The sequence below is a fragment of the Chlorocebus sabaeus genome, chromosome 21 (assembly GCF_047675955.1).
Source record: "Chlorocebus sabaeus isolate Y175 chromosome 21, mChlSab1.0.hap1, whole genome shotgun sequence".
Classification (NCBI taxonomy): Eukaryota; Metazoa; Chordata; class Mammalia; order Primates; family Cercopithecidae; genus Chlorocebus; species Chlorocebus sabaeus.
The window spans coordinates 56,501,185-56,744,977 of record NC_132924.1 but is presented as its reverse complement, the minus strand read 5'-3'; the positions used below and the strand labels follow the sequence as shown (position 1 = coordinate 56,744,977).

The following is a 243,793-nucleotide window of genomic DNA, read 5'->3' as shown; positions in this document are numbered from 1 at the left end:
ATTGATAAGAACAACTATTGTACTAATACATTTCAACTCGTGTTGGAATGTAAAACTCATCTCAAAGGATGTGATTTTTTAAAAGCTTTATTTTTAACCAAGACCAGGGAATTTAAATTTATCATATAGTTTATGTGACAATTTCTGACTCAACTAAAACAAAATTTAAATAGCTCTAGTTGTTTTGATAAAATATTTATTTATGACTTGTAAATGATCAATACATAAAACTGTGATTGTATTCAGTTATGGTTTTAACTCCAGCAGTAGAAAAGGCCTGTAAAGTTTATTTTATTAAAAATACAAATAGTTTATTTCCAGCTTCACAAACTCATGTGCCTCTGATCATCATGCAAGCACCATGAAATTAAATACTTATGTCAGAATATATTTGTCTTACATGATTCAAGATAAAGTGAATTTTAAAAGCAAATGGGTGCCAATGATGGGGAGATGACGGGAATAGGGCAGGCAGCAATAGGGTAACATGCGTTTTTCAGAGTGTTTCTCAAAAATTCATCCATTCATCCATCCTTCAAAATAATAACTAGGAGCCTCTACTAAGAGAATCAGAGACACACTGCCAACCATCATGGATCCCGATGTGGACTTTTAAGCTGAAGACTGCCTGTTTCAAGAGACAGAGGTGGCCGGGCACAGTGGCTCACACCTGTAATCCCAGCACTTTGGGAGGGCAAGGCGGGCGGATCACCTGAGGTCGGGAGTTCGAGATCAGCTTGACAAACATGGAAGAACCCCGTCTCTACTAAAAATACAAATAATTAGCCAGGTGTGGTTGCACATGCCTGTAATCCCAGCTACTCGGGAGGTTGAGGCAGGAGAATTGCATGAACCTTTGAGGCGGAGGTTGAAGTGAACCGAGATTGCGCTGTTGCACTCCAGCCTGGGCAAGAGCAAAACTCCATCTCAAAAAAAAAAAAAAAAAAAAAAAAAAAAAAAAAAAAAAAAAGAGGCAGAGGTGACAATGCTGTTAGATGCCTCAGACATTAAAATGAAGCAATGAACTCCCCATGGTCTTCCTAACACAACAGAACTCTTTGGTGAAGGTTATTCCCCAAAGGTAAAACAAAAGGCACACACCCCTTTGTGGGCAGTACCATTTGTGGGAAGAACATTTCACTGCTCTGACCAGGGAACGTGTCTCTTAAAAATCTTTGGAAAAATCCACATCCTGAAAGCATTTGATTACCCTGAATTGAAAATGGGATTTTGCTCAGTGGCAAGGATACAAATTCATCCCCACAAGTATGCCTTCTGCGGTAAAAGGCACATGATGACTGTTAGGGACAGTTTATTTGGAAGGTTGATAAATGGGGCCATAAGACAGGACTCATCAAATTTCTTTTTTGAGATCTCCCTCCCTCTACCTGAAGCATTCCAGCATGACTTGCATTCTGTATACCTAGTTGGAGGAGATTACAAATAGTTTCAAGCACCATTTGTTCCCGTTTTGATTCCCCACTCACTGGGTTATGTGCTGTTAAACATTTCCAGAAGACTGTCAAAATGTAAGCATCCTGAGGTTTACATAGGCCATGCCATTAAATAACATATAAGCACAACATTTTAAACACTGTTTTCCAGCAATGGTAAATATTTTAGCTAAGTAGAAACTAAAGCTTGAAATGCAATAAGCACTTAAATGACTCCTTTCTGTGCCAGAATTCTTATTTTCCTCTGTGCGACCCTGGCTTCTGGGATTAAGGCAACCCCAGGGAGCTCAGCAAATGGTTGTGGGTTACGAGGTGTAGCAGGAGCTTGGCAATAGCATGCCACCCAGCCTCAAGAAACCCAGCCATGACTGGAACCCAAGAATCAGTGTGTTCACTTTGTGGTCAGCTTCACATATTTTCCCCTCCTTGGAAAAGAAAAAAAAAAAAAAGCTGCTACGAAAGTTAGACCTCTCTCCCACCCCCCAAGGAAACACATGGTGGACCAGGAGCAGAGTGGAGACTCGGGGCAGGCAGAGCAAGGGAGGCTGGCCCCCTCAGGTGGGCAGGCAAGCAGGCAGGCATGTGAGAGTTACCACCTTCAGTTCCTCAGCCCTACAGAGGGAAACGACCCACGGCACCGACAACAGCCACACCACTGACGACAACAACGGATTGTGCTGTCACCAGAAAGAAGGGAAACCCAGAACAAATTTTACAGTGGTTTTCACCACACGGTCATTGCAGTCCTGTTCAGGGCATGTCACAGTAACACCACCCACTGAGCAGAACCATGAGGGAAATCAGCCTCCTTCAGAGTCTCCCATCACTGCCTATCCCTGAACAGAGTCAGGCAAGGATTTTAAGGAAACACAGACATGTAGCCCTACCTCCATTGGTTTCCTGGGGCCCCTGGCTTCTTATTCACTAAAGAGAACTGTTCTCAGTGACTGGCAAGGCTAAGTGAAGCCAGGATGCTCTCTCATTAAATGCAACTGCTCTTTAAGAGGCAGGCAGGGCAATGGACACGTTATGAGATTTTTGGTCAGTGTTTTTACCATGAAAACTTGATCTTCCATAAAATCTCAAACAAGTGAAGAAAAGGAATGCAGAGACGCAGGGCCTTTTCTCCACATTCAAAAGACCAAAGCTGCATGTTTTGTTATAACACCGTCCACATTTCTAAGACATATATGGAGTTCTGTGACTAGTCTCTGAGATTATAATACAGATATTTATCACTTATCACACTGAATTTAGGGAGGGGATTCCTCTTTGGTTTTGTCAAATAATCACAGAAGGAGCCATGTATGTTATCTGTCCTGTTTCTAGTGAAGACAAAGCTCTTCACTCCCCTCCTGACCCTCCCCGTCTAAAAAATCAGCCGCTTATGGCGGGTATTGACTATTTCCAATTTTAAACTGCAACTTCAAATGTCAGCCTGTTGACTTACAGAAACAGACTGACAAATGGCTGTCTGCTATGGAGACAAACTCTGGAAACCCAAAATGTTCATGCAGACTGCCAACAGATTAATTAGTAGCCTCTTTGGAAGCATGATCATGGTCTAAGAATAGCCCTAAATTCTGTTCAAGACTAGCTTCTTTCCCCAAATCATTATAGTGCTAGCCAAATATTAGCAAATGTTAGATATAGTGGTATATGGTTTTGGTGTGTGCAAGAGTTAGACTGGATTAGAAAATACAACTGCCATTTCATAGCAGTTTTCATGGCTAAGTTCTACTAAAACTATGTGACCTTCATCATCACAATAAACTGCTGAAAGTGCTGGAATGACTAGAACAAAGGTGTCAAGTTTGCTAGTTCTTTGCTTATCTATGGTTAAATACAGTTTCTTGTACTCACTTTGAGCCATGAAAATGAGGGAACACATTACCTTGAAAGATACTGAGGATATATCCACGTCAATATGAATAAAATTCCCCTCAAAACATAACATGTAGACTAATAATGACAATTACTGTAGCCACTCACCATGTAACATGCACAAGACAAACAACTCGATCACTTTACAAATAGTTTATTTCCACCTTCACAAACTCATGTGCCTCTGACCATTATGCAAGGCAACATGAATTAAATACTTATATCAGAATATATTTGTCTTACATGATTCAAGATAAAGTGGATTTTAAAAGCAAGTGGGTGCCAATGATGGGGAGATGAGGGGAATAGGGCAGGCAGCAACAGGGTAACATGCATTTTTCAAGAGTGTTTATTAAAATAGGCAGTAATCAGTACATGTACATCACATGAGCAGGTTTTCAAAATTAGCACTTCCAGGAGAGGGGCTTTATCTCAGTTTTTTCTGTCTATAAAATAAAATGCCAAAAGTACTTCCCTAAAGTACAAAGGCATTTCCCTAGTAGTCTTGGTACCAGTAACAGAATATGATTACTAAACATCTCCAATGTGGTTTTCATTACAAAGAAACATGTTTCACATAAAAGCTTCATAATATAATCCAGAGACAGAATTTGTGCATGCTTAAAATTTGAAACTAGGCTGAATATATTTGATATATATTTTTTTATTTCTTCCAGTGTTTTTTATTTGTATAAATATGCACCCAGCTTCCTACCAGTTTAAAACACACATGGAACACTGCTCCGAGCACCATGATTGCCTTACAGTAGCCTCTTTGGGACTACAATCCTAGTTCAAGGAGGGGAGTACTAATTTCTATTCTGACTTGCTCCTTTGCCCAAATCATGTTAGTGTTGACCAAATCCCATCAATTTTCAGATACAAACAAAGGTTTCTGGACAGAGGGCCAAAGAATAATTATGAATAATTTCACAATGATCTGGTTAAGAAAACACCCAGAAAATGAATGATTTCACATGATAAAAAAGCCTGGATTTGAATTTAAACAAGAGATGGATGTAAAAGGGATGAAGCATTGCTTCACTCCCAGGAGGGATATTCTTTACTGAGTACCCACAAAGAGACAGCACTATCCTGGGGCTGATCTTCCTATGGGCCTCCACCAACAGCCTCTGAGGTAGGTACTGATGGCTTAAAGAGAGGTAGGTAAAGTCCAAATTTGTTTTCAATCCCTGCAAACGTGGCAACTGCCAGTTTGTAGCCCCCAACATGATCAGGATTCGGGGCAGGCAGGTTGATCCTGGATTTAGGAACTGGCTCTGATCCCATGGGTTTTCTAAAAGAAGAGAAAACAGAGTAAGAAGCTGAATTTTTTTTTTTTTTGTTTTAACTTGGTAAAAATAACATTCAAAACCTGTTCAAATATGTAATGCAAAGGAGTTGATACATTCTAATCAGTTGTATGTTCCCTTGGAAATGACCTTGTTAACACAATTTCAACATTTCCCTAAATCTCTTCTATTTTATTATAGAGACTAGACTGATGTACCTTTCTCCATGACAGAGTATTAGAAGCAGCCAAAATGTAGCAGCAGATTTAGCATGATACTTACACTCCTCCAAAATCAATGTAGAACCATCGTTGTAGCAATTCATAAGTCAGCAAAGTTACGCCAAACTGGGGTGAGGACCGAAACACACGAGCTTTAAAAAAAATGGAGAAATCACAGATATAATTAGATTTTTAAAAAATTTACCTGATACCAAAGAGTTAGTTAAGAACAAATTATTTCCATACCACCAGCTCCTTTCCACAGAGCTTTTGGGCCTTCTTCACGCAGTATCTTTTTAAAGCAGTCTATCACTCCACTGTAAGTGGTTTGGCCAGCCCGGGCAGCCACCTGTAATCTCGTCTTGATAACATCAGCAGGGGTCACTAAAGATGCCGCAGGCATACCTGCAGGAGAGACACAACACCATCTCAGTCTGGTCACATTCTCACTATATAAAAATAACTGTGCTTTGAACTGCTGGCCGTGGAAAGAAAGTTAAAAATCCGATTCAATAAAATGCCTATTTCGCTGTCCTCTATGGGAAGTGCAACCGTGACTCTCCTGTGTGCAAGATGTCTGCTCCTACACCCCGCCCCACCCAACTCACACCTTCCCTTGCCCAAATCACTCAGCCTTCGTTTCTATTCCTAAATCTTTAAATATTTTTAAGAAATTGTTTATCAACAACACTACTTCAAGTGTTCGAGAGTAAGTGGAGAAAGCGGTTTTCTTTTCTTTTTTCTTTCCTGTTGAAATCAAAAACTTGCAAAGTTATTAGGTCCGATTTTTCAGAGGTGAAGCTTGTTATGCGTTTCCTCTTCATGGTCTTCTGTGGCTGCTGGCAGTCACCGGAGGTACTTTCTCTCACACATTCAACCACCCCCTACTCTCCAAACCCCAACCTCTCCAGTTACACCAGAAAAAGACTTTACTGATAGCCAAAAAAACACTGCGTGCGTGTTGGGGGATGGGAGGTGGAGGTTTCGGGGAGAGGGGTGAAATTGGGAGGAGACTCCTACAGATAACACTTCAGGATTTCTTCTTCCTAAGACTGACATCTCCAGAAAAATATTTGACAGAAAGCTTAAAATTTATACTGGCTGATAATCAATGAAAAAGGAACAACAACAACAGAAAACCCTCCCAAAGTTACCAATGGGAAATTTTTCTACAGTCCCTGTATCCAAAATGGGGCAGCGCATGTTTAGATTTTTTAAAAGCGAGACTGTACTCAGAAGACACTGTCTCTTATGGTTTTATTACTTTTCCATTATGAACTTATTCCAAACCAAATTGGTCAAATGCAGATGCATAAATCTCCTTTGCTTTTTTTAAGGCTTAATAATTCTGTAAGAATTTCTGTCCAAACCAACATGGTCTGGCTCACAACTACATTTCATCCTTCTAACAGACAGCTTTAAAGTTACAGTGAATTGAAAGGGGGGTGTAAATCTGCATACTACATGCCTGCATTTATATTACTGAAGGAGTATCTCTTCTATCTTTACCTAGCTCCTCAAACATTAATCTCAAGAGGTTTTATAAAATACATCACAATTCTGCATGCAAAAAGTTCTCTTTATATCCAATGCTTCACTGGATAAGTCATACTGAAATTCCTATTCATTTGTAGGAATTATTTTAACTTTGGTTCAGGAATTTATCCTCCAACATAATGGAAGGAAACAAGAAAAACGCTTAGAAATCCACTGTGTTCACACCACCAATTTTATTTTACTTCCTGGTTTAGTAAGAGTTTAGCAAGACAGCCTGCTTTAAACATGCAATAAAAGCCGCCTTGCAATGGTGGGCAGGCATGTCAGAGTGTGACTGTGAAAGACATACAAGCAATAAAATGGGCAAAAAGTTCCCTTTGGCTAGGGTAATTTTCATAAACTGTTCTTTGTTATGAAAATAGAGGTACTGGGGGTGGAGAGGGCAGGTATGAAAGATACTGATTAGTGGAACACAAAAATGTCAAAAGAAACATATATGCCACCTAGTAAGTTGCCTGGCAAAACTGATAGGAGTTGTGGGGGATGCTGGAACACGGCAACTTGAACATAACTCCCATCATCTCCATTGTCAGCTAATTTCTCCTAAGGAGGTATCTGGTAGGGCCTAAAAGGAATTTTGGACATCTTGGTGGACAGGAGATTTCCAGTGTGAGGATTTGGTAAGTTAACCTAGAGAACTGCACCAGACTACCCTAAAGCAAGGCTGGGAAAGCAGCAGATACTGGAAAGAACTTAGCCACCAGAGAGCTGTTGATTTTGGGGACCAGGGTTGGCAGGGACGTCTGGCAGACCTGCCTGCTCTCTTCTGGATTCCAAAAGGCTAAGACAATGCAGATCAAGTGGTCTGAATTTTCTCTATTCCTAAAGACAGAGGAGCAAGAGGAGACTGGGAAACAGAGATGCTTCCTCTAGGTCCCTTAGCAGGAAAGGGACTGGCAGTCTGCCTGATTCTTCAATGACAAGACAAACATAGAGACCCAGGGGCCATCCTCCACCTCTGAGACAAGAGTAACTTAGGGCACGTCTCAACCAATTAAAAAATTACAAGTCTTCAAAGGGGGCCCAGCTACAGTAGAATATCATTTACAACAAAAAGAAAATATGACTGGCAAAATACAGCTTTAGGGCACAAATCACTGTTAATTTTTATAAATATCCCATTTATATTTATGAGGAAAGTGCTTTTCTTTTTTTTGAATACAAAGGTTAATATCTATTTATTTTGGATCAAGGCTGTTTTCAAAATCCCCTTTGCATCCCTATCTATATTATCTACTTAATATGTCAGCTTCTAAAAGCAGTGTGATAAAATTTTTCATCAGGCATGAGAAAATACCACATATTCTTCATACCTTTAAGCTGAGAGATGGCATTGTATATTGATATTACATAGAAATTGATGGCATCTTCATAGTGAATTTTGTCTTTTACAAAATATGCCTCTGTGCTTCTGAATGCTATTTTTAAACCCTGAATTCCATTTAGTATGGCATTAATATTGCTACTTGCTTATTGATATTTGCCTGGTACGTATTTTTCAATCAGTTGTCTTTCAATCTTTCTGTGTCACTGTTTTCTGAAACTTCGTATGACTAGATTTTCTTTCAAAACTCATCTCAAAGTGCTTGTTATTACTAGGTGTACTGAATTCATTTACAGTGCTTGTGACTATTAGCCTTATTTCTGCCATCCTATATTATGCTATTTTCTCTGCTTCCAGTTATTTCCCTTTTGATCCCCACCGGTTTCCTGACTAAATATATTTAAACGTTACATGCATTTGTTACGTGGGTGTACATTTACAACAGGTGCAATTAATTAGCATTTGCATCCTCCAGCAGGGGCAGGACTTTGGCGCACTGGCACTTTTGTCCTTCCTTTCATTTGTCAGCCTCCTAAATGAATACATATACCAAAGTCAGCAATAACAGAGACCCACCACAGGTTTAACTTCTATTTGGTGTTTCATATATCCCACATTTTCCTACTTCTTAAATTCACTTTTTTTCTTTTTGAGACGGAGTTTTGCTCTTGATGCCCAGGCTGGGGTTGGGCACGATCTTGGCTCACTGCAACCTCTACCTCCTGGGCTCAAGCGATTCTCCTGCCTCAGCCTCCTGAGTAGCTGGGATTATAGGTGTGCACCACCAAGCCCAGTTATTTTTTGTATTTTTAGTAGTAGAGACGGGGTTTTACCATGGTGACCAGGCTGGTCTCGAACTCCTGACCTCAGGTAATCCACCCGCCTCGGCATCCCAAAGTGCTGGAATTACAGGCATGAGTCACCGCGCTGGGCCCTTAAATTAATTTTTTAATTGCTTCAGAGAAGGTCTGTGGGGAAGAAAGCTTTGAGTTCTTGCATGTGAAAAACTAACTTTAGTTTTGCCCTCCGCCTCCTGAGTGTTAGTGTGCCCAGGAACATAATTACAACTCAAGGCATCCTTTCCTTGGGATTTTGAGAGTATTCAGTATTAGAGATAAGACGATGAGAAGTCAATCTTCTTCTACTGATTCTTTCTCTATTTTCCTTTTCCTTATTACTTTTCCCTAGGGAACTCCTATAAAACAGATGTTAGATTTCCAAGATTAATTCTACCTGTATCTTAAATTTTCTCTAATTTTTAAATCTCTATATTATTGCTACACATTACATTCTAGAGGTTTTTTTTTTCATGTCTCCATTTTCCAGATGTCTAAATTTGGTCTTTGATCATATCCATTCTATCATTCAGAACTAACGCTTAATATTTAATTATGGCAATGCTTTTATTACTTTTCAAAAATGCTTCTTTACTGATTATTTCTTTCAAATCTCTCTGAGCACTCTAATTATATTAATTAATTATAGCTCTTAAAAGTTGTCTTCTGTCCCCTGAATTGCCTGTTTTCTCTCTAATTCTTCTGTTCACTTACTTTGTTGCTCCTTCATGGCTGGGGATGTCTGGCTGTCTATTGATATTATTCAAGTTCAAAGGATAGGCTGATTAGTATTATATACAAATGTTGTGGGTGACTTCTACTATATTCTAGGTATGCTTCACCCACAGGTCTCTGTCCTGAATGGGACGGTCTATGGGCTTTTGTGTAACTCGGTGCAAAGGGTTAGGATACGCTGGCAGGGTGTGGACCTTCCAAACTGCTGAAATGTAGGGAACTTCACTTTAGGGGTAGAATAATTTATTTGACATTCTTCTTGGGAAAAGCTGCCATCAGTTTATTTTTTTCTGCATCTATGGTAGAAGTCTTGAATTACCTTCAGTCCTACCCTGTTTTCTATCCATTCCGTACACTTATCCTCTCTAGGGAAGTGGTCTCTTTCTTTAGAATTGAGCTCTGAGCTTTTAACTTGGATACAACTGTCTCCTAAAGCTCCATATGAAAACCAGGAGAGAGTTCCACGCCTGGCAATCCTGAAGAAAGTACAGTTCCCTAACTCATGTTCATTATTTACCCTAAAACCTCCACCTCCACTCCAGGCATTCTATTCTTCACTCAAAGGTTAACATTCTCCAGTTCTGCTCTTGCATTAGAGGTAGTTTCTCCTGCTGTGTTTTGGACTGTGGCATCTCTCAGTCCAGTTTCAGAGTCAATATGGCTATTTCCTTTCTGCTGAGGGCCAGTGCTAGCATTTTCTAGTGCCAATAAGGAATTAAAAAGAAAAAAATGCATTTCCTGACATTTTAAGGTATTTGGGAAGATAGGAGAGATGGATGAATATGCTCAGTCCATTGCTTTGATTCAATTTCTTCATTACTTTTTTTAAGGGCTTAAGGACTGGTTTTAAACTATTATACCTTAAGCTTTATGTCCACATAATTAACAAATTTGTACCAACAGTACTTTTCTCATAATACACAATCTAATGTTTGCAAAAGCATCATGATCACACATGTATAACACACTTCCACTTCTGTGTATTGGAAGAGCTTTTAAAGGTATTTTTGTATTACAACTTAATCTCAAGCTAATTAATTCAAAGGTGAGACCATCATTACAGTTTGTCTTGTTCCTCTATCTTATCACTCTGATAAAAATCATCTGGTATGACATAGCATTCTATAAAATTTGAGTGGTAGTATATTTTATTTGATATCATTCATAAGGTGTATTGAAATGTCCATCATTAATTATAAAGCACCATGTTAATTATAGAGAATCTGAATTTGGTTTCTTAATTTCAGGATCCCTGCTTTGGTCTTCGCTTTCTGACAAAGCTGAGGTACTTCGGCCAATGAACATGAATTCAAATATTGGTTAGTCTTGTTCTATCTTGTGAAATAAGGGAGTAGATGTTCCAGTATTTAAATATAGTTCCAGTTTATAACTAGATACATAAACAAAAAATAAAAACGAAAACAAAAACCCCCACCAAAACCCAATATTCTCTGGGTGAGGATATCAATAACCACTTTTGCTAAAAAGCTACATATTACTAAAACAATCTAACCTCAAGGCTAATCAAATTTTTGGAAAGAAAAAAGTGAGATAACATTACTGAATAATTGAAATTACTATCTAAACATAGAAAGCGTGGTCATATTCATTTAATCACAGGTCTATATAATTTATAATAGGCTGACATTCAGCAAAAAATATTGTATGTATAAGTGATCAATTTAAATATGGTACATATAAAAATAGCCATGAGACATTTTTGTTGTATAAGTTAGGGGCCAACAATTATTCAATGTAGTTGCCTGAAACTCCATCTAAAAAGGAGGATTTTTATATTTTGAAAGAAGCTTTTCTCCTATTAAATACTTTCTGGGATTCTCTGAATACCATGGATCCTCTCGCTAAGAAATGCCTTTGCTCTTCTTGGCAACCACGAAGGGAATGTGGGGGTCTGATCCGTCCTCCACCCAACAGCCCATTCAGGGTTAGCGCACATTTGTGCTTGCTCACTGCCCTTCTTGGGGCTGCATGAGGCACACTTCTGACAGAAGTCTTCTTGCCCTTCTCCATGCTGAACTCAGTTCTGCCTGAGCATCTCAGCAAGGTTCCACACTCAGCCCTGTTCACCCCATGACATCACTCCTGCTCACTGGGTATAGATTTTTTTAGGTTTATTTTATAACAAAATGCATTAGTAATCTTTCTTTTGCTAATTCTAATATACTTCTTAGATATTTTAATTTTGATTTTCAGGTAAATAATCATTTATAAATAATGATTGCTTCCTTTCCTCTTTTATTTATGCCTTTTTTTTTTTTTTTTTAATTTTACCATGCTGACTGGAACCTCCAAAACATGGCTGAATAACAAAGATGAGAGAGACATCCTTGTCTTATTCCTAACTTTAATTGGAATGGTAGCTACGACATTGACCACTGGCTTCTGATATCTGTTATTAAATTAAGAAAGTAGCTTACTTCACATTACACAGTTTTTATAGTTTTGTAGAATACCCAAAGACCATCAAGCTTTGTAGCTTATTCACTCTTTGAAGACTAAAATCAACAGGGCAAATTCGGTCTTTTCCCATTTTACCAGAAAGCGGGGATCAGGAGGAAGGTGGATAATAATAATTAAGTCAATGCTCTTTAGGACAAATACCTAATGCATGAGGGGCTTAAAACCTAGATAATGGGTTGATGGGTAGAGCAAACCACCATGGCACTTGTATACCTATGTAACAAACCTGCACATTCTGCACATGTATCCCAGAACTTAAAGTATAATAATAATAATAGCCGGGCATGGTGGCTCGTGCCTGTAATCCCAGCACTTTGGGAGGCTGAGGCGGGCAGATCACAAGGTCGGGAGATCGAGACCATCTGGGCTAACATGGTGAAACCCTGTCTCTACTAAAAATACAAAAATTTAGCTGTGTGGTAGCGGGCCCCTGAAGTCACAGCTACTCGGGAGGCTGAGGCAGGAAAATGGCATGAACCCGGGAGGCGGTGCTTGCAGTGAGCTGAGATAGCGCCACTGCACTCCAGCCTGGGTGACAGAGTGAGACTCCATCTAAAAAAAACTAATAATAATAATAATAAAAGTCAATGTTCTATAGTAAGTGTGCCAACCGTTCCCAAAATGGCCCTCAAAGATCTGCACCCTTGTGACATTCATGCCTCTGCTTCTCTATCATCTCGAGGCAAGGTCATAGAACACAGTGCAGCTTCTGCCTTGCTTTCTCTCTCTCTCTCTCTCTCTCTCTCTCTCTCTCTCTCTCTCTCTCTCTCAGACTTTGCTCTGGAGAATTCAGCTGCCATGTTGTGAGGGTGTCCAAGCTGACCTATGGAGAGCCCTACATGACAAGGAACTGAGGCCTCCTGTCAATAGCTATGTCACTGAGCCATCTTGAAAGTGGCTTCTCCAATGTCAGTTAAGCCTGGCTGCCACTGTGGCTGCGACTTCATGACAGACCTGGTGCCAGAGGCACCCAGTGAGCTGCTCCTACCCCACACCTGTTTCCTGACTCACAGAAACTGTGAGAAAAGAAATATTGGTTGTGTTAAGCTGATTAAGTTTTGAGGGAATTTGGCATGCAGTAATAGATAACGAATACAGAAGGCATTTATAAAGACAACAGGATGGCAAGAGGGCTGAACTAATATCACCATAGGGATGCCAACTACTTCAAACTCTCAAGAATAATGGGTCAATGGCTGAAAAACAACCACGCTTTTTACCAACAAACTCACTTCAGATAATCTACTTCTCTTAAAAGAAATAACTGATTCAAAATAGGGGAAAAGGCTTTAAGCATACTACTAGCTATTTAAAATTTATTGGAAAAAATTAAAGTATCTACAATTGAGAAATATATAAGATGCAGCAATTAGAAACTATGTTTGGAAAGTTTTAAATAATATGTAATAAAATTACTATTATTATGGAACATTTTGAATACTTACTATTCAGGCACTATTTTAAATCTTTACATCTATTAATTCACTTAATCCTCATAATAATCTTGTAAGGTAAGACTATTCTTATCTCCAAATACAGATGGAGAAATGGCAGACAGGGATTGAATAACTTACGCGGTTCACAGAGTGGAAACACTGGAATTTGAACCTTGGTAGTATGACCCCACAAGCACATGTCATTAACTACTTTGCCATGATGGGTAACAATGCTTGAGATACAACCTTAAGTGAAAACTATCTATACAAAGTGTGATTACAGCTCTGTGAAAAACCTGAATGGGGAAAAATGAGCAAAAATGTTAAATAGCGATTATCTTAGGGTAGTGAAATAATGAATAATATTTTTATTATTTGCCTGTTCTAGTACTTTTCAAATATTTTACAATGAGTAATATTACTTTCAAAATCATAAAAAAAGAAGGAAAATAACCTGAAATGAAAAAAAAAAAATCTCACCAGTCATTTCCATAGCTCTGGTAGTATGGATTACCTCCCCAGAGACAGAATCGTTTCTGGGTACCTATCTTCTCCAAGAGAAGAGATACGATGGTATTTTTATGGTGTGAGGAAAATGAGGCTTAGGAAAGAGTTCTAGACCTTGATCTGAGGTCAGCTACTTAACTTCTGATTTCACAACTGATTTTTTGGAGTGATTTACAGACAGATTCTTTGGCTTCAATATAATACTTGGCTAACGTTTATTGAGCATTTACTATATGCTAAGAAGTATGCCAAGTCTTTCACATAGATCCTCTCATTTGAGCCTCACACACACTCTGTAGTAGGTGCAGTTGTGATCTCCATTTACAGCTGAGGAAACCAAAGCTTTTAAGAAGTGGAGTAACTTGCCCAAGGTCACACATTAATAAGTGGTACTTAGTTATTCTCATTAGGTCCTACCTTATTTCAAGTCATTAATTTGAAATAAATTATAACCCTTTTGTTCAAAACATTTTCTCATTTACAGATATATGAGAAATTACATATAGGCCACCATGAGTCAAGCTGGAATTAAAATTGGGAATTTTATACTCAAGTCCTGAAATCATGATCTCTTGCTCTAGATACAGTGGTATCACTGCTGCTAATACAACTGAGGTTTCTAAGCAGCCAGGAAAGAGTAACCCTGCCTCATATACCAATATCACTGCCTTTGAAGGAAAAGGATTAACTAAGAATTAAGGAGGAGCTACATGGGTTCCTGTGTCCAGGGGTTCCCCAGGCTGCAGCCAGGGTAGGTGGGGTGTGCACAAAACAGCAAACAACTTCCCAAAGCTGGGAGTTGTTCTTATGCTATCTTTGAGAAAAGCATGGAGACTCTAGTTACGTATCTCATGAGAGTAGCACAGGTATCAAAAATGTTTGGATCCCAGCATCCTGTGACTGCCTTAGGGTTTGTTAACTTATTTAAATGTCATCACTTGGAGAGCTAATCTGGATTGTTCCTCCTCTTAGAGTCCCTCGACAAGAAGAAGCATCAAAGAATGAACTGATCTCTGGCATGGCTAATTATTTTCTATCGATGTTTTCAATGGAGCACTGAAAAGAAGAAGATAGTTATTTCCATTTGTGATTTAATTACCACCATCCCCCCATAAGATAGGGAGGAAACAGGTGTCTCTAATTGGCCCAGGTCTTTTCTGGTTCTACTACATTTTTTTTCTCTAACTATTGTTTAAGTTCTGGACAGGCTTTTATGCACTATTTTGTTCAGACATCTTTAAGACAAACATATTCGAATCTTTAAAAACTTCTGGCTAAACAGTTATCATTCTTATGCTATGAAGTGAGACTATAAAATGACATGGAACTTGAATTGGAGTTCCACAATACCATAAAATAGGCCAATATTTAATGAGCTTTTTCTAGAGTTAAGAAATTAAGCTTGTCTAATAATCTCATCTGCCAGAACGAAGATTAATTTTTTTCCTTTTTTTTAGTAGCTCTTCAATCTCTAGGCAACTCAAATGTGCCCTGTCAAGAACCATCAGCAAAAAATTTCAATGTAGTAGCAGGCGGCTAGGGAATGGGGGCAGCAAGGGTTGGGGAAGTAACAGAACTCCATGGGGGACACTCACCAGCTATGGCACCAGCTAAGAGCAGGCTTCCTGGGCTAACCTGCCCATCTTCATTTGCAAAGGAAGCCTTCACATGAGCATAGCACGGAAAGTAGATGGCCGAGAAAGGAATGTCCCGCAGAAAGCATGCTTTGGCACCCTGCACATTTGCAAAGGAAGAAAAACCACATGAAACACATATCCCATTGAGGAGATCAAGCTTCTTTGGAACTCACCTCAGAACAAAATATTCCTGGAGAAGAACAAATTTGTACTCACATATTGAAAGGGGAACAGAAAAAAAATAACCCAAATTCTGCAAGTAATAAATCTAAACTTTGTTTTTAAAACAAAAACTAGTTTCGTTGTGTGCTGTGAGGGGAGGAGGGCAGTTCTCATTTACTCTAATGCTAAGACTTCAATTAAAACCTTCTTGGAACTCTGGCTGTGACATCCTTTTAAATCCCGACTGGTGGCAAGTCACTGTCATTTCAAGGAAGATCTGTTCTCTGGTCTCACCAAACTTGGGTAACAGTAGTCAAGATGCCTCTTTATTTACACACTAGGAAGTAGACAAATTATATAGGTGGGTGGCTGGGGGAGGAAGGGGTTTGCTGTTTTGTACTGTTTGGATTGTTTCCCAGAAAGAAATTACCCATACATAAAAAAATTATATCTTTTCAGGGGTTCATGATCCTTCTAATTTCCTTATATACTTACTTACCTGCCACCCAGGGTTTATGAAACATTGATAAATGCCTACTCTAAAGCCTGAAATATTCACAATAATTCGGATACATTTTAGAGCTGTGTGTAGAACAATTAGTTCCTACAGCAAAGTCTTCAACAAATAGTTTCTGTTGCCAACATAATGCTATGCAGGGGCCCCATGAATTGATAAGTGCCCAGAAATATGATATATTATAATGAAAACCACAACACATATATTGTGTTTTGGGTAGGGTGAATGGGAAGGAAATCATCCCTTTTCAACATGTAATGATTTAATACCATTTCTTTCACAGATTTCTAATAACTAAAAATTTCCACCAAATACACAGATTCCCAAAAGAAAATAATGAATCCAGCCAGAGTCAACAGATCTAGCCATACCCAGTGACATTTATTGAGGGCTAGTAATGCTGGATCTTGGGTATTTCTGTTTGATGCTCCAAACTGTCAAAGTTCTTTAACACTATGTATCTGTTACTGTAGCCTTTGTTTTCCTGACACCCACATCTCACTCCTGACTCAAACTGAGCTTGTGGGTAATAAAACCCTTAGTCTTTTTCATATAAATTACTATTAACTCAAGTCTACTATAACTTAATTAGTTGCCTCACACAAGTAACACAGGCAGGACATCAGATTTAATCCTATTAAGTTGCATCCTACTTTGGCTCATCCTCCCAACCAGAACAAATCCTTGGAATCTGGATTCTGTCTTGCTGGCTCTTTCTCAGTCAACTTACCCATGGATGTGCAGGCATGCCTCTGTTCACTCTGTGTACACAAGTATTCAGAGAAGCAAGCATCTACCTCATGTACTGCCACCCGGCTCAGGTTTCTGTATCTTGTCCACCCCCAAAGTGTTAGATGTTTAATTAAAATTAAGAATCACAATATCCACCACACCCAAACTACTCATTTTAGGCACATACAAACGAATGTCCTAGACAGGTAATCTATTGTCCTGGACAGGTAATCCATCAATTGCGCATTTACTGAGGGCTATGCCCTTGGCTTGTTCAGAGGGCACCCTGGAGGTAGTTCCAGAGACAAGTCCAAAACTCAAGACCCTAGGAGTTTTTTCCACTTCTCTCAGCTCTTTCAAAGGGAAAACATATAGTATAATGTTAATATCTGTGTGTAACATCCAAACCTTTTCTTTCAACTAGTTTTTTAAAAAGTTATAATTCGGGCAGTTATTGTAAAAGGGTAACAATATCAGCGTTTAGTTTCTATTTTTCCTTCCTTTTCCCTTTTTGGCCCAAGCCTTCTTATAAGTGCTGCTAGCTATTCATCCACATGTAGACTCAGTCAAGAAGATAATCAAATTAGACACCAAATAATCAACTCAAATGAAGATCACTTTAATTCCAGTTACTCAGGAGGCTGAGGCAGAAGAATCGCTTGAATCTGGGAGGTGGAGCTTGCTGTGAGCTGAGACTGTGCCACTGCACTCCAGCCAGGGCAACAGAGTAAGACTCCATCTTAATAAAAAAAATAAATAAATAAAAAATAAAAATAAAAAAAAAAATTATTTCTTGGAAAAATATATCAGAAACTAAAACCAAGCTTTTAGCTTTTCTTCCTTTCTTCTGTTTTTTTTTTTTTGGTATGGAGTTTTGCTTTGTTGCCCAGGTTGCCCAGGCTGGAGTGCAGTGGCGTGATCTCAGCTCACCGCAACCTCTGCCTCCTGGGTTCAAGCGATTCTCCTGCTTCAGCCTCCTGAGTAGCTGGGACTACAAGTGCCTGTCACCATGCCCAGCTAATTTTTTGTATTTTTAGTAGAGACAGAGTTTCACCACGTTGGGAAGGCTGGTCTCCAACTCCTGATTTCAGGTGATCCACCCGCCTTGGTCTCCCAAAGTGCTAGGATTACAGGCATTGAGCCACCGCGCCCGGCCACTTTTAGCTTTTCAGACAAAGATATATTATTTGTTGGGGATGTAACAAAACATAGGAGGAAACAGTCACTAATTTTGTACTGAAACATTAAAGTTAAAAAAAGGGGGCAAGGGGAGAAAGAGAAACAGATTAACCTGTCTTATGCTGTGTGGCTTCAATATGATGAGAAGGCCATGGGAAGACATGACCCAAAATTATAAACATCCCTGAGGCATAGGAAGAGTAAAGGAACAAGAAGAATCAGCTGGGTTTTCTGAAGAAGGACCCACTGAGGGTTCCACCTTCTGAGAGCCTCCTCCTTCCTTTCCTGAAATCATGACAGTAAATCGGGTATCCCTGTTACAAAGGCATCTACAAGAGATGTGAGACGTACTTCAAGAGATGTTGGAAAACAACTCTACATGGCTGAGATGAAAAATGGCTTGATCAAAAACCATACAAACATATATATATATCCCTGAGGAAAGGGTAGAATTGCCTTGTGCAACACTAAAGGAAAAATGCCTAGAAATAGGTTGTATTTCATTTTCCAGGAATCAAGCAATGTGGTCAAAGTGTTCATTCAGACTAGAACAAATGTTAGGATATGCAAGAAGTCTTTGGTGTCTGATTACCTGAGAAAAAGGAAGAAATGCAAAAGTCAAGGAAGTAAAAGAACTTTCACCTGGTATGATTATCCTCCCACCCCTAGCCATGTGATGAGCACCTGTAGAAATCAAGCCCTTAACCTTCCTCACCTGTCAAAAATACCATAGGCCACCTTCTTCAGGCAACTGGGACAACTGAAACTTTAAGAATGAATGAAGTAATACATGTGAAAGTCCTTGTAAGGTATCCACTGCCTTACAAACATTAAGGGACAGAAATGTGTTCACCTCGAGGGCTGTGTCTCCCTGCCTCTCCTGGCACCTGCTCTGGTGTCTTCCTGCAGAAAATACCTCTCCCAGTCGCATCAGGAGGCAGCCTTCACCTCTCTTGCACCCCAGGCATCAAAGCCCAATTCCCAAGGAAAGACACAGACTTATTAAATTTCCCTGGCCTCTTTTTCCCCACCACTTCCTTTAGGTCTTAGGCATAAAGGCAGGTGCCAATTTGTAAGACTGCCTTAGGCAATCCCTGACCTGTTGCTCTTGCACAATGAAAAGGGAAGCAGGATGTTAAAAAGACTTAAAGTTCTAAGGGTGAAAATGTTTCTCTCCTGGATTCCTTGATAAATCCTTCACTTTGTGGTGAACACCCGTTCTCCAGCACTACAGCAAAACATAAACCTGTTTCATTTGAATTCTACTTGTCCCAAGTATAATTTTTACCAAGTGATCAGCCATTCTGAACAGGCAACTTTATAACAAAGGGAAACAGTCCATGCTGCCCTAGAGCCTGCATCAGCAACACAAAAATATTGCTTTGGCTATTTAAGAATTAATGAGTTACAAAGGTGCGCCACTTAAAAAAAGTATTTAAACATTCTTGCCATGTAAGAAAATCCCCACATTATCCTGCTTTGGGTATTTTTTTTTTTTTTTTTTTACTGGTTTTCTAGGCAGCTTTGCCCTTAAACATTCTCTGATTAGTCTTGAATTTCCTCAGTATATACTACAATCACTTGGGAGAAATTAATAAATGCAAAATACAATCATCTAATCTCTTTCTATTCTTTAAATACTTTATCTCTAAAGATGATAAACTATTGGGTTCTTCTTTTGAAATAAAAGGCACACTAATATCCAGACATGGACAACAAAAATCATCTCAGGGTAGACCTATGTTATAAACTGGAAAAAAACTCAGATCTAGTTTAATTATCAACTCTGCCTCCATTCCAATTCTGTATCATGCTAAAGTCTCTCCATCATCATTCTATTTAAGATCTAGAAAAGCTTTTTTAAGGGTAGGCCTCACTTAACTTCAAGTTAACAGTCTACAATTGACACAGGCCAATTAGACAGGCTTAGAGATTTTGGCAGCAGAATCATCATGGCAAAAGAATCATTTATTTTGCTCTCATGCCTTTTTGATGTGGACACTGTGCTGAAAGCCTAAGGAAGCTTTAATCAATTCTCAAGTTGCTAGGATCGTCCACTCAAGTTTGTTTTGCCAGCTCTGCCTGGCATGAAATTGTCAATAGATATAATACAACAGGATTTGTATCTCTCTTTCTCTCGCACGCATGCTGTCACACATGCACAGCAATTTCCGATGTCTCTTTTTCTTCTTTTAAAACTCCTCATCTTGGATGGTAAATCACCTGCCCAATCAATCCAAAGGGGGGAACAAACCAGTCCTGAAGGATGGTGCTGATAAAGAAGTCAGGGCCAGGGCAGGTCTTTTCGCATGCTAATTCCTGCTTATTCTAGCTGTACCTGCAAACACAGCTCTAAACAGACTATTTCTAATACAGGGAAAGGTAATTACACTCACAAAGGCACCTCTGTGTTGGGCCGGGCACCAGGAGCCAGCAGGTCTGGGAGACGGAGGCTTAACAGAGACTCCAGCAGTGAATGCACATTGTCTAGCACAGGGGAAAATGCCAGACTGGGGACCCTGCAGCATTCAAGACAACAGTGGCGCACCTTGTCTGAGAAGGTTATTCAATGCTTCTGGCACCTGTCGTCAGAGCCACCCAGCCCTCTTTTCCTACCTTACAGGTTTAGAATTTATTTGGCATGTATAATTATATATTTTGATGCTGGAGCTACAAACAATGGGCAGCATGTCATGACTTGATCCCTTAGCATTCCTCTTGGCTTCCCCCAACCAAGTTAACCCTTAGATACACAGCTAGGCAGTGCCTCTCCAGCCCAGTCAAAGGATGGTCAGACCCCACCTACATGGCTGAGATTTGAGGAGGGTGAGTTTCAACGTCTTGCTGAGAAATAGTAATGGTGCCAAGACCTATTATGTGATTGTGTCACTGGTATTAAAACTAAATAGGCCAGCCAACATTTGAAGACTTGATATCAGTGAACATGGAAATTACTTCAATTTGAATATAAAATATGAATGACCATTACTTGGCTTCTTTAGTCCAGGGACTTCAGGGATATGGGTTCTCCTTAATTTCATTGCAATTCTAACAAAATCATCTTGACAACTCTGGGTTTCTTGTAGGAAATGCTGCTTGTGTCAGTGCTAGTTCTCTATTGTTCTAGTATTGCACATTGCTTTGCCATCAACATTGCTCATCACTGAGATGGACTGAAAACCCTAGACATGGCACAGAGGAATGTTATCACATGGAATTTTAGTCCTGAAGCTGCTAGTCATGTCATCTTCACAAAGGTAATCTATAAAACATGTGCCACCTTTTCTTTATTTCTTTATAATTATTATTATTATTTTTGAGACAGAGTCTCGCTCTGTAGCCAGGTTGGAGTGCAGTGGTACGATCTTGGCTCACTGCAACCTCCACCTCCAGTTCAAGCAATTCTCCTGTCTCAGCCTCCCGAGTAGCTGGGACTACAGGCGTGTGCCACCATGCCCGGCTAATTTTTGTATTTTTAGTAGAGACGGGGTTTCACCATGTTGGCCAGGATGGTCTTGATCTCTTGACCTCGTGATCTGCCCGCCTCAGCCTCTCAAAGTGCTGGGATTACAAGTGTGACCCACCGCGCCCAGCCCCCACCTTTTCAGTTATTCTTTCCTTTCCTTTCTTGCCTTCCTCTCATCGTTCTTCTCCCTTCCCTCTGCTTCAGCACCTGCTTAGAAGATGTAAAGTCTACTTCTAGTCTGTTTACTCTGACAGTTTTAACATGCATACAGAACCTACTGTAGTCTTTCTTTTCCTTCCTCCTGTGAAATATTTGTACTTTAGACTACTTAAAAGTATCCCCATTTTATCAACATGCACTTTAATTCTGGCTTCACAAATATTAAGCATTTCAAATAGCTTAATATTGTTTAAATTATATGTATATTTAAATTATGGCAATGTTATTTAGACTGTTAAAGTGAACTAAATATGGCCTGAGAAGAACTCCATACTTTCATATTTGAGTCCTTGTGGACGAACTATAACCTAACTTAATAGTTAGACAAGACTGCACCTGTAACAATAGCTAAGTCTTGGCCAATTCCAGCGGTCATACTTCAACCACTCATACACTGCTCAGTGTTCAAACTGTGTTCAAATAAGGCAAACACTGAGCTGTAACCAAACCAGTTGTTTCTGTACCTCACTTCCGGTTTCTGTATATCACTTCCATTTTTTTGTCAATAAATTTTTTTATTGTTGAATAATTTTTTTTAAATTATTATACTTTAAGTTCTAGGGTACATGTGCACAACATGCAGGTTTGTTACATATGTATACACGTGCCATGTTGGTGCGCTGCACCCATTAACTCATCATTTCTTCCACCACGTGGCTGCACTAGAGTCTCTGAATCTGCTGTGATTCTGGGGGTTGCCTGATTCATGAATCATTCATTGCACAATTAAACTCCCTCAATTTGGATGAAGTTTATCTTTTAACAAGATTAAACATTTACCACTTTCTTTGCTATTCATTCCTGTCATCTCTACCTGGGATCACTTTCTAGAATTTCCTTCATTAGGGTCCTACTGGTGATATGCTTTCTTGAGTTTTGCTAGTCTAAAAAATATCTTTACCCTTGTTCTTAAAAGCAATTTTTACAGGGTATACAAGCCTAGGTTGAAAGGGTTTTTTCCTCCACCTACTTAAGACACCCCCATTCAACTGTCTTCTGGCTTCCACTGTTGCCATTCTTAGGTTTGCTGTCAGTTCAACTGCTGCCCTTTTGAAGGCAAATTGACTTTTTTTCTCTGGCCGCTTAAGAGTTTCTCTCTAGCTCTGGTGTTCAGCAGTTTTCCTCTGATGTGTCTAGTCTGAATTATTTTCATTTATCCTATACCTGCAATTTGTTGCACTTTTTTCTTTGCTATTTTTTTTTCTTTTTGAAACACAGTCTTGCTCTATCACTTAGGTTAGAGTGCAGTGGCGCAATCATGGCTCACTGCAGCCTTGACCTCCTGGGCTCAAGTGATCTTCCCACCTCAGCCTCCCAAGTAGCTGGGACTACAGGTGCATGACACCATGTCTAGCTAATTAAAAAAAAAAAAAAAGTTTGTTTTTGTAGAGATGAAGTCTCACTGTGTTGCCCAAGCTGGTCTTGAACTCCTGAGTTCCCAAAGTGCTGGGATTATAAGTGCAAGTCATCACATCCAGCCTCCTGTACTTCTTGAATCTTAGATTAATGGCTTTCATTAGTTCTAGAAAATCTTTAGCCATCATCTCACCTTTTCTTCCAGTTTTCTTTTATATTTGTTAGACCATCTCATGCTTTCCACTGCTGGGGGTGCAGAAAATGATACTCCAAACATATGGCTGCTTTGCCATGCTGAGTGCTTTGAAAATTGAAAGGACTCAGAAATAAGCCTCAGAACCAAGGTATCTCTTCTAAGGTCTCCTCCCATTCCTGCCTCCTCTCATCCTCTGTCTCTCCCAAGCACGGCATGAAGCTGTTCTCTTATCCACCTAGAAACCAGACCCCCAAAGAGGAATGTAATTGCCTTCAACCCCTTCCCTGAGATTTCATTAACCAGAGAAGATCGAAATTCATCTCACAGAGGAAGAGACTGAATACTAAACACAACACCTAGAACTCAGACAACCTCTGTCCCAAATATTGTGTGTTCTCCAGTCCAATTCAATTTCCAAAGATAATTATTTACTTAGCATTGTTTGAGCCTTGGGTCCATTCGTTACCCCTAAAAATCATTGACTCCTACATCCTTCATCTCCCCTTCCCCTAGGAAGAAGGGTATGTATACATCTGTATCCCACTGAGTCACTGAGTAATCATTCTCCTGTGATTCTTCCATGCTCTGCATGTTAAAATACATTTGTATGCCTTTCTCTCCTTTTTTTTTTTTTTTTTGAGACAGAGTCTCGCTCTGTCGCCCAGGCTGGAGTGCAGTGGCCGGATCTTAGCTCACTGCAAGCTCCGCCTCCTGGGTTCATGCCATTCTCCTGCCTCAGCCTCCCGAGTAGCTGGGACTACAGGCGCCCGCCACCTCACCCGGCTAGTTTTTTGTATTTTTTAGTAGAGACGGGGTTTCACCATGTTAGCCAGGATGGTCTCGATCTCCTGACCTTGTGATCCACCCGTCTCGGCCTCCCAAAGTGCTTTCTCTCCTATTAATTTGCCTTTTATCAGTTCATTTTCAGTGAACGTTCAGAGGGTGACGGGGAAAGTGCTTCCTCTTCAACCCTACATACACAAGTACATGCCTTTAATCTTTGTCTCTCAGAAATGCATTCTGGATAATTTATCTTCCAGTTGACTAATTCTCTTTTAGGCTGCTTTTAATCTGTTGTTAAAGCCATCTGTTTAATTTTTTTTTTTTTTTTTTTTTTGAGACAGTCTCACTCTATCACCCAGGTTGAAGTGCAGTGGTGTGATCATGGCTCACTGCAGCCTCAACCTCCTGAACTCAAGAGATCCTCTCACCTCAGCCTCCTGAGGAGCTGAGACTATAGGTATGCGCTACCACACCTGGCTAATTGTTTTAATTTTTTGTAGACAGGGTTTTGCAATGCTGCCCAAGCTGGCTGAATTTAAAATTTTAATCATTATAAATATTCTATACTTTTTACTATTTTAAAAATAAAACATTTGTTTTATAATTCTGATAATTTTGAAATTTTAAATCTTTGTGTGTATAATGTTTCCTGTTGTTTTCTGCTATCTCCTCTTAAAGTGTTTTATTGCCTGTGTGACTTGGGATTTTTATTTTTATCGTGAGCTGCTCATTCTCCTTGTACCATTAAATACAAAAATTCTTCAAAGTCTGGGTTGAAGGTAGGTTCCTCTAGAATTGTGTTTGCTTTTTTTTTTTTTTGAGGACGTAGGGGGAGGGATAGGGTTTCACTGTGTTGCCCAGGCAGGAGTGCAGTGGTACAATCTTTGCTTGTTGCCACCTCCCCATCCTGGGTTCAATTGATTCTTGTGCTTCAGCCTCCTGAGCAGCTGGAACTACAGGTGTGAGCCACCATGCCCAGCTAATTTTTGTATTTTTATAGTAGAGACGGGGTTTTGCCATGTTGGCCAGACTGGTCTTGAACTCCTGGCCTCAAGTGATTCACTCACCTCGGCTTCCCAAATTGCTGGGATTACAGGTGTGAGCCACTGCTCCCAGGCTGTGTTTGCTTTTCTCAGGCCTGGGAGCACTATCAATTGAAGACTACTTAAAAATTAATTTCTAACTTGAGGTTTTTCATATCACTTAAAAAATATAAATTCAGCCTGCAAGCCCATGGAGAGCAGTTTGAAGTTCCTGATTCATGGGGGAGTGTTTCCCTGCACCCTCCTTTTCTCTCCCTCCACTGAGAAGCAAGGCAATTTTCCTTGTAGCCTAGGGTAGAAGGGAACACTGCTATTTTACCCTTCCACTGAGGGTGTAGCCTTTTGAGATGCCAACTTCATGGGGAGGATTTTCTTTAGGTCTAGGAATAGAATAAGAAAAGAGTGATATCTATGGTAGAAACTTTCAGGAGGCCCTATCAGGAATGTGTGCATGTAGCGTTGACACCTGGAAGTAAATACCTTCTTAAACTGCGTCCTAGGTGCCCTGCTTGCTTCACCTTAGCCCTGGCGGTTTTTTTTTTTTTTTTTTTTTTTAAATACTTAGCACTTTGGGCAGTACCTGATTGTCCCGAGACTTCCAAAATTATTGTTCACATTCAAGTGTTTGGTAAATGCCATCAAGGCAAAAAAGAGCTTTATGGTTCTGCTTACCTCACCTATTTTTAGGCTTGAATATTCCTTACTTCCTTGACTTGTATGTGTAAAAAGGCTTTTACGAAATATCTTATCCAACATTTTTAGTTGTTTTCAATTGGATGATCAGTTAAAAATCTGCTCTACAGGCCAGGCACAGTGGCTCGCGCCTGTAATCCCAGCACTTTGGGAGGCCAAGGTGGGCAGATCATGAGGTCAGGAGATAGAGACCATCCTAGCCAACATGATGAAACCCCATTTCCACTAAAAATACAAAAATTAGCTGGGTGTGGTGGCGTGTGCCTGTAATCCCAGCTACTCAGGAGGCTGAGGCAGGAGAATCACTTGAACCTGTGAGTCAGAGGTTGCAGTGAGCCGAGATCGTGCCACTGCACACCAGCCTGGCAACGGAGCAAGATTGTCACATACACACAAAATATATATATGTACACACACACACACACATATATATAAAATATATATGCTCTACCAATGGCTAGAAATCCTATAGAGATAACTTAATGTCTTATTGAGGAGATGCTCATTCTGGTTGTTCCTGACGCTTTCTCTTGACACGTATTCTTTAAAATGTGCAATGATTATGCAAGCAGTGCCCTCTGATAATTTTTTGTTTTTCTCCTTGATATAGATCACAAAGTCCAGGGAGAAAGTAAAAAGCTCTTTTTTCAAACCCTCTTCAATACACCCTATGAGCACCATTTCTCTACAACAGCAACCACTAGGGCTAAGCTAGCTGAGCTGGTGTTCTCCTTGTGTTTCACCCAACTATTTTTTTTTTTTTTAACCACTCAGCTAGCTGAGCTGAGCTGGTGTTCTCCTTGTGTTTCACCTATTTTTTTTTTTTTTTAAAGACAAGGTCTCGACTCTGCTGGCCAAGGTGGAGTGAAATGGTACAATCATGGCTCATTGCAGCCTGAATCTCCCAGGCTCAAGCTCTCCTCTTGCCTCAGCCTCCTGAGTAGCAAGGACTACAGGCACACATCACCACGCCCGATTAATTTTGATTTTATTTTTTATTTTTAGTAGAGATGACATCTCACTATGTTGTCAAGGCTGGTCTCAAACCCTTGAACTCAATTGATCCTCCTGCCTTGGCCTCCTAAAATGCTGAGATTACAAGCATGAGCCACTGTGCCCAGCCCATATGCAAGTCTTCTGAATACTTCATTTTTGAAGAGGATGATTTAGATACAGAAGTATATTGCATTCAAAGAAATACGTACTCAAAATGTATCATCTTAAATATGGATTTATATCTGAATTATTCTTCCACTCTGCATCAAAGACAGTAAATTACAGGAGTAAGAATACAGGTTTTATAATCAGAGATCTGGTCTCAGATCATCACTCTACTGTTTAGCAGCTATCTAATGTTGGGTAAGGTTCTTAAAATATCTGTACCTCAAGTTCCTCATCTATAAAATGTGAGTAACATTTGTATAGACACATTAAACTTAAATCCAATGATTAATATAAAGTAGTTAGTATAGTACCTAGCACAAAGATCTCCAATAAAAGATGATAATTCAATAAAAGATGATAATTACTATTATCAATGAAAGCACACTGTCCTATTGGAGTGGAAAATTAAAATATATATGAAATAATATATAATTTTAACAATTGGCAGCTGGAATATGACTTCTACGTGGTTTCACACCTGAATCATAATAGAGTTCTACGTTTATCAGGCCAATCTTTTATTCGGTGGAAGACCTAATTCTACTAAGTACATTTATAGTAGTAGTTTGTTAGGTTGATTATACATCACACAGATTTCTTTGGTTGTTACAAGGCATATCTCTTTTACAGTTAATACATTTCTTATGCTGTCCATCTTTTAAATGCATCTCTTGGTCACAATTAGAAACCAGAGAATGTAAAGATGACTCAGTAGAAATATATCCATCACTTCTGGAAAATACATTCAGAGTACCTTACAAACGGTGGATAGCTGGCATCATTTAATATACTTTTTAACATGAAAATGACATATTCTAAAAGTTTAGATACAATTAAAAAGTACTGTCTTAAAACTAATATTGTGGATACTTAGCACAAACCAAAAACGAAAAAGAAAACAAGCAATAACAAAACAAAAAATAACTTGGTAAAAATGTTTGTCTCTGGAAAGAAAGGTTATCTGGGGCTTGGGCTGAGAAACTAGCATTTTATCATTAGACACTCTTTTGTATCTGAATTTTCTACCTTAAAAAAAGGTACTGCCTATTAAAATTAAATTTTAAAAGAACTTTATGGCACTAGAATTACATGTTTCTCTTCTCTCACCCCTTAACGTAGATCACTTTTAAGGCAATGATACTGTACACATCTTTGGTATTCTAGCATCTAATAGTGTTAGCACTCAATATACATTTGGTGAAAGAATAAAAGAATGGTTTAAAAAATTGACCATTTGCTGTTACTTTAAGGAATTCTTTTCTTCTGGTGTCTTTAGCACACTCAATTCCTCTGGGCATTATTTTATAAAAATAATATTTTTCAAGCCATCTCCTTTTAATCTGCTATTCTAAAGTCCAAAGCAGAAGACCCGGCCTGGAGAGGTTGTTGACCACACAGCACTGGAAATTACCCAGGACTGGAGTAATGAGGAAGAAACTAGGTATTCCTGCAAGAATACCTTAGCTGACACTCAATAATCAAAAGTTGATGACAACTAACACACCATGTGTACTATGTGCTCAACTCTATCCTATATGCTTTACAAGCATTGTTTTAGTAAAACCACACAACGATCCTATGAATAGGTAGGTACGATTATTATCCTCTTTCTACAGACCAGTCAGTGAGTCATCTGAAGCACAGGAACAAGAAATTTTGTAAAAAGAAAAATCATTTTTTTCAAACTAAGTGTTGGGTACTATGCTCACTACCTCGGTAACTGAATCATTCATATCCCAAATCCCAGCATCATGCAACATACCTGTGCAACAAACCTGCACGTGTACCCCCAAATTTAAAATAAAATTTGAAATTATTTTTTAAAGTTTTTTTTTTTTTTCCAGTTTTTGTTTAATACGACCTTTAAGCAGTGATTTTGGACGTTACATGACCTGTAGTATTTTTCAAATGTTCACACATATTAGATACAAAACCTGCCTCCTTGAGGTGTACTTGATACTCTCTCCTTAAATTTCCAAAAATTCCTTAAGTGAGAGAATAAAAGTCCGTCAGGAGTAAGACACAATATTTTTATTTATTTACTTATTAACTTACTTCAATTTTTGGTGTTGGTATATTTGTGAAAAGACTCGGTCACTCTCTCTCATACATCAAGAAATGTACACTTAAGATACTTCATATGAATAGAATCATGCAGTATTTGAAGTTCTGTGACTGCCTTATTGCACTTAATATAATGTCTTCCAGCTTATCCATCTCATTGCAAAAGCAGGATTTCCTTCCTTTTTAAGGCTATAATACACCATATTTTCTTTATTCATTCCTTTGTTGATAGACATTTAGGTTGTTTCATAGCTTGTCTATTGTAATAATGTTGCAATGAACCTGGTAGTCCAGACATCTTCTTCAGATATCTGATTTCTGTTCTTTTGGATGTACACCCAGAAGTGAGATTGCTGGATTATACAGTAGTTCCATTTTAACTCTTTGAGAAAATTCCATACTGTTTTCCACAGAGACTGTACCACTCTACATTTCTACCATCAAGGATCTCTCTTTTTCTTTTCTTTTCTTTTTTTTTTTTGGAGACAGAGTCTCACTCTGTCCCTCAGGCTGGAGTGCAGTGGCACGATCTCAGCTCACTGTGACCTCGACCTCCCGGGTTCAAGCGAGTCTACTGCCTCAGCCGCCCAAGTAGCTGGAACTATTGGCAAATGCCACCATGACCAGCTAATTTTTTGTATATTTAGTAGAGACAGGGTTTCACCATGTTAGCCAGGATGGTCTTGATCTCCTGACCTCGTGATCCGCCTGCCTTGGTCTCCCACAGTGCTGGGATTACAGGCATGAGCCACTGCACCTGGCCTACCACCAAGGATTTCAATTTCTCCACAACCTCACCACTGCTTATCTTTTTTTTTTTTTTTGATAATAGCTATCCTAACAGGTATGAAGTGCTATATCATTGTAGTTATTATTTGCATTTCCCTGATGATTAGTGATGTTGAACATCTTTTCACATGCTTTTTTCACATACATGTTGGCCATTGGTATGTCTTCTTTGGAGAAGTATCTACTCAAGTCCTTTGCTCATTTTTTAAATCAGCTTCTTTTTCTTCATGGTAGCACCAGCTGATGTCATATTCATTTTGTGTATTCCTTTCCATTTTTTTTTTTTTTTAAGACACAGGGTCTCGCTCTGTTGCCAGGGCTAGAGTGTGATGGTGCAATCATAGCTCAATGCAGCCTCGAACTCCTGGGTTCAAGTGATTCTCCCGCCTTAGCCTCCCAAATAGCTGGGAATACAGACATGCATCACCATGTCCCACTAACTTTTATTTATTTATTTTTGTAGGGATGGTGTCTTGCTATGCTGCCTAGGCTAGTCTTGAACTCCTGGCATTAAGAGATTGCCCTGGCCTCCTGAAATACTGAGATTACAGACACAAGGCACCATGCCCGGCTGTATCTTTTTTTCTTGATGGCTGACCTGTCCTACCCAATATACTGTGAGCAGGGACTTGGCTTTAAACAGCCATCTCCTAAAGGCTGGAACAGTGCCTGGCACAGTAAGCTCTCAATAAGAGTGTGCTGAGTGAGTGAATTAATATGATTTACATTTTAAATGGATCGCTTTGGCTGCTGTGGCAACAGTGGATTTAGGAGAGTCAAGAGTCAAAATACAGAAAGCCCTAAAGAGGCTTTCACAGAGGTTCAGATGAAGGATAAAAGTAGAAATGGATGGGTGAGAACTACCCCTAGGCTGGTTGTAAAACCATAGCATGTCCCCAGGTATCAGAAAACTAGAACGACAATGTGTTCTCAAAGTAGACTAAACAATTGCTTCCTTCAGGTCGGGCTATGAGCACGTAAAAAAAAAAGTTTTCAAAAGATGATAAGTTGAAGAATTAGTCTTATGAGTACTTACATGTTACCAAGGAAAAAGGGATAAACTGATAAAACTGGATAAAATCTATTAACACTAAAAAGTGCACATGGCCTTTGACCTAACAACTTCAATGCTAGGAATTTATCTTTTCTAAACAATCACAAAAGTATGTTAAAATATACACGGGGATGATCACCATGGCATTGCTTGTAATATCTTCAAACTAGAAACAAACAAACATCAACAGGAAATGGTTAAACACAAACATTTATACAGCTATTAAAATGAGGAAAGAGCGTTAAGATATATTGTGTTTGAAAAGATTCTATTTGTGTTAAGACACAATTTTACTTAAGAAAAGTAAAATATTCTCCTTTCATTTTAATTTTAGATTCAGGGGATACATATACAGGTTTGTTACAAGGATATATTGCGTGATGCTGAGATTTGGGCTTCTATTAATCCTGTCAGCTAGGTACTCAGCATAGCACCCGAAAGGAAGTTTTTCAGCCCTTTCCTCCTTTCCTCTTTCCCTTCCTCCTATTGGAGTCTTTGTGCCCATGTGTACCCAAGGTTTCGCTCCCACTTACAAGTGAAAATGTGATATTTGGTTTTCTGTTTCTGCACTGATTTGTTTAGGATAGTGGCCTCCAGCTGCATCCATGTTGCTGCAAAGGACATAATTTAGTTCTTTTTTATGGTTGTCTAGTACTCCATTGTGTGTAGTTTTCACGTTTTCCTTATCCAATCTCCTGTTAATGGTAACCTAGGGTGATTCTACGTCTTTGCTATTGAAAACATACATACTCTTCTGATGCTGATATTGGTAAAATTTTTGAAAGAGAAATACTAATCTGAGCAGAAAGTTTTTCTTTTTTTAAGGATACATTAATATAAAATCTTAAGCAGTGGCTATACTTTGAAGAGAATGGAGCAGTAAAGGGTAGAGAGATAATTTTACTTTTCTTTATACACCTTTCTAAATTACTTGATTTTTTTGAAATATAAATTATATTTTACTTTTTAAAATAAAAAAGTTTGAGATAACTGACAGAATAAACAAGAATATACTGATACATCATAACTTGCTTTCTGAGTTTATGAACAATAGCTCCAATGAATCATTTATACACACATTATAAATGAACACATGTATACAACATTTATGTATATGGATACAAATATGTTTGAATACTGTCAAATGCAGTGGAAAAAAACAATGCCTTTGATTAGAACACAGCAGACAGAGTCCATATTCCTAAGTGACCTTCCATGCTAGAGTTAAGGTTTAACTTGTGATTATAGAATTTGAAAATAGTGCTTGATGGATCCTAGCTGTCATTGCTTCACTGACCATGTTTTGTACTCAAAAAGAGACATGGACTGTTCCACTGCTTCCTAATAAAGCATCTTTTTGGCCTAATTAGCTGTGCTGCCATTTACTGTTAAATGATAAGTTTCATTCAATTCCTAAAGTATAATTTGTCCCCTCATTAATGCTCTGACAGCTCCTATGGAAAAGGTAATGTTCAAAAGTAGATGGATACAACTTTCTTTTCTATGTCAAGTTTATTTGACTTTTATTTTTATGCTCCAGGGGTTTATGTAATAAAACAGAAGTTATGCAGGGAAAGGGAAATACATCCTCATAATTCTTTTTAAAAAGAAGTAGACATTGCAGATTTGTTTTCTTAGCTACATTACATTCAAATAGCTCTTTCAAAGGCAATTAATTATGCTGCCTTCACTTCAATCACCTACATCCTCTGTGCTATAACTAAATCTCTCTAAATGTTAGCATTTTAGATGGGGCTTTGTTTACATTGCTTACTATATTTGTGCTAAACTATTTCTTACTTTCGGAATGCAAAATGTTTACTGTTTTCCACTTTTTTTCAGTTGCAAATATATTTCTAAAGCAAGTACTCTAATTGCCACTTACTGGAAAGTCAGAATAGTTTGCTTATTTTGCAAGTCAATACAGGAGAAAAACAGAAAGCTTGATTTTCCAATTTAGGTAAGGTTAAAGCTCAGCAGGCCTAAATACACAGACAGAGCCAACCACTCACCCTTCTTGTGTCTGGCATTGTAATGTTAACAACAGAAACAAAAGAACAGAGGGAAGGAGAAAGATTACCTGTCTCAACTAAATCTAGGACAGTAGTTCTTTTTAAAGACCCACCTGGAGGGGCACATACCAGGTTTAAAAGTACTGTGTGAGGTCACTTCTAGTCATTTGCATTTTTCTAGCTAACCAGGACTAGAAACAGAAAAGCTTTATTACTAAAAAGTGCTATCCTGAAACAAAAACACATTAAACTACAAAGCAATGCTAATGCTGTGATGCTCCCTAGAAAGATGGATCTTAACCTGCTGTGATGTCTGACCATGTAAAGGTGAAGTGGGGTGGGACTGGAGAAGAGGGGTTCACAAGAAACAAAGTCCAAGACAGAATGCTGGGAAAATATAAATGAGGACCAACTAGACTTGTAATACAAGAGCTAATCAGACTGAAAGGAGACCAAACCACAGAGGTCAACATCTGCTGAATGAAATCCAGACTCCCAGGTCTCTGAATGTAGCTGATACTGATGACCAACAGGAAGATAGAGATTACTAGGTCATTTTCTTGCAACGAAATCAAGGTTCCAGCAGCTCAAAGCATTACTGATTTTCTTGTTAATTACCAGTACACCAAAAACAGCATTTTAGAAGTAAGCACCAAACCCTGTGGAATGCTTCTGAACTAGATTAAACTACTAGACTAGTAATTAAACTAACTTCATATGGGAGTGTTCTCTTGCTCAAACTTGAGCAATCCTGCACATTTCAGGAAAGCAATTTTAGCACAAATGTGGAAACAAGAAACTTCTAAGCCTCAGTTTCAGCTCAGATACCATGGTTGGCAGCCTCTATTCACCTGAACTACAAAATCAGGATACCAACTACTTCCAAGAAGTGTTAAAGGGGATTAAGATTATTAAATAATGTGAAGATGAAAAGCACTAAGTCCCAGTATTGTATCATTTGCAGATAGTTTAACAGTCTCTGTTTCTGTATCAGCAAACAAGTTCCTACCATTTTACTCATCTAGACATTTCGATAACAGTCACTGCCATAGTACCTAAGTGCTTTTTACCAGACAACCCATTGAAAGACTCCTGGCATCTTGTCAAAATGACATGCTGCTACACCATATTACAGACTTCAAGAGCCTAAAAATTTAGAAAAGATGATTTTTCTTCAAATTGATCAATGCTATGCCTCATGACAACAGTGTTTATTTTTTACAGATGGGTAACAAATTGGTAAGCAAAATAGTTACAGAACATTGTGTTACATTGTAGAAACCCAGATTGAACATTTTAAGTTCTACTTAAAAAATCAGCAGGTTTATTCCTAAGTACCACATATGCTTAAATATAAGGCAGGATTTTCCCCAGCTAAAATTAATCCCAGAAAAGAGGGCATCACATTATATTCGATCTTCACAAAGTCTCAGATCATGGAGTACTCTTTCCAATCACTTGACCCTGAGAAGCAGAGTACCATTCAGGGAAGGTAGATTCTCCTGAGACAGCCACAGTTATTACTAATTCTGGATGTTTATTGAGGTCACTTGCAAAACTCAGGTTAAAAAGAAAAGAGTAAAAAAGTATCTCTGGGAGGAGGATCTCACAAATACCGTGTAAAATGTCAAAACAAGTCATTTCAAGTTTACTCTAGCAATATGGTAAGTTGTTACATTATGGGGACCAGTTATATCCATTCAGGATGAACTGGGAATAGGAAAAAATAAATTGACTGTCTTAATATTATGTGTCTATGGGATAAAATTTGCAGGAACAATATCATACATAAAAGTCAAAAATGCTTCAAATTGCAAAGCTTGGGATAAAAATGAAGACAATGTATTCTGCAAAACCATGCTAACAGATGACCTAAAAAGTGGGTTAAGTGGAGATCAACATGCTGATTCAAAATTCATGAATAATTTGAATATTTCTTGATATGTGTTTATAGAAACAAAGCAATATTAATTTTATATAATGTGACTGTATACATTCTGTGTAAATAAATGAAACTATCTTAAGTAGACATTTGACATTTCTCCCATATCCCTAAAGGTTTACTTAGTCAAGCTAGCGTAATGTTTTTTAAAAAAATTCTTCATTGAAAACTTGTGTTTACTTTATGTTTGATAAAGCCTTATATGTTGGCATATAGGCAGACAGTTATAGTAAATTCCATTATAACTTTTTGGTAGAGCAGTATGAATAACAAATTTCAAGAATCCTCTAGAAGTTTGGTTTTGTAATCATTCTGAAAAAACATTTTCTAAATGAAAAAATGATTAAGATTTATAATAAGACAAGGCATACATATACAGAGAAAACATGGATCAGACCACATATATAGGATCAGAAAATAAATTATGATATAGGTTTCTCCTTGAACTGAACTCAGCATATCAATAACAAATCCAAATAAAGTTCTAGCCAGTGTTGCTGCAAAGAGCTGCACTGAACAACTCTAGAGGGCACAATTCCTATCATAGTCATCCTGGATTTGTGTATTGATGAGGATAGTTTTTTGGCAGATGGCAGGAAGGGGCACCTCCTTCTAATTGGCATGAAGATGCCCCTGCAGCTTGGGTAGAACATCTTCTCTAGGTGTAGAAATGCAAACAAACAAACAAACAAACAAAAAACAAAAAATGGATTTCATGTTGAAGAATAGTTTCTACATTAGGAGATGAGAAAGTAATCAAATAAATGACTTAAAAAAAAAAAAAAAAGTTACCTTGTAGATCCCAAAGAACCCCAGGTCCCGCACGACAGACAAGGCACTGACTCTGGGACCAGTAGTGATTTCTCCGGCCACTTGCAAACGGATCTTGACAATTTCTAAAGGATTTGTGAAAATCACCTGGGAGCCTCCAGCCTAAAAATAACAAAAAAGATTTAGGATCAAAGCAAAGAAATGGTAAGATGGGTTAGGAAGAGATGAATGATTATTCTCAAGGATAAGAATATTCTATCCTCAAAAGAATGTAGTTTCAGTCCCTATCCCGTCAATCAAAGTGGTTAGGGATTACAAGTATGAATCAAAATACAGTTACTGCCTAGGAAGAAGCCCTACGTCCTTAATGTGGAGGCTGAAGGAGGGCAAAGACCAGAGATTTTTCTTGACCTCCCTGAGTCCTCACACTGAAATTACAAATGCTCCTTGACGCACAAACAACTGCCACCGCAGGGCTCAAAGCCAAGGGCACAAAGGCAGTAATAAAATGAAAAGCATTCGTATCCAAATGAGGAGACACAGATCTGCCTCTCAGAATAGAAGGGAGACTAGGAGGACAAAGGCTCCTGAATGATGAATTTCATGATTCTGGCAATGATTCAAAAACTTCCAGCGAACATGTAAACTTACATGAAAGCTATCATTTTTTTCTCTTAAAAACATCAAATCTCATTTTATGGAGTTGTATATTCTTATAATTTTATTTATGTATTACTTGTGTATAGAATTGCTCTTTTCATATGAGATAAATGGTATGTGAAAGTAGCAAAAATATGCACTAAGTCAATTACTACACAAATGTTGAACATCATGTGTTATTTCATTCCAGCAATGGCCAGATGCCTCACCTCCAAGATCATCAGTGAAATCTTTAAAGTACACTATAAGGGTAATTTTAAGCCAGCTATTTTGAAGCTAAGCCTATATTTATCACATTTTTCACATATTTATCACATTTATCACATATTTATCACAAGCAATTACATTCTTTCTTACTGTATTTCAACTTGTTCTTTGTCACAGATATATGAAATTTTTATATTATCCAAACTATACTGTACTAATTAGAACTAGCTACAAGGATGCCTTTTGAAGTATTACTTATAATAGCTGGAAAGAAAAATTAGAAACAACATAAATATCTAATGGTAAGGGATGGATTAAATGAATTTGAGTATGATCATGCATGGAGATACTATGCAGTCAACCGTGAAAAATGTTCAAAATAGACTTTTAAGTAAAAATGCTCATATGTTTAAATACTGGTACACATTTCCCCCTGCCATCCCCTACCACCATGTAGAAGAAATACACCAAAGTGGTGCTTCTGAAGTGGTGGGATTACAAATATCTTTTATTTCCTTTTCTTTTTTTGATGTATTTGAAATTTTTTCTATATAGATCATGTGCTACTTTCACAAAGAAAAATAAACACCTATACACAGTTTACCTAATATGTGTAAGGTTAATGAATCAAAGAAAGATGTTCATTCATTAACTCCCTAAATCAAATTGTTTTTCCATTTTTACCAACTTGATACCTTAATCAAGACACTCTTGTTCTTCCTTAAGCGCAAATGAACTTTTTTGAGGGATGGGGGGACAACACAAAATACAAACCTGGGTTGGATTCACTGAAAGGCCCAAGAAAGGGCCTTACTCTAGGAAGTAGAGTGTGAGATTACACACCCAGAGGCTGGTGCCTCTGGTCCACACACAGACATGCTGCTCCCTGCCCTACTGCTCAGAACAGCTCTGTTTTGCTCAGATGCTGCTGCAACCTGCAGGTCCAAGGGAAAAACAATACCCTCCCCACCCCCCTACTCCCCCGCCCGCCTCCGGTTGTTTACAGCCCTTGAGTGTTTTGTGACTTTGCACCTACATTTCCCATATGATACAGACTGAGCTATTTGCAGTTGGCAGAATGATGAGTTGAAACACACCTAGCCCAGTAACCACGCGAGAGGCACAGTAAGGATTTTCTCTATTTCTGAACCAGAACTCTTCATATGAAAATCTTACGAATACTTAGAAAAATGAATAGAAATTCAAAATGTAAAGATTGTTTTATGGGGGCAGAATTGCTGAGAAAGATTCACCAGGATGGAATTAGGCTGAAGGCTGATTTTTTTGAAGCTCAAAAGAGGGTAAGACCATCTCTACCCAGGGTAAAATGCAAAATAATCAGAGAACACCCGTCTTCTTGGAAGAGAGAAGAGGAATACAATGCATATTCATCCAAGCACTGCCAACAGCAGGGAAGGAGGCAGGTGAGTGTCCCACATGAAGGCAGAGCTTCAGTCTCCCTATTTATCAAACCATCTCACTTACTATGAAGATAAAAAGAGATGGAGAATGTAAGGAACCAGCACAGTGCTCAAGACAGAGCCATTACTCCAAACATGCAGGTTTCTTTCCCTTTTTCCCCTACATTGATGTTTTCCTCCATAGATGCATGTTACAATCACTTGCAGACCTTTTTAAAATATAGTGACCTCTGAACTTCAGTCCTGACAGTTTAACAAGAACTTTGCATCCGTCCTTGTTAAAATTTTCCTAGGAGATTCTTATGTGCAGCGAGGCTGACAATCCCTGCACTACACCGTCTCTAGAATCTCTGTCAATTCTGAGAACCAGCTTACTTGGCTTCCTGAATGACACAGTTTCTAATCCCAGTCTTCCATTTCACAAATAACTTTTATTTGTTTTATATCTGATCTCACAACAAACTCTTTCTACATATCCAAGTGGTGCTGTTATGAAAGGGTAGAATTCTTGGGTACAGAATTGTTGTTTTATTATCTCTTACCTTTACTAACACTGGTAAAAGTTGCTAGCATTATATACAATAAAACAAGAACTTACACTCAACTCCCTGACTCCAAGCAAATCGACAGATACCAATGCTTTTAAAACAGCAAAGTGAGTTATCACTAGGGATGATAAGGAGTCAAATCCACTTCAGAGGGCTGCAGGAGCCAGATGCACCAGGAAGAAAGAATGTAGTGATATCAAGAAAACATAATGATGTACCCGTTACCTGTGGTGGCCTCTGAAAGAAAGAACCTACAGACTCAAAGTGGCACATTGTAAAGGTGCTGAAGATGAAACAGGCCCTTTGGAGTCAAACTGGAAGGAAATGAGAGACTCCAAGGCACCAAGAGAAGATGCTTATCATCAGATGCACGGTGTCCGGGTCTCGCCATGACTTGATCACTGAGCAGCACACTGCCTGCCGCTCTTCCAATTCCTGGTCTATTATCCATTCACAGTACCATACCCATGGTTCCTCTTTTGCAGAGATCAAAGATAGCTGAATCGGCAGACAATGGACAGGAACACCTATTGTGCACAATGTCTTTGCGTCCCTCATCACTTGAGAGCTCTGGCTGTGTGAAGATACTGTTTTTTTTTGTGTGTGCAATTTTGTCACAAATCATTTCCCTATGACTTTCTGGAGACTGTGGCAAGTAGGACACAGGAAAATATTTCATACTGAACTGGCTCAGTGTGGCATATTATACTTACAGCGCTAACACTGACTTTTCTACATGTTTCCTAGTATACTCTTTGTTATTGAAATCTTAGTTACCATCTGGTATCTGGATCCATCTAAGAGAGAAAGAGAAATGCATACAACTATTACAGACTCACTTCTGCTACTTGATTTTTCATTCACCAAATATTTACAAGCAATCGTGTTCAAAGTTTGTCCGAGGAACTGCAAGGACACAAGATACTTCATTCCCATTCTCAAGGAGCATGAAGTAGCAAGGGTAGAGGTAATGAATATTCATCAAACATCTATTATGGGGTATTAAGGTGTTGCTTTATATAAATATGTTGCATATACTACATATTTTCAGTCCACTCAAGAGGTACTTTTTGCAGAGTTTACATTAAGAGGAAACTGAAGCACAGAATGATTAAAGCAACTGTTTTTATGGGCTGAACTGTGTTCTACCAAAAGTCACAGTTGAAGTCCTAACTCTCAAATACTTCAGAATGTGACTATAGTTGAAAACACGGACTTTAAAAGAGAAATTAAGTTAAAAAGAGGTCTTTAGGGTGGGACATAATCCCATCCAACTGGTTTCTCATAAGAAGAGAAAATTGAGACAGACATGTAGGACACAAAGAGAAGACACAGGGAAAAAGCGGCCATCTCCAAGCCAAAAAGAGAGAGACCTCAGAAGAAACCAACCTGGCCGACACCTTGATCTTGAAGTTTCAGACTCTAGAAATGTGAGAATATAAATTTCTGATGTTTAAGCCACCTAGTTTGTGGTATTTTGTTTTGGTAGTGCTAGCAAACTAATATAGCAATGTACCCAGGGCTATATAGCCAGCAAGAAGAGGAAAGGATTTTCAATGGAGTTCGATAACTATATGCCTCATAAATACAGAAAATGGAAAATGATGATAGATAATTATATGATAAGAGCCAAGGTCCAGACAAACGGATATGACAGTTCAAAGGAGGGCAAGAGCTCTCCTGGCTGGGAGGTGATTAAGCCAGTGAGAAGGTAACATGTTAGCTGGGGACTGCAGTGTGAATAGGATTTTGGTACTCTAAGCAGAGAAAGGCACAAAGGCACAGTGACAAGGGCATACCACACTTATGTGGGTAATATACCCAGCATTACTTATGTCAAGCGAAATTTTAATGAGGATGATAATTATGAGATCAACATCATCATCCTCTGGCATTTATTGAGGCTCCTCTAGCTTACTAAATACCAGGGATTGTGGTAAGGGTTCTCTAAGAATTCTTGGGCCAGGTATGGTGGCTCACGCCTGTAATCCCAGCACTTTGGGAGATAGAGGCAGGTGGATCACCCGAGGTCGGGAGCTTGAGATCAGCCTGGCTAACAAGGTGAAACCCCGCCTCTACTAAATATACAAAATTAGCTGGGCATGGTGGTGCATGCCTGTAATCCCAGCTACTCGGGAGGCTGAGGCAGGAGAATCACTTGAACCTGGGAGGTGGAGATTTCAGTGAGCCAGGATCATGCCACTGCATTCCAGGCTGAGGGACAGAGTGAGACTCTGTCTCAAAAAAACAAAAAAAAAATTTTTTTTGGTCTTCATAGTATTATAAGGTAAGTGATAACATAAATAATAGGCCAGGTGCGGTGGCTCACGCTTGTAATCCCAACACTTTGGAAGGCCAAGGCAGGCAGATCACCTGAGGTCAGGAGTTTGAGACCAGCCTGGCCAACATGGTGAAACCCCATCTCTAGTAAAAACACAAAAAAATTAGCCAGGCATGGTGGTGGGTGCCTGTAATCCCAGCTACTCAGGGCGCTGAGGCAGGAGAATCACTTGATCTCGGGCAGCGGAGGTTGCAGTGAGCCAAGATTGTGCCACTGCACTCCAGTCTGGGTGACAGAGCAAGACTCCGTCTCAATAAAAATCAATCAATCAATCAATCAATCAATCAATCAATCAATCCTGGTTTGAGTGAAGAAACTGAGGCTACAAAAAGTAAAGGAGGCTATTTAACATGCTTGGAGTCACACAGTTAGGAAGGTGAAGCTTGGATTCCAAGCTCGAGCAGCTGGATGCCAGCAGCACACTTACAGTTCTTATCATAGCAGCTTTTTGTTCTAGATAGCATGGAGAAGGGGTATGAAAGAAGGTGGCTGAAAATAAGATTGCTGGAACCAAACCATGGAAGGTCCAGGATGCTGTCTAGAAGAACAGGCTGTATTCTGGAGATGGTCTGTGCGACTACGTAGCAGCAGGAGAGCTGGTAAACACAGCTTGGGAGCTGTAGAGGTCTGAGCATTATCTGTGCCTTGGGAAGATGCCTAGGGAGCAGAGGGGAGAGGGCTCATCAGGGAGGCAGAGCCTGAGGTAGGGATCACAATTAGGGTTTTAGCCGACTAGGTGAGTGACAAAAGGCCAGAATTAGAACAATCATATCTATACTGAGGTAGAGGTGGCTGGGTAACAGATGCAACAGCGACCAACAGGGTTTGGCTGCTGAATATAGGGCAAAAAGAGTGGGTAAGCTCAAAGAAAGAATCCAAGTTTTTGCATCTGTGTAGTAGGAACAAAGTGCTGGAAAGATGAATAATGACACATTTAGAAGGCAGTGGAAGGGTGAGTTAAGAGGAATGAGAGACATAGATGAAGGCATCACTCCACGTACATAACTGAAGGCAGGGGCTTAGATAAGGTGGGAGGGGAAGGAGAAAAATGGAAAGTGACGAGAGACCTATGAAGTGATGAGAAACCTCTGCTGTACACCAGTGGTACAGCAATCCAGGCACAAGAGTTAAGAACACGGCTTCCAGAAGTAAGAAGGTAAAAGGACCAACGTCTACTGACACAGGGAGGCAAAGCACATGGGGTGACTAGGATTGGAAAGAGGATGCTGGGGAAGGAGAGAGCTGTTTAGTCTACTTGCAGGGGAAGGGAAAGTGAGAAAATGACAGTAGTTTACGAGAGCAATCAAGAGACAATGACAATTCATTTAGGGTGATTAGGAGAAAATATCTAGGGGGAAGAGAGTGAAAAGATAAAACTACTAGGGATAATTATGCCATGCTTATGCATAACAGTACAAGTTCTGAATGGAGAAGTGAAAGGTAGAACATGAAGAGTTTGGATTTGCCTTAGTGACATACAGAGTTTCGGGATAAATTTGTTACAGGGCAGAAACTGACAAATCATAGTTGTCCTTACTATTTATGCTTTGAAGATAAAAAAAAATCAAACGGAATTGAATTTGGCACAAGAACAACTAAAGTTCTGATGCATAAACCCCATCAGCAACAAAAGACCCCTTCAGAATCAATAGTAAAATAATACTCTGGCTCTCCATAGGAAGTTATGATTAAGTTACTGTGATCTGTAACACAGAAGAGAAGATGAAGCAGCTAATGACCGCAGAGGTGAGTTCAGAGGCTCACGCATTCTGTTCCTCAACTCAAAACAGGTTAGAAGGTACAGCAGGTAGCCATGTGTTTAAACAGGGCTTAGGGCTGCACATGTGCACTGGGCTGCCTACCTGCACCTGGCCACAGGGGACCCAGAGCTGGAGGCAGCACCACAGTGGGTTGTCTATTGAGAGTCACTGTGTGTACCCACCACTGTAGAAGACAAATTACTAAGTTCAGTGCCACGTGGACTCTCACCCAGGCTATTATCAGGAACTGAGGAACATTTTATTGCCCACTGTATTAGTATTGAATACTAGCACTAGTGTGAACACATTTTTTGTAGCATTTTTCAAAAGGGGACCCGACATTTGAAAACATTATATATTTTTTAGAGGAGAACAATGGAACTGGTACACCAAAAGAAATCTTACATATTTTTATTCTTTTACAAGTGGCATTAATAAAGAATAACTTAACATGAAATATATAGGATCAAAATAAAGAAAAAATGTATTTTTTAAAGGCACATAAACATTTGAATGTAAGAGAAATAAGTATTATTAGATTCAATGTTGCAAATATGTCACTTGGGCTATAAATTTAAAGTGCAAATTTTCCTAAAAATGATTATAACAGTCAAATATTATAACTTTTTCCTGAGTTAATCTAAATTCAAAGCAATCCTCCTAAACAAAACCCCAACAGGGTTTCCTGAAGATGTCTGAAGACAGGAATATTCTGAATAAAAAAATCATGTAGAGGATCTTGTATCAGTACACATTTACACACATTGATAAAGTGTCAGAAAATTTTAAAGTTTAACACAAGACTAGATAAATGGAAAGATTCAAATATGTAGAGTCACAGTCACTGAGTATCTTTTTTTTTTTTTTTTTTTAAAGACAGAGTCTCACTCTCCCACCCAGGCTGGAGTGCAGTGACATGATCTTGGCTCACTGCAACCTCTGTCTCCTGGGTTCAAGCGAGTCTCAGGCCTCAGCCTCCCAAGTAGCTGGGATTACAGGTGCCCACCACCACGTCTGGCTAATTTTTGTATTTTTAGTAGAGATGGGGTTTCACTATGTTGGCCAGGCGGGTTTTGAACTCCTGACCTCAGGTGATCTGCCCGTCTCAGCCTCCCAAAGTGCTGGGATTACAGGTGTTAGCCACTGCATCTGGCCGAGTATCTTAAAAAGGTAGCTAAAATGTGCTACTTTGCACATAGGCAATGGTAGAGTGGACCCCTTGTACTTGTAGCTAGGAGTCCCTCTGACCAACTCACATATCTGGTAACATCCTAATAAGTAATGCTATGGTTTACTCATCTTTTTCTTCAAAAAGAGGATGACGAGCAGGCTGCTTTTGATGCATTTCAGCATCAATTTTTTTTTTGTTTGTTTGAGACAGAGTCTCTCTCTGCCACCTAGGCTGGAGTGCAGTGGCATGATCTTGGCTCAATACTATCTCTGCCTCCTGGGTTCAAGTGATTCTCATGCCTCAGCCTTCTGAGTAGCTGGGATTACAGGTGTGCGCCACCACACCCGGCTAGTTTTTTTTTGTATTTTTAGTAGAGTGTTTCGTCATGTTGCCCAGGCTGGTCTCAAACTCCTGGCCTCAAGTGATCCACCCGCCTTGACCTCCCAAAGTGCTGGGGTGACAGGTGTGAGCCACCGTACCTGGCCCAGCTTCTACCAATTCTTGCTTCCCAGAGGTCTCATCTTTTTCTCTTTATTGAGAGTACATAGTTAACTAAGAGGTCCTGGATGCTGGAGGAATCTGAGTCTGAAAGTACACTTGTGGAAGGAGGCCCAAATTGCTGAAAAAATTCAATGGCTGGTATGAGACTTCTCTCTTATCAGTTGTGTAAGGATTTTTTTTTCAAAGGCTCCATTTCCAAACTGTGATTCATTATGTATGAAGGATCTTCCAGCAGAGGGAAAGATATTCCAGTAGTATACCCCAATTATTTTTTCCTCCCCAGGGTGCTTTTCATCTTCCTTCCTTTCTTTGGCTTTCCCATGCAGTAGATTATTCCTATCCTTCTGCCCTTTATGGGACCTGAAGGCTGTGGCTCTGCCCACAGTGATCTCTGCACTGATTATTTCCAGTCAGCCCTCTAACAATGTATACTTCACACATGTCTGTCCTCTAGATCCCTTTCTGGAAGGATGTGATTTTCCAAGACACCTTTCAAGAACAAATTACCCACCAGTGTGACCAGAAAGAAGAGACAGCTATAACTATTTGAATAACTACGGCCCTGCAAACTCTCTCTTCTCCCCTCCCCTCCTTCCTGGAGAAACAAGAGCCAGACACATGTCAAGCACTTCTGATGTAGGAGGTACTGTGCTAAACTCTTCACAGACATCATCTCCTTCATCCCCCCAGTCATGCTGACACAGGCTATATTATTCCCGTCTTTCTAGAGATGAAATGGAAGCAGAGACTTCTCTTCAAGGCAGTAAAAGAATGCAAACCCGGACTTGCCCAATTTCTAACCCACGCTCAGAACCATTACGCCTATTTGTCTATTGTGAAAAAGCAGATTCAATAAAACAATTCATTTTCAGTTTTTTCTTTCATGTTTGAACAGAGTAGCTGCCTGAATTTTTGGTTAATCTGTTCATATGGACTAGAATTCCTGTGACTTTAAGAGCTTCTAGGAGATAAAGATTAACCAGTGGATTCAGAGACATTAAAATACATCAAGTAATACGGAAGAGATGTTTTTCTAGGTACAATATTTTCATCAGATATATTTTCATCAGATATATCAAATTTTTCTTTGTAGATTAATCAATAATGAGAAAGCCAGGCTACTGGGCAGTAAAATCCCCAAATCTGAATCCTTGAGCAAAACTATATATATATCTATATATCTATATATCTCTATATATCTCTATATATCTTTATTGATTGATTGATTGATTGTGGAAGAGTCTCATTCTGTCGCCCAGGGTGGAGTGCAGTGGTGCAAACTCAGCTCACTGTAACCTCCGTCTCCCAGGTTCAAGAGATTCTTGGGCCTCAGCCTCCCAAGTACCTGGGATTACAGGCGCTCACCACCACACCCAATTTTTTTTTTTTTTTTTTTTTTTTTTGAGACAGTCTCCCTCTGTCGCCCAGGCTGGAGTGCAGTGGCTTGATCTTGGCTCACTGCAAGCTCTGAGTCCCAGGTTCACACCATTCTCCTGCCTCAGCCTCCTGAGTAGCTGGGATTATAGGCGCCCACCACCACGCCCAGCTAATTTTTTGTGTTTTTAGTAGAGATGGGGTTTCACCATGTTAGCCAGGATAGTTTTGATCTCCTGACCTCGTGACCCACCTGCCTCGGCCTCCCAGATTTTTGTATTTTTAGTAGAGACAGTGTTTCACCACATTGGCCAGGCTGGTTTCAAATTCCTGACCTCAAGTGATCTACCTGCCTTGGCCTACCAAAGTGCTGGGATTACAGGCGTGATCACCATGCCCAGGCGTGAGAAATATTTTAGGCTCAAAAATATATAACTAGTGACAATTTTAACTTTATTCAAATGGGCATGCAAAATAATTATACTGATATAGGTTTTGTCTAAATATAGCATAGTTGTTTCAAGATAGGAGCAAAGGTGCTTCACCTCTCTGGCAACACAATCTTAAGTTCACATCTCCATATGACAGTTTTGGCTGCTGTAATTCATATCAGAAGTCCATGATCTACATAAATCCACCTTTGCATCCCGGAGTGCTGAGAGCAACCAGAAAGGGCAATAGGACTGTGACTACAACCATGTCAGCATGAAGTCCAAGCACCAAGCTTCTCAAACGCACAGCGTTTGGCTGATACAAAGCATCATTATTTCCAAATGCTCTGTTTTTTTCAAGTGAAATGGTCTTCACGGCTCAAAGTAAAATTACAGGATTTTTTCTTCTAATACCCCCTTCTCTGAAATGGGCTAGTCTACAAAGAAACCAAACTGTGGTTCCTATCACTGTGTCTTTCGCTTAGTGCCTACATGCTTCCATAAGCTTGATTTCTTCCCCTCCTTACAGTTTTGCCACCGAAATCCCTCTTGCCATGTTACATGATGACTTCATTGTTGACACTTCTGGTTTGGCATAGGGAAGTGATATAGCTATTTATTTTTTAAAACAGAATGTTAAGGGCTGGGTGCAGTGGCTCACGCCTATAATCCCAGCACTTTGGGAGGCTGAGGCAAGCGGATCACTGAGGTCAGGAAATGGAGACCAGCCTGGCCAACATGGTGAAATCCTCTCTCTACTAAAAATACAAAAATTAGCCAGGCACGGTGGTGCATGCCTGTAGTCTTGGCCACTCAGGAGGCTGAGGCAGGAGAATTGCTTGAACCCGGGAGGCAGAGGTTACAGTGAGCCGAGATTACACCACTACACTCGAGCCTGGTGGAGAGAACAAAACTCCATCTCGGAACACAAACAAACAGAATTTTAAGAAATCAAATATTTCATAAAGGCAACATAATCCAGAGTTCCAAGGTACACCCCATTTTCTGTAAGTACTCCAAGAACAGTGACCTTCATTAAAATGATAATGTACGTTAGGTCTAACAGTTGTGGACAAGTAGGTTTTACAGTTATATGTGCCTTATAACTGACTCACCAAGGCTGTCTGCTCATTTTCACAAGGATAGGAAATATTGGTAGCCTAAAAACATTATCTAAAGGCTAAGGGTTCAGAAGCTCCAGTTCATATTTCCCCATGATCCATTTCCTTTCATCTGTATCAATAAAACAAGGCTTTCTCCAATGCTTCTTTATTAAATGAGATAGTATTCCTGAACATTTTCTTGAGACTTCAGGAGTCAAAAGAACTCATCAGATAAAAATAAAAGCCTTCTTACAACACCTCCCAACCCCCAATCATTCAACAGTCTTGAGAATATTCAGAGAATATTAATAGTCTTGCATTAAAAAAAATTAAACCCATCATCACTCTGCTGTCCACAGAAAACATGGCAGTATATTTTTTAATATAGCACAATTTCAACTACATTTTAAACTAAAAGCATTAAATATAACTGTAATTTAATCACCCTCCTTTAATTTGAATTCACATGGTAGATACTTATAGCTACTTAAAAAATTAAGTGGCAAAATGTATATGAAGAATATGTATCTTGATATTTTAATTATGCTCAATTGAATGTACTTAGATTTAAAGTGCTTTTCACAAATGACATGTGCTAAGAATATCTAATTGCACACTGACATTCTAAAATGTGTGCTTACATGTGTCAAAAATAGATTAATATAAAGTTATAGAATAGACTTTGACTAAAACCCAAACATATTATTTTGATTATCTGGACACAAAATTGTAACTACAAACAAGATATATAGTAATAAATGTCTAATAATTTATGTTTCATTAAGATGAACACACAAGTGATGACAGTGCTTGATATTTGAATAAATTAGAAAATAAAGACTTGTAAAGGAATCTAAGATTAAACATATTTTCCATTTACTTTCTTACTAACTCAATGTTAAATAGAGACATGAAAATAATTTGTAGTATAACTATTATTATTGTATGTAGAGCTCACAGGTAAAAAAGAGATATTCAGCAAATAGCAGTGGATGGAGTAAATTAAAACACATTGCCCAACTGCAGTCAAGTGCTGTTCACAACTGTTCACAAATGCTGAAGATGGCATTCAGCAACCTCACAGAGAAGATGGCAGAGATTAAGTGGCATGAGGTCGGGAGGCCACTCACCCCGTCCAGCTCTGAAGGGAAGTGTGTTGGGCCCACTGCCTTCACAAGATATATCATCACCCTCCTGCAATCAGAAACTTGAGTCCTCACAAACTGAAAGAAAGACCTTTTCTTAAACCCTAGTATTAGGGGCTGAATTGCATCTCTCCAAAATTTGTATACTGAAGTCCTAACCTTCAGGACCTCAAAATGTGACTGGATTTGGACTTAGGGCCTTTTAAGAGGTAATTAAGAAGAAATGAAGTCAGATGGATGGGCCCTAATCCAATATGACTGGTGTCCTTATAATTAGAGATTAAGACACAGACAACACACGGACTGAGGGGTGACCATGTGAGGACACAGTGAGAAGGCGGCCATCTGTAAGAAAAGAAGACAGGCCTCAGAAGAAACCAAAACTGCCAACACCTTAACCTAGGACTTCCAGTACCTGTTGTTTAAACCTCCCAATCTGTGGTATGAGGCATTTTGTTATGGCAGCCCTACCAAATGAATACACTAAGTTAGACTATCTATCTAAATGCACATCTCTAAACAAAAAGCAATATATAATTTTTTTCTTTTGATTTGGTATGAAAATAAAACTCTTAAGTGAAAAATGTGTTACTAGATTATTAACAATATTGGAACGATAATAAATTCTTACTCCATAATTGATTCTGAGAAAGATACCAAACTGAAATATCCTAGTCCTAATTTCTTAACCACATGGTGAGGCAGAAAAAGGCTATTGTGTTTACATGTTTTACAAATATTAAGTTTCATGTTTTCAGCTTCATGGGGTTTTAATGAGCCCATAGAAGCCTGGCCAAGAAACCGAAGTGGAATCCATTTGACTGACATTAAAAAGCAATTAAGTTACAGGCCTGTCAAATATGTTAACATTTGGGGTCTGCCTGTTATACATGTGTATTTTGACTACTACTACCAGAATAGTTTAATGATTTACAGACCTTCAATGTCTAAAGTACCTTCACTGTACGAAAGCTATGACCCAGTCTTTCTTAAGATTTTCCTATCACAACAAACTCCTCCCTATTTACTAGAAATCCAGAAAGATGGCCCAATGTTTGAATTATGTTGAGTCAAACGACTCTGAGACTTTCCCAGAGAGGGGAAAGGGAGAAAAATAGAAAGGAAATATCTGGCTGGCCCAGTGTCTAGCACGAGAGTTGGACTTTCCCCTAATAAGATGACTTTTCTGAGCCACTAAAGGCAGCCCTTAGTCAGGGAGGCTATGCTTAACTGTCTTAGTCTGTTTGGGTGTCTATAATGAAGTATCATAGACTACGTGGCTTATAAACAACAAAAATTCCTTTATCAGAGTTCTGGAGGCTCGAAATCTGAGATCACAGTCCGGCATGGTTGGGATTTAGTGAGCACTGCTTCCTGGCTCACAGATGTTGTCTTCTCACTGTGTCCTCACATGGAGGAAGGAGTGGGGATCTCTCTGGGATCCCTTTTATAAGGGCACTAATCTCAACCTGTAGGTTCCACCCTCATGACCTAATCACCCCCAAAGATCCCACTCTTCTAATACCATCACACTGGGAGTTAGGTTCAAACCTAGCAATTGTGGGGGAAATAAACATTCAATCTATAGCACCCATGAGCCCTTAGTACCATCAGATATTTCTTTTATTTTTGCCCTCAGTCCAAGTAGAATCATCTGGAGAAAGAGCCTCTCATTGGAGGAGGTAAGCAGCAGAACTCTATTCAAGACCAATGCTTTAGTCCCATTGCCTGGAGGACTTTTTGAGTAAACCGATGGAGCTGCCTCTTGGCTTTTCAGAAATCTGCAAATTTAGATAGTGCCATGAGGTTAGAATTTTTATTTTTTTGGCTATCAATTGGCTCCTCCTTTTTTAAACCTCCTCTTTTCTATGATTCCTTCATGACTCTGACATAATTTCATGTTAGTCATTCAATAAAGTCTTTTCTACTTAAAATACAAGCCATAATAAATAAGCTATACCAAACGCTCCAAGTTGTTTATCTTCATCCTGTTCTTAAGATTCTGAATATATTTAGGGATTATTTATTTGTCATTCTTAGAAATGAAGTCAAATAAAGTAAATAGGAGCCTTATAAAGGTTGGTTCTATTACTGGGCGATCATGGAATACTTTCTTGTGAAATATCCTGGATATGTAGACACCTAGCCATGTTACAGCTATTCCCTCAATTCCTGCACCCCTACTCTCCCACCAATTTTTGGAGTTAATTCCTCTTTGCTGGTCATCAGTCTCTAAATTAATAGTAACATGGTATACAGAGCCACTACCCTTTCTTTCCAGTTCTATAACCAATACCTTGTAGTCAAGCATTTATTCATTCAACAGAGATTTTTTTGGTTTCTTCCATATATCAGACACAATGTTAGGCACACAGCTGTAACAGTGTGACATAGGCCCTGTCATCCATATTTATAGATGTCACAGTTCAGCATTCAAGGTCTGTGAGATGCAATTAGTTGTCAGCAAAAAGTTATGAAGGAAGATCTCCTCAAGTGGCAAAGCAGTGACCACGGTTGACAAAGATAGCAGGTCATATAATACCAGATACAGTCTCCAACCCTTCAAGTCAAGAAGAGATGGAAGGCAGAGATAAAGCATAAGTACAAATCAAGAAAATCTTTAATATGGTCTTACATTTTGGGGGAGTATGCAAAAAGTTCTCCCAGGGAATATTCCAAATAATAACAATAATAACATTTGAAAACAATGTAATCACTAGATTTTCACTGAACTACAAAAGGTTATAAAGATATAGCATTAAAAAAATTAACATTATTGTTATAGCATCACTATAATGCATAATATATCTTAATTAATTCACATGTCACTCGAGAGTGACTCCATAACAATTCATCCTAATGATTACGCCTCACATCATCTTATATTTATAAGTAAGATATGTGCAGAGGCTTGCATAGTGAAATAAAAATTCTATTTTAGGAAAACTACACTATGACGCTACATATCCACACGAAATCCTGGGAAGAAAAAAAACGTGAAGTAAGACTTAAATCCACTTCAGACAATCTGTCTCACCAGCTCTGATTGTCAGAGTATATGTATTCATTATATGAGGAAATTTTCTTCCTGGTTTGATACGATTAAGTATGAAATCATAAGGGATTTCAAGTTCAATCACAAGGAATAGTGACTTTGAGTATATTTTATGACCAAAGTATACACAATACTACTCAGGGAAAACTTACAGAATTCAGAGCTAAAAACAAAACAGTACAAGAAGGGTTTGAAGACACTTATAGATAGTTGAAACAAATGAAAATGTTAAGCAAAGTCATTAATATCTGGGTAGGGCCATGACTCAAGGCTGCCATATGTATGGCCTAGCACACAAAGATCAGGTTTGCCAACCAGATTTCCTCTCTCAATAATTACATGAAAAGCAAAACAAAACTGAACAACTTGAGCTAATTAGCTGGGAGCTGGGGCAAGGGATGAAAAGAGGCTGTCTCCTACTGTGAGAGAGACTAAGTGGCTGGCAAGAACATGAAGGGAATTCTTGAGAAAGTCAACATCAGTTCTTCAGGAAGAGAAGAAGTGATGGATTAGAATAGTCAAAAGATGTGCAGAGTGATGCAAAGTCACTGCGAGAGACAAAGAAGGCCAAGTGGAGAAAATGGAGACAGTAGCCAGTTCCTAATGCTGCCTCAATTCTCGAGAGCCTTCAATTTCATTTAATGGATACCCTTAACCTTCACTTATCTCCACTTTGGTGAGTTTCTGCCCCCCTGCTACCAGAAGCAATCTAGAGAATGAATGGGTTCTAGGATCAGCAACAGACCCTCAGAGAAGGCATGAGATGGGCTATGAAACCTTCACAAGATGAAGGGCAATGAAGATGTTCCCAGCTCACAACACGGGTTACTGAATCCTCCAGTGGTAGCTGAAACATCCTTTGCTATTATTCCTATTAAGATATAGAGTCTAATTTCTCTCCTGTTGAATCTAGGCCAGCCTAACTGGCTTGTCTGACCAACAGAATGCACTGGCAGTGACCTTCAAGGTCAGGTCATAAGAAGTCTTGTCTCTGCCCAGGACTCTTAAGATGCCTGCTCTTGGGAGGCTCCCTCTCCGAATCAAACTATCAATGTTTGAAAAGACCAAGCTACACAGAGAAGTCAAGCAGGTGCTCTGGACCACAGCCCCAGCAGTGACCAGAGTGAGCCACTTTGGATATCTGTCCCGGTTGACCCTTCAGATGAGTCTGGCCCCAGCTTCCACTAGCCCATAACCACATAAGAATCCCAAGTACAACCCTCCCAGGCTGAGCCCAGTCAATCCACAGAACCACAAGAGAGAATAATAATAAATATTTATTTGAAGTCACTAAATTTTCAGATTATTTGTTATGCAGCAATAGACAATCAGAACACCTCTCCTCCTCAATGATGGAGAAACACTGAAATCATTCCTGTTAGGAGGAAACCCTTGGAACTAGGATTGGCATGCACTGTGGACACAGGATGAAATTAAAGTCATTTTTAGAAAAAGGATGCTACGCTACCCAGCAGAGGAAATCAATCAGTAGAGAAATGACAAATAAGCAGGTTCACAAAGAAGACCAGAGATTTCAGGAGCACCTGAGGTAACTGAGGTCCTCAAGAGCCATATCCAAACTCCAATACACCTATTCCATTCCGTTCCACCCAAAAAGCCAAACTAAAACATTCATTTTCATAAAATTCTCTCTCTCTCTCTGTGTGTGTGTATACACACACGCACACACACACACACACATTAGAGGTTAAAAAGTAGACACTAGAGGCCGGGCACGGTGGCTCACGCCTGTAATCCCAGCACTTTGGGAGGTCGAGGTGGGTAGATCACAAGTTCAGGAGTTCGAGACCAGCCTGGCCAATATGGTGAAACCTCATCTTTACTAAACATACAAAAAAATTAGCCTGGCATGGTGGCACATGCCTGTAATCCCAGCTACTCGGGAGGCTGAGGCAGGAGAATCGCTTGAATCCAAGAGGCAGAGGTTGCAGTGAGCTGAGATCGCGCCACTGCACTCCAGCCTGGGTGACAAAACGAGACTCCATCTCAAAAAAAAAAAAAAAAAGTAGACACTAGAAGAGCAGGAAGACTAGCACTGAAGTCATGATTTATTTCTTTCATACATATTATCTCATTTAATTTTTCCCACAATCAGGCAAGGTAAGTGTGGTGCATTAAAGATGGCTGCAACATCATTGTCACGTCTCCCATTCAGAGGCAGACTATTTTCCCTGGCACTGGATCTGGCTGACCTATAACCTGTTTTAACAAATACACTGTGGCTAAATTAATGTTGCATAATCTCAAAAACTGGGCCTGAGATTTTTCTCAGTTTCTTATTCTGCTCTCAGAACTCACCTTCTTAAGTCTGACACTATAGTATGAGGAAGCTCACGCAGCTATGCCATGTGGAGAACCTGTCCCCATCCAGCCCTGGCTCCAGCTGAGCTCCAAGCTGGTTGCCATTTGTGTGAGGACATTCTGGACCTTCTAGCTACCTCACTACTCCAGCTGAAATCATGGGAAAGAGACAGAAACCATGGGAAGGAGGCAGCATTCATGAAAAAGAACAGATTTTTTTGTTTTTTAAAAATACTTTAAGTTCTAGGGTACATGTACACAATATGCAGGTTTGTTACATATGTACACATGTGCCATGTTGGTGTGCTGCACCCATTAACTCGTCATTTACATTAGGTATACCTCCTAATGCTATCCCTCCACCCTCTCCCCACCTCACAACAGGTTCCCCTTCCTGTGTCCAAGTGTTCTCGTTGTTCAATTCCCACCTATGAGTGAGAATATGCAGTGTTTGGTTTTTTGTCCTTGCGATAGTTTGCTCAGAATGATGGTTTCCGGTTTCATCCATGTCCCTACAAAGGACATGAAGTCATCCTTTTTTATGGCTGCATAGTATTCCATGGTGTATATGTGCCACATTTTCTTAATCCAGTCTATCACTGATGGACATTTGGGTTGATTCCAAGTCTTTGCCATTGTGAATAGTGCCGCAGTAAACATACGTGTGCATGTGTCTTTATAGCAGCATGATTTATAACCCTTTGGGTATATACCTAGTAATAGGATGGCTGGGTCAAATGGTATTTCTAGTCCTAGATCCTTGAGGAATCGCCACACTGTCTTCCACAATGGTTGAACTAGTTTACAGTCCCACCAGCAGTATAAAAGAGTTCCTATTTCTCCACATCCTCTCCAGCACCTGCTGTTCCCTGACTTTTTAATGATTGCCATTAGAACAGATTATCGTTTTAAACCACTAAGTTTTGGAGGGGTTTGTTAAACAGCAATAGACAACTAAAAGAGAAAGTTGCTATCTAAATTTTATAGACAAGAAAACTGCAACTCAGAGAAGTCAAATAAGTTGTGTAATCCTTGACTCACATCTGGCAGGTGAAGGCCTTGAGACCCCAAACTGACTAAAAGCCCATGTTCTTTCCAGTAAACTGGACTGCCTCTTGTTAGATGTGATTATTCTTACTACAAATGGCTATGATTTTCAAAAGGATTAACTTTACAAAAAAAAAAAAGAAAAAACAAAAAACAAAAAATGAAGAAGCATCCCTGTTGGCAATTCTCAGAAATTAGAATAGCAAGGTTTTAAAAGGAACACTTTCACTTTATAAAATGATCTCCATCTATATGCTTTCTATTCTTGGTGATTTGGGAATCATCGTTAAGTACGGCTTGGAGAGAAAGGTGATAAGTTTTATTGTTAATGACAGGAAGGGGTTTGGCAAACATTAAAGAAAAGATATAAATTAGTCCATTACCAGATTTGTCATTGATTGGCTGTGAAGATTGACAAGATCACTTTTGAGTGATTTTAGCTTTAAAATTCATTTAACCAATATTTATAAAGAGTCTACAGGTTACCATGCAATGCCTGCAGTCCCTGGAATACATCAATGAATAAGAAGATCCATGTCCTTGCAGAACTTGTACTCTACCATGAAGGAGACAGAAAATAAACAAAAATCATGAAAAATAAGTAAGTTGTACAGAATGTTTGAAGGTGGTGAGAACTATGGCAACAGGAGAAGAAAGGGGGGTGATGGGAAGGCAGGCTGATAGGTAGATAGGGAGTGTTTGCTGGCAGTGGGGAGGGTTAACATTTTTAAACTAAGTATCATGTATAAGTTTAAAGCATAAGACTGAAGCAATGACTGTTGTCTAGGGAGAAACCCCAAGTAACCAAAAGCTTGGTTAAATGAATACACTGTTCCAACCATAAGTCTATCTAGAAACCCACACATCTGTAACAGACATACGCACTATATGCCACATTCCAACACTAGAATGTAATACTCCCATTTACTATTATTTTCTGATAAGCAAAGCACATGAGTTGCACTAATGGGAAAAAATGCAAAGGCATCAATCTGGGAATCATATGAGTTGTTCCTAGAGCATTGTGTTAGGATGAAGCATTCAAAAACAAACATTTATACTGCTTAGGATACTCACAAGTAATAAAAAGTAGAAAGACATGCTTAGAATGGAAAACACCAGTGTCAGGACAGAGTTTTCTCTTGGGAGATAAGGGAAGGAAAAGCAATTTGGACAGGTACATTAAGGGCCTCCAACTGCGCTGTCAAGTTTGCCACCAATCTAAGTGGTAGGCACACCTGTGTCTGTATCTTTGTGTTTTTCAAAATCTTTCAAAATAAAACAATTGCAACTGAATGTAATGTATGAGATGAGTAATAAAAACTTGCCTTAAAAACAGTATTTGATATGTGGCTGGACAAACTGGCATAAACACATCATGCATATGGGAATCACCATAATGGTGGGAATCAGGCAGCCAACAGCATTAGGGTACTAATTATTTATAGGGGAGAGTAATTAAGATTACTCTTCATTCCATGTTTTCCCAACAGTGTTATTCTCACCAGTCCCTTTTAGAACCAGTGACACAAACATATAAATTGTTTTTCCAACTAAAAATGCACTCAAAATAATACAAACTTCGATAAACACCAATTATATTTACAACATGCACACTCATGCACACAAATGTGTGCATCACAGTGAAAAAATACCCTGGGACCACTATCAAAGGACCATAGTTTAAAACATGTTAATTTGTCTTTCCAAAAATTACTACACAATACTACCACTTTGTATTAGTATATGAATAGTTTTTACTAAACATGGCTTTATAAGATAGATGTTCATATTTTTATGACTTTCTTAGTAATATTAGATTTATTTTCATGCCATATAAATTAATCATCATATTTATACTTCTTCCTTGAAACTAGTCATCGCATCACTTGTATTCCTTACTTGGTGACTTTTTTTAAAGATCAAAGGATCAAAAGCTAAAGATCCCAGGCTCCTCAAGATTTCAACCTAGATGCATGTTACACTAGATATATAAAAGTCATACACTTACTTTGTCGAATGAAGCACTGCAGCCTACAGATCATACTGCATTACATATGTTATTTTTCATTTTTTCTTAAAGTAACAGCAAAAAACCAATAAAGACAACATATTCAGATGTAATATGTCAGTCTTCAGAATCATTGGGAACCTAACTGGAAGTGGCTAGTGGTAACAGAACCTCTGTCTTCTGACACACTGACTGAAAGTTTCCATAGTCACTAACACAGATTCTCAATCACAGCCCTCTAAAGGCGCCAAGTATTTGATCCAAGAAGGGAAAAGACGGAAAAAAACCCAGAAGGCACACACACACACACACACACACACACACACACACAAACACACACACACATATATATACCTCATGTAGGGAAGACTGAAGGTCCAGGTCTCCATTAAAACTCCCACAACTACAAGCCTAATTTAGAATGCAGAAACCAAACTTATGGAGAAAACACAAACCACAAAGAATTATTTCAGATTTAGAGTTTGTAAACCCCAGTCTCAGCACCGAGTTTTGTCTTAAAACACGCTGAATGTATCACTACTGTTAAAGTGTGAAACTATAAAAATGCTCAGAAAACTGGAGTCAATTTTTTAACGGTGCTCTAAACTAAAACTAATCTCAAATGCAAAAAATGAGTTTAAAAAGAAATAACAGACTTGCCCTTTTTCCCATGTCAATGAAACAGAAGATTATTTTTTAATCTCTTCAGTTACAGGCTTTATTATACCAAAAATAATAAATAAGAAATGGGATAAATTTTATTCCTTTCTAGTGACAATGATTTTTTTCCCTCCAAATTTACTAACACTTTCATTTTTCTAAAAAAAAAATACAATAAAACAGGTTGTTTAGCTAATCACTATGAAGTTATGAGACAAAGACCTCCCTACATACTTTCCTCGTTTTTGCAGAAAACAGATCATAAAACAGAAGAAGCCTTGTTCAAAGAAATGAGCAGCTTTGGTTACAAGTGCAAAAGTCAGCCATGTGTACTAATTCTCAGTAATAATGAAGCAAGGTGAGGTCCCCAGAGACTTAAAAGTCAACACCTAGCAATGCTTGGATGAACTAAGATGAGGAACCGCTCATGTGGCACAACCTTACAAAACCCTTTGTATTCCCAATAGGACAGATGAGGCTGTGGAACTCACAACAACCCTCTAAGATGTGTGACTGCCTCCAATTATACAGAAAACTTTGCTAAAGCCTGCAAAAAAAGATGCTGCTGCTACTTAAAAAATGCATGGCTGGGCGGGGTGGCCACGTCTGTAATCCCAGCACTTTGGGAGGCCAAGGTGGGCAGATCAGGAGGTCAGGAGATTGAGACCATCCTGGCCAACATGGTGAAACCCAGTCTCTACTAAAAATGCAGAGAAGTTAGCTGGGCATGGTGGTGCGTGCCTGTAGTCCCAGCTACTCAGGAGGCTGAGGCAGGAGAATCGCTTGAACCTGGGAGATGGAGGTTGCGATCGCGTCTCTGCACTCCGGCCTGGTGATAGAGCAAAACTGTCTTTTAAAAAAAAAAAAAAAAAAAAAGGATGTGCGTGCACACACAAACACACAGAAAATGGAACCATCCATTCATCTACTCAGAGATCTAAAGGGATCTGGGTTGTCTGCTACCTACAGGATTGCTTACCTGAAAATAAACTCTTACTTCTTAAAGTAATGACTGGGGGAAAAAAGGCAAGGGAGAAGACTTGAAAAGCTAAGGACCACTGTCTACCTCTGAGATGAAGGATGGCAAATCTCATTTCACAGATATTTTAAGTAGCTGTAAAGCCGAAGTGGCTCCAATTTTAAGCCTGTGTTTAGATCAGGTTTGAAAAGGGCTACATCTCTTTACCTAACTAGGCACCACTTCTGATGCCAATGTGCTTTGTGTTTGAAATGGGCGACTGCATATGCAAAAACAAGACCACCTACAGATGGCACCTAGAAAATACGTGCCACAACCAATCTCCTTGGCACCCAGAGGCATGTGCAGGCAAAATGCTTTCATTAAAAAGAAAATAAACCTCTGGGCACCATGCCATGATGATTGCCAACATCTTGAGTAGTATCACATAATTAATTTTACATTTTAATTCTTGTAGAAATCTATGATCATATCTTTTCAGAAAGTTTAAAATGTAACTTAAAAAAAACAACAACCCTACCTGACCTACCAGAAAACCCTGCTATATCCTGGACCCTGCAACAACCTGAAGGACTAGGCTAGGCACAGCCTATGGATACACCTATCCAAAAATTAGAAAACTTACTTACTCAAATGGAAACTACAGAGTTGTTTTAAATGGAGAGTACCTATGGGGAAGAGCAACTTCTAAAATTCTCTTTGATTATTATTGTGTGCCCTTTTTATTTAGGACATTAAAGGCTCCTTTTTTCCATCCTGAATGCTCCTAAAGTTACAGAACAAGGGGATCCTGCCTGGCCATCTCCGACAGGTCACTGATCAAACAGAGAGTCAGGCAGTAGCCAAATTCCATCCATCTCTAAAGAATACCAGGAGCTAGGACTTCTTAGCTCCTGCTACATTTAAGAAACCATCATTCAATGTTAGATAGGACAATAAGCCCTTTCCACACAAACATTGTCCAACACCTAAACTCAAGGATCTTCAAGAAAAAAATTACTTCAGGAATACTACTTCCTGCCCAGAGTAAGTCAATTTTAAAAAGTGACTTCATCTTTTTTATAAGAAATAGGTTCAGATAAAAAAATACCAATTTTGTATTGCCTGAGTGATCAAAGCCTGTTATTTAACCAACCTTATCTTTAAATAACACTAGTCTTTGTATAAGAGTTTAATTTACTTAAAGTATTTACATTCACATGAACAAACCAGTACATGAGATAAAACGAGACACAATGTTTTGCTGAGCTTCAGAACAAGATGCAGGTTGTTCATCCATATAAGGAAACAATCATTCCAAGCGTTTTTGACAATGCAGAGCACACTCAGCCAGTTATTTCCCAGCATTGTTCTCCCAAAAGCAGTGGAAGCTTGAGCAGATGCTGCCACTTGCAAGGCAAAGCCAAGCAGAGAGCTATGGTTGCTGACTTCAAACTACAAGTTTTAGTGCCTGACCCAGCAGAGGGTGCCATGAGGAAAGAATGTACTAAACATTAACTTTAGAAAAGGTTAGCAAAGATTTTTCAAAGGGCAAACACTTCTGTCACAAATGACTTCTATTGCAGAACAAACCATAAGCAATGACGAATTTAACAGGCATGACTTAACAGGCAGTAAGATCAGAAACATTTACCCTTCCACCTCTGGAATGGTTCGCCTGCCTAGGAAAAGCCGAGGTGCCCTAGTAGACTCTGCCCTTGTGCAGGATCTGTGGTTAAACAGAAGCCTTAGTCCACACCTGTTGACCATGGCAGTGATATATATGTGAAACAAATCTTTTCAGTGTAGAGATCTTCAAAAGGTACTTACGCAGCCTCCAGCAAGAATTTCTGCTGCAAGTGGGACCGAACCATCTTTGTGCATAAATTTATCCCTCACAAAATCGTTCACCTTGAAGAAAAATATTTACAGAAGCTGATGAAAAATATAAAGAAAGTCATTAAACACTTATAAATATGCATCTGTCAATATAGGCTATTTTTTTCTATCAGTCTATTGGAGTAATCATAAATTGCACAAATTAACAGATCTTAAAATAGTTTGAGAAGTACTCTTAATAGCATAATACAGTTTTAAAAAATGAAAAATATATATGCATCACTGATGTTTCAGGAGAAAAGTTAAAAGATAAATGAAAGTCAAAAATACGCTCTGCAATTAGAATAGCTTAAGAAGGCTGATTTTGTCACTGATAATAGTGACAAAATAAAAACATACATCTTATAACTTAACACTGTTTTACAAGGCTTGATTAAAAATCACTTTCAAGTCTTCTAACAAGAATTAATCTAAAACACTACTCATCATGGAGATAAATTTGGCTGAGCAGACCTTTTCAGCTTAGAAGAAATTCAATATCTAAAAATTCCTCAAGGATTCTCAAAGAACATAAATTACATTAATTAATTAATATAATATTCTCAAAATGGTATGTACTACAAGAAATTTTAAGAAACAGTCATATCTTTTTGGCAGACATAGGCCAGAGAAGATTAGCTATCTCAAGGTCACATAATAAAATGGCAAAAGAAGAATTTCAGGCTCCAAAGCTACACAGTTCAATCTAAAGCTAGAGTTTTACTTTCTGGGGCTTTATGGCCTTAGTGATGCAAATGTTTGTATATTCCACAAACACTTAAACTGAATATCAACCATCTGTCAAATGTGAGCCAGGCACTGGGCAAATAATCTGATGAACGATCGACTTCAACTAGAACCCAGATCCCTGCACATTTGGCTTTATAGAACACACCCTAACCATGAATCCTATAAAACAGCAGGTGCTGACATGCTCTGGAGTCAGACAAGTCTGATTTTAAATTCTAGTTCTCCCACTCATGAATTGTGTGAACACAGGTAGGCTCTTTAAGCCCGATAGGCCTTAGTTTCCTTATCTGTAAACTGTGGATCATGCTCTGTTGAGATTAGACCAGTAAAAGGTAATATATATAATGTGCCTAATACAGTAGATACTGAAGGGAATTTAGCTGCTACTGCTATGATGACAACAATGATGGCAGCAACCACTAAAAGTACTCAAGTTTATCATCACATTTTTGGATGTCCACTGCTAAATGGGGAATAATGCAAAAACGTGTGTGGTGAGTTCCCCTGCTTTCAAATTAGCTAGCACCTCTGAGCAAACAAACCTGCTGTTTCCTATAAGAATATGTGCTAGATTCTTGAGTATGTACAAAAGCCCTTACTAAGAAGCACCAACTCAAAAGACTTACTGTAAGTTTTATGGCCTTCTCTGGGGCAACTCCCAATAACTGTGGCAACAGACCTAAAAATCAACAAAAAGTAGAAGTATATTAAATAAATTAGCATTAACTAAACAAATCAACAGTTCTACAGAGGGGATTACCACTTAAAAACTGCTTAATCTCTGCTGCAATTTTCTGCTATTACCCTTAATGAGAATATTTGAAATGGAATGTTTAAGTACTAACTTCTAACAGCCGCATCAGGCCCAAGTACATTCCATCTCACATTCTGGATCGTTTGCACATTGGGTAAATCAACAGTATTAGTGACATAGGAAATCTCATTATTCCCCCAAAGTCTGCTCCTTCCCTTCTGCCTTCTAAATCAGTGGACCACTTCATTTTCTAAATCAAGAACCACTTTTGGGGAAGGCAGTGAGAACACTGAGTGCATTTAGTGGAGCTACATATCTGAACTAAAAAATCTCATCGTTTTCATTTGTTCTTCTTAAAGAAAAAAAATTTAAATCACAATTGTTTTTTCTTGGAAACACGCAGCAAGCTAACCCTGATGGTAGGAGTACGTTATACCCTTTGTCATACTTTGCGAGAGGTTCATCGTGCTATTCTTCATTGGAAGTATAATTTTCTAATTTATCTATGTAAGAAGGTCCACTTGCAGCCTCTTCTGAGGGACCAGCCTTGCCCACACTCTCTTCCTAAAGGAGCAAGCCTGAGAGGTCACTAGCTTGAATGCCATATGTATCCAACCTATAGGTATATTTTATTGAGTAACGAAAAGTTTCAAACATAATCTGACATCCTTGTAAGAAAGATCAATGAGGCCAGTAATCACGCCTGTAATCCCAACACTTTGGGAGGCTGAGGAGGGCAGATCACCTGAAGTCAGGAGTTTGAGACCAGCCTGACCAACAAGGTGAAACCTTGTCTCTACTAAAAACACAAAAATTAGCCGGGTGTGGTGGCAGGCACCTGTAGTCCCAGCTACTCAGGAGGCCAAGACAGGAGAATTGCTTGAACCCGGGAGGTGGAGGTTGCAGTGAGCAGAGATTGCACCATTGCACTCCAGACTGGGTAGTGGTGCGACACTCTGTCTCAAAAAATAAATAAATAAATAAATAGATAAAATAAAATAAAATAAAATAAAATAAAATAAAATAAAATAAAATAAAATACAATAAAATATCAACGAACGGACTGACCTAGCCGTCAGTTCATAGGTTCAGTTCTGACTGAACTGACTGACCCTGGCCATCTGCTCTATTGAGTGAAGCTCCATCCTTCAGACAGAAACCACGCAAGGTGGTGCCCACCCTGCTCTAAGGCCCGTACCTCAATGAGGACAAACGCCTGTTTCTTTTCTTTTTTTTTTTGAGATGGAGTCTCACTCTGTCACCCAGGCTAGAGTGCAGTGGCTTGATCTCAGCTCACTGACAGCTCTGCCTCCCAGGTTCATGCCATTCTCCTGCCTTAGCCTCCAGAGTGGCTGGGCTACAGGCACCCGCTACCACGTCCAGCTAATTTTTTGTTTTAGTAGAGATGGGGTTTCACCATGTTAGCCAGGATGGTCTTGATCTCCTGACCTCATGATTTGCCTGCCTTGGCCTCCCAAAGTGCTGGGATTACAGGCGTGAGCCACCATGCCCGGCCTCCAGTTTCTATTTTTATTGCTCTATTGATACCCTCACAATTGATAAAATTTTTTCTTTGCTCATATCCTTATAAAGGGGGAAAACTAAATAGATGAATGCAGCTTGATGTTTTTGGAAAAATGGGAGAAAGTCCTTCATTGTGGAATTAAACAAGGATAAGGATGGCGAGGCTAATGAAAATTTTCTTTAAAAGTGCATCATGTTTATTACATGCCAGGTACCATTTTTAAAACTTTATTAACTCATTTAATCCTCATAATCACTCTATAGAGAGGAAACCAAGGCATAGAGAGTTAAAGTAATTTGTTCCAAGTTACCTAGCTGGTAAGTGGTGAGACTGGGATACAAGCCTTAGCCATCTTACTCAAAAAAATCTATACCTTTATACGCCACTTAACTCTATGTGTCAATATGCAAATGCGCATCTGCATCTCACACCCAGCTGCATTTGTTCACTTATATAACCTGCCTAGATCCTATAAGCATTTAAGTTTGCAACACTTTTTGTTTTTTCTTATTTTTTATTTTTAACAAAGAGACAAGGTCTCACTATGTTGCCCAGACTGGTCTCAGATTCCTAGCCTCAAGCAATCCTCCTGCCTAGGCTTTCCAAAGTGCTGGGATTACAGGTGCGAGCCATCTCACCTGGCCTGAGTTAGTAATCCTTCACTAGGCAACCATAATATCTAAGCCTGCTTCATCCCCAGAGCCACAGCTGACTGGACAATGTAAAACACCTAAAAGATAAGCAAATCAAGAGTTCAGCAACTTAAGCCTGCTACCAAAAATGGAGCTGGCCAATCAGGATGCCTTCCCTAGGAGTATGACTGACAGTCCTTAGAGACAAGGGGACAAGTTAGCACAGAAGCAGCAAGATGAAAAGATGTCATGGGTGGAGCAAGGAAAGCAGCCAATTGGAAGCCATCTGTGCGCTAATGTCACAAGGAAGCAGAAACCATGAATAAGCAGAGGAAATGCGTTGGTGGACAGATGAGAATGTGAAGCAAAAGGAATGGAGACTCTAAAAAGAGAATGCGCACAGCCCATGAAAGGCACACAGGTGGAAGCGCCCGTCCCCATCACCTTCAGGTCCCACTGAAGTCAGGCTCCAGTGCAGCTCCTGCTCTTGGATCCCTGAGATTTCTACCTTCTTTCTCTCTTGTGCGAATGCTTATTAAAAGCCCCCCTTAGCTCTTGCTAGCTTGAGTGGGGCTGTGCTCTTTAGAATCTAAATGACCTAAGGCAGCATATGAGAAAAAATGGGAATATGCAACCATTTGGGCAAAGCAAGCATTCTTATCCAAAGCAAGCATTCTCTCCTAAACTATACGCATGACACTCACTCACTGATCTTTCATTAAGACATCTATAATAAGAGAAGGCTTGGTTATTACCTAATAAAAGTACAACATTAATTTCTACTAGTAATATGTGGGCAGACGCCTGTTTAAACTACCTCTTCACATTTGAAATTTCCATCTTACTCCCTGTATTCAGGTCAAGTGCCAAAATGTTTAGTTAAATATTTACTTGCTAGAAGTATTTTTCTCATCATTAAATTGTAGACCAAAATTATGGATGGGTTGAAAGCACTGTGATTTAAATGATGATCTCTTGTCTCCATAACTATCCTGTGACAGTCTTTTTAAATGACTAATAAAAAACCAGCCCACAGAGCCAAATGACTACAGTGTTAGATACAATCACTGCAGTCAGCCTTTCAAACTACTGAGATTTATCCTTCTCGCCATAAATTTAGTAATGCCTGTGAACAGCAAAAAACAAAAGGGAAAACCCTGTATGTAAGACTACAAAGAAGGCAACAAATAGCTATTTGTTCAGCAAACATTTACCAAATGCATCCTCTGTGTGCCTGGTACTGAGAGGGACTGGGATGAACACAGTGAGACTGGTGCCTCCCCCTTAAGAAATTCAGAGTTTGAAAGGAAAGGGAATGCTAGTTGTCTCCACCTGCCAGATGGGGGACAAACCACCTAACAACAGCACATGCTGCATGCCAGACCCCAGGGGCATCACAAGACTATGAGAACCCAGTGGAGAGAACCAGTTCTTCTACCGGCAGGAGGGAAGAAAACATCAAAGAAGAGGAGATATTTGCCCTGGGACTTCAAGGGTGAGCAGAGGTTTGCTGGAGAGATGAGACAATGAGCAGAATAGCGGGCAAGGTGATCCAGGCAGAGGAAACAGCTGGTGTGCAAAGGCACCAACATCTTAAGGCTATGGCAAACAGTCAGGGCACTGGAGGCTGTGCTTGGATCACAGAAGACGAGATAATAAGTAACAAAATTATTAATAGTAGTGATAATGACAACAGCCAATAATTGGGGAACACTTGCTACATCCACATACTACTCTGTGTTTTATGTGAATGAACACATTTAATCCACAGAACACCTTCCTTAGACAGTGGCTTTTGTTTTATCCACAGCAACTGAAGAAGAAACTGAGGCCGACTTTAAGGGAGCTGCCCACGGTGGCTCAGCTGTTCGATGGAGGAACGGGGTTCCACCCAGGCTGTCCGGCTCCAGCCTCTGCTCTTACCTGGTAAACTGCACAACTTCTCTCCCAGGTCCACTAAGGAGCATGCATCAAATTCTGTAGATGCATGAGGTGGCTTTTAGGGTAAAATGTAAAGTTCAAAAAGTAAAAAGTTCTAGAGGCAGGTGAAGGATAGTTTGCAAGAGCAGAGACCTGAGGCAGTTAGAGAAACTAGGAGGTTAAAGTAATATACTAGAGGCCCCATGTTTCCTTATATTAAATGATTAACTTCAACTTAGAATAAAACCAAAGTACAAATCCACTTCTAAGACCTAGGCCAGATGCTGGCACTCAGGGAAGTTGTTGATAAGAACCATTCTTGTAGTGACTACCCTGTCTGGTTAAACAGGAAAATGAAGGTGACTGGATTATAATCTGAGGCCCACTACAGATGTGGGCCTTGAAAACATTAGTCTTGAGTACTTGCTCTTTGTAAAAAGGTCTGTGAAACAATGAAAAGTTAAAGAGGTGGGAATTCCAAGATCCCTCCTTGTACCTTGACCTCAGAGGGAGAAGAGGTAGCAAGGCCCAGTAAAGCCTAAAGCAGACAGTCTAGATGAGGCACTTCACCGCAACCACATTTAAGTCTAAAGTGCATATATATCTGACATCTGGGTAACTCAGCAGAAAAATCAGGTTTCTAATATAAGATGTTTCTGTTGGGTCCTGGAAATTCACTTTAACCATTTGAAGCAGAGAATGGATGTGTGTGTTGTTTCTAACTTGTCAAAACAGCAGTCCATTTTCCAACTGCCTCAAATGAAATTTATTAGTGTGGTTAGTTTTCCAATCTTCTCCTTTTAGTTCAGCTCCATCAGCACATATGGCAATGCTTCCTTGGCAACTCGACTCTACCAGAAGGCTGCTAATGCGAGAAAAGATTTACAGGGTACACTATTAATGTAGTATTTTGTCTTCACATTTCATGGGTTGGAGATATAAATCACACTATCCCCTCTGAATCCAGTCCCTAGAACAAACCAAGGAGCTGGAGGTGTGGGGACCAAGCCCAGATCAGGGGTCTCCAACTCAGGCTTCATAGGATATCCCCAAAAGAGGTTCCTGGGACCACTGTGATCAACTAGAGGGCTAGCACTTAAGAACCTGTTAGAAATACAACTGGAATTTCAGGGTTGCAAGGGATTATGAAAGAAACTCATTAATATTGCTGGCCTAATTTAAACTAATTTTAGGCTATTTCCAACGGGCTGGCAGCAAAATGAACAACCTAGGGCATGGGCTTTCAAGGTGGACAGACCTGGGCTAGAATCCTAGGTCTGTGCCTCTTTCACACTGAGTGATCTTGGGTAGTTACTCTTTGAATTCTAGGTTCCTCGTTGGCAAAACAAGGGTGCTAATTATTATCTATTGGTTTATTTTGGTAATTATATGAATAAGTGTACAAAGAACCAGACACTATTTACCTCATATATTATGTATTCCAAAAGACATAATGCTTTTTCTACCTATCTTTTCAAGACACAGCCTTGCTTTCTTTTGTTTGCAAGAGGCAATTCAGCCTGAATCATGTTCATAGTCCACCATTAATTAAGGAGTATCATGCTGTGCCCAAGACATTATGCCTATCTTAGAACAGCTGTCCCCAAGCAGTGGGAGCACATGTGGTCTGAGAGTGTCCAGGAGCCCTGTATACTTTGGGCAAGGTAAAGTAATAGCACAGACAACAGCAAAATAACGTGTTATTAAGCTGAAATAAAATATTTTAGTTAAAAGCTTAAATGATCCTCAACCTCTGCTGACAAGCAACTTTTCACAATGTAATTTCTACCAGGTGACAAAAAAGCCAAGTGATATTGTGGACAAGTTACCTAATCTCTTTGTATCTTAGTTTCCACATCTGTAGAATGGGAATAATCATGATACCATTTTCACAGGGTAGTCGTGAAGATGAAATGAGTTAATACTCACAAAATCCTCAGACCAGTACCAAGTACAGACAATAAAGACTACAGAAATGGATTTTTGTTGTTGTTGTTGTTGTTGTTGATCTTCATCATCACTATCATTTATTCTTCCTCCTCCTCCTTCATGGAAACTGGAATCCAGAGAGGCTAAGCAGCTTGTTTCAAGTCACTAACTTCTCAGTGACTATGTAGTAGTACTCAAGAGTTGAATTCAGGCCTGCCAGTACTCTCAACTCAGGGCTCTACACTCCTTAATTCTCTGTGGTATCCAGTTTCCTCTAACAGACATTGCTCCAACTTCCTCCTCTGCCCTGGAAAGGCATTTCTTCCAGACTAGACTGTTCTAAACTTTTCTCTAGGCCTCAGCTCACGCTGGGCCAGCACCCTGCCCTGACTGAAACTTTTACACAACAAAAGGATGGTGGCCATGTAACAGGCATCCACGTCATGCTTCCCTGTCTCTCCAGATGGTGAATATCAGACTCCTTAAAACCTGAAAGGCACTGAACGTGAGAGCCAAGCTGCAGGCTATAACCTGGTGAACCAGTGAGAGCAGGAATATACTGGAAAGGAGGCGTAGGGTCAGGAGTGGGTTAGAAGCCAGGCTGAGCAGCCACTGTAATCCAGAGTGGCCAGGGTGCCAAAGGACTACGCTGGCCAATGCTAGCAGGACCACAGAGGTGAAGGGGCTACTACCAAGGAAGAAACTTGGTAACTAAGGCAGTAGTTACCAGTTCTGTCTCAAAGACGGGCCAGCCCAACCCAGAGAAAGACAGCTGAGAACATGTAACACAGGGTAGAAGGTATTCAGGGCAGAGACGAGCAGTAAACTTTGGTAGGAAAAATTAATCCAGAAGACACCCCTATTCCTGTAGCTGAAGCCACAGCCAGCACACTGTTGTGTTGTCTAGTTTCCACCTGGTAGCAACCCCTCCGATGTCAAATTCTTACCCTTCTGACCTCACTATTGAAACCAGAACACTTGTCCCCATCTTCCTTGAGAAACCCCTTTGCTTTCAACATCAGATTAACCTTCATTCTGCAGCTATCAGCACTCTGTGTGCGCTGCCTTACAGCTTTTATTCCTGCTCCTGTTGCCATGCCCTTCTCTCTTCACTTGCTCAAGCATTCTTTCCTCCCTCCTCCTCCTCCTCCCATTTGTCTGTCTGCTTTTGACTCAGATTGCCCCTAGGCATGAGGCACTTCCACCCTCCCAACTACACTATCCCCTTTCAAAGCCTTCATTACAACCCAATTCTGACAGGCTCTTTGGACTGCTACCCCAAGGTAGCTGTACAGTGGAGCTGGGGAAATAGCCAGGGACAAAGACAGAAATGAAGATTTAAATGCCAGTTTATCTAGGTTAAATGTTTTACGCTGGAAATTTCAAGCACTGTCTGTTATCTTAGCTATGGCTCAGGATGCCTTTGGGAGACAAAGTGTTAAAACATAAAATAAGTGACTATGATTATGGTCTAGAAAAAAATCAGTTTCTCAACTCCTCTATTCTGAGGCTTTCTAGAAGTAAAGATAATTGGGGAAAATGATCAGATACTCCTTCAGTTTTTCACCATAGTACATGAGAACTTTCAGGATCCTGGTTATCTTTTCTTCTATCTAAACTATTTCCCTCCTGCTGAAGTTTAATCTATCTCCCCTGTTTTAGTCTCAGCAACAGTAGTTGGTTATAAATGATCATTCTTGAGGTGTGGAACTAATTCACTCATTAACTTCTTCTCTAGGATACCTACATGTCTTTTTGTCGTCTTTTTCCCATTTTCTAAAGTCATCAATTGTTACCATAGCACTCTCAAGCCTCTAACAATTCTCTCATCCACCTTAGATCCAGTGTGTGTCACCTTAGTCTCAGATTACAATGCCCTGTGCTCACTACAGTTAGCTCACCATAGATTTCTGGAGGTTGGCTAACCAACACATGATCTGTTGAAATTTTTTGCTCATTCTTACGTGGCTTCCTATAACCAAACACATGTCTTCTGATCTTTGTATAGCTTAACGCTTTAAATGAAAATGTGCAGACATTGGCCAAGAAAATAAAGACTCAAACCTATCCATTTTGCAATCATTAAAAGTTTTGGTGGACATGGATGGACATGAGTGCAGTTCACGGATTAACTGTGGTTTGTTCCAAGATGCATGTGTTTGCAGAACAGTCATGGAAATTTCAACCATTTTATTTTGGTGCGAGAATTTTAAAGTTTATTTTTATCCACATGAATTATGCAAGAAGGAAGAATCTCACTGTGATTCTAAAGAATTTGGATACTCCCTTTTATAGTACCATCAACAATACGGGACCTGGCTTAAACTAGCTGCCTGCCAAAACTTCCCTCTGCAATATAAAAGTATCAATAACTTCCTGAGATATCACCACAACATCCTCTAGATGTCACCTTGAGAACATCCCAGGATGGAAGATGACTGCTTTGTACTACACAGACAACTTGAAATAGAAATATTTACAACTCTGCAAGCTTGGATCAATGGGCTGATTAAAAAAATTTTTTTGCCAATTTCCTCAAAGGTTAAGCATTGCTTCAAATTAAGTTTAATTCATAAAATGATCTAATTACTCTTTCTGGGAGATTTTCTTTAGGGCTTCTCCCATGAATAGAAACAAAAATCTTCCTCTAAGAAGTATTTCTGATAGACCCTGATTTCTCTCTCTTTTTTTTTTCTTTTTAATTGAGACAGAGTTTCACTCTTGTTGCTCAGGCGGGAGTGCAGTGGCACAATCTCAGCTTACTGCATCCTCTGCCTCCTGGGTTCAAGCGATTCTCTTGCCTCAGCCTGTAGCTGGGATTATAGGCCCGCCATCATGCCCAGCTAATTTTTGTATTTTTAGTAGCGACGCGGTTTGGCCACGTTGGCCAGGCTGGTCTTGAACTCCTGACTTCAGGTGATCCGCCCACCTCGGTCTCCCAAAGAGCTGGGATTATAGGTGTGAGTCACCACACCCAGCCGTGATTTCTCTTAATACATCTTTTTCCCCAAGATTCTCCCAAAACATTTTCCAATGTCTAACGCTGCTCATCTCATCACCTGAAACATCTGAGGGAGAAGACTGCAACAAAGTTTAAAAGCAGAAATTATTTACTCCTGGAACATTAAGAACATTTAATTATGGCTGATTACCCAATCAATTGTTGTTTTTTAATATGCCGAATCTATAGCCGGCCAATGACCGGCTCATTTGGTTAGGCCTGTCATTCAAACCAAATTCATTAAGGATTTCAAATACCTGAGCACATTAAATCACTAGAGAGGAAACAGAAAGAATTTTACAAGTGACTTCAGGAAGACCTGGATTATCTCAGGTGTGATTTCCCTTAATATAGACAGGCTTAGCCTGGGGGTTGGATTTTCACGGGGGCGGGGCGGGGGGGGAACTAGGAAAATTTGCCATTTTATTATTAGGAAAAAAGTAGTTTGCATTGCAGAGAAGGTTTTCAGGGCCAGACTCATGGGATTTTTATGGAGCTCTTTTCCAGCAACTAAAACTTACACAAAAATACGAAATAAAACAGGGAGTTATACCAATACACGGAGAGCAGGGATTAGACAACTCACAACATTAACACCTCTCATGACTCTCTGAGGCACATTTCTATTGAAGAGCACAGCTAGAAATCCCTACAGCTGTGATATCAGCCTCCTTGGGACTATGGGGCAGAGATTCAAATGTGCTCTCTGATGACTACCAAGCAACTTCCACAACTGTTCTGACGTGGCCATCAAAGAACAAAACAACTTGCGGAGGAGCATTACAAGAGTTCTTTAAAAATAACCTTCATTCTAACGCCACAGGGAAGGGCTTTTAAATGCAAAAACAGCTTCTGATATTCTTGTTATAAGAAAAAGAGATATTGATTAACATCATAATAAGATCACATGCTACAAAAACACCTTCTGTGAGGTCAGATGCCAACTTTTTTTCAAAGTATACACAAAGGTAATTTTATAATAGGAGAGAGATCTCACGAATGCAACAGTCCCAAATTATCCTATTCAGGAAATATGAGCAATTACATAGGCCTTGATAGAGAAAAATTACACGTTCAGCAAAATTCTGTAATACTAAAAAATATGCTCAATATTTTAAAACGTGTATAAATTAAAGATGTACTCTGATACTTTCTCAAATATTGCTAGGTGAAAGCATTAATAGCAGCAATATTATGTTTTCCTAACTTAAACTTAACAGTTTTCCCTTGGAATAATATACTTTTATTTTTATTTATTTATCTATTTATTTATTTATTTATTGAGATGGAGTCTCGCTCTGTTCCCCAGGCTGGAATACAGTGGTACAATCTCAGTTCACTGCAAGCTCCACCTCCCAGGTTCACGCCATTCTCCTGCCTCAGCCTCCCCAGTAGCTGGGACTACAGGCACCCACGACCACGCCCGGCTAATTTGTGTGTGTGTGTGTGTTTTTTAGTAGAGATGGGGTTTCATTGTGTTAGCCAGGATGGTGTCGATCTCCTGACCCGTGATCCACCCGCCTCGGCCTCCCAAAGTGCTGGGATTACAGGTGTGAGCCACCACGCCTGGCCAGAACAATATAATTTTAAAATAAAATTACATTTTATGAGAAATGTACAAAGAATCACATATAGGTATTTCATAATTTGACTTTGTACATAAAAGTGATAATACTGAGTCTCAGAAATATGTTAGGTCTTTTTTACTTACATTGTAATTTTTTAAATTAACAACAATGGTTTCCCATGAGTTACCTACATTTTCATCTGATCTCTCTTACTCAATAAGCACTTACAAACATGCAGTTATATACAATTATTAATTATTGATGATGTACAAGAACTAAAGAGAACTGATCCCTGACCAATCAAGAATAGGAACAAGTCATTTTCATGGCAAATGTATGTATCATTATTATTTTTAAGCTGAACTGTGAGTCAACTCTTTGCTCTCAAGATGATCCAAATTACAGAATGGGACTAAACAAAAATTTTACAGTAAATCTTTTGTTTTAAAATGGTTTACTAGAAAAGATATCAGGAAGAAATGAACATAGGTGACTCCTAGAACTAATCTTATATTCACACTCTACTCATCATCCTGACACACAGCTCTGTCTCTTGCCCTTAGGGTCGGGGCACCCAAAGATAAATGGTCATTTCTAAGCCAGGAAAAGGGTGAAGAGCTGCCACTAGGGTGTTTACAGTGAGCCTCTGTCTGTATCTAGTATATTGACTTACTACTCCTTCCCTGAGAAGTTAAAAGCAGTCACTCCCATCTTGCAGATATAAGAACTGAAACGGCAAGAGTGGAAGCCTCTTTGCATAGCCCACATTGGCTCAGCACTCAGTACTCGGGCACACTTCTAGCTGCCAACAGTACAGGTTGCAAAAGGGAAATACTGATGTAACCAAAAATCAGACTTGCCAGGTATGGTCAAAGATAGAGAAAAAGGGACTCAAAAAACAAATCAACTTAAACAAATTAAAGACACTCAGCAGTGTTGGGAAGGGTTCTTACAATTCTAAAGGTACCCTTGACATTTAATCTAATACCAAGAAAAGTCCATAAAAGTAGTTTACGAAGCAATGCTCAGATGTCTGCCCAGACTTGAGACTCAGAGATTTCCCTTCCAAAAACCACCCATATGGCCAGGTAAGGGGGTCAATTTTGCCTGACTCACTGCAAAATAGGAACTGTGACATTAAACTTGTACTACTTGGAAGCTATTTCATTTGCAAAGTTGTTGTCATCAGGAAAGAAAAGTATTTCAAATGGAAGGCAGTGACCCTGAAAGGGTCATCATCAATCACCTGAGGTCAAAGACCTTCCAAATTGTAAGAAGAGGCAGGGGATAAGGAAAAGAGGGCAGAGCAAAGATCAAAAGGCCTTTGATGGGGGCTATCTACCTACACAATAGGACCTGCAAAATAGAACTTCTCTGGAGTTTGAAACTTTCTGGCTTCTAAGGTGAGAGGTTTCAAGAAAGGTTTATCCTTTTTGTTTTTTTTTAACTGGGGTGATTAATTTGAAGACTGGAGTCAGCAGATGGCAGAAGAGGCCCAGAGGCACAGGTTTCCATGTCTGCCAGTTTCACCGTCCACCTTGGCAGAGTACTATTGTCTTTTTCTTCTAGAGAGAGCACTAGTAGGGGAGAGGAGGGAAGACTCTACCAGCTTTGCAGCTGCCAAATTATAAAGCAGCTGAGCTTGAACTGCCTTGTGATAACTGTATTTTAACTGATGTAGAAACACTTTTTTCTTCTTGTAGAAGGCAATCACCAAAATAACAGTTGAGAAGTCTCCTTCGGCCAATGCCAGTGGAAAAGCAGTCAGGGTCTGTGAGATCCTTTCCATCAGTGATGACACACTCTCTGCTACCACTTCCATTGCTTAATGAACCTCAGATGGTTAAAGGAAAAGGTGGAGACAGAAGGATTACCTATTTCAGGCTGGCTCAGTGGTGGGAAACCTTCGCTAGAGAGGTGTGTGAATCAACTCCACTGGGTTGAGAGTCAGATGAAGAAAAGGGGCAACTTTAACTCAGGATGAAGCAGCAAAAGAGAGCCCTACCAAACCCTTGGTTACCTGCTTGACAGACGTTTCTGTGGTATATTCCAGGAAAATCATGAATCCTGAGTAGGCTTTGTCCTGGCCCCAGAATACCTTTCCCTATTAGCTGGAGAATAGAGTACTTCAAGGATGCAAACAATGTGAGCCTTTCAAAAATTCATGGAAAATGCTGATAAACATAATTTATTATTTTAAGAAATAAAACATACAACGGAGCACTATAAATAACTTTCAGATTATGGGCTGTTTTGATTAGCCAAGCCCTAGATGCCTCCAGCCTACTCCCATTAGCATGGATAATTGAGAATTTGCTGTATTTCCTTTTTAATGCAGTCTTGCTAATTCACGTCAGGCACTAAGATGAGAAGCCAAACCTTTGAGTATTATTTCACCTTACAGGTATTGAGCGTGTGGCACTAACCTCTATACAGTCCAAAGAAGCCTTCATAGCGCAGCACTTTCTTAAAACAGTCAAAGCTGTTTTTATACATCAGTTCTCCCACAAAAGAGCCAGTTGATCGTTGGTTCTGCATTCGAGTTTTTACAAGATCGATAGGATACACAGCAGTGGCTCCAACAGCTAAAATTAAACAATATCAATATCTCAGAAGAAAGTAAGGTAGGTCAGAAGAAAGGACAAGGTGGTTAAAGTTAAGGAAAAGACTGAGAAAAGAAATGTGTTTTGAATTTTAAATACAGATTTTAAAACAGTACTACCTTTCTTATATCTTTAATAAACAATTGTGGGATTTCATTCAAGTATCCCCTAATAAAAGGATGTCATAGATATTTTAAATTAAGGCACATTGCTACAGCCCAACCTCATTAGTAACCTGTCTTTGGAAAGCCTGATCTGCAGATAAGAGGAAAATGCCACTTCTAAGTCCCTGATCACATGCAGGCATAGGAAAAAGAGTTCCTTTGCTCTTGCCCTACCTCATCAGTAGAGACTGATAACTGGTATTGGGAAAGACTAGAGAAGACTGTCCTTTAACATTTCAAGATGGAAAATCAGAGAAAAGATAATAGGAATAATAAAAGTGAAAATTTTGCTCTCATCCATGACTAACCTCCAGCAACAGAACCCAGACCAAACCTGTAGGCCGACTCTGCAACTTGTAAAAGAACTGGTCGAGCTGAATCGCCTGAGGCCTTCTGCTTTGCATGCACAGGAATCAGAGAGCAGGAAAACAGGTGATACAAAAGAAGATAAAACAAAAATGAGCATACATTAACTTTAAACATTACTCATTGGGTGTATCCATGATACAACTAAAATGTCAAAAAAAAAAAAGTAGGAATGGATTTCATAAGTTATTAATAAAAAGAGTTTAGTGCTATTAATGTTTAAAATCAAATTTCAATATAATCAAAACTATCCTTTGACAAAAATGATATTATAAGTCTATTTTCAAATTCTTATATAAAAAAAATGCACACTTAAAAACATCAATGAGGGCAGGCACGGTGGCTCATGCCTGTAATCCCAGGCACTTTGGGAGGCCTAGGCGGGCGGATTACCTGAGCACAGCAGTTCGAGACCAGCCTGGGTAACATGGTGAAAGCCCATCTCTATTAGCCCGGCATGGTGGCATGTGCCTGTAGTCTCAGCTACTCAGGAGGCTGAGAAGGGAGAATCACTCGAGCCCAGGGTGCAGAGGTTGCAGTGTGCCGAGACTGCACCACTGCACTCCAGCCTGGGCAACAGAGCAAGACTATCTCAAAAACAAAAATAGGCCGGGCGCAGTGGCTCATGCCTATAATCCCAGCACTTTGGGAGGCCAAGGCAGGTGGATCATGAGGTCAGGAGATTGAGACCATCCTGGCTAACATGGTGAAACCCTGTCTCCACTAAAAATACAAAAAAAAAAAAAAAAAAAAAAAATTAGCCAGGCGTGGTGGCAGGCATCTGTAGTCCCAGCTACTTGGGAGGCTGAGGCAGGAGAATGGCATGAACCCGGGAGGTGAAGCCTGCAGTGAGCTGAGATCACGCCACTGCACTCCAGCCTGGGCAACAGAGTGAGACTCCGTTTCAAAAAAATAAAATAAAATAAATAAAAACATCTATGAGATATCATTTTCATCAATCAAATTGGCAGGTTTTTGGTTTGTATGTATTTTTGTTTTTAAGTGGCAATACCCAGCCTGGCAAAAGTTGATAACAGGCCTTCTCAAATTTGCCATTAAAGCAAGTATAAATACAGAGATGTTCAGTAATATACAACTAAACCCTTAAAATGTACGTAACCTCTGAAGTTAGAATAGGCTGGGTGCAGTGGCTCACACCTGCAATCCCAGCACTTTGGGAGGCCAAGGTGGGTGGATCACTTGAGGTCAGGAGTTCGAGACCAGTCTGACTACCATGGAGAAACCCCGTCTCTACTAAAAATAAAAAATTAGCTGGACATAAGGCACATGCCTGTAATCTCAGCTACTTGGGAGGCTGAGGAAGGAGAATTGCTTGAAGAACGTAGGAGGCCGAGGTTGCAGTGAGCCAAGATGGCGACATTGCACTCCAGCCTGGGCAAGAAGAGGGAAACTCCGTCTCAAAAAAAAAAAAGTTGGGATAGAAGATAATCATGCATGTAACAAGCTATAAGAATGTAGCACTTAAAAAACATTTGTAGTACTTACTGGAAATATTCTGAATGTTCAATAATGGGGGACTATAGCTTTTAAAAATAATAACTTTGTAACCAAAGCCTATCATTCAAAATGATACTGTAAAAGAATATCTTGATATTAAATGTTCAAAAGGAATTATAAAAGAAAACATAGGCTAAAAAGAGCATGGTAGGTAGACAAGTATTTGTTATATGATTCTTTTTATCTATTTAAATGTTTGAAATATTTCCTGGTAATTTTTTTAAAAACACATTTTAAGACTATATACAAAAAAGATGTCACTTTTTATTAAAAATGCTTATAAGATGTTTACATATATATGCATATAAAATAAATACTAACATTTTGCCTCCCTACCACCCAGAGATACTCAAAACATTTACAGTAGCTAAAACTAGGTGGCTGTATTTCAGTTGATTGTTACTTTTTCTCTTTTTTTAATCCATCTTTTCTAAATTCATACTTCAGGTCAGTCAGTCATTGTTTTGTGGTTTTTGGGACCTGACATCCTTAGTGGTTTTGATGCCAGAACATTTCAGAGTGCTGCACTTCTCTGTCTGCATAAATAAAATAGTAATTTTATGTCACAGAGAGTTGTCAAATGAGGGTGACATATAGTCAGTACTTAATAAATACCTATTGAATGAATAAATACATTCAATAAAATTTGTTTTTCAGAAGCCATGATAATTAAAATCAGTGAACAATGAAAATAATCAGCAACCCCAGCTATCAACCCACTGAATTTTAGTTGCTGTCAATGTAACACAATTCTAATACAATGAGATCATTGGGAATCTCCTTCAAAGTCACTTAACTGAAAATAACTTTACATAGAAATATGCCTCTTTAAGATACAAAACATTTCTTCCGCAAATTCTATGAGTTGTTTCCAATTCTAGCCCTATATAGATGGAAATCAATAGTACCTTCATTTTGACAGACACATCCAAAAGAGAAGCAATATTTTATTTACAGGGATATAAATATGCAATACTTAGAAATGTTCTGGCATCAAAATAATGAGTGAAAATGCTCTGAAAATTATAGAGGGAGGGCAGGAGGGACCTACCACCACCATTAATTCCTCTCCTAAAAGACAAATGAAATCCTAGCCTTTTACTTAAGTTTTCCGAAGCCAGAACTGTAGCATGTTCTTGAAATGAGACAAAACTCTGCTCCTTCACCCCTCTATCCAGGATAAACGCTACAAGTGCTGCACAGTGCTGGACAGGCAGTGCTGTGCCCACAGGTGGATGACCTCCCTTGCTTGAATTTGTCGGGCCCACTAGGGTTCATGCAGTAAAAAGCCTATTCCAGGTAAGACCATTGTGAATTGCTTTAAACCTCTAAGCAGCAGCCAATCATTTCCTGCTGTAAATCTCATCAATCTGGTCTAACCCCTTCATGGCCAGTATCAACAAGCACCCATCATAAACTCTCAAAAGCTGCAAAGAGCATAAAGGAAAAATTGTGGGAAGCCTCTGCCAGCTGAAGAGTAGGAGGGATCTAAAAAAAACTTCTCTGCTTCTCTTAATCCCCAAATTTCTACAATAGCTGGTGGCATACAGACGAAGAGATAATCATCTCCTAAGCAGTGTTAAAAATCAAAGGGAAAGGAGAGAGAGCAGTGTTGCTTCCACCTCTGCATGTGATTATACAGTTCTTTCTCCTGCACTCAGAGAAATCGGCTTCCTCTTTTAAGCAAGGCCAGCTGGTTTTCCAGAGGTGCTTGTTAGAATTTACTGAGCACACACCCACTACTTTGACTTGCATGCTGCACACAAAACTCACCGCTGCATTTGGGTGGGAAAGAGCTAAAAGGAGGGGGCCCTGGCTCAAGGCCTGACAGTCCTAAAAGTGTAGCCCGCATCAACCCATTGTGGTCACACTGGCGTCTCTGTACAAACCCAGAGCTCCATGCCAGAAACTGTGAAGTCTCACAGGATTCAGAGACGGCTCTGCCTAAAAGGAGATATTTTTCTAAAAACGACACTCGCCTGTGAGTGGATTTGTTTTACAAACACCATGTAAGCACAACACGTGCTATGAAGGCTTTTCTTCTCTAATCCTGATCTACAGAAAGCTGGACAAGAGTTAAAGGAGGAGGTCCCATGTCTTAAGTTTCTGACTCCCACAACTTCAAGAGATTGGTTTCTGTTAACCATAAAATAAAATTTAACATTCCTAAAATTGTTTCCACATAACTTATGAATCCTTTCACAGAGAAAATAGGTCTGAAAGCCTTTAAACTGTAACTCCAGACTAAACAAAATTATCTCATTTCGATATTCAGAAAAACGGAAGGCATGGCAGTTAGACGATGCGCTGATGAAGGGCTGCTCCACAGAGCAAAGACGGCTTTCATTTAGCAATGTGCAGCTGCTGACAGGCACAGTGACACCAACACGGGATTCCTTCGTTACATCTCGCAACATGAGACTTCAAGAAGGAAGGAGAAAAGACCTCCTTCACGTTTTCGGGGCGTTAGGCTTCTGGTGCAGTTAGGAAATCACTCCACCTTAGCAAGAAATGAACAAATGCCAAATACCTGTTTATCACACCATTTCTAAGGAATTTCTCTTTACAGCCTTTAAAATTTATCTAGATTTTTGGTGCAAAACAGAAAAATGGTTAAGTCAGATACCAATGCCACAAACGCAACTGCAAGTGGAACAGAGCTGGGGTATCCTGCTAGGGAAACACCAGAATGCAAGTTTGCTCCTCTTTGCTCACCTGCCTCTGGGCCTCAGCCAAGTTAAAGGGCAGAGTTCCCTCTTCCAGAGGAGCAATCCGTTCAATGTCTGCTAAGGTCATACGTCTGTAGGGGAAAAACCAAACACAAGCAACAAATATACCAACTTATTACAATTTACATTATACAATTTAAAAACATTCCTTTTTTCATTTCCCATATCTAAAATATAGCCTTCAGTTTGGCTTCTTTTTCTCCTGATTGCTGCCCTCCTCTTACCCCCACCTCCTAACCTCCTTTTATTAAGCTAATTCAAAAAAAAAAAAAAGCCAACTTACCCCCTTGGCTCATATAAATCTGCTAACCGAAACAAGATGTCAACTTCCATGGGTGTAACCTGACCAAATTTCTGAGCTGCCAGAACAAACTCCTCTGTATGGAAGAAAAGTTAAAAGGGAAAGATTCAAGAAGAAATAGCCACTAAATTCAGCATTAACTCAAGGCACTGGAATGAGTGAACATCACAAAGTTTTATTATTATCATCAATTGTAGAATTCAAGTCAATCCAAATAAGGTAAGAATTTTTGCAGTTCTTGCATTCATTTGGAAAGAGTGTGCAGAATATGTTCTTGAACACATAGCTTAAAAGCTTGGTGTCATCTGATGTTATTCAAATTGCCAATCAGGGAAAATAAGGAATCATATATGAAACTTCATAAGCATAGGTCCCAGGAGGGGAGGTTATATTAACCTAATTAACTGGTTAAACTAGGATTATTATTTATATTAATTTAGGAGGTTATATTAATGAAGCTGTGGAATTCCTAAGGGAATTCTGATTTTTTTTTCTTTTTTTTTTTTTTTTTTTAGATAGAGTCTTGCTCTGTTGCCCAGGTTGGAGTGCACTGGTGAGATCTCAATTCACTGCAACCTCCGGCTCCTGGGTTCAAGCGATTCCCCTGCCTCAGCCTCCCAAGGAGCTGGGACTACAGGCGTGTGCCACCATGCCCTGCTAATTTTCTTAATATATATTTTTTAGTAGAGATGGGGTTTTACCGCGTTAGCCAGGATGGTCTTGATCTCCTGACCTCATGATCCACCCGCCTCAGCCTCCCAAAGTGCTAGGATTATAGGCATGAACCACCGTGCCGGCTCTGACTTTTTTTAAAATCCCATTACAATACTGATAATATCCTGTTCTAAGCTTACAGATCAACTTACACTGTCACCAATACAACTTTATGGAATTCCTCATATACATCTGAAGGCTTCCTTAGAGGTTGCCAATTTAGCTTAAGTTGTAGAAAGATTTGAAAATATTTAAGAAACTTTACATGTTTTCCTTATTCAAAGGATGTCTTCAGTTTCTTTATTTATTTTTGAGACAGCATTTTGCTCTTGTTGCCCAGGCTGGAGTGCAGTGATGTGATCTTGGCTCACTGCAACCTTCGCCTCCCAGGTTCAAGCGATTCTCCTGCCTCAGCCTCCCGAGTAGCTGGGATTACAGGTGCACGCCACCATACCCAGCTAATGTTTGTATTTTTAGTAGAGACAGGGTTTCACCCTGTTGGCCACACTGGTCTCAAACTCCTGATCTCAGGTGATCCACCCACCTTGGCCTCCCAAAGTGCTGGGATTTCAGGAGTAGTCAACACGCCAGGCCCAGTTTCTTTAAAACTTGGTGAAGATTGTTTTGTTTGCTTTTGTTTGTCTGATCAAAGGATGAAAACCACATGTTATCATATGGTTAATCTATGTCAATGGGACAGAAAAATCATAAAGTACTAGTTGCCTTCTTCACCCTAATAATACACCATGATACTTGCAGGCAAGAATTCAGCTATATTCTCACTCACCCTTAGTCACTTCGACATCTTTCCTGTTGCCAGCCAGAGTGCTGTAGATCTTTCTAATGAGTTCCATGTTGTTAAGGAGCGAATTAAATCCATTAAAATAGGAGAAACTAACTTGATGGGATGTGGTACCTCCAGCAGCCTCAAATAAATTGAAAACAAGAGAGAAGAAAAATATACAAAAGATTTATAGATGATTCAGAAGTACATACATCTAATACTAGTTTGAAAGTAATCAAAAATGCATGTACAAGAAGAAATGACTGTAAGTATTTTTCTTTAGCATTAAAAAAAGCTATAAATGATTTTTAGAAGCAACTGCAACTAATCATGACCAGAACTTGTATTCTCCATACACAACTCCTAGAAAACTAAATAAATACATGTGTAGGATTATAACAGGACTAGTAGTAATTTAGAGTTCAAATTTCAATTGGAAATGTTTTATAAGTTGGTTTATTTCATCTAATGAGCAAATCTTAAAGACTTAAACATGCAAAACTATAAGTACATATGCACACATGTGTGTGCTTATGCATGAAAAACTGTATTATATCAATGCAAACATACTATGAAAAGTGGTCAATCTAACATTAATATCAAGACTTGTCAAGTTACTTATAACCAGTAATAAATAATCATTTAGGTACAGACTTTACATTGGTGGGATTTCTAGCAAACAAGCATATTATGGTAAAATTACGAGATGCCATATACTTTCATGGGGGGTTAAGACTAGAAAAAATTCTGATAATCAGAATTTTTAAGAAACCATATTTCTTCACAAGGGACAAGGGAAACAGACAGAATGTCCATTATGAATGAGACTTCAGTTTGGAGTTTCAAATTCTATCCTTCCCTAACAAGGCAAAATATTTTTATTAGGAAAGCACTTCTTTATAAGGTAACAACCACATAAATCTTCACTTAGTAATCATTTAAAATAGCTGACATGAAGGTTTAGTATGGAGCAGAGAAGGGGGCGCCCAAGAAAAGGAGTTAGATTAACACAGTGCCAGAATGGAAAAGGCCTTGTCGGAATGTCATGTCTCCAGAACTAAGCACTCGGGGGAAGAAAGGAAACTGAAAGGCTACTCTGAGTTCCTGCCTATGGTAAGCACTGTGGGAAACCCACATGATGGTGAAAATAGTCTTCTCCCTGGGATTAACAAAAGGACAGTTACCACTGGGTACTGGTCCTAAAACTGAGTTATTACCAAAATCACCCAGAAGCTTTACAAAATTAGATTCTAAGACCTCATTGTCTATAGATGGTATATGATAGGCCTAGAAGAGATCTCAGAATCTGTAGTTCCAATAGTTTTTAATGGTGATTCTGGTGCTCCATGAGCAGGGCTTAAGAACCACCACCACTACAGAATGTTGCAGGACATCCCCAGGGCCCACGAGGGAAGGACAGCAGCTGACACCAGGGGGAGGGAGGCTCCAAGAAACACAACTGCAGGGCTCTACTGTCACATGTACCTTTGTGGCCTCAACACATACACGGTGAAAGGGAATCTAAGGTTTCGAGTTTCTGTTGTGCTAACTACTCTAACAAATGATATACATGTGCACTCCTTTTTTTTTTTTTTTCTTCCTTAGAGCATCTAAGAAGATTGGCAAAAATAGGCACTTGATATACTTCAAAATCTAAAGCAAAATTAACATGAGATCGCAAATGTTTTTCCTTTTATCTTTAACCAGTTAATATATTTCTCGAAGATATTCCATATTACCCAGACAACAAATTAACCTGCCAACCAAAACTAGCCAAAACACACTCTTTGAGTTTAGTAACGTCCGTGATCACATTAAAATGTTAGTGTTTGCAACAGAAAAAAATACTACATAACTTATAGAATTGTTTTTATAATTCCTTATTTACTGAGTTAAACCACTTCATTAAAGCAAGTTACGACTTACAGCTACTAGACATTCTTCTACAAAAGGAGTCAAGACATGGGGGCGGATGGTGACCATGATGTCTCGGAAGTCAATGGCTGTGACTCTCCCAGTCCTAGCATTGTCCCGTTGCACAAAGGCTTGCTTTGCATGCTCCAGTTGTATTTCCTACAAATAAAGAAAGCAAAATACTTAATTTATGCTTCTCATTTAATAATTACTACAAATGACAGTTCATTTTAAAATCAGACTGAAGAAAGAGAGATTACCTCTTGATCTAACAAGCCCCCATCTGCCTAATAGCACCCCTAAGCTACTGTCTCCTTCCAAGAGAAGGAACTTTGCTCAGACCAATGAACATGTCTTGAGAAAGTACACTCCACTTGACTCTGCTACCCAAAGAAACCCAATCACTTCCATGCTCTCTAGAGTCCATGAATACAAAGAAAATGAAAACCGGAATAAAGCTTGGAAGGTTCAAAGATCTGGCCCAACCCAGCTTAGGTGATGCAGAGGATCTAAGGAAAAATACTGCCAGGGACTTTAACTTCTCTCCAAAGAAAAGAGAAAAGTTCTTAACTGCAACCTGATACACACACGTGTGATGTAACAATAGATAGAAAAGAGTGGTGGTTCTTCTCTGCTATTTCTCCAACACAGGGTTTCTCAGCCTTGGCATTATTGGCATTTTAGCCAGGGTAAGTCTTTATTATGGGAGGGCTGTCATGTGAACCCCTATTCTCTTCCCACTGGATATAAGTAGCCCCTTCCCTCCAAGGTCATAACAATCAAAAATGCCTCTAGATAGAGCCATATGTCTTGGTTAAGGACTACTGCTCCAAGTAGTTGGATAGTATGTGGATTAGGGGAAGCAAATCTGTCATGGTATCATTGCATATGTTTAATTAAAATGATCTAAAGACAGAACATCCAATCACAGAGCTCTGTTGCTATTCCCAGGAGATAAGTGTGTACACAAAAGAAAACATAGCCTCCTATCAAAACTCATTGTGCACCATATGGGAGGAGTATTCTTCCTGCAGAGAGCATATTATCTTCCTCACAACACTCTGCCCATTTCCCAAATGGGCCCTTGGAGTGACAGCTAACTTCTATGCAATTAAAAAGTAACATCGGGCAGACACAGTAGTAGCTCATGTCTGTAATCCCAATGCTTGGGGAGGCTGAGGTGGATGGATTGCTTGAGCCTAGGAGTTCCAGGCCAGCCTGGGCCACACAGCAAAACCTCATCTCTACAAAAAATCAAAAAATTAGCCAGGCATGGAGGTGCATGCCTGTAGTCCCAGCTACTTGGGAGACTGGGGTGGGAGGATAACCTGAGCCTGGGGAGGAGGAGGTTGCAGTGAGCTGAGATCATGCCACCACACTCCAGCCTGGGTGACAGAGTGAAACCTTGTCTCAAAAAAAAAAAAAAAAAAAAAAAAAGGGAACACCAATAGGGCTCTCAAAAACTTCAAATTATTTGAATAAAATGGAGGTTTTTTAGATGATATTAATGAAATAATTTTTAACTTTAGTGAGATAATGACATCATATTTATTCAAGTTATGTAAAAAATAATTGTCCTTATGAATTTGTGCAAACTAAAGTGTAAGGGAAACAACATGAGTCTGATACTGCTTTAAAGTACTCGATCTTCCTTTCCTTCCCCAGAAAGGCAGGGAGATGAAAGAAGAAATATGATATTTGCAATAATGGAAGCCAAATAACAGTTGCATGATGGATCACTATAGTCTTCTACTTTTACAGTTTGAAAATGTCTACATTAAAAAATTTTAAAGATAAGACATTTAATAGTAAGAATCAGAGTTCTTATCCACTTAAAAGAATCTCCTCATTTGTAGCCATCTGCCAGTTTCGAACAAGCCTGTCTCAGCTGAAGCTCTCTTCTGGGATCCCAGTCTTTCTGGAGCCTCCACCACTGGCTCCTTAAATGGGAAGCATCTGTCGGCCCCTCTGTCCTCACCTCTTCTCACTCTACTCGCCTAGACAGAGTGCTCTCTCCCTTAAGCCCTCAAGGATTTCTTAAAAACTAAGTAAGGCTTAACTCCCATATTCAAATCTCACTCCTTTCTGCTGGACCAGAATTTCTGTTTAGAGAATATATCCAAGTGGGTATCGTGTAAAGGACGTAGAATGACACATCACTAACCCCCTATTGTAGATCCTCCAACCCAGTGCTCAATCCTGGTTTCTCTTCTATGTTCACAGCTTAACTATTAGGCACGTAGTTTTATCGGCCACCTCACCTAGAGAGCTGTCATTCTGAATTGTTCAAGCTTCCTTTCTCTCGGAGTAAAGCAGTTACCAAATTCTGTCCCTTAGGTCTTTGAGTTTGCCCAAATGCACCTTTTCCTTTTTGTTCCTGATGCTACTGTTCAGGCCTTCCTCAATCCTCACCTACATTATCACTGATAGCCAGTGGTTCTGACTGTCAGTCTGGAACTTGGGCTTGCAGTCTGGACCTCTGTGGTCTATCATGCACACATCATAAGTTGCTTTTCAGAATTAAAGACCTGACCTCCCTCTCCCTCTATGGAAATCTCCAACAACCCTTCATCATACAGACCCATCTCTGAAGCAAGGCATACAAGTCCCCAGAGGAACTACTCTTAGCCTCATCTCCTACCAACCATGCCCACCCCTGCTAGACCTGCCACACACCTGGGCTTTTGCTCACATTGTTCCTTCCACCTAGTGTAGACTGCTGCCCCTTTCTCCAGCTCCTGAAATCCTGCCACTTCCTTTAAGCTTAGCTCAAATGGTACCACTTAGGCAAATATAACCAGGTCTTATAACTAGAAATAACTGATATCCCTTCCGAGGCCCCCTGTCTGAATATCAATTATAAGACTTGTCTTATTTGATCTTACATCATAATCAGTTATTCACATTCCTGCCTTTACACCTACCTTACCAAGGAAAAGACAGTATATCCTGTTGAAGTCCCGTAAACATCTATTTACATTTATACACGCAGCTCAGCAGAATACTTTAGATATATAGCAGGTACTCAATAAATGACAGGCATACTCATCAGTGAAAAGTATTGTGTAAAACCAACTGAATGAACAAATTATGAGCTATTGAACAAAGGAAGGTTCTCCATATAAGTGCTTCCAATTCAGGAAGAAAGAAGAAACCAACCGTTAAACACCCTGTAGTGAAAAATGACCACAGTACATATTTAATGGAAAGTAAATGAACAGTCTCCTTTGAACTACCAGACCCATTGCTAAAGCTTGCATAAGCCAAGATTACTCTCGACAATAGTAGAAGGTATGTTCAGCGATTTACCATTTTCCCTAGTTTATAATTCAACATCTTAGGGATCCTCAGACAATTATACCAAAAATGGCATCACTTTCTCTGGCAACTCCATCTGCTCAGAAAGCAGGAAGCCACAATGCTAAGACCAGCCTGTCCAGAATTCCAGATTGGGAATGGATGCCAAGGTTGGGGCTGGTGCTCAAGCAGCAGGACAGGGGATGCACCTGTGATGAGGATAGTGTCACAACGCATCCTGTGCCCACACTTCCATGATTAAACATCTACGAGCAGGGACCCCTCAAGCTGGAATAAGAAAGTCATTTTAAGCCTGATGATGAACAACTTGAGATTACATTTCCAACAGCTCTTAAAGATTGGGGGCGTTATAAGTTCCACAGAGAACAAAATGCTAGATCTATGTAGTTCTCTAAATAGTAGGACAGAGTGAAAACACACAGTTAGGTGGCTCTCCAACTTTAAAAGCAGCTTTCTGAAGATGTGGGTTGCTTTCTGAAGATCATCTGTTTATGTCGTGACTGTTTCTTCTTCCAGGTGAAGAAATGAAACCATGACCTCAACCAATACGACAACCATGCAATAGCAGTTAGCGAGCATGTATTATGCAGCAGGCACTGCTATAAAGCATTTTACAGGAATCAATTCATGGAATGCTTACTGCAAGCCTATATGGTAGGTATTATTATTAACCTCACTACAGCAGTTGAGCAAATGAAAGTCTCACTGACAGGAAGCAGTAAAGCTGGAATTCAAGCCTCTGCAGTTCTGCCCCCCAGCCCCCAATCTACCCATGCTCCTAATAACTTCTCTTAACTGCATGGGGAGCCTCAGACAAAGCTACTGTCAGGAATTTGATTAAAAGATAAATTTGACACTAAGAAATCTTAAGAGCTGTGGAAAGATAAAAACTCAATTTGCATTTAAGGCTCTAGATTTTACTGTTGCCTATTTTCGTGGAAAAATAATAAAATTCCCTAAAGTTTTCCATTAAGGCAAAGGCTTCAGTACACCCAGAGCATCAGGATTGTTTCACCAATAGTAGCAGAGACCAAGCAGGAGAGAAACCAAATCTAAAAGGCCTTCTCCTGGCCTCACTCACTTTTTGCTCTCTTTCCCACAGCCCCAAGAGACAAAGGAGGAAAAAATTAAATCAGGAGGCCAGTGGGAGCTAACACATAGATTACTCCATAAATATGAAAGAAATGTGTGGTCTTTGAAATAAATGACCAGGCTCACTACTCATGGCAGAATGACCTAAAATTGAAGCTTCTGGTTTGCATCTCAAAAGCTATTTAATGAAAATCTAAATGTATACTAAGGCTTGTCAAGAGAATGACAGCTCCTAGATCTGAACCCAGAAGGGATAAAACAGAGACAGAGAGCTTTTGGTATGCATGAAATATAGCATATACAAAATAATATTTATTTCTAAAATTAAGGGGATCAGAAGTAAATTAGTCATCTGTGCAGAGGAGGGGAGAACAATATGGGCAGTAAGCATTACATTCATATATTTAAAAGTTAAAAGACTATCAAGTAAAAAAATATTAGGCTGGCTATTTCTTCTGAAAAAATGGAGAGATGCTATAGGGGTCAGAGTTTAGTACAGTACACAGAAGTCTTTAACCTATAGAACTATTCTGCAGTAAAATGGGCTACCTTGAAAAGTAGCAGGTTCCCTGACAGCAGAAATATGTGTTCAACCACAGGCTGAGGAACATATGTCAAGAATTTTACCTTATCTTTAATAGAGGGAGTTATGGAAGCCATACATTATGATGACAATATGAAATCTGGAACAGGCACAGTGCAAACAGAAGTCACGACACTGCTACTCGGGAGAGCTCAGGTCATTGTTTGCATCTTAGAGCCTCAGATTTTCTTCTACAGAATAGGCACACCACCACCTACTGTGCAGGGTTGTAAAAACCAGGGGTCATGCATGACAGGCATTTAATAAACGCTGGCTTTGATTTTTGTCTAGGTGAAAGGTTTAAAAACCTCTAAAGTCTCTTGCAATATGAAACAGCGGTTCTGCTCAATCATTCTGAACTAGCCACAGGAACAGAAAAATGAACATCAGCCAGGATGGAGTATAACAACAGCAGAATGCTTCAACGCTCACTATAGACCAGGGGCTATGCCAAGAACTTCAAAGACAGCATTTCACTTAAGCCTCACAATAATTCTGTGAAGTAATGATTATTATCATTTTACACAGAGGCACCTGAGGTTCAGAGAGGTCAGGTAACTAGCCTAAAGTCACACAACTAAGAAGTAGAAGAGTTAAGATTCAAAGCAAGGGATGTCAGATTTTAAAACTGAGATTCTTAACTATTAATTTATGCTGCCTCAGGCAAAATCATAAGTAACGGCCGTAACTAGATTTGGACAGGTAATAGGAAAAGAGATTTTAAGAAAATTTGGATGATGACTTGAATATATAAATGAAGGAAGATATATCTCAAAAATCCTCATTTTGAATGATGGGGAAGATACTCTACCGCAAAGGAAAATATTCAAGGGGAAAGAGATGAGGTGGTTGACCACGATGAAAAACCTGGAGTAAAGTGAGTTTCAGTTATAAACAAAAAGTTAAGAGATACACAAAAGAAAGCTGGAGGTACAGGTAGAAATACAGATCTGGGAAATTTAGATAACAGGATTTTAGAGAAAACATCACAAGGTGAACGTTTACTAAGTTATTAAGTGCATGCTATGTACCAGGGACTGTTGTGTTTTCCCTGCTTCATCTCTTTGAATCCTCTTCACAACCGAGGTGGTTCTACCATCTTGTTCTGAAGATAGAAAAATCAGGTAAGAATGAGCCAAGGGTGACACGGGCAAGGATGAAACTGAATATGCATCGAGGCAGTCGGCTTCTGGAGCCATGATCTTAGCCTAGACAGACTGCCTCTTCCTTTCAGAGGGGGCCTACCAAAAACCAGAAGAAGAAAAAGATGATTGTAGAAATAGGTGAGATCCCACAGTGCATACAAAGAGCAGGCAGACAACAAAAATCAAACTGATACCTAAATAAGTAAGTAAAAAAATAAGACAGAGGGCCTGAAACCTTGTAGCAAATTCAGAGAGCTGAGAAAATGAAGTGTGTCTCTAAAGAGAGCTCTGAACAGTACCTAGCAATGGGTGCTTACTAAATGCTGCTGTCAAAGACAGTTACCAACTAAAGACAAATGGTCCTTCCTATCACCTAAGGCCAGAAGGTCCAAGAGCATGAGTGCTGCAGCTATCTCTAAGGCAGTTCCACTCAAGTACATGAAAGGAGGCCCAATTTGTCTTTAATATGTGCCAGTGAACTATTTTCTGTTCCCTCTATTCTGGTGCATGATGATTAATGGAACAGGCTTTTATTGCAGCAGTTTCCAACTACTTCAACACACCGATTCAGACTGCTATAGAAAAAAAAAAAAATCAAACTCTTCAAAATTGCTAGTTGTACAGAATAAACATATATAGGGGTTACACCACTTTAGGTCTAACATTTGTGCTTCTAATAGTCCCAGGCCTGTCATTCCCTTAATAATCTCCAATTTTCAGGTGGGTATATTTTGAATGTAAAATATTCTCTCCATCTCTATTCAGACATGCAAGTTTGTGCTTTAGCCTGAGAACAATTTATCAGGAACAACAACAACAACAGCAGCAATAACAATAAAAAAACAAAAAACCCAGCCCCTCAAAACAAGCAGAAGATCCAGGTGATTTATATTATAAAGCCAAAAACACCAAAAAATATATATATTTTTTGAACCCAGGTTAATTTGCATTTTTGTGTTTTGAAATTATAACAAAATCTAAAATATTAATAAAAGCAAAGAGTTAATAAGGAAATGATTCGAAATAATTCCTTTTTAGACATGGTGATAGAAAAATTCTAGGCAAAATGCAGCTAATTGTTTATCAAAATAGGAAACAAAAATGTATAAAGATGATTTGCCTAAAAAATACCATATTGGGGGAGGAGCAAGATGGCCGAATAGGAACAGCTCCAGTCTCCAACTCCCAGCGCGAGCGACACAGAAGACCGGTGATTTTTGCATTTTCAACTGAGGTACTGGGTTCATCTCACTAGGGAGTGCCGGACAATCGGTGCTGGTCAGCTGCTGCAGCCCGACCAGCGAAAGCTGAAGCAGGGCGAGGCATTGCCTCACCTGGGAAGCCCAAGGGGGAAGGGAATCCCTTTTCCTAGCCAGGGGAACTGACACACACAACACCTGGAAAATCGGGTAATTCCCACCCCAATACTGTGCTTTAAGCAAACGGACACACCAGGAGATTATATCCCACACCTGGCCAGGAGGGTCCCACACCCACGGAGCCTCCCTCATTGCTAGCACAGCAGTCTGTGATCTAACTGCAAGGCAGCAGCAAGGGTGGGGTAGGGGCGCCCATCATTGCTGAGGCTTAAGTAGGTAAACAAAGCCGCTGGGAAGTTCGAACTGGGTGGAGCTCACAGCAGCTCAAGGAAACCTGCCTGTCTCTGTAGACTCCACCTCTGGGGACAGGGCACAGCTAAACAACAACAACAATAACAACAAAAAAAGCAGCAGAAACCTCTGCAGACACAAACAACTCTGTCTGACAGCTTTGAAGAGAGCAGTGGATCTCCCAACACGGAGGTTGAGATCTGAGAAGGGACAGACTGCCTGCTCAAGTGGCTCCCTGACCCCTGAGTAGCTTAACTGGGAGACATCCCCAATAGGGGCAGTCTGACACCCCACACCTCACAGGGTGGAGTACACCCCTGAGAGGAAGCTTCCAAAGTAAGAATCAGACAGGTACACTCGCTGTTCAGCAATATTCTATCTTCTGCAGCCTCTGCTGCTGATACCCAGGCAAACAGGGTCTGGAGTAGACCTCAAGCAATCTGCAACAGACCTACAGCTGAGGGTCCTGACTGTTAGAAGGAAAACTATCAAACAGGAAGGACACCTACACCAAAACCCCATCAGTACGTCACCATCATCAAAGACCAGAGGCAGATAAAACCACAAAGATGGGGAAAAAGCAGGGCAGAAAAGCTGGAAATTCGAAAAATAAGAGCGCATCTCCCCCTGCAAAGGAGCGCAGCTCATCGCCAGCAACAGATCAAAGCTGGATGGAGAATGACTTTGACGAGATGAGAGAAGAAGGCTTCAGTCCATCAAACTTCTCAGAGCTAAAGGAGGAATTACATACCCAGTGCAAAGAAACTAAAAATCTTGAAAAAAGAGTGGAAGAATTGATAGAGTAATTAATGCAGAGAAGGTCATAAACAAAGTGACAGAGATGAAAACCATGACACGAGAAATACGTGACAAATGCACAAGCTTCAGTAACCGACTCAATCAACTGGAAGAAAGAATGTCAGCGATTGAGGATCAAATGAATTAAATAAAGTGAGAAGAGAAACCAAAAGAAAAAAGAAGAAAAAGAAATGAACAAAGCCTGCAAGAAGTATGGGATTATGTAAAAAGACCAAATCTACATCTGATTGGGGTGCCTGAAAGTGAGGGGGAAAATGGAACCAAGTTGAAAAACACTCTTCAGGATATCATCCAGGAGAACTTCCCCAACCTAGTAGGGCAGGCCAACATTCAAATCCAGGAAATACAGAGAATGCCACAAAGATACTTCTCGAGAAGAGCAACTCCAAGACACATAATTGCCAGATTCACCAAAGTTGAAATGAAGGAAAAAATCTTAAGGGCAGCCAGAGAGAAAGGTTGGGTTACCCACAAAGGGAAGCCATCAGACTAACAGCAGATCTCTGGGCACAAACTCTACAAGCCAGAAGAGAGTGGGGACCAATATTCAACATTCTTTTTTTTTTTTTTTTTTTTTTTTTTTTTGAGACGGAGTCTTGCTTTGTCGCCCAGGGTGGAGTGCAGTGGCCGGATCTCAGCTCACTGCAAGCTCCGCCTCCCGGGTTTATGCCATTCTCCTGCCTCAGCCTCCCAAGTAGCTGGGACTACATCAACATTCTTAAAGAAAAGAATTTTAAACCCAGAATTTTATATCCAGCCAAACTAAGTTTCATAAGTGAAGGAGAAATAAAATCCTTTACAGATAAGCAAATGCTTAGAGATTTTGTCACCACCAGGCCTGCCTTACAAGAGACCCTGAAGGAAGCACTAAACATGGAAAGGAACAACCGGTAACAGCCATTGCAGAAACATGCCAAAATGTAAAGACCATCGAGGCTAGGAAGAAACTGCATCAACTAATGAGCAAAATAACCAGTTAATATCATAATGGCAGGATCAAGTTCACACATAACAATCTTAACCTTAAATGTAAATGGACTAAATGCTCCAATTAAAAGACACAGACTGGCAAACTGGATAAAGAGTCAAGACCCATCAGTCTGCTGTATTCAGGAGACGCATCTCACATGCAGAGACATACATAGGCTCAAAATAAAGGGATGGAGGAAGATCTACCAAGCAAATGGAGAACAAAAAAAAAGCAGGGGTTGCAATACTAGTCTCTGATAAAACAGACTTTAAACCATCAAAGATCAAAAGAGACAAAGAAGGCCATTACATAATGGTAAAGGGATCAATTCAACAGGAAGAGCTAACTATCCTAAATATATATGCACCCAATACAGGAGCACCCAGATTCATAAAGCAAGTCCTTAGAGACTTACAAAGAGACTTAGACTCCCATACAATAATAATGGGAGATTTCAACACTCCACTGTCAACATTAGACAGATCAACGAGACAGAAAGTTAACAAGGATATCCAGGAATTGAACTCATCTCTGCAGCAAGCAGACCTAATAGACATCTATAGAACTCTCCACCCCAAATCAACATTCTTCTCAGCACCACATCGCACTTATTCCAAAATTGACCACATAATTGGAAGTAAAGCACTCCTCAGCAAATGTACAAGAACAGAAATTATAACAAACTGTCTCTCAGACCACAGTGCAATCAAACTAGAACTCAGGACTAAGAAACTCAATCAAAACTGCTCAACTACATGAAAACTGAACAACCTGCTCCTGAATGACTACTGGGTACATAACGAAATGAAAGCAGAAATAAAGATGTTCTTTGAAATCAATGAGAACAAAGATACAACATACCAGAATCTCTGGGACACATTTAAAGCAGTGTGTAGAGGGAAATTTATAGCACTAAATGCCCACAAGAGAAAGCTGGAAAGATCTAAAATTGACACTCTAACATCACAATTAAAAGAACTAGAGAAGCAAGAGCAAACACATTCAAAAGCTAGCAGAAGGCAAGAAATAACTAAGATCAGAGCAGAACTGAAGGAGATAGAGACACAAAAAACCCTCCAAAACATCAACGAATCCAGGAGTTGGTTTTTTGAAAAGATCAACAAAATTGACAGACCGCTAGCAAGACTAATAAAGAAGAAAAGAGAGAAGAATCAAATAGACGCAATAAAAAATGATAAAGGGGATATCACCACTGACCCCACAGAAATACAAACTACCATCAGAGAATACTATAAACACCTCTACGCAAATAAACTAGAAAATCTAGAAGAAATGGATAATTTCCTGGACACTTACACTCTTCCAAGACTAAACCAGGAAGAAGTTGAATCCGTGAATAGACCAATAGCAGGCTCTGAAATTGAGGCAATAATTAAACCCTACCAACCAAAAAAAGTCCAGGACCACATGGATTCACAGCTGAATTCTACCAGAGGTACAAGGAGGAGCTGGTACCATTCCTTCTGAAACTATTCCAATCAATAGAAAAAGAGGGAATACTCCCTAACTCATTTTATGAGGCCAACATCATCCTGATACCAAAGCCTGGCAGAGACACAACAAAAAAAAGAGGATTTTAGACCAATATCCCTGATGAACATCGATGCAAAAATCCTCAATAAAATACTGGCAAACCGGATTCAGCAGCACATCAAAAGGCTTATCCACCATGATCAAGTGGGCTTCATCCCTGGGATGCAAGGCTGGTTCAACATTCACAAATCAATAAACATAATCCAGCATATAAACAGAACCAAAGACAAGAACCACATCATTATCTCAATAGATGCAGAAAAGGCTTTTGACAAAATTCAACAGCCCTTCATGCTAAAAACGCTCAATAAATGCGGTATTGATGGAACGTACCTCAAAATAATAAGAGCTATTTATGACAAACCCACAGCCAATATCATACAGAATGGGCAAAAACTGGAAAAATTCCCTTTGAAAACTGGCACAAGACAGGGATGCCCTCTCTCACCACTCCTATTCAACATAGGATTGGAAGTTCTGGCTAGGGCAATCAGGCAAGAGAAAGAAATAAAGGGTATTCAGTTAGGAAAAGAAGAAGTCAAATTGTCCCTCTTTGCAGATGACATGATTGTATATTTAGATAACCCCATTGTCTCAGCCCAATATCTCGTTAAGCTGATAAGCTACTTCAGCAAAGTCTCAGGATACAAAATTAATGTGCAAAAATCACAAGCATTCTTATACACCAGTAACAGACAAACAGAGAGCCAAATCATGAATGAACTTCCATTCACAATTGCTTCAAAGAGAATAAAATACCTAGGAATCCAACTTACAAGGGATGTAAAGGACCTCTTCAAGGAGAACTACAAACCACTGCTCAGTGAAATAAAAGAGGACACAAACAAATGGAAGAACATACCATGCTCATGGATAGGAAGAATCAATATCGTGAAAATGGCCATACTGCCCAAGGTAATTTATAGATTCAATGCCATCCCCATCAAGCTACCACTGAGTTTCTTCACAGAATTGGAAAAAACTGCTTTAAAGTTCATATGGAACCAAAAAAGAGCCCGCATTGCCAAGACAATCCTAAGTCAAAAGAACAAAGCTGGAGGCATCATGCTACCTGACTTCAAACTATACTACAAGGCTACAGTAACCAAAACAGCATGGTACTGGTACCAAAACAGAGATATAGACCAATGGAACAGAACAGAGTCCTCAGAAATAATACCACACATCTACAGCCATCTGATCTTTGACAAACCTGAGAGAAACAAGAAATGGGGATAGGATTCCCTATTTAATAAATGGTGCTGGGAAAATTGGCCAGCCATAAGTAGAAAGCTGAAACTGGATCCTTTCCTTACTCCTTATACGAAAATTAATTCAAGATGGATTAGAGACTTAAATGTTAGACCTAATACCATAAAGACCCTAGAAGAAAACCTAGGTAGTACCATTCAGGACATAGGCATGGGCAAAGACTTCATGTCTAAAACATCAAAAGCAACGGCAGCAAAAGCCAAAATTGACAAATGGGATCTCATTAAACTAAAGAGCTTCTGCACAGCAAAAGAAACTACCATCAGAGTGAACAGGCAACCTACAGAATGGGAGAACATTTTTGCAATCTACTCATCTGACAAAGGGCTAATATCCAGAACCTACAAAGAACTCAAACAAATTTACAAGAAAAAAACAAACAACCCCATCAAAAAGTGGGCAAAGGATATGAACAGACATTTCTCAAAAGAAGACATTCATACAGTCAACAGACACATGAAAAAATGCTCATCATCACTGGCCATCAGAGAAATGCAAATCAAAACCACAATGAGATACCATCTCACACCAGTTAGAATGGCAATCATTAAAATGTCAGGAAACAACAGGTGCTGGAGAGGATGTGGAGAAATAGGAACACTTTTACACTGTTGGTGGGATAGTAAACTAGTTCAACCATTATGGAAAACAGTATGGCGATTCCTCAAGGATCTAGAACTAGATGTACCATATGACCCAGCCATCCCATTACTGGGTATCTACCCAAAGGATTATAAATCATGCTGCTATAAAGACACATGCACACGTATGTTTATTGCAGCACTATTCACAATAGCAAAGACTTGGAATCAACCCAAATGTCCATCAGTGACAGACTGGATTAAGAAAATGTGGCACATATACACCATGGAATACTATGCAGCCATAAAAAAGGATGAGTTTGTGTCCTTTGTAGGGACATGGATGCAGCTGGAAACCATCATTCTTAGCAAACTATCACAAGAACAGAAAACCAAACACCGCATGTTCTCACTCATAGGTGGGAACTGAACAATGAGATCACTTGGACTCGGGAAGGGGAACATCACACACCGGGGCCTATCATGGGGAGGGGGGAGGGGGGAGGGATGGCATTGGGAGTTATACCTGATGTAAATGACGAGTTGATGGGTGCTGACGAGTTGATGGGTGCAGCACACCAACATGGCACAAGTATACATATGTAACAAACCTGCACGTTATGCACATGTACCCTAGAACTTAAAGTATAATAATAATAATTAATTAATTAATTAATTTAAAAAATACCATATCATATTTAGTCCAAATAATTTCTATATTACATCATATATCAGTACCTGTATACTAGTTTGCATATAAAGATCCACTTTGTTTTCATAATCTATGCTAATTTGAAGAAAAACATTCTAATTAAAATGAAGAGCCACATATTTTTTAACAAAGTAAAAATGAAACATAGCAATAAAATAGGTAGAGAGATAAGTAGTCACCATTCTTAATTGTGTTCTATTTGCACCTCCCCCCCGACCCCCCATTTGGCCATGCAGAGTTTCAGAGTTGAGGGTGAAATTTCATCCCCAGTTCACTGGGTGGGGCCTTTAATTAAAAGGATCTTTGAAAGCAGTGTCACATGTGGCTTGGCATACACCGCAACACCTTGGTAGAAAAAAAATACAGAGCTTTTCCATCTCATTTTCCTTGCTCTTCTGATTTAACGTTAAACTTCACAGTGGGTAACAGCTGGGGAGATGTTGTATAGAGTGCTAATTTTTATGAGGATGTTACTGTAAAAGCCTGCACAACAGGCTGCTCAACAAAACAGCAAGCTAACACCACAGACACAACAGCACAATTAATCCTGATTTCCTTTGCCCAGAATAGAAAGTGTGTGCTGTGGCTGGAGCGTATCCTGCATCTTACTGTCCAAGTGACCACGTCTCTAGTTACTCATCACCAAACTAGCAATGGCTTCCATTTGGACACAAAACAGAATCTCATCTAGTGGAAGAGTTGAAGGCAAACAACAATAACGTGCTCTACTCACTAGTTCATTTGAGAACACCAAACGATGCAGTGTTTATGAAACAGTACCAAAGCTACATCATAGACCCCCACCTGATACAACTTAGAATCAACATAAAAAGCATTCACTTAGTGAAAATGAAAATACAACTGTGTTTTTTGGCTACTAAAAACACATGGTTGGGCCGGGCACTGTGGCTCACGCCTGTAATCCCAGCACTTTGGGAGGGCGAGGCTGATGGATTGCTTGAGGTCAGGAATTCAAGACCAGCCTGACCAACATGGTGAAACCCCATCTCTACTAAAAATACAAAAAATTAGCTGGGCATGGTGGTGGGTAGCCTGTAATCCCAGCTACTCCAGAGGCTGAGGCAGGAGAATCGCTTGAACCTGGGAGGTGGAGGTTGCAGTGAGCCGAGATCACGCCATTGCACTCCAGCCTGGGTGACAGAGTGAGACTCTGTCTCAAAAAAAAAAAAAAAAAAAGAAAAGAAAAAAAATTTCATGGTCTAGACACTTTCACTACTACAGACAAGACAAGTTGGGGGACAAAAGGGAGGGGCAAATGGCTCAGATTACTCAAATCTAAGCAAGGACTTCGTTATTTGTCCGCTTATGTGTAAAGAATTATGGCTTCAGTCAGTTCTACTACAAAGGATTATTTTTTATGAACACATGAAATCTCTTATTAATTCTAAAGTTAGAAAATTTGGGTTGCCATGGTTGAAGGTATGTTTTGTTTGGTGGTGGTTGGGCAGGGGTAGCAGCAATTTTGTTTTTAACATATATAGTCTCTTGTGTTGAAATTTTTGCCTTATACCAGGATGCTATGACAAATAAAGTAGCAAACTGTAACTGATGGTGAGTATAAAGCCAAGACCACAGCTGACCAGCAGCAGCGAATCTCTGGCTTGTACAGGGACATGTGGCAACTACCAACACCTGGGAGCAGCAAGCTTCTACAGTTCTACTCTCTAGGACTCAGGATCTAAATAACCAAAATGTTCATGTTACACAGAAAAGAACTGGGCTGACCTCTACACTGTGCTGACCAAGAAGCCAAAATAATGGTTAATCTGATTTCTTAAAAAGAACCAAAATTGTTCAGTTGCACTACTAGCATGGGTATGCTTTGGCATCCAACCAGGTTAACACAGGATTCGTGATGTGAGGACAAGGATCCTTACTAATATGAATGACCAGTCTGGGATGCCAGACACAGCTTTGATCCCCAGGTTCTATTCCTAGCTCTATTTACAACAATTCATGTCTTTGGGTTTCATTATCCTCTTCTGGCAAAATGAGGACCAGAATAAAACTATGATAAAATACTCATGCCCTTGTGATTAGAGCTCTCTGTTGGGTCAGGTAACCTCATTCTTAAACTCTACTTGATGAGAAAACATTAGATAGGATTTTTAGCCTCATTCCCTCTCAGGTCAGCTATCCTGTCTCTTGGCTAGCCAACGGAATCCGCAACCTCAAAATCGGGCCTCTCCACCAATTCAGAGCATTGCAAATTTCTGGATGATGCTTTTAGAGCAATAGGCAGATGACCCCTGGAAACAGAAGAAATTTCCTAGCTACATAAAATGCAGAACAAAATTCCTTCAAAAAGTTCAAGTATACAGGGGCTGTAGGTAGGGCTCCTACAGTAGATCATCTCAACAACAAAGAACTGAAAAGAGGCAGCAGAGCCAATACACCAACACACATGTGAACAGTGCTTACATATAAAGCACTACTCTGTAGCCCCTCCCTGAAACCTCTTCTTCTTCCTATGCTCCCGATTTCATTGAAACACCACCATCCTCCCACTAGCCCAAGCCTAAAACCCAGGAGTCAACACTGAGTTCTGCAAATCCTTGACTGTCCACGTCCCATTAAATCATGAAGTCTTGTCTGGCCTATCCCTGTAGGTTCTCTTGACTCCATTTACTCTGGCCCATCACTGTTACTATCCGACCGAGACCACAGTTGTTTGACTTTTGGGTTAAAAGGTAACCAACTGGTCTCCCTCTCCTTGGTCATGTCCCTCTCCATTAGATTTACCACACAATAGCAGAGTGATCCTTCTGAAACACAAATCTGATGAGGTTTGCCTCGACAGGCTTCCCATAAGTCTTAGGATAAAGAGCCGAACGTTTACCTTTACACATTCGGGTTGCCTAGTCCAGACCAAAGTTTGCCACAAGGTGTTTCCTGAACCATCCAAAGCATCGCAATTCAGGATGCTTATTGGAAAGGCAGCTTCTTAGGCCCTATTCAGCACTACTAAATTTGAGTCTTGGGTGGGGAGCGGGTGGAGAGGCCTGGGACTCTGTATTTTTAAGTAAGCACTTCAGATAATTTTTACACTAAAATTTGGGGGGAAAAAAACTGCCAGAGATTTAGAAAAATTAATTTCAACTTCAAATCCACCTGTCTAATCTTGAACAAATCCAGAACACTTCCTTAGGCTTCTGTTAACTCAGCTTTCATAGGGAAACAATGTCAACTGCCTTACTTAGCTTAACACCTAAGGTGACTGTAAGGACAAATATTAATACAAGTACAAGAACTTTCTTAGCTGGAAAATGCTATATGAGAGGTAGCTAATAACAGTGTTGTTGCAGTTAACAGAAATACGGAATTTGGTAGTAATCCTAGACTTTTCCATCCTGAGATTGGAACCACTGGAAACTCCTACATGTAGACTGTTATCAAATTAAAATAATTACGTGTAAAATATATACCCAAGATTATAAAACAGTATCAAACAAAAAATCCTGGAAATGATAGTACTCTGCACCCCTACTAAGAACTTGTTGATGATCACATCTGGCAATTAACGGGTAGGGGTCAGGAATGCTAGATGTTTAGCAATGCATGACCGGGCACTGCCATTCAGATGCATGGTAACTTCTAGGAAAAGAAAATAGCTATCTATAGCCTTAGGCCTAGAGACAGTGCAACAGAGTGGGAACAGCAATGTATTCTTGAATTCTTCATACACCTGTCATCTGACTGCACAAGCTAAGCTCTAGAACAGCTGCTCTTTACTACTTTTTTGGGATACTTCTTTGGAAACATAATGAAAGCTATGGGCCATTTCCCTGGAAAATTACTGGGAAATGCAAAATTTTACCATAGAGTAGGTTTATTCTTTTGCATATAATAGGTGATAATGATAATTACCTTTTAGGGTATTGCAAGGAAGCTATTATCAGAAACAGAATATTTTAAAGCATTTTGTAAATTACAAACATCATAGAGATACTAGTTATTGTAACTTTTTTGAAAGTGACTCAGTACTGACTACACAATAATTTGGCAGAAAAGTTTTAGAAACCTTTCTTTCTGTGCCCCCAAGTGCCTACGACATTCACCCAATTAAAAAAAAAAAAAATTGGCAAAGCAGGCTGGGCACCGAGGCTCATGCCTATAATCCCAGCACTTCGAGAAGCCAAGGCAGATGGATCACTTGAGCCCTGGCATTGAAAGTTGTAGTGAGCGCTAATGCACCACTGCACTCTAGTCTGGGTAACAGAGTGAGACCCTGTCTCAAAAAAAAAAAAAAAAAAAAAAAGAAAAGAAAAGAAAAAGGGAAAAATGTTGGTAAAGGATCTGAGTACCTGCCATTAGGGTTTATGCCACAAACCTTTAAGGGTTTTTGCTACAAAACAACAAACTCATAGGGCAAACATTTTATGCTTACTTGTAGTTGCTCCTTTCACACTGTCAGGTGGATATACCCAGATACAATTTCTAGATTTTCAAATTATGAGTGTCTCAAGAGTTACAGTCTCTGCACCTTTCAACCCTGTGCACAAGTCCTCCCTTGACAACCCGACATGCTCAGCAAATATTTGCTGAATTGGATGGTTTGCCCAACATGAGTAATAATCACAACACAAAAAAAATACCGAGTTTTATGTTAATACTATTTATTTATTTATTTATTTTGAGATGGAGTCTTGCTCTGTCATTCAGGCCTGAGTGTAGTGGCCTGATCTCGGCTCACTGCACCCTCTGCCTCCTGGGTTCAGCGATTCTCCTGCCTCAGTCTCCCGAGCAGCTGGGATTACAGGCACATGCCACTACGCCCAGCTAATTTTTTTTGTATTTTTGGTAGAGACGGGGTTTCACCATGTTGGCCAGGCTGGTCTCAAACTCCTGACTTCGTGATCCACCTGCCTCGTCTTCCCAAAGTGCTGGGATTACAGGCGTGAGCCACTGCCCCCAGCCCATTAATACTATTTGTCAACTGCAGTTCCATCAGATATAGAATAGAAAAATTTCTCCAAATTATTTTCTAAAATACAAATAATATTAAAATCTATTTTAAATCTAGCAGCTATAAAATTAGAGCTTTGCTCTAGGAGCTGGGAGTAGATATACGTGGAGAGGTTTATAGACTATTTTAAAATACACATACATACCCACATATGAAACTGTGTTCACATTCACACATACCATCATTCATGAAGTTATATGGAGATGAAGTTAACTGGGCATTAGGAAATACAAGCAACAGATGTAACAGTATAAATAATGGGGTAAGAGAAATGCAACCCCACTCCCTGCCGAAATCTTTCCATTCCAATGAGGAAGAAGACTACAGGAAGGAGGCTTTGTATCCCTGCCACTTGCTTCAATGCTACTAGATGCAAAGTTCAGATCAGTCAAGTTTAGCTCAAATAATATCAAATTGACTTACCACTTGCAAAGTACAAATCAGTCAAGTTTAGCTCAAATCATATCAAACTGATTCACCACTTTATGACTTTTACAACCAAAGCACAGAAAAGGACATAGCAGCTCACCAGGTAAGCAATGCCCAGGACTGTCAACACCTTAGCGGGTGGGGGACCTGTCCAGACTCTACACAGATAAACACATGACCCAGGTAAGATCCTCACAGCCACATGGTGGTTTCTCAGAAGCTCACACTTGCTTAGATATAGTAAAACATTTGTTAAATGACCAAAAAAAAAAAAAATGGAAATGCAGAGAACTATACTGCCCCACCAATCACACACATGTATACACATACATAAGCACAGGTAATGTGCTGGCTGGAACCAACCTGAGCTACCTTCTCAGGACCCTCAGTGGAATAGAGGAGTGCTGTCTCTACATGCCACACAGGTTCCCTGAAATCACAAGCACTTTTTGGCTGTCCCTACAGCTGCTCCCCTTCCTCATCATGTGACAGGTAGCAGCATGCATGGTGGCAGCTCGTTCACATTTCAAGCAACCAATCATCTGCCTTCACAGCCTTGGCATCAGCCAGGAAGCTGGTGCCTGCTTCTGAGTCCTGCCCTAGAGCAGAAAGGCAGATACCTGCCTGACAAAGCAAGAGCCTGAAACACAGGAGATTAAATTCACTAATATCTTTAAGAAGTTACCTGTATCCAGAAAGAGCCCAAAGGAAGCAAACAAAGCATCTGAAGTAGAGGTCTGAAGCTCTACCTGCATTCAGAAAAGAGTTCAAATGAAGCAAACAAAACATTTGAAATGGAAGGAAGAAAGGAACCCAATGGCAGACATTAAAACTGGCATTCAGGTAAAGCCTATCATGGTCCAGCCATTAATTCCTGTAAGTCTGGGTCTGGAGTAGGACACAAAGCAAGGCCCTGACTGAGATCATTAACCACTATAACCATTATAATCTAGTAAAAGTTCAGTACTTCTATTCTGGCTACAGAGACAAAATCATCCCACGCAGGACACTGTGGGATGTTTCCATTTACCATTATAGAATGAAGTCAAATTTAAGTGAATGCCTTACAAATTGTTTGGAAACATAACCATAATCCCCAAGTTATTTAATCCTGGACTCTGGCTTCCCTGTATCTGGAGGAAGGCCTAGGGGCTGCTGTGAGCAGTTGAAAATCGACTCAATTCAGCACAATTGACACTTGCTTAAAGGAGGAAACACAATCATCCTTACTACTGCTAACATCCTATTAAGACTAAAAGTTAATTAGGCTGTGTTCCATAAAGTCAATTTGAGGCATTTGTCTCAATAACATTATTGTAATTATTCCTCATCAAAATGAATAGCGCCTCCTACAGCACAACAATGTCCTGTTGAACAGCAGCAAAAATCCAGCAACTCACATTACATTCTCCATCTGAGTTATGTAAGTAGATTTATGTTTACAGAGAACTGAAAACAGGGATTCACAGACATTAACGCTTTGTTTTTAAAAAGTACAAAGGCAGGTTTAGGGCATCTTGTTTTATGTTTCCGAAGGCCTGGAAAATAAAAGCAAACTAGACAGCAGGAAAATTAAATGAATCTAATAACACCATTAAAAGTCAAAAAGAGAAGCACCTATTGAAGTTAACCTATCGCAAATGCTAGTTGCTAAGAATGGACACTACAAAATCTTTACAAAGTGAGAACCACAACCCATGCACCCTCCACCTCCATCCAGAACAGGACTCCAACCACTCCCCAGAGGGCTCTGGCAAGGTCTGGAACACACGAAAAACCCAGGGGCACCAGGATACCCACTAAGGACATTTGTAGTAACAAAGAATTTAAAATTTTTCTCAAGACTCAAAATTTAAACATACCAAATGAGTCCCCTTACATGAGTCGTTTTAAATATATTTAATAAAGTATAAATAAAATGTAACTGTAGAAACAAAGCAAATGTATAAACATCTATATAGCCTATAGATATTGACCTTTAGTGACTAAATGATAATGTTGTATTTAAAGTATTTTTAAATAATGCTGCTGAAGGAAAGCTAAGTTATAATCATATTTTGTGAATACTCTTCACCTTGCATCATCAGTAGCCCAATGATATGATCATATGGGTGGCGGAAAGGGGTCACAAGAGAAGGGCAGCAGGGACTGGGTTAGGGAAAGTGCACCCCAGAAATGTAGACAACTCCTACAGTGGTTAACCCAAAGGAAGCAGGTACGCAAGTGCCCTTAGCACAGTGGTTCTCCATTAGGGCCACCCAAGAAACTTTAAATAGCCCCCAAATACCCAGGCTTTCCCCCTGCCTCCATTAAATCTAGTCTCTAGAGGTGGGACTGAGGCAACATTAGTTTTTAAAGCTTTCAGGTGATTCCAATATGCAGCCAAATTTGAGACTAGTGTCTTATCTATAAAAGGTGTCAGATGAAATGATTCTGAAGCTGAAGACAAATCTGTCCATTTCCAGGGGAAAACAAAATACTGGTAAGCAGTAACATAGCCAGTCACAAGCCAAAATTTTAAGTTGAAATTTTGCCCCTCCTGACCTAAGTGACCTTGAGGAAATCACTTGATTTCCCGGGGCCTCAATGTGTATTCCTTCTAAACATGAAGGAGTTCTACATAAATCTGTGGAAATCCCATTTAATTCTATGATTTCAACATATTAATAAAGAAATACTTCTCAGTGGGACAGTTTTGCCAGGCTAGAAAGTGTGTAGTAAATCACAGTTCAAGACTCAAATCAGGACTTTTACATACAATTTGATTCCAGGTTTACTTATTTACCCTTTTAACTTTTTAAGAGCTAGACCCACCAATAAAAACTGAGTAAATTCCGCATATGTCAGGTGTCTTTTTCTTTCTTTTCCAAAATGTAGTTGCACAAATTCTGAATCCCAGTTAAATGGAATATGTTGATGAATTGTGGTCTGTCCAAAAACTTGCTTAACATCCTCTGAAAAGAGAAAAGATGGGTTGATTAAAACAAAGTAAATCAGGTTCTTTCTGATAAAATCTGTTATTGAATGGATATCACTTTTTCTTACTAAAAAAAAGTAACTTAATTTTAAACAGACACACAGATTACAAACTATGGCAGAAATAAAAGAATCCTCAAGGAATCAGTTAAGAAATCAAGGTCAAAAATCCCACCAAACAAAATAAAGCGGGGGGAAATCAAGAAGTCACACATACACACAACCTAAAAGCTATAGGAAACCCAAGTAGTAAGCTAAAACTATTATCATCTCATTTGTTTTTGTTTCAATAAATAATGATTATTTTCTAGGTATGGAGGAGAGAATTCAATCTTAGTGGCAGGAAACACATACATACACAAACACACATACCACAAGATACAAGTGTTACATATAGCCTTTAACAAGTTATTTAAAAGTTTTTGGAAGATTTAGAAATCCATTAGGAAAAATTTGACACACATATTTAACACCCCTAAGGCTGTTTCTGTGCTTGAAAAAGTCCAACAATTTATCGAGCTGCACTGAAAGACAAAGAAAATGGGGAGAAAAGCCAGCGGCAGCCCAAGTCTTTCACTTTCTACTGCACTCTTTTGGCTTGACCCAAGAGTTCTCAAATTGTTCAAACAATCCCATTTAGATGGGTCACTGAAGGTGCTGGTCCTGCCTTAGGATCTCTTTTAGCCTCTACAGAAAAACTGTAAGAGGACTGACAGAGAAAAAAAAAATCAACATGAAAAACCCTACTATTCTAAAGCTTAATGTTTTTATTTTTAGCCTCCTCCTCTCAATAAAAGTGTGTGTTTGGAGAGTGGACAAAATGCAAATTATTAGCATATTAATAATTTTTCCTGGCTTTCACATCTTTAAATATATCTACCAAACCTCATTTTTATGAGCAAACTGTCTTGATACCTTTTTTCTCTTTTGCTTCTATTTAAAACAAAAAAAGAAACAAGAAGAAAGTTATTTAGTCTTCTGAAAAGTGCCAAAACCTTTGGCATATGTGTCTATGGTATCCCCCCAAATTTCCTACTCCCACCCCCATTATACCCACAGTTTTTATTCCATGTTTTTAAAGTTTCCGGAAATGTTTAAAGCCTCGCCATGAAGAGACAGTAGTGCCACCATTAGCGTAAGGTTGGGTGTGTATTTGCACACAGAAGGCAGTAAAATCAGGATTATGCTGGGCATAAATTTTATAAAATTTTATAAAAGGTGGCAGAAATCCTCAGACTGGCCCTGATGAGGACAATTAAAAGTTGTAAAGTACGAGTACTGAATTTATTCTGTCTTCTTTACTTTTAGGGAAAAAAGAGGTAAGATATAAGGAAAATGAAGTGAATCCAGAATTAGGATTTAAAGGAAAAACAAACCAAAAAAAAGATTATCAGCGAGTCTGACCAGGGCTCAATAAAAGGAATTAAGTAGAAGAAGATTTCTGAGAAGAAATCACCAAACTAAAATTCAAGTGACTTGGATTCAAATTCTACTAATAGCAGCTAAAGTTTATTGGGCACTCACCATGTGCCAGGTATTGTTCTAATGGCTCTAAGTCCCTTAATATTGTAAAACATGACTTTCTTCGGTGCAAAACATATTAACCGAGACAATCTGTGGCTCCTTTCCAGGTCTCAGTGTCTGTATCTCAGTGTCTGTATCTCAGGAAGCAGGCCCAATAAAGTTTTAATAAAGGCTCCCATAACTTTCTAATTTAGATGAATAAATTATCTAATGAAAATAATGTTCAAATGATAAAGATGTGACCGAAAGAAAAAAAATTCACACTATAAATAAAATTTTATACTAGAATAAAATTTGAGAGAAATAATATGCAAGAAAAAATGGTTTTCTGGTTTATCCTCAGTTAACTTAAAGATTCCTTTCTGCCAAGCATTCCAGTGAAATAAAGTTTTAATGTAATAATCATAGGATAATTGTCAAAAATAAGATCTTTCCCCTTCTTGATCTCTCCTTCAATCTGTTTCCCATAGAAAGTAACAGAAGGTATTTACTAAATAGTTGGTATATAAAGCTAAGGCACTTATTATCCATTTTTATATTTATATGGTCTAAAATTATAAATATACATAAAAGTAGGTTTAAGTTTTTCTAAAATTAGTGAACGCATGTAAAATGTGTCTCACCATGAACAACAATCTTATTTATCTATAATTAAAGTTTACTTTTTACTACCATTTGCTGCTTACTAGAGCTCACATTTGAATCCGAAACTCTGAACGCTATAGTTTTTTGGACTATACCATAGATTGTGTGTATCTCTACGAAATGCCTGGCTGATGTACTGAAATCTCCTCTGCAGGATAGAGTTATACATTATCCCTAAGATATCTCTCAGATCTAAAATCTGACAATCCTATAGGCCTGTGGTACCAATAATGATTTGTTTGAAAAAAGATCTCTCTATAAATCTTCTAGAGTATACTATACTAGATGTATATAAAAGATCTCCATATGATGTTATCTAAATCATTATATAGTATGCATATGTATGCACATATATTAATATGTTTGTGCATATTTATTGCACATGTTTTATTTCCTAATTGATTATTAGCCCCTTCACAGCAAAGACCCCATTCTTCACATCTGACTCTACCACTATGGCTGGCACAGTGGTAGGCAGAGAGCAACTGCTCACTAAGTAGTTTGCTGAATTTAAATGAACCAGAAAAAGTTTACAATAGATAATGCAACAGGTTAAGGACAGCGGTATTAACCCTTTGGGGCACTATAGTTTCCCTTGCTGAGAAACTATTCAACAGTCATTTCTCAACACTTCAGTGCACTGCATACAAATCATCAGTCAACACTGTTTATCAAAATCCCCAGGCCTGGTCCTAAAGTGATTTAAACATGTTGAGGGGCTGAAAAAACTGCATTTTAGTCAGCACTCCAGGTTTTTCTGATGCAAGCATCCAGGACCTCAGTCTGAAAGCATTATCTGGGAGTATGGAAGGGTTAGAGTCACTCCTAATTTTTAACTTCTCACTGAAATGGATAAAAATTTAAAATGAAGGAGGTAAAGAAGACTCTCCAGACCAAGCAGTGTAATGCAGAAATGTGTAAACACAGATCGTGTGTAGACGTAGGTCACTCAGGGCTCCCATGCTGCACAGCTCCAGTGGATGGCATTCGCTTCATGGTCCACGTGACTGGTGCCTTCTGAAACTGGGCAGTGTATCAACCACATGACCCTGAGAATGTAGGCCCATTATTAGCTTTGCGACTGTTCCAACACGCTGGCTATTGTAGGAATGTCAGGGCTTAGCTAGTTAGCTAGTAACCTTCTAAGTAGCACAGCTTGGATGCACTGTACTAGGCCTGTGGGAAGAAGAAGGGCAGTAAAAGGTATGAGGCTATATCCAAGTCTAATACATGAGAAATAATTCAACAGCAGATTCAAACAGTACACTGTATCAGCACTAAACCACAGGGCGGCCTCATGGCAAGGAAATGGAGATTTAAGAAGAGAAGTGAGACAGAAAAGTTTGTTGGAGCAGATAAACCATGATCTGGGCCCCGAAAGCTGTCAAGGATTTACTGAGAGGGACCTTTGAGGGAGCTTTTCAAGGGAGATCAACGGTATGAAGAAAGGTTCATTTCTTTTGAAGTGAATCAAAGGTCCAGTTACAGTGCTTTGGACCAAAGCCACCTGGGATCACTGAGACATGAGAGATCCTGTTCCAGGTAGCCACAGACACTGGCATCACCTGCCAGTAGCAAACATTATTTTAAAGCCCCCAGGGCATGATGCTATGTTTATGGTAAAGAAAAGTTTGCTATGGAAAGAACAGTTGGCCATGGGACTCTGCAGGGAAAAAAAGATCTGAAGTTGTTTACCACTTGGCACAATTTCTACAAAATTTACTTTTTACTCTCTTGACCTACCTAGCAGGATTATATACTCAAATATCATAAGATTGTCAAGCCATTCTAATTGGACAAGCTAAATGATATGCAAAAGATTAAAGGAAACCTACCAATATTTCTATTCATCTCACAACTGATAAAGTCTTTTAAAAAAAAATAATGAATCTTGTTCCTCTGGGAAACTCACACATTTTCTCCAAAAATATTTTATAGACTCCTAAGTTTCTGAATATTTCATTCTGCTCTAATGAATCATCCTGGGGCATTCATTTTCTGAAATGTTTGGTCTCTACGTTTCCCTGCAGGCTCATGAATAGAAATATCTATAAACTCAATAATCACTATGGGTTCCTTGCATTTCTCCCTCCCTCTGGGAGACATTATACTACCACCTCAGGTTAATATTATTTTCTCCTTTTAGGAGGCACTAATAGCTTTCTCACTTAACATTTGATTGTTTAAGATTCCTCTATGTCTTGTACAGCTCTGAGAGGTAAGAGAACAAGTTCCAGCTCCCATTTTATAGCTGAAAAATCAGAAATGAAAATCCAAAGCGATTTTCAAGCCCAGTTCTACTCTATACTCTGGCTCCCACATGGGCAATTCCACGAGCTTTACCATGAAAGACTCCAAGAGTCAAACTTAGAGTTGCCCTCTCACTAAACCCTTACCATTCCCTGACCATTCCAAACCTAACTTGCAATCCTGGAGAGGAAAAAAGAAACCCAAAATGTTTTAGCCTTTTTAGTTGCTTACTTGGTTCAGAATAATTCGTAACTCAGTCATGGAAGACTTTCAGGTAAGAACCACCTTCTAGATCTATCTCAAACATAAAAATAATTAGAAGAGGTCTCTTCTGGTTTAAACTACAAGTCTTAAACTCTTTTCCCCATGTTGAGGTCATATAGGCAGAGAAACAAAACTAAATTAGCATTAAAATGTGCATGTAGCACTAGTATATATTTCGGATATATAGAGTCATATTTTTCTTAGTTCAGCCACTCCTCCTAAAAGTAAAGCCAAATTAGAATGCTTATTTTTTAAAGTAAAATATAATTGCTGTTATTTCAGTCTGTGCCAAACAAGCTATGTTTAGAAGGCCTGTAGTTCCCATAATATCACCAAATAATAATGATATTATTTAAAGTAAGACCTCACCAAATAAGCTCAAGGATCCTTTTATTTATGGGACTTTGCTTTCTCTACAAAAGTTTCCATCTTAAAAGTCTGCTGCATTTGTTTACATCATGAGAAGACAAAGTGGCAGTTGTTTCCTTCCTAAAGATAACCTCAAAAAGTCAACCTATTGCTCCCAAGTTAGTAAGTTTCCCAGGCTACAGGGTATGGTTATAGTGAAAAGAGTTGAGACCTTTAAAAGTTGGGTCACAGATGGCATTATATTATATACAGAAAAGTCCTAAGAAATCACTAAAAAATTAGTAGAACTAATAAATAAGTCTAGCAAGGTTGGAAGACAAAAATCAATATACAAATATCAACTGATTGCTGTATATTTGAAATAAGCAATCCAAAAATGAAATTTAAAAAACAACTCAGTCAGGCGCTGTGGCTCACGCCTGTAATCCCAGCATTTGGGAGGCCCAGGCGGGTGGATTATTTGAGGTCAGGAGTTTGAGACCAGCCTGGCCAACATGGTGAAACCCTGTCTCTACTAAAAATACAAAAATCAGCTGGGCATGGTGGCGGGCACCTGTAATCCCAGCTACTTGGGAGGCTGAGGCAAGAGAATTGCCTAGGCAGAGGTTGCAATGAGCCAAGATCGTGCCATTGCACTTCAGCCTAGGCTACAAGGGTGAGACATCATCTAAAAAAAAAAAAAAACTCAATTTACAGTAGCTTCAAAAAAAATAACTTAGAAATAAATTTAACAAAGTAAGTGTAAAACTGACTCTCTAAACACTACAAAACATTGCTGAAAGAAACTAAAGAAAATCTAAATAAATAGAAACACATCCCATGTTCACGGATTAAAAGACTTGATATTGTTAAGATGGCAAAACTCTCCAAAGTTAATTTTAAAATGGCAATACTCCCTAAAATGATCTATAGATTTAATGTAATCCCTATCAACATCCTAGTTGGCTTGTTTGCAAAAATTGGCAAACTGATCCAATAATCCATTATGAAAATTCAAGCGATTCAGAAGAGCCAAAACAATTTTGAAAAAGAAGAACAGATGGAGTCTTGCTCTGTTGCCCAGGCTGGAGTGCAGTGGGGCAATCTCGGTTCACTGCAACCTCTGCCTCCTGAGTTCAAGTGATTCTCCTGCCTCAGCCTCCTGAGTACCTGGGATTACAGGCGCTTTTATACACCCAGCTAATTTTTTATTTTTAGTGGAGGCAGGGTTTCACCATGTTAGATCAGGCTGGTCTCGAACTCCTGACCTTGTGATCCACCTGCCTCGGCCTCCCAAAGTGCTGGGATGGTGGTGGGCACCTGTAATCCCAGCTACTTGGGAGGCTGAGGCAAGAGAATTGCCTAGGCAGAGGTTGCAATGAGCCAAGATCGTGCCATTGCACTCCAGCCTAGGCAACAAGGGTGAGACTTCATCTCAAAAAACAAAACAAAACAAAAAAAAAAAACAAAAAAAAACCTCAATTTACAGTAGCTTCAAAAACAATAACTTGGCGTGATCCACCACACCTGGCACAAATTTGGATTTCAAATTTACTACAAAGCTAGAGTAATCAAGACTCTGTAGTACTGGTATAAGATAGACACAGAGAACAACACAATGAAATTGAGAGTAAAAAAATTAACCCTCACATTTATAGTCAAGTGATTTCCAACAAAGGTAACAGACAATAAGAAAAAACTGCTTCAGGGATAATATCCATATGCAAAATAATGAAGTTGGGCTCCTATCTCACCCTGTATACAAAAATTAACTCAACATGAATCAAAGACCTAACTACAAGACTTAAAACTGAATAGTTTTAGAAGAAAATATAGGCATATTTTCAAGAAAATTTTAGAAAAAATATATAGACATAATTTTTTGATGTTGGATTAGGAAATGGTTTCGTTGACACCAAAACTATAAGCAACAGAAAAAAAATAATAAATTGTACTTCATCAAAATTTAAAACTTTATATTCCAAGGATACCATTAAGAAAGTGTTAAAATGGCTGGGCATGGTGGCTCACATCTGTAATCCCAGCACTTTGGGAAGGCCAGGACGGGCAGATCACCTGAGGTCACGAGTTCAATACCAGCCTGGGCAACATGGCAAAACCCAGTCTCTACTAAAAATACAAAAATCAGCCAGGCGTGGTGGCACGTGCCTGTAATCCCAGCTACTCAGGAGGCTGAGGCAGGGAGAATTGCTTGAACTTGTGAGGCGGAGGTTGCAGTGAGGCAAGATCACGCCATTGCACTGCAGCCTGGGTGACAGAGCCAGACTCTGCCTCAAAAAAAAAAAAAAAAAAAAAGAGAAAGTGTTATGATCTCATACCACTCAGAATGGCCACTAAAAAGTCAAAAAAAAAAAAACAGATGCTGGTGAGGTTGTGGAGAAAATGGAACGCTTACGTACTGCTGGTGGAAGTGTAAATTAGTTTAACCACTGTGGAAGACAGTGTGACAATTCCTCAAAGACCTAAAAAAAGAAATACCATTCAACCCAGTAATCTCATTACTGGGTATATACCCAAAGGCATATACATCATTCTATTATAAAGACACAAGCATGTGTACATTCACTGCAGCACTATTCACAATAGCAAAGAGGTAGAATCAACCTAGATGTCCATCAACGATAGAGTGGATTAAAAAAAATGTGGTATATATACATCAAAGAGTACTATGCAGTCATAAAAAAAGAATGAGATCACGTCCTTTGCAGGAACGTTGATGGAGCTGGAGGCTGTTATCATTAGCAAACTAATGCAGGAACAGAAAACCAAATACTACATGTTCTCACTTTAAGTGGGAGCTAAATGATGAGAAAACATGGACACAGAGAACAACAGACACTGGGGCCTACCACAGGGTAAAGGGTGGGAGGAGGGAGAGGATCAGGAAAAATAACTAATGGGTACTAGGCTTAATATCCAAGTGATGAAATAATTTGTACAACAAACCCCTATGACACGAATTTACCTATATAATGAACCTGCACATGTACCCTTGAACTTAAAATAAAAAAGTTTTAAAAAAAGAGAAAAAAGAAAAGAAAAAGATAAAACAGCCTGTACACTGTGAGAAAAACTGCGCAAATCACATATCTGATAAGGAATTCTAGCATACACACAGAACTCTCACAATACAATAAAAGTACACATAATCCTATTTAAAAACGTGCAAAGGATCTGAATAGACATTTCTCCAAAGACAGCATACAAATTGCCAAGAGGCACATGAAAAGATATTAACCATCAGGGAGATGAAAATCAAAACCACGATGAGATACCCACTTCACTCTGCTACGATGGCTATAATCAAAAAGAGATAATAAAAAGTGTTGGTGAGGATGTGAAGGAACTGCAACCCTCAAATACTGCTGGTGGGAATATACTTAAGAAAATGGTGTGGCCACTTTGGAAAACAGTCTGGCAGTTCCTCAGAAAGTTCAACATAGAATTATAATATGACTCAGCAATTCCACTCTCAGGAATATACTCAAGAGAAATGAAAACATATGTCCATACAAACTACGTACATGAATGTTCACAGCAATGTTATTCATAATAGCCAAGAACTGGGAACAACTCTTATGCCTGTTAACTGATTAATAAATAAAATGTGACCTATCTATATCTACAGAGTGAAATATTATTTATCAATAAAAAGGAATAACGTATGTGCTACATCATGGATGAGCCTTGGAAACACTATCCTAAGTAAAAGAAGCCAATCATGAAAGCCCACATTTTAGACATGAAATGTCTAGAATAGACAAATCCATATAGACAAAAAGTAGATTAACAATTGCCAGGGGATGGAGGGACTGGATGGAAGGGAGTGGTGATTGCCAAGGTGTGGTGTGAGGTTTCTTGTTGGGGTAATGAAAATGTTCTACCATTGAATGTGGTGATAACTGTACAAATCTGTGAATATATTAAAAATCATTGAATTATATACTTTAAATGGGTAAATTATATCTCAAAAATGTTTTCTTAAAAAACACCTAGAACTGTCAGAGATCTGCCTCTTACTAATGAGTAACCCTGGGTAAATTACTCTGATCCAGTTCTCTCAGTCTTAAAATGGGAATATCTATCTTAGACAGTTGTTCTGGAGCTAAGCATGACTAGTACAATGTTCTAAACATAGTAGGTGACCACCAAAATCATAAAATTCCAAAGTGTAAAATCTTAATTATAATGAAAATTATTATCTGGGCACCAAATATTTACAAATACTATTTTTTAAATGAGCACAGTGTGATTTGGAAGTATCATAGTTTTTAATTTCTCAAAAAGCAATAATTTTCCCCAAATATTTAAAATCCATCCTTTCTTGAGCTCATATACTAAAATTTTGAATGAAAAGTGATCAAAAACTAAGTAATTTTCTATTATGTTTCTTAAAGTATAAAATTAAGAAAGATTAAGAACCTCCACTCTTTTCTCTGAAGATCTTTCAGACACTAGAAATATTTAATTGGCAAATTACTTGCACATGCCATTAAGTGGTTAGACTGAATTTGTTTTTACAAATTCTATGGACTCTTATTCCTTAACCTCCACCACACTATAATCTGAAATCATCAAGGTCTTCACTTATGCAAATTTTAACTTTCAATGTTTTTGTTTCCAAACAGAATAACTAAATTAATGCATTTTAATTTCAAAAAAGATTCACTTTTTGAAGCAGCATATCTGTGAAAAAGAGTCTCCCATTAAAATAAAAAAGATTCATCAAGCTATATTATTTCAAACACTAAACCATAATCTCTCTCTCTTTCTCATGGATTTTAAAAATTCCATTAATACAATAAACACAAAAGGGATGTTTGTGTTAAACATAAAAGTAACCCCTCTTGGAGGCAAAGAGAGACTGCTGAACGACCCAGCACTTTATCTCTGAACAGTTTCATGCTTTTTCTAATGCACGCTAAATCCTCAAAGAAAGTTGTGGTTTTCCTCTAAGGGAAGTAATATTCCACCCTGCTGATATGGTTAACAACCAGCTTCCATGGCCATCATCTTTTAAGCAGGGAGCAAAAGACAAATTGTTGAATTCGTACATTAAATAACATAATGGAGTAAGTGGATGCAGACCTATCTCTACTGCCATATGCTCCAATATCAAGGTTGCCATTTCAAACCCTTTTGACAAGTGCCTTTTTACATTAATCACAGCTAAGGGTTTGAAGAGGAAAGAAGTATTCTGGCTACAATTCAGAGTCGCTCAAGAAACTTCTAGGGGGAAAATGGTTGCCATTAAAACATAGTAAGTAGAGCATAAGTACTGCACATTAAAATTGAGTTCTCTATAAGGCCCTGTAAACTTATTATTATTACTATTATTCTGAACATGTAGGTACAGTGGTGATAGGTATCTTCAAAAAATAAGAACACACACAGCCAAGCTGAGCCAAATATTATACTAAAGTCATATGTGGTATTGGTGTATGTAAAAATTAGGGCTAATTTAAAACTGTATTTAGGAATGGAACTAGCCTGAGTTAAGGTCATGTGGCATTCAGGAAAGAATCCCGTCCTTCTAGTGCCAGAAGTCAAAGTTGTGATTCTTATGAAACTAGTCACCTTTTCCCCTCTAGGCCTGTTTCCTCATCCATGAAAGAAAGTCATAAACTACACTCAGCCATTGTTCATTTGAAGTATGAACTATGTTCCCTTGGAGAGCTTGTTTAAAACACATTCCCAAGCCCCACACCCAAAAATTCTGAATCAGTAGATTTGAGACACAGCCAGGGAGTCCACAGTTAACCAACATTCTACACTATTACAATGAGAACCCATGGTCTGCCTCATTGATAAGAATCCCTCCTCCTCTATAATCTGGCAGATCTATCAGTTCTCAAGATTTATACACTATTTAAGTCATCACAGTGACTGTGAGTCAACAACAACAACAAAATGGCTCAAGGCTGGCAGATATCTAGCGTAAGATACTAACCATCTCTGTCACACACACTAACTAAATCAACAGAGGGGCCAACTGAGATGTTTCCAATTATCTGCTAGAAAAAGTATTTTCAACTGGGTAGAATAAATCATTATTGGCCTTTCATAATATCAAAAGTAGGTCAATTAAAATGGTGTTTGGAGGCATATAGCAGACTGTGGTCACTCTCCAGATGTGTAAGCTTGCTTTAATCATCTGTTGTGTGTTAATTATTGTTAACTTTCATTACCACTAGAGAATACAACCAATGTTTTAAAATTCTTAAAGCATTACAGAGTCCTAATTCACTCTCTAGATGCAAATATAATATCTATATTGTTTTAAAAAGCCTATTTCCTAAGCTAGTTTCCTTAGACGGATGTTATCAAAAATTTTCTTGCAAAAGCATTAACATACATTTAACCCTACTTAAATGCTTCAAGAACAGATGTACTACAAATGTACACCCACAGTGATCCCATATTAGTATAAAACTGCTTTATTTCAATTAAAATGTCTAAGTATCCACCCCCAACATATACCTAAACTGTAATTTTCTCTGAGAACTTCCAATATGTTCTTGATTTTGTTTCCTTTATCAACCTATCAGAGCAAAAACTGCATTGCAACTGTTGGAAGAAATCAGTCATTAGCAACAAGATTACAGCAAATTTTCCAATTTAGAAAAACTGTATTTTTATCTCTCTCTTATACCAAAAGAAGAATGGTATAATTTTCCTATTTTTAAATGAGCAGTACAGTTAGTTTAAAATAGTCAAATTTTCCTAGGGCTCTAAGTTTTAGGATTTTCTGTTAGCTTTCTGTTCTCTACACCTTCTTTCCTATTCACAAATTCTCTTCACCCTTCATCATGCATGCACAAGAACATGCACATACACACATACACACATGCACACACAAACACACAGGTGCACATGCACGCACAGGGACAGCAGCCCCCAGTCCAGTCTCTCCATATCCTGAAAGGCTTCTAAGGAACAGTAGACCTTCAGGTAGTAGTTAACTAAGGAGTGGCTTCACATGGTTATTTCGATTTACTCTCCAACTGACATTCTTCTACCTTCTCAACAGGTCTGCCTTTTTTTCTCCCCCTCTCTATTTTTAAAATGGAGTGATGAAGTAGCAAAAAGTACAATATTTTAGCCATTTGAGCATTGGCGATTCTTAAATTATCCCACCAACTGGAAGTGCTCTCTGATACTACTGTCTTTCAAAATTGAAGCCATTATGGTCAATCGTGCAAATCCGTATTTAGCTCTTCATAAATAGTGGATTTTTGACCCAAGGAACTGGAACAGTTTCTGAACAGTCTCTAGGATCTCTGGAAAAGATACTCAGTACCCAGGCATGCCATAGTTCTTATCAACACAGAGGTTATTTACTTTCAAAACTTATACGGTTCTTATTAGAAATTCTTACTCTCTATTTGGGATGTAAGTGTGTGTAAGAGAGCATATTCAGTCCCCTCTTCACCTCTCATATAATAAAATAAAATCTACTGTAGGGCAATATTTTTCTTTCATCAAAATGACACATTATTTTTGTGAAATACCAAAATCAGAACCAATATTAATAAAGAACTTTCCCCAAGTAACATTTCTTCTGATTCTTCACCATTTTACCCCCCAGCTAACTTTTCGAATATTTCATTTTCCAAGTGTCTTTACAAAGATACTAACAAATGACCTTCCTTTCCAGCAAGCTTAAAAATGATGGGTAAAGTCTGCCCTCTTCCAGTCCAATACCAGCATTCCTCTAGCTTTATATATTTAATATTAAATTTAAGTGCTTAACTTTGAAACTTCTCATTTCCATACTTTCAACTCCCATCATTTTCTGCAACCTGAATCAAAGTGACTGAGTGGGTGTTTCCACACATTTCCTAATGTCATCTAGCCTACCCATTTTCCCAAAGCACACCAATTTCATCATAGCAGGTGTTCCTGGACACGGTCTAACTTGAACTCAGAAAGGGTTCCTCCAAACAATTACATCCATGTCAGAGAATTAACTAACCGAGGACTTGCTTAGAATTAAGAATTAACTAGCTTAGAAATCACCCCGGTTCTGTGGGTTTTGTTTAGTGAGAGACACGAGAGAAAAGTTGGTGCAAATATAAGTTTGCTAAATTCCAATTTAAACAAAGTTAAATAAATTTATTTTTCCACAGGCCTTCTCAGAGCCTTAATAAATTAAAAGTTTTAGTCTTTATGATTCTCTCTTAGGAGAGTCCTTTTTCACATGCCACTTATTAACATAAACAAGAAACACTTCTCTATAGTAACTAAACTTGCAATATATTTCAATAATGAAGACTTAAGGACAACAGGCCACTGTAGTTTCCAATAAAGGACAAGACTGGACCAGTTTCTTTTGGACTCCATGCTAACTGGCAGAGCTGCAGTGGCAAGCGAGCCCAGGCCTCCCAATGTGGCATAGGGTGTACACTAGTTTCTTCCATTTTGGTCTTCATGTGAATCAGAACCAATTCCCTTTCAGAGGTCTCACTAGCCAGCCAACCAAACAGCTCTTTCTGTATTTTATTTTGTTTATTTATTTTTGTGACAGAATCTTGCTCTGTCACCAGGCTGGAGTACGGTGGTGTGATCTCGGCTCACCACAACCTCTACCTCCTGGGTTCAAGTGATTCTCCTGCCTCAGCCTCCCAAGTAGCTGGGACTACAGGCACGTGCCACCATGCCCAGCTAATTTTTGTATTTTTAGTAGAGACAGGGTTTCACCATGTTGGCCAGGATGGTCTCGATCTCTTGACTTTGTGATCCGCTTGCCTTAGCCTCCCAAAGTGCTGGGATTACAGGTGTGAGCCACCGTGCCCGGTTCTTTCTGTATTTTTAATAATTCATTAGTTACTCTACATTTACTTCATTTACAGAAAAAAATGTATTTTCCAGTCTGTCTCTTGTATTATATATAGGTTGTCTGATATATTTTATTTCTTCATATATCCAAAATCAAAAGGCATCCAAAAACTGATTATCATTACATTTTGAAGTCATACATAAACTATTCTACAATGAATGTTTTTAACAGCAATGCTGGAAAAGTCTTAAATAAGATATATGTCTACTAGTTCAACTGCCCCTCTATAAAAAGCAGCTTTTATCTTTAAAGGGCAGGTCACTGACCTCTGTGAGATTTGCTAAAACCTATGCAATTTTTCCCCAGGAAAAAAAAAAAATGCTCATTTAGACAAAATATTACAAACAATCATAGCCATTCACAGACTCCCTGATACTTATCTAGGCAAAGAGTTGTGAACCCTTGACTTTAAAGTTTAATTAAAAACTGCAGAACATAAACATGCACATACCATCATTACCACCAACATTTGGATAATGAAATTGGGTTACATTCACGTATTAAGGATAACTTTAAAACTGCACATAAAACCTATTTCATTAAATCTTGTTCAGTGTACTGAAAAATTAATTTAAAAAAAGTCAAAGGAAGAGAAAAACATGTAATAGCATAATGCAAGAAAACATTTTGGAGTTTAACCTAAGAAATTGGTATTGTATAGAACATACTTTGAATATTCAGGGGGTCTAATTGTGACTTTCTTCAGATAAAAGTAGTATTCAAGCTCTCAGCGGGGCGCGATCGCTCATGCCTGTAATCCTAGCACTTTGGGAGGCCAAGGCAGGTGGATTGCCTGAGCTCAGGAGTTCGAGACCAGCCTGGGCAACAACAGTGAAACCCTATCTCTACTAAAATACAAAAAAATTAGCCAGGCATGGCAGCATGCGCCTGTAGTCCCAGCTACTCCGGAGGCTGAGGCAGGAGAATTGCTTGAACCTGGGAGGTGGAACTTGCAGTGAGCTGAGATCGCACCACTGCACTCCAGCCTGGGCAACAGAGCGAGACTCTGTCTCCAAAAAAAAAAAAAAAAAAAGAAAAAAAAGTAGCATTCGAGCTCTCTGCTACTGTGGAGCTAGGCTATTAATGTGGTCTACTGCAGTACAACAACTTAAGAAATACCAGTAAGTAGGAATAGGTAATGTCTTAAATTAGCATTATAAGATAAATCATTGGTATATATGCCAAAGAGTTCAGATCAACAGTTTCATTAAACACACCCACACATCCACACAGGTACTCTTTCTCAAAATCCACAATGGAAATGCTTTGCTCTCCCTGCAATATTAAATAAGAAATACAGTAACAGGAAAGTGTCTGAGAAACTATCACTCAACAACATGTCTGTACCAATCTGCTCACACACCAGGTAAGTCCTTCCAAATCCTGACTTTCAGCTCCTCCACTCACAAAGTGGGATGACTATCAACTGGCTTCACACAGATACAGTGAAGCCTAAATAATGATCACTGACATGGTGCCTCTGGCTTTGCCCCACTTTAGTCAACTCAAAAAAAATCATCTCTTCCAAGCATCATTCTGACTCTATCCCTGTCCTCCAAAGACCTTGTGGTGACTCCTAATTGCTTCTTATATGAAATAATTACTCTTGCTTAAGGGCCCAGCCCTGTCGTTGGTGCCCTGACAACCACCCTCCCAAGTACCTAGGTCTCTTAAGCTGCACCCCTCAATCAAGGGCCTCCTCTACTATGGCTCCCCTTTCTCCTCAACCTGGACACGGACCATCTCCTCACCCCTCCCTATCGTCCTGTGATTCTCCCCTTCAGTCAGAATTCTGTTCATATAAAAAGATAAAGCTTTTCTGGGTAAAACTCACATCGTGTGCATCTCAACAAGTTATCCAGATAGGTGGAACCAAGGCAACTTTCTATGTACACTGGTAACTCTAAGTCAGGTACATTATCTTCCTTATTACTTTCCACCATAGGCATTTGCCTATTGCTCTTTACTTCATGAAAAATATTAAATCCTTCTAATGTCTGATATAGACTGAGACCACAATGGCTGACACCTGTCTGGATTATGGTGGGCTCACTCCAAAAGCATGAGTATCAACATCAGAGGGAGGCAGTGTGACACAGTGAAGAACAGTCAGCCAGGATCAGGCTGCTCTCCCAGCTCCACCACAGGCAACACTATGACTGTGGCCACTGACTCAACTTCCCCATGCCTATTTCCTCTTCAGAAAATGAGAATTATAATAGTATAGACCTTCTAGGCTACAATAATTAAACAATAAATTATACCAAAAGTATTTAGCCCAGAGGTTGGCATGTATTTAAAAATAAAAATGATGGTTACCTTACTTCTCTCATGAAATTATGTAAAACCACAAGTCTTGGGAACAGAACAAGACCAGTAGCTACCACCTGGTCCTTCTGCCTTTCCTTTGACCCCCTTCCTCTCACCCATGGCCAATCGGGAGCCAAGTCATACAGGTTAGCTCTCAGGAATAGCCCAGTGTGCACTGGCTCATGCCTGTAATCCCAGCATCTTGGGAGGCCAAGGTGGGAGGATTGCTTGAGCCCAGGAGTTTGAAGTAAGCCTGGGCAACATAGTTAAACTCATCTTTACAAAAATAAAAATAAAGTTAGCTGGACATGGCGGCGCCACCTGTAGTTCCAGCTACTCGGGACGCTAAGGTGGGAGGATGGCTTGAGTCAGGGATGCTGAGGCTGCAGTGAGCCCAGATCACTCCAGCCTGGGTGACAGAGACATTGTGGGGTGGGGGGGCAGGGAAGGGAAAGGGAGGGGAGGGGAGGGAAGGGAAGGGGGGGAGGGGAGGGAAGGGAAGGGGAGGGAAGAGAAGGGAAGGGAAGGCGGGCCCAGGTGGGGTCCCGAGATATGACTCCAGTCCATGCCTCTGTTATTCCCAGCCTCCACTGTTTGTAACACTTCCAAAGTGGCCATCAGTTCCAGATCCCCACAGCTCCAACCCTTCATGGAATACACAGCCCATATCATGCCAGTTCAGTATTAATGCATCTTCAGTCACTCCTCTAGATCTGCTCAGATAGCTTCCATGCCTTCTACCCACTTAGCCTGCTTTACATTATAAATAGGATACCCTGACATCATATTTTTTGTACTTGTTTATAGTCTTTCTGCCTAAAATGTTCGTCAAATGTATCAGACTCTGTCCTTAGAACCTGGGAAATGGCTATTATTTTCTGCCTGGGACAGTCTCCCCACCTCCATCCCCATATCTACATGACCAATTCCCTCACCTCTTTCAAAAAACAAAAAATCTTTTTTTTTGGTGGAAAAAAACACTTAACATGAAATCTACCCTTAGTAGATTTTTAAGTGTACAAAACAATATCATTAGCTATTAACACACGTTGTACAGGAGATCTCTAGAACTTATTCATCTTGCTTAACCAAAACTTTATGCCAGATGATTAGTCAGTCCCCATTCCCCCTCCCCATAGCCTCTGGCAGCCACGACTCTTTGATTCCATGACTCTGCCTATTTCAGGTGCCTCATATAAGTGGAATCATGTAGTATTTGTCTTCTGTGGCTGTCTTATTTCACTCATAGTGTCCTCAGGGTTCATTCAAGTTGTCATGTATGGCACGACTTTATGGTTGAATAATATTCTATCATATGTATATATATTTGCTTTATCCATTCAGCTGTGGATGGACATTTAGGTCATTTCCACATTTGGCTATTGCGAACAGTGCTGCAATGAACATGAGAGTGCTGATAACTCTTCAAGATCCTGATTTCAATTCTTTTGGATAAATATCCAGAAGTGAGATTGGTGGATCATATGGCACTTCTATTTTTAAAATTTTGTCAGAATCTCCATAACTATTTTCCATAGGGACTGCACCAAAACATTTATTATCTTAGCCTTATAGAAAAAGTTTGCCACCCATATCCATTATAAAAAATAACACTTTAAAAAAGAAAAGAAAGAAAAAGAAAACTATGTTGACATTCCACACACTAAGTTTAAAGAGAAAATACATTAAATTTCAAAAACAAATTTAGGTAAATATCTCCTCATATAATAGCATAGATTTATAATTAATATAATGACACTTTATTCCCTTATTTATTATTATTCTGCTTTGGTTATAAATGACTAGGCCATTAATATCATTTTCTCTCCCCTCTTCTTACTCTGCTTGTCGTCCACCATGATTTCCTCCTTTTGAACACCCCTCCTGTCCACTATGATAACCAAAATTTGACAGTATTGGTAATGTCCAACTCACAGAATTCTGAAGTTTCTTTAAATGCATTATATTCAATACGTAGTAAAATACATCTACTAAAATATTTATGAACTTTTAAGAAGGTAATGCTTATTTGTTATGTCAAATATAAAATTCAGCTCATGATTCTACTATCCTCCTTCTGAGGCACTTAGCACTGATTCATCCTTGGCAGTAGTCCTATCTGCAAAATTGTAAACATGTACTAGCATCTTTAGATAACAAATAACATAGATGTATGTGTTCCTTTATCTTTCAAAATTTGTAGTGTTCATCTACTCTAAATTTCCAGAGTAGTGAGGTATAGACAGACTAACAGTTGTTATTAAATAAACTTTTATTTAAAAACTTTAAAAATTCTAAAGGAATAAAACATTTATTTATACATATACATATAGATATTATACATATTGAAGGCAATAGTATGTGAAATCCCAGCAGGATGTTTGTGGAAATTAACAACTTACTCTAAAATTGTTTTGATAGTGAATAGGGCCAAGAATAGCCAAGATAATCTTAAAGAATAAAGTTGAAAGCCTAACCAGATATGACTTATGAAGCTACAGTGATTAAGATAGTATAGTATTAGTGGAGAATATACAATTATATAAAAAGAATAGAGCATTCAGGTACAGCCTCATACTGGACTTTAGCAGCACCACTGCAGTGCAATAAAGAAAATAGCAACTTTTTTAATAAATGGTGCCAGGTGATCTACATATCCTTGGGGAAGGGGGCCAGGGAAGAATCTTGACCTTTACCTTTAGTACCATGCAAAAATATAACAAATTCTAGAAAGATTAAAATGTAAATTTGAAAGGAAAACAAACTTCTGGAAGATAACATAGGAGAATATCTTCCCGACCTGGAGGAAACCAAATAAATATTTTTTCTTTTTTGAGACAGAGTTTCGCGCGTGATATTGGCTCACTGCAACCTTTGCCTCCTGGGTTCAAGCAATTCTCCTGCCTCAGCCTCCTGAGTAGCTGGGATTACAGGTGCCTGCCACCATGCCCAGCTAATTTTTGTATTTTTAGTAGAGACAGGGTTTCACTGTGTTGACCAGGCTGGTCTCAAACTCCTGACCTCAGGTGATCCACCTGCCTCGGCCTGCCAAAGTGTTGGGATGACAAGCAGGAGCCACTGTGCCCAGCCTAGATTTTTTAAAACAGTACACGAAAAGAGCTATCCACAAAAGAAAATGCTGATAATTTGTACTACATTAAAATTAGAAACTTATGTTCCTTAAGACTCAATTGAGTAACAGTGCAAGTCACAGAGTAAAGAATCTGTGAAACATATAACCCTCAGAGGTCGTGTATCCAGAAAATATGCATGTGACTGAAGAAGATACCCAAATGGCCAATAAATATGAAAAAATATTGTATAACCCATTAGGAATCAGGGAAAGAAATGCTCATTAAAGCCACACAGGGAGATATCACTAAAATAAAAATAACTGATACCAAGTGGCAAAGATCTGAAATAAATAAAACCATCATGCAATGATGGTATGAGTGTTAACTGGTACCATCACTTTGGGAAACATTTTGGCAAGCTCTACTGAAGCTAAATATGCATATTTTCTATGACCCAGCAAGTCTATTCCTAGATATGTCTATACACACCAAAAATACGTAAAACAATGTTGAAAACATATTGCTTGTAGTAGACAAAAATGAGAATGTTCCAAAATGTTTATCAACAATAGAATGGATAAATTAGGATAGAGTCACATAATGGAATTCAATACATTGTTTTTTGAAGAAAAACAAAAAATACATATGACATGGATTTATCTCACAAATAAAATGAACAAACGAAGCCAGACCAAAAGAGTACACTCTATATAGTTCCAATTAAATGAAGTTTAAAATGAGGGAAAACCAATTGATAGTGATAAATGTCAGTTGTTACCATTGGGATTGGGAAACAGTGACTGGGATGAGACCTCTACACTGCTGGTACCATCCTCTTTCTGATCTGGCTCGTGGTAAGCAGATCCAGATGTAAAAGTTCAGCAAGATGTACACCTAACATGATTTGTATATTCTTCTGCATGTATGCTATCATTCAACAAAGTATGCTTTAAAAAATCACTGTCACATGCAATAGGCTAAAAATACAAACGGAAACATTTAGAACAATTTTTTTTCTCCTCACATGCAGAATCACAAATTAACTAGAATTTACCACTCATACCAACATCCTGTTATATACCTGTTGATATCTCAAGATACTTATAAACACTGGATATCAAAATAAGAACACACGGTGACAGCAAGAATACTGGAGTTTTCCCTCAAAGGAAATAGGAGAATATAAGTAGCTAGATACCAAAAGAACAAAAGTGGCCTAATCAAGATCTTTTCATTGTAGCAAACACATGGGGTGAGGTAGACATGAAAATACGGTAAATATAAACAAGGCCTCAGAGGAAATAGGTCAAGGTTTCACTGAAATGAGACACTTATTTGCCCCTCAATCCAACTGATTTTTCTTTAGTGTCTATCAGAATCAGTACTAGTGGGAGCATGAACACCACCCTGTTGTTGACAAACCCTGTTGCAAACTAAGCTTAGTCACAGAAGCCCCACTTCACACACTCTAATGTGGAAATCCAGTAGGAAAACTGATAAAGAGTGTAACTGCTCTCAGTATAAAAAGCAAGGCTGGGAGACATGTGAGATTTGAGGCCACTCTCCTGTTTTCTCTGCAGACCATGGGAAGGCCCCAGGTGTACCTCTGTAGAGTGTAGAAAGAATACTCACCCCATGATCATCACAACCGACTGAGCCAATCCGGGAAGTAACAAAGGAGCCCTTCTCTCAATTGTCACTCCATGTCTACCCCTCCCAAAGATACACATCAAGGTAGACAAACTTCTAAAATACTAAAGGGTCACTCCTAGGTGAAAGATTTATAAGAAGCTAAGGAAGTAACTAGAGATAAGATTGCCATTGGGTTTACAGTCTCATATGACCAGCTAGCCAGGCTATAGATCTGGATCTTCATTCTCTGAAAACTTTGGGTTTATAAGAGGAAGGTTGACTACATAAGTCTTCTTTTCTGTCCAACTCCAAGTTGTTTGTTTTTGATGTCTTTAACTCTGTGAAGAGTTTCCTGGAAAAGGTACTTGTTGCCAGCTTCTTCTAAAGGTACCTGCTGTCAAAACACTCCTTAGGCTGCCATGCCCCCTATAAGATTTTGTTTACTTAGGTAAAAGACTGCTATGCACACCACCTATATTTAATGAATCTAACCAACCCCATAAAAAAAAGTTAGAAGTCAGCTATTAATTTGCAAACTGATGGTCTTTTTGCTCTCTTAGTCCTATGCATTTCTCATTCAGTTTAATCTTAAATTAGGATTAATGGCTCAGAAAATCCAGGGTACATTTTATGATATCAATAGAGTGAGGACTCCCGTTGGCTCATCATACATGTATACAAGGCACATATACAACACGCTGTTTTGTGAGACTGGAAAACCCTAGAATAAATTACCTGTGAAAGGCAGGGTATTGCTGGAGGGGTTGTACATTCTTCTACAACAGTCACATGCAACTGAAGACAAAATCACAATATGAGCTCCTTGAAATCAGGGCTTCCTGTCTCTTATTGCATAAGGCAAGGATGCCCTCTCTTACCAGTCCTATTCAACACAGTATTGAAAGGCCTGGACAAAGCAATCAGACAAGAGAAAGAAATACAGGGCATCCAAATAGGAAGAGGGGAAGTCAAACTATCCTGTGTGCAGTTGAATTGATCCTGTGTCTGTTAATAGAAAACCCCACAGTCACAGCCAAGAAGCTCCTTAAGTTGATAAACAGCTTCAGCAAAGTCTCAGGATACCAAATCAATGTATAAAAATCACTAGCATTCCTATACACCAACAAGTCACGCCAAGAGCCAAATCAGGAACATAATCCAATTCACAATTGCCACAAAAAGAATAAAATACCTAGAAACACAGCTAACTAGGGAGATGAAAGATCTCTACAAGCAGAACTACAGAACAGAGATGACACAAACAAATGGAAAAACATTTCATGTTCATGGATAGGCAAAATCAGTATCATTAAAATGAACATACTGCCCAAAGCAATTTATACATTCAATGCTGTTCCTCTCAAACTACCAATGACATTCTTCGTGGAACTAGACAAAAACCACTTTAAAATTCATACGGACCAAAAAAGAACCCAAATAGCTGTCAGGCCTCTGAGCCCAAGCTAAGCCATCATATCCCCTGTGACCTGCACATACACATCCAGATGGCCTGAAGCAACTGAAGAATCACAAAAGAAGTGAAAATGGCCGGTTCCTACCTTAACTGATGACATTCCACCATTGTAATTTGTTCCTGCCCCACCTTAACTGATTGATTAACCTGATGAAATTCCTTTTCTTGGCTCAAAAGCTCCCCCACTGAGTGCCTTGTGACTCCTACCTCTGCCTGCAAGAGAACAACCCCCTTTGACTGCAATTTTCCACCACCCACCCAAATCCCATAAAACTGCCCCACCCCTAACTCCTTTTGCTGACTTTCTTTTCAGACTCAGTCCACCTGCACCCAGGTGATTAAAAAGCTTTATTGCTCACACAAAGCCTGTTTGGTGGTCTCTTCACATGGACATGCATGACATGACAATAGCCAAGGCAATCCTAAGCAAAAAGAAAAAACCTGGAGGCATCACGCTACCTGACTTCAATCTGTACTACAGGGCTACAGTAACCAAAACATCGTGGTACTAGTACAAAACACAAACATCAATGGAACAGAATAGAGAGCCCAGAACTAAGGCTGTACACATACAACTATCTCATCTTCAACAAAGTTGACAAAAACAAGCAATGGGAAAAGGATTCTGTATTCAATAAATGATGCTGAGTTAACTGGCTAGCCATATGCAGAGGACTGAAACTGGATCCCTTCCTTACGCCATACACAAAAATAAACTCAAGATGGATTAAAGACTTAAATGTGGCCAGACAGTGATGGTTCACACCTGTAATCCCAACACTTTGGGAGGTCAAGGTGGGCAGATCACTTGAGGTCAAGAGTTCCAGACCAGCCTGGCCAACATGGTGAAACCCTGTCTCTACTGAAAGATACAAAAATTAGCCAGGCATGCTGGTGCATGCCTATAGTCCTAGCTACTTGGGAGGCTGAGGCACAAGAATAACTTGAGCCTTGCAGGCAGAGGTTGCAGTGAGCCGAGATCATACCACTGCACTCCAGCCTGGGCAACAGAGCAAGACTCCATCTAAAAAACAAACACTTAAGTGTAAAACTCAAAACTATATTATTGGAAGACATCCTAGGCAATACCACTCTGGAGAGTGGAATGGGCAAAGATTTCATGACAAAGACACCAAAAGCAATTGCAATAAAAACAAAAATTGGCAAATGGGATCTAATTAACTAAAGGGCATTCTTCAGAGCAAAAGCCCAACTATCAAGAGAGTAAACAGACACCCTACAGAATGGGAGAAAATTTTTGCAAACTATGCATCTGACAAAGGTCTAATATCCAGCAACTAACTATAAGGACCTTAAATTCACAGGGAAAAAACAACCCCATTAAAAAGTGAGGGAAAGGCCAGGCGTGGTGGCTCATGCCTGTAATCCCAGCAATTTGGGAGGCCAAGGCAGGTGGATCACCTGAGGTCAGGAGTTTGAAACCATCCTGACCAATCTGGTAAAACCCCATCTCTACTAAAAATACAAAATTTGCCAGACATGGTGGCGCGTGCCTATAGTCCCAGCCACTCGAGAGACTGAGATAGGAGAATTGCTTAAGCCCTGGAGATGGAGGTTGCAGTGAGCCAAGATTGTGCCACTGCATTCCAGCCTGGATGACAAAGTGAGACTCTATCTCCAAAAAAAAAAAAAAGGCAGGGGGCAAAGGACATGAACAGATATTTTCAAAAGAAAATATATACACGGCCAAGAAGCATATGGAAAAAGGCTTAACATCACTGATAATTAGAGAAATGCAAATCAAAGCTACAATGAGATACCATCTCACACTTGTCAGAATGGCTACTATTAAAAAGTCAAACAATAGCTGGTTCTAGCAAGGTTGCAGAGAAAAAGGAACATTTATACACTGCTGGTGGGAGTGTAAATTAGTTCAACCACTGTGGAAAACAGTGTGGCAATTCCTCAAACACCTAAAAACAGAACTATCCTTCAACCCACAATCCCATTACTGGGTATATACCCAAAGAAATATAAACATTCTATCATAAAAACACATGTACACATATGTTCACTGTAGCACTATTCACAATAGCAAAGACAAGGAATCAACCTAAATGCCCATTAATGACAGACTGGATAAAGAAAATGTGGTACATATACAACATGGAATACGATGCAGTCATTAAAACAACAACAACGAGATCATGTCCTCTTTAGGAACTTGGATGGAGCTGGAGGCATTATCCTTAGCAAACTAATGTGGGAACAGAAAACCAAAAACCAAACATTCTCACATATATGTGGGCACTAAGTGATAAGAACACAGAGACAGAGAGGAACAACAGACATTAGGGCCTACCAGAGGGTGAAGAGTAGAGGGTGGGAGGAGGGAAAGGATCAGGGAAAATAACTAATGGGTACTAGGTTTAATAGCTGAGTAATGAAATAATTTGTACAGCAAACCCCTGTGACACAAATTTACCTATATAATAAACCTGCACATGTACCCCTGAACTTACGTTTAAAAAAAAAACACAACAATTAAAAAATAAATAAATAAAGGGCTTCCCAAAGAAGAAAAAAGGGAAAAAAAAATTAGAAAATCTTTTCTTCTTTCAGGCTATTTTTTAGTATCACTATTTGTATAAAGGCCTTTGTTTTCCAGACAGTGCCTTTTATGCAGTGGATCTTTTAATCCTTACATAGTCCTGTAAGGTAGTTATTACCTCAATTTTAGAGATGAGGAAAATAAAGCTCAGAGGGTTGAAATGACTTGTCTTTCAGCTAGTAAGAAGCAGAAACAAAATCCTTATGCAACTATGTCTTCTACAATTCAAAGATAGCTCGTTTCCTACATCCTGCTTCTTCACTATCATTTTCTTCTAATCACACTAACACACACACTTTCCCCTGCAATGGTGGAAGCCTCCTATGTCTTTCCAGGACCAGTGGTAAAGCTAGCGTCACCAATATCCCTTGTCACTTCACACGCATGAAGGGAAGATGGATCTATATCAAGGAACTACCTGAAGCCCATTTCTCGGTCCTCTCATCTCAAATCGAGCTCTCTTCCATTCCTCACATCCAGTCTTGCTGGGGAAAGTAGGAAGATAAGACAGAACATATCTGTGTTGAACATGCTTGCACTCACAGGCTTTCCTCTGTTCATCCCAAAGAAACACTATCATAACACTGTCACCAAACTCGCTTCCACTGAGTAAATCAATAACACCATGAGCTAGCTGCTTACTCATTACTTGAAGATTTAAATGGGGACTTTTTTTTATTGGTATTAACTGAAAAGTTGTGGTTGCAGTGGTGCTAAGATGAACTGGGTGATGGAAATAAATTTCATCTAAGGATCTGAAAATATTAAATAATCCTCATGAAGTATTAATGGAAAGCATCTGATCTTCTAGAAACAAAACCAGGCAAGTATATAATTTTTTGTCTTTGCTCAAGACGATTTAACCTTTAATTCTGTCATGTCAAATAAGTATGACGGAATGGCGAAGAGGGTTAGCTGGCACAATAAGTCTATTACACTATCTTACCAATACTTCATCTAATTATTATCTTCACTTCTTAACAGGATAAATGAGGACTGGAGAGGATCATCAATTTGGCTCAGAGGCAAAAGCAGCAGAGCTGGAAGGGGCTAAGCTTATCTGATTCTGGAAGCAACATTCTTCCTGTGTTTTTCCCACATCTGTATGTTTCCCACAATACACCAAATAAGACAAGTCCCAAAGGTCTGAATGAATTGGAAACTATGAATAAAGACACTTAAAATGGGCACATGCCAAGCACAAGACAGGCAGAGGTCCTGTCTGGCTCTCACGTTCTATGACGCTATGAAAATAATCATGCCACGTTCTCCCTAATCTTTAAAGGCATCTCTCATGAAAGCATAATCCACATGCCTAAAGGGCTCCAAAATTCTTCTTGAGCAATGCTAATGCAGATTTGTGTGCAGAGACAACATATGCTGGACACCACAGAGTCCGCGGGAAACATGGCACTTTCTGTTAAATCTGTCCTTAGCAGCCAGTTTTTTAAAAAATAACTTATCACTGTCCCACCACTTCCAAGTCTTCCCTTTCTTCTAAGTATCTGAAAAACGTCAGGGTTTTCTGCAGCTTTGTAGCTAATTCCCATGATGATGTTTGTGCCTTGCAAAATAAAGAAGGGCACAGCAGAGCAGACACTGCCAGCACAGCAGTGGGGTGGGAGGCGTGTTCTTTAGAACAAGGTCCTTCATGTACCATTCTGAACCACCATCTTGTGCAGTGGCTCTGGCCGCAAACTACTCCATGGGAACAAGGTGAAGACAAGAAGTATAGGGTGTATTAGTAACTTCTGTGTGTAGGCAGATTATTCACTTCTTCATTCTATTGGTGGAAAGCACTACTGATGGTGCAGGGAAGAAACAGAAGTCCTGTCTGGCTCTCACATGCTATGATTGTATGAAAACTATCATGCCACATCTCCCTCACCTTAAAACTAAATCAGAGTATCAAAACTACTAAGCCAGAAACTTGGTTTTTTTTTTCCAATAGCAAGACGTTTGAACTGGAGCCCCTAAACGTTGAAGTGTCTTTACTAAAAGGGATATACTATCTTCTTAAAAGCATTTCCATATACTTTATTTTGTTCCTACAAAAAGAAAGAAAGAAAGAAAGAAAATGCTCACACAAGTCCGCACTTACATAGATGTGCACAGAATCATGCTCCTTACCAAAAGTTACTTCTCCTTTGCCAGCTTTGTCAAACAGCTGAAAGGCTACCATAAACAAAGCATCAGGAGCACACAGGACAGATTCAAAGGCAACAAATTCTTGAAAAGATATTAATCTGCAACATAAAACAAACACAAAGCATAAAGTCAGCAGCTTGTGGAAAACAGAAGCATATACAAACATACACTGAGGGAAAAAATATCACTGCCAAAACATAAAATTCAAACTGAAAACATTTATAAACATTTAGCATTTACTTTTACAACGTGGACTGAAATAATAATGCACAGAATCTAAAAGACATGACAGCATTGACCACGTAGTTTACACACTAAATACATTATAATTTCAAATGTAACTGTTTTATCCAGTATCATATATGTTTCATTCCTACTTCAGACACGTTTTTGGGTTCTAAAATTAAAGTGTAGATACTTTAGACTAAGATGTGACTGCCTAACAGCAAAATAGAGCAACTTTGTTACACATTAGTATCCTTATAGACCATGCAAAAAACGGTTCACAGATAATTGATTCACTACCGGTATTTACTGACTGCCTGTGAATTGACCTAGGGCTAGTACAGGGGAATACAGATAAATGACACATGAAACATGACCCCAAGGAACTTCTAGTCTGGTAAGGCAGATAGCACTAGTCTAGAAATAGACCAGTGTGTAGAAGAAGAACAAATCATAACACAAGAACTAGTATGGTAACAAAAGTCTTTGTGGCAGAAATGGCATTTGAGCTAGGTCTCAAAAAATGAGTACAATTCGGATACACAGTAATGGGTGTAGACCAGAGGGCACTTCAGGCAGAAGACTAATGCAAGAAAGCTCAGGAGTATATAGGGAAAATTATGAGTGACAGATTTTGTCTGGACAGTGGAGTGCATAAAAGAACAATGCAAAATTAGATTAGAAATATAGGACCAGAGGTGGCCTTGAAGCAAGAAAAGGGGCTGGTCATTCTCTAGGAGAAAGGAGTGACTTTAACTTTCTGAAGGTCAAAATGTGGGTCAATCTAAGGTTCAGGAAGAATATGAGAGGCCAAGGACGTTTGGCTTCCAAAGAGGAAATGGGTCCATAAAAGCTTTCCTAGATTGTATTTTTTAACAACTGCTACTTTAAGTGTCCAAATACCTTAATGATACATTGAGATACTCCAAGTTTCCGGAGGATATAGGAAGAGGAAGAAAATAGGGATGTTTTTCATATCTTTTACAGAAAACTTAGTTACTTCTAAACATCCTATAGAGAGCACACATTTTTACAAAAACTGTTACAAAGCGAATTTAGCTGTTTCCCAGAATGTCACCCAATTACAATAATGCTATGAAGAAAGGAAAAACTCAGTGCGTTCAATATAACATCTCTGTATCATTAACCATCCAAAACACATCCTTCTCAATGCCTGGGAACACTCAGGAAGAGCATGTGTTACAGGGGAGTACTTCCCGAGGACATTTTATCCTCTACTAAGGTCTCTCTCACCGAGACTCTCTGCCTAAGCAAGACCAGGGGAAGACAAAGGCAAGAAGCGGGGGCAAATGTGAGTCAAGCATTCCTGGCTGAACTCAAGGAGCTTACCACCAGCTGTTTGGAGGAAGGGGAGACAGTCATGAGCACACATAACCACTAGAAATTAAGAGTTAACTGTAAAAGAAAAAATAAAGCACCAAGGGGCATAAAAGGGGTGAATTATTCTGCCTGGAAGAGTTAGGGACTGCTTCATGGAGGCATGGTATTTGAAGAACAAATTTTAAAGCTGAAAAGATCTTAGGGATTATCTACTTCAACCTCCTCATTCTACTTGTGAGGAAACGGAAACTCGCAAAAGTTAATGACCTGGGTTAGGCAAAACAACTGGCTTCTGACATTTTGGCCTGAAAACCAGGTCTCCTGGCTTCCATTTAACCTGGTTAGAATTCCAACTGCTGTGGGAAGATGGTGAAACCATGCCCCACAGGATTAAAGAATTTGGTAACTAACAAAAATTTATTGAGCTTGTCTTGCAGGACGGCAGAGAAGAAAACCATTTGTTACAGTTCTCTCTATTTGCCACAAAATTGGCTGACAGACTGAGGCTGGTTAGAACCAATACAGCTCACTGGAGTCTGGGCAGAATAGACTTCCTCTCCTGGTGAGTAACCTTTTGACATCAGAAGGCCAAAAACTCACCCTCAGTTCAAGCTAATGCCACCATTGTCCAAAGGTGCAACCCATGAAGCAGCATGTAAGGGCAGCAGCATGCCCAAGACACTTTCCAAACCCCTTTTCAGCACCTAAACTCCACACTCAGAAGCCCTCCCTTAAATCTATGGCTGTAGGGCTGGTAGAGAAAGTCAAACTTGAGCCTGACTCCTGTCTCCTTACTCAGCAGCCTGGCAATAAACCTTTCTTGCTGCAAAAACCTGGTGCTTTCTGTTTGGCTTTCCATTGTGTGCAGGCAAATGGACCCACTTTGGTTTAGTGACAATGGAGACAGGAGGGAAGGGTAGAGAGAAGACATTCTACACTGGTGAAGCAACGTACAGAGGTGAAAACAAATGGATGTGCTGTATTTGGAGCAGGATGTAGGAGTTACCAATTCTCCATCTAGCAGGTCATGAGGAGCAAAAGACTGGCATGAGTGAGAGGCCAGCCACCTGGGGTGGACCTTAAGGACCAAGAAACAGAATCTCGACTTTTTTTTTTTCAGCCAGTTAAAAGTCACTCAAGGTTTCTGGATTAAGAAATGCCACATTCAAAACTTTGATTTAGAAAAGAACTGGTGTGAAAGATGAATTTAAAGGAGAGATGAGATGTGGGAGAAAGCCTGGCAGCCAGGGATTGCAGGGTTCTAAACCTGAATGGGAGTCCTAGGAATGAAAGCAGAGGAAAGGTCAGTGAAACACAGTGGAGGCAGAAATGATAAAATGTGGTTAGGACTGGATGTCGGAGGCCAAGGCCAAGGCCAAGGAAACAGGCCAGGATGCTCCCAAGATTTCCAACTTGGATAACTGAGTGGGATGATGATACCACCACCAAAGATAAAGAAGAAAAAAGAAAAAAAGGTAAAAATTGGAAAGAAGGGACCTGTAGGAGAATGCAACCAACTGTGACTGTATTTGAGGTACCAGTGGGACATGTAGTACAGTGTCCAGCCAGATGCCAAAAGAGACTCAACGGACTTAACAGAGATGCTGGTATGGGCAGAACTATGTCCCCCATTTCCAAAATTCCCAACCCCTAGAACCTCAGAATGTGACTTTATTTGGAAATAGGGTGGCTGCAAATGGAGCTAGTTAAGATGAGATCATAGTGGAATAGTGCAGGCACCTAATCCAGTATGACTGAAGTCTTTATAAAAGAGGGAAATTTAAAAACAGACACGCACACAAGGAGAAAACAAGTGAAGATGAAGGTAGAGAGCAGGGTGATTCTTCTTCAAGCCAAGGAACACCAAAGGTTGCCCAGCCACCACCAGAAGACAGGAAAGAAGAACAGAACAGATTCTCCCTCACAGCCCTCAGAAGAAACCAACCCCTGCTGAACTTCCACCTTGGATGTCTAGACTCCAGAAGTTGGGACAACTAATTTTTTTTCTTTTTTTTTAAAGCTTCCCAGTTTGCGGCAGAGTACTTTGTTACAGCAGCCTGAGGAAACTAACATAGAGGCCAAGATTGGAAACACAGATCTGGCAGTTTTTAAAGAAAGGTTACCTAAAACTATGAATAAAAGTGCCCACAAGCATTTCATTTAGAGATGTTTCCTTTCCTCTTAAGGTATGCTCTAATAAGAGAAGACCTTGAGGAATTCACTGGCAGGCCCACCACACTCTAGACTTCTGAAGCGGGACAGAGGACAAATGTGTTTCTGGCCCTTTGCTTCCCAGTTGCCACGCCTACTCACATCCCCCAACCCTGCTGATCAGGCACCCACAGCCACGCAGCCACACAGTGCTGCTCTCCAGGGAACTTGCTGGCAGTTTGCTGAGGCAGAAAACAATCATATTTGCTTAATTACCCCTTCACAGACATTAGGTTCATTAAATAGAATCACACTATGTGTTATCTAAAAAAGGGATGTTTTTGGTTTCATGGTCTGAATAAAGACAGGCTTAATATATATATGAAAGGCTTATATAAAAAAGGCATATATAAGAGACCATATACATATGCAAGGCTTATAACATATAAAGGTGTATATATATGTTTTTATATATATATATATATATGACTATATATATATATGTATGATCAAAGCCTTGTCTGGCAATGTCAACGTTTCATAACTGAGAATGGCCAATAAATACTCTGGTATTTTAGGTATGTCACTGATACCAAAAGGTATGTAACGTGGTAACCCTGTTAGATATGAGTATTATACACCTACGCAGGAGGTATGTAGATGAACCATGAAATCATAATGTATTATTGTTCGCCAAGATCATTTTGGATTTTCAAGGTAATCTGACTAGAAGGCAATCAGAATAATTATATAGTACTATATTACTTTACAGCATGATACCTAAAAATGTTTATATATATGTATTTTTGGTTTTTTTGAACAAACAGTGCTTCCATCTTGCTTTACAGGTTTTATTAACATAAGTTACAACAAAGAATTCAAGCTTAATCAAGTTCAGACCTGGCTGGTGAACTCACTTAGTTCCTTTTCCACCCACAACTCCCAGAACTTCTTTGACGATGTTAGATTCCCTTTAAAACAAATCATGCAGCTCTGATAAACTCTATGACTAGAATCTAAGGAACAGTATTTGCCACCACTCTCATCTGCAGGAACTAATAGTAGAACATGGGTCAGCTAACAAGAAAGCAAATGTACAAGTCACATTTCCACAGGCCTATACCACTCAGAGATTAGGGAAGGGTAGGTGTCTAACTACTCTATTTCATGGTTCCGATGCTACTGGATATTTTTTGTAAGCAAGTCATTTTTGTTTTACAAAGCACTAGAGCTGCTGTTCTCCTTCTGGAAGCCATTTATAACAGTAGCGACTTTGTAACTCCTTTACAGTCCAGGTAATAATAAAATAGCCAAAGCACTGCATAGTACTACAAAATACTGGGCCAAAGGAGAAAAGGTTGAAAAGTGAATTGCATCTGTATGCTATGCTTACACAATGTAAATATTAATCATCTATCACATACGTGGAAAGGTACCACAAGATATACACCAAAATGATGATGGTGCTTCTTCACTGTAGCATAACTTTAGGTACCTCCTCCCCCAACTTCACAAGGGATAGCACTTAGCCTGGAGATATTTGAAATATAATAGAGAATACAGACTGAAAATTATGATGTTATGGAAAAAGGGTTAAGTAATATAACAGAACTGGAATGACTCAATGAATTCAGAGGAGGGAAAGGTTACTGTCATGTTGAGTGAAAGGAGATGAAAAAAGTCTTACTGAAATTGGGAACACGTGACATCAGAAGGAAGATGTGTTCAGTGAACATGAGCTCGGTCTTGCAATAAAAGTGAAATGTGATCAAATAAAGACGGGAGATGGGGGAGGAGAGTCCACCAACTGAAGTTTGACTTCAGTGCCTACTCTACATATTTGGCAGAGGGCAGTTCTAGGGACACAATCTCTGCTCCCCAGAACTGGTGGCCCAGAGGGACAGAAGGTAAGTCAGGAGCCAAGAAAGCGAGCCCAGAGATGAAGAATCAGAAGACATGCATATTTTCTGGAGGAAAACTAGAACAGAAAATATAGTGCTCGGGCTGGGCATGGCAGCTCATGTCTATAATTCCAGCACTTCGGGAGGCCAAGGCAGGAGGATCACTTGAGTCCAGGAGTTCAAGACTGCAGTGAGCTATGATTGCACCACTGCACTCCAGCCTGGACCACAGAGTGAGATACCATCTACTAGAAAAAAAGAAAAAAAAGAAAAAAAGGAAGGAAGGAAGGAAGGAAGGAAGGAAGGGAGGGAGGGAGGGAGGGAGGGAGGGAGGGAAAGAAGAGAAGAGAAGAGAAGAGAAGAGAAGAGAAGAGAAGAGAAGAGAAGAGAAGAGAAGAGAAGACCCCACAAAGTTGCTCACATCCTGATGATGAGGTCCTGTGATGGTAGAACAAGATCTGATAATTTTAGTGATGTGATCAGTTTGTGCATCAGAACATTTAATCTGACAGAGGAGTGTTAAATGAACTTAAGGGGAAGAGACTGGAGTTGAGGAGATGTGTGGCAGAATCCAGGGAAGAGCTACGAAAGCCTGAATAAGAAATAAAGAAGGGCACTTAATACCAAAGGCTGGGAGTGCAGCATCTCCGGAGGACAATTTGACAACACAGCAGGAGTCTCAAAAATGTCTTTATGGCCACTCTGGGTAGCCTATGGGTTAGCCCTGCTCCACAAGAAGCAGTTAGAAAAAAAAAACAAAAAAACAAAAAACAAAAAAACCACCTCTTTATTCTACGACCACCACAATCGCACTCCTAGGAGTTTATCCTAAAAAATAATTCATAAATGCATGCAAACTTTAATCTACAGGGATATTTACCCAGCACTGATGGTAATGGTGAAAAAAGTACAAACAACCTCAATATACAACAATATGTGACGGACTGAATATAGAACATTGATATGCAGGATACTATCCAACCACTAAAAAGTGTTATAAACAAATCCATGGTAGTAAGTAAAAAATCATTTACACAATGATGTCTAGAAAATGATTTGTTTCTTAAAAATGGACAATAATATTGTGCACACACACAAAGTCTAAAGGAGGCACACCAAAGTGTTGGCATTGGATATCATCTCTATGTGGTTAAATTGTTAGAAATTTAAGATTTTTTTTCTGCTTGCTCATATTTTCTAATCCTTTCAATAATATACATACTGCACTGCTCTTATAAGAAGAAAAAAATAAAAATTCATCTGAAACAAAAGAGCAAACTTAGATAGTGGCAGGAGGACTGTATAAGAGATTTGGGGAGAGGAAGGCAAATTGAAAAAGGAAATGAACGATCTGAAAGAACCACACTAATGGACAACCTCCAGTTCCTCTCTTCCTCTCTGTCCTTGTTTATTCTCACTCAGCAGAGGCTTAGACTCCATGTGATCCCTTTCATCTCCTGCCTGGCTCCTATCTCCTGGTCAACTCTGTGGCTACGAAAGTTTAAGCAACAGCACATAAGGAATTGGTCTGTTCATACTTCAGGAAGTTTGGTTGTAGACAATGTACCATCAAAATCCAAATACCACTTTTACTGACGGTTCCTAACCACAAGAGTACTTCACAAAAATAACTTCTCCTTATACCTCTTCTGTGTATTACAACAGAAGCCAAGCAATTGTCCAGGGTCAATGGCAGAGATGAAAGTAAAATCTAACTCCAAAAACAGAGTTCTAACCATCAGACCACCCACATTTAAGTATATGTGGGTGTTAAGAAAAATCTGGAACTGGACTCTCCTGTGATCACCAATTTTTCCAAAGAGCTTTGGTCTCCATGATTTTTAACATCTTTTAATAGCTTTTGGCTTTTATAGCTCTTCTCTTTCCCGTCCATATTCCTTGCAAATACATATTATTCAAGCAACTAAGCTGTAAACCAAAAATAAAATTCTAAGACCCCTCAATGGACTTCCTTCTTAGCCAAGGCACTCTTCAAATTTAACCTAAAAGACTGTTTCTGGCCATGACGGTAAGTGGGGGTCGGACCTGCCTCATTATATCTTAAGTCTGATAAGAAATATTTATAATCTATTCTCTCTGAAGCCTGCTACCTAAGGGCTTCATCTCTACAGTGAAAACTTTGGTCTCTACAATCCCTTATCTGAACTCAGCCATTTCCTTTCTAACAATCCCAGGTCTTTAGGTAAACAACTGTCAACCAGAAAATGTTTAAATCTACCTATAACCTGGAAGCCCTCACCCCACTTCGAGTTGTCCCACCTTTCTGGACAGAATCAATGTATTTCTTAAATGTAACTGATTGAAGTCTCATGTCTCCATAAAATGTATAAAACTAAGCTGCACCCTGACCACCTTGGGCACATGTTCTCAGGATTTCCTGAGGGCTGTGTCACAGGCCATGGTCACTCATATCTGCCTCAGAATGAATCTCTTCCAATATTTTACAGAGTCTGACTCTTTTTTTTTTTTTTTTTTTTTTTTTTTTTTTTTTTTTTTTTGAGACGGAGTTTCACTCTTGTTGCCCAGGCTGGAATGCAATGGTGCGATCTCGGCTCACTGCAACCTCTGCCTCTTGGGTTCAAGTGATTATCCTGCCTCAGCCTCCTGAGAAGCTGGGGTTACAGGCGTGTGCCACCACACCTGGCTAATTTTTGTATTTTTAGTAGAGACAGGGTTTCACCATATTGGCCAGGCTGGTCTCAAACTCATGACCTCAGGCAATCCACCCACCTTAGCCTCCCAAAGTGCTGGGATTACAGGTATGAACCACCACACCAGCCCCAGGGTCTGACTCTTTTTGATAACAAAGCAAATGTGTACCCTGTTCCTACTATATGATAAGCCATGCCCCAGGCACTAAAGATACCTCAAAATTGACAACATCTATGTCCTCAAGGAACCACATTTGCAGGTGGACGGAGGATGAGCACATGCGTACATAAAAATTCCAGAATTAGACAACCACTGTATAGGGTAAAATAGAGCAACGCCTTGGAATCATGCTTCTCAGCCCCAGATACTCTATTTCATTGGTCTGTAGAGGGGCCTAAACATTCATTCGTTTTTTTTTAAACTTCTCAAGTGATTGTACTACATAGCCAGGCTTGAAAATCAACTCCAGGAGAGTAATGGGGTTGGGAGATGGAGCTACCTTGCCTAAAGCGGTCAGGAAAAGCCTCTGGTGAGGAGGTATTGAGATCTGAATGGTGAAAAGCAGCAGCCAGGAAAAGATTTGAAGGACAGGGATATGAGAAGAAACATCAGTGCGAGCACCCAAAGCAGGCCACCCTTGGCAAGTTCCAAGGGGCAGGGAGACCTCGAGCAGCTGGAGAGTAGAGGAGGCAGGGGAAGGGAAAGGGGATGAGGATGAGGAGAGTGGTAAGCATAAAAGGATGCCTGGATTTTATTCTAGGGAAATCAGCTGCTGTTGAGGGGTTTTATGCAGGGGAGTGATGTGACTTGCTTTAGAGTTAGAAAGGTTATGAAGAACACTCAAGACACTGTGGAGCATGGGCCGCCGGGTGAAGCATTGAGCCCAGTTAGAAGCGGCTGCAGTAGGCTGAACCTGGGTTGTAGCAAGAGAACCAAGGAGCAGTCAAATCTGGGATACATTTCCTAAACAGCTGTTAAGGCTTAATTACGTGGAGTCTGTGAGGGTCCTGTCCTGGAAGTCACAGCAAGCAGTTTTTAAAGCCCAGGAGCTGGTCAACCCCTCCCCGTCAAGAGGAGACCCAATGGCCAGGGGCTGCAGGGGCTGCAGGGGCTGTGGCAGTCACAGGCACAGACTCTGAGGCTTGGAGGTCACTGAGGATATGAAAACTACCAGTTAGGCAGATGAAGAGGGCGCTCCTGAGTAAAGATTTTTATTTAATATGCTAGTTGATGGTCAGCAAGCACACAAAGGAAGACTCATGGCCCCAATTATGCAAATCCATGACAACTGTTTCTAATCTGATCTGAAAAGAGACAACGAGTGATTACTAATCTTCTAAAAACCATCAGGAATTAGGTAGACAGAAGCTGAGTCCTAGTCTTACCTTTGCCTAACTGGCTGAATGACCTTGTCGGACAAGTTGGAACAGATACCCTTTCTTGTTCCATAAAAGGTGTTTTTCTCGGACGCCTTTCATTCTAAATTCCTGTTTTCTTCCATTTTAGGTTATAGGCAGCCATTCTGTGCCCACCCTGGCTCCAGAAAGGACCTTGGCATTCCCTGGAGTGCATCTGTTCTGAGGCCAGCAGGGTTCTTCAGCTCTACTATGTACTCTGGTTCAAATATCTCACCACAGTGTTTGCCAAGCGCCTATTTAAATTCATTGGCTCCAATGAAATCTGACAGATTGAATATTGTTCAAACAAGCAGGCTACTGCCTGGCTTTAAAAGCCTATTAAAGATTTTTATTGGCAATTTTACTGTATCGTTATCATGAATTTGGCCTGTAAATATCACCTCCGCATATATCACTGCCTCCATATTGGCAAAAGTATATATATATATATAGGCTCTCATAATTGTGAGCTTAAATCAGTAAGTAATCTGTCCATACTGCCAGCTCTACTTGGCAGCCCATCGCCTTGCAGCTAACTCCAAACAGCAGTCAAGTTGCCCAAGGCTGACTGTGCCAACCAGGGGCACTTACTGGGGTACTCTTATAACCCCAACATTCTCTTTCTTATCAGATGGATCAAGCACATTTGACAAGTAAGATTCATCTCTTTTCTAGTTCTCACTTGCTACTACGTAGTTAATTCAAGTAACACTAGAAAATATCTTTACTCTTCCTATACCCCATTTATTCTTTCCCTCCCTGTAAAATAACCACTGCCCAATGAGATGAGAAGAATCTGCCCCAGTGTCCTTGCCACCTCCCTCAACCTCTCATCTTTTAACCTTCAAGTCATAAATATGCTCCAATCATGGCCAGTCCCTACAAAGATGATATCGCATCAAGGAAAAGAACCACTACAAGCTTTTAAAACTATAGACAAATCATATTCACCATCTCCACAATTCTTTAGATAAATATCCTTTATTTCTTAAATACTAGTTGACATCACTTAAAAACCCCGAAAAGCTATCTTATTACACTACATTGTTCCTATTTTGTGTAATTACCAACACTGAGAGCAGAATTTAATAATGTGCATGACAAATAGTCTGCATTTTAATTACATCATGGATATTTTGAGGTCTACCAAAGACTTTTTTTTAAAGGAAAAGTGTACTAAGTTTAAACAAACAAAAAACACCATAAACTCCTCATTTTAAATTAGCTATTGCCTTCAAAGCAGGGGGAAATCAAAAGAGGTAAAGAAAGACCATTGAGGAAAAAAGGGAAAAGTAATTGTAAACCATGATGGAAAACTGATTTAGGCAAATAAAGCAGATTTAAAAATCTAGGTTTCCTAAATCTTTCCTTGTTCTACTAATTAAGGCTGGATAAAAAGGTCTCAATGTTATTAAAATGGCAAATGAAGAAGGATAATGGGGAAACCACAAATAAGAAATCAGTAATCATAAAGCCAGCAGGCATATGAATTTGTCAGTTAGCGTATACTGGCCTACACTACATAAAGTAGCATGTTGGTTTATTCTCATTACCACTGGATAACCAGGTACTTTGAATGCACCTGATGACAGAAAGACTGCCCTGCATGCAAGGGCACACACTACCAAACCCTTCGCTTCTCTAACTGGTAGTCTCCAGTTTGATCATTCCCTTGATTCAGGGCTGAAAACCACAAAAGTACCTACGGGGTATGGAAGGCACAGCCCGGGAACAGAATTTTCCCATACATACTTTTAGTCAATGCCCATATTACCTATGTTTGCTCTCAGCTCAAATAACATTTTAAAATACCAAAAATTGATTGAGTTAAATGATTTTTAACTGGAACACAATGCCTTTCTCAATAGGTTTTTCTGAATCTCGGAAGCAAGGTAATGATGATTAAAACAATATTCTAAAACAAACAAAAGTCACATAAGCACAGGCACACAAAAAGTGACAAGAACAAACATGCTACTTTCTTGCATCTGCCGTTGATCAATTCCTAGTTTGTCACTGTTAAAAAAATAAAAATACATCAGCAGTAAACTAAAATTAAAAAAAATACATGAAATCAAAATTATACTGATTCCCCTTTGAGAAACATTATCAATTACTCAGGAACATTTTAGTATTTTCTTTCATTCAACTATAATTCTTACATTTTGGATATACACAAAACCTCTCTTGATGTGACTGTAATAAAAGCCCTTGGCAAAGCAAAAATTAAATGACTGAAATAGCCCTTATCATTTTAAGAAATAAAATTATTCATGGTGTGGGCAAGAAGAAATAAAAATACTCAGGCTTGAGCCAGAATATCACACAAAAAAAGCCAACATTAATATCTGCTGTGCCAGCTGAATTCAAATTAACCCAATTTTTACATGTTAATTAAACCAGCTATTTTCTTCTTATTGTATTTTTGCTTCTTAAATAGTAGAGTCTACAAGTGATTCCCAACAGACTTGTTCCAACAACAATGACGTATTCATTTACTTCTATTATGACCATACAATACAGTAACTGAGCAGTAATTTTTCACAGTCAATTACATGTGTGGTTCTTTATGCTTAGAGATGCTGAAATAATGTGTACTATAGAGCCATATGCCCGAATCTCTAGTCTGCCAGAGGCAGTTGCCTGGGTAACACATTTTCTCTCCGGTTTAGCATAACCCTTCATTGAGTATCATTAGGTGTCATTAAATAGCAAACATTAACATGAACTTCAATATACTACTTAGATAGAGTCATTTTACCCATGTAAACAAGTGTTCCATCATTTATCTAAGCTTAAAATAGATTATGATTTTCTGTATTTAAGATCATAAAAAAGAAAAAAAAAGTGCCCATGTTTTGATTTCAGATTGAATTTGAAGAAATTTCCGATAACATAAGAGAACTCAGACAAAGTTTCAGAATAATATTTCATAATATTATGGTCATAATATTCAAAGTAAGCAAAGAAATATTAGGTTTTAAAAAGTACTCAATCCTATAAAATAATTCCATCAATTGTATCTCAGATGAAAGATTATTGCACCCTCTTTAATAAGGACTGGGGAGAATGCACTCAAATTCAGCAACAAAAAGAACTTTTAAAAAGAATAATAAAAGATAAAATAAAAAATAAAATAAAAATAATAAAAGAACTTTTAAAAAGAACTCTTAAAAAGAATAAGGTGCTTAAAAATCAAGGTATATAGGAATAAATACAAAGTATGGGATACATTGTGCATTATCTAAAATTTTTTTACAGCGTTATTGACATATAATCGACAAAAATTGTATATATTTAAAATGTACAACGTGTTATTTTTATATACATATACACTGAAAAATGATTACCACAATCAAGCTAATTAACACATGCACCACATAGTTGTCTCATGTAGTTAAAATATTTTAAATGTTCAAAATTTAATGAAGTACTATATGGTTTAGATGTGGCAATATATAGTTTATACAGGGTGTTCTAGAGCAATGTCTGCATTAAGAGTAGCAATGTGAAAAAAAAAAAACAAGAGTAGCCACAGTCTCAAATACTCTCCATAAGCCCTCTACCCTATACCACCCCAAACAAGCACCCACATCTAAAAAAACAATGTGCTTTCTCTACAGTCTCAACAGTCCTAATCCGATTATCACTCCCAAACCAAGGAATTATGATGGTTCTGAGATACATCATCATTTCAGATGAATCTAAACTCAGCCTATAAGCAATCACAGCTTTTCTTCTATCATCCACATCACAAAGGGGCTCCAAACTGTCAATGTTAATTTTAAAGGACATATATAAAAAGAAAATGAATCATCAAATGGCACTACTACCCCAATTTGTTTTCTTACCACTCCTAGTATAGAAGAAGGGTAGATTCTAAAATCCTGGAAGCAAGGGCAGAGGGACTCATAGAAGCTCAGGAGGCAGCATCAAAGCTGTCTACAGTCAACTTAGAATAACAAAAAAGAGAGGCTGGCCAAGAATAAATGAGTTCTTCTTGGTTATGGGGAATGAGATTCCAGACACTACTATGATGATGAAGTGGAATTTTTTTTTTCTTTTTCTTGCACCTGTTTCCTAACGCAAAATAAGAAAGAAATAGCCACACAAAATGGGGCAACTTGGACTTGGGTACCATGCTTCTACCTCCACTGCTCCAAAAATAGTCATCTGTTTGCAAAAGTAAATCAAACCTCAATCACGAGTTCAGTCCAAGGGCTGGGAAGTAGTTAGCAGGAAAAAAATTATTTGCTTTTAATTGTATATTCCATTTTGGTTTCAGCACTCTGTTTTGAATGAATGTTTCTACGAGGCAAATTATAAGAAACAAATTGACAGCAAGGATAAATAAATCTTTAAGCAAAACATTTTCAAGATATGCTGGTATCAGGAGAAATTAAGTTGCATCTCTGATACCTCCATGCCAATTCACATTCTGAAATTATCTAAGACATTCTACAATTTCAAATAAAATTTTAAGAAATTAAAACTAAATGATATAAATGGTAATGACTGGGAAATGTAGCCTAATACCTTATGAAATGTTATAAATAAGAATTAAAATAAAAAGTGATTTCTAAAGCCAGGCACAATTGCACGTGCCTGTGTTCTCAGCTGCTCGGAAGGCTAAGGTGGGAGGGTCACTTGAGCCCAGGAGTTTGAGACCAGCCTGGGCAACAGAATGAGTTCTCATGTTCATTTTTTGTAAAAAAGGTAAAAAGTAATTTCTGCTTACAATATTCTGATTAAGCAGCATTTCTAGATTTTACCCCAAATCCACAATAAACAGAATACTACTATTCCCACCACTATTCCCAATACAGATTAAAATTTTACTAAATGAACATAATTTGCTTGCTTAAAAACTGGCACAAGATCTGGTAAAGAAAAAGACATATACATTAGTCATGTTTTGTTATACAAATAGCCACAGCAAAATACAATGAATTCACCTATTAACACAGGCCATCTGTGAATATAGATTTTCAGAAAATAATCAAAGGAGTTTATTATGACTGTTTGAGCCCATTCTATTTAGGTTCATTTTTTTTTTTCTTTGCTCATAGAATAACCTATATAAGTGCTGAAAAACAGTTAAGAAAAATTTTCTGTACCAATTGATCTGGTATGTTTCCCTATCCTATGCCATGCTATCTCTGTACTTCTTACCAAGTTCTATTTCTAAAGGTCTCCTAACAATTTCAAGCTTTTTAAAAAAGCAGGCCATTACAACACAGAACAGTAATTGTAAAAGATCATCAAAATTAGAAACTGTTGGGAGTACTTCATATTTTTGCAAGAGGAAATTAAGCTACACAACTTTTGAGACTCTCTTGCATTTACTAGGTATAAGTATTGCAGAAAAGCAACATCAATATTTTAATGCTTTTTCCTTCAGAAGTTGGTGATTGTTTTATTTCTCAACTTAGGAAAAAAAAAACTCTAGGCTGGGCATGGTGGCTCACGCCTATAATCCCAGCACCTTGGGAGGCTAAGGCAGGCGAATCACCTGAGGTCAGGAGTTCGAGACTAGCCTGGCCAACATGGTGAAACCCCGACTCTACCAAAAATACAAAAATTAGCCAGGTGTGGTGACAGACACCTGTGATCCCAGCTAATCAGGAGGCTGAGTGAGGCAGGAGAATTGCTTGAACCCAGAAGGCCAGAGGTTGCAGTGAGCTGAGATCACACCACTGCACTCCAGCCTGGGTGATAAAGCGAGACTCTGTCTCAAAAAAAGAAAAAAACTCTAGAAGAAAGCACTGACTCAGGAAATCATAAAGCAAACAGAAGGAGGGTTTCAATACGAATTACATGTTCAGCTAAATCCTTAGGTGCTTTCAGGGTTTTGCCGAAGTAGATGCAATATCCTCAGTGAATCTAAAAAATTATGTTCTAAATAACTTGAAGAATAATGTGAACAACCAAATTTCACTAAAAGAGCAGAGACATGGCTGTCTTTACTTAACTCTACTGCAACAGGCAGTTAACTTACCAGACCATAAGCCATAAACGAATGAGGACATGAGTCCAGTCCTTTGCAAGGATGCTGAAGAATGGGGCAGTATTCTCAAAAATACGATAATCTAATCCTATATATGGGTGGTTTTCTCAACACAAAGAATCCCTCAGAGTAAGTTTACAAAAACTAGAACAACCCCAAAATACTGTGGAAGCAGCCTACATGGGGAGGAGAAAAGTGAAGACAGGAGAAGAAAAAAGATTTGCTAAAAGTTTTAGATCTGTTACAAAAAAAAAAAAAAAAAAAAAAAAGGCTCCACAGAATACTACAGTGGTCCTGGGAGAAAAATGAGAGCAGAGATTTTAACATGTAAAAATTCAAAGAAGGAACCATAGAGAGAAATCTAAGAATCCCACCTCTTCTGGATAATACCTCACATGTGCATGCAACATTATGTATTCAATCCATTCAAATTCGACAAATATTTATGGAGTGCCACTATGTGCCAGCCATGTTCTAGGATCTGCAGACTCAGCAGTGAACAAAACAGACAAAAATCCCTGCTTTCATGGAGCTTACAGTCAAGTGTGTGTGGGGAAGAGGAGGAGACAAAAAAACAACTAATGAAACCCACATGTATTATACATGATAACCACCATGAGAAAGCCCTAAAGGAAGTGAGTGAGCTTCTCAGGGGAAGTGCCTTACAGAAGGAAGAGGAGGCACAAGGCCTCTAGGTGGGACGAAGCATGGTGTGTTCAAGGTGTGGCAAGAAGACCAATGTCACCAGAAGAAAGTAATTAAGGAGAAGAGCAGCAGATGGAGTGAGGGGCTGGGGAGGTAACGTAAGGAGAGAGTACCACAAGGCCTTGCTGGCCATGAGAAGGGCTTTGGCTTTTACTCTGAGTGAAAATGGAGAGTCATAAAGGGTTGTGAGCCAGAGAGTGACATAATCCAACTCAGATTTTAACAGAGTCACTCTGGCTGCACAGGAAGACTTGGTGAAAGGTTATTACAATAAGCCAGGTGAGAGATGATCATGCATGCGTCTGGATATGGAGTAACACTCTCCACAATGCTGAGTAGAATTTTTAAAAAGTAAATCAAGTAAAATGCAGGGTCACATCATTGGGTGTTTAATCACTCAGTGGGAATGATTCTAGAGAACTAGCCAACTGGAAGCCACACACGAATCACCAGTTGCACTGCATCTGAATTTGCATTGATATAGAGTGAACTAATCGAGTTGTAGTATTTTTTCTTTTTTTGTTTGTTTTATTTAATAAACTGTTCTTGAAACTGTACTTGCAAAGAAAGTAAAAATGAAGCAGACCTGCAGGGGTGTGTACATTTGCTATCTTACTGCCCATTTGAAGCATCTTCACTAGCAGTTGGCGTAGCACTATCTTCGCTATGTTGGGTATGGACTGAATGTGGGCTGTGGGTTGGAAACCAACCTGATGAGTCTTCTACTAAGTACTCTTATTGGACACCCTGGTCAGAGAGCCTTAAGTCAGCAATCCTTCACAGATGACCACAGCAGTTATGAGCCACAGTTGGAAACTTCTTTATATTTTTCTTCTATATAACTTTATGAAACAAGACCAAAAACAGAGCTTGTCTTAGAGTTTGCCTTTGAATCTTTTCTTATTCAGGGACTTGCCTCCAGACTTATTTACTGGTCTCTTTCTTGGTCAACTTTCCAGCATCTTCCTTTTTTTATATTATCCTTGCTGATATCATAAAGCCTTAACAGCAGTTGCTGCTACTGTCACCCTTCCAAGAAATTGGGCAGAGGGAGTACTGATGATACATATATTGATAGTGAGGCCAACCAGACTGGATGTAAGATTTGAAGGGAGGTGTGAAAGAAAAGAAGGAAGCAAGGATGTCTCCAGAGTTTGGGGCCTGAGCAACTACAAGGTGGAATCTACTGAGCAAGCAATAGGAAAGAATGCTTGGAGAGAGAAGGCTCAGGAGCCTAGGTCAGGACATGTGAGGTTTGAGGGGACTATCAGGTATGCAAATGGAATCTCACAGAAACAGCAGGGAGGAGAGGGCTGGAGACATAAAAGTAGAAGTTATGAAGTATTTAGCACCATGAGATGGGACAAGATCACCCAAAAAGTAGTCAGGAAAAACTAGAGATGTGAGAACCAGTGAGATCTGAGGGATGCAAGGGAACATGGTATACTGAATGTGAAGTGAGTATTGCAAAAAGGGGTAAGAGGCAAGTGTTAACCAGAGAACTAATATTATCATTGGATTCTGATGTGAGGATTGCAACAAGGGCAGATTAGAGCCTAGTACGGCAGCAGAGGAAACTTGGGGAGAGTGGATTCAAGAATGAATGGGCAGGCTGGGCGCGGTGGCTCATACCTGTAATCACAGGAATTTGGGAGGCAGAGGCGGGAGGATCACTTGAGGCCAGGAGTTTGAGACCAGCCTGGACAACATGGTGAAACCCTGTCTCTACCAAAAATACAAAAATTAGCTGGGCATGGTGCCATGCACCTGTAATTCCAGCTACTCAGGAGGCTGCGGCAAGAGAATTGCTTGAACCCAGGAGGTGGAGGTTGCAGTGAGCTGAGATCATGCCACTGCACTCCAGCCTGGGTGACAGAGCAAGACTCCATCTCAAAAAAAATGAATGGGCAGAGGAATTAATTGTAAGGGCCAGAATAGACAGTGCTTTTGATGAGTGTTGCAGAAAGAAGAGAAATGGAGCAGAATCTGAAGAGGAAAGTGCAATTATGAGGAGTTTTTCTTCACATGGAAGGTCTGTTTGCCGCCAGCAAAGATGCCAGGAATTGGGGAAGAGAAGTAGGAGGTGAGGGAAGGAATAACAGAGGAAAGGAATGAGAGAAGGAAGGAATTTTGGAACAATATCTGTAGGTAAATTGAGAAGGGAAAGCTAACTAAACTTCTCTGAAGTTTATTTCATTAGGTGACAACATACAAGCATTCACAGAGTAAGTAACAGCCCCATTTAATCAGATGAGAAAACAGGCTCACATAGGATAGGTCACTTGTCTAAGATCCCACAGATTTTAAGAGACCTAGCAAAATGTGTTTTTTCAACTACTATTAGTGATCTTTTCAGTATATAATGCTTTTCCCATGCAAAAGACCCATTGTTATCAGGATGGCATTTAGCAGGAGGAATAAGAGTGACTCTGTAACATTGAAGCCATTTCCTGTATGAGTGGACAGGGAAGCAGATAACATAGGAAATGTTTGGTGCAGGGAAAGCAGAACACAGAAGCGAGACAGATGGTATTCTGATAGTAAAGTTCATCTCATCATTAGGGTTTGTCCATTGCTCTTTGACAACAACCCTAAAATGGTTTGGGAAAAGAGCCTGATGACCCAAAAAATGTAAACCTTAAAAGCACTGGTCTGTAAACTTTAAGATATTGGAATAAACTGGAAAAATAATTTTAAATGTATATGCTTACACTATGCAGCCATAAAAAGGAATGAAGAAGATTTCTTTGCATATTCAAAACATATGACTAAGAGATAAAAGCAACTGTGTGTGTGTGTGCTGTATGTGTGTGTGCGTGTCTGTCTTCCCTGGAGACTAATATTATACAAATGCTGTGATGGTTAATTTTATGAGTTACCTCGACAGCAACATATAGTAGTCAGATTAAACATTATTTCTGGGTGTGTCTATAGGGGTGTTTCTGGACGAGATCTGCATATAAATAGGCAGTCTGAGTAAAGTAGATTGCTCTCCCAATGTGGTAGACAACATCCAATCCACTGAGGTCCTGAATAAACCAAAAAGGTGGAGAAAGGGATAACTTGCTTTCTCCACTTGAGTGTTAGAGCTGGTACATGGATCTACTCCTGCTCTCAGACTGGGAATTACACCATTGGCTCCCTGGTTCTCAGGCCTTTGGACTCAAACTGAATTACACCATTGGCTTTCCCAGATCTCCAGCTTGCAGACAGCTGATACTGGGAATTGTCAGCCTCCACAGTCATGTGAGACAAGTCCTTAAAATAAATGTCTTTATTATTTACATGTATATTTACATGTGTATTTGTTTCTCTTTATATAAATATACATAGATACCCACATATGTGTGTGTGTATATATGCCCTATTGGGTCTGTTTCATTGGCAAACCCTAGTATACATGCACATATACTAAATATATACACACACACACTCCCTCAAAGGAGCGTATATATGGTATATAGAGTTGATAGAGCTGACTTTTGGATATGAATGGGGAAGGAAAGATGAACATAAATACACATATCAATTTACTTATATTGATACCCTGTGGGAGGAGAAACCATAAAAGTAATACAAAAAAGAATGACATATAAAAAGCAAGGAAGAGTCAGGGTGAAAAGGATGGGCATGTTAAGACAGACTTCCCTGAGCATACCTTCCTTCTGTCGTGTAGTTTTGATTTGGGAAACACATGCTTTACATATTCAAAAATTAAATTAAGGTGAAAATAAAAAAGGCAATCCCTAAAAATTGAAAACAAACTGAAAAAACGAACCTAACTATATATATCAAGTTGGTGGCAAAACCACACTGAATTAAATGTATTCTTCCCAATAACTTCAGAATACAGTATTTTAACTATATATACTTTGTGGAACACAGTATAAGTATAATTGATCTAAAAAGAAATCTTAAACTTCATTCAGTACCTAATTGTTGGCAGCAATAAAGGTGTTACTATTTTGGATATATCCTACACATGGCAAATATGTAATACTGTGAATATTGCTGGTAACCAGGATTTTCAATGAAAGAGCAAAGAGATAGAAAAATCAAAAAAATAAAATTACTTTGGATTTAACTGTGTCAGTTTATCTTTACGTTTGAAATATCAGCATGAATGGAAAATTTTTTCTCTAATGAATTGAAAAGGCATCAGCTGGGTGCGATAGCTCACACTTGTAGTTCCAGCACTTTGGGAGGCCAATGTGGCAGGATCAATTGAGCCCAGAAGTTCAAGACCAGCCTGGGAAACATAGCGAAACCCCATCTTTACAAAAAAATTTAAAAATTTAGCCAGCCATGGTGGTGTGTGCTTGTGGTCCCAGCAACTCCAGAGGCTGAGGCAGGAGGACCACTTGAGTCCGGGAAGTTGAGGCTGCAGTGAGCCATGATTGTGCCACTACACTTCAGCCTGGACAACAGCGCAAAACCCTAACTCAAAATAATAATAATAAATAAAGAGGAGAGAAAAACAAAAGGTCTCAAAGTAGTGACAACTCAAAAGAAGGAAGCACACCTAATCCTCAGATTGTGGTCTATAAATACAACTGCCTACTAAAAAGAAGAGCTTCAGAGAGAAAGGTCGGATTACCCACAAAGGGAAGCCCTTCAGACTAACAGCAGATCTCTCTGCAGAAACCCTAAAAGCCAGAAGTGAGTGGGGGCCAATCTCAACATTCTTAAAGAAAAGAATTTTCAACCCAGAATTTCATATCCAGCCAAACTAAGCTTCGTAAGTGAAGGAGAAATAAAATCCTTTACAGACAAGCAAATGCTGAGGGATATCGTCACCACCAGGCAGGCCTTACATGAGCTCCTAAAGAAAGCAGTAAATATGGAAAGGAAAAACCGTTACTAGCCACTGGAAAAACAAATCAAAACCAAAATGTAAAGACCATCGACACTATGAAGAAACTGCATCAGCTAATGGGCAAAATAAACGGCAAGCATCATAATGACAGGATCAAATTCACACATAACAATATTAACCTTAAATGTAAACGGGCTAAATGCCCGAATTCAAAGGCACAGACTGGCAAATGGGATAAAGAGTCAAGACCCATCAGTGTGCTGTATTCAGGTGACCCATCTCACATGCAAAGACACACACAGACTCAAAATAAAGGGATGGAGGAATATTTACCGAGCAAATGGAAAGCAAAAAAAAAGGCAGGGAGTGAAATCATAGTCTGATAAAACAGACTTTAAACCAATAAAGATCAAAAAAGACAAAGAAGGGCATTACATAATGATAAAAGGATCAATCCAACAAGAAGAGCTAGCTATCCTAAATATATATGCAGCCAATACAGGAGCACCCAGATTCATAAAGCAAGTTCTTAGAGACCCACAAAGAGACTCAGACTCCCACACAATAATAGTGGGCGACTTTAACACCCCACTGTCAATATTAGACACATCAGAGACAGAAAATTAACAAGGATATTCAGAACTTGAACTCAGCTCTGGACCAAGCAGAACTAATAGACGTCTACAGAACTCTCCAACCCAAATCAAAAGAATATACCTTCTTCTCAACACCACATAGCACTTCTTCTAAAATTGACCACATAATTGGAAGTAAAACACTCCGCAGCAAATGCAAAACAATGGAAATCAAAACAAACAGCCTCTCAGACCACAGTGCAATCAAATTAGAACTCAGGACTAAGAAACTCACTCAAAACCACACAGCTACATGGAAAATGAACCACCTGCTCCTGAATGACTACTGGGTAAATAACGAAATTAAGAGAGAAATAAATAAGTTTTTTCAAACAAATGAGAACAAAGACACAACATACCAGAATCTCTGGGACACAGCTAAAGCAGTATTTAGAGGGAAATTTATAGCACTAAATGCCCACAGGGAAAGCGGGAAAGATCTAAAATCGACACTCTAAACATAACAATTAAAGAACTTGAGAAGCAAGAGCAAACAAATTCAAAAGCTAGCAGAAGACAAGAAATAACTAAGATCAGAGCAGAACTGAAGGAGACACAGAAACAAAAAAACCCTTCAAAAAAAAAAATCATGAATCCAGGAGCCAGTTTTTTGAAAAGATTAACAAAATAGATAGAACTCTAGCCAGACTAATAAAGAAGAAAAGAGAGAAGAATCAAATAGATACAATAAAAAATGAAAAAAGGGAGATCATCACTGATCCCACAGAAATACAAACTACTACCAGAGAATACTGTAAACACCTCTACACAAATAAACTAGAAATCTAGAAGAAATGGATAAATTCCTGGACACATACACCCTCCCAAGACTAAATTAGGAAGAAGTTGAATCCCTGAATAGACCAATAACAAGTTCTCAAATTGAGGCAGTAATTAACAGCCTACCAACCAAAAAAAGCCCAGGACCAGATGAATTCACCGCCAAATTCTACCAGAGGTACACAGAGGAGCTGGAACCATTCCTCCTGAAACTATTCCAAACAACAGAAAAACAGGGACTCCTCCCTAACTCATTTTATGAGGCTAGCATCATCCTAACACCAAAATCTGGCAGAGACACAACAAAAAAAGAAAATTGCAGGTCAATATCCCTGACGAATATTGATATGAAAATCCTCAATAAAATACTGGCAAACTGAATCCCGCCACACATTAAAAAGCCTATTTACCATGATCAAGTCGGCTTCAATCCTAGGATGCAAGGCTGGTTCAACATATGTGATAATCAATAAATATAATCCATCACATAAACAGAACCAATGACAAAGACCACATAATCATCTCAATAGATGCAGAAAAGGCCTTCAATAAAATTCAACACCCTTTCATGCTAAAAACACTCAATAAACCAGGTATTCATGGAATGTATCTCAAAAAGAATAAGAGCAATTTATGACAAACCAACAGCCAATATCGTACTAAATGGGAAAAAGTTGGAAGCATTCCGTTTGAAAACCAGCACAAGACAAGGATGCCGTCTTTCACCACTTCTATTCAAAACAGTATTGGAGGTTCTGGCCAGGGCAATCAGGCAAGAGAAAGAAATAAAGGGTATTCAGATGGAAGACAGGAAGTCAAATTATCTCTGTTTGCAGATGACATGATTATATATTTAGAAAACCTCATCGTCTCAGCCCAAAACCTCCTTAAGCTGATAAGCAACTTCAGCAAAGTCTCAGGATACAAAATCAATGTTCAAAAATCACAAACATTCCTATACACCAATAAAAGACAAACAAAGAGCCATATCATGAGCAAACTGCCATTCACAACTGCTACAAAAAGAATAAAATACCTGGGAATACAACTTACAAGGGATGTAAAGGACCTCTTCAAGGAGAACTACAAATCACTGCTCAAGAAAATAAGAGAGGACACAAACAAATGGAAAAACATTCCATGCTCATGGATAGAAAGAATCAATATTGTGAAAATGGCCATACTGCCGAAAGTAATTTATAAATTCAATGCTATTCCCATCAAGCTACCATTGATTTTCTTCACAGAATTAGAAAAAACTACTTTAAATTTCATATGGAAACAAAAAAGAGCCTGTATAGCCAAGACAATCCTAAGCAACAAGAACAAACCTGAAGGCATCATGCTACCTGACTTCAAACTATACTATAAGGCTACAGTAACCAAAACAGCATGGTACTGGTACCAAAACAGATATATAGACCAATGGGACAAAACAGAGGCCTCAGAAATAACACCACACATCTACAACCATCTGATCTTTGACAAACCTGACAAAAACAAGAAATGGGGAAAGGATTCTCTATTTAAATGATATTGGAAAAACTGGCTAGCCATAGGCAGAAAACTGAAACTGGACCCCTTCCTTACACCATATACAAAAATTAACTCAAGATGGTAAAGATTTAAACGTGAGATCTAAAACCATAAAAACCCTAGAAGAAAAACTAGGCAATACCATTCAAGACATAGGCATGATTAAAGACTTCATGATTAAAACACCAAAAGCGATGGCAACAAAAGCCAAAATTGACAAATGGGATCTAATGAAACTAAAGAGCTTCTGCACAGCAAAAGAAACTACCATCAGAGTGAACAGGCAACCTACAGAATGGGAGAAAATTTTTGCAATTTATCCATCTGACAAAGGACAAATATCCAGAATCTACAAGGAACTTAAACAAGTTTACAAGAAAAAAACAACCCCATCAAAAAGTGGGCAAAGGATATAAACAGACACTTCTCAAAAGAAGACATTCATTGTCCAACAAACATATGAAAAAAAGCTCATCATCACTGGTCATTAGAGAAATGGAAATCAACACCACAATGAGATATCATCTCATGCCAGTTAGACTGGAGATCATTAAAAAGTCAGGAAATAACAGATGCTGGAAAGGATGTGGAGAAATAGGAATGCTTTTACACTGTTGGTGGGAGTGTAAACTACTTCAACCATTGTGGAAGTCAGTGTGGTGATTCCTCAAGGATCTAGAACTAGAAGTATCATTTGACCTAGCAATCCCATTACTGGGTATATACCCAAAGGATTACAAATCATTCTGCTATAAAGACACATGCACATGTATGTTTATGGCAGTACTATTCACAACAGCAAAGACTTGGAACCAACCTAAATGTCCATCAATGATAGACTGAACAAAGAAAATGTGGCACATATACACCAAGGAATACTATGTAGCCATAAAAAAGAATGAGCTCATGTCCTTTGTAAGGACATGGATGAAGGTGGAAACCACCATTCTCAGCAAACTAACACAGGAACAGAAAACCAAACACCACATGTTCTCACTCATAAGTGGTAGTTGAACAATGAGAACATATGGGTACAGGGAGGGAAACATCACACACTGGGGCCTGTTGGGTGGTGGGGGGCAAGGATATATTAGGAGAAATACCTAACGTAGATGGGTGCAGCAAACAATCATGGCACATGTATACCTATGTAACAAACCTGCATGTTCTGCACATGTATCCCAGAACTTAAAGTATAATAATAAAAAAAAATGGGGGGGCTTCAAGAAGAGCAGCTGATTCCAGGTTTGGGGCAGGAAATATATAAAATAACAACCTAGTTTGCCAGAAATCAAGGAAGCTACCAAAATCAATGGATCATATCAAAAAGGACAAAAGAGTAATATAAAAGGGTTCCTAGTGGCCAAAGATAAGATATTGCAGTTAAAACACAAACACAGAAAAACCTATAAGTTCATAATAATCAATATAAAAAGACCCCAAAAAGACCCCAATTCCCCCACCTTACAGAACACAACTCACTGAAGTTACAACAGCACCAACTCCTTATGCTGAGAATTGGCTCAGACCAAATAAGTAATTACATTGACTCTCATCTCTAAGTATATATCTCACAGCCTGCCTCTCTAATTGCATGTTTAACAGGGATGTCAATATTCAAATGTCCTAAAGAACTCTTAATTTTGCTTCCAAACCTACTCTTCTCCCAACATTCCCTATCTCATTTGCTTATATTGTCATTCCCCATATTTCATATCTAATCCATCAATAAAATCCCAAATCCAACTACTTCTTACCATTCCACTCTAGTCTTGCCATCACCTTTTACACAGATTACTGCAGCACAGTCCTAAATTCCCTTTCTTCCACTGTCACCTACTTCATCCCATTCTCTCAAATCAGCCAGGCAAAACCTTTCAAAATGTAATGCAGATCATGCTATTCCCATGCTCAAAACTCCCCAATTACTTCTACTACTGTCAAAATACAATTCTACAACATCTACATAACCTGGCCCCGGGATACATTTTTACTTCTTTCACTCTCCTATCAACCCTCTCTACTAGCTGGTCTCTTTGCTGCTTCTCAAACATGCCAAGCACCCTCCCCTCCCAGGGTCTTTGCACGTTATCTCCTCTATTCTTCTCTATTGAGAAGGCTCAATCCCTAGAGTCTCCCACGGCTCACTCCTTCATTCAAGCCTCTACCCAAATGTCACTTTTCAGAGAGATCTTCCCTGACCACTTTATCAACCATAGCACTTTCATAAATATAACAACCTACCTCTGTATTTTGTTTACATTATCTGTTTGCTATATAAAAGCACACTGTTTAGAATGGTGCCTGGCACATAGTTGGTGTCAATATATATTTGTTAAATGAGTTACCGAATCTGAAATTAACCTACATTTTTCAAGTATCAAGTTTCTCTCAGATGTGTAGCAGAAGGTCATTTTACCTTACCATATATCATTTATTTCAGAGACTAAGTTACTCTATAATTTCTGACAATTAAGTTCTTTCACCAGTTATCTTCTTTCACCTTTTGCATATTACAGACTGAAGATCTCAAAATCTTTACATCAGATTGCAAGAGAAGTCTTACTTTACTCTCAAAAACCTTCATTAAAATCTGTGAATCTCACTGTATTTACTAGGAAATGACTCACTGACAATCATGCCAGAATTATGCCACAATCAATGGGAAAGTTGGGTACTACATTTCCTAACGTTTTTGTCTTAGTCCATTTTATGCTGCTAGAGCAGAATACCTGAGACTGAGTAATTCATTTTAAAAATTTACTTCCTCACTGTTCTGGGATTTGGAAGTTCAAGATCAAGGCACTGGCGTTGAGGGTTTTCTTGCTGGGTCGTCCCCTGATGGAAGGCATCGCATGGGCAAGGGAAAGAGAGGGGGAAGAGGAAAACTCATCCTTTTATAAGAAACCCATTCCCGAGATAAAGAACCCCCTCCTATATACCACATGCCTGCGATAAAAGCATTAATATAGTCATCTCTTAAAGGTCCCCACCTCCCAACATCGTTGCAATAGACTAAGTTTCCAACACATGAACTTTCAGGACACATTCAAACTACAACAGTTTGCTTCATGAATTCCTCACAGCTTAGTACAAGACTGTTTTAATTTAAGCAACCCCACATCCTGTACCTCTAATTCTGACATTGGTAAAGAAGCAGATTTGCAACTAGCTAGGAAACAGAGCTTACATTTGATTTCCTTTCCTTTAAAATTTTAGATTTACTTTTTAAACACCTATGGTCTAGATCAAGCAAATCAAACAATTAATCCAGCCGATCTTCCTACACTAACACCAAACAACGAAAAAGGAAAGGAACAGTATTTGCCCTTTCAAGCATTCACTGAGCAGCATCATATGCTGGGAAGAATATGGAAGAACTGTTGGTATTTTAAGCTGGCCCAGTAAAGATACTTATTCTTATTCTGAGAATATGATATGCAATGGTAGCTCAAGGTTCAATATAAGAATAGTAAAAAAGGGAAAAGTGTTCCAAAGTCTCCTCAGTCAAAAAAAAAAAAAAAGAGTAAGAGGTAAGCAAGGCCAGTTTTTCATAAGTTTAGGTATGGGTGATGCAGAGGCTCTCATGGAGGTTTTATGTTCACCTCATGTTGGTCAAATATGAGGGCTAATGACTACTCTCAAGGGCAAAGAATCTTGCAAAGGCCATCAGAACTTCTAAGCAAAGACGTATGCAAAGTTCTTGTGCAAAGCTCAATTTTAAACATTCTTCTCTACGCATAGAAAGTTTCATGGTAGAGCAAACTGGGCACAACCCAGAAAGAACTGGGTCCAAATGCTAGTTCTACCACTCATTAGCTATATGACTTTGAGCAAATTATTTAACCTCTCTAATTCTCCACCTCCCTTTGTAATATGGGGGGTGAAAATATTTATTTTAAGGCCTTGTATGAAGATTGAATAAGAAAACAGGTGGAAATTGTTAGCACCAGATATGGAATCCTAGATATGCTCAGTAACTATTCATTTCCTTCATCCTTTGGTCCAACCATGTAGGAAAAATATCAGCATAGCTACTGCTCACAGAATATTTTTATTTTATAAGTTCTTTAAGAAATAAAAGTTGCCCTTCTCCAAGCTTCCTCACCTCTCTGCAAAGATCCCTATCACCCAGCAGGCACAATCTGGAGTCTACCAGGACTAATTACATTCTTCTCTTTATTCTGTGAATGTCAGCCTTGACCAGCAGTCCCAGATACCTGGGTTACCCTTTACCACTCATATCTAATCCCGGAGAGGCCCTGGGCTTTCTCTATTCTGTCATCATCTCCCAGAAACCCTCCAACTGTGTCCTCTAAAATTCAATGTACAGTGACCAAAATCTCCTCCTCAATCCCTTCTATAAAATATCTCTTCACTTTCTTGCTCTAACCAATACCTGACAGTCCTTGAGGACAATGCTTCCACTGTAGACCCTTCTCAGGTAGGGATGAGCTTTCCTTCTGCAGTCCTGGGTTGCCCCAGGCCTATAAGCAGGTTGGCTAGTAAACTCCATATTCTCCTTCCTAACCCCCATCCATTCAAATATTCACATCATCTGACTATACCACTCAGCATACCTCTTGCTTCTGTGACCTAATAACCCTGGATTCCCCTCTCACCCCGTATTTTAGCTCCTGGCTCGATGACACTCTCTCAACTCCTATCTTAGTTCTCAATATTTTCAACATACTTATCCTTCAATATACTGATCCTTCAAACACTAAGGCCTCCAATTACATTAACTCATCTCTTCCTATGGCCTTTCTTCTATCCTTCCTCCGTCATTCACTCCCATGGTCACACTCTAGACTTTACTTGCCATTACCAAAAACTCCTTTTTCTCAATTTCATGCATCTCACTTTATGGCCACTATCTTCTAGTCTTCCTGTTCAGTCCCTCATAAACGTATCCCATTGATCAACAACCTTCAACCATGCTGAAATTCACAATTCATTAAGCATGCCACCTTCTCACCATCCCTCATTGCATCCTACCCAATGTCCTCTCTTTGCTCCTTGCCCAGACTAAATCTATAGTCTATCATCATAATTACTCCCTTGCACGCCCCTGCACCTACCTCCCTGGAACCTGGCCTATTCTGGATTATTCAATGGCCATGACCTCAACCCTAGCTACATCCAACCCTTACTATCTGAACCTGAACAGCTGACCTTACCTGAAAAACACACAGCCACACTAACTTGTCTCACTTTAAATTTCATGATCACTAATCCTCAGGTAAGCACTCAAGTGGCTCCTGCCCAGCCATCATGCTGTTCCTTATACATTCACCCTCCCACATTTAGATAACTATGTAGTATACGAATCTCTCTCCACAAACTGCCAATACCTCAACCTGCACCTCCATCTCATCTATTTCCTGGAGAAAAATCAAAGAAACCAAAAGACAACCTGCCCCAAATCTCACCACTACATCTACACTCTGCTTCTACCCTAGTCTCTACCTTCTCTTCTATTCTTCTAGCTCAGTGTTTCTCAAAATTTTTAGGTCTCAGGACCTCTTAACACGGTTGTAAATTGTTGAGGTCCCCAGAGAGCTTTTATTAATGTGGATTATAGCTATCATATTTACTGTACAGAAATTAAAATTGAGAAATTTAGAAAATATTTATTTCATTAAAAAGTAACTCTATTAGATGGTAATACAAAACATTTGTATGAAAAAGAACTATACTTTTTTTATTTTTAATGGTAGAGACAGGGTCTTGCTATGTTGGCCAGGCTGGTCTCAAACTCCTGGCCTCAAGCGATCCTCCTGCCTCAGCCTCCCAGAATGCTGGGATTACATGCATGAGCCAGCACACACTGCCAAAGACCTATATTTTCTAAAACAGAAAATTTAGTGAGAAAAGCAGTTTTATATCTTTACAAATCTCTTAAATGTCTGACTTTAATGGAAAACAGCTGCATTCAATCTGCTGTAATATGTTGTTTTGGTTGAAGAATATGAAAGGATTTCAGTCTCACACAGATTCATAGTTAGAAAAGAAGTATTTTAATGGCCATTTTAGATAATTAGCGATGTTCTTTGATACAACACCAAATCCCAATAAGTAAAGTTTCTTAAAGACTAGTGGCAATGTGCAATCTGAAACTATATTAGTGAACTTTTCTCCTCTCTGTTACCTTAAAATTCATCGGTCTATGACTCACTTTTCAAACTATCTTTTACCCATGCATAATTTTGTAACGCCATGCATTCCAGTCAACTGGGAAAACACTGTTTCTCTATATTATGCAGATCATCCAAATGTTAGGAAACTTCATTAAACTATATTTAAAAGCCACATTCATTAACATCACCACCAATGACATCAGAAAGTCTTCAAGTATTAGGAAGATGAAACACGAAAATTTTAAATCTTTCAAATAAGTTATTCTTTCCAATGAAAATGGTAGCCCGTATCCCCTAGAAGAAGACTAGCTCAACTAGCAACTCAAAACAAGTACTTTTCCTCAGACAACCACCATACTACATTAAAGAGTTCTTTATGCATACTTACCATTACTCAGAATTTTAAAATGTAATCTTGTGTAATCAAGAGCAAGATTTAATAAAATCAATGATTTTGACTGCTTCTTCAAAGACATTCTGAAGCAGAATCAGTATGATAATGATGATGATGAATGTGTAATGAAGAAAATAATGATTGCTTACTCTGTTTGGATTGGTGTCTGTCTTATTCTGTTCAGGTTATTACGACAAAATATCCTAGTACTTGGTAATTTATAAGTAACAGAATTTACTGCTCACAGTTCTGGGGGTTGGGAAGTCCAAGATCAAGGCAGTAGTAGGTCTGGTGTCTGGTGAAGACTTTCTCCTTCATAGATGGTGCCTTCTTGCTACATCCTCACATGGCAGAACGGACAAACAGGTTCCCTCAAACTCTAATCATCTCCCCAAAGTTCTACCTCTTCACACTATCACCATGCAGGTTAGGTTTCAACATGAATTCTGGAGGGACATCAATGTTCAGACAAAACCTTATTTGCCATTAAGCCACCAGAAGTTTTATTCACTATTGCTTTCAGAAACATCAGCTCAAATATCAACATGGTGAAAAAGGCAGATCATGCTTTTACTATTGTGCAAATAGTTTTGACTTCCTGGACTTCTGAAAAGTTCTCAGGGGCTTCCAGGAGTCCACTGGCTACACTTTGAGGTCAGGTGTTCTAGTTGAACTCTCCATACTCTTACAAGAGGCCAACCTTCTAGATAATGCTCCAGAATGTCTTTCCTTTCTCTCCTACATTGCCAATGTTATCTACTCTCAAATGAGTCTTTCCCATTGGCAGACATTATTTATTCACCTAGAAAAAAACCTCCTTCAACCTCCCTTTTCCTTCCAGTTATGGCCTTATTTCTCACCCTTCCTTTTCAATAAAACTCCCCAAAAGAAGGCTTGGATTGGTAAGCAGGAGGAGCCAGGTAAGAGGAGAAGGAGCGCTATCTGTACATATGAATGAGAAGCGAAATCAGCAACCAGTCAGCAATCAACCCTTTCTGAAATTAAAAAGAAAAAGAAAACCCAGGCACCTGACATTCCTAGAGATTTTCTAATACATCAGCAACATAATACAAACCTTTTTAAAAATTCTTTTTAATTTACTGCCTGTAGACAGTGTCTAGCCACCACATTGCACACACACCCCCCTCCATGATTTCAGACATCAAATATTAACACAAAGTGAGTAATGCTAAAAGAAAGGGGGTTAATCAGACACCTTGAGAGAAAGGAAAAAATAACACTGATTCAATGAGAGCTGTTAATGAAGCTTTTTGTTTTGGTAGATTAATTTGGGAGTCTGATGACTAAGAAGAAAATCTAAGCTTCTCAGGTGACTGCTATTGATTACTATCAAGGTTTTTTTTTTTTAATTGAAGAGATGCTTTTGCTAAATTCTATAGTTTATGAATTTCAGGTGTTTATCTGAAATCTATGTCTACCCTAATAGTATAGAAAACTTTCCTCATTAGCAAATTGAAAGACCTCCCCTTATTGATTCCGTATTATAACCTGACAGATGATGAACATTTCAGGCTGTGAACTGCTGATGTTTAAATACATTACCCTAATACTCTTTAAGTATTGCCAATTGTAAACCTCATTAACTCCCAGCATGTGGCCAAGGCCTGGATTTCATCGTGACAGCCTCACAAAATGAAAACAGGTATATAAAAATCATTTTATCATCAACATTATTATATCCTCCTTCACCTTGTGAAATCTTTAAAAGGCCATATATTTTTTCCTCAGAAAAAGAATAGCAAACATAGGAAAGGCAGAGAACATGCTTTATTTATACAGGCCACACATTTCTAATCTTTAGATTTCTTTTTCATCTTTTTCTTCTTTGATGCCCTTATTCTTCATGCATCAAAACAGGAACTGTCCAGGACTCAATCTCTTTACTCTGAACAGAAAGGAATTATTTGAGGCCGGGCATAGTGGCTCACACCTATAATCCCAGCACTTTGGGAGGGCTGAGGCAGGTGGATCGCTTGAGGTCAGGAATTCGAGAGCAGCCTGGCCAATATGGTGAGACCCCATCTCTACTAAAAATACAAAAATTAGCCGGGTGTGGTGGTGCATGCCTGTAATTGCAGCTACGGGGGAGGCTGTAGCAGGAGGATTGCTTGAGCCCAGGAGGCGGAGGTTACAGTGAGCTGAGATCATGCCACTGCACTCCAGCCTGAGACTGTCTCAAAAAAAAAAAAAAAAAAGAAAAAAAAATTATTTAAGGGTTTGATTATATTGCTGTCATTTTGGTACAACAAAGTGGCAGGGGGCTGACAAGGTAGTAAAATGAATCTGTCAGCCTCATCACTAGCAAATTGAGACAACTAACATCCCTTCTCCAAAAGAAGCGCCAACTTCTGTCTGCACGTGGAGTGCAAAGAGGTTCCACACTGGAGATGAAAGACATATGTGTGGTAAATTCCTATGTGACCCTAGCAAGCCGACTGGATCCCTGAGCCACCCGGTGCCCACCCCACAGACAGTGCTTGGTACCCGTAACCCTCAGTGAGTCAGGCACTCAACACCTCCAGCTTATTCTAGTCCCATATAGTCTTCCCAGGTGAGAAGGTCAGTCACAAGTGAAGACAGTTTTTTAGCCTCGACTCCCTTTAACAAGACAACAGTCAAACACAACAACAAATAGAACATTTGCAAAGATCAAAGGAAAGATTTTCGCCTTGCTCTTAACAGACAAGTTGTGTGAACAATGTATAAAAATTATACTTAGAAGATATACAAAGCTTTATTCTCATTTTGAATAAAAAAAATAATAATCACAACCAAATCTAAAAGGTACAGTTCAGTTATGTGGTTCAGTATCAGTAAGGAGGTCTAGGCCCTAAGAAGTCCTTAGAGTCCCACCTCTTCCTCAAATGCTGGGACAAGCCCTCTTCACTCATTAAGGCCCACCAAAAACAAAAGGCTTCCAGCCCTAGACACTCAAAGTCTCCTCTCATCTCCCTTACGGAACTTCATAAATTGATTAAACCCATCATTAAGTAGATTAAAACAGTGGAATGCAGGGAGGTCCAAACACAACAAAGAGTATTAACAGCAAGTATGCTGTTACACAGGCAAATCATGCCAATCCCCTCATTCAAATTAGCCTTTGATGGCTCTCCAGCACTCTCAAGATAAAGAACTCCAATCCTTAATATGAGGTACAAGTCCCTACACAGTCTGGGCACAGCCCACCTCTCCCACCACCATGCCCTGCACTTCCGTGCTCCAGGCATGCCAGCCTCTGCATTTCAAAACAGAGGGCCTTTGCAAGTGCTGTTCCCTCTGCCTGCAACTCTCTGTCCTCTGTACTCCCACCTCCAACTCCTGCAGCTCAGATGTCACTCATGGAAAGTCTTCCCAACTTCCCAGTCCAAATGAAGCCCCTATTTGCTGTTACTCACACCATCCCTCTCTTTCATAGCAGTATCACATCAATTCACATTTCTTTCAGGCTCCCTGATGAATACCTATCTGCTCCATTAAATTAGAAGTTCCAAGAGGGCAACAAGCACTGTGCTTTTTTTCCACTCACCATGTTATCCTCAATATACACAACTGTGCCGAGCACAGAGACGAGGTTCCCAAAGAGCTGCTGAATGACTGGAGAGTGTTCAGAGAGAAGCTCCAGCACGGATGGCTGACCAAGGCACCCAAGGCACTCACGCATCATTCCATTAGAAACAAGAGTGCCACAGAAAACAGGATCCCTCCCTCAGCAAGCTGGAGGTGTTAAGGCCGTAAGTGCACAGGCATTTAAATTCCCTGCCCGGAGTTCCAACCCAGCCCACACATAGGTGAAGTCTTTAGAAAGCGGCCATGACCTCACAGAGACAGTTCACAATAGGGGTCTCTGCCTGGAAAATGTCTGGATCAAGCCAAAATACCACTAGAAAAAGATATTTTCTGGATCAGGCTGGCAAAAGAAAATTCTTCACAACTATAAGCTTTCTGATGTCCCGGAAAAAAACAGCTACATGAGTGTATTCATTTCCTGGGGCCGCTGTGACAAATTACAACGGGAAAATAAAACTGGTACACTGAAGAGGCATCTGCACTTCCAGGTTCACTGCAGCATTATTCACAATAGCCAAGATATGCAATCAACTCCAGTGCCCATAACAGATGAATGGATGAAGAAAATGTGATACATGCACACAATGGAACACTATTAAGCCTTTAAAAAGGAGATCCTCTCACTTGTGACAATATGGATGAACGTGAAGGACAATATGTTAAGTGAAATAAGCCAGGCACAGAAAGACAAATACTACATGATCTCACTTATACATGGAATCTAAAAAAGTCAAACTCATAGAAACAGAGAGTGGACTGGTGGTTGCCAGGGCCTTGCTTGGGGGAAGGGGACAGTATGGGGAAAGGCCCTGGGGTGATGTTGGTCCAACAACACAAAATTTTAGTTAGAGGAGTAAGCTCAAGAGACCTATTGTACAACATACTGACTATACTTAATAATCATATATTGTATACTTGAAAATTACTAAGAGTAGATTTTGAGTGTTCTCAACACAAAAAGAAATAAGTATATGAGGTAATGGACATGCTAATTAGCTTGCTTTAGCCATTCTACAATGTATACATATTTCAAAAAATCACGTTGTATATCATAAATATATTCAACCTTGTCAATTAGAAAATATAAATAGCTGGAGTTAGGTGGGGTGGCTCACACCTATAATAATCCCAGCACTTTGGGAGGCCAAGGCAGGTGGGTTGCTTGAGATCAGGAGTTTGAGACCAGCCTGGCCAACGTGATAAAACAATGTCTCTACTAAAAATACAAAAATTAGTAGGGCATGGTTGTGGACCCCTGTAATCCCAGCTACTCAGGAGTCTGAGGCAGGAGAATTGCTTGAACCAGGAGGCAGAGGTTGCAATGAGCTGAGATCATGCCACTGCACTCCAGTCTGGGCAACAGAGCAAGACTCCATCTCAAAAAAAATAAATAAATAAAATATAAACAGCAAAGTTCAGTGGCACATGCCTGTAATCTCTGCTACTCCAGAAGCTAAAGCAGGAGGATAGCCTGAGCCTAGGAATTTGAGACCAGCCTGGGCAACAGAGCAAGACCTTTTGCCTAAAAATAAAATAAAATATAAATAAACAAATAAATAAAACAAATTACCATAAATTGGGTTGCTTAACACAATAAAATTTATTCTATCACAGTTCTAGGGATGAGAAGCCCTAAATCAAGAGTTCAATAAGGCCACAGACTCTCCAAAGGCTCTTGCGGAAAATCCCTTCTTGCCTCTTCCAACATCTGGTGACTCCAGACATTCCTTGGTTTATGGCTGCATCGCTCTAATCTCCACTTCTGTGGTCACCCTGTCTCTTCCTCTTCCCTGTTTCTGTGTCAACTCTCCCTTTGCCTCTATCTTCTAATGACATTTGTGATGGAATTTAGAGCCCATCCAAACAACCCAGAGTAATATCTTCACCTCAAAATCCTTGATTTAATCACAGATGCAAAGACCCTTTTTCCAAATAAGGTAATATTTACAAATTCCAGGGATTAGGACTAGATCTCTTTGGGTGGCCATTATTCAGCCTGTTAAGGTGAGTAACAGAATTCGAAACACAGTTTCCATTCATGGGCTTTTGCGAAAATGCTTCTTAGTACATTTAACTAAATTTAGTCAACAAATTGATACAAAACTCTAATTTGATTATTACACATTATACACATGTACTGAACTAACACTCGGTATCCAATATGTACAATTATTACATGCCAACTAGAAATCAAAGGAAAAAAAAAACTGAGATGTTCAAGGTTTTTGCAACTAAAAGATTTGTTATAGGGCAAAGGATTAAGGCCATCTAACATTTTCCGTGTCACAGTAAAACACTGAGATTTAAGATAATACAAAATCTAAAAGCAAATGTCAACTAAAGAGGACTGTGCGATTATGAGAAGAGGCAGCTCAGAACACTGAAAAGGCCAAGGAATTTAAAACCTGACAGGCCTGAGCACCTTTTAGCTACAAACTGTTTAAATACCAAGAGCTTCAGATAGCTCATCGATAAAACCAAGAAAACAAAGTCAGCCTTTCAAATCTGTCACAAACTTTTGAGAAAATACACACATTATGTTATATTATATATGTAAAATATATGTTACATTGTTGTTATCTGATAAATGTAAGTCTGAATTTTTGGAGATTATATGTTTTAAAAAAAGAAAAAGCATGTCTATTACTGGGAAGGGGGATAAAATAGAAGGCAAAGTACATCAGAAGGCATTCCAATTATTTATTATTTTATTTTATTTTATTTTATTTTATTTTATTTTATTTTATTTTATTTTATTTTTGAGACGGAGTCCCGCTCTGTCACTGAAGCTGGAGTGCAATGGCACGATCTCTACTCACTGCAGCCTCCAGCTCCTGGGTTTAAGTGATGCTCTTGCCTCAGCCTCCCAAGTAGCTGGGATTACTGGTGACAGCCACCATGCCCGGCTAATTTTTTTGTATTTTTAGTAGAGATGGGGTTTCGCCATGTTGGTCAGGCTGGTCTCGAACTCCTGACCTCAGGTGATCCGCCTGCCTCGGCATCCCAAAGTGCTGGGATTACAGGCATAAGCCACTGCACTCAGCCTATTTATTTATTTTTTAAAATATTTTTGCTCTTTCGTATATCTTCAGAGGTCTTCCAATTCTATCAAATAAAGGCCCATAAACACACTAATGTATGTAGGAACCAAAATTTTCACAGAGAGAAAGAGACACAAAATTTTAAAAGCAAAGAAAAATATTATAATGTTAAATTTAAAAGGAGATGTCATTAGGAACTTTTAATTTTTTAAAGTTTGTATATTTCCCAGCTCTTCTCACTGAAAAGTCAGAGGAGTAACACCCTGGTAACACTAAGCCAGTGCCCAGAGCTTTGTTTCTAAGCACCATTCCCAGATAAAAGGAATGAGACCTTCTTGTCGGGGCAGGGCGGGGGGAGGAAGTGATTTCCAGGTCAAAGGCAGGAACAGCCCAAGGTGAGCCTGGAACAACTAATTTGTCAAAAGCACCGAGCATCTGAAAGCTGAGAATAAGAAGCCAGCTTGAAGCCCAGCCCTCCCACTGACCACATTTGAGACACTTTGCATATAAGAGCATACTGGTAATGGAGTATAATACAGAATTAAAGTAAGTAAATCCAGTAATTTATGTTGATATAAAAGATTAAAAGAGAAAGAAAAGGGGGGGGGGAGGAAAGAAAGTTTCTGTTTACTAAAGAATGTTGGACAGTAAGTATAGGAGAAATTATAGGATTAGAAAAATCGCCACCTTTTAAACATCAATAGAATAACTGATTCAGCAAAGAATCATCATCGATGCTAAAACCATTAGGTGAAAGGTTGCTGGAGAAAAGGATATCCATGTGATCCTGATGTATCATCCCACAGATTATCTACTCATATATAACGACAAAATGGAGTCTTTACAATGGAAATATCAGGTGGATGCCACCTTCATCAACTGATCAAACAGCATCACCAACGCCTGGACACTATCCCTCCTGAGGACATACAATAGGTAGTAAAGAATAGCTCCTAACCTATACCCCAAAATGTATCCTGAATTGAATCAGACAATGAGGAAACAATCAGACAAGTCCAGAATGCAGGACCTTCAACAAAATAACTGGCCTGGATTTCAAAAGTCAGTATCATGAAAAACAATATAATGTTTCTGTTCTGTTTTAGAGTAAAGGAGACATAACAAAATGCAGTATAATCTTCAATAAAAAAACAAAAAAGAAACAAGAATAGGCAAAGAGCCATTTGAGGTAGGGGAAGGGAGGTGAAGACACCAGATCTGTAAATATACTTGAAAGTTCTAGTATATTTAAATATGGATTAGACATTAGCTGATGTTTGATATGATCATTAATTCTCCTAAGTGTGATAATAGCATGGGGGTTCATGCAGGAGAATGTTCTTAGTCTCAGAAGATAAATGCTGAAATATTGTGATGCATACAATTTATACTTAACCAAAAAAAGAAATTATGTGTGTATGTGTTTGTGTGTAGAAAATGTGTGTGTACAAAGAGAGCACAAAGATGGTAAAAATGTTAATAAAAAGTCAATCTAGGTGAAGCGTATAGACTGTGTGCTCACTGTATTTTTCTCTCAACATTTTTTGTGGCTCAGAATTTTTTTTTGTAGTTTAAAATTTTTCCAAATTAGAAAAAACTGATCTCAAATATTAAGGCAGATAATTCATGTTGCATGTGAACTTGGTCACACTTCCTCTGAACCATGAGCCATTCTAGGGAGTGAAAAAACAATCCGATTTTCCACAGAAAAATGCTTGCTGGAATAAGTCTATGTTTTGCATAGCTTCAGCTTAAATGAACTACTGTGAAATACACCCCAGCCTTTTCCTGCGCCACCCTGCTCATATACTACATTTTCCTGCCAAGCAAAGACTCCACCTTGGGGTGAGGGTAGAAAACAACGGTAAGAAGGTTAAAAAGGAAACCTTCTGCCGCTTGAACAGAGAGAGAAGGCATAATCCAACAATCCTCCAGAAAACTGCAACAAGTAGATCATCTAATTCCCTGCCTGCTCCCTCCCACTCATCAAGGTCTTCATTTTACAGGAGGTCCTTTCCATTAAAAAAAAAAAAAAAAGGGTGACAAGTGCATAAATAAGAAAAGGAAAGTGCCAGTGAAAACTGAGAGTATTTGAAGTACACAAAGACATTATACATGGGTTATATTTCAAACCACTGCATGTGGGAAAATCAGACACATGAAGATTCCAATAAATAGAGAAAATTCAGTGCTAGAGAACTCCATCTCAGAGTGGTAGGTAACTGCAGTCTGTCAAAAGGGTGCTGGCAAGCAGCAGGAACAGAAGCGAAGTCTCCTACAGTTTACCTAGAGAAGGAAGAAGGCAAGGTCCTTTACAGTTTACCTAGAGGTTAGTTCTTGTACATTATACTTTGGCTATTAGCAGACATTGGTGTTTGATTAGCAAGAGTTCAGAGTCCGAAATTCTGTGTTTAATGGTAAAAGCCACTGCAATCTTATACAGCTTAAGAAAACCCCATCTTTAAAATGAAAGCAGAAGGCCAGATAAAGTGGCTCATGCCTGTAAATCCCAACACTTTGGGAGGCCGAGGCAAGCGGATGGCTTGAGCCCAGGAGTTTGAGACCAGCCTGGGCAATAGAGCAAAACCCCATCTCTACAAAAAAACACAAAAATTAGCTGGGCATGGTGGTGCACGCCTTTGGTACCAGCTACTCAGGAGACTGAGGTGGGAGGATCGCTTGTACCCGGAAGACAGAAGTTGCACTGAGCCAAGATCATGCCACTATACTCTAGCCTGGGCAACAGAGTGAGACCCTGCCTCAAAAGAGGGGGGAAAAAAAAGTTCCAACAAAATGGAAGCAGAGAAGACTGGTAGGGAAAAAAAGAATCCAAAGGCATTCTGCAGCGTGTCCTATTTAATTCTATATGGTACAGTTTCTTTCCTCTAGCTTTTGCAGAGTGCCTTTCTTGGGGCTTTGGAATTACATGTGAATTTTTAAAGGCGATTTGATCAGAAAGATTACAGAAAAGTTAACGTTCATAATTTACTCACAATTTTACAGCCGCCTTGAAAAATACCAAAGGCATATAAATACTGTCATATATCTGTACACCACCACCTTGATGACAATAATAGTTCTCGGAAACGGTAAAGTATTCTTTAAACAAGTCAAATATATACATACTGAATCCCCAACTTGAAACAATGATTGAAGGAAATAATTATTACTCAAATAATGTAATAATAGTAGTAGTAAGTACAGAAAATGGTCCTAAGAGATGGAAAGGTATACATTTAATCACTTCGTGGTCATTAGAGCAAAAGAAAGCTGTTTCAAACAAAAAGAATTAAATGAGATAATTAAAAATAAACATACCCATCTTTGGTCTGATCCACCACTCCACTTAAAAGTTCCACAGTCTTTGGATTAGGCTGGCTTTCTCCAAAAATGTTCAAGTATCGAGTGACAAAGTCATTGGGGGACATGAAAAATTCACCGTTTTTCTCAATGCTTGCATACTGTTTTTAAAAAAAGAAAAACAATATTTTATGTATTTGATTTTCAAAAGTATATAATCATGGGATCGATATGTGAAAAAGCTTAAAATATCCAAATGATAAAATATCAGATATGATTATGTACTCTTCACAATGACCATTATCTCCCAACACTTCAAAGAAAAAACAAGTCAAATTTTATGTGTATAAACTTAACTGGGAGCAATGCTTTCCCACAGGGACATTTGGCAATATCTGATGGCAATTAAGATTGTCATAACATGCGAGGAAGGGTGCTACTGACTCCAGCGGGTAGAGGCCAGGGATGTTGCTAAACATCCAACAATGCGCAGGATGACTCCCTGCAACAGACGGTTCTCCAGCCCAAAGTGTGGGCAATGTCCAGGTTCAGAAACCCTGGTTTACAGAAATTTGGAAAGACAAACTATGTCTTGCTTTTTAGCAAAGGCACATAGCTTTAAAAAAAAAAAAGTGGAACTACAAAGTCATGGAGACAAACAACCTAATTCCTTTGCCCCGTTTCTGCTTTAAGAGCATCAATGATACAAGAAAGGATGGCAAACAAGCTAATCTGGAAAGCAAACTACTAAGTGCATGTCATATTGGGCAATCTAATGGAGGGAGGCAGTAAATGCTGCTCTAGTTACTGTCCTCTCCATTCTAAAGCATTACCATGCAGAAATGCTCAGTAAGAATTAGATGGCATACAACGCTTCCTCACAGTGTTCTCCTAAGGTCTGGCCCTTAATGTGGTAACACTCCAGCCTGGATAAGAGGGAGCCCGCTAATTTCTGCTGCATGGAGCCCTAAGGGTAGAAATGCTGAGAAACCACATGGGATCTTGTGGCGTCCTTATGAAGCAGGACACGGCCTCTTGATCCTGGGGACAAAACAGTGGTTTGGGGACGCAGGATGCAAGGACAGTGCATCTACAAGAACAAGCCTAGCTGGGTGACAAGAACCACACTGGTAGCCATAGTGATGGAGGGTGCACATTGAAGTGCCAGGGCAGTGTCTCCCCTCTCTCTCTAATCCAAGTTAAGTCTGATAAAAACTGTTTTTAAAAGTCACTTGTCATTTCTACATTTTAATTCCAATGCAGACTAAGGCTTTGCTCAGATAGTAATAATAAGCTTTGGCGTCCCACGGGCCTGGACTGTGCCTCTTACCACCTGAATGGCCTCAGGTAGGTAACTAAAGCTTTTGGTAACTCAGGTTCCTCATTCATGAAATGAGTAGAACAACATTACAGCTTCATAAGACAGATGCTAGAAATAAATGAGATAATCATGTCATCTACTTAACACAATGCCCTATACACAATAAGTACTTTATATTACATAAATGTTCTATAGTATTGTCTTACAGGTAACATTTTTTTAGCACACTAAAAGGGAAAGGATCAAAGATGCCCCAGTGATCCTACCAGTCTTCAGTTAGCATTTAATTCAGCTTTTTGGACATGTAAAGAATTATATTTTGATTTTCCTAATTGAGCCAAAACAAGATGAAAATATAAAGGAAATATCACTGCTAATTACAGCAATCTTATGACTTAGGAGTTATACTACCTAAGCTTGCCCCTGATAGTGAATAATTTATTTTAATATACAATTTAACGTTTCTAGTACCAGTAGACATTTCCAGTTTTTAGTATTTTTAAATAAAGCTAAGGTAGCAAGCTTTGTATATAACATTTGTCCAAATTCCTGGCAATTTTCAAAGGCTAGGCTCCCAGAAGAGAAATTGTTAAGTCAAAGGAGAGGAACTTTTGGGCTCTGGGTACTTATTATCACACTGCTCCCTGGAAAAGATTGTACCAATTTACATGCCCACCAACAGTGTGTGAACATGCCCTTTACTCGCTTTGGCGCTATTATATTTGTTGCAAATATTTTTCCAGTTTGGTATTTTTATATAACTGAGTCTATAGAATTTTTTCTCCTTTGAAATTTCTTCCATTACTTTTCTAAGCTTAGACACTAGTTGTATTAGTCTGTTCTTACACTGCTAATAAAGACATACCCGAGACTGGGTAATTTATAAAGAAAAAGAGGTTTAATGGACTCACAGTTCCACATGGCTGGGGAGGCCTCACAATCATGGTGGAAGGCGAATGAGGAGCAAAGTCACGTCTTAACATGGCGGTAGGCAAGAGAGATTGTGCAGGGGAACTCCCATTTGTAAAACCATCAGACATCGTGAGACTCATTCACACCACGAGAACAGTATGAGGGAAACCACCCCCATGATTCAATGATCTCCACCTGGCTCCACCCTTTAAATGTGGGGATTATTCCAATTTAAACTGAAATTTGGGTGGGGACACAGCCAAACCATATCACCAGTCTTTCTTCATTTCAGGACTAAATATCAGAGAGTTTCTCTGAGTTTTTTTAAACTCTGCTCTCCCTGCAGCAGTGAGCAGAGGGTCCCTATAGGGGGAACGGACTATATCCTTATAGCCACCACATCTTTAAAATGTCATTAATCCTTCTTTGAGAGTATTTTTCACTAGTGACCTGAAGCCTTCCTCCCTTGCAATTTTCGGGAGTTTTATTATGATTAAACATACACCTGCAAAATGGGAAGAGTTTTAGGAGTTCTCATATAATGTTGTGTAATACTTATTGTCATCACCAAGAAATACCACCATACCCAGTGAAGATGACAGCAAACGAAACCAGAAGGAACCTATCACTACAAATGCCCATTCCCCAAGGGCAGGGGTCGTATCTGGCCTGCTCACCATCAGTCACAGTAAATTGATAAAGGTTTGTAAGCTGTAAATGAGCCAGGGTAGAACCATAATCATCCAGCTGCCCTTTTGCCATGAATCACTCACATCCTGGGACTGAAGGACAAATCCCCTACTGTTTTCCAACCACTGAGAAGGTGCACACAACAGGTCACTGCATCTGCCCATCCTTTGCTTTGATTCCCTGTTACAGGGATGAAACACAATATAATTAAGGATTTGAATCTGGATTGGGTATTTCATATTAGGGAACTATCATTAATTTTATTAGGTGCACAATGGGACTAAATATCAGAGACTGTGTAGGAGATTGTTTTTATTATTTGAAGCTCTATGCTAAATTATTTAGGGTGAATTATAGTGATAGCTAAGTTATACTTACATTAACATAAATCAGAAAAAAATGTATAAACTAATATGACAAGTATTACTTTAAATTAGATGATGGTTATGTGGGTGTTTACTACTCTATTTTCTGTATGTCTGAAAAATTATCACAATAAAGTTAAAAATAAATTTAAGAAACATAAATGGTCAATAAATATATTGCTCTATTTATTTAAAAAATGAATATTTTAAATAAGATACAATTTTTCAACTAACAGACTGGCATAGAGTCTTTTTTTTTTTTTAATTTATTTATTATTATTAAACTTCAAGTTGTAGGGTACATGTGCACAACATGCAGGTTTGCTACATATGTATACTTGTGCCATGTTGGTGTGCTGCACCCATCAACTCGTCATTTACATCAGGTATAACTCCCAATGCAATCCCTCCCCCCTCCCCCCTCCCCATGATAGGCCCCAGTGTGTGATGTTCCCCTTCCCGAGTCCAAGTGATCTCATTGTTCAGTTCCCGCCTATGAGTGAGAACATGCGGTGTTTGGTTTTCTGTTCTTGTGATAGTTTGCTGAGAATGATGGTTTCCAGCTGAATCCATGTCCCTACAAAGGACACAAACTCATCCTTTTTTATGGCTGCATAGTATTCCATGGTGTATATGTGCTACATTTTCTTAATCCAATCTGTCACTGATGGACATTTGGGTTGATTCCAAGTCTTTGCTATTGTGAATAGTGCTGCAATAAACATACGTGTGCATGTGTCTTTATAGTAGCATAATTTATAATCCTTTGAGTATATACCTAGTAATGGGATGGCTGGGTCATATGGTACATCTAGTTCTAGATCCTTGAGGAATCGCCATACTGTTTTCCATAATGGTTGAACTAGTTTACAATCCCACCAACAGTGTAAAAGTGTTCCTATTTCTCCACATCCTCTCCAGCACCTGTTGTTTCCTGACTTTTGAATGATCGCCATTCTAACTGGTGTGAGATGGTATCTCATTGTGGTTTTGATTTGCATTTCTCTGATGGCCAGTGATGATGAGCATTTTTTCATGTGTCTGTTCGCTGTATGAATGTCTTCTTTTGAGAAATGTCTGTTCATATCCTTTGCCCACTTTTGGATGGGGTTGTTTGTTTTTTTCTTGTAAATTTGTTTGAGTTCCTTGTAGGTTCTGGATATTAGCCCTTTGTCAGATGAGTAGATTGCAAAAATTTTCTCCCATTCTGTAGGTTGCCTGTTCACTCTGATGGTAGTTTCTTTTGCTGTGCAGAAGCTCTTTAGTTTAATGAGATCCCATTTGTCAATTTTGGCTTTTGCTGCCGTTGCTTTTGGTGTTTTAGACATGAAGTCTTTGCCCATGCCTATGTCCTGAATGGTACTACCTAGGTTTTCCTCTAGGATTTTTATGGTATTAGGTCTAACATTTAAGTCTCTAATCCATCTTGAATTAATTTTCGTATAAGGAGTAAGGAAAGGATCCAGTTTCAGCTTTCTACTTATGGCTAGCCAATTTTCCCAGCACCATTTATTAAATAGGGAATCCTTTCCCCATTTCTTGTTTCTCTCAGGTTTGTCAAAGATCAGACGGCTGTAGATGTGTGGTATTATTTCTGAGGACTCTGTTCTGTTCCATTGGTCTATATCTCTGTTTTGGTACCAGTACCATGCTGTTTTGGTTACTGTAGCCTTGTAGTATAGTTTGAAGTCAGGTAGCGTGATGCCTCCAGCTTTGTTCTTTTGACTTAGGATTGTCTTGGAGATGCGGGCTCTTTTTTGGTTCCATATGAACTTTAAAGCAGTTTTTTCCAATTCTGTGAAGAAGCTCATTGGTAGCTTGATGGGGATGGCATTGAATCTATAAATTACCTTGGGCAGTATGGCCATTTTCACGATATTGATTCTTCCTATCCATGAGCATGGTATGTTCTTCCATTTGTTTGTGTCCTCTTTTATTTCACTGAGCAGTGGTTTGTAGTTCTCCTTGAAGAGGTCCTTTACATCCCTTGTAAGTTGGATTCCTAGGTATTTTATTCTCTTTGAAGCAATTGTGAATGGAAGTTCATTCCTGATTTGGCTCTCTGTTTGACTGTCACTGGTGTATAAGAATGCTTGTGATTTTTGCACATTAATTTTGTATCCTGAGACTTTGCTGAAGTTGCTTATCAGCTTAAGGAGATTTTGGGCTGAGACAATGGGGTTTTCTAAATATACAATCATGTCGTCTGCAAACAGGGACAATTTGACTTCTTCTTTTCCTAACTGAATCCCCTTGATTTCTTTCTCTTGCCTGATTGCCCTAGCCAGAACTTCCAACACTATGTTGAATAGGAGTGGTGAGAGAGGGCATCCCTGTCTTGTGCCAGTTTTCAAAGGGAATTTTTCCAATTTTTGCCCATTCAGTATGATATTGGCTGTGGGTTTGTCATAAATAGCTCTTATTATTTTGAGGTACGTTCCATCAATACCGAATTTATTGAGCGTTTTTAGCATGAAGGGCTGTTGAATTTTGTCAAAAGCCTTTTCTGCATCTATTGAGATAATGATGTGGTTCTTGTCTTTGGTTCTGTTTATATGCTGGATTATGTTTATTGATTTGCGAATGTTGAACCAGCCTTGCATCCCAGGGATGAAGCCCACTTGATCATGGTGGATAAGCTTTTTGATGTGCTGCTGAATCCGGTTTGCCAGTATTTTATTGAGGATTTTTGCATCGATGTTCATCAGGGATATTGGTCTAAAATTCTCTTTTTTTGTTGTGTCTCTGCCAGGCTTTGGTATCAGGATGATGTTGGCCTCATAAAATGAGTTAGGGAGGATTCCTTCTTTTTCTATTGATTGGAATAGTTTCAGAAGGAATGGTACCAGCTCCTCCTTGTACCTCTGGTAGAATTCAGCTGTGAATCCATCTGGTCCTGGACTTTTTTTGGTTGGTAGGCTATTAATTATTGCCTCAATTTCAGAGCCTACTATTGGTCTATTCAGGGATTCAACTTCTTCCTGGTTTAGTCTTGGAAGAGTGTAAGTGTCCAGGAAATTATCCATTTCTTCTAGATTTTCCAGTTTATTTGCGTAGAGGTGTTTATAGTATTCTCTGATGGTAGTTTGTATTTCTGTGGGGTCAGTGGTGATATCCCCTTTATCATTTTTAATTGCGTCGATTTGATTCGTCTCTCTTTTCTTCTTTATTAGTCTTGCTAGTGGTCTGTCAATTTTGTTGATCTTTTCAAAAAACCAACTCCTGGATTCATTGATTTTTTGGAGGGTTTTTTGTGTCTCTATCTCCTTCAGTTCTGCTCTGATCTTAGTTATTTCTTGCCTTCTGCTAGCTTTCGAATGTGTTTGCTCTTGCTTCTCTAGTTCTTTTAATTGCGATGTTAGAGTGTCAATTTTAGATCTTTCCTGCTTTCTCTTGTGGGCATTTAGTGCTATAAATTTCCCTCTACACACTGCTTTAAATGTGTCCCAGAGATTCTGGTATGTTGTATCTTTGTTCTCATTGGTTTCAAAGAACATCTTTATTTCTGCCTTCATTTCGTTATGTACCCAGTAGTCATTCAGGAGCAGGTTGTTCAGTTTCCATGTAGTTGAGCGGTTTTGATGGAGTTTCTTAGTCCTGAGTTCTAATTTGATTGCACTGTGGTCTGAGAGACAGTTTGTTATAATTTCTGTTCTTGTACATTTGCTGAGGAGTGCTTTACTTCCAATTACGTGGTCAATTTTGGAGTAAGTACGATGTGGTGCTGAGAAGAATGTATATTCTGTTGATTTGGGGTGGAGAGTTCTATAGATGTCTATTAGGTCTGCTTGCTGCAGAGATGAGTTCAATTCCTGGATATCCTTGTTAACTTTCTGTCTCGTTGATCTGTCTAATGTTGACAGTGGAGTGTTGAAGTCTCCCACTATTATTGTATGGGAGTCTAAGTCTCTTTGTAAGTCTCTAAGGACTTGCTTTATGAATCTGGGTGCTCCTGTATTGGGTGCATATATATTTAGGATAGTTAGCTCTTCCTGTTGAATTGATCCCTTTACCATTATGTAATGGCCTTCTTTGTCTCTTTTGATCTTTGATGGTTTAAAGTCTGTTTTATCAGAGACTAGTATTGCAACCCCCGCTTTTTTGTGTTCTCCATTTGCTTGGTAAATCTTCCTCCATCCCTTTATTTTGAGCCTATGTATGTCTCTGCGTGTGAGATGGGTCTCCTGAATACAGCAGACTGATGGGTCTTGACTCTTTATCCAGTTTGCCAGTCTGTGTCTTTTAATTGGAGCATTTAGTCCATTTACATTTAAGGTTAAGATTGTTATGTGTGAACTTGATCCTGCCATTATGATATTAACTGGTTATTTTGCTCGTTAGTTGATGCAGTTTCTTCCTAGCCTTGATGGTCTTTACATTTTGGCATGTTTTTGCAATGGCTGGTACCGGTTGTTCCTTTCCATGTTTAGTGCTTCCTTCAGGGTTTCTTGTAAGGCAGGCCTAGTGGTGACAAAATCTCTAAGCATTTGCTTATCTGTAAAGGATTTTATTTCTCCTTCACTTATGAAACTTAGTTTGGCTGGATATAAAATTCTGGGTTTAAAATTCTTTTCTTTAAGAATGTTGAATATTGGCCCCCACTCTCTTCTGGCTTGGAGAGTTTCTGCCGAGAGATCTGCTGTTAGTCTGATGGGCTTCCCTTTGTGGGTAACCCAACCTTTCTCTCTGGCTGCCCTTAAGATTTTTCCTTCATTTCAACTTTGGTGAATCTGGCAATTATGTGTCTTGGAGTTGCTCTTCTCGAGGAGTATCTTTGTGGCGTTCTCTGTATTTCCTGGATTTGAATGTTGGCCTGCCCTACTAGGTTGGGGAAGTTCTCCTGGATGATATCCTGAAGAGTGTTTTCCAGCTTGGTTCCATTTTCCCCCTCACTTTCAGGTACCCCAATCAGACGTAGATTTGGTCTTTTTACATAATCCCATACTTCTTGCAGGCTTTGTTCATTTCTTTTTCTTCTTTTTTCTTTTGGTTTCTCTTCTCGCTTCATTTCATTCATTTGATCCTCAATCGCTGACATTCTTTCTTCCAGTTGATCGAGTCGGTTACCGAAGCTTGTGCATTTGTCACGTATTTCTCGTGCCATGGTTTTCGTCTCTTTCATTTCGTTTGTGAGCTTCTCTGCATTAATTACTCTAGCCATCAATTCTTCCACTTTTTTTTCAAGATTTTTAGTTTCTTTGCGCTGGGTACGTAATTCCTCCTTTAGCTCTGAGAAATTTGATGGACTGAAGCCTTCTTCTCTCATCTCGTCGAAGTCATTCTCCGTCCAGCTTTGATCCGTTGCTGGCGATGAGCAGCGCTCCTTTGCCGGGGGAGATGCGCTCTTATTTTTTGAATTTCCAGCTTTTCTGCCCTGCTTTTTCCCCATCTTTGTGGTTTTATCTGCCTCTGGTCTTTGATGATGGTGATGTACTGATGGGGTTTTGGTGTAGGTGTCCTTCCTGTTTGATAGCTTTCCTTCTAACAGTCAGGATCCTCAGCTGTAGGTTGTAGCTGTAGGAGATTGCTTGAGGTCCACTCCAGACCCTGTTTGCCTGGGTATCAGCAGCAGAGGCTGCAGAAGATAGTATATTTCTGAACAGCGAGTGTACCTGTCTGATTCTTGCTTTGGAAGCTTCCTCTCAGGGGTGTACTCCACCCTGTGAGGTGTGGGGTGTCCAGACTGGCATAGAGTCTTTTTTGTTGCTGCTACAGTATTTTTTTTCATAATAATCTGAGTTGATAGAATGTAGGAAATGAACACTTCCATGTTCCCACCCAAAATATATATTGAAACAACCTTCACGAGAGGCAGTCTACCAAGAGGAATCACAAGCCTTAATATGTTGTAAACCCATTCTAACCCAATGGTGCCACTTCTAGGAATTTATCCTAAGAAAATAATGCTAGTTATATGCAAAAATGTAGGTACAACACTATCATTATAGTGCTGTTATGATAGTAAAGCACAGGAGACAACTAAATATCCAATAATAAATAGTGGTTCGATAAATTAGCACAAAACAGAAACAGCCATATGTAGGAATAGTATGTAGCATTAAAAATATTGTAGAAGGCTTCCTTTCAGCCGGAACCACCATCTTCCAGTAATTCGCCAAAATGATGAACACAAAGGGAAAGAGGAGAGGCACCCAATATATGTTCTCTAGGCCTTTTAGAAAACATAGAGTTGCCTGGCTAACACGGTGAAACCCCGTCTCTACTAAAAAATACAAAAAAAACTAGCCGGGCGAGGTGGCGGGCGCCTGTAGACCCAGCTACTCCGCTGGCTGAGGCGGGAGAATGGCGTAAACCCGGGAGGCGGAGCTTGCAGTGAGCTGAGATCTGGCCACCTCACTCCAGCCTGGGCGACAGAGCCAGACTCCGTCTCAAAAAAAAAAAAAAGAAAACATGGAGTTGTTCCTTTGCCCACATATATGCAAATCTATAAGAAAGGTGATATTGTAGACATGAAGGGAATGGGTACTGTTCAAAAAGGAATGCTTTACAAGTGTTACCATGGCAAAAGTAGAGAAGTCTACAATGCCACCCAGCATGCTGTTGGCACTGTTGTAAACAAACAAGTTAAGGGCAAGACTCTTGCCAAGAGAATTAATGTGTGTGCTGAGCACATTAAGCACTCTAAGAGCTGAGATAGCTTCCTGAAAAGGGTGAAGAAAAATGATCAGAAAAGGAAGGAAACCAAAGAGTAAGGTACCTGGTGTCAGCCTGCTCCACGCAGAGCAGCACACTTTGTGAGAACCCACGGGAAAGAGCCTGTGCTTTGGGAAACTATTACCTATGACTTCATGGCATAATAGGTGGTAAAAGAAAAAAAGACCCTTGGACTATAAAAATATTTCTCTTCATCGAGTAGAAGTGTGGTGTCCTCTCCCCCAAAGAAATATTTAAAGCAAATTTTAATTGTGTCCTAATTCATTGTATAATGTCTTTATTAATCAAATTTAATGTACTGCTTGCCAAAAGATGTGAGGTAGCTTATTGCACAAGAAATCATTCAACTGGTTAGAAGATGGCCAGATATTATTTATGACATATTTGTACTAGTTTAAAAATAGTCCCTCTAAATCACCATGGAAGAAATAAAGTAATTTACAAAAATAAAAAAAAAAAGTAGAAGCACACTGAATTGCAGGAAAAACTATTTGTAACATAGCAGGTAACGGAAAAAACTAGATATAAAACAGTAATTTTTTTCTCCTAAGGGGAAAAAAAATTATATACATACAGAGAGACACATAGACTGAGAAATAAATAAACATATAAATATCTGCACCTACCTTCCTATGCAAAGATCACAAGTTACTTTTGTTCATATATCCACCTTTTAAATTTTCAATAAATATAAAATTGGTGTGATAAAAAGCTTTCCAAAACGAGAATTAACTGTTTTCCAAAATTTACCTACAAACATTTTAAAAGTGGATACCATGATTTTGTTGACAGAACAATTATAAAAATCCAAGTATAATTCACTATGTTACTCTGTAATATGTCTTACATTTCTCATTCAGCCCTTTTCCCCAATTTTCCCATCTTTTGCTACAGAGATTTAATTATATGAGACTATATACTTCTAAACAGTTGACATGGTTTGTCTGTGTCCCTTCCCAATTCTCACCCTGAATTGTAATACTGCCTACGTGTCAGGGGCAGGGACAGCTGGAGATAACTGAATCATGGGTGCGGTCTCCCCATAAGTCTCACAAGATGTGGTGGTTTTATAAATGGGAGTTCCCCTGCACAAGCTCTCTTGCCAGTCACCATATAAGACGAGACTTTGTTCCTCATTTGCCTTCTACCATGATTGTGAGGCCTCTCTAGCCATGTGGAACTGAGTCAATTAAACCTCTTTGCTTCATAAATTACGCAGTCTCGGGTATGCCTTTATTAGCAGCGTGAGAACAGACTAATACAATAGTATGCATCATCTCTTTTTCTCCCTGAAGCTACTGGCTCCCTCTCACTTTCAAGCTACTGGCTCCCTCTCACTTTCTCTATTACTAACACAATAGTACACATCATCTCTTTTCCTCTCCGAAGCTACTGGCTCCCTCTCACTTTCTCTATTACTAATACAGTAGAACACATCATCTCTTTTCCTCTCCGAAGCTACTGGCTCCCTCTCACTTTCTCTATTACTAATACAGTAGTACACATCATCTCTTTTCCTTCCTGGAGCTACTGGCTCCCTCTCACTTTCTCTATTCTTATTACTGGCTCCTCTCTGCACCCAGGCTGTATTTCCTCTCTGCTCTCTTTCATCCATTATAAAAAATCAGCCATCTTCATCAAATATTCTCTCAAAGTGACTCTATCTTGCCATTCTCCATTCCTCCTGCTGCCACAATCCTAAGGCTGCCTAACTTGTGGCCTTGTTGCACCAATGAAATCTCACACTCACCTCCTTGTCAAAAAACCTCAAATGCTCCCTACTGGTTAGTGGAATGCCAAACCCCCAATTACCTTTCCAATCCTGTCACCCACACCCTGTGATACTTAGCATAAAGAGTTGTATTTAAATAAACATTTAAAGGATGACCAAGACTCCTTCAACCTGGAGACGTTGTTTTCTCCCCGACTCATCTCCAGGCCTTCCCTCGAATGTGTTCCTTGTCGCCTCTCCCACTTGTCCCTGAGATTCCCCAAGTTTTCTCTCCTCAGGGCCTTCCCTGACCACTCCCCACAACAGGGGCTGCTCCCTCCTTCCACCTCCTATAGCATTTGCTTTAACCACAATGTGGGCCCTTGGAGTATGCCAACTTTAAGATTCTTTGTTACCTCCTGCATGCCTATCCATCTGGTCTCCTATATAAAATCTGAGCTCCTTTAAGATGTGGTCATTGTTTTGCACCTCCCACTCACCACAGAGTTTCATGGTGTTTTATTTAAACTGTAGACACTCAATACACATCTGTTTAAGCTAACAGGAAGCAACACCAAAAGCACTAGGCAAACAGAAAAATGCACGTCATTAGGCTAGAAACAAAACTGACTTCTTAGACTTTAACTTCTACATCTAGATGAAACATTACCTGCCACTTGCCACAAGAACATCCTCCATAAGAAAACATCTCTCGTTGGCCAGGCGCAGTGGTTCATGCCTGTAATCCCAGCACTTTGGGAGACCGAGGCGGGCAGATCACGAGGTCAGGAGATCAAGACCATCCTGGCTAACATGGTGAAACCCCGTCTCTAATAAAAATACAAAACATTAGCTGGGCGTGGTGGCAGGTGCCTGTAGTCCCAGCTACTTGGGAGGCTGAAGCAGGAGAATGGCGTGAACCCAGCTAGGCAGAGCTTGCAGTGAGCCGAGATCGCACCACTGCACTCCAGCCTGGGCGACAGAGTGAGACTGCGTCTCAAAAAAGAGAAAACATCTGTCGTATGCCTTAGCCCCACATGTTTTATAACAAGTCCTGCCCTGCCTACCACCAGCCAGGACCCTGTGCCCCGAGCCAGTCCAACTGTGTAGCCATTCCCTCCACACATGTGGCACTCTGACAGCTCTTTACTTTGTATGTGTTGTTTTCTTTGCCTAAAAAGGTCTGCCATTGCCAACAAACACTTCTCTACGTACTCATCTTCGAGCGCAGTTCAAACATTACCACCTCTCCATAACTTAATGACTCTCCATAGAAAGATAAAATTAGACCACATCATCTTCCTGTTAATTAATGCTGTACAATACTTATCAATCATATCATGGCTTCTGGGGTTTTTTATACTTACACACAGTTCTCACTCAGATATTCATGGACAGGAGCCATGAAGTATGCATTGATATATACCCAGTTCATGAAACTATACCTAGGTACCTTCAAAAAAAACAGTGGAACTGATTCTAAATTCTCAAATAAATGAAAAGGTCAGAATTGGGCTCATTTTAATCCTGCAGGAGCCCTCTTTCCTTATCTGGCTCAATTTCACTGGCTGTCGCTGATCTACAGAGCTGCCAACTTTCCTGCTACCGTCACATCTGGTGTGAAGGCTGCAATGAAGCTCCCTTCCAACTCCCAAGCTACAGAAGAATCCTCTCTTTACATAGGTTACCAGAGAGAAGGGTAGGATATTTCACATGAAATTTTTACTAGGAAGAAAGTCAAGTCCGGAAAAAGTCACAGAAAATCAGCAAAGTAGACAGGTTTACAGAATGCTTACTGCTGATCCATAATGAACTAAAAAGCTCAGCCTGGCACAGTCCCCTCACTGCTGTTTCCCATTCTTCCCCTCACCACAATACCATCTGTGATAAATGGTAAACCTGACATCCTTAGCATGCTAAGCCAAGGCAGATTTGGGTTGGTACCACACTATCCAGGCCTGGTGAGGTCACCAGAACTTTGGCCAGATGCACAATCCTTTCCACAAACTGCTGACTGCTGTTTTCTTCAGGTACGGTCCCCCCGACGTCATCTCTTAGGACTCCAAGCCACATACAAATTCTTACTCAAAAGTCACATAGTCCCAACCACCCCAAGGGAAGAGAGTACTTCCCTATCTATCCCAAAGGCTCCACCCTCGGCCTTCAAGTGCACTTAAACAGAAACACTACAGGTGTCTCTCCAGAACTCTGCATGGAATCTCACCCTCTCTAGGTCTACCTGATCAATTAGACTCCCCCCCAATATAGTCCTGCAGGCTGCTGAAAGTGGATGTAGCAGCTGACAAAGATACATTGTTCCAAATTAAGGTCTCAGTCTAGCTTCTCCAGGGACCATATGGCCTTGAAAGGTGGACACAGGCTTTAAGTGGAGTCTTATCAATGGATCACACCAACCAGTGAGATTCTAAAATGCACCATCTATTGAGACACCCTCTATGATGTTCCCACTTCCTATCAGAAGGATGCCCACCACTCTTGCTTGTTTACAAAACAGAAGTAACAAATAGGTCCAGAGTTCAAAGAATGATGACTACTTTACCAGCTTAAGTTAATGAGCGACTTTCTGTTTTGATAGGATCTTTGGCAGTCCACTTAGTTACTCTTCCACAAGTGGTCTTTCAGATTTCTGTCACTGGAGTTTTACAATATCAACAGACCTTAAACACACATACAAAAATCTTCTCTGGTTCTCTCATACACACCTCATTTCAACCACGGTGGTCCCAACATGCACAACTATAGAGATCAGTTTACGTAAGGAACAAATGTTTTTCTGTTTTCTGGACTCTCATCCTCCAGAATCCTTTTCCACCTTAGAAACTGTATACGGTATTGTGGCCAGACGCAGTGGCTCATGCCTATAATCCCAGCACTTTAGGAGGCCAAGGCAGGCAGATCACTTGAGGTTAGGAGTTCAAGACCAGCCTGGCCAGCATGGTGAAACCCCGACTCTACTAAAAATACAAAAATTAACCAGGCGTGGTGGTGCACTCCTATAATCCCAGCTTCTCGGGAGGCTGAGGCATGAGAATCACTTGAACCCGGGAGGCAGAGGTTGCAGTAAGCCAACATCACGTAACCTGCACTCCAGCCTGGGTGACAGAGTGAGACTCTGTCTCAAAAATAAAAGGAAAAAAAAAAAAGGAAACTCTATACTGTATTTCTGGGCTAAAAACAAATTTATAAAGAATCTTGCTTTGTTTTTAAGAGACAGGGTCTCACTCTGTCATCCAGGCTGGAGTGCAGTGGCATATTCATGGCTCACTGAAGCCTTAAATCCCTAGGCCCAAGCAACCCTCCTGCCTCAGCCTCTCACTGGGATTACAGATGTCCAGAAGCCTGAGTTTTTATGTATAATCCAAATCTCCTTACAAATGTGTCTTTTTTTGTCCTCCCACAAAACTATCCCTGCTTTTAATCCATTTGCTTGTGGAGTCTTCATTTCTCCTTTACTTAAATTATTACTTAATTTCAAGCATTTACTGAATCAATATATAACATGTATCAGATGCAGGACACCTTTCACATAAGTTAACTCACTGAATCGTTACGTTAAAAAATGTTTTATTATGCAAATGTTCAGGCCGGGGACAGTGGCTCACACTTGTAATCCCAGCACTTTGGGAGGCCGAGGTGGGCAGATCGCCTGAGGTCAAGAGTTCGAAACCAGCCTGATCAACATGGTAAAACCCCATCTCTACTAAAAACACAAAATTAGCCAGGTGTGGTGGCGCATGCCTGTAGTCCCAACTACTCAGGAGCCTGAGGCAGGAGAATCGCTTGAACCCAGGAGGTGGAGGTTGCAGTGAGCTTAGAAAATGCCATTGCACTCCAGCCTGGGCAACAAGAGTGAAACTTTGTCTCAAAACAAAAAAAAAAAAGAAAAGAAAAAGAAAATTTTCAAGCATATACAAAGTAGAGAGAATAGTATAATAAACCCAATATTCCATTTCCCAATTTCAAAAGTTATCATCATACTGCCTACTCATTTTCCTCAACCCACCGAAACTGGATTATTTAAAAGCAAATCTCAGAAATTGTAGTCTCATCTGTAAATGTTTCAGTGTATATCTCTAAAACATAGACTCTATATTTCCCTAAACATCAATTAATAACAACTCCTTAATATCAAATATCCTATCCATGTTTAAAGTCCTGAATGTCTCAATTAGTTTTAATAGTAACACACTGTGATGAGGAAAGGGAGACTCCTAGATTTAATACCTTTCCACACCATATTCAGTACACATCAAATTTCTCATTTGACACCCTGGTCCTCTTTCCATAAAACTCAGCTGCCTTTTCATAATGTTTAGAAAGACAAATATATACATACACATATATATATTGTGTGCGTGTGTATATTATCTTCCAAAAGGGGCCTTTTCTTTTTTGAGTACTTTAATGTCAGCTGAATAACACAAAGGTGTTTCAGTGTCTGGAACCTGAGACAGACTTTTATTCTATTAATCATTCACTGCCCAATATCACAAAATAGGTGGAAATATAAGATGCCAGTATAAGACACAAACTTCTATCGTGTCTGTTGTGCTCTAGTATCTACTATTATCCATACCGGGGCCTCCTCCCAGCATACTGCAGTCATCATAAAGTGATGATAATGATGATGATAACAACAATAGGCTTCTACCAGGGAGAGACAGGATAGGCCGTGGATGAGTGAAGGATTACTGAGATGTTTACAATGAGCTTTAAACTTCCTAGGAGAAAAAGCTGTATGAGTCAATACTGAAAGGGTAAATGGGTTGCAAAACTCAATACTCCAGCAACTGCTTTTATTCACATACCTTACACCAATTGAGATAAAAGAAATTAAAATACAAACCATGTTGTCATCACAGTCACCTATAAGTTAGTTTCCTATACATTTTAAAAAGCAGATGCATTTGTAAGGCTCTGCCCTTTTAAGACATGTTGGGATTTTTTATTTTATTTATTTATTTATTTTTTTATTGAGACAAAGTCTTGCTCTGTCACCCAGGCTGAAGTGCATTGGCATGATCTCAGTTCACTGCAACCTCTGCCTCCCAGGTTCAAGCAACTCTCTTGCCTCAGCCTCCGGAGCAGCTGGGATTACAGGCACATGCCACCACACCTGGCTAATTTTTGTAATTTTACTAAAGATGGGGTTTCACCATGTTGGCCAGGCTGGTCTCAAACTCCTGACCTCAGGTAATCCACCTGCCTCGACCTCCCAAAGTGCTGTGATTACAGGCATGAGCCACCACACCAGGCTGATACTTTGGGATTTTTAAAAAATATAACAATGAAATAAAGAGCTGTTTGAAAATAATCTTTAAAAGTTATAGAACACAAATCAAACAAGAAACAAAATAGATTCCTTTATACTGACCTTCAAAAATATTGTTCTAAGCTCAGCTGGATCTGCTCTCTTGGTTAAAGCCACCTAAAAATAAACATAAAAATGTTTATGTTATTACAACAAAGCTGAGAAATTAAGCTAGCCGACTAAAGGAAAATAAATCTCAGGTTAGAAATTAGTGTATTTCATTTTTGTACTTAAATATCATGTTACCCCAATGCATAAAATATGCCCCCTCCCCATTTTAAATTAGACTCCTTATGTAGCTTCTAAAATGATACAATTTTATGCAAGGAAACAGTAGCAAAAGCTCTTAATATCTAATGTTGAATATATATAATTTCTTAAAAACAAAGAAAAGGTGAAACATTGCAAGCACCTGGCATTTTTTACTTATAATCCAGTGTAAACCATGCCCTTTCACAGGAGAATTTAAATATACAAATGTTTGTCAACTATGCAAGAGAACATATTTCTGTTTGTTTTTGAGACGAGTCTCTCTCTGTTCCCCAGGCTGGAATGCAGTGGTGCGATCTCGGCTCACTGCCACCTCCGCCTCCCAGGTTCATGCGATTCTCCTGCCTCAGCCTCCCGAGTAGCTGGGATTGCAGGCACGTACTACCAGTGGCAGCTAATTTATGTATTTTTAGTAGAGATAGGGTTTCACCATGTGAGCCAGGCTGGTCTCAAACTCCTGACCTCAAGCCATCTCCCCGCCTCAGCTTCCCAAAGTGCTGAGATTACAAGCATGAGCCATCATGCCCAGCCAAGAGAACATATTTCTTAAAGAAGTCAGTGAACTAGGGAAATCATATTAACTCAAGGGAGTTACTTCTCACAGTTTCACCATGAACAGGCATGTATACCTCACTACCTGGGCATGCCAAAGAACTTCTCCTCCTTTCCCCAGCTTTTAATTAATAAATCATAAGTCTTCAAAAGTATGATATTATTCTACATATTTTAGAATTATAAGGGGCTGTGGTTACCTTTGAAGAGCAAAAAGTGACAGATTAGGTCAGAATAGGTGTTGTGCTTAATTCTCCAGGCCACAAAGTCCAAAAACATAGCCGGGGAAAAAGCAAGACAAACTTGAACATGGCTTCCCCAGGCCAACACAAAAGAGCCCTTATGTGGAACCAAACAGTGGGTTTATTCAATGTCCCAACACCCAATCCTGCTGGCAAAAAACGTCATGAGACTGAGTTCTCACCAAGCACAGAGTCACCCCATGATGAAGCCAAGGAAAGGCTCCTGGAACCACCCAACACTGGACCCATGTTGCTATCCACAGGGAGACTTATGCAAATTGTCCTAAATCCCTTCTGTGCACTAGCGAAGGCTGTTCTGAGATCTTTGGACAATGAGTTCTCTGTCTCTAAATATGGAACTGCCTGAGCTCCTAGGCTCTCCACTGTCAGGAATAATTTTATTAACTAATCACTAGAATGGGAGTAGTCTTTCTGAAACCTGATGCTTGGTCACCTTGTTTCCCAAAGCAAAACTGATAACTCTTCATTTCAGCTGAGTACTCGTAACCAACAAGGCTACTTCCATTCACAAGAACACTTTTTTTTTTTTTTTTTTTTTTTTTGACATGGAGTTTCACTCTTGTTGCCTAGGCTGGAGTGCAATGGCGCGATCTCAGCTCATTGCAACCTCTGTCCCCCAGGGTTCAAACGATTCTCCTGCTTCAGTCTCCCAAGTAGCTGGAATTATAGGCATGCACCACCACACCTGGCTAAATTTTTTATTTTTAGTAGAGATGGGGTTTCATCATGTTGGCCAGGCTAGTCTCCAACTCGTGACCTCAGGTGATCTGCCCACCTCAGACTCCCAAAATGCTGGGATTACAGGCATGAGCCACTGCGCTCAGCCATGTAATCTTTTTAAAAATCCTGAATTAGTAAGTGTTCTCTGCTGTTCAACAGAGGAAAAGAAAATATACTGCCAGTCAACCTAAGATGAATGACTCTGCTGCCCTAAAAGCTTCGGAGAGGACTCCCTCCTCTCAGATCTCTATTCTGAGAAAGGTAGGGTAGGACGAACACAAGAGAACATGGGACAGCATAAAAATGCCTCCATCCTCCACTTTAAGAGCAGAAAAATCCCCTCCTTGATGGTTAGAGTCCCACAGCTCATGGAAGTACATAACACTTTTTTCAAAATAATATGGTACACTAAGTTCTTAACTGTTTTCTTCTTAAAAGCAAAATAAATTTTCCACAAAATGAAGTATTCTTGCTGTATCTGAATACCACATCCTTTAAAATCTAATTAATTCTTTATGCCATGAACTTTGTAAGGTCTCCCCTGGGCAATGTTATTTCAGAGTAAACTTCCCCTGCCCTAAATTCCCATAGCACATTTCTGCCTAAGGATCCTGAAATCTTTATTCAGTGCTCCCCATGAGAACTACACCTCAAAGGGGAAAAAAAGATGTTCACTTTGTAACCCTCTCAGGGTCTAGGGCAGAGAACACAAATCAAAACAAAGCCAGAGAATGACCGAACACTTGTAAGACATGTTGCCAAGTATGACTATTATCTCATTGGATTCTCGCTGCAAATCAGAGTCAGATAGGATGGATATTACTGCCCTAATTTTACAGAAGAGGAAACCAAAGCTCAGAAAGCATCAATTATTTCCCCCAGAAAAGTCAGATTAAGTGCCAATCTGACATTTCTAAATGTTTTCTGAGCTGAGATCAGATCCCAAATATTTCATCTCATACCGTAGTGGCCTTACTACTGACCCACATTACAGGCAGCTTCAAAGTGATGATAACTTGCATTAACTGGCAATATAATACAGTCATGCATTGCTTAACAACAGGGAAACATTCTGAAAAATGCATTGTTAAGTGATTTCATCATTGTGTGAACACCCTACAGTGTACTTATACAAATCTTGATGGTGTAGCCTACTACATACCTAGGCAAATGAGATAGCCTATTGCTCTCCTAGGCTATAAATCTATACAGCATGTTACTATACTGAGTACTGTAGGCAACTGTAAAACAATGTGTATCTAAACACAGAAAAGGTATGGTAAAAATATGGTTTTAAAAGATAAAAAGTGGAACACCTGTACAGGGCAGCTCCATTATAATTTATAGGAACACTAACCATATATGCAGTCCTTCATTGACGAAAACATCCTTATGTGGTACAGGACTGCTATATAGTATAAGCCTAAAAATCAAAACTCTCCCAATTTCTCCTAACAGTGTGTAGTGTCTGTCCAATGCTGTGATTAAGGACATGATCTTACAGGAATGGTGGCTCATACCTATAATCCCAGCACTTTGGGAGGCCAAGGTGGGAGGATCACTTGAGCCCAGGAGTTTGAGACCAGCCTGGGCAAGATAGTAACACCCCATCTTCATTTAAAAAAAAAAAAAGAACATGGCCTTAGTGTCAGATCATCCTCAAATAGGGAGCAGGACCAACCTCATAAACTCAGTGGCTATGTGACCTGGAGGCCCTGACCTCTCAGCCTCACCTTCCTCATTTATAAAACGGGGAGTCCTAGACAGCTAGAAGACTAATATGAGATAATTACATAAAGTGCTTAGCACCAAAAAGGACACACAGTTAAAGTGCTCATAAATGGTATCTATTACTATTTGTATTATTTATCCAAAGACGTTTATATTCTACCATGTTTATGCCTTAATAAATCTAAATGATGGGTAGGTAAACTGGCTCATAATTTGGAAGGGAGAAATTAGCAAAAGAGAAGAGAAAGAAACTCACAGATCTTCAAACACACTCACCAAACCACTAAATAAACATTGCGGCCATCCTAACTCATCATCGTCTCAGCTACCCTGCCGCCAACCCAGAGTTCCAGGTAAAGCAAATCGTTAATGATCACTACAAGATTTCTCTGAGGCCCACTAAATTTGTATCAGGTCCTGCTACAGTCTATTTAAGGATAGGTAAGTATGGTTCAACAGGGGATGGATTCAGAAAAATTACTACCAGCCTCCTGGGCCTCATCTCTACAGTAATTCCATCTAATATTCACCAGTCAAATGCTGTGTGGCTGTTTGGAATTTCCATTTATACTACTATCTCCCATTCCTATCTTCTTGTTTAAGCGTCATTTGCTATGAATGAAGAACACTTACACAACTTAATTGAAGACAAAGCAAAGTTACAGTGAGATGTACCAGTTTTCTGAAGGTGTATTTCAATGAATTCTACCTGGTAGCAAAACCAATTCCCAGGAAGTTCTATGAGCTAGAAAAAGGAAGCCACAGAAATGTAGTCACCCTTTTAAAGTCAATTCAGAACAGCTGCTCAGCATGCATACTTTGTATCACATAAGCTTGGAATTATTAGACTTAGTTCATTCTTGGGCTTTAGAAGCCTGGAATTATTAGACTCAGTTCATTCTTGGGGTTTAGAAGAGTCATCAAACTTTAGATTGTTTCCAGAAGGCTTACTTTCACTGTTACATTTTTTTCTCATATATTAACAGCATGTAAATATTTACAGCTATGGTGTGGAGACCATCAGCATCACCTGGGAACTTTTAAAAATACAAATTATCATGCTCATCCCAGACCCAAAGAATCAGTAAAGAAAACTGCCTGATTTTCTTTATCATTCTTCTTCTGAATTTGCATTTGTAAGAATAGATTCCAACATTAAAACAATATTTTTATATCAAGAATTTTAAATCAAGTAACTGGTTTTCAAGCATATAGAGTAAATGACTAAGAAGAAAGGGGTCCTTTACAAATTACTATGAAATATTATTTGCCACTTACATTAACAGGATAAAGAATTTTGTTGAAATTTGATAACATTTTACTCTGATTCCAAATTTAAGGGAAAAAGAGAGGGTTTTGGTGGTTTTTTTTTTTTTTTTTTTAGTTGGGGGTCTCACTGTGTCACTCAGGCTGGAGTACAGTGGTGTGGTCATGGCTCACTGCAGCCTCACATTCCTGGGCTCAAGCAATCCTCCCACCTCAGCCTCCTGAGTAGCTGAGGCTATAGGCATGTGTCACCAGGCCCCACTAATTTTTTTCAATATTTTTTTGTAGAAACAGAATCTTACTGGGTTGCTCAAGCTAGTCTCAAACTCCTGGCGTCAAGTGATCCTCCCATCTTGGCCTCCCAAAGTGCTGGGTTTACAAGCATAAGCCACCATGCCTGGCCCAGAAAGGAGCAATGTTGGAACAGAAAAACTCTATGCATAGTTTCTTCCATAAACTGGGAAAAGTCTATCATTATTTAACTTTAGTACGGAAATTTCAGGTCGATTCAATGAGTCTATGCTCCACAGGAACAAAATTTGAGAATCACTGAATATGTAAAACTTTTTGACACGATAAAACACTGGTTATAATTGTGTAAGTCATCAATAGCGTTTGCAAAACATATACTAGGCTAAGTACATCCTAGAAACAAAAACAATAACACAATTTCAAGAACTGGTGTTTTTAAAAAGGCAGGGAGTGGGGGAGAACATGGCAAGAAGAATAAGAAAGTTATCTTTCAGGATAAATGAATTCACTCTCATTCTAATATGAGTTAGAGCAGCCATAGGTAGGGGGTCACCAGAAAAGATATTCCTACCTGTAGGAATATTTTTTAAACAGACTTTCTTATAATGGAATCAAGCTAAAGTTGCAGGCTCATTACTTTAACAAATCACAGTGGTACAGAATGGTGTACTCAAAATAGTTGTCAGATCTAACAGAGGATGGTGGGGAAGAATATACGAAAATCTACATGAAAATAAGAAATGCTAATTTGAAAAATGAAATGCAAAGAAAAGAAAAGCTCTCCTCTTACACTGAGAAGCTCTAGAGATGTGAGTCCTCCATCTCTGTGAGGGTACCTTACTCCTCAGATCATCCCCAGCTCTGACAGAGATCAGGAAACCAAGTAGATGCTCCGGAAGTGCTGAATACTGAATAAAGTCTTTCAGATCAGTAAAAATCTGACGTTTACAATGAAAATAGGCAACTCTCTTCAGATCAATGGTTCTCAAAGTGTGGAGACCATGAGCATCACCTGGGAACTTTAAAAAATACAAATTATCATGCCCATCCCAGACCCACAGAATCAGAAACTGGGTGAGGTCTAGCAATCCCCTATGGTTTAACAAGCCCTCCAGGTGACCCTGATGCAGTTAAAGTTTAAGAACCACAGCTTTAGATAATGTCCAATTTTAATGTACTGATAATAAGACTTAGGTTCTCAGCCCTTGCTGCATATTCAAGTCCCCTGAGGCACTTTTAGGTTTCACAAAACCCAAACCATACCAAAGGTCAATCAAATGAGAATTTCTAGAATGGGTATCTTTAGAGCTCCCTCAAGAAATTATGATGCATGGGTGGGCTGAGAACAATTGCATTAGAACCCAAGGCCCAACCTTAGCTGCTACGTCACCAACTGTATAGCACAGCCCTTCCTCGGCAATATTTCGCCAGTCACCTTCCCAAACTTGAAACATCTGAAAGTCAAGACAAGCACAGACTTACACTGAAAATTCTACCATCATAAAGTAAATATTTGCCTTAGATAAGAAATACAAACTCAATGAGGCAGTTCATCAAAAGCAAGCTTCTGGGTGTGTGGGTGGGTGTAAATAAGCATGCAGTGACAAGCAGGAAAGGGAGACAGAAGGAGAAACAGTCCTGCATAGTCTTTTGAACCTGAGGAAATAGTGCAGTAGGTGGCCCTGAATCCCAAAGAAAAGTATTCTTGGGTGTAACCTAACCACTTACAAGCTGCAGCCCACCCTCCTTCTTTATCTTCCCACACTAAAGACACCAGAAGGCTAAAACTACAATTTCCAGACTCCCTTGCTGCTATGCAGCCCATGTGCTATCAATTAGATAAAACTGAGGTGAGATCTGGCAAAGGTTTGGGAGTTGGGGGGTACCTTCTGCTGTTTCTGCCAAGCAAGCACCATTGCTGGAAGTGTCTAGTTTTCCTGTGGCAACCTCCTGCCCTCCCATGTCAGTGGCCACACGGTCCTGAAACACTGTCCACTTGGCAGGCAGCATTGTGACTGCACAGGAGGTCACTGCTGTCTTGGTGGCCTGCTCTGCTTGAGACTCTAGATGTCATTCTTTAGAGCTCAACCTCAAGTCTGTTTCTTCACCTTCCCAACAAATTGTGAAAGCCATTTAATACCCTGTAATAAATCTCTCTGCTTAAACCAGCTAGAGTAGATTCTGTTCTCTGCAAGTGAGCCCTGACTGATACAATCAGTAATTGCAAAAGAAAGTTTGGAATTTCCTAAAACCACAGTTACCATTAACTTGGGAAGAAGAAAAAGGTATCTCAAACTTAAGAAAATAATTTTTTATTGAAACCACTGAGTCACTCATCCTTCATCCTATAGTTTCCCTAAGTCCTAATAAATGAAGAGTAGTCATTATAAAAAAAGTTACTGAAATACAAATTAGTATAAAGACAAGACGCCCTGTTAAGCATTCTTCAAACCACAACATTTCTATGTAATCAGCTGGTAAAACTTCCTTTCACTCAACGGTTGACTTATAAAGTATCAGCCACCACAAATGTTAACCCACTGGGTAATTACACCAGCGAATCATTTCAGAGGTACTAGAGATGTTTATCAGAAGGATTCAGTAGGTTGTGACGTATGTTAGATTTCACTCTGCTCTGTTGTAGACAAACATAAACTATAAAGCCATCATCATTAAAACTCTGATATTAAGAGGCAGAGTGTAACAGTTAAGAATGAATGGTGGTGTTTTAGCTGGGTTCTGTTATGCCAAAAGAGCCTGAAACATATTAGTTCTGGATTTTACTATTATTGTTATTAAGCTGACCTCTACTCACTAGATGTGAGCAGCAACCCCTTCCCCAACAAGCTGCGACAACCAAGAAACCGTCTCCAGAGGTTGCTAAAAGAAATCTCCTTGGGAGCCAAACTACTCCACCCTCCAGCTAACAACCACTCCTTAGATGGTGATGCTCTCAGAGCTTGCTCATCCATGCAACACAATCACCTATGGGAAGGCTACAGTGTACCAGGCCCAGCGCCAGGCACCAAGGAGAAAATACCCAATGAATCAGAAACCCTGCCCCAAGCAGGGAAAGCTGACTTATCGACAAGTGGTTGGTACAAAATGTATGATGATACGTGCTATCATAAGGCAGAGTGGCAGGAGAATTAATAGCCTAATTCTGCTAAAGTTGAGGGTCACAGAGGTGGTCTTTGGAACCGGATCACTTATTATTAATTACAGCAATAACAATGATCAGCTAACTTTCACTGGGTCCTTAACTCTATGCCAGGTATTATGCTAATGGCTTTATGTATTATTTCATTTAAATACTCTATCATTAAAACTCTTTAAGAGGAAGAGTGAGTAATATCCCCATTTTTCAAATAAGGAAGCTGAGGTACTAAAGAGTCTTAAATGAGCACTAGTAGATCACACAGCCAGAAATGACCCCTGAGCTCGGATTATGTAGACACTAATTATAATACCTGGAGGATATTCCCAGAGTTTAGCAAGCAAAAAGGGGGACTTTAAAGCTACCTTTAAGAATCAAGCCACTGGACAACATTATAACTGTAACCAATTTAAAATAAAATCTTTTTAATTTGGCATTATGATTCATAAACGTCCATGGCTCAGTAGAAGGCAGAACTGCCTAGTGCAGAATATTATTCTCCAGTATTTTATGCTGAACTCAGTTTCAATTTTTTTAAACATCAAGGTTACAGTATAATTAGGAACCAGCTGCAATTTTAATTACTGCACCCAATATAATTTGTTACATATTAGCAAGTGTCAAATTACTACTGCTCCTTAAATGAATAAAAACTGATTGTGCTGATGACTGGGATGTATGTTCCTGATGGGGAACAAAGGAATATAAAAAGTATATGACATATTTATAAAGTGCTGAAAGGTTCTACTTAGGAGATCACAAGTTGCTGAAGCCCAGATAATGCCATAAAAAGTTAAACGCTTCTGAGAGAAAAGAGCTAACTTAATAAATACAGAGGAAGAGAAAGTCAAAAATGAAAGGACAACAAAGAAGTTTCTTCCACTATATAATGCCTTACCTGTCCAAAGTTCTGCTATGTATCAACCTCATCTAACTGAAGCACAGTCAAGAACCAGAAGCAAACAAAAAGGAAAAGGAAAGGGGCTCTCTGCACAGTTGGAGCCTCATCTCAAAGACGACACATCCTCTCACTTGAGTGAGCCCTCCTGGGTCCTATTCCACAGCCCACAAAACTTTTGACATGACTCTAATGCTTTGCAAACATTAGCTCACTGACACTCTCAACAGCCCCGAGGAGCAGACACAGTTATGCCCATTTTACAGATGAGGAAACTGAGGCACAGAGAGGTTGAGTAACTTCCCCAAGTCGCACAGTTAGCAAGTGGCAGAGCCCTAATTTGATTGCAAATCCATGATTTCAGCCATTATGTGACACTGTCTTTCAGAGGAAAAGAAAGCACAGAATTAAGCAGGCAAGAGAATCCAGAGATCAAAAGAAAATTAGGACACAGAATCTGATTTCTGAGCATCCCCCAGTCTGATCTTCAGGGCAAAGACAGGGAGCTTCCCACTTCAGATACGGCTATGGTTACAACAGTCCAGTGATCTGGCCTTCCTTGCTGTTCCCGGTTCTCCTCTCTTCTCCCAACCTTCTTACTGGTATAAGAATAGAGAGCCTTGGGCCTGTGTGGCCAGGTTTCTGACCTATTGGGCAACTGCAGCATGGAGACCGATTGCCTTCAGAGCCTCTGCTCTCTTCCTCTTGTTTCCCTAGGGTGGGAGTACAGCAGCCAAACATTGAGCTTAGTCCCATCCACTTCCATCTTCTCCTTTGCGCCCTTCATCCCCCTGCATTTTGTTCTTTTTGCCCTCTGGTACCTCCTAGTGCCCCATCATCTCTACCCCCAAGGACTCGGAGATCATGCAGCAGAAGCAGAAAAAGGCAAAAAGAAGAAGGAGGCCAAGTAGCTTCCTGGCTTCACTCCAATCTCTCTTGCCCTTCACTTGTGTGCCTGGAACCAGTCCCACCACACTCGTGTTTCCTCCTGTAGTGACCACAGGTCCCAGCACCGATGGCTTCCCTTTACCATGTGTCTGCAGAGGGTCCCTTTTGTACTTCCTTCCCCTCAAGTAGCCTCTCTCCCTATGGGCCACTCCTGGGAGGGAGGGGGTTAGCCCTTCCCAGTGTTTTATATTCCTGTGGAGCTTAAAAGTATTAAAAGTAGCTTTGTAATTTGAAAAAAAAAAGAAAAAGAAAATTAAGACACATCAATTGTAATGCATGAACCTTATTTACATGACAATTCAACAACTATTTTAAAAAATTTAAGACAATATGGGAAATGTGTACAATATGTACAGAAACATATTTGAAGATATTGAAGAATTACTATAATTTTTTGAGGTATAATAATGATATTGTGATTGTGCTGTGAAGAAATATTGTTTAGAGATACATAAAATATTTACAGGTATGATGGCTGAGATTGCTTTGAAAAACATGTGGGGATGAATTAGCCAGGCATGGTGGCATGTGCCTATAGTCCCAACTACTCAGGAGGTTGAGGTGGGAGGACTGTTTGAGCCCAGGAGATTGAGACCGCAGTGAGCCATAATCGTGCCACTGCACTCCAGCCTGGGTGACAGAGCAAGATCCTGTCTCCAAAAAAAAAATGTAATAAAAAAAAAAAAATGTAGGGATGAAAGGAGGAGAGAGGGCATGGTATAAATGAAACAATATTGAGGCCATAAATTGATGATTACTACTGGCTAGATAGGGAGATGAGGGTTAATTATACTATTCCAGTTTTGCAGTTTTTGAGAAATTTCCATAATGAGAAGTTTAAAAAATGATGCTGTTCTTTCAAGGACTAAGTCAAATGCCTCTTCCTCCACAATTCTCCAACCAGATTCCCCTCATAGAATGTTTCCTATTTCATGAGCTTCGCAATGGAACATTTAAATCTGACTCCACTGTGGCCAGGCGCGGTGGCTCACAACTGTAATCCTAGCACTTTGGGAGGCTGAGGCGGGTGGATCACCTGAGGTCAGGAGTTCAAGAACAGCCTGACCACCACGGAGAAACCCCGTCTCTATTAAAAATACAAAAAATTAGCCAGGCGAGATGGCGCATGCCTGTAATCCCGGCTACTCGGGATGCTGGGGTAGGAGAATCACTTGAACCAGGGTTCAAGAGGTTGCGGTGAGCCGAGATCACACCATTGCACTCTAGCCTGGGCAACAAGAGTGAAACTCCATCTCAAAAAAAAAAAAAAAAAAAAAAAAAAATCTGACTCCACTGTTAACCAGCAGCATGACCTCTTGTTTTCTCATCTGCTAAAAGTAAGAGAGTAACCATTGAATGAAAACAGCACAACTTGAGACAATCTAGCAGCGCCTTGCTTCCCAGTACTCTTCATATTCAGAGCAGCCTAGCTGACTGGGGCAGCAGCAGATACCTGAGCCCTGCGGAGAGGTGATCTTGGCTTTCTAAACTCATCAGATTTCCTCTGAAGGCTGAACCAGCAGATTCAGGCTGAATTAGCAGCAGGTCTCTCTAGCTGATGATGTGGCACTAGTGAAGGGTAATGAACTCCTGGGGTTAAGCAACAAAAATTAAACCGGCTCCCGACCTTTCATCTTATACCAAAAGAACTGGAGCTGGATCAGAGTTAATCTTTAAAAGGAGAGAGAGAATTCTAAAAATTCTAGAAATTCCAGAAATTTCTAGAATTCTAAAAATTATAGAAAAATGCACAGGTGGTTTCTTACGTAATATTAAGTAGGGAAGCTGATTTCAAACATGACAAACTCAGAAGTCATATAATCCAGAAGCCATAAAGAAAAAAAGGATAAATATTTGACATAAAAATTTAAAAAGTGAATATAAATCAGTTAAACAACTACTGAGAAGAAAAACAACAACAAAATTTGCAATAGGACAAAGGGGCAATGTTCTTCATTTAAAAGCACTCTTAGAACAAATCAATGTGAAAAGGCAAATAAACCAACAGAAAATTGGGCAAAGGTCAAGACCAGGCTCTTCTCAAGTTGCTGTTGGACACCACAAATGGATTAACTGAAATCTCCATGAACCACCATAAAAAGAGAATCTAGGACTGAGCTTTCACTTCTGGAACTGAGCTGGAAGGCAATGAAAAGACAGTGGCATCCTCAAACTCAGAATCAACATCGGCCTGCAATAAAATGAGTGTGTGAATTCTCAGAAGTGAATGAAATTCCTCGCCAGTGGGCACAACAAAGTCAAAGGAGAGACAGGATATCACCCTCTTGTCCTTCAAGCCACTTGATGACCCAGGGTACTACTGAGACTAGCTGGGCTAAAACAGCAGCAATGGAAAACATTGTTTGGACCTGCTGGGAATTTTGCCCTCTAATGTACCTGGGCTTTTTTAATCAAAAGGGAGAGTTTCTCTAGGTGCCTCCTTTTGAAGCAGCCTTTCTGTAGTCATAGAGATTCATGTACCTCAGGACAGCACAACCCCTGCCAAGGTCTGTTCTGACGTTCTGATTCTCCATCATGTGCTCACCTAGTGATTACCCATGCACACTCCTCAAGTATTTCCAAATTTTCATCATATTATTTTGTTGGGGGATGGAGGGGATTGAGCAAATGGATTATTAGAAAAAGGTTTACAACAAACCACACACATGCAGCAGAAAATCTCCTTCCCCCTTTACTTTGCCATGTGTTGGCATGTCAAGTAAATGGACAATCCAACCAGAAGTGTCTGAATGCTATGCAACAGTTACTCTGAGGCATATCTGTGTCCAGAGAAGGTCCTTGTCCTCAAGAGTTTAAAATCTAGGAGGAAACACAAAATAAATCAGCAGCAAAGATCATTTCCCTTCAGAACCTTGACATCATTATCTCACCCAAGCCATTTTTAAATGATTCAATAACTGTTATGGGCTGAACTGTGTCCCCCACACCTAATTCATATGTTGAAGTCCCAACCCCAGCCCCTTGGGAGATGACTGGCTGTATATAAACACAGGGTCTTTGCAAAGGTTATTAAGTTAAAATGAGGTGATGAAGGGGACCCTAATCCAGTCAGACTGGTGTCCTTATATGAAGAGGAAATTCGGATACAGACACAGAGGAAACCCCACAAAGACAGCCATCTACAAGCCAAGGAGAGAAGGCCTCAGGAGAAACCAACCTTGCTGGCGTCTCAATCTCAGACTTTTAACTTCTAGAACAGTGAAAAAATAAATTTCTGCTGTTTAAGCCATCCAGTCTGTGGTACTTTGTTATGGCAGCCCTAGCAAACTAATACAATATCTTCTAATATGGTCTCCATATTCCAGCTGTTCCAATTGTTTTACTTGTTTTTAACCCAGGCTCAAGCATTGTATTTGATCATCAGGTCTCTTTGGGAGTCTCCTTTATTCCAGCCTTCTTCATTCATAACACTGACATTTTTGAAGTCAAGCCAGAGGTCTTGCAGCATGTCCTACATTCTGGATTTGTCTGATTATTTCCTCACGATTAGATTCAGATTAAATATTTTTGGCAAGAACTCATGTTGTATACTTCCCATTGCATAATATCAGTCAGTAACATAATGCTAGTTTATCCCATTTGCTGATGATCACTTGGTTGAAGCAGATTTCTCCATTGTAAAGGTACTTTTTCCCCCTCTGTAAACAGCAAGTAATTTACTAGGAGATGCATTGAGACAATGGGAATTCTAACAGTCCTTTACTGAAAGGCTTCAGCATCCAATGAAAATCCATGCCTGAATCAATTATTACTTGCAGGTGGCAAAGTCCTTTTTTTTTTTTCCTTTTTCTAATTCTAGCATAGCTTCTACCGTTATTAGCTAGCATTCTTCGGTAAAGAAAACTTTATCAGTCTACTCTCCATCTCACTTTGGCTCCTTTTAGGGAGCAATAATTATCACTCATTATGTTGTGTTGGATTTTTTTAATTCAACGTATTACAATCCCTTTCCAATTGATTTGTCTTAATTGTGGTAAAATATACATACCATAAACTTTATCATTGTAACCATTTTTAAGTATACAATTCAGCAGCATTAAGTACATTCATAATGTTCTATAACTATCACCATTACCCATTTCATCATCCCGAACATAAACTCTGCACCCATTAATTAATATCCAATTGAATTTTAATTGCCATTTTTTAATAACAATTATGATATATACTCATATACAGACACACATACATACCTAATATGCATACATACACATAAAAGTGTGTATTTAAATAATGAAAATCACTTTTAACTCAATGCACCAGGAAGGGCAAATGTTAATATTTAAAGTTAGCTAATTAAAACTATTATGCAAAAAGCTGGCAGACTTAAGACGACAACATCTGAAACCAATGACCAAAATGTAACATCACAAGAAACAACCAAGAATCAGGTGCTTATCCAGTGAGTATCCAGTACCAAGTACCCAGCAATGTGATGGAAAGCACTCAGCACCATCTAGGAAGTATTCTAGCCAAAACCAAAAAAGACTCTAACTTGATCAAGCTTTTAGATTAAACTGTCACTTGCAGGAAATACTGAGTCCAAGCAACACCACAAAGATGTAATCAGCAAAGTCCAAATTGTGGGAAATTACAGGAAAGATGACCCAATTCCCTCATCAAATAAACTGCAATGAAACAACCAAAAAGGGGGCAGGAAAACCTATAGATTAACAAGATTTAAAAGACATATCAACCAGCCATGTGTGGACTGCATCTGAATATCGATTAGAACAAACCAACTATAAAAACTGTAATCTTAGGACATGGGTTTTAGCATTCCTACAGGGGCTTCAAGAAATGGGAAAATAGAACCACAACCCCTTCTGAAAATTGAAGAAAAGAACTCAGACTATATATATATACACACACACACACACACATATACACACACATACACACACACATATATATCTGCCCACAAATACAGAGAAACAAATACAGAGAAATGAAAAGAAGTATTTCTTTCTCACAAACGCTTAAAAAAAAGAAACATTTCTGTCTCTGACTGACCTCTAGGTTAAACAAACAAACAAACAGGCTCTCTTTTATCCTGCCACCCTGTTGCCATAATTTTATGGCAAGAAATATGAACAGAGGTTGATATGTCCCATTCACAAACTGCTGTGAAGAATATGAAAATCGAATGAGTCTGGGGTAATACTGGGGAAGTATTAAAAGTATTGAAAATGCAGCCAACACCAGGGAGATTTTAGCTGGCTAAGAGTTTAAATTTTATTCTGCAGGCAACAGAAGCCATACTGCATAGCAAGGTAAATTAAAGAGGGCAATGTAGCACACTGGTTATGTGCTTGGGCTCTGGAGCCAGGCTGCCTGTGTTGAAATCATAGCTCTCCTATTTACAAGCTGTGTGATCTTGGGCAAGTTACATAATCTCTCTGTGCCTCAAAGAACTTAACTACTCTGTACAGATGAGTTCCTCGATGTGTATTATGAAAGTAAGAGCACTTACATGTCACAGGAATGTTATGAAGATTGCATTAGTAAAGTGCTTGGAACAGTGTCTGGCTTCTGTGAGTGTTATATAAATGTAAACTAATGTTATTATTATTATTTGCATAAACTTTTTGAGCCTTAGGTTTCTTTATCTGACAAATGAGGTTATCAACACCTTCCCTGCTATCTTGTAGATGATTATAAAGATCAAATAATGAAGCTTGGGTCTTTCTATTATCTGGTTATATTAATCCCTGAAGACTCTGAGCTTCTTGAAAACAAATCTAGTAGCTTACTTGTTTTTGGAAGCCCAGCACAGTGTAGGCACTGACAAATAGTCATCATCACTTATGCCCTTGAATGCATTTTTTAAAGCTGCTAAGTACTGTACCCATGAACACAGTACTGCTATTATCATGGCACCAAGAGCCAATCTTAGAAAAGTCCTGTGGCAGTCTGGACAGAATGGAGAGAAAGATGCAGGGATGAAATCAAAGGCAAGGGGATCAGTGGGAGCTACAGCAATGGTACAGCTACAAAATAATGAGGACCTGAATTTGAACAGAGAAGATAAGACATATACGCTCCAGGGCTGTAGAAGGGTTTCACTGATCCACCTGTTTTCCCACATCCAATTCAGGCCAATGGTGTCTCTCCTATCTGCCCATGACAGGTACTTAATTGAACTAACTGGAGACTTTATTAGGAAAGTGAAGCTTCAGGCTGAAGTCAGGAATGACCAAAAAGATGGATTCAGTTATAAGAACTGGTGAGTTCTAGGTCAGCAGAGTTTGAAATATCTTTAAGACAGACAAGTTGGGTTTTCCAGCTAAAACTAAACAGCTAAAAATGCAGGGCCAGAGCTTGAGACAGCTACCCAGGCTGAGGAGCATCAAGGAGCCAATCCCCATTAATGGGGCAGGTAGTGCAGCAGGAACTGGAGGGAGGAGACGATCTCAGGTACAGCCTTGGGGGACACTAACCTTCCAGGTGTCCAAGCAGAATGAAGAGAAGCCCACAAAGTGCAGCACTATTCACAATAGCAAAGACAGGGAACCAACCTAGGTGCCCATCAATGGTGAATTGCATAAAGAAAATGTGGTGTATATCCACCACAGAATACCTTGCAGATATAAAAAGGAACAAAATCATGTCCTCTGCAACAACATGGATGCATCTAAGTGAATTAATGCAGGAACAGAAAACCAAATATCACATGCTCTCACTTCTAAGTGTGAGCTCAACAGTGGGTACTCATGGACATAAAGATGGCAACAAAAGACACTGGGGACTACTAGAGGGAGGAGGAAGGGGGACAAGGGTTGAAAAACTAATTATTGGATACTATGCTCAGTACCTGGGTGATGGGGGTCAACTGTACCCCAAGCCTCAGCATCATGCAATATACCCAGGTAACAAATCTGTACATGTACCTCCAGAATCTAAAATAAAAGTTGGAATTATTTTTTAAAATGTAAATTTAAAAAAAAAAGAAAGCAAGATTCTTGGTTAGATTCAGAAAAAGTGAAAGATTTCTAGATTTTTGCTAAAGTAATGCTTCTCAAAAGGTGCAGCATTAGTGCTGGACCTACATATATCTGACCTGTACAGGGAAGGGAAAAATACTACATTTTTGGGCAAAATTCCTCATTGGTAAACTAGTACATTCTGTTTTGAAGACGAGGGTAAAGTGTACTATCATTCTAAATGCATATGTCATGCTGCCAAACACTAAAATAAAAACACATCTTTGCTGGGAAGAAAGATGAAGAAAGAAGAAACAAGAAGGAAGGAGGAAGAAGGAGGGAGGAGGAAGGAGGAAAGAGGAAGAAGGAGGAAAAAGAACGAAGGACAAAGAAGAAAGAAGGAAACGGAAGCAGCAGCAGCAGCAGCAGCAGCAGCCACCGCCGCCGCCACCTGCAAAGGGGTGATATGAGAGGCTAGAGGCCAATAATGAGAGATGACATCATGAAAGCAGATGGCGAGAAAGGAAAGGTAGGACACAGGGTCATGTGAGGCCAGATATGAGGACAAGCCAGCAGGTTTAGAACTGAGGTTACTGGTGACTTTTAGGAGAAGGGCATTTAATTTAGTTCATTTCACCCAATTAGAGGGTCTGTCTGGTTAAACAGGCCATGTAGCTGTTTTTTTGCTCGGTAGCTGTTAAATACTTTGCTAAAGGAATTGTATCACTACACAAAGGCATATCCCCCTTATCCCCAGCAGAACCAACACATGTCTCAGTGTCACACATTCCTTTGTTGCAAGGTCCACCCTAAGGCAAACCTGCAGAGTCTTATGAGGAAACCTGTAGGTGTTTATGAGGCAGCAAACGCCAAGCAGAGAGGAGGAAGCGCTCAGCAGGAATGCCATCATAGATAATCCTCACAGATAGTGGAGAACAAAGAGAGGAATGGTTCCCTCTAAGAGTTCATCAAAAGCAGAGACTGGTCTTGGGACTAAGGGCCTAAGAGACCAAAGCACTGAGGACTCAGAGCTCCTCTGACAATCTTCTAAAAGAACTCAATATCTAAAAAAGACCTGCTCCCTGACTTTTTTACACTACACATCATCTTTCAACTCCCCCGACACCTTTCCAACCATCTATTTGCTGTAAAGTCGTATGACCTAAGCTACGGAACACAGGCACCACATGGCCCTGGATGAGGTTAGCCCAGGAGAGAGGGCTCTGAGACCAGGTTTACTCTTTGTAATGCTTCCCTCCTCCAGCACCTTCTCTGATCACAAAAAACCACTGAGACTTTGCAGGAGACAGAGCTTTCAATCAATTTCGAGATTAAAATCTATATTCTAGGATTATCACAAAACTGTATAAACTTGATGCCTAAGCACCCAGGAGACACCAGGCAGGACTAACACAAAACTGTCAAGAAAGAAGAGAAATTTGGAGAAACCCCTACATACCCCTCCTTTGAACTGACACACCAGGGACTTTAACTTAATCTCACTGCATTCCTTTCTTACTCCAAGAAGGAGCCAGCAGGTCTCTTGAAGCAACGTGCACCAAATAACTGTGGTTGTCAAGCTTTCAAAAATCTCCAGGCTCAGGCCACACCCAAGTCCAATTCAATCATGATCTCTGGAGTGAGACCCAGGCATCAGCAGTTTTTTATACCAGTCCAGAAGACTTCAATGTGCTGGGAATCACTGGCCTAGAGCAGTGCTAATTTCCATTCATGGAAATTTGGACCAATAACAAAAGTTTCTGGGACTCCATTTCTAGGACTCTCCTGGTAAAAGGGGATGGGACTGAGGAGGGAAAGGGTAAAGATCATTATGTTAACATAAATTCCAAGGCCATCCAGCTCCACAAGTTAAGAACCCCTAAAACCCAAAGAGTGGAGCCACAGACACTTGTTGTTTTAATAACCATCATCATGGCAGCATAAAAACAACTCAAACCTCCTTTCCTCCATTCCGAGCACAAAAACTGATTTGCTTTATTATGATATCACCAAATACCTAGCAGAGTTTTTACCATAGGGGAGAAAAAACTTTGCCATTTGAAGAATATCTTTAATAATCTTAATGTTTTATCCTCAATGACAAACCTCTGAAGAGGGTTTCATGATGGGTGAAAAATGTGGAAAACACGGAGGTTAAATATACAGCCCAAAGCCTGGGCAACATAGCGAGACCCCCATCTCTACAAAAAAAAATTTAATTAGCTGGGTGTGGTGGTGTGTGCCTGAGGTCCCAGCTCCTCAGGAGGCTGAGGTGGGAGGATCTCTTGCATAGGCTATAGTGAGCAATAATCACACCACTGTACTTCCACGTGGGTGAGACAGTGAGACCCTGTCCCAAATATATATTACATATATGTGTGTGTGTATATATATGTGTGTGTATATATATATATAATAGTCCAAATCATAAGTAATGGAAACTGGATTAAAGTTTCTACAAAGGTATATGTCAGTGGTGACAGTTACACAACTCTGTGCATATTTTGAAAACCAATAAATCATATGCTTTAAATGGGTAAACTGTATAGTACTTGAATTATATCTCAATAAAGTAATTAAATAAAAGGTATGTGATAATTCCTATCCTGTAGGGATTTGCGATCTGGTTGGAGAGATGAGAAATACAATGAATACGTACTGAAATGAAGCATATACAGAGTGACAAAGGTGTTCTAAGATAATTGGACTGGGATGATCAGGAAATACACACATCCATACCCGACGGCATGCGAACTCTCACACATACACCTTCGCAAATGGAACTCTTTGTAAGGCCTGGGAGAGTACTGCAGAGGTTAAGAGCAGAGACTCTGAAGACACATCGGCAAGGTTCAAATCAAGGCTGTAGCACTTACTTGTACAAGCGTGTTAACCTCCTCAACTCGGTTTTCTTACCTGTAAGTTGAAGTCAAAAACAGAAAGCGCCTGCTTCTTAGAATTAAGAAAATTAATTGAGTTACTATTTGTAAAGCACTTGGAAAACTACCTGGCATGCAATAAACAGTAGGTAAGGCAGTTCTCAAATAAAGTCTGGTTTACACTAAGACACCTAAGCCCCTCCTAAGTCATCTCCCACACCTCTCCCATATACTTTACTCTCCACCATCCTAAACTACCAGGCAGACATGGTAGACAGAGTGAGGCCACAGCTGCTGCAGCCAGACTGGCTGGATTTGAACCCCAGCTCCATAATTTCCTAATTATCAGATCTTTTTTTTTCTTCTTTTTTTTTTTTTTTTGAGACAGAGTCTTGCTCTGACGCCCAGGCTAGAGTACAATGGCACGATGTCGGCTCACTGCAACCTTCGCCTCCCAGGTTGAAGCAAATTCCCCTACCTCAGCCTCCCAAGTAGCTGAGATTACAAGCATGCACCACCATGCTCGGCTAGTTGTTTTGTACTTTTAGTAGAGATGGGCCACATTGGCCAGGCTGGTCTCAAACTCCTGACCTGAGGTGATTCACCTGCCTCCCAAAGTGCTGGGATTCTCCATCTCCCCATTAAAACTACTTAGGGGAAGGTCATGAATAATTAGAGGAGATCAGGAAACTAACTGCTAGTTGTGGTTACATCTATCCAGAAAATATCAAATCTGCTTAAATATTCAAACAATTTGTCACAGTGAGTGTAGTGAGTGTTGGAATTCTCCTACAATTGCTGAGTCCCCAGAGTCTCAGTCCAATTTCCTAACACTCCATTGAGGTGAAGTTCTCTCCTATCCAGGCTCCTCAACTTTTAAGAGGGAATGTCAACCCTACCCCTATGGCTCCGTGTTCAGCCAGCAACATGGAATAGCTATGTTCCAGGGAAAAAGCAAGGAGCACGGGCTTTAACTCAGGCTGCCAACAGGATCAACTGATAAAGGTGATGCCCAAAGGCAGTTCAATGAGGGACATTCTTGGAATAAGTTAGACCAGCAGCTTCATTGAGGGACCTTTTAAGGCCACATTTACTATACTGCCATTGAGTTATAATAAAGGACATGATAAGAAATGGCCTTATGTAACCCACAGACATATATCTGTGGTCACAAGGTAGTTTCAAATGCAGTCCACTCACAGCATATAAAAGAAACTGTTCAGCCAGGCACGGTGGCTAACGCCTGTAATCCCTACACTTTGAGAGGCAAAGGCAGGCAGATCATGAGATCAAGAGATCCAAGACCATCCTGGCCAACATGATGCTGGCCTACTAAAAATATGAGAATTAGCTGGGCGTGGTGGCACGTGCCTGTAGTCCCATCTACTTGGGACTTGATTTTTATATATCTTGTTGGATTGCAAAGTAAGTATATATGATGTGAGCTATCAGATATGCCAGAAAGAGGTGAGTGCAAATGAAGACATAAACAAAAACACAAGCTCCCAAGTAGTAAAAATGAACATTTCATTTTCCCTGACTCATTACTTAGCTAAAAATCAACTGCCCTTGATATGTGATACTTCTACTATTATGTAGAAATACGACTAAAGAGTTCAACCAACTTCCATATCACTTATTTTACGTTTTTTGTTGTTGTTGTTGTTTGTTTTTGGGGGGTTTTTTTTGAGACAGCATCTCACTCTGTTGCCCAGACCAGAGTGCAGTGGCACAATCTCGGCTCACTGCAATCTCTGCCTCCTGGGTTCAAGCGATTCTTCTGCCTCAGCATCCTGAGTAACTGGGATTACAGGTGCCCACCATCATGCCTAGCTAACTTTTTTTGTATTTTTAGGAGAGACAAGGTTTCGCCACATTGGCCAGACTGGTCTCGAACTCCTGGACTCAACTGACCCGCCTGCTCCAGCCTCCCAAAGTGCTGGGATTACAGGCATGAGCCACAGCACCAGGTCACTTATTTTACTTAATATTACTCAAGTCTTATACTCTTATTTCTATGTACATGTCTCAATTTATGTTCCTCAATTACCTTATCTCCTAAAAAAGTAAAAGTATTTACATCACCTGCAGATATAAAACTAACAGTAAAGAATGGGTACCTAGCCCCACCTACTCTAGGGAATTAATTCATACCAAGACTTGTACCTTGGTTGCATGCAAATTTAATGCAAAGGAAAGGTCAAGGGCTATTGGGCTTGAAAGGGTTAAGGTAGCTTTCAAAATTGAATCCTAGTGATGCTCAGAGAAACTGCTGAAAAGTTATAGATACATATATACATACACACACACACCTGTGTGTTCATACGCACACATACATAAGTCCATGCACCCAGAGTACTTTCCTAAGGATGAAACTCAGAGTAATTACAGAAAAGAGAAAAGCCACTTAGGCCACAGAGACTAACAACATGAAGAAGCCTACAGATCTAGGGAGCCTGGAGAGACTTAAGTCATAGAACAGCATTTAAATATATTTGTCTGCTTACAATTTCCATTGCAAATGTGATTAGTTTGCTTGAATAAATAGGAATATGATGTGTTGGCCATGTTTTCCTCTTGAGGGTTATCACAGAGTTTTGATTAAGGACAAATGTTTGAAATGTTAGGTATATTTAAGTTCACTGCACTTAAAATGAGCTAAGAAGTTGTATAGGCTTGATTAGAGGGCTGCCTTCGTGAACTTAAATTAAAAGCAATAAATTCCAAATGATTCAAGTGATTGGGACTAAATATGGTATTCTGCCAGAGAAGTTGAAATGCAGTCCAAAGAGACTGAAATGGTGTCCAGGTTTCAAGAAATGGTGAAAGAGGAAAGGTCAAGTGTTGGAGTTGCCTTTCCTCTGGGTTAGTGAATGATTCACATTACACAGAATCTCTTTCAAGTACAACTTCACAGGAGTGACAGGCTCCCAGGACAATCTGTTTCATCGTTTCCAAAAAGAAGCCTCTCAAATGCTCCGAGGCGGGTATCTGTAAGTGTTGTCAGATGGAGAGAGGGAGGGGGAAGATGGGAATGATGGGAAAGCGGGGAGGGGGAGAGTCCCTGGACTTTTTATTCACAAAGGCGCAGGCCAAGTCTCCTAGGCAGTTTACAAAACGGAAGTCAAAGTGACTTCCCTACTGGCGGGAGGCGGAGCCCTTGAAACGTAATAGGATCAGGCTTTGGCCGGGCTGTGGCCCCTGAAAGAAGCCCGGGTCAACAACCAGCGGGGTCAGGAGCAGGAGAGCGCTGGGGAGGTCGAGGACCGCCAGTGCTTCCCTGCCCAGGGTGCACCAGGCCCCAGTCGCGCCCGCTCCTCTTCGTCGGCCCTGGCTCAGCCGCGTGAGACACCAACTCCCCTCCCGGGCCAAGTGGGAGTGTCCGGCCCGCAAAGTTTCCGCTGCGAGGTCGGACCTTGGTCTCCGCACCGGCCGCCTGTGCTACCCGGGAGGAGTGGCCCCCTTCCTCCCGCAGCTGCAAGGTGGAACGGCTGCCCGGCACCCCATTTTGCTCCGCCTGTGGCATCAACCCAGACACGTGAGCGCCCGAGCCTCTCACGCCCCCAGGCTGATCCGGCAGGCGCATTCCCCCCCGGCCTCGGGCCCATGGTTACCTTGGCGGCCGCCATGATTCGCCCTGGTTGCCGGTGACTGCGGGACCCACTCACTGGCTGACTGGCATTCGGGGCCCGGGCGGCTCCCTTCCAGTCCTGGCGGCGGCGGCGGCTGCGCGGGCGGCGATACGGCCCGGCAGCGTGCGCGCCTGGCCTGCCTCCCCACGCCCTCCCGCCGGCGCGGGTCATGCGGATGCTGCCCGCCCATTGGCTGGGCCCAGCCTTGGCCGCCGGGGTGCGCGTGATCCAGCGGCCTCTGCCCTGCGGCCGGGGAGGGCTCAGGGCCTGGGGCAGTGGCGGGACAGGGACACGTGACCCCCGCTGCGCTGTCCAGCAGCGGCGGCCTCTGCGGCGTGGGCAGAAGTACCTTGGCCGTGTGCAAGCCCGTCACCTGAGGGCAGGTGGCCCCACCGGGGAAGCTGCTGACTTCTGCTGATACCAGGGGCTACTGGGCCCTCGGACCGATGGGAGGGGCAAATAACGATAGATGGTGCACAACCTGGGGAAGTTGAGAACTCCACTAGGACACATGCTTTGCTGGATTTTTTTTCCGCTGTGCGTTCCCTTTGAAGGGGCTCCACTGGATCCAAAAAGACTTTGATCCAAAAGCATTGACTTGGAGAGATTGCAAACATTGCTGGCAGGCCTACTTTTAGATCAAAATCGGTAAACTCTTACGAACCCAACAGGTGAATGTAGTGCAGAACGTATATTTATGGGACTACTCCATTTCAGCCCTACCTGTTAAAACAGCAGAGGTCAAAAGGCCCGGGGTCAAGACTTCCCCCCAAATAGGCCCTACCAAAATAAGTAAACCAGCATTTTAATTGAAAATTTGCTGATCTGACCTCCAGACCTTATTCCTCTTCATCAGGATTTCAATCTTTCGTCCTGTAATCAAAATTTATAAGAAAGTGGTGATCAGGGAAAAGGACTTTTAATGTATTGTAGGTTGTGGATGTAATATGTCAGCAAAAAGCACTTATTACTAATCAGTTTAATTCATTAACATTGATCGAGTGCCTTCCTACTATGTGCTAGGTACTGTGCTTGGTGCTGGAAACCCCAAAATGACTTAAGAGCTGGTTCCAACCGTTAAAGAGCTTCAGGGCTATTAGGAAAGAGACACATAAATGTTTACTTCAGTATAACCTGTTAAGGCAGCAAACTATTCCCAGGGCTCAGTAAGAATACTGAGTACCCGGGAAGCTTCTAGAAGTGATGCCTGAGCTGAGTGCATGAAAGTGGCTGTGTCTGGTGGGGAGGAAAAAAGCAGTGTTCCACCCCGAGAAAATGAGGAGAGGCAGCAGACTCAGGAATTGCTGAGGAACCACAATTGGTCAGTCATGAAAGGTGTATTAATTGTCACGCTGCTATGAAGAAATGACTGAGACTGAGTAATTTATAAAGAAAACGAGATTTAATTGACTCACAGTTTCTCATGGTTTGGGAGGCCTCAGGAAACTTGCAGTCGTGGTGGAAGGTACCTCTTCACAGGGTCACAGGAGAGAGAATGAGTGCCAAGCAAAGGGGGGAAGCCCCTTGTAAAACCATCAGATCTCATAAGAACTCACTATCACAAGAACAGCATGGGAGTAACCGCCCCCATGATTCCGTTCTCTCTCACCGAGTCCTTCCCATGACATATGGGGATTATGGGAACTACAATTTAAGATGAGATTTGGGTAGTGACACGGCCAAACCATATCAAAAGGTAACTTGATCTTGGGCTATGGGACTGGTGCAGCGGCGGGACTGGTGAAAGGAGTCTGGCCCAGCAGGTAGGGGCTGTGTCATGGTGGGTTTTAGGTGCCTTGCTGAAGGGTAAGCACCTTCACTGAAGGGTTTTAAGTCAGGAAACAACACGGCTAGGTTTTCGATACAGAAATACCTCTCTATGGTGTGAATGTGCCCCCCAAAATTGATGTGTTGGATACAATCTCTAATGCATCAGTGTTGGAAGGCTGGGTCCTTGAGGAGGTATTTTCATCACAAGGGCTCTGCCATCATGAATGGATTAATGCTGCCATAAAAAGAGATTTGGGGAGTGGATTCACTCTCTCTTGCTCTTCTGTTCTTTTGCCATGTAAGAACACAGCATTCCTCACGTTTGAAGAACACAGCATTCAAAGAGCCATCTTGGAAGCAGAGAGACCAGGCCATAACCTGCCAGCACTTTGATCTTGGACTTCCTGGCGTCTAGAACTGTGAGAAATACATTTCCGTCCTGTTCTTCTAGTCTCAGGAATTCCCTTACAGCAACACAAAATGGACTAAAACACTCTGCTTGCAGTATGGAGGATGGGTTCCAACTGAACTACCAGGATATCCAGATGAGACAGACTCGGAATGGGCTAGGACTAGAGGAATACATAGAAGGTTTAAATTAGTGGGTCATCGTGACTGATTATATGTGGGGTTGGGAGGGAAAAAGGGAGTTGTGCCATATTGCACATAGACTTGTGGTATGGGGGTCTGGAAAAACACCTGAGATTGGTAATTCAAGACGAGTGTTTTGAGGTGTGTGAGTCTGTCTGTAAGGAAAGTGTATGTCCAACATACAAATTATATTGTAGAAGCCAAAGAAAGAAGCATTACAGAAAGAAGCAACTATTTAACCTACTCTCAAAAGGATCAACAAAGCCCAGAAGACTTGATCATGTTCACAGGCAGAGAAGAAAGATCAGCAAAAAGTAAAAAGAGACAAAAGGAAAACCAGGAGAATTGTTAGAGAAAATTATGACAAGGGGACAAGTCTGAAACTCCTGTGGAGGATGGTCCCAGCTGCTACAAGGGGAGTGTAAAAGGAGCTGAGAAAATACAACCTCATGTAAACAACAAAATTACATCATGTACCACATGTTTATTTTTAAGCACATCACTAAAGCTCTCCTTTTATAATGTAAATGAAACAAAAAAATGTTTAATGTAATAAAATATACATAAAATGTACCACCTTGACCATTTTTAAATGTACAGTTTAGTAGTGAAATACATTCACATTGTTGTGCAGCCAGTCTCCAGAACTCTTTTCATCTTGCAGAACTGAAAGTCTGTACTCATTAACAACCACTCCATCTCCCAGACCCCTGAAGACCACCATTCTACTTTGCTCCTATAAATCTGACCACTCTAGGTACCTAATAAATGGAATCATATGGTATTTGTGTTTTGTAGCATTATGTCCTCAACCTTCATACATGCTATAGCATGTCAGTATTTCCTTCCTCTTCAAGGTTGAACAATATTCTGTTAATTTTTTTAATAGAAAAAGAATCATGCGTCCATTATACTTTTTCTTGATATTTTTGAAAATTCAGAAAATCATAGTAATGGCCAAAAAAATCACTGATAATCCTATAAATAGAGTTAGCCATTGTTAACATTCTACTGTATTTTTTCATGTCATGCTGTGTTTATGTGTGTGTATCAAGACATATTTATTTTACTTTATTTTTTGTTTTTTTACTTCTTGAGACAGGATCTCACTCTGTTGCCCAGGCTGGAGTGCAGTGGCATGATCTCAGCTCATTGCAACCTCCTCCTCTTGGGCTCAAAGGATCCTGTCACCTCAGCCTCCCAAGTAGTTGGAACCACAGGCACGTGCTGCCATACCCGTCTAAATTTGTATATTTTGATAAAGATGGGGTTTTGTCATGTTGCCCAGGCTGGTCTCAGACTCCTGGGCTCAAGCAATCCTCCTGTCTCAGCTTCCTGAAGTGCTGGGACTACACGCGTGAGTCATTGTGCCTGGCCTATATTTTTTATGTATTTATTTTTAAGACTGTTGCCCAGGTTGGAGTGCAGTAGCATGATCTCAACTCACTGCAGCCTTGATCTCTGGTGCTCAGTCGATCCTCCCATTTCAGCCTCCCAAGTAACTGGGACCACAGCACACACCACCATGCCCAGCTAATTTTTGTATCTTTTGGTAGAGATGGAGTTTTGCCAGATTGCTCAACCTGGTCTTCAACTACTGGACTCAAGAGATCCACCCACCTTGGCCTCCCAAAGTGCCGAAATTATAGACATGAACCACCCACCTGACCGTATTTTTGCATTTAAAACAATGAATTGTACTCTGTTAGTTTCCTGTGACTGCCATAACAAATTACTGCACACTTGGTAGCTTAAAACAATAGAAATTTGTTTTCTTACTATTATTAAGGCCAGATGTCCGAAGTGAGTCTTGTGGGGCTAAAATCGAGGTGTCAGCAGGGACTGTTCTCTCTCAGAGGCTTTAAAGGAGAATGTTTCTTTGTGTTGTCTAAGGGCTCATGGCACCCTTCTTCACCTTCAGAGCCAGTGGGCATAGCATCATATCTCTGACTCTGCTTTTATCACATGGCCTCTTCTGTCTGTCTGTAACCTCCCTCTACCTCCTCTTTATAAGGACATGTGTGATTGCATTTAGAGCCCACCTAGATAATCCAAAATACTCTCTTCACCTCCAGATCCTTAATTTAATAACATCTGCCAAGTCTGTGCCACATAAAGTACCATTCAAAATCTCTAGGGATTAGAATCAGGACATGGACATATTTGGGGGGCTATCATTCAGTCTACCAAACCTACCACACTATGGATACATATTGTAAAAGTGTATTTCAGTTTGCATTTGGAGTCATATTTAGTTGATTAAGCTCCCCTCTTCATTCTAGAATTCCTCAAAATATGAAATTTAAAAAATGTTAAACTATCATGAACCTAGAAATAAAGAAGTCAAAGAGGCTCCCTGGGTTCCATTTCACCTGTAAATAATAGCATGATGTGAAAAATCATCTAAGAAGATAAAGTATGAACTGGCTAGGCATCTTCCATTATTTCTTACCATTACAAGCTTACGTGCCCTCCTGATATTTGTCCCTCTTCACTATTCCCAGATTACCCTCTTTCCTACCATTAACAGTAGCTGGCACATAATTTTGACTGAAAAGGCCATGTTACAGATTAAACTGTGTCATCCAAAAGTCTTAACCCCCCAGTACCTATGTATTAGTTTGTTCTCATGCTACTAATAAAGACATACCCAAGACTGGGTAATTTATAAAAGAAAGAGGTTTAATTGATTCACAGTTCAGCATGGCTGGAGAGGCCTTAGGAAACTTACAGTCATGGCAGAAGGGAAAGCAAACATGTCCTTCATGTGCTGGCAGGAAGGGGAAGTGCTGAGCAAAGGGGAAAAGCCCCTTACGAAACCATCAGATCTCATGAGAACTCACTTATTGTCTCTCATTATCATGAGAACAGCAGCATGGGGGTAACCACCCCCATGATTCGGTTACCTCCCACCGGGTCCCTCCCACAACATGTGGGGATTATGGAAACTACAATTCAAAATGAGATTTGGGTGAGGACATAGCCAAACCATACCAGGCTCCAACTGTGACCTTATTTGGATATTAAAGTTGTAATTAGTTGATTTCATACTAGAATAGGGTAGGTCCTTAATCCAATATAAACTGGTGTTTTTGTAAGAACACACGGAGATACTCTGGGAGAGTCCCATGTGTTAACAAAGGCAGAGATTAGAGGGATGCAGCTGCAAGCCAAGGAATGCTGGGAATCAACAACCACCCCTAGAAGTTAGCAGGAGGCAAGAAAGGATGCTACCCAGAGTCTCAGAGGGATCGTGGCACTGCCGACAACTCAGTTTGTGACTTCTATCCTCCAAAACTGTTAGAGAATAAATTTCTGTTGTGTGAGGGCACCCAGTTTGTGGTACTCGGTTAAAACTGCCCTGGGAAACCAGTACAGGTCCCAAAGCCACCTGTGTTTTATAGCACCATATGCCAACCTTGTCAGCTGGGAAAGCAGCCAACTCAAATCATGAGGAATGCTATATGCAAACAAGGCACACAGCTTGAGCATGAGCCCAAGCCATGGGAGTTCAGAAGAGTGACTAACATGGCCTGCTCTGGGCTTTCACCTTTTCCAGAGTACCTGTGCCTTGTAGATGCCCTTTGACCATACTCTTAAGCTATCTTACTCTCTTCAACTTCATTTAAAACAAACAAGAAAACAAAGGCACCATTACTGCTACCAGTGTGCTCCCCAGATTAGATTGCTAGAAAGGATATCCAGCAACAATGCTTGCCAAACACATCATTGACCGGAAATTTTAGACAACTAACTACGGATTGCAATAATGATTCCTTGTGTGGAATGCAGTTTGCAAAGATAATGCCAGGGCTAGTAAAGGGCATGGTGTGACAGAGCGAAAGGAGCACCATGTGAATAAGAAGCTCCCAAATTCTGACCTTACAACTGAGACTCTGCAACTGAAGGACACAGAGAGGCTGTCTGTTGCATTCATTTGCGTCTGGAATTCTGCCGAGTGTCAGATCACACATGACAAGGATAGAGTAAAGGTAGATCAGAAATGAATATGACCTAACTTCTTAGTGGATCCAAAGGAGAGAGCTGTGCCAATATTTTAGAGTTAAGAGGGAAGGAAGGGGAGGTAGGAAGTGAGTCAGGACGAGGAAACATAAGACACCTTGGGAAAGTGTAACTAAAAACAAATCCCCAAAGCTTTGAGATAAAATGCTCTGAGAGCAAAGGCTTAAACAGCTAGTTCCTGAGAGCAGAGCAGGGCTGTGTTGCTTTCTGGAGGCTCAAGGAAAGAATCCCTTTCCCTCCCCTTTTCAGTTTCCAGAGTCTATCTACATTCCCTGGTTCTTCGCTCACTTTCTCCATCTTCCAAGCCAGCAGCAGAGAGTCTAGTTCTCATATCACATCACTCTGATCTCATTTTCTGCCTCCGTCTTCCACATCTAAGGATTCACATGATTGCATTGGGCTCACCCTGATAATCCAGGATAGCCTTGCAATGTTAGGGTCAGTTGATTTGTGTATTAGTTTGCTAGAGCTGCCAAGATAAAATACCAGAGACCAGATGGCTTAAACAATGAAAATTCACTGTCTCACATTTCTGGAGGCTAGAGTCTGAGGTCAAGTGTCAGCAGGTTTGCTTCCTCCTGAGGCCTCTCTTCTGGGCTTGCAGATGGCCATCTTCTCCCTGTGTCTTCTCTCTGTGTATATCTGGGTCCTAGTCTTTGCATATAAGGACGCCAGTCATATTGGATTAGGACCCATCTTAATGACCTCATTTTAACTTAATTACCTCTGTGAAAACTATCTCCAAATACAGTTACCTTTCAAAGTACTGAGGGGTTAGAACTTCAACATAGGAATTTTAGTAGGACACAATTCAACCCATAACAGTTAGCTTTAAATCTATCTGCTATCTGAATTCTCTTTTGCCATGTAGTATACTCATAGGTTCCAGGGATTGGAGCATGGACATGTTTGGGAAGCCATTATTTTGCCTTACACACCTTGACCTGAAAATGTTGCCAATGTCTGTAGCAAACCTTAGAGAAGTATTAGTTCTTTGAGTAGAATATTTGGTTTAACCACAGTTCTATATGAGCCCAGTAAAGTAAAACTGACTCCTCAGGGGAATTACATCAAAAGTCTTTAAAGAGGTCAAACCCAGTTTCTTTGGCCCAGAACAAGAATCCCCCTTGGTCTTGCATCAAGCCCAAGTCTGTGTTTATGAATCTGGCTAAGGTCCCTGGGCCCAGCAATACCACTCAAGGCAGTGACAAATCAAGCTTAGGCCACCCTGGTTTCTCAGTGTACTCAGAGGCGTATATCAGAACTGGCAGGTGCTTCAGCAGCCCAGCATGTGACCAGCAAGAAGGAGCAGCAGCCAGAGATTTACACAGTGAGCTCCTGGACCCTGGCCATCTCACAGCAAGGGACATTTCTTTTAAGTATAGCAGTTCCTTTTGTAAGAATTCCTGAAATTTTATCACAAGTCCTACAATATTTTAAGAAATTAAGTGCTAAGTAAAATAATCTTACCAAAACTGGTTTAAGGAAGGAGACCTGTGTTTTTATAAAAAACATTGTATTCAAATATTATTTCTCTCTTTTGTATTCTCCTTTACAACTAATCATGATGTTAAAAGAGAGAGAAAGGGAGAGAGAGAGAAAGAGAGAGAGAGAGAGAGAAAGAGAGAGACTGGCTCTTATTATTTCCCCATCAATCTCTGTCTGTCTGTCTAAATAACCTAAGCTAGCATGGTGAATTAGAAATCAGACAGATTTTTATTTGAGTAAATCTGCATAAGTAAAAGTGCATGAGTAAAGGTTGCATAAATAGCTTTGCAACATTTGGTCAGTTATTAACTTCTCTGAGCCTCAGTCTTCTAATTTGTTAAACAAAGATAAAAAAATTCATTTTGCAAAGTTGCTTGATATTAAATGTACATAAATCATTTGATACATAGAAATCTATTATAAATACTACTAATACTAGAATGAGAAGGTCAGAACTGCTGTTTCTTAAGATGCCTTCCAGCTAACCTTCTAGTATTCTGCTACACAGATGAACACCATTTACACGTAGGCTTGCTTTCCCAGGATCTTTCTAAAACAGAAAGGGGAGGAGGGCAGAGAAAGGGAGGGAGATAGATCCATTTTAGAAGTGGAAAAATCTACTTTGGAAGCTGGAAATTTAAACTTGGATAAAGTAGAGAACATGAAAGCACTTGAGTATTTAAGAACAGCCTATTAGTGTTAGCTGCAGCTTTCCAATTTGAAGATACTGGGCCAGACTATTCACGTCTGAACTTGTTTGTCAGTTGGATGCAATCACAACTCCAGCCTCAGGGTCACCAGCCTTTGCAGCACATTCGTTTATTTCCTGCTGCTACTGCCTGAGTCCATTAAGGACCCACTCCTTGAAATGGAGGCAGCACATTCAGTCTCCAATGACTCTTGCAGGTGGCAGAGCTAATTCTTTTTAGGTTGCAATGCAACAAAGAAGATCTTGAAACAGCAAATTTTAAGATTGAAATGAAACTCCCCATTATATCAAAAGAGACAGAGGGTGCTAGCTTTGGCAGCACATACACTAAAATTGGAATAATACTGAGAAGATTAGCATGGCCCCTGCCCAAGGATGATAGGCAATCCGTGAAGCATTTCATATTTTTTATTAAAAATTAAATATAAAGAGACTGGCCAGGTGCGGTGGCTCACTCCTATAATCTCAGAACTTTGGGAGGCTGAGGTGGGCGAATCACCTGAGGTCAGGAGTTTGAGACCAGCCTGGCCAACATGGTAAAAGCCCGTCTCTACTAAAAATATAAAAATTAGCCAGGCATGGTGGTGCAGGCCTGTAGTCCCAGTTAATCAGGAGGCTGAGGCAGGAGAATCGCTGGAACCCAGGAGGCGGAGGTTGCAGTGAGCCAAGATTGTGCCACTGCACTCCAGCCTGCGTGGCAGAGCGAGACTCCATCTCAGCGAGAGAGAGAGAGAGAGAGAGAGAGAGAGAGAGAGAGAGAAAGAGAGAGAAAAGAAAATTCTAGCTGAATGTCCAGCTCCCTTCTGCAAGACTCCGCATAATGTGGCCCCAGCTGCCTCTCAGGCCCTCCTGTCCCTTACTTCTGTTCCTTCCCTTCCTCTGCAGGCCAATCCCTTCCTGGACCTGGGGTTCTGCACTTGCCAGCCCCTCAGCCTGGAGCCCCACCAGCCCCTCTCTACATCATCTTTCTCATCCTTCAGGTCCTCAGTGATGCCCTCTCTGACTGCTCTTTCTAAAGCAAGAACTTCCTTGTCATTATCTCTGCATCCCATTTCTGACCTTTTTAGCACTCATCACAGTAAGTAATTACTTTTGGTTGGTTGTTTACTTAGCTTTGCTGTCAAGAGATGACATTGGAAAGCCTAATTGGGGCTAGGTGGGGAAAGTGAGTGGCCTGTACTTCTGGAGTAGGTCCTGTGACTTTCTATTGGTAAATTACCTGAATCATTAGCTCTGTCAACATTGTCAGAAGTGACTTGAGACTTGATGGAATGGACTGACCTGATGCTAGTTCCAATCCAGTTCTGGCAGCGGTCTAACTCTGGGCAAATCATTTCTCCTCTCCAAAGTTCAGTTTCTTCACCAATGAAATGACTGCAGTTGATTTTGAAGAGGCTCAGATAAATAACTAACATTCTATTTTCTTCTCCTGATTCACTTAGATAGCCAGTCAACTTCAGGCATGAGGTGCAATAAGAAGTCATTGACTTTGGGGGCAAGGTGGTATGTATTAAGGACAGCGATGGCCCTGCACTGAAGTTGCAAAGTGTCTTTTCATAAAGGGGCAGACCTCTGCTCAGACCCGTTTACCCTGGTTGGACTCATAAGCCAGATAGGTATGTGACTGCCTGCTGCATGTGGTAGAACAACAAAAGTTACCAATGTCCCTCATTCTAGGTGCCACAATCTGTGACAGGCAGTTTTCCCCAAAGCTCTTGGTTAAAGGTAAATAGCTCTCCTGGTGGAACCAACCCAAAAAACCACCACTAGGCATTCACATTTTTAGAAGTCCAAGGCTATGGGGACATGGAACAGAACTAGTGAAGAGAAAATATTTCTCCAGACTGTTCTGTCCAATACTATAATTACTCTCTACATGTGGTCACTGAGCATTTGAAATGTCGCCACTGTGATTTGAGGTGCGCTGAAAACATAAAATAAATACTGGATTTTAAAGATTAACATAAAAAAGAGAATGTAAAATAACTCATTAAATGCATTTATATTGACCACATTGTGAAACAACAATATTTTAGACATGTTGGGTTAAATAAAATATATCTTAAACTTAATTGCATCACTTTCTTTTAACATTTTTAATGTGGCTACTAGAAAAATCTTAAATTACTTATTGGCTTACAATATTTTGCTGTTGGATGGTGCTGATCTGGAGCTGCGGTGTGTGCGTGTGTGTGGGGGGGGGCGGTGTGTGTGTAGAGAGAGAGAGAGGGTGGAGGAGCTTATATAGCAAAGGAGGAGCTTGATGAAGATGGAAGTGAGTAAAGAAAGCACTTTGCCTAATTTATCTCTAGTTTGCATTCAATTGCACCGTTAGGCAGCAGACTAAGAAACATTCCATAATGCCAGGGCACTAACTGGATTTACCAGAGGTAAAAGTTGTAGGGATTTTCAGGTTATGTGACTTCACATGAGGCTCAGGTATAATGAATTGGGTCGGAGGGGCAGGATGGAGTAGGAGGCTGAGGGAGCAGATCAGATTCTATAACTCCACCCCACCCTTCAAAACTACATTGCACACTGTAGTTTCTCACTGGTGGAGAAGAGAGTTACAAATGGGAAAGAAAAAGGCTGAAATGAGCCCCAAGGTGGATTAAACAAAGATTCAGCCTGTTCACTTTAGTGTCAGTTACTTATTTAAGTATAGAATTTTGGTTTTATTGCAAAAGGGATAATTTAAAAAATTTCTGATTAAAAAGAATTTTGGCAACACAGAAAGAAGACAGCAAAGAAGAAAAATAAAAGTTATCTGAACTCACCTAACTCAGTTATATCTAGTTTAATATTTTAAAGTAATTTTTCTAGTTATTTTCTTTATTGACATGAGCATGTATTATAGTGATGTGTTCTATTACTGAAACATCCAATTCTTAGATCTTACAGTTTCAGTTAACAATATGTCATAAGTATTTTATTATATCATTATTCTTGAATAAGATAATTATGAATGGTTAGCTAATATTATATCATAAGAATTTTCCAACACTTTAACCATTCTATAATAAATGGGTGATTAAGTCATTTATCATTTTTGATCTATCATAAGTAAAATGTGATGAATACCTTTGTACACCAAATGTATTCTGAGTTTTTAAGGATAGTGGAAGAAATTTATAAAAGCCATTATGGAGAGTGCAAAGGAACTCAGTATGAGTTAGTTCTCAGATGGCTTATTTTTTTAATGGAGGCAGACAGTTTAAGCAACTGATTTTTAAGCTATCTTTCTACTATGAAATTTTATGTTGACTCTTTAGGAAAATATTATTCCATTTTTTCATTCTTTATATTTTTGCCATTTAAGTATAGGCAAGAATTTTCTAATTTTCCATACTGTAGATAATTTAGAACACGTTATGACTACTTAGCTCTTAATATCATTTTCAGAAATATATTCCCTTTGTACTGACTACAGGTCTATTTTCTATCTTAAATTTCATTTTAGAAGGAATGAACCACAAGGGCAAATTTTTAAGCTAAAGAACATTAAATGTTAAAATAACTCATAACAATATTAGACAAACTGAAATCTAGTGTTAAGAACTGTAAGAGGTCTGAGATTTTACCCTACCTACCTACCTGAAAATTCACAAGTTTCATGGATGCTCACAGGGACATGAAACATGAGATGCCTGGGTCAGAGACAAAGTACAGTTTATTACTCACCGCAATATCAATAGCCAGAATATCACCTGGGGTTCTTCAAGCCCCAATTCCCACAGGATGACAGAAAGAGGAACAGGTGATACCTGTACATGCAGGAGGTCAAAATACAGGAGGAAACCTGAATTTTTATAGTGGACATTAAGAATGCTGTCCTATTCGGGAGTGTCCAAGGCTACTTGTTATGTAAACATCCTGATAAGATAATTTGGAGTAAAGACCATCCAAGCTTCTGATGGATGCAAAAAAAAAAAATGCAAGAAATCTGTGGAGAATTATCTTTAGTATAAGAATAAATGCTATATTAGGAACTAATTAGAGTATATCACATGTTTTGTCTATTTGGCCGATGCTCTTTTCATGACCAGCATGAGGCCTATTCTTGCCTGGCATATCTACTTTCTTTTCCTGTTCCTTAGCCACAGAGGTAACTGTCTACATATATAGTCTGCAAAGCAGCCTATACAGCAGTTTATCAGTAGAGCTGTCTGTTTTTATCTGGAAAGGATTGCTGTCATGTCCATTTCCATAAGTGCAAATCAGGGAAAACCATCCCTGCTCTTCTAGGAAGATTGTAAGTGTACACGAGACAGAGTAAAGGGCCTATTCTCTCCCTCTTGGGAATGAAATGAAAGAATACCCCAGAACCCCCATATGTTCCCTACCGTAATCTACAGTCACTGCATATGGCTGAAATACCACTGATTGCCAAAAGCAATATAAAAAGAGGTCTCACCCAAAAGGAAATTTTGTTCCCTAAGGGAAAAGTCTTCATAACATTGGCATGAATAAGTTATGAAAAGCCTTCACAACTGAAAGAGACATAATCATCATTCATGTATAACAGATTTGTTTATTCATTTCAGTTGATTAATTATCAGTATCTGCTGATGGTGGGGGTAACAAGGCTGCTCTGATGAGAGAATTATTAAAGTACATGCTTAGAATATTTATCACTGAGCACATATTGTATAAACTTAGCATATTTATTATGTTCTTTCTATATCGGGCCTTTCTTCCCCAAGAGAGATTAAACAGTACTGCCCATGCTTGCAGGCAATTTTCCTTCCAAACATGGTATTTAACTCTTTATAGAGAAATTGACCTTTTTTATAATGCTGTGCTAGTGCAAGCATGATCACCTCTCCTAAGAAATTCTGACACAGAGTCCCTGAACTGTTCTCCTCACCTCCAGTCTTACTTTCCTGCACACCATACATACAATTTTTATATATAATACCAATAGCCCCTAATGTAAATAAGGGTGACTTTGTTGGTGATTCTCATGTCTTTCCCAGCTTCAGGCAGAATTACTTTAAAATAGAACACAAATTGTCATTTCTGGCCACATCAACTTTGATGTTTGGTCAAACAATCCCCAATAGTACAACTACTGCTTAAAGGAAAAGTGATAATTTGTGTAAATTAATATTAACCTTTTAAGTAAAAATTAGAAGTGACAAGTTAACTAAATTTAAATTAAAATATTAAAATCAATATTCTTCAACATGATCTATATGTAGTGATCTTCAAAGAAACTTTTTGTTTATTGACTATCATAATAAGGACTACCATTTATTGATTCCCTACTATATGTCAGACACTAAGTTGGATGCTTTAAATGTGCTTTCTTTTTAAAAAATTTTTCTTGTTTTTTGAGACACAGTTTCACTCTGTCACCCAGGCTGGAGTGCAGTGGCACAATCTCACCTCACTGCAAACTCTGCCTCCCAGGTTCAAGCACATTTTGTGCCTTAGCCTCCTGAGTAGCTGGGATTACAGGTGCACACCACCACGCCCAATAAATAAAAAAAAATAAAAAAATAATTTTTTTATTTTTACTAGAGACGGGGTTTCACCATGTTGGCCAGGCTGGTTTCGAACTCCTGACCTCAAGTTATCTGCCAGCCTTGGTCTTCCAAAGTTCTGGAATTACAGCTGTAAACCACCATGCCCGGCCTAGATATGCCTTCTCATTTAATCTCTACAACATCCTTGAGGCTGGTATTGTTATTACCTCCTCATTATAGCTTAAGAAAAGTAAGGCATAAAGAGAATAGGTCACTTTCCCAACATCACTTAGCTTGTATGTGGCCAAGTCAGCATTCAGACTGCTCTCTTTCTGCTCTCTGAGTTGGAGCTCTCAGCCATTATGCTGGGATTCTCTCTTTAGGTTCTTTGGCAAGACCACCATAATAGCAGTCAGAAGACCTGGGTTATGATCCGAGCTCCAATAATACTATCTCCGTGACATTTTTACTCTTAGGTCCCAGTTTCCTCATATTCTCATCTCACCTACCCCCATGGCATTCATGTCTGACTCTGAAGTCTTTGCTGCTTTCCTTATCTGTCTTCCTGGACTTCAGACCCATAGTATTTAAGTATTTGCTTTATGGACATTTACACTTCGATGTGTCCAAATTAGACATCATCCCAACCAGCTCCTCACATATTGATCTGTTTCTCAATGAATGGTGCCACTAGCCACTTCGTTGCCCCAGGAGCATAGACTCCACCATCTATCTCTTCTCTCTACCTCCACCACTGTGCTAGTGCAAGCATGATCACCTCTCCTAAGAAATTCTGACACAGAGTCTCTAAACTGTTCTCCTCACCTCCAGCCTTACTTTCCTGCACACCGCTCTCCATCCTTCACCCAAAGTGAACCCTTAAAACCAAACCTCATCAGGCCACTCTTCTGCTCAGAATCTTTCAATAATTCTCCATTGTCCTTAGATATATTTCCAAGACCTTAACATTGCTTCCTGACTCCTGTCTACTACTTCATCCTCATCTTTGCCACTTTCCTCCCTGGAACCTCTGCTTTAAACATTCTGAACTCTTTCTGTTCCTTAAACAAACTTTTTGTCAATATCTTGCCTTGGTTTTTCTCAAATGTTTATCATTCCAACCTGGAGAACATCTTCCTCTCTAATGTCTAATGTCTACTCAATATTTGAGTCGGAAACCTTGTCTGGGCATCCCCACACTCTGTTGGCTGCCCTTGCCATGTGCTGTCATCATACCTCTGTGTTCCTTCCATTGCCTCATCACAGCATTTTTCATTCCTTACCGTTACTGCTTGTCATTAGGCACAGGTAGACTGTGAAGACTAAAATCAGGAACTTTGGCCTTGATTGCTATTGGTCAGGAGCTCTTAGACATTTTATAGATTTAATTTATATTTATTTACTTATTTATTTATTTATTGAGATGGAGTCTTGCTCCATTTCCAGGCAAGAGTGCAGTGGGCGATCTCTACTCACTGCAACTTCCGCCTCCCGGGTTCAAGTGATTCCCCTGCCTCAGCCTCCTGACTAGCTGGGACTACAGGTGCCTGCCACTACGCCTGGCTAATTTTTTGTATTTTTAGTAGAGTTGGGGTTTCACCGGGTTAGCCAGGATGGTCTCGATCTCCTGACCTCGTGATCCACCTGCCTCGGCCTCCCAAAGTGCTGGGATTACAGGCATGAGCCACCGCGCCCAGCTATACTTCATTTATTAAATGGAAATTATAATAACTGCCTTGCCTACATCTTTAAGAAAACATTTTTAAATCTATAAAACAATAAACAAATATTAGTTACTTTATTATAAACTTAGCTCTACTCCTAAATTTAAGGCAGGAGAAATAAAACTGAATTCGAGTGACTAGGATCTAGTTGCATTCGAATCACTTTGGAATATTTTTCTGATTATGTTAGGCCTGGGATAGGGCCAGGAAAGTTGTGTTATTGCAGAATTCTTCAGAGGACTTGGAAGCACAGACAAGTTTCGAGAGTGCTGCCTTAGAACATTTTTCCTGATCTGAAAGGTTATGGTCCTCATGAATCAGTGTGGAGAAAAATATGGGAGAAAAAAAATATGGGAATTTCCTTGGTCATAGTAACCCTACAGAGATAGATCCAGCATATGTTTCTAGAAGAGAGTCTACTGAAGCCCAATAATATAATGAAAATTGACCAATCCAGCAAGTAGGTCATATTTAACTTGTAAAAGTGAGAAACTAGTTACTAGGAAGCAAAGCTTTCGCAGAAAAACAGAAAACTAACTCATGAAAGAGAATGAATCGCCTATAGCCTTAAGAATAGAAAGACCCTAACACAAGGGTCAAAGAGTAAGGGGGAATGGATTATGTCCCAAAGGGGAAGGGGAACGGTGCAGAGGGTAAGGTAAAGAGACTGTGTAAAGTAACATTTCCTAAACTGAGTCCTATAGGACATCCTTTGAGTGAATGTTAAAAGGAGTGCCTTGAGAAAGTGTTACAATGTAAAATAAGTATACATACCACATTCCTTTTGTGCATTAATGTTATAGACTGAGATTTTTGCAATAGAGTTAAATCTTTCTAACGTTTTTAAAATTCACATTTCCTAAACTTATTTGTGAATGAATGAATTGTCTTACAACTGTTCTGAGAATAGAGCATTTAAACTAAACATTAAGGAACTTACTTGTAGTAAATAAAAAAATTGGGAATCTGCCCTACAAAAGCTTCCTTGAATCATCATCATCATCATCATCATCATTACAAAATATGATCCACAAAGACTGTAGACCTTGTAAGCAAACTCTCTTGCTTATCTAATTTTGCATTTTCAGCACCTAATACAGAACTGGACACAGAATACACGTGGAACTGAATTGCCTTCTGTCACATTTGAATGAATAATATAACGATGAAGTCTTTGAAGAAGAATTTAATTCTTTAGGCATATTCTCTTATTCGTCAAATATTTCCTTAAGAAGTTATGTATGCCATTTATATAATTGTCACTGGTTAGGGTTAACTGTTAAAGTGTATAGCAAATTGTTATGTGAACATGTTATATAAAAATAAAGTGGGCAGGTGCAGTGGTTCACGCCTGTAACCCTAGCACTTCAGGATGCCAAGAAGAGTGGATCACCTGAGGTCAGGAGTTCAAGACCAGACTGACCAACATGGTGAAACCCCGTCTCTACTAAAAATACAAAAATTAGCCAGCTGTGGTGGTGGATGCCTGTAATCCAAGCTACTTAGGAGAAGTGCTTGAACCTGGGAGGTGGAGGTTGCAGTGAGCCAAGATCACACCACTGCACTCCAGCCTGGGCGACAGAGTGAGACTTTGTCTCAAAAAATGTAAATAAATAAATAAATTAATTAATTGTATATACTAAAGAGATCTCATAGCCTTGGAGATTTATTATACCCAATTATTTATTTTCTTCCTATGAAAGTGCATGCTTACTTTCAATTATTAACTACCTGATATGTTATGGAAAAGCTGTAGGGTATCAGTCACAATTCAAATTATAAATAAAATGATATTTTAAAGTGCTTTGAAATATCCCTGACACATTTTATTCTCTGTTGCCATTAATTCTTCTACTTCCTCCCATTAACATCACCACCTACCTGTTCCAAACTACTATTGTCTTTCACCTGCACTATTGCATTAGACTAGGGGTCCTTAGCTCCTGGGCCTTGGATTGTTACTGGTCCGTGGCCTGCTGGAAACCAGGCCACACAGCAGAAGGTGAGCAGCCGGTGAGCATTACTGCCTGAGCTCTGCCTCCTGTCAGATCAGCAGTGGCATTAAATTCTCACAGGAGCAGAAACCCTATTGTGAACTGCACATGTGAGGGATCTAGGTTGAGTGCTCCTTATGAGAATCTAATGCCTGATGATCTGAGGCAGAATAGTTTTATCCCAAAACCATTTATCCCGGCCCGCCCGCCCCTGGCCCCAGTCCATGGAAAGATTGTCTTCCATGAAACCAGTCACTGGTGCCAAAAGGGTTGCGGACCGCTGCCTTAGACTCAAACCTGACCTCCATGCCAACTGTTTTCCATGTTTCCATTCTTAACTCAGTCTTATTCCATTCTCCATGCAGCTGCCAGGGTTGCCTTTCAAAACGTCAATTGGATCATGTCACTACACTGCTTAAAGTCCTCCAGTGGGTTCCCTTTGGGGACTCCTCAATATAACATATAGTGCCCTAATTCTCCGTTCTCATCTCCTGGCTGTCTCTCTTTTCTCCTTGTGATTCATCACAAGAACATTCTTTCTGTTTCCTGAAAATGCTTATCTATTTCCCACCATCAGGCCTTTTCATGAGTGTGTCCTCTAGCAGAAATGCATGCCTTTAGGTCTGGGACCTGCTGCTGCTTTCAGATCATTCTGGTCTTGATATTTCCTGATTTTCTTCTCAAAAGTGGCATCTTTCTCTCTTTCACTCCCACTCCCTGTCATTCTATTTTATTTTTTTCATGGGACATTTCACTATCAGAAATTATCTTGCTCATTTAAAGCTTTCCTTGTTTATGGCCAAGTGTGGTGGCTCACACCACATTTGGTAGTAATACCAGCACTTTGGGAGGATCCTTTTAACGCAAGAGTTTGAGACCAGCCTGGGCTACATAAAGACCCCATCTCTATTAAAAATAAAATATAAGTGAATATATAAATAAATAAATATTTCTTTGTTTATTATATCTCTTCCACGAAGCTCAGGAAGAGCATTTTCTCTCTGTTTACTAACAACTGAAACAGTGCCTGGCACGTAGCAAACTTTTAATCATTATTTATTGAAGCAATAAAGGAAAAAATTAATAGTCATCTAGAATGTTAAAGGAGCTGGGCATGGTAGCTCATGCCTGTAATCCCAGCACTTTGGGAGGTCGAGGCAGGTGTATCACTTGAGCTCAGGAGTTTGAGACCAGCCTGGGCAACATGGTGAAACGCTGTCTCTACTAAAAATAGAAAAATTACCTGGGTGTGGTGGTGTGCACCTGTGGTCCCAGCTACTTAGGGGGCGGAGGCGGGAGGATTACTTGAGTCCAGAAGGCGGAGGTTGCAGTGAGCCGAGATCGAACCACTACCCCCCAGCCTGGGCAACAGAGGGAGATCCTCTCTAGAGAAAAAAAAAAAAAAAAAAAAAAAAGAATGTTAAAGCAGCTCGTTTCTTCCTCCCACTAGGAAAATAAATGGCCAGAATTGGCTTTCTAATTTCTTAAGACCCCAGAGAAGGTTAAAACAGGACTATCAGCTGTCGAAAGGTTTAATTCTAACATTTGTTATTACATCCTCCTATAGCCCAATTATGCTTTTATTGTCCCTTTAAAAAAATGTGGTAAAATATACATAACATAAAAGTTTCCATTTTAGCCATTTCAGTGACATTAAATACATTCATATGTTCGCTTTGACGGCACATATACTAAAATTGGAACGATACAGAGAAGATTAGCATGGCCCCTGTGCAAGGATGACATGCAAATTCATGAAGTGTTCCGTATTCTTAAAGAAAAAAAAATACATCACAGTATTATGTAGCTATCACCACTATCCATTTCCAGAATTTTTTATCAGCCCAAACCGAAACTCTGTGTCCATTAAACAATAACTACCTATTCCTCCCACTCTCCAGCCTCTGCTAACTGCCATTCTATTGTTTGCTTCTTTGAATTTGCCTATTCTAGGTCCTTATGTAAGTGAAATCATATAATATTTTTCCTTTTAAGTCTAGCTTATTTCACTCAGCATAATATTTTCAAGGTTCATTCATGATGTAGATGTATCAGAATTTCCTTCGTTTTTAAGGATGAATAATATTTCCCCAGCACTTTGGGAGGCTGAGGCAAGAGGATTGTTTGGGCCCAGAAGTTTGAGACTAGCTTGGGCAACATACTGAGACCTGGGCTCCTTAAAAAAACAAAAAGAAGGAATAATATCTCATGGTATGGCTATACTACATTTTGGTTATCAATTCACCTGGTGATGAACACTAGGATTATTTCTACCTTTTGGTTTTTTGAATAATGCTGCTAGGAACATTGGTGTACAAGTGTCTGAGTCTCTGCTCTCAATTCTTCTGGGTATATTTATATATACATCTAGGAATGGTATTGCAGGATCATGTAGTAATTCTGTGTTCAAGTTTTTGAGGAACCGACCCATCTATTCTTACTGCCTTCTCACTTTTCTTCCAAAATGGTAGTCTTCTAATGCTACATAGAAAGAAAGTACAGCTTTTGAGATCTAGTTCCATTTGGGAATACCCTATGCCTTCTTGATTTCCTATCAGGGTGGCTCAATTTCCTAGTGCCTACCATTCTCAAATGAACCAAATCCCTTTATTTTCTTTTCTACTGAACATCTAAAATATTTGAAAACATAATTGGATAACAAACATAAAAAGCAACCCTGAACATTTAAACCAGCAGTTTCCCCATGGGAAAACTGATCTCTCATTGATTAGGATGATTGATGATTTATGGTTGGGTGTAGTCAGCCCAGCAGTTGCCATCAGACCCAAGGACCACTGGACTCATAGTATCAAGTGTTACCACACCCCTGGCACCTATGTATATATTAAATCAGAGGCTACTATTTGCTTTATTGCTTTTAAACCTAGAAATTCATTATGCTCCTAAAACGTGTCAGTGATTCTCAGGCACATGAGGCTTGATGTAGCCACATAGAGCTATATGAAGCCCCATTGTTTATGGATCACTTTCTTTTCCATTTTCTCCCTCTTGTGACTTTTTCCATCATTTTCTTCAGCATGAGAAAAATGTATTCAAAAGATTATAAACAGCAGTTGGTAATCAGTGCATAACAGCTCTCTGTATAATACAATCATTAGGTGTACATTAGACATTTGGCTTAATAGGCATACTGTCGCCGGAATAGAACTCTGTCAAAGTACCAATGCCTCCTGCCTTGAAAATGCACAGATCAATTTTGTATCCCCCTATGGATAAGGGAAAGCATAACAGCTGCACGGAATTACTCTGTGGCGAGGTTCAACTGATTTTGCTTATCAAATTCTGAAAAAGTCAGTATACATGTAAATGTATTAATATCAATTTCTATCACATGCCACTTAATAGTCCCTAATCTCCTCCTTATTGAAGCCATATTCTTGATTTTAAAGCTAAATTTGAGCATGATTTTAAATCATATCCATAGCTGGTACTAGAGCATTAGCAAAAGATGATTTATGATGTTGAGTATTGGCCATACCCTAATTAAAACCAAAATGTATTACTTATATAAAATTTCCAGAAACCACAAATCTATAAAGACAAAAGTAAATTAGTGGTTGCCTAGGGCTAGGGGTGAGAACAGGGAGTGACTGAAAATGGGTGTGAAGGATCACTTGGTGGTGAAGAAATGTTCTAAAATGGGATTTTGGTAAGGATTGTATGACTAAATTTACTGAAAGTCGTTGACTTGTATACTTGAAATGAGCTAATGTTATGCTATGTAAATGAAACCTCAATAAACCTTTTTTAAATTAAAAAAAAACCACTAAACAGCAGCAAACATCATTCCATTTGTATCTTTGTAATCTGTATAAATACATCCATAGAATAAATTCTGAGATATGGAATGGTGAACTTATTCAAATTTTTAATATAAACCACCAAATTATCTTTTAAAGTTAATTCACCAATATAGTCTCTTATCAACAGTGTTTCTGTCACTATACATTTCTCCACAATGTTGTCAATACTTTATAATATTTATCTTGTACGTTTTTGTTACTGTGGGAAAATGCCTGCTGTGGTTAATTTTTTTGTTACTGTACTGCACAGCAATTTTAAAAACATTTTTATTGTCTGTATTTCTCTGTGAATTACTTTATCCTTTATCCATTTTTAAAAATGGATTGTGGCCGGGCACGGTGACCCATGCCTGTAATCCCAGCACTTTGGGAGTCCGAGGTGGGTGGATCACCTGAGGTCAGGAGCTTGAGACCAGACTGACCAACATGGAGAAACCCGTCTCTACTAAAAAGACGTTAGCTGGGTGTGGTAACACATGCTGGTAATCCCAGCTACTCAGGAAGTTGAGGCAAGAGAATCGCTTGAACCTGGGAGGTGGAGGTTGTGGTGAGCCGAGATCACACCATTGCACTCCAGCCTGAGCAACAAGAGTTAAACTCCTTCAAAACAAACAAACAAACAAACAAACAAAGTGTTATTTTCTTGTTGAATTGTATATTCTTTATTCTGCATGTTAATTTTCCCTATTATGTATACTGCAAATGTAATTTTCCTCTTCCAATGTTTGAAAACCTATAGCTTAGGAACCAAATCTAACCCACTGTTTCTCATTTTTTTGTTTTTAACTTTTTATTATGAAATGGTTATAGACTCACATGAAGTTGCAAAGATAGTACAGAAAGGTGCCATGTACCCTTCACCCAGTTTTCCCCGGTGGCTACATTTCACATAATTATAGTACAATGTCAAAGCCTGGAAATTCATATGGGTACAGTATATGTTTGTGTCTATGCCATTTTATCACATGTGTAGATTCATGCAGGCTCCACCTCTATCAAGATGCAGAACTATTCCCTTATCACAAAATCTCCCGAAGCTACCTCTATATAGTCACAGCCATGCACTATATCCACTCATGCCTAACCCCTAACCACTCATCTGTTCTCCATCTCTCATTTCATCATTTTGAGAATGTTATGTAAATGGAATCTAACAGCACATGACCTTTGAGATTGGCTGTTTTGACTCAACTTAATGTCCTTGAGGTCTGTCCAAGTTGTTGCCTGTATCAAGAGTTTATTTCTTTTTATTGCTGAGTAGTATTCCATTGTACAGATGTACTCACCATCTTCTTCTAAATGACTTATAAGCTTAATGTTATTTTTACATTTTAAATGGTTGAAAAAAATTAAAAGAAGACTATTTTGTAATGTGAAAATCATATGAAAATCAAATTGTAATGATCATAAATAAAGTTTTATTGCAACCTAGCCATACCCATTTGCTTATGTATTCCATTGCTACTTTCATGATACAACGGCAGACGTCAGTAGTTGTGACAGTGACTGCTGTGGAGATGACAGTATGAAAGCAGAGCAATGGAGGGCCAATTCCTTAACTTTTTCTAGGCAGCCTTACCCACCTTAGCGGCCTCTCTGCTTGGTTTGCTGAACTTCTCCCCATAGTTCATGGACTTTCCACTTACTTGGAATATTATTATTATTATTACTAATTATTATTATTTTGGTAAGTGAGAGCTCTTGAGCTTTTAAAATTCTCTACCTTAAACAGTTTTCATCACAGCCTTGTTTCCCCTTCTGTAAAGGGTATGAGCCAGGAGCAGTAGCCCACACCTGTAATCTCAACATTTTGGGAGGTTGAGACAGGAGGATCGCTTGAGCCCAGGAGTTTGAGACCAACCTGGGAAACACAGGGAGACACCATCTCTACAAAAATTTTAAAATTAGCTAGGCACAGTGGCACACACTTATAGTCCTAGCTACTTCGGAGGCTGAGGTGTGAAGATCTTTTGAGCCCAGGAGGTTGAGGTTGCAGTGAACCATGATTGCGTTACTACACTTTAGCCTGGGCACCAGAGCAAGACCCTGAGAAGGACAGAAAGAAAGAGAGAAAGGGAGAGAGAAAGAGAGAAAGGGAGAGAGAAAGAGAGAAAGGGAGAGAGAAAAAGAAAGGAAAGGAGAAAGAAAGAAGAAAGAAAGAGAAAGAAAGAAAGAAAAAGGAAGGAAGGAAGGAAGGAAGGAAAGAAAGAAAGAAAGAAAGAAAGAAAGAAAGAAAGAAAGAAAGAAAGAAAGAAAGAAAGAAAGAGAGAAAGAAAGAAGAAGGAAGGGGAGGGGAGGGGAGGTGGGGAGGGGAAGGGGGAGGGGAAAAGAAGAGGGGAAGGAGGGAGGAAGGAAGGAAAAGAAAGAAAGGGAAAGAAGAGAAGAGAAAGAGAAAGAAAGAAAGAAAAAGAAAGAAAAAGAAAGAAAGAAAGAAAGAAAGAAAGAAAGAAAGAAAGAAAGAAAGAAAGAAAGAAAGAAAGAAAGAAAGAAAGAAAGAAAGAAAGAAAGAAAAGGGTACAGAACTTACTGTGGAAATGCACATATTGGCTTCATGCTGGCAGGAATAGCTCAGCCAAAGCCTAAAGCAACTATAGCACAGTATTACAGAGAGGCAGTGGAGTGTAGTGATGTCTGTAGAACTTAGAAAGGTTATTTAAGCTGTATGATTCTCAGCTTCCTAACTGTAAAATGGGAACATCATATCACCTACGTTCTGCAAGATCTGGGTCATTTTCTTTTCTTTCATGTAAATTAATTTCTGCTATGTAGCTGGACGTGCAGCTGCCCATAACAAAACCTCTATTTCTCAGAAAGATTTGGCCATGCAAACGGGCTGTGAGCAGAAGAGATGTTTGCAAGGGAAGGGACTGTGGGTGTGGGGAGTGCCATCTTGGACGGTGTGGCTGAAAGCAACATCTCATGAAGACTGAGCAATGGAACAGATAGTGTGTGGGTCCCTGGAGCAGGGCCGTCGTACTAGTCCTGGACGCTCCACTTCTGGACTCAGATTATAAAGACAGAAATGTATACCTTCTTTAACTCAATATTTGACTCTCCACTACATGAAGTTGGACCTTTCATCTAAACTGCACAGCCTTAAGGTTGCTCTGATAAATGTTTAAGAAGAAAAAAATAAAGAGCATATACAGAACAGACTTTGTATAGCCTACCTTTCTGACTTCATTCCTCCTTTTTGTATTTACTACAGAGTAAAGCAAACAGCTAGACACAAAGAAGGCATTCAATAAATAGTTATGATGAATTGAACTGAATTTAGTAGGCTGAGATAGGACAGATTCCTGTCTTCACACACTCACTTGGCAAAATGTGTACTATGGTTTATATTTCTACATGAGGGAGGCTGACATTTATTCACACGCTTCTGTTAGAAGATCCCCACTGTTAAACAGCCTGAATTCTTTTAAGGGTTTGAAGTTGGTTTCTGTTGCCTTATGAGAGCCCAGGAATTATATCCAGCCTACTGTGCCTACCGAGATTCCATGTGGGTCTCAGCAGGCACCAGAAGGCTGACTCAGTAGTCACTGTGATCTCCCAGGCAGGACATGCTGCGGTTAACAGCAGTCCCAGCTACCATCCATCAGAAATCATATGAGTCCTCTCAGGGGTCTGTCCTTTGAAGCATGACTCCATTGACTACTCTCCTAGAATTTCCCACCTCTCTAAAAGGAACATGACCCTATTGTAGATTCCTGAAGAGCTGCCATATTTGGAGAGAGACACCATATTTGCTGAGACCCTTCACTCAGGGGGAAGGATTCTTTGTACCATGAGAAGGTTGGATTCTCTGAAAGACTCCAGCATGGGAGCACATTACAGATGACAAACCCCATTCAATAGCTCCAATTTCAGGACTGGGGCTGCTACCTGATTTTATTTTTTTTTATCCTTGGGAAACAAAGGAGAGGAGATACATCTGTTTCCACATTGTAACAACGTGCCATTTAAACTCCCGAAAAATCAGTGGACTTGATCATTCTTAATTATTCCTCCCATCAGCTAGTGAGTATTCAAAATATGAGATTAAGTCATTTATGTGTGTCAAGTTACATGGGAGAGAAATAAGAAAAAGCAATTTGATGTGTTAATAAGGATAAAATCTGGCATATGTGTATAACTTCACAATTTAACCAGTAAGAAATAGGATTACTGCCTTTCCCATCTGCTTGGCAGTGAGGTGTTGAAAAGAAAACAGCAAATGCCATATTGACAAAGATTCAGTTGTAGAAAATGAACAATGAGAGATGTTAGGCTAATGTAAAGTGTTTTTTTAAAAAAGAACATAGGCAAACAAAATTGTCCTAACAAATGTAGCTGATCCATTTTGACCACAAAGAAAGAATCATTTTGTTCTTATATTTCTGTCTTTTTAAGATGCCCTCAAAGCCACATTTGCGTTTTTAGTTGGAGAGGCTCCTAGCTAACCTCCAAAACCCTTTTTCTGGATGAGGTCCATCCTTTGAAGGAAAATAGGCAAAGGGAAACCTTAGCTGACAGAATCTGGTTTGGCACATCATTTCAACACTAAGCAGAAATTATGAATTTGAGAATGGGGAAAGGAGTGGGAATGTGGGAAGTGAGGCTCTTCAAAATAAGATAACTCAGCTTCAGTGGTTCCTGGTGAGGGAAAGTTGGGAAACCATTTAGTTTCATAAAAATTGCGTCTGCATATTGAGGAATGAATCAGACTTTATGTTATCATTTATTGAGCTATTACTTTGTGCCAGGGCATTACATTAAACTCTCTTGTCTACATTTTATTATTGAATTACCACAATCTTGTGGCATGGATCTCATTATCCCCATTTTATTTATTTATATTCATTTTTGAGATGAAGTCTCGCTGTGTCACCCAGGCTGGAGTGCAGTGGTGTGATGGCTCACGGCAACCTCTGCTTCCTGGGTTCAAGTGATTCTCCTGCCTCAGCCTCCCAAGTAACTGGGATTACAGGTGCATACCACCCTGCCTGGCTAATTTCTGTATTTTTGGTAGAGATGGGGTTTTGGCATGTTAGCCAAGCTGGTCTTGAACTCCTGACCTCAGGTGATCCACCCGCCTTGGCCTCCCAAAGTGTTGGAATTACAGACATGAGCCAATGTGCCTGGCCCCCATTTTACTGATTAGGAAATAAGGTCTGTGGGAATTAAGTCACTAGCCCAGGTTACACTGGGGCAAAGTAGTGGCAGAGTCAGGATTCTCAACTTTGAGGCTCCTGAGTTCAAGGCTATTGCTCTTAACCACTGAGCCCACAGTGCCTTCCTTCTATAACACTGACTACCAAAACATTGCTATTCAATTAGCACTTTAATTTCTCAAAAACAATCTTACATGTAGTAAAATCTCAGAAGTTGATATAGTTTGGATATGTGTCCCTGCCCAAATCACACATTGAATTGTAATCCCCAGTGATGGCGGTGGGGCCTGGTGGGAGGTAATTGGATCATGGGGATAGATTTCTCATGGATAGTTTCACCCCATCCTCTTGGTTCTGTCCTTGCAATTAGGGAGTGGGTTATTGTGAGATCTGATCCTTTAAAAATGTGTGGCCCCTCCCACTTTCTTTCTATTGCTCCTACTTCCCCCATGTGATGTGCCTGCTCCCCCTCTGCCTTCTGCCATGATTGGAAGCTTCCAGAGCCCTCCCCAGAAGCAGATGCCCTGTGCTTCCTGTACAGCCTGCAGAACCGTGAACCAATTAAACCGCTTTTCTTTATAAATTACCCAGTCTCAGGTATTTCTTTACAGCAACGTGAGAATGGCTTAATACAATGTCACATTATAATCAATGTGACATTGTTACTCTGTATTACTGGATTAAGATCTCCTGGGTGTCAGGAACTACATTTACACCTCTCTCAAAGCCCAGCATCTCCCATGTTGCCTGACACAGGGTAGAGTCCTAAGAACACCTCAGAATGAATACTCGTTCATGATCTCTGGTGCCATTTACTAATGCTAAAAAAATTTCAGCAACATTATTAGCAATTCATGCACTCATGTAAATACAAAGAAATTCATGTATTTATTGAGTATTGGGTGTCACAGGCAAGGGGCTCAGTCTGAGAATCCACCTCATTTTGTGGAACTTGTATTCCTGGAGGATAGAATACAGTAGTGAGGATAAAACTAACGAATAAATTGAACAACAGCATTTCAGCTAGTGATTAGCATGAGAAGAAAATCGTAGGTGACTTGATATATTAGTTTCCTGCAGTTGCTGTAATAAATCTTAGTAGCTTAAAACAACATAGATTTATTGCCTTGCAGTTCTGAAAATCTGAAGTGTTCAAATTGGATCTCACTGGGCTAAAATGAAGATGTAGGCAGTGTTCTGTTCCTTCTGGGGGGCTCCAGTGTACAGGAGGACAGGTCCCCAGATGACCTTGGCCTAATCAACAGTTCCTCCAATTGCAATTCTCAAGCAGACTGTGCTGAGAATACAACATCCTGAGATAAGGAAGAAACATCCAGAACAACCTGGGTGTGTCCTCATTCCTCCTACAACAGGACGTTCTCCGATGCTTGAGCTTAGTGAGTTGAGTGGCACCCAGGGTATATAAACCCAGGGTGGGGTGCCACTGGAGTCCCTCAGCTGCAGTACGACAGGCAGCACGTGCAGACAAGACAATCTGCCTTAGGCAGCTTTCCTGAGTCTTGGGGGACCAGTTTGTCATGGATCCTTGGCCTCTGTTTACCCTTGCTGCCTATCTGTGAGTAATAAATCTGCTTTGCCTAACTTGTGCAAGGGTTCTCTCTCACCAGATTTATCAATAGGCAGAGAACCTTTCCGTAGGAGAGAATTTGTTTCCTTGCTTTTTCAGCTTCTAGAGGCCACTTGCGGTCCTTGGCACAAAGTTCCTTCTTCTATCTTTAAACCCAGCAGTATAGCGTTCTCAAATCTCTCTTTGACTCCTACCCTCCTGCCATCATTTATAAGGACCCTTACGATTCCACTGGGCTCACTTGGATTATCCAGAATAATCAAGCCATTATCTCAAGATACTTAATCTCATCATATCTGTAAAATCCCTTTGCCATGTAAAGTAACAGACTTACAGGTTTCAGGGATTTAGATGAGAACATCTTTGGGGAGACATTCTACCTATTATTCTACCTATTACAAATGGCAAGAAGTTCCCTAGATTCGATGGATAGGGCAGATGTCAACTTGGAGGTGAATAATATCTTTCTTTCTTTCTTTCTTTTTGAGATGGAGTCTCACTCTGTTGCCCAGTTTGGACTACTGTGGCACAATCTTGGCTCACAGCAACCTCCACCTCCCAGGTTCTGACAATTCTGCTGCCTCAGCAGAGGCAGCAGAGTAGCTGGGATTACAGGCACCTGCCACCATGCCAGGCTAATTTTTGTATTTTTACTAGAGACGGGATTTCACCATTTTGGCCAGGCTGGTCTCGAACTCCTGATCTCAAGTAATCCACCCACTTCAGCCTCCCAGAGTGTCGGGATTACAGGCGTGAGCCACCACGCTCAGCTGATATTATCTTTTATCTTGGATTTTAATTAGCTGCAAGACTCCTACTGAGACAGGTCCTCGAAGACCTTTATGACTCTTGGTTTTGGTCTGGTGAGAAACATGCAAATGTTTTGGTCAATGACTGGGAAAAAAATGAAAAAAGATGTGGAATACTCAAGAATGAGAAGTGAGGGCAGCAATTCGCTTGAAGACATATTAATCTTTGTTGATTGATATCCTTATAAACTTCCCTTATTTCCTTACATACTCTCTTTTATATGAAAATAAACTATATTCTACACAATCCTCAAAGACATGTGTGTAATTCTTTTCCCCTTCTTATCTAGCAAGTCCCTGAGTGACAGAACTATTATTAATTAGGAAATCCAGGACTGAATCCTGGCAGCTGGGCTCTCTAACCTTCATCTCTAGCCACTGTTATTTATTGTTGCTGTTCTTCTGTATTTCATAGACCTTTTAAACCACCATACTTATTTGAGTGATTTCAACTAATACATGTGTCCTAAGATGATCAGCTTGCAGAAGGGGGTGAGTTATAAAATTTTCCATGAGAAGGTAACCCCAAACTCAATTCTTAAAACATGGCTTCCATGAATCAGTTCCGTTTCCTGCCACAAAAGTGCCTGATTGAATGTTTCATTTAAAAATCATGATTTTTGTCCAGCCTGGCACGGTGGCTCACACCTGTAATCCTAGCACTTTGAGAGGCCAAGGTGGGTGGATTGCTTGAGCCCAGGAGTTTGAGACCAGCCTGGGAAATACAGTGAGACTTCATGTCTGAAGAAACCAAAAACTATGATTTGGGTTTGTAAAGAAAAGTTTTATTGATGAGCACTTTATTCATCACAATTCCAAGGGCAGGGCACTGCAGTGGCTTATGCCTATAATCCTGGCGGACTTGAACTATAATCACGCTATTGCACTCCAGCCGGAGCAGCAGAGCAAGACCTTGTCTCTTAAAAAAAAAAAAAAAATTCCAAGGGTAGGGAGGATTTTTTGGTGAGCACTTTATTCATCTTTTTATCACTTTACATCATTTATGATGAGCATTTTATCATCTTCAGCTTTTATTGATGAGCACTTTTTATCAAAATGCCAAGGGAAGTGGGGAGTCCTGGGG

General features: G+C 39.7%; 1 protein-coding gene and 2 non-coding genes across 4 annotated transcripts; 2 read left to right on the top strand and 1 right to left on the bottom strand.

Annotated features, from left to right (window-relative positions):
* Window positions 1-3,476: 3,476 nt before the first annotated feature.
* On the bottom strand, window positions 3,477-213,738 carry SLC25A13 (solute carrier family 25 member 13). 2 transcript variants are annotated; one of them, XM_007982099.3, is made up of 18 exons: window positions 213,551-213,738; window positions 190,120-190,173; window positions 173,069-173,211; window positions 132,403-132,518; window positions 105,158-105,297; window positions 83,284-83,430; window positions 81,361-81,499; window positions 79,842-79,935; window positions 79,545-79,629; window positions 75,254-75,338; window positions 74,605-74,763; window positions 61,476-61,528; window positions 60,052-60,132; window positions 35,528-35,668; window positions 15,323-15,461; window positions 5,098-5,256; window positions 4,913-5,003; window positions 3,477-4,635 (listed from the first exon to the last, which is right to left on the bottom strand). In XM_007982099.3, the coding sequence occupies exons 1-18, from the start codon at window positions 213,563-213,565 to the stop codon at window positions 4,449-4,451; spliced, it is 2,028 nt and encodes a 675-aa protein (XP_007980290.2). In that variant the 5' UTR covers window positions 213,566-213,738; the 3' UTR covers window positions 3,477-4,448. The 2 variants fall into 2 exon arrangements, with proteins under 2 accessions (XP_007980290.2, XP_072865218.1); XM_073009117.1 differs by lacking the exon at window positions 132,403-132,518 and having other exon boundaries at window positions 213,551-213,710.
* Window positions 213,739-222,452: 8,714 nt separating this feature from the next.
* Window positions 222,453-222,558, top strand: LOC119626372 (U6 spliceosomal RNA). Its single transcript, XR_005242542.1, has one exon. It is a non-coding gene; the product is annotated as a U6 spliceosomal RNA (small nuclear RNA).
* Window positions 222,559-233,004: 10,446 nt separating this feature from the next.
* Window positions 233,005-233,109, top strand: LOC119626367 (U6 spliceosomal RNA). The gene has a single exon (XR_005242537.1). It is a non-coding gene; the product is annotated as a U6 spliceosomal RNA (small nuclear RNA).
* Window positions 233,110-243,793: the final 10,684 nt, after the last annotated feature.

Coding starts and splice junctions, on each gene's coding strand:
- SLC25A13 (XM_007982099.3), bottom strand. Junction 79,936..81,360: donor AGATGTCGAAGTGACTAAGG/GTGAGTGAGAAT, acceptor TCTTCCATACAG/AGGAGTTTGTTCTGGCAGCT. Junction 35,669..60,051: donor AAATTCTTGCTGGAGGCTGC/GTAAGTACCTTT, acceptor TGTTATTTTTAG/GCTGGAGGCTCCCAGGTGAT.